Source organism: Sturnira hondurensis, unplaced genomic scaffold (genome assembly GCF_014824575.4).
Source record: "Sturnira hondurensis isolate 20B ecotype Veracruz unplaced genomic scaffold, ASM1482457v3 Scaffold0003090, whole genome shotgun sequence".
Classification (NCBI taxonomy): domain Eukaryota; kingdom Metazoa; phylum Chordata; class Mammalia; order Chiroptera; family Phyllostomidae; genus Sturnira; species Sturnira hondurensis.
Genome location: NW_028075721.1, coordinates 294,622 through 550,700, shown reverse-complemented (window position 1 = coordinate 550,700; position 256,079 = coordinate 294,622). Strand labels below are relative to the sequence as shown.

The 256,079-nt window shown below is 38.2% G+C and overlaps 4 protein-coding genes and 1 non-coding gene across 13 annotated transcripts; 2 read left to right on the top strand and 3 right to left on the bottom strand.

Annotated features, from left to right (window-relative positions):
• Positions 1–5,529: 5,529 nt before the first annotated feature.
• Positions 5,530–5,636, bottom strand: LOC118983977 (U6 spliceosomal RNA). Its single transcript, XR_005065831.1, has one exon. It is a non-coding gene; the product is annotated as a U6 spliceosomal RNA (small nuclear RNA).
• A 3,979-nt stretch (positions 5,637–9,615) lies between these two features.
• On the top strand, positions 9,616–40,905 carry CYB5B (cytochrome b5 type B). The gene is made up of 5 exons (XM_037041389.1): positions 9,616–9,912; positions 23,060–23,188; positions 23,681–23,710; positions 34,516–34,544; positions 37,303–40,905. The coding sequence occupies exons 1-5, from the start codon at positions 9,751–9,753 to the stop codon at positions 37,394–37,396; spliced, it is 444 nt and encodes a 147-aa protein (XP_036897284.1). The 5' UTR covers positions 9,616–9,750; the 3' UTR covers positions 37,397–40,905.
• A 69,801-nt stretch (positions 40,906–110,706) lies between these two features.
• NFAT5 (nuclear factor of activated T cells 5) lies at positions 110,707–238,959 on the top strand. Of its 9 annotated transcripts, none has more exons than XM_037041372.1 (16): positions 110,707–111,078; positions 112,781–112,834; positions 168,537–168,662; positions 183,864–184,422; positions 191,114–191,306; positions 193,824–194,014; positions 195,889–196,061; positions 207,332–207,466; positions 207,592–207,644; positions 213,509–213,641; positions 217,587–217,667; positions 225,646–225,794; positions 226,527–229,023; positions 229,860–230,099; positions 230,777–237,529; positions 237,770–238,959. In XM_037041372.1, exons 1-14 carry the CDS (start codon positions 111,006–111,008, stop codon positions 230,093–230,095), a joined length of 4,653 nt encoding a protein of 1,550 aa, XP_036897267.1. In that variant the 5' UTR covers positions 110,707–111,005; the 3' UTR covers positions 230,096–230,099; positions 230,777–237,529; positions 237,770–238,959. The 9 variants fall into 9 exon arrangements, with proteins under 9 accessions (XP_036897267.1, XP_036897266.1, XP_036897269.1 ...); XM_037041371.1 differs by having other exon boundaries at positions 217,584–217,667; XM_037041374.1 differs by lacking the exon at positions 112,781–112,834.
• A 3,771-nt stretch (positions 238,960–242,730) lies between these two features.
• On the bottom strand, positions 242,731–243,197 carry LOC118983796 (cytochrome c oxidase subunit 7A2, mitochondrial-like). Its single transcript, XM_037041388.1, has one exon. It carries the CDS (start codon positions 243,135–243,137, stop codon positions 242,886–242,888), a length of 252 nt encoding a protein of 83 aa, XP_036897283.1. The 5' UTR covers positions 243,138–243,197; the 3' UTR covers positions 242,731–242,885.
• Positions 243,198–244,975: 1,778 nt separating this feature from the next.
• On the bottom strand, positions 244,976–255,700 carry NQO1 (NAD(P)H quinone dehydrogenase 1). Its single transcript, XM_037041387.1, has 6 exons — positions 255,262–255,700; positions 251,753–251,917; positions 251,513–251,643; positions 248,219–248,332; positions 247,045–247,146; positions 244,976–246,240 (listed from the first exon to the last, which is right to left on the bottom strand). The coding sequence occupies exons 1-6, from the start codon at positions 255,266–255,268 to the stop codon at positions 245,935–245,937; spliced, it is 825 nt and encodes a 274-aa protein (XP_036897282.1). The 5' UTR covers positions 255,269–255,700; the 3' UTR covers positions 244,976–245,934.
• Positions 255,701–256,079: the final 379 nt, after the last annotated feature.

Genomic DNA, 256,079 nt, shown 5'->3' with positions numbered 1-256,079 from the left:
GATCAGGATACTCACAGAACTGGTTGATTATAGTCACAAATTAGAGGAACAGATGAAGGCTAAACTAATTGAAATGAAGGGAAATGCATAGGAAACCAACAGTGATGGAAAGGAAACTGGGACTCAAATCAATGGAGTGGACCAGAAGGAAGAATGAAACATCCAACCAGAAAAGAATGAAGAAACAAGAATTCAAAAAAATTGAGGAGAGGCTTAGGAACCTCCAGGACACCTTTAAATGTTCCAACATCTGAATTATAGGGATACCAGAAGGGGAAAAGAAACAGCCATGAGTGGAAAACTTATTTGAATAATAAAGGAGAACTTCCCTAGTCTGGCAAAGGAAATAGACTTCCAGGAAATCCAGGAAGCTCAGAGAGTCCCAAAGAAGTTGGACCCAAGGAGGAACACACCAAGGCACATCATAATTACATTAGCCAAGATTAAAATGAAGGAGAGAATCCTAGAAGCAGCAAGGAATAAGGGGACAGTCACATACAAAGGAGTACCCATCAGACTGTCAGCGGATTTCTCAAAAGAGACCTTACAGGCAAGAAGGGGCTGGAAAGAAGTATTCCAAGTCATGAAATCCAAAGACCTACAGCCAAGATTGCTTTATCCAGCAAAACTTTCATTTAGAATGGAAGGACAGATAAAGTGCTTCTCAGATAAAGTCAAGTTCAAGGAGTTCATCATCACCAAGCCTTTATTATATGAAATGCTAAAGGGACTTATATAAGAAAAAGAAGATGAAAAATATGACCAGTGAAAGGACAGCAAACTCACAGTTATTAACAACCACACGTAAAACAAAAGCAAACCAAGAGGACAGCTAGATCAGGAGTGGAACCATAGAAATGAAGAACACATGGAGAGTTAGCAACAGGGGAGTGGGAGGAGGAGAAGGGGGGAGAAGGTACAGAAAATAGCATAGACATTAGGTAGAAAATAGATAATGGGGAGGGCAAGAATAGTAGGGAAAATATAGAATCTAATGAACTTGAGACATGTGGTCATAAACTAAAGGGGGGGAATGGTGGGGGAGAGGGTGTGCTGGGTGGAGGGGAATTAAAGGGGGGAATAGAACAACTGTAATGGTATAATCAATAAGATATGAAAAGAAAAAAAAAACAATTGCATGTCATTAAAACTTGTCCCAAGTCCCATGGGGAAAAAAGACAAATAAAGCAGCCTTCACAAAGTGTGTACAATAAGCTTGTACACACTTGGCTTTAAAAGGGAGGGTGTGCGAAGGGAATAAATAAGAAAATAAAAGTTACATGGTGCTTATTTGGTAGGAATGAATATTTATGAGGTGTGTCCAGGAAGTACCCAGCCATATAATATGAAAAATAGACATTTATTGAAGAAGATACAAGATATGAGAAACATTGTACGTAGAACAATGATGCCTCAGTCTCCTTCAAAGCAGGCACCTTGGGACCTCACACAGTTCTCCCAATCACCATCAGCTGCCCCGTTGTATTTTTCTGAATCTTATTGATGGTCTGAAATCTCTTCCCTTCCAAAGGTTATTTTATTTTATTGTTTTTTAAAGATTTTATTTATTTATTTTTAGAAAGAGGGGAAGGGAAGGAGAGAGAGAAACATCAGTGTGTGGTTGCCTCTCATTCGCCCCCTACTGGGGACCTGGCTCACAACCCAGGCATGTGCTCTGACTGGGAATCGAACTGGTGACCCTTTGGTTCATAGCTCATGCTCAATCCACTGAGCTATACCAGCCAGGGCCAAAGGCTATTTTAGTTTTGGGAAAAACCAGAAGTCACAGGATGCCAAATCTGGGCTGTAGAGGGGCTGAGTCACCTGAGTGATTTGATGTCTCTCCAAGAAATTCTGCGCAAGACATGATGCATGAGCAGGCACGTTGTTTGTGATGAAGCTGCCAATCACCAGCTTCTGAGTCATCTGAATAGTTTCCGTGGAGGAATGTTCAAGCTTAAAGCAAAATTCGATGCCGATTCGTTGCTGTACTCAGTCATTTCGAATGTGATGGCCACATAGTACGCATGCTCACTCAGCAGTGTCTACTGCCCCCACTGACTGTGAAGTTGTCATTGTTCACACATGCATGTTCCAATCCACTCTCCTTGGCTGGGAGGTTATATTGATGTTGCACAAACCGTTTTTGTTATATTAACAGTGATTGGGCTTTTTCTGGACAGACCTCATACATACATACACACACACACACATGTATTTATATACATATATATTTGAAACATGTGAATGGAAACACTGGAAGAAAAGTGGGTGTTCTGAACCAGGGAAACCAACCCAGGGTAGAAAGTGTCCTTGTTGATGGCTGCACAGCCATAATCTCCTTCTCTCCTAGCTCCACAGGCATAAAACTCAACAGGATGGCCTGGAGGAAGTTCCAGAAGAGTCCACCCAACAGGCCAGAGTTGTCTGACTGACCCTAGGATGCTTGCAGCCAAACCTTCCCTGAGGTTGTAACATGGAGGATACGGGTCCCTAACTTTGCACTAACTTCTGGAAGCCTCGCCAACACTGGATGGCCAGGCCCAGCCCTGGGAAGGAAGGAGAGTGCTGGACTGTGATGGCTGTAAGAGTTTGTCTTACCTCTAGCAGGGGAAGAGATAGGTTGCCGGGGGACATAATACTTTGAGAAGAGCAAGAAGGGCAAGATTTGAGGCCCACCTCATTGTATTCCACTCCTGGGAATGGGAAAGGGTAGCCCCCACCTCAAAAAAAGAATGTGAGAATGAATATAGGAGGTGTGTTTGAGATCTGCAAAATCCTTGGCTCAATTTGAAAGGAGCATGTATGGTGTTTTCCTTGCCAGTTTCCTGTTCTAATTTAACTATTTGCATAAAAGCTGTAAAATGAACTTGCAAGGTAAATAACAACTCCCCTGGAGCAGCATCTCACACACTGATCCAGCTGTTACCTGAGATAAATTTCAGAGCACACACCTGGTAAGCAGCAGAGAGAGTACTTTCTAATATGTAAAAAAAGCAAAAGTGAGGCCCTGGCTGGTGTAGGTCAGTGGATTGAGCTCGGGCCTGCAAACCACGTGATCATGGTTCGATTCCCAGTCAGGGCACATGCCTGGGTTGCAGGCCACTTCCCAGCAGGGGACACAGGAGAGGCAACCATATATTGATATTTCTCTCCCTCTTTCCTTCCCTTCCCCTCTAAAGATAAATAAATAAAATTTAAAAAAAAAAGCAAAAGTGAGATGTTAATGTTAAAAATGTCTCTGGTGGTAAATGCCATCTGCCCCTTAATAAGTTTCCTGAAGAGCTGGGTTTCATTAATAGCATCTAGCAATAATAACTCCAAAATAGCCAGCATTTTGGAGTTAGTACCCAGAATGAGGATACTCTGTGGCAGGTACTTTTCTGAGTTTTGCTTAATACTCATGTTGACGGTGTACTTAGCTATGGTTACTCAGTAAATATTGATCAAAGATCTTGAAAAAAACTATTAAATCTATAAAAGATATTCAAGAAGAAAAAATTACAAACCATTATTCTAATGAATATAGATGCAAAGATCCTTAAGAAGTGGTACAAAATTGAATCCAACAATATATAAAAAAGACCAATATCATAACCAAGTGCATTCAGGAATGTACAAGTTAGTTAAATGTTTGAAAACCATTCAAAGTAATTCACCATTATTAACAAAATAAAAAAGAAAAATCATATGATCACTTCAATAGATGCAGAAAAAGTTTTAACAGAATTTAGTATCCTTTTGTAATAAAAAAAATAGCCCAGGAAAATAAGAATATAGAAAAATTATCTGATAAAGAGCATTTACTGAGAAATCTATAGACAGCATAATTAATCATGAAAGACTGAATGCTTTCTTCCTCTTCCTAAGCCTGGGAACAGCAGCCCTGATTAGCGTGGCTCTGTTGGTTGGGCATCTTCCCCCAAATCGAGGGTCACCAGTTCCCTCCACCGTCACTGGCACAAGGCTGGGTTGAGGGTTTGGTCTCCAGGCAGGTGTGTACGAGAGGCAACCAATCAGTGTTTCTCTCTCAGACCAATGCTTCTCTCCATATTTTTCTCCCTCCCTTCCCCTCTCTCTAAAAATAAATAAAATCTAAAAAAAAAAAAGATTGAGAACAACACAGGGATGCTCATTTCACCATTTTAAGTCAACATTGTATTAGACATTCTAGCCAGAGAAATAAGGCAAGGGAAAAAGTGCACTTTGGAAAGAAGGAAGCAAAACTGTCTCCGTTAGCAGACAACATGATTGTTACATTTAAGTTTATTCTTAAGAAATCTAAAACAAAAAAAGGGGTGGGATAAAGGGGAAAAATTGGGAAAACTGTAATAGCGTAATCAATAAAAAATGCTTAAAAAACCAGAAATCTAGAAACAAGCACTAGAGCTATAAGTGAATTTAGCAAGATCACAGGATATTAAGTCAATGTACAAAGTTAATTATATTTTTCTGTTATAGCAGCAAACAACTGGAAAATGAAATAATTTCAATGCTATTTCAAATAGCATTGAAAACCATAAAATATTTAGAAATACATTTAACAAAATATGTAGAAGACCTCTATGCTGAAAGCTACAAATTCAAAAAAGATTCAAATAAATACAGCAGTACAAGTATACAATGTTTGTGCACTATAAAACTTAAAGTTGTTAAGATATTTATTCTTTTTTTAAAAGATTTTTAATTTATTTATCTTAGAGGGTAAGGGAAGATGATAGGAAGAGAAATATCAATGTATGGTTGCCTCTCATGCGTCCCCTGCTGGGAACTGGCCTGAAACCCAGGCATGTGCTCTGACTGGGAATCGAACCACAGTTGTTTGGTTTGCAGGCCCGTGCTCAATTCACTGAGCTACACCAGCCAGGGCTAAGATATTTATTCTTTATAAACTATACAGAAATTAACAGGCTGATTATTAAAAAATAACTTGATTTTGGGATAATTTTAGGTTTACATAAAAATTACAAAAATAGTAGAGTTCTTGTATATGTCTCACTCAGCTTCCCATATGTTAACATCTTACATATACTAGCGTACATTTGTCAAAACTAAGAAATCAAAATGGTACATTACTGTTACTTTATCTGGATGTAATCCAGGATATGACATTTCATTCACTTCTTGTGTCTACTTAGTCTACTTGAGGCTGTGACAATTGACAATTTCTCAGTGTTGCCTTGTTTGTTTGATTGTTTAAAATGAGTATGACTGTTTCGAGGAATACTGGTCAGGTGTTTTGTAGAATGTCCCTCATGTCTTTCTCATGCGTAGACAGCGGTTATGAGTTATGGGGAGGCATACCATAGAGGTGAAGTGTCCTCCTTATCACATACCAGGGGGTACATGCTACTAACATGATTTATCTCTGGTTATGTAACCTTGATCACTTGGTTTAACAAGCTGGGTTTTTTCTTTGTTACAATGAAAAATCACAATTATGCTATTTAGGTCACACATTGCGTCTTCACTCATATTGTTTCTTCCGAGCTAATCAAAGGGTGTGAGGCCACCCACCAGGGCACTGCACAAAATATGGAACGCGCCACAAATTTGTGGGTCATCCTTGCGCAGGGGCCATGCTAATCTTTTCTGTATTGTTTCAATTTTAGTATATGTGCTGCCAAAGTGAGTACTCAACAAGTTGATTTTTAAATTTGTGTGGAAGTTCCAAGCATCTAGGATAGCAGAAACAATTTTAAAAGGTAAGAGCAAAGCTGGAGGATCTACATCACCTGACTTCAAGCTTTACTACAAAGCAATAGTAGTCAAGACAGTGCGAAATTGTCATAAGGATAGACAAATCACTGGAACAGAAGAGAAAGGTCAGAAAAAGACCCACATTTACATGGTCAATCAATTTTAAACCAAGACATAAAAACAATTCAGTGGGGCCCTGGCTGGTGTAGCTCAGTGGATTGAGTGCAGGCCTGCGAACCACACGATTGCGGTTCGATTCCCAGTCAGGGCACATGCCTGGGTCGCAGGCCAGTTCCCAACAGGGGACTCATGAGAGGCAATCATACATTGATGTTTCTGTCCTTCTCTCCTTCCCTTTCTCTCTAAATATAAATAAATAAAATCTTCAAAAAACAATTCAGTGGGCAATAGTGCTTTCATTGAATAGTATTAGAACAAGTGGGTATCCACTTGGAGAGCTGCATAACATGGCTGAGTTTGTGAGTGGTAGGGACAGGATTCCAAGCTACACTTTCTGGCTAATGTGTTATAAATTTTGAATATGAATTTATAATCACTACAATAGGCCACAATAGTTTTCTGAATCAAATTCAATTTGAGGCCATACTTTTTTAAAATGTCAATGTCATGCAAGAAAAAGAAAGGCTCATGAAATGTACCTTATTCAAGGAGACTAAGGACACGGGATGCGTAAGCAAATGCATTGTATGATTCTGGACTGGATCCCAGATCACAAAGGCACACCAAAAGTTCACAAAGGACATTATTATAATAACTGGAAAATGATGCAGACAGCATGTTAGTTAATAGTTTTGTGTAAATCTTAAATTCCCTGAATTTAAAAATTATACTGGGGTTATGTAAGAGCATTTTTTTATTCTTAGAAGACACAGAATTATTTCGAGGTGAAGGGTCATGATGACTGCAACTTATTCTGAAATGATTTAACATTATTAACAACAATAATAAACATATCAAAGAAATCAAATATGGAAAAGCATTAATTGGTGAATCTAAATTAGAATTTACAGGAGTTCATTGTATTATTCTTTCCACTTACCTGTTTGAAATTCTACTGTACAACAGAAATTTAAATATTAATTAAAAACACTTTAATTTGATCCTAATTCCACTGACCATGATTGTGACAAATTCAGTCTCAGGCATTTATGGGGGTGTTTTCCTCTCCCCCAGGATTCTACATGGTACAAAACATTCAGGAAGGGCCCTCAAGCTTTCAGCCCACATTGGTCACTGAAAGATCTATTGTATTGCAGAGCTGACAAGCTTCCACACTAGGGCTCAAGCTCATCTGCTGGCTGGGAGTCCTGGCGCCGAGAGTCCAATCTCCCTGCACGCCCCATGTAGTCCTCCCCCTCCAAGGCCCTGTCACTTGCTCAGATCCCTTTGAGGAAGCTTGTGGCATCGCTACCACTGGAGGAATCCCTTCTACTTTTCTGTCAGAAAGACCGCTTTTGCTTTTGTGGTATTCCATGTATATTAACCTCCTCCTCCTGTTGCTGTGTGTTTGTTCCAGGCTATCCTCTTAGGGCTTTAAAAAACACAATGGGACTCAGTTTCCTAGAGGTGGAAGTAGAAAAAGAAATGCTGTGTAATTTTACTAATACATTGCATGAGCAATAAATACATTGCATTGTATATCTAACATGCTTCAAAAAAAACTTCAGTGTTTTGTGGGTTTATGTGTGTGTGTGTCTTGAAATGATGTTTTAGTATTTCTCATGATTCTGTGGGTTGACTGAGAGCATTTCTGCCCATTTAGCTTTACTCACACATGTGTTTGCATTCAGCTGACAAGTTGATTAGGGGGTGGGCTCAGCTGAGGCAGCATTTAAATGGCTGGCTCATTAATCCCAGGCTTCTTTGCAGCATCATGGTCTTGGGGTAATGTCCTAAGATAGTGGAGATGGAAACTTTAAGGCCTCTTGAGGTCTAGACTTTGTAATTTGTGCAGCACCACTCATGTTACAATCTCTTGATGAAAGTAACAAGGCAAGCCAAGAGTCAAGTTGAGGAAGAGACTCCATGTCTGGAAGGTAGGGACTCTGCCCTTTTAACATAGACTCTTGAGGGGACTCATACACACCAGAGGTGTTACTTAACTAATATGTGTTCAGAGCTTTTTCTCATTGCATTTGGTACAAGTCTGTATTTGTAGCACTGAGACTTATATACTGCATATGTAAATGTTTTTTGTTTATTTTAGAGGGCTTACCTTTCTGTCCCTAGAGCTTATCACACCACTTGTGATCCAGTAAATGTTCAGTAAATATCTCTAAAATGAATGCAGATATTTGAATCTGCATTCACAGATTGCAAATTCCACAAATTGGAATTTGTGGAATATCCTAAGAATCACTTGGGTTTCTTCTTATAGTTTCAATCTAATAAGGGAGGTGAATGTGGAAAGTTATGATTTTAAAAACCAGAGGGGTTTCCTGAGAGTACTATGCTTAAGTAGTATAAAGTGATGGAACCACTGGTGCTCAGAGCGGTAGGAGAGTTTGTGAAAAAGGAGAAATTTGGGGAGGAGCTTGAAAGGGGAGTAGGCATGGGAAGGAAGAGGGTATCTTAAGTGGATGGGCCTGGTATGATCACAGCTATAAGTTTATTACCAGAAGGTTTAGCAGTCAGTGACTGGTGCACAAGGCTTATAAAAGGGAATAGTGTAAATTAGTAGTCAAAGAAGTTGGGGAGGGATTGTGGAGAGCCTGGGAGAGTGATTTGATGAAACTATTTCACCACGATCAATTTGTCTGTTGTAATGACAGTTAAAATGATTAGCTCAAAACACTGCACATTAACCAAACTTGGAATTCCAAAACGCTGGGGACCTCCAGCCCGTGAGTGACAGATGAGGCCATCTCTATTTTAGAGAACATAGAAACAAACTTAGTGTAGATAAGTTCTGATCACCAAAGAATTCATTAAAAAATCAACCCGCCCTCCGGTTTTATTGAGATATAATTGACATATGACAAAATCAGGTACTTAGTAGCACCAGAAACTTGGGATATTCCACACTCTACCCCTTACCCTTGTCCTAAGGCTTCAGGCCAGCTGATACACCTTTTCTAACACCGTCCTTTCATTTATATATTGACTATGTGCCAAGAGCCCTGCAGATGCCCTCTCTTATTTAATCGGCCACATTTCTCTGATTGTGATTTTCAACCTTTTCGTCTCATGGCACACATAAACTAATTACTAAAATTCTGCAGCACACCAAAACATACTATATTTTTGCCAATCTGACAAAAAATTGGTATAATTTTGATTCATTTACACCAGATGACTATTGTTGTGTTATTTTTTTAAGTTTGACAGTCTAAGGGGAAAGAGGTCAGTGCCTTTGACTAAATAGTCAGCTCTTACATGTTTTAAAAATTCTTGTGGCACACTGGTTAGAAATCTGTGCTCTATACGGTAGAAGTTTTCATGCCCATCTGACTGGTGAAGAAACTGACCCTTAGCGGGGATTCACCAGGTCTCGAGAGAAGTAAAACGACGTAAACGTGGGGCTAGAATGCAGGCCGCACAGGCGGTGGGGGCAAATGAGCTCACCGAGACTTAGGAGGAACCCCTGGCAAAGGGAAGAGGAAGAGGAAAATGGAGACTCGGACACTTCTTTCACAACTTTGCAGCTCTGCATGCCAGTGAAGGGGAAACCTCTACTGCGTGACTCCCGTCAATACGTCTCCACTAGGCACCTTTCCAAAATCACGGTACCCAATTGGTGAGATTGGAGAGGATGGGTGACTCTGATTGGCTAGATGGACCTCGAACCAGGCCAACGTCCTGAGGAACGGGCGAGGGGGAGGCGGGACTTGAAACTGAGTCCCTCGTCTCATTGGTAAAAAGAAAAAGAACCTGGAACTATTCGAAAGCATGATTGGCTGTTGCCAGGAACCCTCCAACGGCCTTATGGGTCGTGGTTACGGAAGCCGGGGAAGGCTGAGAGCAGGGTCTACCTCAAGGAATTAGCCGCGAAAACGTGGGTAGGGGTGTAGAAGAGGTATCTCAGGCCTAATGGCGACTGTGGGCGCAGGCGGCACCGGTGGGAAAGGGCAAGGGGTGGAGACCCCTGTCACCTATTTCCGTTTGGAGGAGGTAGCGCAGCGGAACACCTCGAAGGAGACGTGGCTGGTGATCCATGGGCGAGTTTACGATATCACCCGATTCCTTAACGAGGTGGGGTGAGGTGGGGACCCGGAGGTGGGCAGCCCCTTGGAGCAGCTGGGTGAGGGGTGGTCGGGCCGGAAAGGCCGAGAGGGGTGTGTGTTAGGAGGGATATGACGTCTGGCTGAGGGTGATCAAGCCTACGAAAGGGGCCACAACTCTCTCAGAGAGAAACGGGTGGGTGGGGGTTACGGATGCCTGCCTTTCCAGTCAGCACTAAATTCTGGTGCTTTTAAGTAGTAGCCTGTATCAGTTATGTATTGGGCGCTTACTGCGTGCTAGGCTGAACACTAAGCCATTATGATCTCCATTTCAGTGAAAGGATAACAGTCTCAGAGAGACTGAGGACTCAAGGCCACACACTGAACATTCTAGTTTTGAAGGGCTCCAAACCTCTGCTCTTCCCACTCTGTCTTCTGAAGTAATTAATACCTTTCTTTTTCATTTTCTTGATAAGAAACAGGGATTCACCCCCTCCCCCATTATATTGCGTTTATTTTTTTTCTGGTTTGAATTCACTTTGAGGCCAGAGGGCCGTAAGTTAATCTGACCCTTTTTGGTTCTTTGACCATTGACTTAGGTTCTGTCATCCTTTAAATCATTAAGGTGTTGCATTAGACTTCATTACATAAATTCTCTTTGAGGCCATGGTACAACTGAGTGATTTTTTTTCCAATTTAAGGAAACAGGAAAGACGTTTAATTTGTTTAACTTTACTGAGGTGTAATTTGCATTCAATAAAGTATGCTCACTAAACTGTACAGTTTGATGAATTTTGACAATGTATTCACTCAGGTGATCACAACCTCTTTCCGCCACTCTATAAAGTTGCCTCTTGTTCATTTGCAGTTATTCTTTCCACCCCTAATCTTTGAGGCTTTGATATGTTTATATATAAACATTTACTATGTATTACATATTGGTTTGTATCATTTTATTTTGAGTAATATTGATAGATTAACAACCTTATGGTTAATTCCTTGGAAATATTTGTATAATGTAACCTTATTGTAACTGAGAAAAAATTTCCCTTCTATTTCTCTGAAGCAAATACTCGTATACAAATACATTAAAAAAATATTTTTTCTATGAATTTGGAGTCTAGGGCAGAATTCTCTACATCCTGAATCATAAATCTATAAAAACTTTTAAAATATAAAATTTCCCCCAAAAGACATTGTTTTCAAATCTTCCTAGTGGCCAATAAGTTAGTATCATAAACTTTAGTAACTTCTTGCAATTTGTATAATGTATGACATTTTATGTTTTTAAAAGTACTCTTCCGTTATTTCATCCTCAATATCTAGCTGAGAGCTAGTTATAACTAACTAGCTTGGATGGTTGTGATCCTTTTTCTCACAGGGCTACAAGAAACAGGTTCAGAGAGATTTTGGTCATGCAGTTGATCAGTGGAAGCGTCTGGTTTAGGTAGATTTTGTCTACATGAATTTCTTCAGATTTAGATTTCTCTTGTCTCCATGATAATACTTCAGAATTCTAGCCTTAGGTGTGTCCTTTGGTGTATGCCTCATAAATAAGTTTCAGTTGTGGGTCGCAGCATAGTTCATAATGGCTGGGTAAAAATGTGGGGTTTTTTGATGATTTTATTATCCCCAGATTTCCCAGGAACATTCAGTGCTCTTGGGGGACATTAATTCAATCTTGAGTCATGGTTGCTAACCTGGTTTACTACATGCTGATGGAGCCAGCGACATCACAGGTGTGTCAAGGCTTCCCTTGAAACTTGAGCTGCGGATCTTTACCTGCAGTTAGTTTCTAGTTTCTGCCCTGTTTTCTTATTCATTCCAAGCCTATTCATTCATTCACTCTCTTTCACATATTATGTGTGTGCTATGTGCCTGGTACTGTTCTAGGTGCTGAAGATACCACTATGGATAATTAAACACATGTCTTCATGGAGATTACAATCTATGGGAAGTTGACAATAATTAGAGTAAAACACTAAAATATATGCTATGTTAGGTAATGGGAAGTGCTAAGAAGAAAAATAAAGCAGAGAAGAGTACAGTATGTGTGTATGGAGTGAGGGTATGAGGATGATGTGTTGAAATTTTAGGTATGCTGTGCAGAGATGGTCTTATAAAGATGACTCGAGTAAAGGCCAGCAGAAGTTAAGGGAGCTAGCCATGTGGATATCTGCTGGAAGAGCATTTTTGGCAGAGGGAGTAAGTTCAAAGACCTTGAAGTAGGAATATGTGTGGTGTGCTTGAGGAATAGTGTGGAAGGTCATAGTAGCTGTATTGCAGCAGATGAGTTCATCATGATCAAGGGATAGCAGATCAAGTTGTAAAACAAACTTTGCAAATTTTAGAAAGGGTTTTTTAAAAATTAATTAATTAATTAATTAATTAATTTATCTTTAGAGGGGAAGGGAAGGAGAGAAGGAGAGAAACATCAGTGTGTGGTTGCATCTCATGCGTCCCCTGCTGGGAACTGGCCTGCTACCCAGGCATGTGCCCTGACTGGGAATCGAACCGTGATCGTGTGGTTCACGATCCACTCAATCCACTGAGCTACACCAGCCAGGGCTTAGAAAGGATTTTGACTTTTGTTCTGAGAAGGGAAACCACAGTAGAGCTAAGGAGTGACATGAGGTGACTTAGTGGTTTAATAGTACCATCAGATTGCACCGTTGAGAAGAAACTGCAGGAGGGCAAGGGCAGGAATGAGAAGCCGTGCCGTGAGGAGGCTAGGCAAGATATGGTGTAGCTTGGTCTAGGGTGGTAAGTGTCAGGTTTTGGATGTGTTGTGATGGTGGAGCCAATAGGATTTAATGGTGCATTGTATTTAAGGAGTGAGAGAAAAAGAGTCAAGGATGACACCAAAGATTTTGGCCTACAGGTCTGGAATAATAGGGTTTCTATTAGTTGGGGAGGACTTAAGGAATTAGGTTTGTTTTACCACCAACTTCTTTCACAATTTAAATTGCAGTCACCTCATGTCACTCCTTAGCTCTACTGTGGTTTCCCTTCTCAGAACAAAAGTCAAAATCCTTTCTAAGCCCTGGCTGGTGTAGCTCAGTGGTTTGCAATGTAGGGAAATTAGAACAGTTTCCAATTTTCTGGAACTCGGATTATTTAAAAAATTTTTTGAGTATGTCATACAGTATACAGTAAAAAGCCTTCCTTTCTACCTAAAGTTGACTAATATTGCTTGTATATCTTTCTGGAGTTTTTTGTATATATAAGCAAAAGTCCCTCCCACTGTTTTTTAACACACAAGGTAGTATACTGTACACACTAATCTGTGCCTTGCTTATTTACTTAACTGTACATAGAGAAAGAGGTGGAAAGAGAGAGAGAGAGAGAGAGAAACTTTGATGTGAGAGAGAGTCATCAAATGTCGACTTGTTGCCTTCCATATGCACTCTGACTGGGTATCAAACCCACAACTTAGGTATGTGCTCTGACCAGGAATTGAACCAGTGATCTTTTTGTGTCCAGGATGCTGCTCCAACCAAGACACCTTGCCAGGGCTAAAATGTACAGATTTTTATATGGAGAGTTCACTGAGTTTTGACAAGTCTCACCTGTGTAATCATTATCCCAGTTAATACATAGAACACTTCTATGGCCTTTGCCCTCATGCAACCATTGATTTGATTTCGTACACTAGAAAACAATATACATTCTTTTGTGTCTGGCGTCTTTTGCTTAATAGATCTGTTTTACATAGGGTTTTTCTATGTATCAGCAATTTGTTCCTGTTTTTTGCTTTATATTTCATTGTATATTCTAAAATTTATTTATCTATTAACCTACTGATTAACATTTGAGTTGTTTCCATTATTTTGGCTATTATAAATAAAGCTGCTCTGAACTTCCATGTGCAAATTTTTGTTTGGATATTTGTTTTCATTCCTCTTTTGTAAATATCTAGGTGTGAGATTGCAGGGTCATTTTTTTTAACTTTTAAAGCAACAGCTAGACCTTTCTCCAGAATGTCTACATTATTTACACTCCTACCAGTAATATATGAGTTTTCCAGTTTCTCCACATCATCATTGACACATGGTATTTTTCATTTTACTTTTAGCCCTTCTAGTGTTCCTAGTGGGTGTGTACTGGCATATAATTAGGGTTTTAATTTGCATTTTGCTGATGACTAATAACATTAAGTATTTTCATGTGCCGATTGGCCATTTGTATGTCTTTGTAAGGTGTCTGTTCAGTCTTGCCCATTTTTTAATTGGGTTGTTTGTTTTCTTATTGACTTCAAAGTTTTCTTTGTATATTCTAGGTGCAAGTCCTTTCAGATACACATATTGTAAATATATTCTTCCAGTCTGTATTTTGCCTTTTCACTTTCTGAACAGTGTCTTTTGAAGAGAATTTTGTTGAATTGTATATATGAAATAAAGTTCTAGCCCTGGCCAAGTAGCTCAGTTAATTTGAGCATTGTCCCGATACATCATGGTTGCGGGTTCAAGCCCTGGTCAGGGCACGTGCAAAAGGCAACCAATGGATGCAGGGATAAGTGGAACAACAAATGGATGTTTTTCTCCCTCCCTCTCTCCCCCTTCATCTCTCTCTCTCTAAAAAAAAAAATCAACTAAAAAAGAGTTCTAAAGCCTGGGTGCTAGCTTTGGGTTTTATGTCTGTTTCAGTTTCCTACTTTACCACTTAATAGTTTTGTAAACTTGGGCAAATAAGCTCTGTAAAGGCCCCACCTATCTATAATAGGGAGATGATAGGGTGTTGTCGGGAGAGCTAATTTAATTAATACCTAAAGACTTACCAAGGTACCTGGTGTAATGAGCTCGGTATCCCTTGCTGGGTAGCTCAGTTGGTTGGAGTGTTGTCCTGATATACCAGGGTTGTGGGTTCGATCCCCAGTCAGAGCACAGACAACAGTCAACTAATGAATGCATCAATAAGTGGAACCAGCAAATCAACAAAGTGATGTTTTTTCTGTCTCCTTTCCTCTCTCTAAAACCAATCAATAAATTTAAAAAACAAACAAAAAACCCCTTAAAAACACCTCAGTAAAACTTAGTGGTTGTTTTTTTATTAATAAAATATATCTCCCTGCAGCATCTTTTGAGTGCTTACTAAGGAGTAGATGCTGTGAAGATTTAAAGGTGAATTAGCTGCCTTTGATTTGCAGGGAGGGTGAGATCTGTGCACAAGTAATTGTCATGCAAGGTAGAGTGTGGACTTGCCTCCGGAAAGACTGGGAATGCAGGCTGTTTGGTGCAGCCCTGGAATAACCCCGAAAGTGTCAGAGTTTGACTAATAACAATTCTTACTGGATTTCACCAAGGCTGATCAAAAGAAAGTGCAATTTTACCTATCTTGTGGAATTAACAAATCTATAGAAAGAGTACTATCTTTCCTTGAGCGTTCCCAGTGGTCAGTACTAGGGAAGGCTAGCAATAAGAGCAAGATATGTGCAATTTAACCTCCAGTACTGTCCTGGTGAGAGACCCTGATCAACAAATTGATTTTTATCTATTTTTTGTATGTAGGCATGGGTGAGCACATGCCAGAGAGGGAGAGAGGACAGGTGGGAAGGAAAGAGGGCAGAGTGCTCCCTAGATTTAACTGTTTCAGGTGCCATGCTCTGTTCTCGAATATAGCCATTAATAAGACAGCCATGGTCCCTGTTCTTATGGAGCTTGCAGTCTAGTGGGGAAAGAAAGACATTAAATAGGTAACTGTAATTGCAATAAATAAATACCATGAAGGTGTGTAAAGAATTGTGAAAACCTATAGCAGTGGAACCTGAGGTGGTGGGAATAAGGCTGTTAAGTTATATTTGGACCTGCAGAACTGAACTTCAGACCCTGGACAGTGGTGACTTTGCACAGGTGACACCCCTGTTTTATTAAGCTCTTTATAATCCAAATACCTATGAACCTTCACCATTTCTTCCTGTTCACCACCCAGGTTTATCATCTCTCTCTGCCCCTGTCACACTTTTTTAGGAAGTGGGTTTTGTCCTCTCCAAAATGTTAACCTCCATATCTTACTTTGGTATTCTGCCAAAGTATTCTGCCAACCTGGCTAAAGGTCCTTTTCATCACTTGGCCTAATTTTTCAGCTTCTGCAATCTTGCTTCATGTTTCTAGATTACATTTTCCAAGTCATGTATCTTTACCTCTATCTCTATTACATTTTTATTACATCAGTATGGCATTTTCACCCACAGAAAATTTGTGTTTTTTCCCAACAAGGTTTTTATTCTGAACTGTCTGTCATTCTTCACCTTCTCTTTTCTGCCCATCTGTCCTCTATCCCTTCTGTAGAATTAGTAATCTGGAAGTGTATTTTCTGTTAGTAATTTGTCCTCTTTTTTTTCTATATTAAAACGTAAACTTTTTGTCCTCTTTTTTTAATTAATGCCTAGTTAATGAAAAGGAAAGTTTCAAAATGCTTTCCCTGATCCATACCACACACTATTTGGACAGTTGGACTAACTAAAACCTTTCACAAGAGGATATTACAAAATTTCCTTTTGTCTGTAAAGTATTTCACTTGAGCTCTGGCCAGGGTTGGTTAGAGCATTGTCCTGATATGCCAAGGTTGCAGGTTCAATCCCCAGTTAGGACATATGCAAGAAACAACCAATTAATGCATGAATAAGTGGAACAACAAACAAATTGATGTCTCTCTCTGACCCCTACCTCTCTCACTCCCCCTCACTTTCTCCCCTTTTTCTCTCTCTCTAAAAATCAAGAAATAAAAATACAGAAGCTCTCTACTCAATGAACAAGCTCGTACAGGAGTTGTCAGTACTCCACCCAGCCAAGCTCATGGCCAGATTGCTCATTGCCAGCACCTGAAAAAAAAAGTATTTCACTTGATAATTGCTTGACTGAGATAGAAATGAATTGGTCACAGTTATTATTTCATTTCTTCTGAGAGTTTATGATCTTGGTTACATATAGTTTATTTGGAACATTTTTAATTTGTAATATTGTGTAATTTCTTATGTTATATGAGCTGAGGCAAGGTCCATTAGTCTAAAACACAAAAACTGTCCAGGTCGAAAGAGTCTTTTTTGCAAAATCATAATGAATTATATGCATTAAAAGCAAAGCAGGCCATAGAGAAAAATGGGAAATATGTACTGCCTTACATCAGATTTCTTTAATAAAAATAAAGAGTAGTTTATGATTGGTCAATAGATTTGAGTAGTGTAGGCAACCAGCCTAGATTACTGATGATAACTCCCAAATTCCTTTGGTCTTATTTCTTTTGTTTTGCTATAAGTCAGAGAAAAGCAAATTTTTGGCTTACATTAATTACAGGTATGTAAACCTAGCTTTATTCTTTTATTATTGTGGTAAAATATGTAAAATTTGCCATTTTAACTATTACTAAAATGAATTGTACAATTCAGTGCCATTAATTACATTTACAATGTTGTGTAACCAACACCATTATCTAGTTCTGAAACATTTTCATGATCCCAAACAGAAAACTCTGTAACTACTAAGTATTAACGCCCCCTTCGTTGCTCTCCCCAAGTCTGGTAACTGCTAATCTACTTTGGGTCCTTATGAATTTGCCTATTCTAGGTACCTCATTTAAGTGGAATCATACAATATTTGTCCTTTTGTCTGCTTTTTTCACTTAGTATGTTTGTTTAAGTTTTTATGATTATATATATACATAAATTTTACAGTTTTAACCATTTTAAGTGTACAGTTTAGTGGCGTTGAGTACAGTCACATCGTTGTGCAACCATCACCACCATCCACCTCTAGAACTTTTCATCATCTCAAACTGAAACTCTTCTTACACCCATTGAACAATAACGCTGCATCACCCCTCAGTTTATTCATACCCTGCTTGTGACACCGATTGTTTCAAGTTTAGGGTCACAGTGAATATGCTGCTATGATCATGTGTGAGTGTAGAAATATATATAGAAATAGGTAGATGTATATATTTATCTTGGGTATATACTTAGAAATTCCATTTGATTTTTTGAATTTAAAATTCATTGAGGTAATTGTAGAGTCACATGCAGTTATAAGAAATAATTGATCCTTTGTACCTTTTATCTATTTTCCCCCAGTGGTAACATTTTGCGAAAGTAGTACAATATCACAACTAGGATATTGCCATTGATATAATCCACAGATCTTTTTTTAAAAATTATTTTTGTAATCCACAGATCTTATTCTAATTTTCCAGTTTTACTTTTTACATTTGTCTTTTAAAGAGAAAACAGGATGGTTCAATTTGTAGAGTCTAGGGTGATTTGTTTTTTATTACAGTTCTCAACATGCAAATTACATCTACCCCTTGCTACAGAAGTGGCACTCTGCCACTTTCCTGGAACATTTAATCTAGACAGAGTTATTCTCAGGCAACCCTTATCTCTATATCTGCCATCTATTACCCTTTCTGCCTTCTTATAAAGACACATAAGCTCCTGTCCAGAATAACTGGGTCTTTATTTCAATTGAGTGGCCGTATACAGTACAGAACTATTGATTTTTTTTCAGTGCACTTGTTATATTCTGAACTCCAGATCAAGAACCTCTCATTGTTTAACACGTCTTTGGTCATCCTGAAGGCCCTTGGGAATCCAGCAGTATCTCAGGATCACTAATTTCTCCTGGACAAGTGTTAAGAGATTTAGGTTTGCAAAGTCTGTCCTGGCCCTGACTAGTCACTCTGAAAAGAAAAGAGTTTATTGGAATAAAGTTTTGACACATTTGTTCCTTACATCATTCTGTAGGCTCAAAAAGAAAAATTCAAGGAGATTTGTTTTGATTATCCATACTTTCTAAATTTTCATTAATGAAAATTATTACTTTATAGAGGAAGTTATAAAAATACCAGCTACATAAGTTTTACAGGGGGTTTGCAGACCAAGAAAACAAGAGTCTACTGTGGTTAGAATTCAGGCTGGATTGTGCATGATAATTAGTTGTAATTGGCAATGTTTCTTCCAAAGATTGAATTTTTGCTAAGTTTTTATGTTTTATGTATTATCATTAGCTTGAATTTTCCTCTTTCTCGGCCTTTCATTTCTGCGATAACTAGAAAGCAATTTTAAAAGATTTTTAAAAGATAGCTCTTTCCCTGTATGTCTCCCAGCACACAATCCTCATTTCCTCTAGTTTCAAACACAAAGTGGAGCCCAGCTCAGATAAGAAGGATCCTTGCTGCATGACCACCAACATATGCACTCTCCTTTTAATTCTGAGAGGCTCCAGCTCAGACAGAAGTTACAAGGTTATGGGGCTGTTCCAAGTTCTCAACAGAGATAATCCCTACTTGGTCTTCAAAAAAAATAGAGGTCTGTAATTCCTTTTTTGTGTTTTGTTTTAATTTATTTTTATTTTTTAGGTATCTTTTATTGATTTTGCTATTACAGTTGTCCCAATTTTCCCCTTTGCTCCCCTCCAGCTGGTACCCCCATTCCCTCCAGCAGTCCTCTCCCTCAGTTCATGTCCATGGGTTATGCATATAAGTTCTTTGGCTTCTCATTTCCTATGCTATTCTTAACCTCCCCCTGTCTGTTTTGTACCTACCAATTTGTACTTCTTAATCCCTGCACCTTTTCCTCCGTTCTCCTCCTTCCCCCTCCCATCTGGATAACCTTCCAAATTATCTTCATATCTGTAATTCTGTTTCTGTTCTACTTGTTTGCTTAGTCTGTTTTTTAGATTCAGTTGTTGATAGTTGTGCATTTGTTGCCATATTAGTGTTTACTTTTGATCTTCTTGTTCTTAAATAAGATCCTTTAACATTTCATATAGTAATGGCTTGGTGATCTTTAGTTTTTCTTTGTCTGGGAAGCACTTTATCTGTCCTTCACTTCTAAATGATAACTTTGCTGGTAGACTATTCTAGGTTGTAGGTCCTTGCTTTTCATTACTTTGAAACTTCTTGCCAGTCCCTTCTAGTCTGCGAAGTTCATGTTGAGAACTCGGCTGACAGTCTTATGGGAACTCCCCTGTAGGTAACTCTCTGCTTTTCTCTTGCTGCTTTTAAGGTTCTCTCTTTATCTTTAATCTTTGATATTTTAATTATTATGTGTCTTGGTGTGGTCCTCTTTGGGTGCAACTTGTTTTAGACTCTTTGTGCTTCCTGGATTTGTATGTTCATTTCCTTCATCAAATTAGGGAAGTTTTCTGTCATTTTTTCAAATACATTTTCAGTTTCTTGTTCTTCCTCTTCTCCTTCTGGCATCCCCATGATTCGGATATTGATACTTTTGGAGATGTCCTGGGGGCTTCTTCTGTTCTCGTTTTTTTGAATTCTTTTTTTCTTCTTGCTGTTCTGATTGAATGCTTGTTTTCTTATATTCCAAATCAATGATTTGACTCTCAGCTTCATTCCCTCCACTGTTCGTTCCTGTTGGATTTTTCTTTATTTCACTTAATGCAGCCTTCATTTCTGCCTGGGTCTTCTTTATGCTGTGGTAGTACCCAATGATTTCCTTGATCATCCTTATAACCAGTGCTTTGAATTCTGCATCTGATAGGTCTTTTTCATTTATTTCTCCATTTCATTTCGTTCTTTTCCTGGAGTTTTGTTTTGTTCTTTCATTTGGGCCATATTTCTTTGTCTCCTCAATTTGGCAGCCACCCTGTGTTTGTTTCTATGTATTAGGCAGAGCCGCTTTGACTCCCTCTCTTAGTAGTGTGGCCTGTTGTAGAAAAGGCACCTATCTGGATGACTGTGACTTCTTTAAATCCTTGGTTGTAGGACTTCCATACAGCTTCATTTTCTGACAAATATGGGCGATGTTTGTATTGTAGTTTAGATGTAATTTTTGCTGTAGCTGTGGGCAGAGGCGAAGCTTGTTTACATACGCCTCCATCTTGGCCGAAGTCTCTTAATCTATACAAAGCCTAAGTGAGGTGTTCTGTAGCCTGAGGTCCATGGACTCTGAAGCTGTCTTGTAAATGAAGATTTTTCACTAATTTTGAACTGAAATTTAGCATTTCCCTGCCCACGGCCAGCTGGGTGGTACAGACAGTGGCCCCTCACATGTGCTATGCCACAGCATAGCTCTAATTCTTTTTTTGAACGTGCTTTCAAGTCAAGTATCTTTGACCATGAGCTCCTCTTTGACATAATTTAGTGCCTACTCATGATCCCTTAGCTCCAAAACTTCCCACTTTTTCTTGAAAGCTTTGTTGTTGTCTGCAGGTATGGCCATGGCTACTCCAGTCATGGCTTATGCATTGTTTCTGATTGGTCACTGGCATTATCTTGGCCCAGAATCAGAGGGAGTAAATGCTCTGATGTCCAAATACATAGCAGAAGTACCAGGATGCAGTTAATGTGAGGTTTGATTCTTTGCTGTAGCATAGGCTTAAAATAGGGTTAGTGGAAATATGACTTGGGTTGTGACACAGGCTGAGAATGTCATGTTGATCCATTCATCAATGAGAATCATGGGGAGGACATTTATTACTTCTCTTTCATTATGTCAAGTTGAGTATAGGGGGATCACTCAGGAGAAGGTGGAGTACTCAAGCTACTGAAAAGTTTTATTCTCCTTTTACTCTGAAAAGCAACATAACAGCTGGATATATCAGAAAGAAAAAAATATCTTTTATAGTTCAGGTATGTAGAGCAAATTGGGACACAATTCCTGAACTAATGAGAAGTTTCAGGTGTAATGGCAGGTGAGTGGTGGCTCTCCTACTCTTGCTTCAGAACAGCATGCTTACATACTGGGATGGGAGACCCCACCCCCTGAGAACTTTTAGGAGGCAAAGGAGAAGTAATTCTTATCCTCATGAGCTCATAAGCCAGTGACTATGACTGGGAGGTTAAACATATGTATGCTTCGGTTGAATTCATTTTTAAGACAAGGATGGTCACATTCGTTCTGCTTAAAAGGGTGTTATAAAAAGGAACTACTTCAGAGCATTACTTGATAGTTCAAAAATACAAATTTAGACATGTCAAATAATGTAAATTCTGTGTTTGATAGTTATAACTAAATGTTTATTGAGTGTTTATTTTAGAGGTCAGAGACTGTGCCAGATGTAACTTCTAAAAAAGTATTTGTTTTTTGAGTAGGTAATACTTTACTTGGTAAAACAATTTCAAAAAATGTAGTTTAAAGTCTTCTGCCACCCTTTATCCCATCTACCACGTTCTCATCAGTGTTTCCAGGGAGATTTTATGCATATGCACACATATATGTATCTGCTTTTTAAAATCGCAGATAATAAAGTATTGTACAAACTGCGCCTCTCTCTTGAATATAACGTATTTAATATCCTTATCTCATTTAATATGATAGTAATAATAGGTATTCATTATCTCCATCTTACAAATAAGGAAACAAAGATATTTCTATTTTTTAATTTGTCCAGGGTGATGGTATAGCCTGTAAGTTATAGATAGAATCTACTTCCTAGGTATAGAGATAGTTGTTTTGGTACTACTTACATATTTATTTATTTATTTATTTATTTAACTTTTAGAAACCATTTCAGACTTACAGAAAAGTTTCAAGAATAGAATAAAGGAGCCCTGGCTGGTGTAGCTCAGTGGATTGAGCATGGGCCTGTGAACCACACAATCGCGGTTCGATTCCCAGCCAGGGCACATGCCTGGGTTGCAGGCCAGTCCCTGGTTCCCAGGAGGGGATGCACGAGAAGCAACCATACATTGATATTTCTCTCTCTCTCTCTCTCCCCTTCCCTTCCGCTCTAAAGATAAATAAATAAAATCTTTAAAAAAAAGAATAGAATAAAGGATTTCATGTATCTTTTGCCCAGAATCTCCATTCTGGTTTCTGTAGCTATCTCAGTAATGTTGGCAAAAGAGATTGACCCAGGAGTACACATTCCCAGTTGTTTTTTGTCTCTAGCTTCTGCAGTCTGGAATGGTACTTTAGTCTTTGCTTAGCTTTTATGACTTTGATAATTTTGGAGATCCCAGGTCAGTCGTTTTCTAGACTCTCAATTTGCGATTGTTCTAGGGTTTTCTTTACAATTATACTCACATAGTGCATTTTTGCCCAAATTAGCACAGAGGTTACGTTGTGTTCTTCTGATTACATCCTATCAGGTGACATGCAATGTCTATTGGTTCCATTACTCCCACATTAAAGGGAGAGGAGAGAAAAGGGATGGGGAGAGAAAAGTAACCTTTATTGGTTTACTTTTCAAAGAGCCCTCTGTTCAGTAAGTATCTTTTCCTTGTAGCATCCTGGCGGAGAAGAGGTTCTGCTGGAACAAGCTGGTGCAGATGCAAGTGAAAGCTTTGAAGATGTAGGCCACTCCTCTGATGCCAGAGAAATGCTAAAGCAGTACTACATTGGTGATGTGCATCCGGTAAGAACCAGCTAAGCTAGGAGTGCTTATGGGCATGAAGGCTCCTGAGCAGCCACAGAGCAATGGAAATTCATTTAGCCCAGCTGTCAGGCTGAATTTTCTCCGAAATTTTCTAGCATTACTGTGCTAATAAGATGTTGCTTCTTGTTTATAAAGCACCATATGTAATATCTTTGAAAAGCTAAGGAAACTGATTTGGATTTTTTTGTTTGATTGAATTCTGTAATGCACTTTATAACATCTCTACTTAATTCCTTTCTAAAGGTGGTAACTATGGACTTTTTAAACCATGTCATCTAACAAGAGACGTTGATATGCCCAGAGTTGGGTATGGGGTAGGGGGAGGGCAATACCCTTCTGCAGACCCTGCCTTCTCTCAGGGAATTCACTTCTGTCAGAATGCAGTCTCATCTTCCAAGGTTAGAAACAAATGCATAGTGAGCATGCATTTGGATATGTCTTAAAATATTATTTGTTTTCTTCTTTTAACAGAATGACCTTAAACCTGAAAGTGGTAGCAAGGTAAGAAGCCATCTGTTTCTCTTGTGTGTTTCAAGGGTTTATACTTCTATTTACTCAAATAGAATTGCTGTTTTAAAAACTATTTTAACAAGAAAAGTGTTTACTTTTCCCCCAAGCAAAAATCCTGTTTTTCAGGAATTTGGACTCAGTACCATCTCAGGAAAAAAGAATAACTGAGTCTTGAACAGTAGGACACATTTGTTCATGTTTCTATTTATATTTCTCCCCCACCCTTATTTTCTTTTCAAATTGAAACTCTAAAGCCATGCCCTGTATGTTTTTGAAAGAAATTAGTTTATGGGTTCAGTTGTAGAAAAGGGTTCATTATTCTTACATTAAATATTATAGGTGATAATAATTGCTTTTGTATTGGAAAAAATTGGAAAGTTGATTTTTTTCTCTTAGAAGTCTTAGAAGGAGTTGTAGACTAAAGTAATTGAATAGAACAGGCCTTTCTGTTCCTGTTTCCCAAGTTTAATCCTTTTATTGTGTAGTCTCAAACGGGCCTACTCCCTTCCCATTTACTTAGTGATACAGCACAAACAGAAGAGTATTTGAAAATCTTAATGTGCACTGCATAGTGTACGAGAGAGAAAATATGGAAGACTTTTTTGCTTCCCAAAGCTGGGTGGTTCATCTCCCTCATTCCCTCACAATTTTCCTTGACTTCTGTCCATCAGATTGCTATTATACTACTCCCTGATTTAAAGGAACAGCAGTGTAGTTGCTTCCTAGAACATCACGGGAGTGATGATGCTCCTTCCCCTTTTCCTCCTCTCTAGCTTCTTGCTTCCTTTCCTCACTGAGCTGGAATTACTGAACACATCTAACACAGCATTAAAGTTGGTCTAGACACAGGAATTCTTTTAACTCCAGATTGCTTGACAGTATCTGCTGTCTCTTGCCATGCAACCCAGAGTGTGTAAATTAACTCTTCTGTATTGCTGCACTCTGCTACTCAGAACGGTTGAGTTGTTTGTGAAGGGGGATGAAATGTTTCTTTAAATGCTCTGTGAGCACTGTTGGTTTCTTTGTCCTCCCCTCCTAACACATTACTACCCATTCTTAAATCCTCACTTGTGTAATTAAGAGAAAACTTGAAGTAAGCCTGGTCTCGTTTATTGAATATGTTTAGGAAACCTGGCTCTCAAAAGGTCAACATTTGGTTCAAGGGCTAGTCCCATTTGTACAAGAGATGTACCTTGAATCTGTGGCCACAATCCACTTCTGACAGCAACCATGAGAGCACTCTTCATATTAAAACAATAGAAAAGATATTTTTCAAATTATAATGTGGAGAAGTCTACAAATTGCTCATTGTCACTGTTTTCTTCCTTGGTAGTACAGTATGTAGTTAAGACCATTCTAGGAGTGGGAGCGTGGTGATTTTCAAATTATGCCTCTTGTGCCGCATATATTGGAGTCCCTTGGCATGTTTTCTGAAATGTATGTTTCCTATACTTCCATTACTACTGATTCATAATCTCTGGAAGTAGGGTTTGGAATTTGCATTTAAAGTCACCCAGCTAGCAAGCACCAGACTTTTGCTGAATGATATATAGGTCTTTCATTTGAAATTTAGGAAACTTTAATTCCCTTTGGTGAAAAGCACTCTCTGCTTTCTATAGGCCAAAGAATTAATTAGAAATGTCTTAAAGTAAAACTGTTGAGCCTTGGACTTGTAATAAATACAGAGTAAGAAACCTTTTCAGCTCACCACATTCTATAACTTAGAAGTCTCCAAATGTAGTTTGGCTCCTGCCTGAGTTAAGCAGTGATTAACGACAGGGTTTTTAAGAGTCTACTTTCCGCATGAATGTTGTACCCAAAGGAGAGGCTTCGTGCAGTAGAGTCTGGTAGCTGAGTGTTTCCCGTCACACTGCCGTACTTCAGACAGATCAGGCAAGCGAGGCCTTTTGGAAAATTTTCAAGACCACCTACATAGCTTGTCACAGAGCTGTAGTTGAACCTAATTTCAGGTCCAGAAAGAAATTCTTGGCCCCTCCGGTTTTTTCTTACAGGAATTTTTAAATAGGCACTTATGTGTCTAGGATGTAGAGGTCTCTTTTTAAAATTTTTCTGTCCTGGTTTAAATATTCACCATGAAGAAATGGATGTAATATTAATTTTATTAATACTTTCTTTGGGTTAAGGGTTTCTGAACCTCTGTGAATAAGCAATTTTTTTAAAAGCCTGCATTATAGTACAGTTACCATTTTCCTTTTTCTCCCCTTCTTTTATTTCTCCTCTTCTCTCCTCCCTCTCCAGCTCTGTGTCTCTTCCCTGACATTCCCTCCCCCCAACAACAAATGACAACAAACACCCAAACATGGCTACTTCAGAGTATAAATCAGGAACCTTTCCCCAGTTTTTTAAAACTACTTTTCATATTGCTTTTGCTATGATACAGGTAAATAATTAATGGTCACCATTGTTTTCTTGAGACTGATAATGTCTGAGGTTCAAGGCCATGAAATATTACAATACTAAAACTGAAAAGTTTAGAAAACACCTGGCAATAGGTGTTTTTCTTACCTGCTTCAGTCAAAGATAACTAACTAGTTAAAAAAACCTTTTTGTTTCTGTGACTCTCTTCCTTGCTGGAGCCATCAACCTATTCATATTTGACTTAACATTTTCCTGACCTGCTTTTGGTTATGGAAACACCTTGGAAACAGACTTAGTGTTTCCTGTGCCAGTCTGCCTACCTGCATGCCTACTCTACTGCAAGTAACCTAGACATCTGTATGGTCCATGAAGTTTCTCATTCGAGTGTGCATTTACTTCCTGATTTACTATTTTATCACTACCATCAGTTTAGGAAATAAGGGACATAGAAATGCTATCCTGACCAAAAAAGTGGGTACCATTTCATTCATTCATTCAACAGATACTGCCTAGGTGACAGTTCAGCTACTTCACTAGTCAAATCTCATTACAATGAATAGACCCAATAAATTGAGCATTTTTTATTTATGTTTCTTGAATGGGTAGTATATGGTATACATGGTTTTAAAAAAAGCTGAGACAGTGTACTATAAAAACAACTCCTTCCAATCTCCAACTCTCATTCTGCTAGTTCGCCTTACCCAGAGGTGGCCAGCTACCATTTTCTTGTTTACTTTTCTAAAGAGATCCTGTTCATGCATGAATATAAATAGGTAGGCAGGTGGATAGATGGAGAGATGGGTAGATAGATTGTTCAATTGATAGATAGGCAGAGCAGCTGTCCCTTTCTTAAAAAAATCTTAACATTATTCTGCACTTTGCTTCTTTTTACTTAAAAATGTGATAGTAGTGATTGTTCCTTATCAGTTCATAAAGACCTTCCTCATTCTTTTTGATATATATTTAGTATTTGATAGACAAAAGTTTTAATGAGATGACATTTGCTGTAATAGGATTTGATGTTGTCAAAAAGCAGGTAAGATTTCTCCATAAAGATTTAAACATTTTTTAAATTCATTTTTAACTTAAATTTAACTTTTGAAATCTATGAAAGTTTTTATATTAGAAGTAATCCAAACATTGCATTTAAAGGCAGATATATTTTTTCACTCAGATGCTACTTACTTTTGTTATAATACAGTTTTCTAATACACATACATAATGTATTACCCACACATAACATTCAGTTTACCTTTTCTTTTTTAAAAAATATTTATTTATTTTTAGAGAGAGGGGAAGGGAGGGAGAAAGAGGAAGAGAAATATCAATGTGTGGTTGCCTTTTATGTGGCCCTCACTGGGGACCTGGCCTGCAACCCAGGCATATGCCTTAACTGGGAGTTGAACCAGCAACCCTTTGGTTTTCGGTCCATGCTCAATCCACTGAGCTAAACCAGCCAGGGCAAGTTTACCTTTTCTTATGGGAGAGAAACTATAAAGAATATATTATTTATGTAATGTAGTTAGTTGGTCCTGGATACTAAACATTTCCTTTTTAAGAATTCTTTAATAGTCCTATCATACTTAAAACCTAATTCATTAAAGTTTGGAATGGGGAGGTAAATGCCCTTTAGATGAGTAGTGATTGGCATTTACCAAAGAATTTTGTCAGTTACTTTGTTCCCTCTTTTTGTCTGACATTTGTATTTTGTAACATAATCTTTTGAAATAAAGCATAGAATGTATAATGGCAGAATCATTCTTGAAAGAGACAAAATACTCTTTTTGCTAAGGGATCTCAGGGGACTAATGTCTTCTTGTAACGTTCCATTTAGAAATGACATATAGTTTGGCAAAACAAGATGTCAGAGGACAAGGTAACATCCATTTGTAAATCAGTCCTCAATGTTATAGCAAGTTTTTCATTTCTTAGGTCCCAGCAGGAAACATCCTATGAGTGTTTTAATTTTTTTCTTCAGTGACGTCTTATATATTGTATCCCAGTGGATTCTTGAGAGAGTTGTGTATAAATTTATTTGAGAAGATGCTTTTAATCCTTGAATTTTGCATTTATCTACAGGGAGACATGTTTGCCATGGCAGGGCTGACTCTAGGGATACATGCTTTGCAAGCCAGTAACTGTTAAGCAGTCTTCTCAGCCAGAAAGAAATTTTAGTGTGTTGGAGCCTTCATGAGAAGGCTGTCCTCAAGATCTAGACTGCGTGGCTGTGTCATCATTGGGGCTATAAAGGGTTGAAATCATGTACTTTCAGTACTTAAACTTTTTAGGTCATTAGATGAACCTACTATTAAAATTCATGTAGTGATAGCTCATGCTAAAGTTTCTTTTATTATGGGGGAAAAATCCTATCCAGTAGTATTTGAAGCCAAAAGTACCCAAGTTGTTTTTCATAAGTACTGGCCACATAGATAGCAACTTGTTCTAAATGAAAACCTATGAAAACTACCAGACCACCCAAATACTCATTAAATTTGCTGAAGGTGTCCTGTGGCTTAAAATGCACTTCTAATTTTAAATACACAAAATCATCTTGGACTAGCAAACACACAATTGAGGAAATAACATGTAAGTTCCTTATAATAATTTCTATTTTACTTAAACACTTGGAAGTCTAAATATAAACTATTTAGGTTGAACATACATTTATAATGTCCCTTTTGTATATTTTAATGAATTGTAATCATAATTCTGGCACATGGTTTCCTATGTTTATGTCCTGGTGACAGTGTACACTGTTTTTTTTCTTCTTTTTAAAAAATATATTTTATTTTAAAAATATACTAAAAATATTTTTTAATATTTTTGCTCCTGGCTGGCGTAGCTCAGTGGGTTGAGTGTGGGCCTGCGAACCAAACAACTGCAGTTCGATTCCCAGTCAGGGCACATGCCTGGGTTGCAGGCCAGTTCCCAGCAGGGGACTCACGAGATGCAACCATACATTGATATTTCTCTCCTTCTCTCCTCCCCTTCCCCTCTAAAGATAAATAAATAAATTATATATATATATAATATATATATATTCTTGATTATGCTATTACAGTTGTCACATTTTCCCCCCTTCACTCCCTTCCACCTTGCACACCCCCTCCCACCCATGTTCCCCCCTTTAGTTCATGTCCATGGGTCATACGTATAAGTTCTTTGGCTTCTACATTTCCTATACTATTCTTACACTCCCCACTGTCTATGCTATTTATTCTCTGTACCTTCTCCCTGCTTCTCCCCTTCTCACTCCCCTGTTGCTAGCCCTCAATGTGATCTCCATTTCTGTGGCTCTGCTCCTGATCTAGCTGTCCTCTGAGTTTGCTTTTGTTTTAGGTGTGGTTGTTAATAACTGTGAGTTTGCTGTCCTTTCACTGGTCATATTTTTTATCTTCTTTTTCTTATATAAGTCCCTTTAACATTTCATACAGTAAGGGCTGGGTGATGATGAACTCCTTGAACTTGACCTTATCTGAGAAGCACTTGATCTGCCCTTCCATTCTAAATGAAAGCTTTGCTGGATAAAGCAATCTTGGCTGTAGGTCCTTGGATTTCCTGACTTGGAATACTTCTTTCCAGCCCCTTCTTGCCTGTAAGGTCTCTTGAGAAATCCTCTGACAGTCTGATGGGTACTCCTTTGTAGGTGACTGTCCCCTTATCTCTTGCTGCTTCTAGGATTCTCTCCTTCATTTTAATCTTGGCTAATGTAATTATGATGTGCCTTGGTGTGTTCCTTCTTGGGTCCAACTTCTTTGGGACTCTGAGCTTCCTGGACTTCCTGGAAGTCTATTTCCTTTGCCAGACTGGGGAAGTTCTCCTTTATTATTTGTTCAAATAATTTTTCCACTTGTGGCTGTTCCTCTTCCCCTTCTGGTACCCCTATAATCCGGATGTTGGAACGTTTAAAGATGTCCTGGAGGTTCCTAAGCCTCCCCTCATTTTTTTGAATTCTTGTTTCTTCCTTCTTTTCTGTTTGGTTGTTTCTTTCTTCCTTCTGGTCCACTCCATTGATTTGAGTCTCAGTTTTCTTTCTATCTCTGTTGGTTCCCTATGCATTTTCCTTCATTTCACGTAGTGTAGCCTTCAATTTTTCATCTAAATTGCAGCCAAAATCAACCAGTTCTGTGAGCATCCTGACCACAAGTGTTTTGAACTGTGTATCTGATAGGTTGGCTATCTCTTGGTTGCTTAAAAGTATTGGCTCTGGGGTTTTGATTTGTTCTTCCGTTTGAATCAAAATTTTTTTTGTCTTGATGCTCCTGTTATGTGTGAGGGGTGGAACCTTAGGTGTTCACTAGGGTGGGGCAACCCAGTAGCTGGGTTGTGATGCTGTATGTGGGGGCGAGGTCCGAGATGAAAGTATGGAGCTTGTTTTGCTCTCTCTCAGATTTTGGTCCCCTCTGCCACTTCCCACAAGCAAATGGGCCCTTCTGGTGCTGGTTCCCAGGTGGGTGGGCTTGTATATGTTCTAGGACCCTGTGGGTCTCTCCCAACAAACTCTCCTGTGAGGCTGGGAGTCTCTCCCGGCACCTTAGCCCCGTCAAGTGTTTTCAGTCGGTGCTTTTAGGCTTTATTTCCCAGTGCTGGGGCCCTGGTTTGAGCGGTCTGTCTCACTGACTGTTTTTGCCTGGTTTATCTGCACGCAAATGTGTGACTGCAGTGAGCCAGCAGCCTTTCATGTCTCACTGGGTTTGCTCATTTCCTCCCTGAGCCAGAGGTCTGCTAGCCTGGAGCTGTCTCGGCCCCCACGTCTGACAGCCACCACTTTTTCCTGCTGCGACCCCTCTCTGCCCTTCTTAGTAGTCTGGGTGAATGGTTGTCGGACTTTGTACAATTTCTGTACAGTTTTCTGTCTGTTCTGGTTGTGTTTTTGTTTGTAAATCTTTGCTGTCCTTAATTTTGGTTGTGCGAGGAGGCACAGTGTTTCCACCTACACCTCCATCTTGGCCGGAAGTCTCTTCATTCTTTTTGAGTACACTGTTTTTTAAGTGTGTGTGTTCTTCTCCTGTGTTTTCTCATGAATAGGGTTCCAGAGTGAAAGCACCCCTACTGACCTCTCAAGTCCCCACTCAAATATTTGTCAATTATGACATTTCTTTATTCTTTTAACAGCATCAAAGAGGGTCAGAACTGAAGGGCACACAATGCCTCTTGGCAGAGTATCTAGAAGAACACCTCTATATACCTGGTGTGAGATAGAAAAATCTATACATAGTAGAGCTCCTTCAGTCTTCCTAGACGTGGGGGAATGGGGTCTCCTCTTCTAACCTTTAGAAAGCTGCTTTTGTAGGTTTTGCTAAAATGCCCTTGGGTCAGAAAATTGTGTTGAGTTGATTAAATATGACTTTAGAATTCAAGTTCATCTGGTCTGAGCCTTTTATTTTACAAGTGAGGAAACTGGTTTAGCATTGAGCTTGAAGATTTTAGACATAATTTTAGTTATGGGCAGCTTTATGAAAAGGTTACTCAGATATTATGAAATATTTCCTTTTATCCTGCAAAGTTCAGGTTTAGTATTTATGTGTATATTAATATATTTACTTACTTATTTTACAAGGACATTAAAGTCTTAATGAACTTTGAACTTTAGGAACTAGTATATTTAAACAGTTAATTTCTGTTAATTTTGAACTGAAATCAGAGTAGGCTTTAAGCAGTTTGGTTGTTTGGAAGTGTATCCCAAACTCCTTGGAGAATAAGGAGACATGCATATTAGTTATTCGGTAAGAACTCTGTATTTGATCTGCTTTCTTGTAACTAAAATCATATAGTATTGCAATTACTACTTTCCATACCAGATATCTAGAGCAGTCACTGTTCTCTTGACCAAAAATCTTGCATGTAAATGTAAATGTAAATGTGGGCATGAATATAACCAGCCAGATATGCCTGAACAACCAAAGGGATAAGTTAAAGTCAATCATAAACTGTAGGAATTTCACTTAAACATCCATTAGATTCAGCACAGGGCTTTGAAATGGAAATGAGAATTGGAGGACTGTGTACAGAGGATGGAAAGGTGGAGGTGAAGGAAGGTTTTGTGTTAATAGAACCTTTTTGTTTTTAATTTTGTAAATTTAAAAATAACTTGTTCAGTTTCTTTCCAAACTTGGCTGATGTATTTGGCTACTAAGGACAGTGTCTGATAACTCTTTCATTCTAGTTGATTGACAGAGTCCCTGTAGTTTGGCAATTACTTGGTTGTCAGTATCCTAAAGAGAAGGTGTGCTTTTTTCTCTTCTTTTCTCTTCTGATGTTAGGGAAGTTGGTCTTTTTGACTCTAGGGGTGGAATGATCTTAAAACAGGCATTGAAGTATTTAGCTAAAAAATATATATGTTTTAATTTTTTATTGCTTATTAGCAGCTATTACAATTTCAGTATTTTCTGTTCTCTCTGATCTCTCTCTTCCCCTCTGTCTTTCTCCTACTTTGTTCATTACATTTTCTAAGGCTCATTCTAGTTAGCGTACGTCCAGGGCTTTTGGTTATAAAAAAGACTAAAAGCTTTGAATCTAGAGAATCCATTTATATGAACTGTATGTATAGTTTTTATTTTTATTTAAGATTTTATTTATTTATTAAAAGATTTATTTATTTTTAGAGAGGGGAAGGGAGAGAGAAAGAGAAGCAAATATCAATGTGTGGTTGCCTCTCACACACCCCCTCCTGGGGACCTGGCCTGCAACCCAGGCACATGCCCTAGCTGGGCATCGAATCAGTGACCTTTCAGTTAGCAGGCCAGCACTCAGTCCACTGAGCCACACCAGCTAGGGATGTATATATGGCTTTTAATGTGATGCATATTTAACATCATAATACATATTTTATTCCATAGTGCTGTCAGGAAAACCTTTCAAATCATCCCATTTAAAAGTACTGACTTTACATTTTTGTTTTATAAATCATTGTATATATGTGGAAAAAGCATAAAAGGCTATGGATGTTGTATTGATGAAATGCAATTATTTCTTAGCTGCTATAGTGGAATATTTTAAAAGGAGACATTGTAAACTGATGCATGCCCATCACCACTACCACCCTCTCCAGATCTGTAAACGTTTGTTTTATGTCTCAAATATTGACCCGTGCATGTTTTAATTGGCCCAGGATGTGCTGTTCTAGTGGATGTGTCCCAGATGACAGTAATTATCAAGGTCTCAGTGAAGTATAGTATGTAATATAGCTTATCTAACAATTTTTATTAGAAGTTTTACTTGCCTATAGGCTAATGTCTTTCAGGTTTAGGGCATGCATTCATTCGCATGATAGTATTTTGGATATATGAAATTAAAACTCATTTCATGATCTGCTCTCAAGTATCTAGGCCACTATGTAGGGTTTTTATAAATTCTGGGATATTACTGAAAATGGTGGTCAACAGAGTTAATATTCTGTATTCGCGCCCTGGAGAATTTCTACATATTGGCAGAGATGGTATTTTGGGCAGTGGTAACCTGTATTTAGTGGGCTATTGCCCTCTGGCAGTAAGTTAGCAGCAGGTATTTGGCACTACACATTTAATTAATGGAATCAGTAACTTTATCTGATACTTACTTTAATTGAATTTTAAATATTTAGTAATAGTTTTTTTAAGATATAATTCAGAGCCTATCCAATTCACCTGTTTATGCCAAAATTTTGTTTTTAAGCCTCTGTTGGCATTTTCCTTCCCTTAATTATACTCTCCCCCTTTCCATTGTGAAATGAATAAGTTCTCTAATCATTTTTATAATGATTTCAGAGAATAAGCCAAGTTATTTCAGTTAATGTATATATTGCAAGTTGACATTATTTTTAAAAACCATTTTCAGCCCTGGCTGGTGTAGCTCAGTGGGTTGAGTGCAGGCCTGTGAACCAGATGATCGCGGTTCGATTCCCAGTCAGGGCACATGCCTGGGTTACAGGCCAGTTCCCGGCAGGGGCCAGTTCCCAGAAGGGATTGCATGAGAAGCAACCATACATTGATGTTTCTCTTCCTCTCTCCTTCACTTCCCCTCTAAAGATAAATAAATAAAATATTTAAAAAAATTTTTTTTCAGAAAATGTGATCTTAGCTACTGCCAGTGGTAAGCCCTACTGAACCAGGCATGTCATTGTAACTACAAACTGGTCCATTTCAATATAGTTTGTGTCAGTAGCATTTTTTTTGGTAGCATTTTTTTTAACATCTAAAACACGTTTGAGTCATTTCTTTGTGCTTTCATTAATGGTTCTTTGCTAGGGAATACCCGTATATTATCAGAAATAGAATTCCCAGTGCCCCCATCACATAGATTTGTGTACCTCAAATTGCATGAAAGATGAAGTTTTGTTATTAGCCACAAAGTCTGTATAGATATTCAAGAACGTTTATGTGCTCTGTGTTAATCTTTATTCTTTCTGTTTGTCATTTTAAAATATGCATCTTCTCCAGGACCCTTCAAAAAATAGCACCTGCAAAAGGTTAGTATCCCCTTAATGCACTCCATTATGCTCAACATAACATCTGACAAGAGATTCTTCCATAAATCTACACATATGAGATAGCTTAAGAGTACAGTTTGACAGCTAATTCTGTTGTGGCAGAAATTACTGCAAATTCAGAAGTTCCTTAGCATTAGCAAAATTAATTTTTACAGTTTTAATCTCAAAGGTTCATGCCTTGAGTAATTTTCAAATCAAATTGAAATCACAGTCAGTAAGAAGCTGGTATGCATGGGCAGACAAGTAACTGCTAGTGAGTCAAGCCCAGCCTCTGCAGCTCAGCTCAGCTCAGCCATGTAACTAACTAACTGCCACTTAAAACTTAATGTCGTTTAATCCTCACAATGACTCTATAAGGTAGGTACTATTACATTTATAGAAGAAACTATTATGTATTAACAGTCGTTCAGGAATGTGGGTTTTCTCTCAAGGGTTATTTACAAAACACCTCCTGTAGTAGTATTAGTACTGCAGCTCTGAAAGGGTTAAAGGTGCCATTCCTTTAGTGCTTCTACCTGGGAGGACTGAGAATCCTTGGCTTATTACAAAACCTGTATAGAGATTATGTAGAACTGCCCATTTTGTCTTTCTGAGGCCCTATTTAAAGCATTTCAGAGAGAAAAAATGTGTCTTTTTCTCCTCATAAAAGTGTCGTGTCTTTTTTTTAATTTGAGGTGAGGGACAGGTTATCAGAAAAGTGCAAACTTGAAAGAAGCAGTAAGTTTAGCTTTCTTAATATTAAGAACTTATACTTAATAAAGAACTAAAAAATATAAGCCTTAAACTTTCAGTAGACTTTTGCTACAGATTAAACTGAATAAGAATTATTATGCAGATACATAAAGAATTTCTGCAAATCTATTAAAAAATAGTGTAGAATATGAGAAAATGACTTAAGCACCTTGTAGAAGAGGAAACACAAATATTAGCATATTAAAAGTTTAATTTCATTTGTTATCAGAGAGGTGAAGATTAAAATCTTTGGGTGTATTTCACACTAACCAGATTGGCAAAAATTTTTATTTTTAGAAATCAGAGGAGTTGTTTAGGAAGTAGATCACCAAGATTCTTAGGCCCTCTTAGGGGAATATAAATGGGAAAATCACTTGGGAAAACTGTTTGGCATTATCCATTAAATATGACAATATGAATAACTTTTGACCCAGCAATTCCATTTCTAGGGATGTACTCAAGAGAAATGTGTGCACAGGTACACCAGGAAACATGTACAAGAGCATTCATAGCAGTGTTATTCAAGATCTTAAAATATGGGAAATAATTCAAATAACTATTCATTAATAAAATGAATGAATTCATTCTTACATATTTGTACAGTGGAATGCTATAAATTGATAAAAATAACTGAATCACAACTACATGCAATAACCTGAATGAATCTCCAAGAAGAGAGTTCTGTCTTATGGCCAGGAAGTTCTTGTTGAACCTGAATTCCCCCCTGGTGCAGTGTAAATGTGTTTCCTCTGGTTCTAGTCTCAGTGGCAGTTAAATATTGTATTACCAAGGTTTATATGAGGATTGGTGGTCAGCCATCCTTGGTCTATTGTACTGAAGAATTTCTCTTCATTGTTTTCTCAAGGATCCTGCTTTTGAGCTCTTTTGTGTCTTGTGGTTACTCTCCAAGATACCTGAATTCATGACTTTTGTGGGGAGTTTACTTCATAGTTCCCACGTATCATATTGCCGTTGTATATGCCAATATGCTTCAAAAATAAAAAAGCTATCTGGCTGATACTCTAAACTTGTCCAGAGCAGCTGTTGCCATAAATGTGCAAAGAGCTAGGCATGTTTAGGCAAAGAAAATAATGTTTATTATTGAATCTGGTTTTCTTGGCTTCAAAACCTTTTAATACCAAAACTGCATACATCTTAAGTAGAGGGGCAGCCAGGTCATTTGGATCATGGAGTTACTCCTTCAAACTAGCAGCACTAATAAGCTCTATCAGAGAAGTAGAATTACTCTAAGGAGAATGATGGCTGTTCTGAAACGCATAAGGAAAATCTTTTACAGGACTTTTTAAGCCAACTGCCATTTATCTCAACTTTATCAAAACTGTCAACATTGTTCTATGTGTGAGTACATGTGTCTGTACTAATATCAGTGCCCAAATTAACTAGAGATTAAGTGGATGGATTTGGAATCCACTGCTTGACTAACTTTGCTTTGTGATTTTGGGTGCTAGCTAAGCTTGTATTTCCTGTGTTAAAAATGAGAATAATAATAGAACCTATTTCATAGAGTTGTTGTGAGGATTAAGTTTAAAAAATATTTTTGAGACAGTTATTGCTGATAGTTATATTAGAAGTTAATGCTTCAAATAAAGAAAGAAATAAATAAAATGGTGGCTTTTTTGTTTAAAAATGTTAATTGTAGAATATGGGAAAAAGCACAAAGGAAAATCTAAACTATCCATAATCCCATAACCCAGAAAGAACCACTATATGACTTTGTGAAAACACATTCGAAGGTGTATATATGTATCCTTTTTTGGTAGCACACTATACATTGTTTTTAATCTTTTTAAAATTATCGTTTATCATTGTCACTCCAATCTAAATATTTGTTCATTTCTAACTAGTGTGTGATAGAAGCAGTTAAAATTCCCAAAGTAAATGAAAACTCTTTGCTCACAATAATATTAAAATGTGTATGTTGGAAGATAGTGAACATTTGGTATAAAATGTTCATGACTTTATTGCTTTTTTCCCCAACTTCTAGTTGCTGGGCATACTGGACTTTCCCCATCATAGGCGCTATTCTCCTAGGTTTCCTGTACCGTTACTACTACACGCCGGAGAGCAAATCCTCCTGAGGAGGCCTTGTTGACGTCTGGAAAGCTTACCCACTTGGGATTGAAAACTAGAGACTTGATTGGAGGCTGCAGTGATGCCCTGTTCCCAGATCCTGCCAGTTGTATTCTTCCCCCTTGGAGCCCAGACGGTTAGCCACACATCCACCTCAGGCCTGGGAACAGTGTCCTTCTTTCTCAGAGCCTTATTTCCAAAGCACCTGTTCCCTGTTCTGTGTCCTTGCCAATTCACTGGTTTCCATGAGCACCTTTATATTACAAAATTTTCTGTTAATAGCTGCAATCCTGGTGACATTGCCCTTTGGTAAAAATGCACATGAGGTGCATTTTTTACCAACAGCAGCAGCACACTCTGGTTTTGAAGATTTTCTTTTTCCACTTTTCTTTTAAGTAGATACCATTATTTTAAAATTCTGACTTAATTTTATCTGCCATAAGGGGTTTAATTCATGAAGTAAGTTGTACACCTGCAACTTAAAACACAACTGCCAAATGATCTTGTTCCTCGTTTATAGTTGTTAAAACTAGAAAGAGCTATGTGATCGTCTCCTCCCTCCCCAGCTAGTGCAGCAGATGGCTCTTGCCACCCCTTAGTCCACTTTGTGGTGCTGTACAGAACTGTGCTTTCCTTTCATTTCTCAGAACAGAGAGGCACAGGGAAGGGGAGCCCTGAACAGAGCTATAGGGAGAGTTCATAGCCGTCTTTCTTTGGAAAAATATTGAGAAACACTGCTATAGCGCAGGAGCCTGGAAAAAGCACCAAAGATTTCGTCCTTTACTTTGGTTTGGCACCAGTTTCTAGGCATCTTTTTTCTTAGTTTTCCTTTCCCTCAACCATCTTCTCAGTAAAATATAAACTTGTAATTATGTCTGTAGAGCTTTACCGGAGATTTTTGCTGCTTTTTTTGCTTATTGGTTAGCAATTTTTTTTATTCCCTGTTTTCATGAAAGTGAGAGACTCCAAAATGATCAAAGATATAATATTTGATCTTCTTTTTGTCCAGTAACTTGAAATGGGGGATGGTGACAAGAGAATGTTTTTCATTTTATCTGTTTTTTACCCCCAAGGTTCTAGTTTGTGGTTGTGTTATTTTTCTCTTGAGAATAAAAACCTCGTAGTTTTGGGTTTTTTTTTTTCCTTGGAAGAGTGTTTCATTGAAGAGTAGGTTACTACTTGGAATTATGTTACTGTTTCTTCTTGGTTCAGGAATTTCTTTGGCATATTCACCTTTACTTTTTTCCCCTGCGGAAGCACCTGAGGAGACAGTCCACTAACTGTTTTCTGCCCACTACTGGTTGAGGTGGTTTTTCTCCTTGTCCTCTGAGGGTTACCAGTCTGCCTCTGAGCCATTGTCATATGCAGCAGGGAGCAGTGTGGCTCCAGAAGGACCATGGGCACTGCTTAGTCTCTCCTCCTGCTTTCTGCTTGCCAGGGACTTGACAAGACAGGAAACAGCCTGGCACACCAGTGTTGCCCATGCAAACTGTTTAAGAAAAAGTTCAACCCAGGTCTTATATCCTGTGATTTAGCAGTTAGTGAATTCAGAATTCATCAAAATATTACCCATTTTTGCACACTTGGATATGATACTATGGAGTGACTTTGAAGGATTTCTGGCCAACTTTTATTATCAGGGATATGGTCTAGTCAAACTTTTATCATTAGAAAATGTTTTCATATATATTATAAGATGGTACTGTAAGACAATTTATTGAAAACAACCACCTTTGGTTGTATAGCAAAACTGGTGTGACTGCCGATGCTCCTTTATTTGAAGGCAAGGAAGAGATGCCTTGAGTAAGAGTTTGTGTGTAATTGCTGTGCTGTGAATTGCATGATTGCATGGGACCATGCTGGGTAGAAGTAAAGAACAAAGGAGCATTGAGCTGGAAAGAGAACATTCAAGCTAAAACTAAGCCGGAAGATAACTTGGATTGATCACAAGTGTATTGGCAGTCTCCAAAATTGAATGAAAAACATCTGGCTTATAAGAAACATTAAAGAACGGTAGTCTTAAGTAAAACTGGTGTTTTTAATATTTTTTAGTGTAAACACCAATGCAAAAGGCATGTTTTTCTATTTTATATTGGTTGTCTTTTCCTGTTTATATCTGGACTTGTTTTTGCTCAGAGCCAGAGGAAAAGATTTTCAGACTTTGTCTCTACCATCCATGAAATTCATCCAATACCCAGGGCTCCTTTTGATCTGCTAATGTGATGTCACTTTGTATTATGAAAACAACTTCTGGCTCTGTTTGCTATTATTCTGCTGCCTACATAAACAGCCAGGTGAAAGGTAGAGCCTTTGTGAGAATTTGAAGAGGTTTTTCTAAACAATAAAGTAATACAGCATGTTAGCCAGATCCATCAAAAAGGACTTCTGTTTTAAGAAGTAGACTTGAATTCTCAAAACAGTCTCAGTATTGGTAGATCGTGAAAACCCTTCTGGAGCGAGTGGAGCCTGCCCCTGCTGGCTGACCGGGCCCCAGAACCGGTCTCTGGGATGTTCGGTTGTTCTTTCCCAAGGATGATTAGCTGCTGCTGCACACCCTGCTGTACACCCTGCTGTACACATAATGGCTGGGGATCTCAAAAGAAGATGAGGGGGAATTTGTGCCATCAAAATAGGTTGTACTGGTCTCCAAAATTTCCTGGCCTGCTGTGCTTTTAAGAATTGGTTTTGTTTCCAGATAACTTCTACATTTGTAAAGACAAAAAAGACTGTGTTTAGTCCTTATGTGACTGCTTAAACAGAAACAAAAACCCATTAGAACCTATAATTTGAGTCTATAAAGTTCTCTGAGCAGTTGTCATAAATGCATATGTTGTGAAATGAGAGCATTGTTGAGCTTATACTCATTTAGTTCCCATGTGGAGCAATGAAAAATGCTTTTTATAGGCCAGGTATGTCATTACCCATGGTATCTCATGCTTGCAATCTCAAGTGATAGCTATCTGGTTACATTCCATTTTAGGAAATTAAAATGCAAAATGTTAATGTTTATTATGTCCTTCCCCAGGAGAACTGGATTTAGATATGTCTTGCCTTAACAAGAAATTGATTATCTTTAAACTATCTTATTTGGTTGTTAAATGTCACAAAAGTAATGGGGAGTTTGGTCACATTGGGCTGTCGTGTTCTGAAAGAGCCCGGTGGGGAATATGTGGGGTGATCTCAGAGGAAGGTTCCAAGAAGCAGAGCTGAACTTCAGTTACCCACCCTACATGTAGCCTCTTCCTCACGAGTTTTAGGAGCTGCTCTTTGCCTGCATCTATATTCTACATTTTCTATTTTGACAAAACATTATCGTGATTATTTGACTTTCTTTTTACTTCATCCTCAACTGTGAATGAGTAATATTAACATTCCTTTTGTGTATTCAATAATGCAGTTTGTTTACCTATTTTATTTCAACATATTTTGAACAAAGATCTTTGTCTCTTTCTGCTGGAATGTGCACACAGTGAATGTTTGTTAGAGCCACTCACAATAAAGATATTGTTTTCCTTTTCTTGCCCTGACTACAGTTATTTAAAAAAAAAAACACCCCATGACAAACTTCTTTTTTAAAAGTAGAAGTGTTGACTTTGTAATCTTTAGGTGTCTTGGAAGAAAAGAATTTGAGGAGGATGAAAGTCACCTGTATCTTTGCTGATGCTGTGTCTACTATAACACGGTGGGGAGTTCAGGATTCTTGCTGCAGCTCCTCCCTTGAAGTGAGTTGCTTGTGTGATAATCATGAGAGGCAAAAACCAAGACTTTTGCTGTATTGATGGGTATGAAGTGGTCACCGGGTAGACATGTCGGGAGTTCTGTTTTTACTGAAATCATCTGCTAAAGAGAAGCCAGTACAAGGTAATAATATTTTGTTATCTGCAATGCCAGTCTTCACATGGTTGTTTTTCTTGGAAATAGCTAAACTGTTAGGGAAAATTAAGCACTTAGATTGAAGTTCTAGTGATTGCGTTAATAAAACAAGGGAAATAAACCATTTTCTCATATTTAAAACCTACTGATAGCCTTCTAACATTGCTAATGAGGCATGGTTCATGAGGGCCTCATTATGTCACTATCACGTGAATTGAAGATTACTAACAGGAAAGGATAGTCCATTTGTATTACCAGCGTTTGAATCTAATGTGTGATCTTCAGTTGTAATAATTCATGTCACTGCACTCTTCCTGATCCTGAGTATTTGGCAGGTGCTTAACAAATCCGAACTGATTACTGAAAACCTGAGGTAGAAGAGTGTGACTCCAATTATATCAATTTAAAGGTAAAAAATACCGCAGTGTACTAACTTTTTGGTAATTGTAGGTAACATTAGTAACCTAACTTTAATTAGCTAAATGGAAGTCTATACTATGTATTTCAAGGCTCACTCAGCTTAAAATTTTATATATTTATATAATTATATATATATATCCATTATGCATAATATATCTATTATATAATTAAAATTATATATAACATGTAATTTCATATATTTATGTTTCCCAGCATTTTAAAAACTTAATTCTTTTATGAAGCATTATGGAGAGGTGAGTTGCTTTCAGATGAAACACGAGGATGCAGTTGTAATACTATCATTTTTATGACGCCTACTATGTGTTGTGCAGTGTCTTTGATAGTTTACAAACATTTCTGCTCCTTCCACTATTGCATCCTTACACGGTAGATGGGGAAGCGGGGTAATCGAAATTTTACTCGACTTGCCTGAGGCCACATGACTAACAGGAAAGCTATGTTTTAAACTCAAGTCTAGTCCCAAAACTCATTTCTGCTGTTGGTGGTTCCAGATAAAAACTAAGGTTAAGCTGTGCCCAAATAAATACTAATGGTTCCCATATTGATGTTCCTGTGTGTGATTAGTAAAATGGAACCAATAAGGTAACGCTTTTCTTAAATAGTAAATACCAAAAAATAGCTAGTATCTTAGAGGTCTTAATTGTCGAAGAGAATTTTCATCGATTCAGTAGAAACAACTTACGTAAAATGGCCATCACATCCCATTCAAAAGTTTCCTGAAACCCATGAATGAGAATTTAGATTTGAACCCTGTCATTAGAAACCACCTGATGAAAGGTCTCCTCTACGGGATGAGTTGAGGACTGTTGAGGAAATCGTTAAGCAGCACAGGTAAGAAGTCCTTGCATAACTTCACTCATCCCATCACCCATCCTGGGATCCTGGGTTAAGATTTAACCTGAACCCAAATATGTATGTTATCTTTAATGAGAAGTAATTGTTAATTGGTTCGCTTGACCTTGGGTTCTTCTGAACCAATCTCTGAATCATGAAAATCTGAGAAATGGAAATCTACTCTGTGCACATAACATGAAATTTGGAAACTTTTCACTTCTGGCTTTCAAAATTGTTATACTGTATCATGAAAAGATGAGTCAGGTTCATTGTAGAAAACAACATAATGCAAATACAAATGCTGTTTGTTACCAGTGTGGCAAATGGCATTTTTGATTCATGGGTGCCAGTCTCAAAGCAGTTTCCTATTGTTTCCTCCTGCTCCTAATCTCTGTGACTGAAACAATGTTAACTTTAGAACCACATGGACTTGGCAAGTGAAAGAGAAAAAAAAAACACCCAGGTGCTTGAATTTTATTTTTCCTTAAAAAAGCTTACTTTGGGGATCTTTTTTCTAGTTTCCTCATCTAAGTTTTTCAGGACTAGGTGTGGCATTACCTTACGGAACAATAGGATGATGTCCAGAATAGAAGCAAGTCTCTTAAATCTGCCCACTTTGATTTAATTACCCAAGAAATCTAATCAGAAGCAGATACAGAAGTTGGGAGAAGCTACACCGTGAGCAGCACAGGAAACCGAGCTTTCCAAGACTCCCAATCTGACCTCCTTTTCCTCTGCGTGCTTTTAAAAATATTTTGGATTCTTTCCCTTACCTCCCATCCTAACCCCTGTGTTGTCCCCTTTGTTTTATGTTTTACCTTGAACCACTTGACCTTATGTTTTAATAAATGACAAGGGAGCACCTCAGCCGTGCCCCTCTTCATTTTTAAACTTTATGGTACAAAAATGTACCTATTAGTCTCCTAGAGAACATGTGGAAGAAATAAAGCTGATTTGTTTATAATTTGGATAAACTAGTGCAGTTCCGTTTGAACATCGCTATTGACCTTCATTTAAGGCTAAATTCTAACTCTGGACCTTTCATGTATGAGTCAGTCTGCTTTTTGTGTAAACCAGTTCAAACCGAGGGTCTGAGACATACTTTGATGAATGACCTCTGCAATTTATCTGACCTGACAGTGCCTGCCTTGGTAATGTCTTTGTATGGGTTCTGCCGCTCCAAGTTTGCCTAAGCAGGGATTCATTTTTATTTTGCCATGTCTAGGTGTCTTTGGAAAGGAGAAATATTCCTCACCTGAAAAATGATACACACTCGGATTAATTATTGTTACAGAATAAGGCACAGAACCAGTTTAAAGGTTTAAACCCAAGGCAGATGCTATAGTCAGGAATTTTTGTGTCTTTCATTTAAATGTCTTCATTAATGGATTATATGCCCTCTGAAGGAAGGGTCCTCTGTATCTTTCCGGGTGTCATTATGTGGGGTCATGGGGAGGGCTGAGTGATTTAGGATGGTTCAAAGTGCCGTCTGGACCAGAGCTGGATCTGTTGAATAACTATCATCTTGGACTCCCAAGTAGAGTTTGAGATGAATCCCAATGTTACCCACATCACTAACACCCAAAAACTCTGTTCCCTCCTTCATACCTACAAACCCATCCTGTTTTCTCTGTAAATAGATTCAGCTGCCAGCATTCATTGGTTTCATAAAAATATTCAAAATTATTTTTTCAGAACAGTTTAAAATTTACAGAAAAGTTGTGAAGATAGTACAGAATTTCTATAAACTAAGCACCCTGTTTCCTCTGTTAACATCTTAGTATGGTACCTGTCACAGTTCATGAAGCAATATCAACACATTATTCAAGTCCAAAAAAATTAAGTTCATTATTTCTATTTCCTCTGTTTACCTAATGTCTTTTTTTCTTTTCCTGTTCTATGTCACATGTTACACTCAGTCATCATGTTTTCTTAGGCTTCTCTTGACTGCGACTGTTTCCTGGGCTTTTGTTTTTGATGGCCTGGACAGTGTTAAGGAGTATTGGTCAGGTACATAGTAGGATGCCCTCTACTGGAATTACTGGTATTTTTCTTATAATTAGACTGAGTTACAGGTTTGGGGGAGGAGGGAGGTTACACAAGACAAAATGCCGTTTTTATCGCATACCACCAGCATGTGCTGTGAGTGTGCTTTGTGACCACTGATGTTGATCTTGATGACTGGGCTGAGGTAGTGTTCGTTAGGCTTCTCTACTAGAAAGTTATCCTTCCAAAGGAACTTCCCATACTGTTCCAGATGGGAAGGAAGTCAATACAGGCAGCCCAGCTCTACCTCCTTGAGGGTGGAGTATCTGCACAGATTATTTGGAATTCTGCATGAGATACTGGCTCATAGAATTTCCTACTTGATTAGCATTTAAATTTTTTTTTACTATCCTAAAAACAAGAGTACAGGTGTTCTGATTGAACGTAGCAGTGTGAACAAACTTGTTCATCTCTGCTCCCTTCCAAAAGCCACACAAATGATGAGAGTAAGGAATAAACAAAGATAAAAACCCCAAAAGACAAAACGTGTGAGAGAGTATACCTCAGTTCTTGAAAGATCTCAAGAAATTTTTGGAAGATGGAAAGCCAGTAGACATAGAAGAGTATATAAAATGTAAATGCCTACAGGAGGAAAGGCAAACAAGAGGACATACCACAGATCCCTCTTAGGGTAGAGATTAGATAGCAGCCTCCAAAACAAGTTAAACTCGTCTCCCCACATTCAGCTCACCTCCATTGCTAACCTGAGCCTGCACAGCTATGCAGCTGCCCCTCTCCAGCTTGGACAGAAATTAAGAGCTTCAGTCCTGAGAAAAGCTACATCTGAGAGGATCTTCACTTGAGATGACCAGGCAAAACTGAGGGCAGTGGTGGGTATGGAGCTGAGTGTGGGGGTTAAGCGGAAATTCATAGTAATTGCTGACACCCTCCCATTCCTACCCCAGAACGAATGGTCACCAACAGCCAAGATTATAGCCCCAAGCAGGGAATAAGAAGATTCCTCTCTGGGGAAAGTCACCAGTCTAAGAGAAAGATCTGCAGATACTGACATTGGGCAGCTTCCACATGGTCACCCTGCAGTGAAATCCTTCAACAAGCTCTGTGGATACACAAAGCATCCAAAATGGCTTTTAGTGAAGTAGGACTAGTGGCCGTTTTCTGAAAAGCCTTAACATGAAAGATAGTGACTAAAACAAACAGGAAAGAAGTCAGAGGAAGACATAATGTAGAAAAAAATGAAAAACCAAACCAAACCAAAACCCCTGATAACTTCTGAGAGATATACTGTATCCATGGATTCAATCGGGATAGTATTTAAAAAGAAACACTTAGAGAATAAAGATTCTAGATACTACAAATTTGAGGCTACCAATGAATGCTAAAATTAGTGGGCAAAAAGCTTAAGAAATAGGATGTTTACATAGCTTCAAAATATCTCCCATAAAGCATTTGCTAATTACAAAGAGGAAAGCAGTAATTTTATAATGAAAGCTGGCAGACATCCCCTTAGCCACGTGATCAAGTATAACATCACTAGTCTTAACACATCAATATCACGTACCCTTGATGCACTGAGGATACATCGTTCATAAGTTCAATCTCGTCGTGAGAAAATATCAGAGACCCAAATTGATAGGCATTCCACAAAATCTCTGATCCATATTCAAAGGTGCCAGGTCACAGACTAAAGAATTGTCACAGGAGGAAGGAGACTAAGAAGATATGGCAACTAAATGCACTAGGGGGTCCTGGATTGGATGTTGGAACTGAAAAAGTATATTAGTTGAAAAACTGGTGATAGCCAAATAAACTCTGTAGTTAGTATCATTGTTGCCATGTTAATTTCTTAGTTTTTACAGTTGTGCTTTGGTTAAGTAATGTGTCAGCATTAGGAGAAATTGGATGAAGAATACATGGGAACTCTATCTTTGCAAGTCTTTGTAAACCTAAAATTGCTTCAAAATATAGATTTTAAAAATGAAAGCAAGAAAAGGTATGGAAAGTAAAAATGAGGAAATCTCCCACAAAGTAGAAAAAAAGGGAAAGGATGGAAAATTAGAGGTTTCTACCAGGAGGTGCCAGTTTCAATTAATAGGAGATCCAGAAGTGAAAAATGAAGAAATAATTATAGAAATCATACAAGAAAACATCCCAGAACGAATGATTATGATTTTTGAGGTTGAAAGGATCTCTGTGTGCTCAGCACAATAATGAAAAATTATTTTCATTTTTGAATTACACCAAAGCCTATCATTGTGGAATTTCAGAGCCGAAGGGCTAAGAAGAAAATCTCAAAGCATCAACTGTGGCCACACTTTGGATCACCTTGAAATTACCTCGGAACATTAAAAATACCAATATTTGCCCCTGACACAGATCAATTGAAGAAAATCTCTGTGTTCAGGGGAATCTGATTGCATGGTGAGGGTTGAGAACCACTGTCCTCAAGCTTCCAAAAGAGAAGAAAAAAATAGTTCATCTATAAAGAATCAGGAAACATGTCAAAACTTCTCAACAGCAGCATTGTAAACAAGAACTCAGTAGAACAATGCCTTCTACAGGAAAATGTCTTGAACCTAGAATTCAGGATACTTAAGAAATTTCTTTAGATAAAAAAAAACAAAGAAAGAAATCTGTTCATGTGAATTAAGAATCCTTACTTAGGTCTATTCAAAGGTTTGGGCTTTTTCTAAATGAGATTTTTAAAAGGTGGATGCACCTAGTTATTTCCCGTATTTCCTATGCTGCTTTCTTCCAAGCTGTTCTTTCTTAAACACACTCTTTATTCAAGAATTGCCTAGTTTTCAGTTTCTTCTATGATATGACCCAATACCACCTATAGGTTGTTTTATAGGTTGGATTGTTACAATGAATTGGAAAATGTGCCCTCTGCTGGTATGGCAGGAAAAGAGCATTCCTCTGAAAATCCCTACAACCTCGAGCTTACCTTGATGGAGCAAATTGACAGAAGCTTCTTCGTAACATTTAGAGTGCTTATTAGATCCTCCAGTGGATTGGGTCTTGGCGTTGTGAAACATCCACCTTCTCTCAAAAAGGCCTAACCTATACCAAAAACCAGAGTGGGGTAGTGTTGGATCATAATTCTCAGTTGACATAGTAGAGTATATAGACCTTATAGTATGTTATTCTTGAGAACTAATTTGAACAAGAACAAACATTCAAGTATCCAGATGGTATTGGATGGCTGTTGGATATCAAAGCTGCAACTAAAATGATCACAGGATATTATATTTTCATTTCAGTTAAATAGAATAAATATATTATTTGAAAGTTGAGGGGTTTGGGCTTATAGAGATCAAATGGGTTATGATGTACCTTCTCATATTAGAACCATACATATTAGATGTAATATTTGTGCTCATAGTTGCCTCATAAATATAATAGCAATTAAAATTGCAAACAGTCACGAGAAAAAATTTCCTCAGAGATACTAGCTTTGTGATAAATATTTTTCTGACGGATATGCTGAATTTCTTACTCTTCAATTGGAATTGCTCTTGTAAGTTATCTTGATGCTGAGAATAGCATTAGTTATGTATTTACCCATATTGGATAATTATTTAAAGCCTTTTTCTTTACAAAATACAAAGGTAGTGATATACATATATATGTAAAGTTTATATACATACACAATGTAATACCTTATCTTTAAAAACCTATTTACTATTTGTCCTATCATCTACCGACATGTACATTTTACCATTTAACACAGAAATATCACCATTATATCTAGCATATCATTGTTTGTCACTGGTGAGTGTACTTTACCTACCCAGGTACTCTCTGATGGTAGACTCCTCCAACAGGTAAATAATCTGTGACTATCACATTGATAAGAGATGTAAACATGTTACCTTCCCAACCACCTTAAGCAAATACATATTAATATATATATATATGTATATACATGGTTCTCCTTTATAATATTTCTTTAAAATTTGGATTTCAATATGGAGAATATTTCAACATCCAGGGGGACTAGGAGGCTGCTGGTGGTTACCAAGGTGACTGAAGGAAGTGGAGAGGGCTGGGGAGCTGTGACGCACGCGCACACCGCGCAGCATATCAATGGCGGGCCCCACGTGTGCTGCCTGCCACCATGTGACTTGTAAAAGGGCAGGATTTGTCCTGAGTGTATACAGAGACGTGGTGTCTCGTGCTTAACATAACTGGCAACAAATGCTATCACAATAACTAAAAAAGTTTTTTTGACTCAGCGCCCAAACAGGCAGTTTGAAGAGGAAGGATCATTGGATAATTGAAGTTCAGAGGAGAGAGAGGGCAAGAGCTGCTGTGTTTATTTTGTCACGCTTCATTTATTCTCTCCTCACAGAGAGTTACTTACCTCTAACCTTGAGTCCCCAACAGTATGTTCAGCCACAAATCTCCACTCTTTGTAACCCTTGTTACCATTTAGCAATATCAAGCATTTTTATAAATGAGTTGAGCTAGATGGTTTCCATTTTTATTACATGATTCTCTATAGGGAGCACTGGAATGGACTTATCAACACCCACCCCACCCCTAGATGGTAGGTCTAAGTCAGTTGGGGCTATCCCTCCCCCTGGACTGACTGGTTGCACAAGTGACCTGATTCTCACCAGTGGGATGAGACTTCTGGAAAACAATTCTCCTCCAAAGAGAGTCACAGAAGAACTGCTGTGACCACTAGCCTCACAATGAAGCCAACACCATGATGGCCAAGTGGAGAGATGAAAGACAGGGCACTTTGTTGACTCAAGCTTCGGATTCAATTAACCCCGAAGCACACTGAACAGCAGGGCTTCCATTTTTGTGGAGGTCATAAATTTTCTTATTGATTAAGCCATCTGAATTGCGTGTCTATTACTTGCAGCTGGAAGCAGCCTCACTGATAAGCTATTCTTAAGAGAAATGACTCATGGGAAAACAATCCTACCAGCTTCTGATTAACCCTGGCCTCCAGAGATAATTATCTGAACCATCAGATACATAAAAAATAGAGAGGTCATAAGATTAAAATTATAATGATTACAATAAGGGAGAGGGTGGGGATAGTGGCTGGGAGGGGGCCTGAGAGGGGCTTCTGGAATGCTACCAATTTCTAGACCTGGGTGGTGGTTAGATGGGTGTGTTTCCTTTGGGAGAAATTCAATGAGCTGTATACTTACGATTTGTGTACTTTTCTGCACGTAAGTTATACTTCAATAGAAAAAAAGTTTATTTAAAAATATATTGTAACCAAGCTTCCAAACAAGCTATTTATATCGTGACTGTAAGGATATGAATGGCATATCATGGTCACTTATTAGGCAGCCAAATTTTAAGCTGTAAGCGTGTGCTTTCTTTTAGGTCATTGTAAAGGCCTCCTGTCACCAGTGTAGGGCCAACCCTCTCTAATCTCACCCAGAATGTTTTCTTCTACAGTTTGACTGGGAGGGCCTCCAAGCCTCGCACATGAAGGACTTCATCATTTTTAGAATTCAATCACAATAAATATTAAGAATCAGAACAAAAAATAACAAAAGTCTGTCCATGTAGGGCTTTGTCAAGCAAGGTTTTGAGAGATTTATTTTACTTACAATGTGGGGGTCCACTCCAAGAGAACCACTGGGTTTGGGAGAATGTAACCATGAACCTGCTACAGCCTCAGTTCCTGAGACTTCTAGTTCATGGAAGAAGAGTGGTAACATGTATTATCAGTTGTTTGTGGAAGAAGAATATATGAGCTTTGGGGACCAAAGTATCAGGAGAAAGACTTGGCTTCCTTAGAGGAAAACCTGCTAAGGAGTTACCATTGGTTGGAGAGTGGAATTGAACATGTGGCAGCAAAACCTTAGAAATAATCAGTCTTCATAAGGGAGAGGATTTGAAGAGGAATCACATCATGGAAGTAAATGGGTAATACGGTTACCTGGTGGTCAGACCCATGGAATTAAAATTCCTTAGGGATGTAGAGCCCTGTCCTGTTGGAGTGGTCACACCGATCCACAGGACCGAGAGCTCCTAAGACAAATGTGGAGATGTATTCCACCTACCTCCTCAAGGTGCTTTCACATTAATTATATCCTCCTTACAACCTTGTGAAGTCGGCAAGTTAGATATGATCATAAGACACAGTGACTCAGAGAACAGGTTTTAGGGTCAGACCTGGGTTTGAATACTGGCTGTCTTACTGGTAGGGCAGTATTGTGTCATTTACTTAGCCTGCGTCGGGACATTTCACAACATGTGGGGGCATTTTTGATTGCTGCAACGGGAGTAGTGCCATTAGTACCCAGTGGGTAGAAGCCAGGGATGCCGCTAAACATCCTACAATGCACAGGAAGCTCCCCACCCCGACACACAAAGAAATACTCAGCTCAAAATGTCAATGGTGCCACTGTTGAGAATCTCTGGTCTCTGATTCTCAGTCTCTTCATCTGTAAAATAGGGATATCAACATCACCTCATTGGGTTATTACAGAGAATAGATTAAATGACAGTTGGCACTGGGCTGTCTGTTCCACTCTGTTCTAGGAGCTGCCCTCTTAGGACTGGACATGTCCCCAGAGCCAGATTTCCAGGGGTTGACTGCCAACCATCCATGGTCCCCATTTAGTGTCGTGAAATTTGTCCCTACAGGCATTGTGCATGGTGTGATCTGTCCTTTTGCCACAGTTGAGTGAATCAGGGGTGGACACTGAATCCTAACTAAAGCAGAAAGAATTCTTTCCCCAGGGAACTTTCTAATTTATGTTCAGAAATTCCAGGCTCAGTCAGGCTGCTGTCTTTTTTTTTTCTTTTTTTTTTTTAAGATTTTATTTATCTCCAGAGGGGAAGGGAAGGAGAGAGGGAGAGAAACATCAATGTATGGTTGCCTTTTGTGGGTCCCCTGCTGGGAGTTGGCCTGCAGGGAACTGGCCTGCAACCCAGGCATGTGCCCTGACTGAGAATCGAACCGAGATCATCTGAGTCGCAGGCCCGCGCTCAATCCACTGAGCTACACCAGCCAGGGCTGAAGAGGCTTTTTTTTTCTCCATTGCATGTTTTTGTCTTTGTTTAAAATTAGTTGCCCATAGCCCTGACTGGTGTGGCTCAGTGGGTTGGGTGTCAACCCATAGGCAAGGGTCACTGATTCAATTCCTAGACAGAGTACATGCCTGGGTTGTGGGCTAGGTCTCTGGTTGGGGGTGTGCAAGAAGTAACGGATCAATGTTTCTCTCGCACACTGATGTTTCTCTCCCTCTTTTTCTCTCTCCCTCTCTCTCTAAAAAAGTTAAAAATAAATAAAATTAGTTGCCCATATGTGTGTGGTTTTTATGGACTCTCAAATCTCTTCTAGTAGTCTGCATGTCTGTTTTTCTGCTAATACCATTCTGTTTTGACTATTGTAGCTCTTAGTATAATTTGAAGTCAGAGAGTGTGATACCTTCAGCTTTGTTCTTTTTTTGTCAGGATTGCTTTATATAGTTGGAGTCTTTTGTGGTTCCATGCAAATTCGAGGATGTTTTGTTCTATTTCTGTGAAAAATGCCACAGGGATTTTAATGGGGATTGCATTAAATCTGTAACAATATTCTTTACAAGGTTTTTTTTTCTTTTAATACAATGACCTTAATCCACTGTTACTTTTTACAAATTAAATTTGTTACAGTAACGTTGGTTAACATCACATAAGTTTCAGCTGTACAATTTTATAATATAACACTTCATATGTAGATTGCATTCTGCGCTCACCACCTGAAGTCTAGCCTCCTTCTCTTACCACATATTTGATCCCCTTTGCCTTTTTCATTCTCCCCACCTCCCTTCTACAGGTGATGAGAATATTCTGGAATTAGATAGTGATGATGGTCTCATAAGTTTGCAAATATACTAAAAACCACGGAAGTGTAATACATTGGAAGGGTGAATTTTATGGTATATGAATTATATACATCTTCATAAAGATGTAAATGAAAACACAGTATCCTTATCATTCATTCATTTATTCAAAACACATGTATTAAGCTTCTAAGACATGCCAGTCATTTCTTAACACATTGTTGGGGAAACAGTTGTCAGCGCGTCAGACAATTGGTCAGAACCACCGTCAGGTCACAAGCAGCACGTTCCAGAGGGGCTCCCAAGGACAGCTGAACGAAGGGGCTGATTGCAGAAGTGCGGGCAGGGCAGAGAGACCCCTGGCGAGGGGATGGTGAGCACTTCTAGGCTGCCCACGCAAGGCAGCCACTACCCCTAGAGCTAGGAGTGCAAGGGAAGAAGGTAGTTCCTGGGACCCAGCAGACGCTGCAGGAGAAGGCTGATGCACTGGCGCGTGGCAGGGAGGGAGCCCCTACCCACTGTCTGCTCTCCCACCTCCTGCTTGGAGCTTTGGGAGCTTGGGCAACACAGACCCCATGCGCCAGCCTCCTCAGGCCTAGAGGAGGGGGAGAAGGCTGGAGGGTGACTCTGGAGATGCAAATGGAGAGTAGCTATCCTTGTGGACTTTATGTAGGGAAACACAGGGAAATAAAATAACCTTTTTTAAAAAGATTTTATTTATTTATTGTTAGAAAGATGGGAAGGGAGGGAGGCAGAGAGGGAGAGAAATGTCAATGTGCAAGCAATACATTGACCATGGACCGGTTGCCTCCTGCATGCACCCAGCTGGGGACCTGGACCACAGCCCAGGCATGTGCCCCCACCGGGAATGGAACCAGTGGCCTTTCAGCTCTCAGGTCAGCACTCAGTCCACTGAGCCACACTAGCCAGGTCCTAAGAAAAAGAAAATAATCTTAGAGCATGATAAATCAACAGGATGAGATGGAAAAAGGCATCTTGCTGTGAGGGTGGCTGGAGGGAACAGTTCAGATGTAGTGCCTGGGAAGATCCCTCCAAAGAGGAGGTACACGTTCAGCTGGGTCCTGAAGGATGAGCCTGAAGGATATCCCTCTGGGATATAGGAAAGACAGAACATATACAAACATTGAAAAATAACAACCCAAGGCTGAGTGAGAATCCATGGGGCTCATGGAGAGGCGATGGCTGTGGGCTGACACCCAGGGCCTGCCTCTCGGAAGCCAGGACGTGTGTGGACTGGGCCCTCCCTGGAGGTTAGACCAAGTGCTGGCACAGCACGCTGGCTCCAGGCCTGCCCGCCTGCTCATGCGTCTCCTTCCAGCATTTATTGGGACTTCTGCCACGTCCCAGGTCCTCCCCTTACAAAGGCAAGAAGGGCCAGGGGAAGGGAGTGTCCTTTCTGAACAGCAGATGTGACACAGCCTTAAATAGGCAGGAGCTCCCATCTGATAGCTGGGGTGGCCACAAGGAGAAACGTGGCCTTGCCAACCATGAAGAGTCCAAAATCTACTTAGAAAAGCACCCAGGCCCATGACTAATACTGTGATGCCCTGGAAACCCCAGAGGGAGAAGCAGGCCCAACGACCCGGCTGGTGACAGATCAAGAAAGCAGGAGAGGGCACTGAGTCTGTGGCCAGCACATTCCTCCTCGCCCCGTGGGTCTGTGGCCACAGGCAGAGCCCGCCCCTGGATGCTCATAGCCCACACAACTTGGCATACCTGAGTATTTTCTTCCACCGAGGTCTCTCCCCTCTGGCTCCCTGCCCAGCCAGTTGCCCACAGACTGGAAAACAAAGGCTCGCTGCCTTCCCTGGAGACCTGGGCTTAAGGGATGGGCCCTGGGCAGGCTGGGCGGATGCTCTGTTGATTTTTTTTCCTAGTGCAGAGAATGTGACAGCCAATTCCTGTTGGAAATGGCTTTTGTTTTCTTTGGAGCACAAAGCACTTTTCCTTTCTCGTGATTGTTTCAGTTCAGGTCATGTTTAGGATGGAGATGATTCGCTAACCTAATTGCATGCCTTTCAGGTCCGAGGTTCTTAACCTTTGGGGGCACAAATCCTATTGCAAACCTGATAAACACTATAGAACCTCTCCCCAAATACACACACACCCCCCACCCCGCCACCCCCACCCCCAAAGTTAACAGTTAAAACCCATCCGAGCAGGTTAAGATCCCTGGGGTTTAGGAGTGTGAGTCCTCCCTACCCCTCCACCCACTTTCTCCCCTCTCCTGCTTTCTTTTCAATCTGAATCTCAAAATTCCCTTTCTTTAGCACTTGGCAGGGGCCAGCAGTTCTCGCCTGGCTCCTGCCTGAATTGATCCCATGTGTCCAGCCTGCCAAAGAGCAGGGGCCCTCACTAGATTTGGGCCACCTCTGGCTTGGAGGCTCCAGTCCATTGGCGCTCCAGTTTTTCAGGCAGCAGAATATTCCAGTGGGATTTGTCAAACCTTTGCCTCATCTGTGCTTCATTATTACAAAGGGGCTGGGCCACGAGAGTCGCAGCAGATTCTCGAAGAGGTGGCACAGCTTTGGATGAGACTGGGGAGACAGGCGTCGTCTGGTTTTGTTAAATTCCAGAAGCAAGTCGCTTGGCCAAAAGTGCCAAAAATAAAAGGACTGTCTAGACACTTACATATTAGAAGCTCTAAACCGAAGAGACACCATGCTGAAGATCACTGATTTAGGCCTAAGTGGGACAAAGGTTCATTTATTTAACAAACATGTATTGCGTGCCCGCCATGGGCTGGGCCCTGGGGGGTCCATGGTGAACAAGACAGACAAAGTAGCAGAGAATTTCAGATAGAGACAAGTGCAAGGAGGAAAATTAAACTGGGTGAAGTGATAAAGGTGATGGTGTTGGGGGCATGATCAGAGAAGGTATCTCTGAGATGATGGTGTTGGAGCAGAAACCTGAACATTGAAAAGGAAGGCTCCGTTTGAGGGAGGAGCGTGCCAGGTGGAGGGAACAGCTGCAAAGGCCCTGAGGCTGGAACAGATTGGCCTGTCTGAGGAAAAGAAAAACACCTGTGGCTGGTGCAGAGTCAGGGAAGGGGGAGGCAAGAGACAGATCACTTGCACGTTGCAGGCGAAGACAGAGAGTGTTGAGAGAGCAGGGGTCTGAAGGGATTTGATTTGCATGGTTAGAACTGGCCTCCTTAGAGAGAACAGTCTTTTGGGGGAGCAAGAGCAGAAGCTGCTGCTGGTGGAGTAGTGGTCCAGGTGAGTGGGTGATGGCGGCTAGGACCCCTGGGTGGTGGTACAGATGGAAAAACCAGGACCACTTGGTGCATGATATGTTATAATGCCTGGCAGTGAAGACCCCATGGAAACTTTCATTTACTACGTTTTGGAAGGGCCAAGCTTATGGTGTTCTTGCCAGTCCCAGCTTTCCTGTTTGTGCCCTTCCAGGAAAAAAAAACAATAATACAGGTACAAATCTTCCTCAGAGAAAGTTGCTTGGCTGTTTTCTCTACAGGATGTACCATAATCTCCTTGGCAGGAGGAGGAGGGGGCGCAGTATGTGTTAGTGCCAATTGCATACCTTGATCTTTAATCCCACAATCACCCTGCGAGGTTCAGGTTAATATTCTTAGCCCCCCTCCTTTTAAATTTTTTTTTGAGATGAGGAAACCAAAGTTCAGAGAGGATAGGTAAATTGCCCAAGATTACACAGTCAGCCAGTGGTAGAGCTGAGATCCCAACTCAATTCTGATCCAATTCTTTTCACACTGTCCCTGGCTGGTGAGACAAGGTGAGCACATTGAGGAGGCCAGGGCTCCCAGAGTTTTAGCTCCTTCTCGGAAAAAAACTGGTCTCTACTGGGCCCACCGACTATCCAAACCATGGGGGTATGCCGAGGGCAGTGATGTTCAAGAACAATGATGTAAGACATTCCTGAATGGTCAGAAGATTTAATGACCCCAGAGAATCTAAGGACAAAGGAGTTTGGGTCTTGAGATAAACAGGCTCGGTAGAAAACTCAGCTAGGGTGGAACCAATCAGGGCTAACCAGAAGTAGAATCTACGCCAGCTGTTCTGATTTTTTTGAACTGCGAAGCCGATGGTGGCTACCCGTGTGTCATAGAGGTAAACAAAGCCCTCATGACAGATTCTGTGCTGTGAATTTGGCCCCTGCTGCTCTGCGGGCAGTTGCTTGGTAGGAGGGCTCCACCATTTCCAGCAAGACCCCCGGCCTGTCCCTGCAGCAGTCTCAGAACTGTGTGTGTCGCCCAGGACTCCTGCAGGTCTCGGGCCTCTCAGATAACCGAGAAGGGAGTGGGCCTTGCAGGTTCCACCTGTCCTGGCTGCCCGGGACTGTCTCAGCCACATTCCCAGCAGCTGCACGTAGGAAAAGCCAGCCCATCACACCCTGGGTTACACCCAGGGTTCCAGGGAGGAGCCTGACATTGTGTTTCTCTTTGGCTCTTTTAGCGATGCGGTGGGTGTGCACGCCTACTGTAGGCCCCGGGGAGGGAGGACTGCAACTTCTCTTTCTGTCATTTTTGCTGCGTTCACATAAATAAGCTGAGGCTGACTGACAGATATTGTCTGTGTCCTTCAGGATTTGACATTTCAGATGGAATTGTAAGCCCATCTAAAGGAAACCGAGGCATCAAGAACAATACATTTGGAATCAGATAGATTTGGCTTCCAGGGAAGAGAATGAAGCCTGGGTTTCCTCCTCTGTAGCATGAGATGACGAGGCACTGTGTAGAGGGCAATGGGCTGTAGGGTTCAGTGAGATGGTGCGTGTATTGTGGTTGCTCAGCAGAGAGCCCAATGCATAGCAACCCTCCCAGCGAGTATCTACCCCTCCTACAACTGCCACCGATCCCTTGCATGTCACCTGGTGTTTCAATGAGGACTTTCCTTTTTTTTTTTACTATGACCCACATTACCACCCAATAATGGGTATGCATGTGTACCTTTATTTTTTAGTTTTAAAAAAATATTTTATTTATATATTTTTAGAGAGGGAAATGGAGGGAGAAAGAGAGGGAGAGAAACATTAATGTGTGGTTGTTTCTCCCATGCCTCCCACTGGGGCGGGGAGGCCTGGCCCACAACCCAGGCATGTGCCCTGACTGAGAATCAAACTGGTGACCCTTTGGTTCACAGGCTGGCACTCAATCACTGAGCCACACCAGTCAGGGCTGCATGTGTATCTTTAAATATAACTGAAATGCAAGTTTAATGTAATAATACCCTTAGTATGTGTTATAAACTGTCTTTTGGGTTTTTTTTTTGTTGTTGTTGTTGTTGTTGTTTCTTAAATGCTGCAGGGAACTTCTGGGGGTGATGAACAAGTTCTATATTTTCATTAGGGCAATGGTAGCCTGGAAGTCTTTGTAAAAAATCATTAAACCCTTCATCAAAAAGGGTGTGTTTATTGCATGGGGGTGCTATCAAAGTCTAGAGGAAAACCTCCTGGAACTTTAGGAGCCCTCGCTCTCATCAGCAGAGAGGCATACTGATGTTGCTGAGGGGATGTGATGTGCAGATGTGGTGAGCAGGCTGTGGGGTGCGGGTGCCTATGGTCCCGTTTATGGGACATGTACCTGGACGGCCTGTGACAAATCCAAGTCCACTCACTAGCCTGCCAATAACCACCTTCAGGGAAAGACATTTTACCCTCTCCCTTTAGACTTTTCAAAAGCAATTAATTGCATGCTATTGGCATAATTTAAAGAGATTTATTTTAAATTTATTTTGAATCCATTTTGAAAAGGTGATACATTCACATGGAAAACCTCCCTCCCGTGCTCGTCCTCATCTGCAGAGACGCCCTGTCCCCAAGCCATCGGTGAGTAACGTTCCTAATTCCATATGTATTCTTCCAGAATTTCTTTGTGCACATGTAAGCAGATTTGTATAGAGATTCTAAATGTGACATTTTTGAGCTCCATCTCTCGGGAGGAAATTAGCATTCATACTCAATGAATAGACAGAGCGCTCTGAAGATTTCCCACAATCAAACACACCTGTAGGTGGCTAGTGGGCAGGAGCTCCAGCCCTGCAAAGGGGACCAGGCTTTTTATGAGCCATGCAGGTAAACCAATAATGGATAAGGGCTCATGATAAAGTGGCCAAGAAATGCAGTGAGAAGGAAAATCCCCCCAATTTCTCCAGCCCAAAATAACGATAATTATCATTAACTGAACATTATTCTGGACCGGCGATGACCAATGGCACTTTCTGTGACATTTCTGTGCTGTTGTAGTAACCGCCGTCTGCATACGCCTACTGAGTGTGTGAAATGTGGCAAGTGCAATGGAGGCCACATTCGTTTCTTTTATTTTAGTGAATTTTAACTTAAATATGTACAGCCACGTGTGCCTGGTACGTGCTGTAAGGGACAAGGCCGCTCTGGCCCCCTTTTGGTGCATCTGCGTGAATGGAAGTTGTCGAGAAAGGCTGGGGGTGGGGGCCGCTGGGGCAGCGCCTGCCAAAAGCCTCATACATGTGGTTACTAATTAGCCTGGGAACTCTACTTCTAGGAATACTCCTAAAGAAATGGTTATGAATTTGCTCAGAATCTAGCTTTCAGAGTGGTTATTAGCATGAAAAACTGGAACATTGTAGGGAAATATTTACTGCCATGGAAATATGCTCCCAACTGTCTCTTCAGTGCAAGCCAGGTTACAAAGCAGGATGATTTCACTAGAACATAACAGTGAATCGCCTACGGGGCTGTATTTCAAACTGCTCTGTGTGTGGCAGGCGGTCCGCAACTATTTGTTAAGTGAATGAGTGAATGTCAATAATAATAGTGGAGAAACTGAGTGACTTTATATTCTCTTCTCTCTTGTTTATATTTCCTAACTTTCTGTGGTGAACACATATACCATATACCTCTGTGATAAGGAAAAGCATTATTGAGAATGGCAGCCCAGTTGCGAGGTCATCATATTTCAGAGCTGAGAGGGACTCGGAGACAAAGGCACATGGCTAGTTAATGGCAGAAACCCAGATTTCCCAACTGCACACACACAGACATCTTCTGGAGCCAAGGAGAAAAGATTGCTAGACTGCCCCTGACCAGGACAAAGTCTCTCCGTGCAGCAAGTCAGGAGTGGATTTAGAGAGGGGGAAAAAAACAATGATATTAGTGCTCCTCAGCAAGACACAAAATACGAAAAACCTCACTAGCAAGCTGTGGGCCTCGTAACCTTTGCTCCAGCTGGGCCTGCCTCCCCAAAGTTGCCCTCGGTTGTGACTCCAGCAGGGACACCCTCCAGGACTCCCTGTCCGGCCAGCAGGTGGGAGAGAAGTCTTTGTCCCTTGGACGGGGAAGTCTCCTGGTTGTCCCTATGTTTTGGCTCTTCTTCAAAGCCTGTTCTTTTCCAAAAGTCTTAACTGAATCCCTAAGTCACCACCTTAGGTAGGTGGAGGGTACTGGATGAGAAGGGACAGAGGATTCTGGGGGAGGGACATGCTCTAAATGGTGAAGGGCTGTGTGTTACACGGCTGTACCCACTTGTTGAAATTGTGTAGTCTGAGATTTGCACATTTTAATGGGTGCAACTTTTACCTAAAGAAAGGGGAGCCATAAAAAATAGTAATGACGCAGAGCAGGAGTGGGTGGGGCATGAGGTATATGTGAAACAAGAATGGTGTAATGCTCATAATTGTTGAAATCGGGAAGTGGGTATGTCATTCTCTTTACTTCGTATATGTTTGAAATATTCTACAGTGAAGAGTTTTTAAAAAGTCTTGGCCAGTGGGTCTCAGTTGGAGTGACATCCTGTAAGCATAGGGTTGCGGGTTTAACGCCTGGTCAGGGCACATACCTAGGTTATGGGTTTGATCCCCCATTGGGCAGGGATGGGAGGCAACCAACTGATGGACTCTTCTCTGTTATGGTGATGTTTCTGTCTCTCCTTTTCTCTCTCTGTAAAAATGCAATGAAAAAATGTCCTTGGGTGAGGATAAAAAAAGTTTGAAAAGTATCAAAACTCTTATCTGTCTGTATTATAGCCAGGGTCCTAGCTGATTATTTGAGGAGTGTCTAATAAAGAGACTGTTTATTTATAAAGGCGTATTTAGTGTGGAGAAACCACAAAGATTGTATGAATGACTTTCTTCCAAAGAGTACAATATGGAAAAGGTGAGCCAGAGGTGGTGGCGGGGACAGAAAGAGAGTAACTCTATAGTGGGGAAATCAGATACTACCTCAGCCAGGTGACAAAGGTCAACATCGACAGTCATAAATCACGCTGATATTATAGTATGTATCCTAGATATGATGTAGTGAAAATAGCACTTGAACTGTGTGATCTTTCTCCCCACAACCCATAACCTCAGCCTCATCACGACCAACACATTAGACAAATTTCAATAGACGAGGCCCCACAGAGTGCCTGACCAGTCCTCCACAAAACCGTCAAGGTTATACATCAAAGAACACAATCAACAGTGAAAAGGCAACCTACTGAAAGGGAAAGAATATTTACAAATCATGTGTCTGATCAGGGGTTAATATGTAGAATATGTAAGGAATTCTTATGACTCAACAACAGAAACAAAAACCTGATTAAAATATAGGCAGAAAACTTGAGATTTCTCCAAAGAAAATATGCAAGTGGCCAAGAAGCACATGGAAAGGTAACATTACTAATCATCAGGAAAATGCAAATCAAAACCGCAATAAGATATAATTGCACACCCATTAGGATGGTTGCTATTAAATAAATTAGAAATGTTGACAAGGCTGTGGAGAAATTGGAACGCTTGTGCCCTGCTGGTAGAAACATAAAATGGAACAGCTGCTATGGAAAACAGTATAGCAGTTTCTCACATTACCAGATGATCCCGCAATTCCATCACTGGGCATCTATCCAGAAGAATTCAAAGCAGGGTCGCTAAGAGATATTTGTACACTTATGTTCACAAGAGCCAAAAGGTGGCAGGAGCCGAAGTGTGTCAGTGGATGAACGGATAAACAAAAATGTGAAATATACATAGAGTATATGTGGGTGAAACTGGAGGACATCACGCTGATTGACACAGGCCGGTCCCAGGAAGACAAATTCTGTATGATTTCATTTAAACGAGATAGCTGAAGTAGTCAAATTCACAGAAACTGAAAGTACAATGGTGGTCACCAGGGGCTGCAGGGAGGGGAATAAGAGGAGTTGTTTAATGAGTGTCGGGTTTCAGTTTTGCAAGACGAAAATGTTCTGGAGATCGGTTGCACAATCACATGAGAATACTTAGAGCGCGACCGACTGCACAATGAAAAAATGATTAAGATGGGAAATTTTGTTATGCCTATTTTACCACAATTTTTTAAAAAACTGTCAAAATTATCAAAAAGAAGGAAAGTCTGAGAAACCGTCACAGGCGGGGGAGGCTAAGGGGACACGATGACTACATGTCATGTTCTATCTTGGGTGGGATCCTGCAGCACAGAAGGACATTAGGTCAGCTACGGAAATGTGAGTAAACCGGGGACTGTGGTTAATGATGACATACCGACATGGGCACATTAACTGGAACACGTGCTCCACACTAATATGAGCTATTATCACAGGGGAAACTGGGCCTGGGGTCCATGGAAACTCTCCATGTCCCCGTTGTTACCGTTGTGACCACCACCAACCATTGTGCCCACCCCCACCCCTGCTTCCAGCAACCACCAATCTGTTCTCTGTATCTATGCGTTTGGTTTTTGTTTGTTTCTTTTTTTCAGATTTCACTTATAAGTGAGGGCATACATTATTTTGTCTTTCTGTATTCGTGAAGAAATAGAAAATCTGACCAGACCGACTATGAGTAAGGAGATTGAGGCAGTAATCAAAAACCTCCCAACAACCGAGTCCAGACCAGATGGCTTCACTGGTGAATTCTTCCAAACATTCAAAGAGGAATTAATTCCAATCCTTCTCAAACCCTTCCAGAAAATAGGAGAGGGGGGAACACTTCCAAACTCATTTTACGGGGCCAGCATCACCCTGATACCAAAACCAGACGAGGATGCCTCAAGGAGAGAAAATTACAGGTCAATATCCCTAATGAACATAGGTATTAGCAAACAAAATATTAGCAAAACGAATTTAACAATACATTAAAAGGATCCTACATGGTGATCAAATGGGACTTATTTCAGAGTTGCAAGGATGGTTCAACATATGCAAAGCAGTCAGTGTGGGATACCATGTTGTTAACATGAGGGATGAGTCATATGATCATCTCAATATACAGAATTATCGTCTGTAGGACAGACCCCTTGCAGCACAGGCATCCCCTGCTAGGAGAGTGTTCTAGGAACCCCTTCGGATCAGTGTACCATGGCGTTGTTGTTAGAGGCTGCGTTTGGCTTCATTTTTCTTTTGAAGACCCTTTCATTGTGTTCGCCTGTTTCATGATGGGTGATCTATGAGCGCACCTGCTCACACTGGTCTGAGTGTCCAGCAGTTTTTAGCCCAAAACAGCGTGACCCCCGTACCCTACCCTCACTATTCACCTGCTCTCACCCTGAGTGACGTTTTTTGTTTCCCTGGATAGAAAAAGTCCTCAAAGGGAAACGTTTGGCCGATGTGGAAGAGGTGAAACAAACAAAACAGCAGAAGCACTAAAAAAACATCAAAATCGATGAGTTCGAAAACCGTTTTGAGCAGTGGAAATACGTCTCGACAGGTGTATTGCATCAATCAGGGAGTATGTTGAAGGTGACTGAAGTCTAAACATGTCAAAACCATTTTTAATAAATAGATTCTGGGTTTTGGGGGGTCCCCCATCATAGGCAGAAAAAGCATTTGACAGAACTTGACATCATTTGTGATTAAAAACTCTCAACAAAGTGGGTGTAGAAGGAACACACCTCAACGTAATGAAGGCCATGTATTGACGAGTGCCCCACTCCGTGGTGAAAAGCTTGTAGCCTTTGCTCTAAGGTCAGGAATCAGATAAGAACAGCCCCTCTTTCCACCTTTATGTGACATGGTATTGGATGTCCTAGCCAGAGCAATTAGAAAAGTCTCTGTATTAACGTCATAATTATTCTGTAAATCTAAAATCCTCCTACAAAAGAAAGCCTATTAAAAAATAATAACCTAGGCCCTACCCTCAAGGAACACAGTGGTCAGGAGCATGAACTCTGAGTTGGTCAAATGGGTTCAAACCCTGGACCCACCATGACCTGGCAGTGGACCCTTGACCACAGGGTGACCAAGCCTCTTGGAGTGACCACAGCCTCTTGGAGGGACAGCTCCTTCTATAGTGAAGTGGAAGGTATACTAGGACCTACCTCATGGGGGTGCTGTGAAGACTAAATTAGACACAGCATACACAGTGCTCAGCACTGCCACGGCCAGCACTCTTCGTCTGAGAGTTAGAGACCAAGGCAGGTCATGCAGTGGTGGAGAACATGCGTTTCAGAGCCAGTCCTTCTGGATTCAAATCCTGCTTCCTCCGGTGTCTGTCTATGAAGCTGTGGGCCAGTTGCTTGGCCTGAGCCTCAGTCTCCTTATCTGTAAAATGGGATGTTTAATGCCCACCCAGAAGGGTGGTTGGGGAGACTGAGTGAGCACCATTTGTGCCAGGGGTAAGCACTTGATCAATCAGTGAGAGCTGTGGGAGGGAAGCAGATGTTTAGTGAGATTCCAGGGGAGGAGCAAATAAAATTGCCTGGGTGGCCAAGAAGCCTTCCTCAAGGAGGCTGCAGAAAAGAGCCTGCTCTGCTTCAGGGCTGAGGCTGCTTAGGGGCCTGCTTCTCAGTCCCCCAAGGTCCTGTGTGACCTGCTGCTCCACCCTGTGAGGTCCTCCCAGGTCTCCAGCTTTGGAACAAAGCCTCGGTCTGCTGTTCTGCCACTGTTCTCTGTCTGAACTCTGATTAGGCCCTTATCTCATTGGCTTTGCCCTGATTGGCTATCTGTCACAGTCAATTCCATTCCAGGGCATTCATCCTGCCCTGAGTGTCCCTGAGTGTGAGCTTCTGGGACGCGGGGCCTGGTCTCCATCGTCCTTAGTTCCCACAATCCTGAGCACTGTGTCTGGAACATAGCCGCTTCGTAGTCCATGGCTGCTGAACAGAATGAAATGATTAAGAAGCTGACTTCCAGGCCTTGATGTCATTAGATATCAGGGTACTGGCAAAGACCCACACACTTTCCCCTTCAAAAATACCTCCTCCCTCTGGACTCCCTCTAGCCCCAGATTCTACCATGAGAGCTTCATCTCTTTGGCTTAAGCCAAACCGGGAGCTTGTTCCTAATAAAAAGGCAACATTCCGTATCTGTCAGAGTCTTTGCAGGAAACAGAAGGACACTCAGAAGGGTTTAACTAAACGATAGAATAAGGTAACTAGGGACAGGGCTGTCTACAGTGAAGTGGGCAGAAGGGAAGGAGCCAACAGGGACGGCGAGGTGCCCTGGGACTTGGGCGGCAGGGCAGCTGGCAGCAGCAACACCCTCGGGCGGAAGGGCCAGAGGGAGCCCAGCGAGAGCTGAGCTGTGCAGGATCCGCCCTGTGGGGGACGGAGGCCGTGGAGGTGCAGCCACTGCCCATGGGTGAGGCTGCTGGGGATGAAGTATCTCTGTGCTCCCTCCTCTTGCCCGCAGATATCCTGGCAGGGTCCCCCATTGGCCAAACCCAACGGGAAGCCAGAGGATGAAGGGGCCTGGTGATGCGGTCCTCCAAGGTCAGCCTCCCAGGAACAAAGGAAAAATAGATCTGGACTGGGGGTGGAGGAGCAAATTGAGACTAAGCCTTCAGGGGTGACATATACTCTCAGTCATGTACAATTCAGTGTACGTAAAGGCTTCGGGTCCTTTAAGAAGGAGAGGAAAAGGAGACGCAGAATCAGGGTCCTGAACAGTTAGAAAGGAGCACCACTGACTGGGGAAATGCACCCCCTGCCCGCGCCCAGTAACGACAAACCTGGCCTGTATCCAGAGTGGATCTGGAGTCTCCAGATGGGTGGCAGTCTGGGTGATGGGAAACCACCAGTGCGAAGTAAACACCAGGACTTTACTTAGAATTTAGAAGCAAGGGGCGCTGCTGCTGAGGATTATGGGGGCCTTAAGTCTCCTGAGCAAGGCTTTGTCATCGCAGGACTTCCTGGACCCTCAAAGGTGCCATGGTCCTGAGTTTTGGGGGATGTGACCTGTGATCTGGGAGATGTCCTTGACCACAGGAGCCCCCTCACCCACCTCCCTTGGGACTTGTGGGCCATACTTTATGGGAGCGGCATGGATTTGATAGATTGGTTTCAAGCCTGGGTTTGGGAAGGAGGAGGAAGAAGGGATCCATGGCTAAGGCGACATGCGGGGGGCACTGGGGAGCGCTTGAGCAGAGGAAGAGAGTCCTGGTGTGGAATGAGGCTTTGGGGGGGGCCAGGAAGGGTGGGGGATCAAAGAGGGCCTCACTGCTCAAAGTGGGGTACAGGGACCAGAAGCATCATTGGGAGGCTTGTTGGAGATGAAGAATCTCAGGTTGCACCCCACGCCTAGTAGGCGTGCATCAGGATTTGCGTTTTTATAAGATCCCTAGGCGACTCTGTGGCATCACAGAGCTTGAGAAGCCCTGCTCCAATCCACCTGCCCAGGGCAGCCTGCCTGCTCATTTCCCCTCAGTGCACCTCTGCTCCTCCCCCTCCCCCCACGTCATAGAACACTCAACAGATGCTGAGTCCATGCCTAGCACGGGGGATACAGAAATTAATAGTAGAAAGAGAAGCAAATAGGAAACTCCGACCCAGTGTGGGAAATGCTGAAGGAAGGATGCTGTGTGGGGTGGGTGTGGGGGCCCCGCCCCTGCGGGGAGGGGGAAGGGTGGTTAGAGGATGTGTCCTGGAGCCGTGGCCCTCCAGTTGCCTAAATTTCCTTTCCAGATCTCTCTCTGCTCCTGAGGTCAGCACCACTCACTTGGCCTAAAATCTTCCTTCTCTGATTAGTTCACCATTTGTGCGGTCAGGTTTCATTTTTACTAACTAAATCGTGCTCCTCTCGTTTCTTCCCCCTCTAACACCAAGTAGGCCCCAAATTCTAAATATGAGAGGATGAATGAATACATGAATTAGTGGATGAATGATATGGTAGAGATTACAAGTACACTAAGGTAACGGTGAGACTCACTCTTTTTTGCTATCACCTATCAACCTGCTTTGCGACTTTCTTATTCATCTCTTCCTGTCTATATATGATTTTGGAAATGAGTTTATTTCCTCATCTATGGGGGTTTTTTTAGAAGTGGCACAAAGAGCAAACCAGGAGACCTCGCATAAGGAAGTGGTTAAAAGCACAGACTTGAGCCAGGCGCCGAGGTTCAAATCCTGGCTTTATTGTTTATTGGGTCAGTGGGCCTGCTACTGCACCTCTCTACACCAATTTCCACATCGACCAAATGGGGATACTAATGGTACCACGTTCATAGGGTTGCTGGGGCGGGACTTACAGTTATTATCTGTAAGGTGCCTCGGATAGTCCCTGGCACTTCATAATTACAATGAAAATGTTGGCTGTTCTTTTTCTTTTTTTCTTCAATTTTTTTTAATCCTCACCCAAGGACATTTTTTCATTGCTCTTAGAGAATATGGGGGGAAGAGGAAGGGAGAGAGAGAGACATCCACGTGAGAGAGAAGCATGGATTGATTGGTTGCCTCCCATACCCTCCCGGGACACCAGCTAAGGAGTGTTTACTGTTCTTGAGAACTTGCCAGTGCTGAGCTTGGGATTCACTTGCCTGGTCTCAGGTAATTGAGAACATTCCTGTGAATGGCAACAGCAGGAAGTCTATCTTAACCACACACACGTCAGAGAGTCCTTGGAACTGGAGGAGAAAGGTCTTCGTCCTCAGCAGGATCCTGTCTGGGCTGTGGGCTTGCCTGGGGCCATCAAAGTCCAGTAACCACTTTCTTGGAAACCAGAAAGACCGTCTCCTCCTGCCATTCCCACCCAGGGCTCTGTGATTGATTCTCTTGTTAGAGATCTCCCCAGCCTCCTCCTCTTTGAAGCCCCTACGGCTGGTGCCCTTTCCACCTCCTCTCACTGCTAATCGGGAGTCAGTGGGTTGCCTCTGGCAGGCTGATAGTGATACCCAGGCTTGGCTGGCATTGAAACTATTTCGTAGAGTTCATACTGAGTGGGTTCTGAAGGCCGAAGGGCCAATGCGTTTAACTTGGGCATCCTCAGACCCTTGCTTGGATCTGTTTCTTCTGAGTCAGTGGAGCTCCCAGCCTTCTACCTGCCTAGGGGATGGGAGTCAGGTAGGCACCTGGATGTCTGAGCAGTGGCAGGGTGATAGGGTTTCTTGCTCCAGGCCAGCTCAAAGGCATTTCACTAATTCTGCAGCTGTGAGATGTTCTTAGAAACTTGGGACATTTTGAACCATGGTTCTCTGGCTGCCTCTGACCTGGAGGGAACAGGACAGGGTCCTGCCTTCAGGCCCAGGGCTCAACTCAGAAGAAGGATGTATTCAACCTTGGGGAGCAAGAGGGCAAGCAGCACACTGCCCGGTCTGGGGCCTCAGGGAGAAGCCGTTGAGATGGCCGCCACAGTAGAGGGCAGGGCTGGAACTAGGTGAGACCTTCGCTTTGCGAGAAGATGGTGTCAGCTCATACCGTTGTTGCTTCTAGCACCTGAGACACAGTGTCAGCTTGGTCATGTGGATATCAACACCCACCTGACCTCGATTCCTTCTGTTTACCAGTTCATATTCCGGGAAGGAGCGATGATCTCACCGTCTGTTCTGTGAGAGACCCTCAGGTCCTGACTGGTTTGGCTCGGTTGGTTGGGCATTGTCTTACAAAGCAAAAGGTTGTCGGCCTCCGGTCGGGACACGTGCCCGGATCACACATGCCTGGGTTTGGTCCCTGATCGGGACACACAGGAGAGGTGACCAATTGGTGTTACTCTCCCTCTCCCTCTCTTCCCCTGTCTCTAAAAATAAATAAATAAAATCTTCTAAAAAAGATCCTCCAGAGTTTTCCTTTCTTTTTAAAATAACATTTACTTTGAATAATCTCAAATTTACAGAAAAGCTGCAAACACGGTATTAAAAAATTCCAGTGCCCCCTTCACCTCAAATCACTGCTCATGTCTCAAGGCATTTGTCTCTCTCTCTCTCTGTGTGTGTGTGCAGGGTGGGCAGAAGTAGGTTGCAGTTGCGAATATGGAAAACAGAGTTTACTCTTGTGTTCTTATTTATTACCTACTGTGTTATTTATTTGAATTACAGTTGTAAACCTACTTTTGCCCCACCCTATATATATATATGTGCATGTGTGTACATAAATATATAGGTATATGTATATACATATATATTTGAACTGCTTGAAAGTAAATTGTAGGTGCATTTACCCCATAGTACTTCAGTATGTGTTTTCTCAGAGCAAATATGTTTGACTGCATGACCACAGTGTGGTTATAACATTCAGAAAAGTTAACCTCAGTCCAGTACTATTATCAAATCTACAGTTCATATTTCGGCTGCACCAGTTTTCAGTGGTGTGTTTCGTGGCCATTCCCCTCCCATCTGGATGGAGTCCAGGATAAGCACCACACGCTGCCGCAAAGCGTTTTTAGCCTTCTCTAATCTAGACTTATTCCTCAGTCTTTGTCTTTCATGTCCTTGGGAATTTTCTAAATGAAAATAAATCTGAACCCATTCTCATGGCTGGGACTTCTCTAAATGCTAACTCAAAAATAAGTCCTTCCCAGTTCCTTGCCTTTGAAGCCCCAAGACAGGTGGGTTTGACAATAAACTATTTTGGTCACGCCTGGGTATTTTTGGCTCACCCATCTACACTAGTCGAATGATCCTGGGATTAGCTTGTGGGTCCACAGTAGACGCTTTATAAGTACTTGCTGATTTGCCAGGAGAGAAAGTGGATTAATGACTGGATTAAATAACCCAAGTAACATTCCAGGAAGGTTTTGCTGATGTAAGTAGAGAGACAAAGGGTTGGCTGCTCCCAAGGTGGATACCGGGGGCATTTTGTCCAAGGATGGGAGGCAGGCTTGGACTTCTTTAACTTATTTCTCTTACGGAGTTTGCTGAGGTCCTCTCCTTCTTCTCAAATTCCACAGTGGGAGAGCCACGAAAGCTCCACCAAGGGTTGTTCAATCCACCAAGCAAGGTTGGGGATCACAGGGCTGCAGGACCCTCCAAACTTTGACATCCGTTTTTGACCACCTGCTTGGGGTCTGTAACCTTGGATCTTCTCCACAGGGACTAGGACCGTGAAGTCAACCCGTTCATGGTCGCCCATTCCAAGATGGTCTGCGGCATTGCCTCCCCCGGGCTCTCCCTGTTGGTCTCCTCCCACAGGAATTGGCCTGGCCTAGGTGGTCAATGGGATGTGGTGACAGTGACAGTGTCTGACTTCTGAGGCTGCATCATAAAAGGTAGCACGGCCTCCACCTTGGGTCTTGGCTGGCCTTTTTAAGAAAAAGCCAGCTACTCTGAGGATACTCAGGCCTCCCTGTGGGAAGCCCAGGTGGAGAACCGAGGCCCCTGGCCAAGAGCCAGCACTAAATTGCTAGCTATGAATGAGGCGTCTTAGAAATGGGGTTTGTAGCTCCACCCAGGCCTTCAGGTGACTGCCATGTTGACCAGCATCTGACTGCAACCCCATGAGAGACCTGGAGGCAGAACCTCCTATTCACAGTGCTCCCAGATTCCTGACCCATGTGAACTGTGAGAGAGAATAAATTATTATTCTTTTAAGCCATGAAGCTTTGGGATACTTTTCTATGCAAGAATAGATCATTGATACATTATTCCATTGATAAGTGTAAAGGAGCATATGACCCAGCAATTCCACTCCTAGATATACACCCGAGAGAACTGAGAACATGAGACGAGACAACTTGCGCACCATGCTCACTGTGGCATTGTTCACAACAGTCACACAGTGGAAATGACCCAAAGGTCCACCGGCTACTGAATGGGTGTGTGAAATGTGGTCCATCCGGACCATGGATATTATTCAGCCTCAGAAAGGAATGAGGTTCTGATACCCGCTGCAATCTAGATGAACCTTGAAAATATTACGCTAAGTGAAAGAAGCCAGACACAAAAGGACACGTACTGTGTTATTCTTTATATGAAACATCCAGAACAGGCAAACAGCAAGTGGATTAGTGGTTGCCTAGGGCTGCAGAGCATGGGAAGATGAGGTGGGGCTGTCAATGGGTATAGGATTTCTTTTTGAAAGTATACTGGTGAAAATGTTCCAAAATGGATTGTGGTGATGGCTGCATAAAACTGAGAATATGTGAAGTGCCATTGAATTGCACACTTTAAATGGGCAGATTGTATGGTATGTGAATTACATCTCAGTACTGCTGTTATAAAAAAATGATAAAGAGACAAACTATCCTGGGGACCTCGTAGGAGTTTAGTTCCTTTTCTTTTTGATTAAGATATTAGTGTCTTTTTTTTTTTCGGAGTTCTTGGAGAAGGTCCTAAGAGTCTTGGCTACAAGGTAGAAAGAAACTGCTGGAATTAAAAGTGAGGAGCAAAGGGACTGATCTGCTACAATAATTAATAACTTACCAAATGTTGTACGATCAGAAACTTGAATCGTAATCCTGACAAGATTACCCATTAGGAGGAAATTCACAACAGAACCTGATCTCTTAATGAAGCCCTGGTGAGAATGTGGCGTTTCCACCTGCGGGAGTGGCAGCCAGCCATTGTCAAGAACAGTCTTCCTCCTCCGCCTGCTGGAGCTTTAGCCCAGATGTTCAGCCAGATTTTTCCTGGACCCAGATGACCGATGCTTTAGCCCAGAGTGTCCACTCTGAACTCTGAAGTTACAGGTTAGAAGGGGTCGCTACCTCCCACTGGACACATGCACACAAACATGCTGGGCTCCACCAAGTTTTGCAAGCATTATTAGTATTCTTTTAAATAAAATCTGGCTCTGCTTACTCTTGTTTCCCTTTTCAAAATATGTCCTTTAGAAATAATTACTCATTTTTCAAAATTAGCTTTTGTAGTTTTAGAGATCAAGGATAGTCAAGAGGGCCTGTAATTATTTAGCATAAATAAAAGAGGAAACGATTAAGATGTGTTTTTTTGTTTTACTGACATGATTTTTAGGGTGGGTTGTAGCTCGATTGCGTGGATGAGGAAATTGAGACCCTAGGACGTTTAGTGACTTGTTGAAACTGATATGAGCCATACATATCGCACCTGGGGTTCTCAGTCTAGAGTTCTCACTGTTATTCCATGTTGCCTCTACCGAGATGCGATGGGATTGAATGAAAAGGATTAAATTTATTATGAATGGCCCCGACGCTGACTGTGCTTTACCACAGAGTATCAGGTGCTGAGATTTGACTATGCCATCCAATCGAAGCCTTGACAACATGATGAATACATGAATGTGCATTATTACGAATATAATAGAATATACTCAAATGGGTATGTATCTTAGCTTCAGTTCTTAGTTCAGAACTTAGCTTAGTTCTTAGTCCCTTATGTTCAGATGAAGAAATTTAGGATCCTTTTAGGTGATGAATTTTTACCCTGTGGTCCAGAAGTCTGTTAAAATTTCCATTTATAAAACTGCTGACTGAACTGTGCCAAGAACTTACCCAAGTCCCTCATTTGACTGTTATTAGTGTCACCAGTAAGCTTTTTACTTTTGTGTATGAAAAAACCCCGCCTTGCCATCATCAAAGTGTGCTGGGGTTTCTTTTGGTGGGATGGGGGTGTGGCAAGGAAGATGTGAGAGAGTTTTTTACTGATGCTCAGGGCTGGTACTAGGGTGAGGAAGTGCAAGATTTAAGGAGGTCCCCAAAACCATGGTAATCTAGGCAATGCCATTTGAATGCAATACTTTCTAAGAAGCAAAATTAATGCTGATACTCCATGATGAGCAAAACACCCACATTTTAAGGAGAGGCAGGACCCAGCAGAGCTGGGATCAGGAGGTGGCAAATGATGTGAGTCACGTAAGTAGGCAGTCAGATTCTGCCTTATTTTAAATTTTGATGTTTTCTTCTTGATTTTATTATTGATTTTGTTTGCTTTTTTTTTTCAGAAAAAATATTACAGTGCTTATCTTGATTGCTGAGTTGTTGAGCAGCCCCTTAGATTTTGCGGTTGAGTGAGTGCCTCTCACCCTAGCCTGGTCCAGCAGGAATCTTTCCCAGGGAAAGCTGGAAGGAAGCTCCCATGCCACCCACCCAGACATGTCTGGCTCTGGTGAGCTGAGCAACTCATACATCAGGAAATGTTCTTCCCTGGGATCATTGATGCTGAGAGGAAGCTTTTTCCAGCTCCCTCTGGTTTGACACATTTACTTGATCTTGGGGCAGATCCAGCCGGTGAGCCAGTCCCCCAGGTGGTGGCATGGAGTCAGCTGGGCCCATAGCACAATGGGGAAGGGATCTTTCTGCAGCCTCTTCCCATTCTCCAGGTGAAAAATAAGATTTCTGAAAGTCTTGATGGAGGCCCAAAAGGCAGATAGTATATATAATAATACTTCAAATCGAGTTGCACTTCTCTTTTGTGTAACTACAGAATGTCCCCAAATGCTCCATGTTTCCCAGGTGACTTTTCCTCCAGCATCTAAATGAGAGGCTTGCGCATCATGGCATTAACCTTAGGATGTTCTAGGGGTGGGGGAGGATATTTGCACGTTTTTTGTCCTCTCACTTTCTGTTGCAGCGGTCCCCTGCCCCTGCTGGTTTTCCTGCTGCTGCAGCTGTGGTCCTCTCTGGGCAGTGCTTTTTGCCCGTGCAGACACTTCTCTCCCCATGCTCCCCAAGGCACCCATAACAAGACTTTTTGTGAAACAGACTTTTCCTGAAGGCTTGTGGGAAATGGGGAAGGGCACTACAGTGTAGGAGGACAAGAAACAATTCAAAATTAAATAAAGACACTTTTGGAAAAACAAACTTAAGAGAATTCATCACCAACAGGTCTGTACTATGAGAAATACAAAAGGAAAGTTTTTTTTAGGGTGAAAGGAAATGATATGAGAGAGAAAGTTGGATCTTTAGGAAGTATGTAAAGTACCAGAAATGATAAATATAAGACATAAGTTTCATTCCAATTTCTTTAACATTTCTTATTTTCTTTGATATACTTATGAATGTTTAAATCACAAGTATTTACATTGTATTGTGAGGTTTATAACTTACATAGATGTAACACAGCACTTTTTTACATGAAGCGTAAATTCTAAATAGACTGTGAAATGCTAAGGATGTGTATTAGAATTTCTACGGTGACCACTTTTTAAAAAAAATGCAAAGAGATGTAACAGACCCTGGCAGGCTAGCTCAGTTGGTTAGAGTACCATCCTGATACACCAAGGTTGAGGGTTCAATCCCTGGTCAAGACATATACAAGAATCAGCCGATGAATGCATAAATAAGTGGAACAACAAAATGATGCTTATCTCTCTTCCTTCTCTCCCTCTCTAAAATCAATAAAGCTTTTTAAATGCAAAGAAGTATCACAAAAAAGTGATAGATAAATGAAAGTAGATTTCTAAATATATTCAATTAACCCCCCACCCCGAAAAAAGGGCAAGAGAGGAAGAGCATAAAAACAAAACAAACAGAAAATGAACAGTAGAATGGTAGCTCTACTGCAATTATAAAGCAACTAGACAAAAAAGTCAGTAAAGACAGAGATTTGACCAACAGCATGACCCACCTCAGTAAAACTGATATTTACAGAACGATACACCCAATTGAATACACATTATTTTCAAGTTCAAGTGCCCCTGATATATTCACTAATGTAGCTCATATGCTGACCTATAAAAAGACTCAATAAATTTAAAAGGGCTAACATCATGAGAAAACATTATCTGATTTCAATGGAATTAAATGATAAATCAGTAACAATATTATGTATAAAACCCCAAGTACTTGAAAATTAAGCTGCAATGTTTCTGTGATTTTCTAAGATATCACAGAAAATATTAAGAAATAGTTAGAATTGAATGATTATAAAAATAAAACAGCACAAACTTTTTGAGATAACACAAAGCAGTTCTTAGAATTTATTTATAGCTCTAAAGCCTAGTGTTAGGAAAAAAAGGCTGAGGTTTCATTTTCAAAAGCTAGAAAAAGAAGAGCAAAATAAACCTAAAGTAAACAATAGGAATGAAGTAATAAAGAGGACAGAAACTATAAAATAGAAAGAAGATAAACAATAAATATGAAAAAGCCAAAACCTTAGGTCCTGACCCTGTGGCTCATCCACACAGCAAAGCATTGTCCTGCAAAGCAAAACGCCAGTTGGATTCCCGGTCAGGGCACATGGTCAGGGCACAAACTGGGATACAGTTTCGATCCCCGTTTGGGGCTTGTGTGAGAGGCAACCGACTGATGTTTCTCTCTCACATCAGTGTTTCTCTCCCTCTCTTTCTCCCTCCCTTCCACCTCTCTAAAAATGAATTAAAATCTTTTTTAAAAAAGCCAAAAAGTTGGTTACTTGAAAAGATCAACAAAAACGATTAACCCCTAGCTAGACCAACCACCTTCTGCCCGCGAAATAAGAGAGAAGACAAACCACCAGTATCAGGAATGAATGAAAGGATATCACCACAGATACTAGTGACATTAAAAGGCTGATAAGAAAATGTCATAAATAGCCTTATGCCAATAAATTAGAGAATGTAAATAAAATGGACAAATTCCTTGAAAATTACGTTTTACCAAAACTAAAATACAATAAAATAGAAATTCTGAATGTCCCTTTAAGAAATAAATTGAATTCATTATCAAAAACCTTCCTGCAAAGGAAACTCCAGGCCCAGGTGATTTACTGGTGAATGCTATCAAATATTTAAGAAAAAATATTACCAATGTTACAAAAACTCTTTTAGAAAATGGAGAAGAAAGGTGCACTTTCTGATTTGTTCTGCGAGGCCAGTGTAACCCCTATACCAAAACTTGAACAGGCCTTAGAAACAAAAGAAGAAAGAAAGAGGGAGAAGAGGACGGTGGGAAGGAGGAAAGTTACAAACCAATATTCCTCATGAACATAGATGCAAAACATATAACAAAATATTAGCAAATAAAATCTGGCAATATATAAAAAGGACAGTGCACCATAATCTGTGGGATTTATCTCAGGAATATAAGGCTCTGCTAACATTTGAAAATCAATGTAATTCATAGAAAAAAACCCCATCATGTTAAGCAGGAAAAAAATTGATAAAATTTCAACATCTATTCATGACTGAAACTCACAACAAATTAGGACAAATTAGGACTCCTTAATCTAAAAAGGGATATCGGTGACAAATCTAAAGATAACATCCTACTTAACAATGAAAAGTTAAACACTTTCCTCCAAGACTAGAAACAAGGCAAGTATGTCTACTCTCACATTTCATATTAAACATTGTATTGGAGATCCTAGTCAGTACAATAAGACAAGAGAGAAAAATTGGAAAGGAAAAAGTAAAATGTCTATTTGCAGATGATGTCATGGTTTACATAGAAATGCTAAGGAACCTACAACAGAACTAATAGATGGAATTAGCAGCTTCACAGGGCACAGAGCTATTATTTTAAAAAATTCATTGAATTTTTATAAACTTGTAGCAAACAATTAAATAATGAAATTTGAAAACCCAATTTTATTGATAATGGTATCAGAAAACGTGAAGTGTTTCGGAGTGAGTTTAATGAAAAACAAGTCCTGTGCATTGAAAACTGAAAATACTTGCTGAGAGAAATTCAAGAAGACCCAATAAATGGAGCGATAGACACAATGTCACGGGTTACAAGACTCAATATTTTTAAGATGTTGGCTCAACATATATTGATATGTTGATTCAATGAAGTTTCCTTTATAATCGTAGCAGACTTCTTTTCAAAATGATAAGCTGACTGTAAAATTTATATGGAGGATATAGAATATTGAAACAATCCTGCAAGAAAAAAAGAGGGAAAGGAGAGGAAGTCAGAAGTACTCATACTACCTGATTTTAAGACTTACTGTAAAGCTCCAGTAATCAAGATAGTGTGATTCTATCATAAGGATCAGCAGATAGGTTAATGGAAGAGAATAGAGTTCAGAAATGCATATATATGGTCATGTAATTTTTGACAAAGGTACCAAAGCAGTCTCACAGGGAAAGTCTTTTCAACGAGTGATGCTGAAACAACTGGATATCCCTATGGAGGTGGGAGAAAGGACCTCAATCTTTTAAATATTTTATTTATTTTTTAGAGAGGGAAGGGAGAGAGAAGGAGAGGGAGAAAAATATCAATGTGTGGTTGCTTCTCGCACACCCCCTACTGGGGATCTGGCCCACAACCCAGGCATGTGCCCTAGACTAGGAATTGAACAAGCAACCCTTTGATTCGCAGGCTGGCACTCAGTCCACTGAGCCACACCAGCCAGGGCAGAACCTTTATGTTTATCTTATACGATATATAAAAATTCATTTGAGATGGATCATAGACCTAAATGTAAAAAGTAAAACTGTGAAGCTTCATGACTTGGTGATAAGCAAAGCTTTTTTTTTTTTTTTTTAGACATTTGAGAAAAGGAATAGTCAGGCCATAGACTTCCAGATGTTATTTGTAAAGAAAGCATTTGTCTGACAAAAGATTGTTATCTGGGACTCAGAAAGAACTGCTATAACTCAAGGGCAAAATGAAATAAATCAAAATAAAATGGGAAAAATTTGAACAGGCATTTCACAGAAGAAGGATGAATGGACAATGAATATTTGAAAACCTGATCAATATCACTATTGACGTGCAAATTAAAACCATAATGAGGTACCACTACTTACCCAACAGAATAGCTTAAATTAACAAGACTGACAACGCCAAATGCTGGCAAAACTATTAAACGATATTAACTTTCCTATCTTGTTGGTGGGAGTGTAAAATCATACAACCACTCTGAAATTAAGGCATTTTCTTATAAAACTAGTCATACCCCTATAACCCAGCAATTTTGGTTTTAGGTATTTACCCAAGAGAAATGAAAGCATATGTCCACAAAAAGCCTAGTATGAGAATGGTAATAACGTTTTTCTTTATAAAGGCCCAAGCTGAAACATCCCAGATGTCAGCCAGCAGGAGGATGGATAAACAAATTGTGGTATATTTGCAATGAAAAGGAACAGACTGCTTATTCATGCAACGTCATGAATGAATTTCAAAAACATCGTGCTGAGTGAAGGAAACCTTAGACAAAAGAACACATGCTCTATGATTGCATTATATGAAGTTCTGAAGCAGAAAAACTAATCTATGCTGAAAAAATGAGATCACAATCGTCATGGGGGGAAATTAACTGGAAAGGGGCACGAGGAAAATTTCTGGATGATAACATTTTGTATTTTGATAGGGTTTTGGGTTACACGGGTGTATGCATTTCTCAAACTCATTGAATTGTAGTATTAATACATGCATTTCACATTGTGCAAATTTTTCCTCAAAGGAAAACTTACAGACAAATATCAAACTTTTGTCAATGATATGTATTTTGAAATGTTTTGGGATGAAATGTATGGCTGTGCACAACTTACTCTGAAATGTACTCAAAAGAGGAAAGAGGATGGATTTATGGATGCGCAGAGGGATAGGTGAGTGATTAAGCAAATATAATGTTAGTTTAGTATACACGTGGTTGGTTCATATATAGATGTGTACCATACCGTTGGCCCTCTGTATTTGCAAATTTGGCATCTGCAGATTCAACCAACAGTGAATCAAATATATTAGAGGCAAGGAAAGTTCTGTTGTTAACATGTATGGTGTAGTTGGGCCTATGATAATTGCATCAATACCGAACATGTTCATACCTTCTTGTCATTATTCCCTAAACAATAGAGTATAACAACTGTTTATATAACACTTACAGTATATTATGCATTATACATAAACTGGAGATTATTTAAATTTTATGAGAGGATGTCTGTAGGTTATATGCACATACAACACCATCTTGTATAAGGGATTTGAGCATCTGTGGATTTGGGTATCTGTCAAGGTATTGGAACCAATGCCCTGCGGATTCTATGAGGCGACTGTATAATTTCAATTTTTTGTGTTTGAAAATTTTCAAAGCAACTGTTGGGGAATCAAAGTAAACACTAGACGTGCCCAAATATGTTTGCAGCAGCCCCGTTGTAGTGGCTCCAGATTGGAAGCAACCTCTGTGTCAGCTGTTATAACCATGCACTGGAATAGTCTCCAGCGATGAGAGGGAAAGGTGTACAGCCATATGAACCTCACAAGTCCAACGCTAGATGAAAGAAGTTGGATTCTAAAAGGCACGGCCTGTTTATAAAATGTATAAACACAGGCAAAAGGAGTCCCTGCTGTTTGAAGTCAAGATGGTGATTGCCTGTGAGCAGAGTCATGATTGAAAGAGAGCGCGAGGGGCATCCTGAGGTGCTTGACCTGGATGCTGTCTGTATGGGAGTATTCAGCTTGTAAAAATCCATCACGTTTCTGTGATGCACATTTCTCTATCTATTACTATTTCCATTTTAAAAGCTCAAAAAAAAAAAAAAGGACCTCACAACTCTTAAAACAGGCTCCTCAGCCCAGCCCCACCCTGGGAATTCTTTGCCAGCCATCCTTCTCTCCTCTCTTCTCCCAGATCCCAGGCTCTGACATGCCTGTCTCCCTCAACTGCCAGAGGGAAACTCAGTGCAGAGGAATTTGGTTCTAGGCTCCAGGAGAGATCCAACTAGAAAGGCCTGCTTAATGACTTTACCTAAACCAAGGAGCCGCGTAGTCTCAAGACAAATTCCTGTGCTTCCTGATAACAACACAAAGTGTCTGCAGGCATTTTTTTAAAAAACAAACTTTGATTTCTCTCTAGATACGCTTCTTTGGCCTTCTCCTCTGCCACTCTCAGTTTACCCCTTCCATCCTCTTCTCGTTGAAGGGATGGCTGCCGCTTACTCCCTTCACTAAATCTGGGAAGGAGCAATTCTCCTGAACAATTGTTCCGGGGCTTTGGCTCAGGCCCAAGGCTCCCCTGGCGAGTAAGTCAACCTCCAGATCCCAGCAACGTCAGGGGGGGGAAGGTGGTGGCGGTTGCTGACCCTGTGAAAGGGGAGGGGCATAGCAGGGGTATGGAGTAGAAGACAGAAGAATAATGCCACACAATCTCTGCTCTTCCCAGCCGTGCAATTGGTTGATAAGTCTACATGAGTATGCATCAAAGGAAACAAGAAAAATATTCAATTAAGCATGTTTCCTCTTTATATCTGATGGGTCAATTTTTAGTCCTCTTGTCACTTGACCAATCAGAAGCACTGGGCACTGTTGATTTTTTCCTTCTTCCTTGAAACACTCTTTGGGGTTGCTTCTCACTTCCCTTCTTGGTCTTCTTTTGCTGGCATGTCTTCATCTCTCACCTCTAAATAGTGGAGTGCTCCAGGGCATGGTTTTTAGACCTTGCCTCTTTAGCTACTTTCACTCAATTTTGTGGCTTAAAAAATACCATTCATGCCCTAATGACTTCCACATTTCTGTTTCCAGCCAGATCTCTCTCCTGAACTCCAGAACTGTTTAGACGCCCACTCACCTAGACCTCTAATAGGCATCTCAAATTTTTTATATCCAATACTGACCTCCCAATATCTCTCTTCCAAACCTGTTCCTCCCACAATTATCTCAGTACATGGTTAACTCAGTTCCTTCAGATGCTCAGGCCAAAACCTTGGGTGTCATTCCTGACTCCTCTCTTTCTCTCACTTTCCACCTCCAATCTGTTGGGGAATCCTGTTGGCTTAATTTCAAATATAACCCGAGTCTGACTGCTCTCACTGCCTTTCCTCCCTCCATCCAAGCCACCATCATTTCTCACTTTGATTATCAATAGCTCCCAACCTTGTCCTCTGTCAGCCTGCTGTCAGCACTGTGGTCAAGAGTGATACCTAGAAAATGCAAGTCTGCTCAAACCCCCGAATGGCTTCCCATATCACTCAGAAGGAGTGTCACCATCCTTACAGTGGCTTCTGAGGGGCCATACTCTGTGTTCTCTCCATATCTGTCTCACTTCATTTCCAACTGCCCTGTCCCTTGCTTGTTCTACTCCAGCCACGCTGCCCTCCTCACCCTCCTTGAACACACCAGGCATGTTCTTGCCTCTGTGCCTTTGCTGCTGCCCTTCCCTCTGTTTCAAATGCTCTTCCACCTACATGGCTCATTTTCATGTCTATGACATCTTAAGTCTGGTATCTCTGCAAGGCCTGCCCTGGCTACCCTGCCTAAAATCGTACATTTTCTCTCATATTCTCTATTTCCTTTGTCTGCCTATTTCTCTCTTTAGCACTTATTGCCATCTAATAAACATATATTTTCATGTGTCCGTATTCTTTAGAATCTGCCTCCCTTCACCAGAATGTAAAGCCCATGAGGACAGGGATTTTTTCTGTTTTATTCACTGCTGAGTCTCCTAGAATATACAGGTGTTCAATATTTATTGCATGAATGGATGATTATTTTGAAATGGGATGAGAGGTGCTGAGAGGACGTTAAGGGGAGGCAAGAACCCTGGCCAGGTAGCTCAGTTGGTTTGAACGTTGTCCGATAGGCCAGGACTGTGAGTTGGATCAGGGCACGTACAAGAGTCTGCCAGTGAATGCATGGATGGGTGGAGCAGCGTATCGATGTTCCTTCCTCTTTCTCCCATCCTCTTTCTCTCAAATCAATAAACAAACAAGCAAAAACAAACAACCCTTAAAATTCTATAAAAAATAAAAGGGAAGGCAAGAAAGGGCTGCGGATATCTGGGAGGACATGGGATTTACTTCAGTCTTTGGAGAAGGGGATGTACTTGGAAGGATGAGAGGAAAGAGAGAACCGTTAGCATAGTGATGAAGAACATGGGTTTTGAGGTCAGTTGGCTTGGGTCCAAGTCCTGGCTCCACTGCTTGTGGGCTGTGGACAAGCCTTCTAACTTCTCTGGGTCTCAGTTTTTATATCTGTAAAGGAGAGATAATCGTTATATCTACCTCACAGTTTTGGTTTTTTATGACGTGACAAAATACAGTTCTCCCTTGGTAACTGAGGACGATTGCTTCCCACCTTAAATACCAAAACCCCTGGATGCCCAAGTCCCTTGCATAAAATAGTGTACTGCTTTCCTACAGCCCATGCACATTCTCCCATGGACTTTCATCTCTAGATGACTTATACACCTAGTTCAATGCAAATGCTATGTAAATAGTTGTTATGCTGCATTGTTTAGGGAATACCGACAAGGAAAAAAGTCCGTACATGTTCAATCCACATGCAGCCGTTATAGGCCAAACTATATAGTGCATGTCAGCTACACTATAACATTTTTTTCTGAATATTTTTGATCTGTGGTTGGTTGAATCTGTGGATGCCGAACCCATGGATATGGAAAGCTGACTAAACGTATAAATAAAGTTTAGCAAGGGCAGCATACTTAGGAAGATTTTGCTCCGAAAGTGCTAGTTGTTATTATGAAGAGCTTTGGACACCAGGGCACTAAGGTCAATCAGAAGAATTGTGGAGCATATCAAACAGTGGACAAAGAGACGGAGCCAGGAGGACTCCAGCTTGCCTCAGGAGGGTACAAAAGCTCCTTTCTCAGAACCACTTGAGTCCCTGGACTCAACAAGTGAGTTGAACCTAATTCCTGTCTTGCTTCGTTTGAGATGGCCCTCCTTACAGACAGACGGGGAATCAGAAATAGACACAGATTGGGTGTGAGGCCTCTGCAGGGGACCAAGCAGCTCCCCGCTGCCTGTTGCTGATGCAATCAGAGCAAAGAGAAGTGATTCACTCAGTCCTGCCATTGACCTCCAGATTTTGGCCAGATGCAGGTTTTGGGATTGGTTGGTGGATTATTTTTTCCCTTCTGAGTTGAAAGAGTAACTTTGTGTTTCAAAAAGGCACTTTCTTTGTGCAGGGAAAGTCTGTGGTGAGGGCTTGCTGGACTCGGTTTGGGATGAACCACCTTTGCTTATGTCTGGGGAGAGAATGAAATCTAGTGCCCTTATTTCCCTTGCTCCCCACACACCCAGTAAAGGCGCAGAGCTGAAAGCTGTCTTTCAGAAGGGCCTGAGACAAGGGAGTTGACTCGTAGGTGAAGGGACGCTGTACGGGAGGCGTCCAGAGAAATGGCTTCTTGTTTCTTACCGTGGGTTTGTGGCGAGGAGGTCTGTGAAGCCCTCCCCCAGAGTGCCGGGCACTACACAAAACAAATAAAACCTCTATTTGTTCCTCTCTACCCTGGATTTAGATGGTGCTTTATGGCCAGGGTTATTGGGATCAGCCGAAACCCTGGCTGATGTTTGTTCCTGGGACTGCAAAGACAGACAAACGCCTCTCTGTCCTTCCATTTTCCAGGCCAAGAGGGCAGGAGACATTTTCAATCAAGCAGGCAGGCAGCGAAGAATGATTTTTTAGGTGCCCACTGTGTCCCCAACGCTGAGCCACATAAATATAAATCAAAAAAGTACAAAATCCAGGCTCTAGCCCTCCAGGCACAGAAAATCCAGTTAGCAGGAGCAGGCTTGGCAGGCAGAACAAACTGCAGAGAGAGAGTTAACACAGTGGTAAAGGTTCCTAAGAATTAGTTTTACAGGAGGCAGAAGAGAAGTGAGTGGGATTTGGGGGCGGGGGACTCTTAGAGAAGGATTAGTGGAGAAAGCTCCTAAGACAATAAGCAACATAGCGACAGAAAGCCTGTCTGTTTTGGTCTGTGCTGCATAACCTGGCTCTTAGCAAAATGCCTGATACAGAGTAGGCATTCAGTAAATGCTTGAGGAATGAATGGAGAAGGAAGGGGCTGACGTTAGAAGGATAAATAGGTGAAGAAGAGGGAGGAGGGCATTCCAGCATGAGGAAAGCCCCAGAGAAATGAGTCGGATGCCTTGGTGAGACTGGTTTCACCACAGCGAAGGGTGTGTAGTGAAGAGTAATGGGGAATGAGGTGAGATATGGAGCCGGATGGGGAAAGGCTGCAAAGCCAGGCAGAGAAATTGAGAGATGAACATTCTTTCCTCCCTTCATCAAGCTTTTACTGACCGTGTACCATGCATTGGGCACAGAGGCAAGGGAGAGTGGTGGAAATACAAAAGTGAATGAAAAGGCATCACCATTTGTTGGAGCGAGGCAGAATATCTGTACCTTGTAAACTGTGATAATGATGGCATGAATGAAATATTGCGATGCTCCAGTCGTAGTTTGTTTGCTCATAAGAAACTGAGGCCACGTTGACCCTGCTCATATTGAGAATCGATGGAAGGCTATACCAGACATTCAAAGCTAGAAAGTAGAGTTCAAAAGAGACACGAGGAAGCTTAACTTAGTAGATTGACCTGTCATCCAGCGAAGTCCCCTTTCTCTGTGTGTCCTCCATTCTCTGGCCTCTCTCTCTCACTAGGATTTTAACTTAGTACAAGCTTGACACCTTAACATCACAATACCCTCCCTCTCCAGGAGCAGCCATCTTCATTTACTCTCTGAGCTTTCAAGTCAGAATATCAAGGAAACAGAAACTGATGGGCTCAGCTCAGCCTTAGAATGGCTACACCAGGGTCAGGTGATTACCCAGAAGCTATCAATTATGATCAGAAAACAAGTTAGGCATTGAAACATGGCTGCGTAAGCCTACCAAGAACTGCAAAGAATTCCAAAGAGGAATAGACCCAGAGGCATTAACAGACAAGCCTAATTCCTACAGGGTGACAATGTAGGGAACAAATCAATTCATCTGGTGGGGTTGGTGAAGGAAGAAGGGTATTGACATGAGTAAGCCTTGATTTAAAGGTCTGATTTAGTCCTGGGGGCAAAATAAAGACATCCAGTGGAGGATGAAAGCAGCATTTTAGAGTGATTAGGCTGGCCCAGAGGAGGAATTGGAAAAGCTGAAAAACTGAAGCAACCCAGACCTTCAAGAAAAATTTCGCCTAATCCAGAATGGAGCAGCTTAGAGATAAGGATAAAGAAAAAATGTAGCCTGAATATTTTTAGGGCAGAGTCTGCTTCTCATTCATTGCTGTGGCCTCAGAGGCTCAGGGTAGAAATTCACCACGCATTTATTGGACTTAATTGAATTTCCCTAAAACCCGGCAAACAATGAACATGTTGCTATTTGTATTGTGTTAGGAACAGGGCCAGGAACATAAAACAGACCAAAAAAAATCAAAACATGATTTTTCTGACTCCTGTTTTAGGGCTCGGGTCACTGGATGCAGAATTTGTGGAGGAAAAAAATGCGGCCGAGGAGAGTCTGGGCTAAGCTGCCTGGCTTTGGGCTAGATGAACAGATAGCACCGTGCCCAGCGTCTCGGCAGCAGATCAAAGTCAGTTTGCCCAGCACGGGCAGCAGGCATGGCAGGAATCTGGGGGACCTTTCACCCAGCCTTTTACCCACATTCACAGGTAGAAAGCCACACCATTAGTGGTCACAATCATGAACACTGCCAGCACACAGGCACTTGTGACAAACCTTTTATAATCTGGTACAGTAGTCCCCCCTTACCCACATGGGGTACTTTCCAAGACCCCCCAGTGGATACCTGAAACCACAGATAGTACCGGATCCTATAGATACTATGTTTTTTTTTCTATATATCCCTATACTTTCTGGCTTTCCTTTGGCATATCTGAAATGCCAGCATCACTGCTCTTGCATTTGGGGGCCATTATTAAAGAAATAAGGGTTACTTGAACACAAGCTCTGAGACGCTATGACAGCTTGAGAACCAATATCACTACTAGGTGACTAGCAGGTGGGAAGCATCTACAATGTAGATGGACAAAGGAATGAGTCACGGACCTGGGCCGAAAAGAACAGGATGATGGGAGATTTCATCATGCCACTTAGAATAGCATGCGGCTTAAAATTTATAATTGTTCATTTCTGGAATTTTCCATTTAATATTTTCAGACCACGATTGAGCACAGCTAACTGAAACCACAGAAAGCAAATTTGCTGGTAGGGGTGGGGAAACTGCCGCCTGTGGCTCCCTCTAGATAGGCAGCTGGGCTACAGCTGGGATATGATTTCCGGCCAGATCACCTGGGTCCACAGCCCAGGTCTGTCCCTTGGGCCAGTTGCGCAACTGCGTAACTACTGTGGGTCTCAGCTCCCTCATTGGTAAGACAGGGATAATAAATTCCCTTAGAAGGTTGATGATAAGATTAAATGAGATAGCACATGCAAAGCAATTAAAATGGGGCTGGGCACAAAGTAAGAAATTGTGGTAACTTTTCAGTTGGCTAAAAAGTTTGTTTAGTTTTTTGCCATCAAATAAAAGACACATTTTCCATTTTTACCAATAACTTCATTGGTTTGGATATTTTGAGTATGTCAATTATTTCTCACTGTTGGCATCTAGCGGGTAGAGGCCAGGGGTGTTGCTAAACATCTTCCAATGCATCAGACAGCCCCGCAGCAAACGATCATTTAGCCAAAATGTCAGCAGCATCAAGAAACTTCTCAAACCACTTTGGACATGTTCGATCAGTCACAGCACCTTACAAATCTTTTTTTTTGTGTTTCAGTTGCATTTTTACCTTTCTTGAAATAATAAAACATAATAGGCCAAAAAAGTTGCATATTTTCTTCCGTCTTCAATATTAAAATGGCTGCACAAAAACTCACTGATTCTGATAAGTTTTTTTTAATGCACACTGATATGGCAACTGTCACAATACAGTCTTACAAAATTATTTCAAGCGAAGTTAAAGAAAGTGAAGAGCTACTAGAGCCATGGTGCAGAAAAAACTAAACACACTTTTTAGCCAATCCAATATAATTGGTACCAAAAAAAAACTAGACTGCAGACTAGAGCTTCCCAACCTGGAGGTCCCTGGAGATCATTTACCCACACTGAGAGCAACCTGTTGGTAGCTATGATTTGGGTTTGCCTAACATCCATCACTCCTTTCTTTTGGAAACAGATCTCTGATTGGTCCAGAAAAGCCACTGAAACTAAGCCAGGCCAATCAGAATTCTTCCCTAGGATTTTTTCTAACTATATCTTTCAACTGATGGGAAAGAGGATACCACCACCACTCACCACCCATCCTTTTTCACGCTTTGGGGATTCAAATGGTAAAAATGGGACCCCAGAGCTGCCTTTGCTCCTTTCCTCCCCTGTGTGCAGAATCCAGCCCGAAAGAATGAAGCTAATTTGCAGAGAAAACCTCGAACAAATTCCTAGGTAGGGTACAAACCAAGTCTCCAAGTCCTGCTAATCTTGGATCCAGACATCCACTTCCACTATCCTACAGTTTGATTATGGAAGCCATTAAATCCATCTCTCTCTCCTTCTCTCCCTTTCTCCATCTCTTCCTTTCTCCTTCTCTCCCTTTCTCTCTTTCTCTCTTTCTCTCTTTCTCTCCCCCTCTCATTCTCTCTTCCTTCTTAAAGTGCTTTAAATTATATTTCCCTTACTTGCAACTAGAATTTGTGCTTGAGGGCCAGTTCAGGAGGAAAACACCTGAGTCTGCATTCTTCTTTTATATTAGAAAAATGACAATACTTTAAGCTTTATGGTAAAACAATGTAGATTGTTATAATTTATATTACTGTGATATTTAATAAAGATTTTTAGAAAATTGATGCTTTGTAGACACTAAATTGTGCCTATCTTGTGCCATTTGAAAAGGAGAAGCCTAGGGGCAACTTTTTAATGTTTCATCTCTTAAGTTTATAAGCTCTTCAGAGGTTAGAGTAAATTTATAACAAGGGTTGCAAACCTCAATATGACGGGGGCCAGGCGTGTAATAATGAGTGAAGTGGATGGGTGAGTGTGATTCAGGAGGGCGTAATGGGGACTGTGGCCAAGTACTTGGTGCATCTAAAAGAAGCTGCCACCACCCAGCCCCAGCCCATTATTTCCATGTGCAAATGTGGGCACAGAGTTGCCGGATCCTGCAGTTTTGAAGAGGCTCTGGACATTTGGAATGGTTAACACGAGTTTCTAAATTTTGCATGCTGGCTATGAGCCTCATTTTAAGAAACGGTTATGTAGGTGGAATGGCCAACTGTTTCAATGTGCTTTGGACTCGGGGTTTCCTGGGATGTGGCACTTTCACTGCAAACCAGGACAAGTGGTTTTTGTAGGCCACACAGAACTCATGTGAGATCTCTGGCTTGCACACAGGGTCTCATTGCTCCCCAGTACCATACAGTGGGGTGGCTAAGCAAGGCACATAGGTCTTCCCATCTCCACAACCCAAGAAGGCACATGCTGTTGTTATTGGCCCTTTACAGGGACTTGCAGGCTGCTACAATGAGTGTCAGGCAGAGAATCTGCTTATTCCATGACCCAGTGATTCCCTCAGCTCCCTGTGTGGGCCTGGCTTTATGTGATCAATAAGTTCCAGGCTTCTTCCAACTGTCTTTCCATGGCTGTAGAATTTCATCTCTTGTTGGAGAAGGTAGGGCCCTCTGGGGAGCCAGAAGATTGAGGAAGTTTTCTTGTAACTCCTCTTCTTTAAGGCTGAGAGAAAGGCTGCAATTACAACTACACTCCATATAGTGAACCTGGACCTGGTCCACTTGTATGAATGTGGAAACCAAAAGGGGCAGAGCGGGAAGTTGTGTGCCCGAAGTATTAGTGCACAACATGGTGGTGGTAGAAGCTAACCTCTGGTGTCTTGTTTGCTGGCTTCGTGCTTGTCTCCTTTGTCAAGGAAACGAAAGGGGACCAGTATTTGCTGACTGCCTGCTAGGTGCCAGACCCCATGCTGGGCACTCATATAGCCCTCCTAATACCCAACAAACTCCTGAGGGAAGGACTGGAGTCCCAAGCCCGTGCCCTTTCCAGGCCACCACCCTGCCAATCCAGGCATGCCAGGACGGTGTCTGAAATCCCCAGGTTGTCATTTCGAGAAGGGAGGGGCATTCGGCTCAGAATAGAGTGAAATAATAAGGGTCACAAATAGCCTCCATCTGCACGATGCTCATCAGGTGTTGGTGGCTGTGTGGGTGGGTTGCAGGGAGAGACTGGTCCACCCCCTCGTGAAATCGTTCTCTGATGACATGATGCATGTTAAGTGAACTATAAACTTTTAAAGAGCACATTCCATACCCACTCATAAACATTAGCAATCATTCCCTTTGGGAAAGCTGGTGTTCTTGAGGCAATAGAGCGTACTACCAGCCTAGAGGGGCCCCCGCTAGGATTTCAACCAGAAGTTTGAATTCTTGTAAGGCAGCCAAAATTAGAAAGAAAGTGAGGTTTGTGTTTTATTAATACCTTTAGTCTTTACACCTTTAGTGTCTCTGACCCATTTTAACAGAGTGGCAGAAAAACAGAGAAGACAGAATTACTTTGTGGTTACCAGAGGAGGCACCCTACCCCCACTCCTCCTGTCAGATCTGAGTTCAAATCCCAGCTCTGCCACTTATGGATGGGTGATGTGGGAGACAGGCAACCAAACCTCTCTGGACCTCAAATTTCCCTCTGAGAATAAAGCTAACGAGGCTAGGGCACGGGGCTGTTATAAGGCTTAAAAACGAGATGACACACACTCTCCATTTGACCCAGCAGTCCCACTCCTATGTGGCCACCCAGGAGAGACAAAAATGCATGATCACAGAAAAAATCTGTATGCAAATGTTTATAGCAGGTCTAGTCATAACTGCCCAAACTGCAAACGGCCCAAATGTCCTTCAAATATGAATGAATGAACAAGTGGTGGCACAGTGGAATACAGCTCACAGAAAAATGAGGCATAAGCTACTGAGGCTCACAGTAGCACACACCACAATAACAGGGATGCATCTCCAATGCAGTCAGCTAAGGGAAGGGGGGCAGACACAGAGGATTGCATGTTGTGTGATTCCCTGTATACGACATTCTGGAAAAAGAGAAACTCTAAGGACACAGAACAATCAGTGGTTGCTGGGGGGCTGGAGAAAGAAGTGTAGATGGGGTGACTGGGGGGTAGTGAATAACTACAAAGGGACATGAAAGGATTTGGGGAAGATAATATAATTGTTCTGTATGTTCTGGAAGTGGCTACATGACTGGACGCATTTGCCAAAACTTGCAGAACTGTCCATGAAAAGGGTAGATTTTCTTGTATGCCTCACCAAACCTGACTTTGTGACGTGAAAACAGAGGGAAGGGCCTGACTTAGCAGCCCCAGGGAGAAAGTGGCTATTGACTCCGCGTCACTAACATGGTTTCTCTCCAGCATTTTCACTTTTGTGAAAAGAGCCTGCAACTTTTGTAGACAAAGAAAGGTGGTGGTATGTGTGTATATGTATTTGAAATTTTTTGTATATGTATAAGGAAACTCAAAAGGTGTACAAGAAACTAATAACAGCAGTGGCTGTGGGGTGAGGCAGGAACTGGGCAGTTGGGAGACCAGATAGGAGGAAGACTTTTCAATATAATGTGTGTGTGTCTGTGTGTGTGTGTGAGAGAGAGAAATACATTTACCTGATTAACAATGATATATGTTATTTTATACATATATATATATGATGTATACAATTTTTGAATCAACCTATAAAACATTAATTACCCCCCAATTTTAAAAGGTTTAAAAGGAAGGGAAATGCTTAATCCCTAGTTGTGACTCTTCACTGGTGGAATCCGTGAGGGGTGGCATTCTGTGGCAGCCACATCGCATACATCTGCTTACTAGGCCTTGGTCCCACCCACCCTGCTAATGGGATGAAGGCAAAAGTCGGCTCCTTAAGGGGAAGGCCTCCTGTTCTCAAGAGGGAGCAGAACCCGGTTCTGCTCTTTCTCCCCTAGATATCTCTCCCCTAGATATCTCTCCCGATGGCAGAAATTCCTGTTAGTCTTCCACCCCACAGTTGGAGTAGGACTTCATCCACAGATGCTCCTTGAAGGAGAATTACAGGCCCCATGTGTAAATGTCTGTTATCAGACTCTTAGACTTTTTCCCCAGACATCTTTTGGAAGAGGGAAAGCAGACCACCTGCATTTCAGGTGCCTGGGCCATTTTGGACAGAGCACTTGAAATGCACGGCAGTGGGAAGACACCAACTAGTTACTGCTTGGTCTTGTCAGGGGGCAGGGTAGATGGAGGTGAGGGCCCTAGGAAATACGGAGTGGTATGGTCCTGCCATGTTGGGGAGTACAGTCTTTGGCATCAGACCTGAACTTGAATCTCACCCCAGCTTCTTCCTTGCTATGAGCCCTTGACCAAGTTTCCAAATTCTCTGTGATTCAGTTTCCTCATTTTCTAAGTGGAAATGCTACTAATCCCTGTGTTGCATAGGGAGCCATGAGGGTGAGAGGAGATCGTGTGGTGACAGTGAATGAGGCACCTTAGGAGCTCAGCACCCAGGACAGGAGTCCTTCTCAGCCAGATCTGCCTGGGCCATCTCAAAAAACACACATGTGCTTCCGGGGGGAAAGGGTGACAGACAGAGGAGGAGTGAGGTGGAACAACACCAAGAATGAAAGCAGGGCGGTGGGGCTGACTCACTGGGTGACTCATTTCCTTGCCCAGGGATGTTCTGAGCATCCATGGAGCTGCTCCTCACACTCCTCACACCCTCTGTTGCTTCCTTTTTGTGACGAAGGCCCGTGGAAGATGTGAGCACAATCTCAGACTTTCCCCTTTATGCCCGGGACCAAAGGGAAGGTCAGCAAGCTGCAAAGTCATTTTTCAATCCACAGAATAACAGTCCCCATATGATGTAATCATTTTAACAAAGAGCAGTTTTTGCCCAGAAGCCCAGGACAGATTCTAAACTCATCCTGCCCATTTGCAGATCATCCTAGGGATAGCGACACTCCACAGAACATTTGGAAAGCACACTCACAAAAAATGTAAAGAAGCTCAAAAACATTACCCAAAGTCCTATCATTTAGATTTATTCATGGCGATGTGTTTGGGATTTTTCCATTCTATTTTTTTCTCTGCATTATTTTTATTACACAGTCAAGTTTATATTGTTTGTATCAGCACTATTCAAAAGAAATATGTGAACCACAAATATGAGCCAAATAGGTCATTTTAACTGTTTTGGGAGCCTCATTAAAGAAAAATGAAAACAAGTGCAATTATTTTAATAACATATTTTATTTAACCCAACAGATTCAAAATATTGTCATTTCATCATATGGCGATATCAAAATTGTTAATGAAATATTTTACATTATTTTTCAGCCTTTGCATATTTTTCTATAGTATAACGTATCTCAGTTGAGACTGGCCCTATTTCAAGCATTCAGTAGCCAGTGGGGCTGGCCGATGGCTGCTGTATCGGGTAGCACAGCTCGATACAATTTCTATCTTGCTTTAGTTTTTGCATAAGTTGTATCTTAAATTAAAAGTATTTCCTCGTATCATAAAACATCTTTGGAAAAAATAAATTTGAAGAGTTTAAATGACATGTATTTACTACCTAATTCCAAAGGTGATGTATATGGGTTTTGTTTTTGTTTTGTTTCTCCTCACTCAGGGACAGTTTGTCTTCGCCACTTGTTATAATTACTTCTAGACTGTTTTCTCAGCAGATAGTCCTCTTGCACAAATGCTGGACACACACTCCATGTTCTATTTATAAGCTGTCTTTTCACTTAATGTGAACAACCATATGAACAAACACCAACACTAACAATGACGCGGTCACCTTTAAGTCTTTACAGAGAGCCAGACGCAGCTAAACACCCATTCTCCTCTCAGCAGTGGGAGAGGGTGTGTTTCCATCCCCATCTCTCAAAGGTGGGAATGGAAGCTTGGAAAAGTAAAGTAATTTTCATTATTGCAAAGTTGGGATTCAACCCAGATCTCCGTGTTTTTTTTTTAAATCTCCGGAGCCTTTCATTTTCACCATATGGTCCCCTTCTGGAGGGAAGCAGGCAGGGGATCTAAGATATGCCAAAGAAGCAATTTACAAATTAACTTTTGGAGTAAAATTCACAGTAAGTTGGGGCTGTCTCTACCCACAGGTTTGCCTAACTACCAGCCTTTATAATGATTCAGGTACATCCTCTTTCCTCTGCACACTCATGCCCCCGGGGCTTCCACCTTCTTCTTGTGGGACCCCCCACCCCCTCCCGCCCAGGTTTCTCCTTTACTTTAACTCTCAAGAAAGAATCCTGAGAGTTTAAGTCAGTTTCTCAACCTCAGCACTATTGACATTTGGGCTAGTTTGCTCATTGTTTGGGGAGGTGGTGGGCTGCTGTCTTGTGCATTAGAGGTTATTAAGCAGCCTCCCTGACCTCTGCTGATTAGATGCTAGTAGCCCTCTCCCTAACCCCAGCTGTGACGATCAAAAATATTAGCAGGTGTTGCCAAATGTCCCTGGGAGTGGGTATGGGGTGGGAAATATCACCCCTGGTTGAGAACCGCTGCTCTAAGCATTATCAGAAGGAGGAATCTTTCCTCAGCCAGTCATTTGATATAACTCAAGACAAGGTATGACAATTACTTTCTATGTAGGTGATCATCCTCACAAAGATAGGAACCTTTTCTCTCTACCAGTGAGTCTCCAGTGTCAGCATCTACTAAGCACTCAAGAAATGTGTGTGCAGTGAAGGAAACCAGTGCTTTTTTTGTGGTTATATTTTATAATAGGCTTTTCAAGACTAAGCTAAACACACCCAATACATGTCCCAGATGCCAGTGCCCTATATAGATCCTTTTCTTCTGGCATTCTATGCCTTTCTGATTCTGATATTCAATCTGTTATTTTTCTATGCCAAAGATAATGATATGAAATTTTAGCATTTACATCACTAAATATCACTTCACATTTGGATTGGGCACATATGTACTATGCTACACTGACAAATATTTCCATGAAGCCAAGGAAAGATAATTTTTAACATTTGCATCATATGCCATCTTTTTAGCATATGGTATTATATGCCATAATCAACTGTTTGTCTAATCTGGGGGACTTAGACTATTTTCAATTTTTCTCATTTTAAATAACACTGCAGTGAACATCTTTGTGTATATATACCTGCTGTGCACTTGAAAAAAATAAAATCGATACTCCATCTATGGAATACAGAGGAATAAATCCTTTCCTGCTGAACAAACACATAGACTCCTTTGCTGGATTTTACGCCTGCAAGCTGCTTCTCTGATTCAGAAAACAAATCTCCAGCATGAACTGAACTGCTAAAATTTCATCAGATTCAGCTCATGTTGGCCTCCATCTTTGTGAATATGACTAGGGTAGTGGCTTTGTAGACAAACTGCAACTCTTTGAGCTTCAGTTTCCTCATCCATTAAATGGGACTAATTTAAGAATTTTTTTCATGGATTAAGTGAGGTAATGTGTGCAAAGTTCTCGGCACCTATTAAAAACCAATTAAAAGTTAAAAGAGTAGTAAAATCTTAATGAATCTAGGTAGAATCTAGGTGGTGGGCATACGTGTGCCCCTATGAAATTCTTTCAACTTGTCTATATATTTGAAGGTTTTCATGATAAGATGTTGAAAAACTTCATAAATGTAATGTTAGTTGATAGCACAATAGAATGGGGCAAACTTTAGAGAAAGTCAGGTGCCAGGTAAACATTATACCAGGCTCGAAATGTGAAATCTGTCCCTTGGGTGCCACACCAAATATATTTAGATCACGGAGTGTAGGGAAGTGTGACCAGAACTCATGTGAGTGCTGGAAAAGACTATGTTACCCTCTGGTCTCTGAGCATAAAACACAATGTGGGGCTAGCACATACTGTGGAAGTGATTTATCTTTGTAAGTTTAGGAAATTTAAAAATTTATAGTTATTTGCAAGATTACTCTGAAATATTTAGATTGAGGGAACACCTGCTTTTGAGCCGATGCACTTGGGTGAGAATCCTTTCTCAGCAGCGTAGTTATGTGACATTTGGGCAGGTCACCTCCTCCTCTTTGGACCTCAGTTTCCTAGTCTGTAAAATGGGGGCGATAGCAGTACCTCCCTCACAGAGAGATGTGAAGACTGAGAGCACATGAACGTGCTAAAGGTTGAGCTTGGCACAGGGTGAAAGATTATTGTTCGCCCAGTGTCTTCCTTTCTAAGGGGCAGCACTTTCGGGTTGTTTTGCTGGTGGGTTATTCCGAATGGCACTGTGTTAATGTGACCAAAGGAGATTTTTCTGTTGGGAGGTCACAAGGGCTGAGGCTCCTGAACTGCCTACAAGCTGGTGTTGAAAAATTCAGCATATTGTTGTTCCTGATTTCCTCCTATTCAGAGCCCCTGAACGTGGTGACTGGCTTTGTGATTCACTGAGATCCCACCCAGATATTTCACTTTGACCTTAAATGTGTGAAAATTCCATTCCTGGCAAGTGGAGCACTTTACTTTGGGGAAGACAGCTGAACATATTTTGTGTTTTGAATCTCCTGATATTGGTTAACATCAGAGGATCCAAAACACGCGCCCATCATCTGCAGAATACTGGCTTGCTGTGACATATGAAATTCCACACCCCTGTGTTTCCTGATATTTACAGAATACACTCCTCTTTCCATTCTCCACAACTGGCAACAGGAAACACATCCCAAGTCACACTCCCTGTTTTCTGCAACAATAATGGCCATGGCCAGAGTGGCCGTTCTCTTGGCATAGGAGAGAGGGAAAGGGGAGGGCTGGTGTTAGTCCCTATGGAGCCTTTGTGCCAAGTAAGAGAAGCCGCTGCTCCTAGGCAGATGCAACCCTGGCCAGAGAACGTGACTTGGGGAACATAGAGTAGATCCCATTGTCCCCCTGAGCTGAGTGCCCTTGTGCAGGGCACAGCCTTGCAGGCCCTGGGGACAGCATGGAGTTTGGAGTCAGGTAGAGTGTGATTTGGATATAGTCCCAGATGTTTACTAGCTGTGACCCTGAGCCAATTAACTTCTTTGAGCCTCAGTTTCCTCGTTTGATTGTAATGCCAATTTCATATGATTATTTGAAGGGTTAAATGAAATAGAATATTTAAAACTGTCGGTGTGCATTTACATTAACCTAAAAGAAAGTGTCTGAAAGGAGACACATTGAGCTATTAATTTAGGGGCAGAACTACAAGGCCCCGTTTTTTAAACACTTCTGCTTTGTTTGAACTTGTTCTATTGAAACTTTATTCCATTAAAAATAATGTTATTGGGGAATTATTTAAGATTTACATAAGGCATGCAAAAATAGTACAAAGATTCCTTATACTCCTAACTCACTTTCCCCCATTGTTAACATCTATACAACCATGGAATGTTTGTCAAAACTAAGAAACTGATATTGGTCTATCACTACTATTTTTCTGACTTCACTGGTTTTTCCATTAATGTCCTTTTTCTGTTCCAGGATCTCATCCTCCCCACATTGCATTTAGATGTATCACTTTTGAGTTTTATACATATGCAATTTTAATGTTATATACTATATGTATTTTATTATGTCATATATTATACACTATAATATATACCATGTTCCCCTATGTTTGGGGGCAACAAAAGAATATATGTAAATATAAATTTATATTCTTTTGTTGTTCCCAATTGGAGGGGACAGAGGAGGTTAAGAGGATAGAGAATGACTTTTTCATAAATAGCTGTGCAACTTTGAGCCCTTTCCTTCCCCTCTCTGTGCCCTGGTTTCCTCATCTATAAAATAAATGAGGAGGGCAGGAGCTTTTCAAGCTCCCTGTCTCACAGTCGAGAACCACGGCTTTTCAGGGGAGAAAAACGAGGAGGTTAAAGTAGGATACCTAGCCACTTTTAAAACACAATTCTCAAAATATTAAAATATGCTTAGCTCCAAGGAGTCCCTTTTGGCCTAGTTAAGGAAAAGAACAAAGATCTGATCACATCTTCTAACCAGGGACTCCTTACTCCTGTAGCCACGAGGAATAAACATGTTTGGTGAGCTAACATGTCTCTGCCATTTCTCTCTACCAGTATTTATCTTTGTTGTAAGTCTTGAAGTGAAACCTAATGGAGAATTTGTCCACATTCTTAGAGAAATGAGAAACATAGTGAATCCAGATTCTCATTTTATGACCTCTAGATCTCTGGTAAGGAGAACAGAACCTAGGGGGTCTCCATTTTTTCCCCCAGCTGGTTTAGTCTTAAATTCATGGCAACCTGCCCAAGCTGTGCCAGGTGAGTGAGCTTAGATTGCCAGATCTGAAGTGGATACTACTTATGCATCAAAATGCAGCCTACGTCAGTGCTCCTGGAGAAACCTAATACCTCTATACTTTCACATCTGACTTCCACAGACCGTTGGCATGGACTTATTTATTCAGAACTGTGTCTATGCAGGCAAGTTCTTTCCATGTGTGGCTGGAAGAGCAGACAATATTGCCACATCCTCAGGGAAGCATCCCTCATCTACCCCTTAAAGATTAGGTCAGGCCCCTGGTAAATGCTTTTAAAGCATCCCACACAATGCTATAACAGAGAGTGGTCACACACTTGTCATTGTTTAAATGATTTGTTAAAATTTGATTAATATTTTTCTTCTCCTATAGTTCTCAGTGGGAGCAATTCTGTCCCTCAGAGGACATTTGGCAGTGTCTGAAGACATTTTTATTCGTCACTCTGGGGAGTAGGTACCAGTGGTATGTAGTGAGTAGGGAGCAGGGATGCTGCGACGCACCCTACAGATCACAGGGCTGCTTCCATAACAAAGAATCACCCACCAAAATGTTTGTGATGTTGAGAGAGAAGCCCTGCTGTGGAATGCAAGTTCTGGGAGGAAAGGGACTTTGTTTTGTTCACCACTGACCATACGCCCCATATAGAGTTTGCTACAGAAAAACATGTGGTACGTGTTGACGACTGACACTTTTCTAGTCTGTCCTCTGGGGCTGGGTTGACATCAGGTTGCGTTTTGTTTCCCAAGAGCCGAACCCAGAAATTAACATGTCGTCAATAAATGATTATAAATGAATGAATGAATCCTTTCATCTATCCATCCATTCATCCCTCCATGAATAACCCAAATGGGTCCTCATGCCAAGAACATTTCAGTGGTGGTCTCCTGACACCAGTTTTGGTTTTACTACTACCCAGCTATGTGAACTTATGAATTCAGCATGTATTTTTTTAGAGCAATGTTGTCCAATAGAACTTTCTGTAATTATGGAAATGTTGTATATCTGTGCCGTCCATTATGACAGCCACAAGCCATATGCGACTACTGAACACTTGAAATGTGGCTAGTGCTATTTTACTTAATTTAAATTCAGATAGCCACATGTGGCTCGTAGCGACTATATTGGACAGCATAATTCTAGATACTTTAGCTTTTTATATTCAGTATCATATCACATATTATGTATTTTGTACCCACGTGAAAGTAGTGTTGTTGTATGAGTTTTTATGTAAAGACTTGTCACTGTTTTTCACAACTTGGTTCTTAGAGTTGTTCTGGTTTTTTATGTCTGTTCACTTAGATCTAACTCCCTAGTGCTTCATGGTGTGAACATTTTATTTCATTAGCCATTCCCTACTGATGGACATGATAATTGGCTTTGTTTCAATTTGTTTGTTTCTGATACAGACAATGCTGCAATGAACATCTTTGAGTGTCTCTGTAGGCTTGTTCTTGGTATCTCTCAAAAGTCGAATTTCTGGGTTATAGCGTATGCCTAAATTTAATTTCATTAATTCCTGGCAAAATCTTGCCCTAATGTTTTTTTGCAGGAAAATTAGAGGGATTCGGTGACTTCTAAGGTTTCCTTCCCCAGTTGTAAAACCCAATCATTCTGAGGCAACAGAGGTGAGAATCAGACTTAAAACTTTTGGGCAACGATGTGGTATATGCTGCGCTCAGTCAGATGCCGCAGAAACGGCACTATCCAGGGTCATGTGTTTCCAGTTGTTCCCTCCTGGGTCCCTGGGAAGAGAAAACGCCATAAACCACTAGATCAAATTTTATTTTAATCCTCCAAGTAATGAAGCGGATAGAAGTTTCTGACAGTGGAAAACTCCAATTATTCAATTAAATTGAAATAAATCTGTCACTAGGTGTGGAAACTCAAGCTTTGCTTGCTCAGATAGCTACAAAAGTGAAGAGGTTTCCATGCTACGCACAATTTTTCTAACTTCCCCCATGTGATTGAGATTTAGAGTCATTTTACCCACTTGCACCTGCTGTTACCCAACTGTTAATATTCATGCACTGAATGATAAAGCGGATTATAAGAGGAACCCTAGCTAATCCCAGTAAAGACCACATTTCTACTAATTTTGAATGGGTCCATTGTATCTGGGTAGTAACTACAATTCAGGATATTAGCATACGCCCACATTTAGGCAAATATATATCCTATTCCTTAGAAATTAAAGACACAGTAGACTTTGACCCCTTGTCCCTGATTCATTTCCATGAGAGCATTTAAACCCACTTATCTGAGTGGAGGAATATTGTTAGGACAATACGGGCCTTTCCATCACCTGTTTAGTTGTAGATACACTCTATTTGGTAGTATAGTAATAACAGTATACGTAAAAGTACATCAGATAGCTCAGTGTGGATTCTATACTGGCTTTAACTACCACCAGATATTAGGGTTAAGTTTGCTAAAAACAAAACTTTAGAACAAGACAAAACAATTTGGTGGTTTCCCTCCCGTTATAGATGTGCTGATTACAAAATCTTTGGAAATTATAGAAAAGCAGAAGGAAGAATGAAAGGATGATCACTATTACTATTTTGGTGTAGTCGCTTCCCATTTTTAAAAGAATTTTTTTAACAATTTGAGAAGTTTTAAAAAATATAGGAAAGTACAAAGAATAACAACAACAAAAACCCCACACCCGTATGCTCAGCATTAACTGAGAAATAACCATAAGCGTTTTGTAATACTTGCAAACAATCTTTGTTTTGTTTGTTTCTTTATTTAAAAAAAAAAGAAATATTGAAGATAAAGCTAAAGGCTGATTTAACCACAATCCCTATCATGACGTTGGAATTTTCCCTTCCAGTTCATATGTATACGGAGAGATATATACATATTCCACACACACACATTTTATATAACAAAACATGAGTGGGGTTTAAAAAATTAGTTTTATTTCATGGGCCTGTGAACCAGAGGATGGCGGTTCAATTCCCAGTCAGGGCACATACCTGGGTTGCAGGCCAGTTCCTGGCAGGGGACACACGATACATTGTGTGTCCTCGGCAGAGGCAACCATACATTGATATTTCTCTCCCTCTCTCCTTCCCTTCTCCTCTAAAGATAAATAAATAAAATATTTTAAAAAATTAGTTTTATTTATAGTTTTTTTTTAATGCATGGTGTGTATGTGTTGTTCTGGTATATTGATACTGATAGTCTATTGATTGTTTTGCATCTTAACATTCCCCTTAAGGAATGGGAATCCTGAACAGAAAGGACTATAGAACCTCAGTTCCCTCATCTGTAAAATGGGAGCAGTAATAATACCTACCTCATGGAGTGGATTACATGAGATTGAAGGATAATATGATTGTAGAGAACTCTCTGCCTGACACATGTGCTTCCTCCCTCCAGCACAGGCTGCTTGCTTCGCTTCCGTTTCCGTTTCCTACTACTTCTTGTGTGACCTTGAGCCACATACCTGACCCCTTTGAGCCTCACTTTTTCATATTTATGATAATAATAATAATAATGTATCTCTAGGTTGTAACAAATATGGATTTGTATCCAGAATATATTAAAAATGCTAACAAAGGACAAATAACTCAGATGAAAAAGTGGGCAAAGGAAACGAACAGAAGAAATTAAATGGTCAGTAAATACCTGAAAGGATGTTCAAACTTACTAGTAACAGGAAACTGCAAACTCAAACAATGTGATACATACATGTTGTAAAAGTACAAAAATAAGCATGGGATGACACACTTCACTGATGACAACAATTACTGGTAACGTTTGTGTGACAATATTATACTTTACAAAGCACTTTCTCACAGTTTAGCTCATTTTCTCCCTATAGCTCTGTGAATGACATTTTGCAGGGGAGGCTGAGATTTCAGAGTGATTAAGAGATGTATGCATTGGATAAGTGGCAGAGTGGACACTCAAAAGGAAATGCTCTGCCCTGGCTGGTGTAGCTCAGTGGATTGAGCACAGGCCTGCGAACCAGAGGATCGCAGTTCGATTCCCAGTTAGGGCACATGCCTGGGTTGCAGGCTAGTTCCCAGCGGGGGATTCACGAGAGGCAACCCTACATTGATGTTTCTCTCCCTCTCTCCTTTCCCTCTAAAAATACATAAATAAATAAAATCTTTAAAACAAAAAAAAAGGAAATGCTCTGCTTTTTTCCACCTGCCCTAGTAGTTTTTGAGCTCCACCAAAGCAGGTGATGCCAACCTGTTTCCAGTTAAGAGTGAGAAATAATGAATGGGCCAAACTTTGTCAATTATAATTTTTTTCTCAAATGGATACATCATGCTAGTTTGTGCTACATGCTGGAATAGGATAGTATCTGATGTAGCACGAAGATACTATGTTTTGTGACTTTAAATTTCTCTATCAGCATTTCTACTGTGCTCTGCAGAGAGCTCGGATTTCCAGGTGTTGTGTCATGGGAATATGTTTTTAAATCGTTGTATTGCGTTATGCTGAGTAAGCCCTGGAACCTGTAAAGCCAAATACATTTTAGGTCCAAAATAATGGTAAAGAGCTACTCTGAACTTCCTTTACTCTCTGCCATTAAAAATGTTGCTTCTCTTTAATGCTCAGCAAAGTAAAACTTATTGAGGGCTATAGCCAAAGGAAATAATTAAGAAAAGGCTATAAGCACAGATTAGCTACAAGGATGTCCCCCTCAATGGTACTCATGAAGATTTTCAAAGAAAATAAACTAAATGCCAAAAGTAGGGAATTGGCTAATAAGAGTACTCCTCTGCCATCACACGTTATCAAGAATATTTACTGATGTGTGCTGGTGTTCACATTGCATCAAGAATGCAGGATAACACTATACATAGTGTACCCAGTTTTACATATGTAATACAAATATGCATAAACAAATTCTAGAATGATATATAATAAATAATCTTTTCTGTGATGATTTATGAATTTTTAAAACAATTCTCATTTATTAACTTCATATTTATATGTTCAGCTATTATTTTTACTTTTTATGATAAACACATAATGCTTTGCATTATAAAACCCCCCAATAACTTACTTTTTATTAAAAAAACCCCTCCACTCAGGCCTTTATAAAGTATTAGTAAACATGTTACCTGCTGTGTTCTTTCAAAGTAGAGAGCAAAAAAAAGAGTAAATGGCATATACAGAATTTAATTTAGACATAAGAAGATATAACCTTTCATCTGTTCAAATGGCGGGGGGCTTAGGTGAAATGATTAGGTGAAGGGAGGTGGTCAGTGTGCTGACTCCTTGAGGCTGAACTCAATGTATGATGGTGGAGAGGGTTGAAAGGTGGAAAATAAAAGTCTTTCTAAAGCTGGCTTCCTGGGGTACAAATTGCCTTGGTAATGATTCTGGGATGCAGTCAGTTAACAAGCATGCATTGGCAGAGTTCTGAAGAGAGAAAAAAATAGAAATTCGGATTTCAATTATTTATTCATTCCTTCATCCTTTGCTTAATTATTATCAATTGCTCACTCCAAATCCAGCGTTTTGCTGAGTGTTGGGCTCTGCTCTTTACAAGTTTACAATTTAGTTGGCTAGATAAAAGAAGAAGATATGAAATCATTTGAGAAGGACTGAAAACCAGAAGGAAAAGCCAGGTGACTTAGTTTGATTAAGAAGCAATCAGAATAGTTGTGATTGGTAAGAATAGGCTTCCAGAAGACTGGAACTAAGGAGTTTAAGAAAGTTTCAGGAAAGAGATAATATATACAATTATTTTAGATTAATCTGATATTTCACATGTACCAATTGTCATTTCATTTATGAGATACAGATCTGTTTTTCCAAAATTTAAGAATGTTTTACAAAATTTAAGAATTTATTTTTCCAAAATTTAAGAATGTTTTCCAAAATTTAAGAATTTATTTTTCCAAAATAAATGTGGTCCCTTCCCACAATATATTTAGCTCTTTTCCATTAAGAAAGGATTAGGTAACTCACCTTGGCTGGAGCAGCTCAGTTCAAGAGTCGTCCTGATAGATGAGGTTGTGGGTTCAATTCCCAATCAGGCCACATACTGGAATCAACCAAATGAATGTATCAAGTGGAACAACAAATCGATGTCTCTCTCTCTCTCTCTCTTTTGACACCCCCTTCCCCTCTCTCTCTAAAATCAGTAAATTTTTAAAAAGCAAACAAAAAAGAATTCAATAAAACAAGATAGAAAAAAGGTTAGAATTATAGAACTTCAGAGAGGGAGGTTACCTTTGGTATTTTGTAACTAGTGGCAGATACTGGAATCTGTTCTCCCCCTCTTCCTCGTCAACTGACCCCCAATTGTGTTCAGAGCATCAATGTACTCTTCTAAAAATGCCCACACATTTCCCAACCTTCCTTTCAGATGGAGTGACCATGCGACCCAGTCCTGGTCAATGCAATTTAAGTAGAAACCACCAAGTGGGTCTTCCAGGGACCAGAGCTATCCCTTAGGCCATTTAGCCTACCTTCCTTCTTGTGCCTAGAATGCAGACAGGATGCCTAGAGGTGACAGCTGTCTTGTAAGCATGAGCCCGAGAGCCTCTTGGAAAGCTGGTAGAGGGGAAAACAGCGTGCCTGCTGGCATCATGGGACAGCAGACTTGTCCTGGATTGCCTAATCTACACTTCTCGTATGAGAAAAATAAAACCTCTAAGCCACTGGTGTTTGTACTAGCAGCCAAACACAATGCCTGTCTGATAAATAATCTAACCCACTTATTTCACAGAGAGGAGACAGAAGCCTAAGAAAGTTCCACAAACCTGGGCAGATTGTAAGATTGTATCAAATTAAGTCTTTCTCACTTTGCAGTGACAGAAAATCCAAATCTCTTAAGGAAAAAAAAATGGGGGGATTTATCAATTCAGATGATTGAAGTAGTCAGGCATGGCTTTCTCCAGGGACTGCAATGATTTTTTTTTTTCAGGTTCTGGTTTTTCTCTCTCCCCATCTCTAGGCAATGCTTCCTTTGCTCCCACCACATCAGACAGGCTCTTTTCTCTTTGTGGCAAGGTGGTGCCAGCAGCTCTAGCCTCATCACACCCAGGATTCAGTCCAGAGGGAAAGCAGAAACCCCTTCCTGGAGGGAAATCACACTGCTCAGGAAAAGTATGATTGTCTGCTGGGCATTCCAAAAGTTGACATCCTTGGACTAGAACTTGGGACTCCTGGTGCCAAATCAGTCCAGGTTCTACTTCATCAAATAGCTACTGCTAGACTTAACATACATATATATGACATTCATGCAAAATACCTATCTAACAGATATTTCCTTGGGTTGTGCGAATGGTTGCGTGCTCCTTTGATAGCTTTTGACCACTGAGGTATGTGAATACTGTAGAGAAAATACAAGGTCTATCTAGGAGAAATTAGAATTCATTGGGTGCCATATCTAAAGATGGTCCCCAACACTGAAGACCAAGACACTTTTGGGGCTTGGGGTTGACTGCTCATGAGCAGTGATACAGATTACATTTTTCTCTTCCCCCCTGGAGGGAAACCTACTGGAGCAACACTCTATGGGCTTGCACCCAAGAAGGTATTTATTTAATAACTACAAATGTCAGATGATCTACTTGTTCCTCATGATTCCCATTCAGGTAGACATGGCTGAGTTCAGAGTTCCTTCAGCCAGTTTTGCACCTGTTGTTTTTTTTAAATTTATTTATTTTTAGAGAGAGAAGACGGAAGGGAGAAAGAGAGGGAGAGAATCATCCACGTGCGATAGAAACATCAGTTGGTTACCTCTTGCACGCCCCCAACTGGGGATGAGGCCTGCAACCCAGCCTTGTGCGCTAGCTGGAAATCAAACCTGGGACCTTTTGATTTGCAGGCTGGCGCTTAATCTACTGGGCCACACCAGGGCTGTACCTGGTTTTTAAATGCTCTGGTCTTTGATCCAGGCTTGAGAGAGTAAACCTCAGTTCCATTATTACCTAAGTCTTCCATGAATGAAAGGTTCAAAGAACTGATCCTCTTTAAAGACATTATGGCTGTTTTTTCTTGCTAGCAGCCCTTTTGCTTTTTGTGAAGAATTTTTGGCCTTTAGCATTCTTGAAATTCTTCCACATTTAGTTACTAGGAAAGGGAACTTTAATAGGCTTGCAGGCTAATGCTCAAGTTTGTTTGGAGTAAAAACTGGAAATGCATGTCATGTAGACTCACTTCTCATCAATTTACTCTTTTACTGAGTTTCAGCAAGTTATGTTTTCTTGGATTTCCTCCTGTAGTAAAATGTAAATCTAGGCTAACATCTTTTCTGGTTAGAGTTTTTGCTCTTCCAGGTAACAAAGTGTAAAGTCTCTTGGGTGATTCATGTTTAGTGATGTTTGTTTCTCTAGTAGATTTTTTTTTGGTAGGTTAAGCTATTGGACTTCCAAGGATAAAGAGCCTATTGGTAGATGTTTTAAACCTTTGTCCCACTATCTCCTTTTCTTGACAATTCTGGCTTTTCTCTCTCCCTCACTCTCAACATTTAAGCAGTTTCTGAGTTCTTTTGATTCTACTGCCACCATGTCTTACATCTATAACTCCTTCTTTCCATTTTTTCCAAGCTCGACTTGTTAGGGCCTCTTTCCAAGCTCTCAGCTGCCAGTGTACCCTCCGCATTATTGTCTTAGTTACTTTCTTTAAAATATATCTCTGAGCAGGTCATTTCTTGCCTAAAAACAAAACAAAAAAGCCCTTCAATGGCTTCCCAGTGTTGATAGGATAAAGAACAGAATTCTTAGCACAACATTTGAGTCCTTTTACCTCCACCCTTCATTTACCTTTCCAGTTTCTTCTCGCATTCTATTAATCTCTGTATCTAATGTTTAATTCCTATTAAGATATCAACAAATGGCTTTAGATAGTTTATTTCTTGCTACCTAGGTGTTGAAATTATGTGCTCACAATCATTTATAAACTGTTTAAGGCCATGATGTGTTTTATTTATTTTGACCTTCTCAGAGACTGTATAACCAAGTATTTACAATATATTAGAGAGGCACCATGAATTGTAATTCACTGCGATGATTGCTCTACCAATAGTTTGGTCAAAATCAATGGAAACCTAGAGGAGACAATTAATATTGCTTGGAAAGGTCTAGGATGAATTCACAGATGAAGTATTATCTGAACTAGACTCTGAAGGATATAAATAGAATTTCTTCAGATAGAGAAACTGAAAGAGTAAATAAATGAATGTTCCTTTTAAGCCTCATGTTTTATATTTAGATTCTAACGTCTGGGGGCAGATCCCTTGCATGCCTCTTCCCTGTTTGGAGCAGTCCCCATTTCCTTATTCAGCTGAAACAAATGCTTCTCAGGTGGAATACGTTATTTCTAACAGCCTAGTGTATCCAATAACTTCAATTTAGCCCTTAAATTCTGGGGCTTAGTTCTGAATGACCAATTCAATTATTTTTTAAATTCTTTTTTTAAGTGTTTTATATTTTTTAAGATTATTTATTTATTTATTGTTATGGGGGAAGGGAAGGAGAGAAGGAGAGAAATATCAGTTTATGGTTGCCTCTCGTGTGTCCCCTGCTGGAAATTGGCCTGCAATAGCCATGCGCCTTAGACTGGGAATCAAACTGGTGACCCTTTGGTTCACAGGCCCGCACTCAATCCACTTAGCTACACCAGTTGGGGCCAATTCAACTATTTTTTTATTGTTGCATACTTAACTGAAGTATTTAGCCACAGTCCTCAGCATAGCTGAAAAAAGGATACTCCTTGTTTTTTTGACCACCCACTGACAAAGTCCAGTGAAGCTCAGGTATTTCTTAGGATATTTGTATCAAGACATAATAGCTGTGATGCATCACAATGCAAACATTTGTGTGTCAGGAATTTGCCCTGCAACTGTCTAGCCTCTTTTAATCACTGTAGGACATTGAGGTCGCAGTGAAGAGAAATCAGCTGTGGGGACAGTGGATGGAGAAGGAAGAGTGGCGTGTGTTGAATGACATTCCTTCCTCTTCCCCTCTGTCAGCCCACTAGGAAAGCAAGAGGATAATTTACTTCTAGATACCTGTACAGAACTCCAGCATAAACCTTTCACCATCTGTGTGTTTGCTTACAGGTTATTTCTTCTGTTAGGCTGAGAATTGACATCTTAATACTCATCTTTGTGATATCTTCATATTTCCTGCATCTATGTAGTTCATAGAGCCCATTTTTGGAAAGAGGGAAGAATGGATTTGCTTCATGTAGAATTGGGGTTTGTATCTTTTCCCCTCAGAAATCTTGTGAGTTAAAACATTCATTCCAAGGGAAAAGATGCATATAGGTTGAAGTTTGCAAAAATTTGTGTACACATTTGCAAACCCACAGACCTCAGGTTAAAATTCCCTGAATTAAGAAAGAGGGTGACAAGAAATTGTAAAATAATTCCTCATTCATATTCTTGGTCAAACTAATATCACAGCTGAGGTGGGGCTACTAGACTCAATAAATATTATGATTAGATGTGGAAAGAGCATCTTACAAACCTAAGGCGTGGGTATCAAGGCCAGCATGAATCAAGGACTGACGTGCAGTTTACCTAAGTCTAAACTGCCTACTATTGGGATGACCTAGAGACATCCTCCTTCCTTTCTTGGTTTAATGGGTTTAAGGGTTTCTATTTTCCCATTAAAATTTCTCCTCCCTAATCCACCCTTTGAGCTTCTCAGGTATTTACCTCCTTTCTCACTGCTAAATGCTGCAGATTCAAGCTGGTTGCATGGTATCTCAGGACTTGCAGTTATTCTAGATCTTGAGAGACAGAAGTGGTCTCTAGAAGACTTCAGATGAGAACTCTGATTCAGACCAAGTTATAAAAACAGGAGTACTTCATCAAAATGAATGAGGTGACTGACGATCAGATGAAGGCCTTCTGAAAGACATAGGGAGTGAGAATGTTCTAAACTTGATGGCAAAACTATCGAAACTAACTTCTCCTTCAGAAATATTTGCTAGAACATTTCTAAGGGTAAAAATCAACACATAATCACGTAAGACTTTGGTTATAATTTCAGCACAAATTCAGTCGCTGTAATTTCCCACCACTATCAACTCTCCATTATGATTGAGTGCTCCCAAGGTGGGGCAAAGATAATTTGCAGTCTGAACCTTTTTTTTGTCCATGACTTGAATCTCTCTGGAAAATTTCTTTCAGATTTTGTGTTTGTTTAGCAGATTCTTTACAATATGCATGTGACTAAAATTATTTTAATAGCCTTAACTGTATTACAATGACAAAGATTCTATAGATCTTGTGACAACACATTTCTCTGTTCTGTACGAGTTTATTTAATTCCCTTTCAGTGGTTGATATTTGAGCCTCTTTCATTTGTAGTGGATTGAGCCGCACAATTCACTAAGTGCCTAAACAGGTCCAGGAGGGCTTAAAGAACACACCACTGATATAAAAACTGCCGATCTGTTGTGTAATCTACACAACCTTGTGCCTGAATCTGGGTTCTTGTGAAATTTTAATCAAGTAACTTCAGGAATGTAATATGATGACTGGGAAGTAATATAAAAAAATTCTACAAACTACTGAATTTGCTTTACATTGTTTCATAATTCTATTGTAATTTCCAATGAGAGGAAATTTCCACATTTTAGGGCTGACAGTGTTACTTTTTGTTGTGCATAGAGAAAGTTTTATGAAGACATATGTTTGGGGAATGGGATGGTTTTTAAAATACAGTATGAGCCCTGGCTGGTGTAGCTCAGTGGATTGAGTGTGGGCCTGTGAACCAAGGGGTTGCAGGTTCGATTCCCAGTCGGGGCACATGCCTGGGTTGTGGACCAGATTCCCAGTGGGGAACGCATGAGAGGCAACCACATATTGATGTTTCTCTCCCTCTTTCTCCCTTCCTTCCCTTCTCTTTAAAAATAAATAAATAAATAAATAAATAAATAAAATCTTAAAAAAAAGAATCCCTTAACTAAGATGATACAGGATGAAGATTAAACAAAAAAAGAAAACATTTCTTAAAAAATACAAATAAAATAAAATACAACATGAGACTATTTCAAATATCAGCTAAAAGGGGAAGTAACTGAGATATTAATGACTATAGAGGGAAATAACATTGGAACTAGGGTTAGAATGTAATTTACTACAGATATAATGATCAGATAGTTATTTTTAATAACCTTAAATATCATGTAGGTCATATCACATTTTGTGATTAGAGCTGAGCAAACATTGTTTACTAATTAATTTGTGTTTTTAGTCACTGAAATTTTAAGGACAAAATGAAAATCGAGGTCTTTATGCTGTTGCAGAACATGGCCATGAAAACTATCCATCCAAGCAGTTTTTGAAAAAATGGATCACTGTAAAAGGACATGGAGAGGGGGAATCACTGAGTTTTCAAATATGCATTTAGAGAGAATCACTGCTTGTTGCAGGAGCTGATGGGGTGGGGCCTGAAAAGAATCATAGTCTAGGAGAATTCATAGTCCAGGTCAAGTCACACTTTGGGAGATCCCTCTTCACTTTCCTTTTAGCTAAGTAGGGGAAATGTGATTAACATATACAGTAAAACAGTTGTACTAGGGGAAAAAAAAGAGGAGAAAGACGCTTTGCTAATTTGTGACCTCTTAATTAGGGTCAGGAAAGTATCTGGGGATTTCCTGTACCCTAAGTTTGTTGAATGATTACACAGGTGGGGAAAAGGGACATGCTCACAGTGGTTCACCTAACTTTTTTTAGAATTGGGGTTTTGCCTGGCAATTTCCTCTTTTGGCATTATGTGTAGACTCACAGAGGGGATAGGTCTCTAACAGGTGTGACTCCTACTTGGATTCAAAAGCCTTGGCCAGTTGGGCAATGTGAGATTTAAGTCTTTCTCTCTCAAATAACTGGGTCTCTGACCATTATGAAGGGAATTACCTTGGGTTTTATTACAACAGCATACCATGGGCATAGATATTTGAAGGTAGCTTCCTGTTCCATTTTGCCATCTTGGGGTGGCTTGAAAAAGCTTTCTTACCTCTGACAGTAAGAAAACGTTGACAGGGTTGACTAATTACTACATAGAATGCAGTGAAGATAATTGGGTAACCTCAATCAGATGTTCAGATAGAAAGACAGGTAGACTATGATGATGCAAGTTTAAATTCTAGGTCTGTAGGTAAAGCTTTGTAAAGGTTTACCTACATCCCCAGCACCTCAAGACCAGATGAGGTGCCTGAATTGCTGGAGAAAAGGCTCTCTCAGTCAATCAATCAATCAATCAATCAATCAATGTGTGTCTGTGTGTATTGCAACAGAATTTTTTTATTTGTAACTTCTTTGTAGATAATATAAAATCAAAACAAACTCAAATAACTTAAAAACTTTCCCCTGGTGGCTGCTGGCATCAATATTCTACATAAGATTAAGAAGATTTCCCAACGTGCATACCCTGCACTCCAGTTGGTATCTTAATAGCTTGATTAAAAATTTCTCAGAAGTCTTATTAGACTCAGGAAACAGTCTGTGGTGTAGGTGAGGATTTTCAGTTTTTGCAATGGAAACTTTTGGCCCCATGAACAGAGTAGAATGGCAAATACTCAATTAAAGGTGCTCTTCCTCCATCCTTGCCTAGTCCAAGGGTAAAAAATGAAGAACTGCTTGGAAGAATGATGTTTAGTTTCCCCCCGCCCCCACCTTTTTTTCCTCTAGAACAGCCAGGTGGATTCATATGATCCCATTTTTGTATTCCATCTCCCACTCTGAATAAACCGGGCCACCCCATAACAGTCAGAATTTTACTATGTTTTTTTAAAATTTTCATCCTTTAAAGGATGTTGCAAGGGGTGGAATGGGGGAAGGGCAAGGGAAGGAGAAAGGAGAGAAGATTCTTTAATTTAAAACAACCACTAACTTAAGGTTTTTAGAATATAGTATGCCACTTCCTAATTAAGAAATGAACTTGACAGTCCTTTGGCCAACTCAATTTAGACATTGCTTTGAAAACCCCAAAGGGCTGGTGGCTGTCCAAGCAACGAGACTCTATTCCTGCGAGACTCCAATCCACCCGCTGGCCGTGCTGGCCCTGCGGTCCTTTCCCTCTTCATGCAGACATCTCGGATCCTCAGGTCTGTCTCTAGCCAAAGTTTGGACTTGCGAGGGCCACATCAGGCTCGCCATCAGTTCAGTGCAAATACATTTTCCTTCCACAGGACCCCAGACGGGGACACCTCCCACCTCCCTCCCTCCCTCCCTCCCAGCCGGCGGGACCGATTTGCAGCAGTCCTGGCCGCGACGCGACGGCAGGAAGCGAAGCCCCTGTTGATGCTGTTCCACGGCGCGCCTTCCCGCCCTCCGGTGGCCGCCCAGGCTCTTCCCCTCTTTGAGGCGCCCCCTCCACGCCTGCGCAGTGCGCGGCAGGAGGCGGAGCTCAGATTCCTGTCAGCAGTGGTGGCGGTGGCGGCGACCGTCAGTTTTCTCTCAGGAGAATCTCCAAACGGACCCGTTGGCTCTTCACCCGCCCTTTCCCCCGCCCTGAACCCCCTTCCTGGCTCACCAGGATTCAGTCCCTGTGGAGTTTCCCCTCCACCCCGCCGCTTTGGTCTTCGCCTGGTGGGAATCAGTGCCCTCGAGGAGGAGCAGCAGCCACCCTCACCCTCGCCGCCCCCGGTTCGGTGCCCGCGGTCTCGGAGAGGAGTGCCGCCGCCACCGCCGGCCCCCCCCCCCTCCCGCTGCCCTCGGGCCGGGCTGGGTTGAGCTGCGATGCCCTCGGACTTCATCTCATTGCTCAGCGCGGACCTAGACCTGGAATCGCCCAAGTCCCTGTACTCGCGAGGTGCGTCAGGCTGGGGGCAGCGGCGTGGGGGCGGGGAGGCAGGGCCCGGGGGAAATGGAGGGGTCCCTGTCTGGAGGGACAGCCGAGCTCAGATGGCCTGTCCTGGGGGATGGGGAGAGTGCGATGGGATTGGGAGACCTTGGAAGCGGCCCCTCCCCCGCGGGGGCTCAGGCGCTGGGGGGGGGGGCAGATGCCGCCAGCCCCCTCTCTGCGGCACCGGTCGCTCCGAGCGTCCCGTGCCAGCCCGGCCCGCCACCCGCCACTCTCCTCCGGTGGCCAGCACCGGCCTCCCCTGCTCCGGGATCGCCCCAGACTGGGCCCCGCGCTGGGGCCGCCACGATGCGTGGGGCCGCGGCTCCGCTGGCCAGGACCATCCTCCCCATTAAAGTTGCCCGCAAACAGGCTGCGTGGCCTGGAGCGGGCTCTGGGTGCGGGGTCACCGTGGTCCCCACCTCCAGGCTGTTTGTGCGTCGTCGTTTTACCCCGCTCTCCCTCCGGCCTAGTCCACTCCCTCCCCTTGTTGGGACGGCCCCCCTTGACCAGGCGTTCTGCCTTTCCTCGTCATCTCACGGCTGGAAGGGGCCCGAATGTTCTGCCTCTTCTCCCTTTCTGCCCCTGTGGCATTCTCATTACTCACTTCTACCTCGCGTCTACGAAGACAGGGGTGCTCTCTGTTAGTTTTATCCCTCCCCTGTCCCAGGGGTGCCAGCTCAGGCACAGCCGCTGTCCTTTGAGAATTTTCTATTTCATTGCTGTTCAAGGGCTCGGTTCAGGGAGGGGGCGCATTGGGCAGAGATTCCCGTTTAAAAACTCTTTTGGCTAAAGCCCAAAGGGGGTTCCCAGGAGCTAAAATATTAATACTTGAGCTAATCTCTACCGGGGTTGAATTCCTATACTGGACACCACAAGAATGTGTTAGAACAGGTTCCGTGTGCAAGGGGCGTCACACCAAAATGCTCTCACGGCACTCTTCACTACTTCTTAAAGCACTGGGAGGGGACAAAAGGCAGAGCTGGGTTATTAATTGTTGATTTCACCGTATTGAAAAAGTTGTGTGCCATTATCAGCTTCCTTCCTGAGAAATTTAGCATGGCTTCAGTTTTTGGTTTTATGTATGCATCGGATGATTGCACCCCCTCCAAAGAGGGTCACTTGAGCTTCACATTTGTGTATTTGAATTGTTTAAGTGAATCCGAGTGAGATGGTTTACTCTGGAAGGTACTGGACTTTATAGACTGACGATTGAGTTTGTACACAGAGTCCTACTTAGTTACTGTAGCCATTGTCTGTTGCTCTGATGACTTTAGTTGGCAGCCACCATCCTGTAAGATGTTTTTGGGCAATGTTACCTGAAGTAGTTAGGAAATATTGTAGCTCTGAGTGTCAGAAGTCGGTGTCAAGAGATGATTCTTAGAGGAGGCAAATGTGGTTCAATTGGGCACTAAAAATAGTCAAGACATTAACACCAGTCGTGCAGTAATCATCAGATAATTTTCCATGAAACAAATGCTTTATTAAAATCTAAGTTTAGCATAGAGACCATTGTAGAGGCAATTCAGCCTTCTTTCACAGAGAATATATTCACAAGTATGGGCTTTAGCTCTTAAAAATACATGACAGTTATATAAGAGATGAATGCTCTCCTTGGCTTTAAAAAAATCATTCAGCATAAAAAGTACTTAATGCTTTTTGTGTTTTTCAGATTCTCTGAAGTTACACCCATCACAGAATTTTCATAGAGCTGGACTATTGGAAGGTCAGCAGAGTGCCATTTTAAAGCATATTGTGTGAGTATGCAAAGGCTTTCTCTGAAATGGAGTTTAAATGAGAAAGTGTGAAACTTTGCAAACTCATACAATGTAGTTTTCCCCTAAAGAGCCTGATCCTTCTTTTAGAGCAGCTGAATGTTTCAGTGGATTTTGTTGCTGTGTTTGATGTGCTTGTTAGTGATTGTATCTGCTTTGAGAAGCCTTGAGTCTCCCCACTTATATCCCCCCAGTCATTAAAAATTATATGTTGAGTATTCTATCCTGGAATTCCAGATTTTAACAAACAAACTGAATATGAAAAGGCTCAAACAAGACCATAAATATAATGAAAAGCGTGACACCAAACACTTACTTAATTTGAAAATCCACAACTTTTATATGCTAATCATTACAAAATGACATATTAATTATTTATTACAAAGGCATTGATGTCATTACTCTTGCATTGTTTTTAAAGATGAGAACAGGCAAGTAATAGAGATGATGATTGAGCTATGCTTAGAAAAAAGGGTTTTAAAAAGTTCTGGAAATGTTAATAGACTGTATAGAATAATTCAGACAACTTACGATTCCTTCAGAAAACTTTATTTCATGTTTTTTTTAGCATTTTAAGATAAAATGTCTCTTGTTTTTATAATTTTGAAGTGATTTCACACAAATTATTCTTGAATCTTACGATCCTGGAATTGGACAGCAAGGATATTCATTTCCTCATTGTAAAGATGAGTAACCTGAGGCTGAAATTAAGAGACTTGGGGGGAAAAAGTCACACAATAGCAGAAACAATGCTTTTAATGTTTTAGTTGGTGCTCTTTACTCAAAGCCAAGCTGCCACTGTAAAATACATAGGTAACTAGTGCCCTGTAGAGGGGGAGGGGGCAGAGTTGAGATTCTTAAATATTTTGTTGCCACTTACAAAAGGCCCTAAATATTTGTTTGCTTTCTATAAAGTAGTCTGGTATAGTGGAGAAAAATGTGGGTTTTATAATTGAGCTTAAATTTGAGTACCAGTTTAGTTACTTCTTAGCTCTGTGACCTTGGCAAGTAATTTTACCTCTTTAAACTTTAATATTCTTTCTATAATAATATATATAACTGCTTAAATTTAGTGAGCTAATGTGTGTGAAAATGTCTGGTTTAGTAAATGTTTTCTTTTACTATCAGGTGAATTGTTTTAACTATAAAGCATATAAAAGACTCTCAAATCATTGATTATATTTACAAGAAGGCCATAGATATACATAGTATATCTATGGGAAAATCAACTACAATCTTAGATGAGGAAATATTAGAAGTGTTTCTTAGTAAAGCAGATATCTGACTTTTATTCATGATTTTCAATTTGTGATCATGTTGTAGAGTCATATTTGTGTGTGCAAACCCATCCATTCTCTGGTCAAAAAACCAGAGAGTTTCATAATCATAGAGATTACTAGGCAGGAGAAAGATGAAAAAAGTGTTAATTATTTAAGCAAATATTTTTAACAAGTTGATGGAAATGCAGAAAACCATTTATTATTTATATTTACATGTTTGTGCCTAAATATCTCCATTAGTTTTTCACTTTGGTTGAGAAGATACTCAAATATTTAAAGTAAGGTCACCCTTTTATAGATGATATATAAAATGTGTAAGATGATTTAAATATGTAAGTATCAAGTATGTCATGTACTTTTATATCTTTGATACAGGGTATCATAAGAAAGTTGTTTGCTTCTGTAATGAAAGTATTTAATCAATGCAACCAATTTTTTATTTTTATTTTTTTATTTTAAAGATTTTATTTATTTATTTATTTTTAGAGGGGAAGGAGAGAGGGAGAGAAACATCAATGTATGGTTGCCTTTTGTGCATCCCCTGCTGGTAGTTAGCCTGCAAGGAACTGGTTTGCAACCCAGGCATGTGCCCTGACTGGGAATCGAACCTTGATCGTCTGGTTCACAGGCCCGTGCTCAATCCACTGAGCTACGCCAGCCAGGGCGCAACCAATTTTTTTAGTGTTTTTAAAATATTCTTAACTTCTTAAAACATTTTAAAATATTCTTTTATTATGGACATTTTAAAGAATATGTAGCCCTGGCTGGTGTAGCTCAGTGGAAAGAGTCGCTGGTTCGATTCCCAGTCAGGGCACATGCCTGGGTTGCAGGCCAGGTCCCCAGTAAGGGATACATGAGAGGCAACCACACATTGATGTTTTTCTCCCATTCTTTCTCTTTCCCTTCCCCTCTCTCTAAAAATAAATAAAAAAAATATTTTTAAAAAGTAAAATAAAGAATATGTGAAAATAGAGATAATAAAATAATGAACCCCCGTATACCCATCATCAGGCTTTGAAAATTATTAATGAGTGTCTAATTTTGTTCTTATTTCCTTTTCCCTTTCCCAAGCTGTATTATTTTACAACAAATATCAGACATCATGTCATGACATACTTCTGTATTATAGTGACATATAGTGACATTTCTTACATTAATTTGTATTTAGTTTTTAGATTTTGTTTATTTATTTCTAGAGAGAGGAATAGAGGGAGAAAAACATCAGTGTGTGATTGCTCTTCACATGCCCCTTACTGGGGACCTGGCCTGCAACAGCCCTGTGCCTTAGACTGGGAATCAAACCCTTTGGTTCACAGGCCTGTACTCAATCCACTGAGCTAGGCCAGTCAGGGCTCCCCTTCCCCTTTTCAAAAGGACAGTAGGAGGCTACTGCTTCTAGTGTATAGTATAATTTCTAATCTGTGTTGAAATTGTAGCCATATGGTCAGATTTGGGTTCAAATCCTTGTTCCAACATTTGTGTGTGCCCTCAGCTTGTCATTTTATTTATCTTTTTATGTGCTTCAATCTTCTTAAATGGGAACATAAATAGTATCTTTATTATAGGTTGTTGTTGAGGCAAATTCATGTAAAGCATTTAACTTAGCACATAGTAAGGTCTCAATAAATGTTAGCTGAATTAGAACATTTTAAACAATAACCATCTATATAGTGCATACTTTTTCCAAATTTAAGTTCTTTCTTTAGAAAAATAAGGTAGGAAAGTCAGTAATTGGGTGTTATTAAGCTTTAAAACATAGATTTGAAGTCTCTTGACCATTTAATTAAATATCCTGCATTTCAGTGCTGGATAGATATGCTTCTTCCTGTTACTGCCTTTTTTTTTAAGATAGGAAATGAGTTTTTTTAAATTGGGGTATAGTTGACATACAACATTCTATTAATTTAAGGTATACAGTGTAAGGTATACAATGATTAGATATTTGTATATATTGGGAACTGATCACATCACAATAAAGCTAGTTAACTAGGTCGCCATACATAGTTCTGCTACTGCTTTTTAAATTTAATGTGCTGATTGCCTGACAGTGGGAAAAGAAAGGGTCTAGCTATTTAATGCAATCAAACATAGCCATTAAAATCATATTTCTGATGGAACCATAATTATACGTGAAGCTTCTAATAAAATTAGTAAATAAAAGATACTACTGCAATTATTTAAAAAACAATTTACAAAAAAATCTTGGACAAAAGTATATACTACTAGTATTTACTTTTTAATTCTATTTTTTCATTTCCCTACCTTTAAAGAAGATGATTTGTGTATGTTAAAGAAATAAGATGGTGTACATTTAGGGTGTTCAGATTTGAAGGCTAGTATTCTTTGGGGTACCTAGAGAAAAAGTTGAACTACAGAGAAAAAGTTACCACTCCTTACACTTTCTATATTGAAAAATATTGATTATGGTATTGTATGCCATGTAAAAAACTGAGATGAAATTAAACTGTGAGAAAGTATACAAATAAGATTAACCAAGAGGTCCTTCTAGAAATATAGAAATGTAAGATAAGATCAATCAGATAACACAGGAAAAATAAGCAAATTAGAAAAATTGAGTAATAAATGGATTAAAATTTTAAAATGATTTTAATAGTAGTTAGGTTACATGGTGCATCAAATTAAAGAACTGGTTAAATAAGAACTAAACACCAATATGAATTAAACATTTAAGATTTGTATTTTTAGAAAGAAAATATGAAATATTACAGTGAGAGGAAAATAAACATTTTTATTATCAGTTTATTTGATATGGTACCATGAATAATTATATTTTATAGCTCACAAATGGAAATCCTAAAAATAGTAGCAGTGTCTTACTTGGCTTTATGGAATATTTCTAAATTGCCATTAGGCCTGATTTATTTTCCTTCGGTCTGTGTTAGTAGGTAGTTAGGCTATTCTTACCTGATGAAATGTGTAAAGATACCTTATTGAGAAAGATTTTTTGAAAATGCTTAACATTAAAAATGATCTGTTGGGTTCTTGTTTAGTATTATTAATTTCTGTTGATCCATATGTAGTAAATTAAAAATGCCATTATGGAAATAACTATGAAAATGAAGTTTAAATATATGACAAAAGTCATACCTAACTTATCCCAACTTCTTGCTTCTAGGCTCCATCTCTGGTTTCCTACCATTTGTTTTTGTGTTTCTTCCTAAACTCTGCTTTCAAGATACTTCTTCAATCCTATAATTCTATTGTTTATGACAGTAAGAGGATAGAAATTCATATTTAATCAGATGGTTCTTGGCCTGCTCTTAATTGACTCTTGACTGCACTGTAATTATTCCAGGAGTCTCCCAGAACTTGAAAGTGCTAGTACAGAAAAACATTTCTTATTGTAATCAATATAATATACAGGGTGGGGCAAAGTAGGTTTACAATTGTTTGTATGGAAAATAGTTCAATAATTAATAAATGATAAGTTATTTGCCCCACCCTGTATAAAACAGCCACTTTTATTAGAAAAAGTTAACTCATCAAATTGTTTTCTATTAAGAATTAACAGGTAATTAGAAAAAAGAAAAGATCAAATTAATCTAGATATCAGTTGGGTCTGATTATGTAATGACGGAGGATAGTCCTGTTAGCTTGAGAGTGTGGTAATAGGCATTCTGCAATAGAAATGTTGCTTATTAAACTTACTGTCTTTTCTTGTTAAGATTTTATTTCAGGCTACATAAAAAAGATTTATGTCCCTTTTATGTACTCTTTTAATAAAAATTGAGGTTATAAAAGGTACAATACACTAATTATAAACATGTACTTGAATGAAAATATAGAAATTTTCTTTGTGGATTAACTACAGATAATCAAATGGGCTTTTATCTATAAATAAAACCTGATGTTATAAAGGATCTATATTTTTTATGATTTGAACTGGAGGTGTGATTTTTTTAGTTACTTTTATTTGTAATAACTATTGGAAAATAGATTTTTTCTCTTGCTTTTAATACAGTAGTCCCCCTACTGAAAATATTAAATGGAAAATTCCAAAAATAAACAATTCGAAAGATATTTTGGGAGAGACCACATCCTCATAGCTTATTAGAATATATTGTCATAATTGTTCTATCTTATTTTCAGTTACTGATCTCTTACTTTGCCTAATTTATATATTAAACTTTACCATAGGTATGAGTATATAGGAAAAAACATAGTATATATAGTGTTTAGTCTTATCTGAGGTGTTGGACATGCACTGGAGTTCTTGGAATGTCTCCCCCTTGGATAAGGGAAGAATACCGTATTTACTTGATAAGGAGGTGATGATTATTACCACTGGCCAGCCATGAATGTTTATTGCATCTTTCCCATTCAGAAATGTTATAGTTAGTCTTTTAGTACATTTGGTACTTGGTTTTGAAGGTAAGACAAGAACAGAAGAACTTCTAATAGTGAGCTAAGTTGTTGATTATTCTTATCTTTATATATTTAACTCTAGTTTTAAAAATCTACTTAAAGCAATCTTTGTAGGACATTTTAAAAGAAACAATGTTGGTAGTTAAAGAGAAGAAAGAATAATAAATTCAGTTGTTAATATAATTGAAAACATTTTTTGAGCAAATATGTGTGTCATCATTTTATAGATATTTTTCACATTTAATTTTCCAAAAACTCCTATGAGATCGTATCAGTATCCCTCCTTCATAAATGATCATACTGAGGTACAGGGGATTAATTAATTTTTCCAAGGTCATATGGCTAGTGGAGGAGTCTGGAATTTGAAACCTGACAATTTTACCCCAGAATTTTTATCTTTCCTGGTTTTCTTACAGTACAGACATTTAATTTTTTTGAAAATTATATTTATTGATTTATTTTAGACATAGAAAGGACAGGTTTTATATATTCAGTGATTGATTTTAGAGTGAGGAAGGAGAGAGAGAAACATTGATTTGTGTTTCACTTATTTATGCATTCATTGATTGATTCTTTTTTTTTTTATTTTTTTTTATTTTTTAAATATATTTTATTGATTATACCATTACAGTTGTTCTATTCCCCCCTTCAATCCCTTCCACCCGCACCCTCNGGACTTCCGTATAATTCAATTTTCTGTCCTTTGGTTGTGTCTTCGTTTCTCCAAACCTTTGTTTTATTCAAACTTGGTTGTGGGAGAAGGCACAGTGTTTCCACCTATGCCTCCATCTTGGCGGAAGTTTCGATTGATTCTTGTATGTGCCCTGACTGGGAATCGAACCTGCAACTTTGGCATATCAAGACAGTGCTCTAACTGACTGAGCCAGGCACAGTACAAACATTTTATAATTGGCATTTACACTTTGGGCCCTAGTAAGTTTACACCACTGTTTATATAGTGTAAAAAGAGTACTTTGTATAGGATTCTTTAGCTAAATAGCTTCCATAAAATAATAAGAAATTATATAAGCAATATGTAAAAATCAGTAAAGAATATGATTATGACCCTTTTGGGCAATATTTTAATACTCAGTAGCAAATTGTTGCCTGGCTTTGATGGGTGTCTTTAAGATTTAGCTGAAACACATTGCTGGTTGAACCATCTGTGTCTTAATTGATGATGGTATTCCAAAGTGAAAAGTAAGGCAAGGTTAAGCAAGCCACCACAAAAGGTGGATTACCTTAGAAATGGAGGATGCCATGGGACTCTCAATTTCTTTGGGCATACCAGCATTTACCCTATTCTGCTGGTATGTTTCAGAGCCTAAGTTTGTGAAGAAATGAGCAACAGAAAAAACACTACTAATAGAGTCTCAAGACTTGGTTTTATTTCTTGGTGTGGTTGGTCTTTGCTTCTAAACTTCCTAATACTACTGTGTTAGGTATTAAAAAAGAGTTTTAATTCTAGTTTGGCCTTGAGACCTTGTGGAAAATAGTGTAAGCATTCCTTTTCTTGTTACAGACTAAAAAAAAAAGAATATAGAATGGTTAGTTAAATTAATAGATACCAGGACCACCGTGGATAATGGAGAAAGCTAGATATGTGATCCTAGTCACATTAAAAAAAGAGTCTTGTGCCTTTATCAGAAAATGTAATTTTTCCCAACTGTTTTTTTTTCTCTCTGTGTTTGGGAGGATTTGGGGGGGGAAGAAGTCAATCTTAATTTTTAAAAGAGTTTTGAGAAGTCTGTGCCCCACAGTACAGAATAACCAATTAATATCAGGTGAATGAAACTGCAAATAGACCTATTTGCTCAATATCATCTCAAGTCTTTTAACTAGTTATACTTTCCCTGGGGCTTCAGTAGATTGAAATAGGGTATGTGTGTGGGTATATGTAAGGATCGCTCCTGTCAAACCCCAACCCACAACAACTATTAAATTAATCTTGTAATTTTTAACTGTCATATTTCTGGGAGCAAACTTCATTTTAAAAACATAACTCAATGGGAAGTAGTACTGATTTATAGATAGATTTTAAAATACCTATATCTATCTATCTGTTTCATGTGCAGAAACAATGCATAGAAATTTTTTAACTTTTAATTTCTGCCCTGACTGGTATAGCTCAGTGGGTTGAGTGTGGACCTGCAAACCAAAGGGTTGCCAGAATGATTTCCGGTCTAGGGCACATGTCTGGGTTTCAGGCCAGGTCCCTGGTGGGGGGCACGTGAGAGGCAATGGCATATTGATGTTTCTCTCCCTCTCTTTCTCCTCTTCCCCTCTCTCTGAAGGTAAATAGATAAAAATCTTAAAAAAAAAAGTTCTGCAGGGTCATTGCAGCAGTATAGCATCTAAAACACTACCCATATTTGTATTATTCTCCTGCTTTTGGAATAATTGTGTTAAGAGTTAAGAATATTTTTTAAACATTTTTTTTCTGGGAGGGATTAGTCTTTGAATTAAGAGATTTTCAAGTACAGAAGAGCTGGGATTTTTGTTTAGGAGTTCTTGGTCATTTTATTTCTATGATTAATATTCTTTTTTAATTAAAACATTTTGAGGTGTAATCGACATATTAACATTATATTAGTTTTAAATATGTAACATAATGCTTTGATATATGTATATGTTGGGTGTGATTACCACAATAACTTTAGTTAACATCCATCACCACACATAGTTACAATATTTTTTCTTGCTATAAGAACTTTTAACATATACTCTTTTAGCAATTTTCAGGTATACAATACAGTATTGACACTATGCTGTACATTACATTCTCAGAACTTACTTACCTTATAACTAGAAGTGTGTACCCCTGACCACCTTCACTTATTTTGCCCACCCTCTCCTGCACCCATCCCCTACACCCTGCTATGGCAACCACCAGTCTGTTCTTTGTATCTGTGAGTTCAGTTCTTTGTTTTTTGGTTTTTTAGATTACACATACATATAAGTGAGATCACACATTATTTGCCTAACTTAGTTCCTTATGTGGTATATCCATTTAACAGAAGAATATTTGGCCATAAAATGGAACAAATTACTACTGATATGTATTACTACATGGATGAACATTGAAAACATGCTAAGTGAAAGAAGCCAATCACAAAAGACCACATATTGTATAATTCTCTTTATATGAAATGTACAGAGTAGGCAAGGAGATTAGTGGTTCCTGGGGGTATGTTGAGGGTTGGAGGACTACAGGGATGATAGTAAAGGGTTTTATAGTTTTTTGGGGGGGGGAGATGATAAAAGTGTTCTACAGTTTATTGTGATTATTGTACAACTATGTGAATATGCTAGAGCCAAGTGTCTAAATACTTAGAGTGAAATATTATTCCCCCTTAAAAAGGAATAAAGTTCTGATACATCTTATAACACAAATGAACACTGAAAACATATGGTAAATGAAATAAGCCAGACACAGAAGAGCAAATATTATATGATTCCATGGCTCCATATGGTATCTAGAATTGAGATGGAAAGTCGAATAGTGGTTACCAGGGAAAATGGGGAAAAGGCAATGGGGAGTTATTGTTTAATGGGTACAGAGTTTATGTTTTAGATTCTGAAGGAGTTCTGAAATGGATAGTGGTGATGGTTACACAACATTGTGAATAAAGTTAATGCCATTGAATTGTACACTTTAAAAAATGAATACAGTGGCCCTGGCTGGTGTAGCTCAGTGGATGAGCGCGGGCCTGCGAAACACACGATCGCAGTTTGATTCCCAATCAGGGCACATGCCTGGGTTGCAGGCCAGTTCCCAGCAGGGGACTCATGAGAGGCAACCATACATTGATATTTCTCTCCTTCCCTTCCCCTCTAAAGATAAATAAATAAAATCTTAAAAAAATGGATACAGTGTTAATTTTATGTTAGGTATATTTTTGCCACAAAAGTATATGTTAAAAACAAAGTTAATTTTAAGAGTCTGAGATATATGAAGTGTTTTGTCAAGTTAAGGGAACAGATAATTGTGTGGTGGCACATGGAACAGAGACTCTTTTCATTCTTCCCTTTTTACAGAATATATTTTATTTGTTTTATGTTTAGTCATTTTATGTTTTTCTTCCATTTTTATAAAGTGTGAATTTCTTTTGTTCTCTACACTTTTCTACACAAAATCTTTAGCTTTAAATGTAACTTAAACACCATTAAGCGTGCAACATCTTGGATAATAACAAATTTTTGATGAGCCTGTCTAGACTGCAGATGAAAAATTCGTGAAGTAGACGCATTAACCTCATTTAGATTGGAAAATTTTTAACTATTAATACACATGGTTGATTCATTTTGTTGATTTCTAGAAAGCAAATGTTTATAGTATTTAATAGTAGCAAGGAGATAGTAGTTTTCCAATAAATGTCACAGAATTGTGGCAGTGAGCCAGGAAGAAGAAAAGCTGCATTAGTGAAGTGAGACAGACTTCTGTAGCTATGGAAACTGTAAACCCTACTAAGTCTCAAAATGGTATGCTTTTTGTATTTCTATTATTAATTAGACATTAGTAGACATTAATGAGGACCCTGGATAAGTGATTAAATATAGGTATAATGGTATTCATTAAAAGGCCTGGGTAAGAGGAATTGTTTGCCAGTTTAGTGTTTGTTTGTATGAACATCAAAGTACTTAATTTATTTACCTCTAATTTGATTTACTGTGGCCATCAACTGCTAGAATATTTTCTATATAAAAGAATGTTTTGCCAGATTATTGCCACAGCTCAAGTTTTAAGTTTATCTAAGAATAAATGAGAGAATGTGAACATAATTCAACTTAGTAAACTTAAATTAATCTCAGCTGGTACTTATATGTTTATTGATAAATGCATATTAATATGTGAACAAGCAAATTTTTTGATATATGTTATATTATTCCAATTGAAATCCAACTTTTTTCATAGTAGCTGAATATTTATTATAGTATTTATTTTTAATCTTTTAAAATTATTATTCTGTTACAGTGGTCTCAATAGACTTTACCCTTCTCCGCCCATCCTACCACCCCCCCGTCCCAGCTCCCACAGTCAATTCCCACATTGTTGTCCATGGCTGTGGGTCATTCATACATGTTCTTTGTCTAGTTCCTTCCCCTTCTTTCCACCATTGTCCTCCTCCCCACGCCCCTCTGGTCACTTTCAGACTGCTCCATGTTTCTGTGCCTGTGTTTCTATTTTGTTCATTAGTTTATTTTGTTCATTAGATTTCACTTATGGGCGAGACCATGTGGTATTTGTCTTATCATCAACTGGCTTATTTCACTTAGCATAATATTTTCCATTTCCATCCATGCTGTCGCAAAAGGTAGGAGTTCCTTCTTTCTGCTATGTCATATTCCATTGTGTAAATATACCACAGTTTTTTTATCTACTCATTTACTGATGGGCACTTAGGCTGTTTCCAGCACTTCAGTATTGTAAATAGTGCTGCTATGAACATAGGGATGCATAAGTTCTTTTGAATTGGTTACTCAGGATTTTTAGGGTATATTCCCAGCAGCAGAATCTCTGGGTCAAAAGGCAGTTCCATTTTTAGTTTTGTGCACAAGTAAATTTTATGAATAAATACTGTTTTAGGTATAATTGGCATACTGGTAATTTATAATGGTTTTTGTATTATAGAACAACTAGTGCTTTTACCAAGTAATAATTTTCTGATGGATACCCTGATTGGCCTATAAGGTTAATATTTTCCCCAATTATAGAAACCAATTTACTCCTGAGAATATTTAAGATTAGGTGTGTAATCAGGGTTGTCTGTACTCATTTGGTAGAATTATAATGGACTGTTTCAGGTGGCAAGCTTCAAAAGGGAGATGGTGGCTAATTCTAGAAAGAGAAAGGTAACCTGGAACTGAAACATAGCCATTGAGTAATCGTGTTCTCACCATTCTAGTTTGCCTATTTGTGTGTAAGTCAAAAGGTGCATTTTCCCTTAAATTTAGTTGTGTTTTGTTCTCTTATATACCAGTGCTAGGAACTATTCCTTCAGTTTGCTTGGCCTTTTCATAAACATCAACTGTCAACCAGACGTAGAAGCAAATGATAGTTTAGAATCTCCCAAATCAGATTTAGGAGTAAAATTTATCAGTCCTTTATTGTATGAGGAAGATGAAACAGAAAAGCTCTTTTGGAAAAATTATTTAAGGTTGGACCCTATCATAGTGCTCAGAAAAGAAAATTTTTGAAATGCCAGTTTCGTGGAGAAGAGGTTTTAGGACTTCTTCCATTACGGACTTTTAATTTTCACAACTCTACTGCTGGAACAAAGATTGACCAGAGCATTGGAGAGTCCTTCTTTGTGTGTTGGACCTCTCCTTTTCCTACTTTGTTTTTGGTAGGATGTTGTTCATCTTCCTGTCTATTAATCGTATATTGAAGAGATCATGGGCTGTAGTAAGCAGCTCTTCATAAAGGGACTGGATAGTGAGAAAAGGACTTTAGTAATCCAAATATGGATATGCTATTCTAGGACAGATAAGCACTCCTCATTTGGATTATGAAAAATTTTAAAGGTAGATAAAACTTCAACTCAGAAATTCAAAGGATAAAATTTAATAAAAATAAGAGTAAAAGGTTGCTCATCAGTTAAAACAGCTAGGAATAGACAAAGTAAGAAAGCAATATCCCTAATTTTGGTATTTAACTAAAATTGAATAGAAACTTTAGGTCTGGAGTCTATACCTCAGCATGACTCAAATTACCCCTTTGAGTCTTCAGGGTAAGGCTTTTGCAGGAAGTTATTTTTCATGATACTGTGTTCCTTTGTTTTTCATTTTTTCTTTGTGGTATATTTTGTCTTCCATCATAGATGACTTTGTAACTAGAGGTTATCTAAAGAGCTCCTTATGTTGGCATTTGTAAGACTTCTCAGTACAATTTTTAATGAATGCTCAGTACCAGGTACCTAAACACGAGTATTCTGAATGAATCAATAAATTGACAAATCTTGTTTTAGGCAGTTGGGCTATGGTGTATGATAAAGTGGTTTCCCAATAATTTTAGGTTTGAGCATTTATTAAAAAAACCTATTGGTCAAAGTTCAATGTTTTTCAGGGAGAGGTGTTTCACAGTACAGAGCAGTACTATTTTTTCTTTGTATCATTAAAATAAAACAGTTGAATTTCAATTTGTAAATATGAGAGAATTGTCATTGGCAGTTAACTTTGTCTTAGGGTAGGACATTGTAAGGAGAAAATAAATTCTAAAGTGGTTTAGACAAAAATATATTTTAAGTTTAATGTCCTACAAATTTCAGGTTGTGTTCTGTATCATTTTCTGGCTTATTTTCCCCTTGACCTGACAGGATACAAAAGTTTGTCTCACATAATTATTTTTTAGTTTTGCTAAATATTTTTTAAATGGCTAGCTTTGACCAAGGGTAGAAAGACATTGAGTCTCTCTCTTTTTTCCCTCTCTTTTTAAAAAATATATTTTATTGATTATGCCATTACAGTTGTCCTATTTCCCCCCCTTCATTCCCCTCCACCCTGCACACCCCCTCCCCTCCCATTCCTCCCCCATTTAGTTTATGTCCACGTGTCTCAAGTTCTTTAGATTCTATATTTCCCATACTATTCTTGCCTTCCCCCTATCTATTTTCTACCTACCTTCTATGCTACTTATTCTCTGTACCTTCTCCCCCTCTTCTCCTCCTCCCACTCCCCTGTTGCTAACCCTCCATGTGATCTTCATTTCTATGGTTCTGCTCCTGATCTAGCTGTCCTCTTGGTTTGCTTTTGTTTTAGGTGTGGTTGTTAATAACTGTGAGTTTGCTGTAACATTGAGTGTCTCTTGCCTCAAAGGTGAATTGTTTTCTAAAATTGCTGTCTATTGCCTCACTCTATTGAATAGGATCACTAAGAAGTTATGTTGTGGGACCCTGTTCTCTGTTTTACAGCAGATTCAATTCCAAGGTCTAAGGTCCAACTAGGAACATTTACTGTCCCACTTTGTGGGGCCTTGGAGCAAGACTGCTTGGGTTCAGGTTCTGGTTACATTTTTCACTAGTTGGGTAGTAGCTTGGAAAAGTTAATTGACCTCTCCATGCCTCAGTTTCCTCATCTGTAAAATGCTGTTGATAATAGAATTTATGTGGTAGGGCTGTGAGAATTGAATGAGTTCATATAAGTGAAGTGCTAAATGGTGCCTAGCATAAGCTACATAAATTGCTGTTGCTATTATAATATAGTGTCTACATGGTTTTTTTTTAAAGGTTCAAAAAACATAGTTTTCTTCTAAGATCACTAGTGACAAATAAAAAGTAGAAAACATCACATTTTAAATAAAGCAGAATAAACATCAGCGTTAGTGATTTTGGCATTCTGTGTTTGCGGCCATTTTCCTTTGAGTGTTTTTTTTTTTTAAAGATTTTATTTATTTTTAGAGAGAGGGGAAGGGAGGGAGAAAGAAAGGGAGGGGAACTTTGAAATACGAGAGAAACATTTATCGGTTGCCTCTTACATGCAACCCAACTGGGGACCTGGCTCACAACCCAGGCATGTGCCATGATCGGGACTGGAACTGGCCACCTTTTGCTTTGCGGGATGACACCCAACCCACTAAAGCACACCAGTCAGCACCTTTCAGTGATTTCTTGATTGTAGAAATAATAACAGTGTCACAGTTTCTCTGGGTTTAAAAACAATTTGTGCTAATGCAAGAGCAAGTAATGCTGTTGGCCATCTCTTTTATACTAATGATTTGTCCTGACAAGGATATCTGGTCATTAAGGCTCAGTTTTCTTACTCTGGGTGTATAAGATGAAGGGGAAAAGCTTTAGATAGTAAGTTCCAGGCTGGCCATCATGGAAAAATTACATTCTGTTGTATCTTATTTACAATTCAGTTGATAAAGGGGAAATTGTGTAGTAGGGGGGAAAAGTACAGAATTTGTAGTCAGGAAACATATTGAAATGAAATGTCATTTTCACATTTTGCTAGTTGTATTGTTTTCATCTTTTATTCTCATTTCCTCTCTAACAGAATTATTATGAAGTTTATAGGAAATAATGGTTTTCATTAGTTTAAACATTATTTGAATTTAAATTTCTAATTTGCTCTGGATATTTTAGAGAGTCCAATTTATATTTCAAGGAAAGAAAGTTAATTTTTCCAGATAAGTCATTCTTTTTAGGTGTTTAAAGTATTTTTAGTAATTTTTTAAAAATTAAAAGCTTAATTTTTCAGATATAATAAAATTATACTTTAGTTTATTACAAAATAACATTGGGCCATTGTGAAAACTATAAAGCATATAAAGTAGAAAGGAAAATAATATGTAATCCTGCCACTGAGAGATCGCTACCTTGCACATTTTGATGTACAGTATATCATTCTGCACTTTCCATCTTTTCTTTGTGGATGTTTCACATTTATTTTTCTAAAATAGGATCATATTGTGAATTTTATAACCTGCTTTTTTTCTTAGTATATTTTGAACAGCACTCTAGGTTTATAAATGGAGCATAACTTAGCTTTATTTTTATTGTAAAAATGTTAGATAATATAAATAAAGTAAATCACAAAATTATATCTCATAATCTTTGTTATATTTCTATGCATATGTGTTTACATAAATGGAATTATTTTTATATGATTCTATGCCAGGGGTGTGAAACTCATTTTCCCTGGGGGCCACATCAGCCTCCCAGTTGCCTTCAAAGAGCTGAATGTAATTTCAATTCCTTAATAGTTAAGGAGTAGTTACATTTATTTATATAGTCCTAAAATTATTTTGGCCCTTTGAAGGCAACCACAAGGATAATGTGGCCTCCGGTGAAAATGAGTTTCATACCCCTGTTCTATGCTATTTATAGCCTTCTTCCTTCATTCAACAATATGTTCTCTTTTCCATAATTCAGGTAGATCTATGTATGCCTTTGTTTTTTGTGGTACATTGTATTTCCTAATATGGATGTGTCATCATTGCTATCATTTATTTAATGACTTCTATTAATGACATTTAGGATGTTTCTAGTTTTGCTTTTGTCAACAATGCTGTATACAGTGTTCTTATTATATGCATGTCTGCATACTTAACTTTTTTTTTTTTTTTACTTATAGAAGTGTAATTACTGGGAAAAGCGAATACACAGAATTTTGGTAGCTATTGACTCCAAAAAGTTTTTACAAATTTATATTCATTAGCAATACCAACTTTTCTGAACTTTGTTAGTACAAAGTATCATCTTTTTTTTTTAAAGATTTTATTTATTTATTTTTAGAGGGGAAGGGAAGGAGAGAGGGAGAGAAATATCAATGTATGGTTGCCTCTGGTGTGTCCCCTGCCGGGAACTGGCCTGCAACCCAGGCATGTGCCCTGACTGGGAATCGAACCGCGATCGTGTGGTTCGCAGGCCCGCGCTCAATCCACTGAGCTACACCAGCCAGGGCTCGTTAGTGCAAAATATCATCTTTACAAAATTATTACAATTTTATATTCTGTGCTACCTTATTTTAATTAGCCATTCCATTTGAATATTTCTCATTTATATATTGGCCATTTGTATATCTTTTTGAAATGTCTGTTCTTATCCTTTACTAATTGTTTTCTGCCCAGTTGATTCAAAGTTTCCTAAAAAGAGAAATGACAACTATTTTATTATGGGTAGTATGGTGCTACTTAGTTGTCACTGATATTTTTCTATAAAAAAATATTATAGTATCTATGAGCTTGTAATCATTTTAAACTCCAGTGGTCCACAGTTCTTGAGTAGTTTCCATGTACCTCACAAGATTAAGATTAAATTGATGTTCTATTGGTTCCTCATAATGTTACTTAACTTAAAGTTTTAAATGGCATTAATACTTATAAAATTGACAGTTTTATATCTTCTAATCACGCTACTCAATTCATCCTTCTTAAAAAATACATTCTAGTTAAAAAGATAAAATTGTTCATTTTTAATAACAATATATTGATCCTTTATTATGAAACTAATGGCTCTAGATACTATATTCCTTAAAGCAAATAATATTTTTGACTGATATAAAATTTGAAAGTCTTTAGCTACGATGATATTAAAGATTAATTATTTGGAATTTTTAAAAAGATTTTATTTATTTATTTTTAGAGAAAGGGAAGGGAGAGAGAGAAACATCAATCGATTGGCTGCCTCTTGCATGCCCCCAACTGGGGACCTGGCCTGCAACTCAGGCTTGTGCCCTCACCTGGAACTGAACTGGTGACCTTGCCATTTGCAGGACAACACTCAACCCACTGAGCCACACCAGTCAGGATGATTATTTGGAATGTTGGAAATTTTATGCCTCTCCCTTTTTTAAGGTATACATCATTAGTAGAGTGAATTTTCTTTTAGTTGTTGATAATTTTGTGATTCTGGTAGATTATCTCTTTATTAGCCTCAGTTTAAGGTGCTTACTATTTCAGAGACAGACTGAAATACTTGTGGTAAAATAATAATAATTCCCTCAGTAGTACCATGTGTTATAATTTTAGTGTACTAAGTGATTAATTAATGTAAATCCCAAAGCTTAAGTAATTGTGTTGATCTAAGTATACCGTTAAGTTCTCAGTTTCTTTAAAATGTTTATTTAGATTAGTTTGTGAAATTTTTAAGTAGAATAATTTACTTTTGGAGTATAGTAGTGTTATACTTGGGAGTTTGAAACTAGGTACAGAGGCATATATATAAGAATAAGTTCACATCAGTTTTCTACTTGGGTAATTTAGGACTGTAATGCTTTTTAAAATTTTAAATTAATGATAATTTTATTTTATTTTTTGAAGAATCATGAAAAAGCCAGATTTAACTACATATTTTTGCCTAGTGCCAAAAATGAATAAACTAGTTTTAGATCTCTGTAGGCTTTGAGTATTGTAAATATGTACATATGCTTACTAAATATGAATAAGTTAAATAAACAACAAAATCTTAGGCAGAATTTTATTTTAACTGGTCAAAACTGTTTTAAAAGATCGTATTTATTTATTTTTAGAGAACGGGGAAGGGAGGGCAAAAAAGAGGGAGAGAAACATCAGTGTGTGGTTGTCTCTCATGTGGCCCCCACTGGGGATGTGGCCCCCACTGGGGATGTGGCCCACAACGCAGGCATGTGCCCTGACTGGGAATTGAACCCACGACCCTTTGGTTCATAGCCCCCACTCAATCCACTGAGCTATACCAGCCAGGGCTTAACTGGTCAAATTTTAAAATGTGACTTTAACTGAGTTCCTATATCTCTATCTTTCTGGATGATGTTATTGTAAAATATCTAAGAAGGAAATTAGAATGGCATTTGACATTGGAATAACTTTAATTTACCTCTAGTATTGCAGCACAGTTACAGTATTGCAGCACAGTTACATTTTAACAAAGTAATTTTGAGAATGCTGATAAAAATGGTTATAATTCTAAAACAGGTGGGTGTATAGAATAGGATGATGAAAAGGAGGAAAATGGTAAATTGAATTTTTGAGTTCATTATTACAAGAAACTATGCTATTTTTGAACAGTATAAGGATATATCAGGATTTTTAAAATATAAAAATGTGTGTTTTATAACCTGTTTTTATGTTAGAACATTTTTTTGAGATGCTATTTTAAGCTGTAGCTGTTAACGGGCTGGATTTATCCCAGTCTTCGTGGTTGTTCAATAACCTCTTAGTACTTGACTACTTTCATAGGTTTGGGCAAATCTACTACGTGTTTGCTGAAACTGCCAAGAGCTGGAACTAGAACTAGTCTACTTCTAGTATATATTCCAAATTTAATTTCATTTTGAGAAGCTGAACTTTAGTAACTTTTTAATAGGCTGACTTTACAAGTTATAATAAACAACAAGTAGGATTATTTATATTACAGGACAGTGGGCAAGTAGACACCATATTTTTTGATGCAACCCCCAAAATTTGGGAGGAAATGGGGGTGTGCCTTATAGTCCAAATGTAGCTTACTTGGCTCGCTGTTGTAGGGGGGTGGATTTAATAACGCAGTACAAGTTATTAAATATTTTACCACATTTTTTGCTTCAATTTTTTTTTCCTATTTTCCTCCTCTAAAACCTAGGTGCATCTTATGGTCCGGTGTGTCTTTTAGTCCTAAAAATACAGTAGCTTACACTAGTGTTGTATTATTCTTTTCATACTACCTGGTGGAGTGTTTTGACATATGTATTATTACATTTAATTTTTTTGACACCTGGGAGGTATACTTATCATCTCCATCTTATAGATAATAAAATCAAAACCCCAAATGATTAAGGGGCCTGCCCAAGTAGACACTGTTAATCAGTAGAAGAGGTAGGGTCTTCTTTTTAAGCACATGTTCTAACTTCTGATTATTCATTTTTTAAAAAACCTTAATCAAGATCATTTATCTACTGTAACTGCAGATAAAATGGTGAAAGACAAAAATGTAATTTCTTTACCCTAAGCTAACCCTCTAATTATTTACTGGAAACAGACCAGTAAATAATTAATTGACAATAGCATGCTAAGGGCTCTGAAAAGGGAAGTACAGATTGATGAGGCAGGGCATGGGAAGGTGCTGATGTGCCAGGGAGTCAGAGGGCTTTTGATAGAAGGCGACATCCAGACTCAGTTCTGAAATTGTAAAAATTAGTCAAGTAAAGGTGAAGGGGCTGCATTGAAAGAATGCAGAGGGGAAAGTATGTTGGAAGATTTGGATGTGAGCAAGAGCACAGTATGTTGGAGAATTGAAAGAAATTCAGTATGGCTTGATTATAGAGCTGGAAATTGGGAAAAGAAGGGGAAGGTAAGGGAGGGAAAAGGTATAACCATGCAAGATGTGGTAAACCATACCAGGGCTGATATGGTAGGAGCCTGGATGAGTTAGCTCAGGGATATAAGAGCCTAAATTAGTAGTAGTAGAGCAGAGAACCTCAGGTATTACAAAAAGCTGAATTGATGTGATAGAAATATTATATATAGTCAACAAATGGTATTTTATACAGTTACTACATGTCTCATGTTTTCTTTATACAGTAAAGGATGTATGATGTTAATAGTTAAAAATAGATAACTCTGCACTATTCACCATGTTAAACCTTGGAGATTGGCTTTGGCTATTAGATGTTTTTGCTACCGTTTCTAGCCTGTGGGCAGGGCGACTACTTTGGTATGTCTAGGTTAATCTTCCTCCAAGGTATTCTAAAGTAGATCTCGTACCTAAAGTTGATAGAGAATAGGTAAGTGAGACTTACCCTTGCTAGACCTTAACCTCTGTTGTCTAGTGAAGAAGGTGTTGGGAGAAAGCCAGGGAGAAAGTAGGGATGGAGGGGTGGAAGTTATGACTTGTTGCTATAATGGTATTTAGTTATTAACTTAATATCTAAGCATAAATTTAAGTCAATACACTGAATATTAAAATACTTGGGAAGGTGGCCACTTACTTGTTCAATATATTTTGTTCCCTGTGCTTAAAGTATAAAAGACTCAGCTTTGTTAATAGGGCAGATACACAATTTGTAAGTGCTACTTTAAAATAATTGTTTTACTCTGGCTGATGTAACTCAGTGGATTGAGTGCCAGCCTGTGAACCAAAGGGTTGCTGGTTCAATTCCCAGTCAGGGCACATGCCTGCATTTCAGGCCAGGTCCCCAGTATGGGGCACATGAGAGGGCAACCACACATCGATGTTTCTCCCCCTCTAAATAAAATCTTTTTAAAAATCAAATAATTGTTTCATGCTAAAAATAAAGCAGCAGAAGATAATGAGTTCAGTTTTGTATATGTTAAAATGAAGGTGCTTGTGGAATAGTGAGCATTTGCTATGCACCGAGCATTGATCTGGGTCCTGAGGATACAGAAGTAAAGAAAACAAAGTCTGTGCCATCACTAGTTTATATTCTGGTGGTTGGAAACAGGTAAACAAATAATTATCAAATGTCAGAGGGTGAGAAGAACTAATCCATAGAGACAGAAAGTAAGTTAGTGGTTGTTAGGCACTCAAGGGATGAGGGAGTCAGGAATGGCTGCTAATGGGTATAGGTTTTTTGGGAAGGTGGTTATAAAAATGTCCTGGAATTAGGTAATGGTGATGACTGCAAAACTTTGTGAATGTACTCAAACCACTGAATTGTACAATTAAAAAGGGTTACCTTTCTGTTATGTGAATTATATTTCAGTAAAAAGAATGTCAGGGAATGGAAAAAGCAAAGCAGAGTTAGGAAAAGGTAAGAAAGTGATGGATGCTATTTTATATAGGGCAGTCAGAGTGCCTTAGAAGTGGTGCCTCATTTGTACAGAGACCTGAAGGAACTGAGGGAGTAAGCAGGCTATGGGGTTATTTAAGGAAAGAATTTTCTAAATGGAGGAATGGCAACTACAGAGAATTTGAGATTGCGAAGGTGCTTGGCATGTTAGAGAAACAGTAAGAAGGCCAGTGTGGCTAGAGCAGAGTGGGTAAGGATGAGAGTTATAGTAGATAAAGTGAGAGGTGTTGGGGTGCTTAAATCATATAAGGACTTTGGGTTTTACTCTGAGATGGGAGCTCAGGAGTGATGTCATCTGAATTAGGTTTTAAGTGGATTATTCAGGTTACAGTGTAGATAATAAACCATAGGAATGAGATAGTAAATCAGTCAAAAGGCTTTGCATTAGTCCAGGTGAGACAGATCAGGATGGTAGTAGTGGATGTAGCAAGAAGTGGTGGAATTCTGGATATATTTTGTAGGAAGAGCAGACAGGATTTGCTTATAGATGGGATGTGAAATGTTAGAGAAAAAGATGAGTGAAAAATGATACCAAAATTTTTGAATTGAGCGACTAGAAGAAAGGAGTTCTCATTTAATGAGATGCCAAAGACTCTGATGGATAGGTAGGTAAGTAAATTAAGAGATTGGTTTTGGACATATTAAGGATGAAATGTCTATGTAAGGATTCAGATGGAGACGCTAAGCAGGTATTTATAGCTGTAAATCTGGAACTAGAGGCAAACATTGATTGTCATCAACTTACGGATATTATTGGAGTAGTGGTTGAAGTTGAAGCTAACAATCAGAAGAGAAGAATGAGAAAGAAGGTTGAGGATTAATTTTTCTGGGGCAGAAACCAAAATATTTAGGGGCATGAAAAAAGGAGTAGACTAAAGAGTAGTCAGTGAGGGAAGAAAAACAAATAAACAAATAAACAGAAGATAGTGAGAGAAGTTTTCCAGAAAGCAGTAGTCACTAGTGTCAAAAGTTGTAAGTAAATCAATTAGGGGTTTATTGGTAACAGAGACATTTTAATGAAATAGTGGAACAGAAAGCAAGTAGTAGTTGGTTTGATAATAATTGTGAATAGAGGAAGTGGCGGCAATAGGCAAGGACAACTTCTGTTGTACTAAGTGTGGTTGTAAAGGGAACTGAAGGTGAAAACTAAGAATCTACAATAGGAATAGGAATCTTCTACAGTGAAGGAGTTGAAGATAAAGGACAGGAAAGAAAGTTTTGGAGGAGCATGAAAGAAAAGAGTATTTAGTGCACAGGGTTACTTATTTACTTGAGTCTAAGGAGAGAGGTAAGGATAATTTGTATCTGGGAAAGGATGAATGGGAAATTCATACCTGTGTTCTCTCTGGAGAAATAAACAGTCATTTGCCAAGCATGATAGATACAGGGTAGTGGGGAGTGGCTTTAAGAGAACCGTTGTGAGAAGTGTGTGTGGTGGTGGTGGTGGTAAGGGAGCTGAGGAAGAATACTTAAAGAAAAAAAAAGTTGCCTAAACTACTTTGAGGGAGATCATGAATTCATAGTAGTACTCATCTGTGTGTTTTTCTCTATAAAAACTTAGAAGTGATGCTATGTATGATGCCAGATAGGTACTGGAAATAGTGGCAGCAGGTGGTGAACACTTTGTAAAGTATGTTTGTCTAACCACTATGCTGCATACCAGAAACTAATACCAAGTAATATTGAATGAAAAACTGTGCCTGAAAAAATAAACAAACAAAAAACCTTAGAAGGTATGGTTAAGGAATGTCAAAGATAAGTGGTTAAGGTCATTGAGGATTGAGCATGATTAGCAGGATGAATATGACAAAAAATAGGGTAAGGTAAAGGAATTGTTCAATAAACAACCTCATTTTTTCCTTGAGGTTATTTCTGTTGGTCTTTTTTCATTTTGCACTTCTTTTCTCTGCTAATGCTGCCTTATGTTTAATTTATTAGAAATATATATTCCTACCCTGGCTGGTGTGGCTGAGTGGCTTGAGTGCTGGCCTGCAAACTGAAGGGTTCCAGTTTGATTCCCAGTCAGGGCACATGCCTGGGTTGCAGGCCAGGTCCCCAGTAGTGGGTGCACAAGAGGCAACCACACATTGATGTTTCTCTGACTTTGTTTCTCTTTCTCTTCCTTCCCCTCTCTCTGGAAATAAGTAAATAAAATCTTTAACAACGTATGTATATTTCTACCTTGAATTTTAAAAATGTGGAAAAGTACAAAACAAGGACAAATCACATGAGAAAGCCTGCTATGTCTACATATGACCATTGTTAATATGTTGGTGATTATTCTTTCACACATTTCTGTATATGTATACATATCTACTTACATTTTAAAATTTTATTTCTATTTAAATTATAGTTTATATTTAATATTATTCTGTATTAGGTTCAGGTGTACAGCATAGTGGTTAGATAATCATATGAATATACGTTACAGATTGTTCCCTGTTATTTCCAGTACCCACCAGGGACCATACATAGTTATTACAATATTATTAACTATATTTCCTATACTATACTTTACATCCCTGTGACTGTTTTATAACTACCAATCTGTACTTCTCAATCCCTTCACCTTTTTTACCCAGTCCCCAACTCACCTCCCCTCTGGCAACCATCAGTCTGTTCTCTGTATCTGTGAGTCTGTTTCTGTTTTGTTTGTTCATTTACATTGTTTACATTCCACATGTAAGTGAAATCATATGTTACATGTAATTTTCTGAGTGATTTATTTAACTTAGCATAATACCCTGTAGGTCCATTTATATTGTCACGAATGATAAGATCGGGTTCTTTTTTATTTTTAAATCTTCACTTGAGGACATATTTATTGGTTTTAGAGAGATAGGAAGGTGGAGGGGATGTGAAAGAGAAACATTGATTGGTTACCTCTACTACATGCCCCAGTTGGGAATGGAAGCCACAGATAGGTATGTGCCCTGACTGGGAATGACCCACACCTTTTGTTGTATGGGATGATGCTCCAGCCAACAAAGCCACCTGGCCAGGGTGAGATTTTGTTCTTTTATATGGGCCAACAGTATTCCACTATATCTATTTATATATATGTACCACAACTTTTTTATCCACTCATCTATTGATGGGCACTTGGGTTGCTTCTATGATTTGACTATTGTAAATAATACTGTGATGAACATAAGAGTGCATATATTCTTTTAAAGTAGTGTTTTGAGTTTCTTTGCCTATATATACCAAGAAATGGAATTGCTGGGTCATAAGGTAGTTCCATTTTTAATTTTTTGTGGAACCTTCATACTGTTTTTCATAGTGGCTGCACCAATCTGCATTCCCACCAATGCACAAAGGTTCCCTTTTCTTCACTTATTTGTTGATTTGACAATAGCCATTCTGACAGGTATGAGGTATGATCTCATTGTGGCTTTAGTTTGCATTTCTCTGATGCTTAATTATACATTTTTGTATATACAAATGTATTTGTACATTATACATAAATGAGATTAAAAGTAATACAATAATTAGGCCCTGGCTGGTGTAGCTCAGTGGATTGAGCATGGGTCTGCGAACTAGACGATCGTGGTTCAATTCCCAGTCAGGGCACATGCCTTGGTTGCAGGCCAGTTCCCAGCAGTGGACGCATGAGAGGCAACCATACATTGATATTTCTCTCCCTCTCTTCTTCCCTTCCCCTCTAAAGATAAATAAATAAATAAATAAAGTAGTACGATAATTAATAAAAATTATATAATAATAAACTCTGTGTTTTGCATACTCACAATTGTAAATCTACTTTTGCCCTACCCTATATAGATCTAATATAATAGCTGCAAAGTATTCCATGGTTCAAATAACAAAATAAACTTAAATCAGTCAATTCTTTGATGATAGAATATTATTTTATTTTTAAACTGTTATAAACATTACTATAACAAATGTACAGTTATTTTTACTGTTATGGGTATTTTCCATGACTGATAATAGCTAATATTTATGTAGCATTTTCTCTACTGTAAACACTAATCTAAGCACTTAAGTATATCTTTTTTCCTAAATTTCTTCTGTTAAATTTCAGTTTGAATCTTTCAGACTTGCATCTTTCAGTGTTATCTTGAGAATGGAGTAACTAAATAAAACTACTTGATGTAATTACATTAGACCACAACCAAACCATCCTATAATATAGTGTTAGGGTTAAGTGCTTAGGTCCTAAGCCTTAGGCTTTGTTGTTGGAAGGGGTCTGTATTCAGATTCTCATTCTGCTACTTATTTTAGTTGTAGGACTCTACACTTTGGTTTTCTAGTTTGTTAAATGAAAGGCATATAGAATATAAGACCGTTTTTTCATTTAGAAAAAAGTATAACTAAGATGAAATAATAATTACTAAGATATTTTCAGCTAATTAAAATCTTTCCAATATTACTTTTCTCTTCTAGGAAAGGGAAGCTAGAGAAATCCTAGTTATCATTTTTGTTTAAAAAATATTCATAAATGAAATCTATGTTATTATAAATCATGTGTCAAAGATATTTAATGATAGAAGAAAATGTTCATTATGATGGTTAAATTTTTTAAAAAATATTTTGTTGATTATACCATTACAGTTGTTCTATTCCCCCCCTTCATTCCCCTCCACCCGCACACTCCCTCCCCCACCATTCTCCCCCCCCTTAGTTTATAACCACGTAGCTCAAGTTCTTTGGATTCTATATTTCCCCCACTATTCTTGCCCTCCCCCCTATCTATTTTCTACCTCCCCTCTATGCTATTTTCTGTGCCTTCTCCCCCCTTCTCCTCCTCCCACTCCCCTGTTGCTAACCCTCCATGTGTTCTTCATTTCTATGGTTCCACTCCTGATCTAGCTGTCCTCCTGGTTTGCTTTTGTTTTAGGTGTGGTTGTTAATAACTGAGTTTGCTGTCCTTTCACTGTTCATATTTTTCATCTTCTTTTTCTTATATAAGTCCCTTTAGCATTTCATAAAATAAGGGCTTGGTGATGATGAACTCCTTGAACTTGACCTTATCTGAGAAGCACTTTATCCATTCCATTCTAAATGAAAGTTTTGCTGGATAAAGCAATCTTGGCTGTAGGTCTTTGGATTTCATGACTTGGAATACTTCTTTCCAGCCCCTTCTTGCCTGTAAGGTCTCTTTTGAGAAATCCACTGACAGTCTGATGGGTACTCCTTTGTAGGTGACTGTCCCCTTATCCCTTGCTGCTTCTAGGATTCTCTCCTTCATTTTCATCTTGGCTAATGTAATGATGATGTGCCTTGGTGTGTTCCTTCTTGGGTCCAACTTCTTTGGGACTCTCTGAGCTTCCTGGATTTCCTGGAAGTCTATTTCCTTTGCCAGACTGGGGAAGTTCTCCTTTATTATTTGTTCAAATAAGTTTTCCACTCATGGCTGTTTCTTTCCCCCTTCTGGTACCCCTATAATCCGGATATTGGAACGTTTGAAGATGTCCTGGAGGTTCCTCAGCCTCTCCTCATTTTTTTTGAATTCTCATTTCTTCATTCCTTCCTGGTTGGATGTTTCGTTCTTCCTTCTGGTCCATTCCATTGATTTGAGTCCCAGTTTCCTTTCCATCACTATTGGTTTCCTGGACATCTCCCTTCATTTCAATTAGTTTAGCCTTCATATGTTCCTCTAATTTGTGACTATAATCTACCAGTTCTGTGAGCATCCTGATAAATAGTGTCTTGAATTGTGCTTCTAAGAGGCTGGCAATTTCTCGGTCGCTTAGAGTTATGGGCTCTGGGACTTTGAGTCTTCTTGCGCCATATTTTGGGCTGTTTGTGCCTGTTCCCGTAGCAGGATCAGAGCCCTAAGGTGTTCACTATAGCCGGGCAACTAAGTCGTTGGGTTGTGACGTTGTATGTGGGGGCAGGGTCTAAGAGGAACAATGGCATCCCGTCTGCCACCGTGGCCCCCACCGGTGCCGAAGCTGCCCCCGTTACCGGGCCCAGGCGTTTCGTCCCACTGCACGCGAGTGTGCCACCGCCGTCAGCCCTCAACCCCTGGGGCCTGCGTGGTCCGTCTCACTGTGCGTGAATGTGCAATCGCGGTCAGTCTGCCCAGCACCCCAGCCGGTTCCGGGTTGCCTGCGCGCCTGGGTTAGGGGATATGTCCTGCCCAACCCGCTTTGCTGCTGGCTCCGCCCCTCTTACCGTCCCCGTTGAACGGTTAGTTGTAGTGGGCCTTCCATATAATTCAATTTTCTGTCCTTTGGCTGTGTCTTTGTTCTCCAAACCTTTGTTGTATTCAAACTTGGTTGTGGGAGAAGGCACAGTGTTTCCACCTATGCCTCCATCTTCTGATGGTTAAATTTTTAAAAAGGAAGATATAAAACTATAACCCTAGTTTTATTTTTTAAAAAGACTAGTGGGGCCCTGGCTGGTGTAGCTCAGTGGATTGAGCATGGGCCTGCGAACCACATGATCGCGGTTCGATTCCCAGTCAGGGCACATACCTGGGTTGCAGGCCAGTTCCTAACAGGGGATACACAGAAAGCAACCATACATTGATATTTCTCTCCCTCTCTCCTTCCCTTCCCCTCTAAAGATAAATAAATAAAATGTTAAAAAAAAAGACTAGTGGGAAATAGACTGAAATGTTAGAATGATGATCTTTGAGAATTGGAATTTGAAGTGACTTTATTTTCTCCTTTGCCTTATCACTTTTATAACAGTAAAGCATAAAGATACTGAAATAGAAATCTTCATGTTTTAGAACATTCTTTTTAAATTATTTTTGTTTATTGGGGTAATATTCGCTAATAAAATTACATAGGTCTCAAGGGGTACAATTCTGTAACACATCATGTGTATATTGTATTCTGTGTTCACCACCCCAAGTCATGTGTCTTTCCATCACCATTTATCCCCCTCTTTACCTTCCTCTACCTTGGCTCAAACACCTATCCCTCTGGTAATCACCATAGGTAGCAGAGTGAGAATTTAAATCCAGATCCCTTCCAACTACAAAGCCTAATCAAAGTCTGTGTCTGTGAGGTTTTTGTTTGTATTTTATTTCTTAATCCCTTCACCTTTTTCATCCAGCCCCCAAACTCCTCCCCTCTGACTGTTTTCAGTCTGTTCTCTATCTATAAGTCTGGTTTTTTTTGTTTGTTAGTTTATTTTGTTCATTAGACTCCACATATGAGTGGAATCATATGGTACTTGTCTTTCTCTGACTGGCTTATTTCACTTAGCATAATATTTTCTAGTTCTATCCATGCTGTCATAAAGGGTAAGGTTTCCTTCTCTTTTTTGTGGCCGAGTAGTATTCTATTGTGTAAAGGTACCACTACTTTTTTACCCACTCTTCTACTGATGGTCACTTGGGCTGCTTCCTCAATTTGGCAATTATAAGTTACACAGCAATAAATGTAGGAGTACATATATTCTCTTGAATTAGTGTTTCGAGCTTCTTCAGATATATTCTCTAAAGTGGATTGGCTAGGTTCTAAGGCAGTTCCATTTCTAATTTTTTGAGGTAACTTGATACTGCTTTCTGCAGTGGCTGCCCCAGTCTGTATTCCTATTAACAACAGTACACGAGAGTTCCTTTTTCTCCACATCCTTGCCAACTTGTCGTTTGTTCATTTTTTTTTATGATAGGCATTTTGACAGTTGTGAGGTGATATCTCATTGGGTTTTAATTTTCATTTCTCGATCATTAGTAATATTGAGTATCTTTTCATATATGTATTGGCCATCTGTATGTCTCTTTGGAGAAGTGTCTATTCAGGTCCTTTGCCCATTTTTTAAAGTTGTGAGGTTTTTGTGTGTGGTGTGTTGAGTTTTACAAGTTCTTTATAAATTTTGTATACTAACCCCTTATCAGATGTATCATTGATGAATATGTTCTCCCATTCAGTAGGTTGTCTTTTCATTTTGTTGATGGTTTCTTTTTAGTTTGATGTAGTCCCAATTGTTTATTTTTTTCTTTTGGTTCCCTGCCTGAGGAGCTGTATCAGAAAAAATATTGCTATGAGAAATGTCAGAGATTTTACTACTTGTGTTTCTTCTAGGAATTTTATGGTTTTGAGTCTAACAGTTTAAGTCTGTAGTCCAGCTTGAGTTTATTTTTGTGTATGGTATAAGAAGGTTGTCTAGTTTCATGTTTTTGTATGTATCTGTTCAGTTTTCCCAGTGCCATTTATTAAATTGACTATCTTTACCCCATTGTATGTTTTTGCCTCCTTTATCAAATATTAATTGACTATACACACATTGGTTTATTTCTGGCTTCTCTATTCTCTTCCATTGATCTGTGTCTGTTTTTATCCAAGTACTATGTTATTTTAATTAAATATCAGGTAGTGTGATTCCTCCAACTGTGTTTTTGTGTCTGAAGATTTGTGTGGCTTTTGAGGTCTTTTGTAGTTCCAAATAAATTTTTTTGAATATTTGTTCTAGTTCTGTGAAATATGCCATTGGTAGCTTGATAAGAATTGCATTGGGGGACTTCCAGCCAAGATGGAGGTGTAGGTAGACACACTGTGCCTCCTGACACAATGAGAATAAGTACAACAACAATTTAGAAACAAAATAACAACTAGAACTGACAAAAAATTGAACTATATGGAAGTTGGACAACCAAGGAGATAAAATAGACATATTCATCCAGACCGGTAGGCGGGGCAGAATCAGGCAGCAGGGTGAAGAGGGGTTGTGGCACAAAAGCGGTGGCACTGGGCATGCAAGGCATCCTGGGCGTGCAGGCAGCAGCTGGCAGACCCTAGGCATGGGGTGGCAATGAGAAAACCGAGTGAGGCAGTGATTGTGAAGCGAAACACTGCACGCAAGGTGGCTGACTGACCTGGCAGTCCCAAATTCGAGTGCAGATAAACCAGGCAAAACTGGGGAGCAGGATAGACCAAGCAACCCAAGGTCTCAGCACTGGAAAATAAAGCCTCAAAACATGGATTGAAAATACCTGTGGGGGTTGAGGTGCAGGGAGAGACTCCCAGCCTCACAGGAGAGTTTGTTGGAGAGACCCACAGGGCTCTAGAATGTATACAAGCCCACCCACACCGGAATCAGCACCAGAAGGGCCCAATTTGCTTGGGGGGAGCAGCAGAAGGGACTCAAATCCGACAGAGAGCAGAGCAAACACCATTGTTCCCTCTCGGACCTCACCCCCACATACACCATCACAACCTAGCCACATGCCCCGACATATAGCATCACAATCTAGCCATATGGGTTGCCCTGCCCTGGTGTACATCTGAGGCTCTGCCCCTTACTACATAACAGGCTGACAAGACAAAAAAAATGGCCGGAATGGAAGAACAGATCAAAGCTCCACAGCAAATACAACTAAGCGACAAAGAGATAGCCAACCTATCAGATGTACAATTCAAAGCATATAGAATGATATAAGTATTAGGTGATTAGGATGCTCACAGAATTGAGCACCTGGTGATCAGGATGCTCACAGAATTGGTTGAATTTGGTTGCAAATTAGATGAACAAATGAAGGTCACCCTAAGTGAAATGAAGGAAAATGCACATGGAAACAATAGTGATGCGAAGAAAACTGAGACTCAAATCAATGGAGTGGACCAGAAAGAAGAAACAACCAAACAAAAGAATGAAGAAACAAGAACTAAAAAAATGAGAGGCTTAGAAACCTCGAGGACATCTTTAAATGTTCCAACATCCGAATTATAGGGGAAGAGGAAGAACAACAAGTAGAAAACTTATTTGAACAAAAAATAAAGGAGAACTTCCCCAGTCTGGCAAAGGAAATAGACTTCCAAAAAGTCTAGGAAGCTCAGAGGGTCCCAAAGAAGTTGGACCCAAGGAAGAATACATCAAGGCACATCATAATTACATTAGCCAAGATGAAAATGAAGGAGAGAATCCTAAAAGCAGCAAGAGATAAAGGGACAGTCACCTACAAAGGACTTCCCATCAGACTGTCAGCTGATTTCTCAAAAGAGACCTTACAGGCAAGAAGGGGCTGGAAAGTATTCCAAGTCATGAAAGGCAAGGACTGACATCCAAGATTGCTCTATCCAGCAAAGCTTTCATTTAGAATAGAAGGGCAGATAAAGTGCTTCTCAGATAAGGTCAAGTTCAAGGAGTTCATCATCACAAGCTCTTATTTTATGAAATGTTGAAGCAACTTATCTAAGAAAAAGAAGATAAAAAACATACATAGTAAAGTGATAGTAAACTCACAGTTATTAACAATCACATCTAAAAAACAAAAACAAAAACGAACTAAGCAAACAACTAGAACTGGAGCAGAACCACAGAAATGGAGATCACATGGAGGGTTAGCAACAGGGGAGTGGGAGGAGGAGAGAGGGGTAATAAGTAGCATAGATGGTAGATACTAAATAGATGGGGGAAAGGCAAGAATAATATGGGAAAGTAGAAACTAAAGAACTTATGACACATGGACATGAACTAAAGGGGGGGAAATGTGTGTGTGAGAGGGTGTGCAGGGTGGAGGGGAATGAAGGGGGGGAAATGGGACAACTGTAATAGCATAATCAATAAAATATATTAAAAAGAGAATTGCATTCATTCTATAGGTTGGTTTGGGTAGTATGGACATTTTAATGACATCATTTTTTCCTATCCATAAGTACTGCATATGCTGTCATTTGTTTGTATCTTCAGTTTCTTCAGTTTGTTACAATTTTCCAAGTATGAGTCTTTTACATTCTTGGTTAAATTTATTCCGATGTATTTTACTTTTTATAATGCAGTTGTAAAGTTTTTTAGTTTCCATTTCTGATAGTTCATTATTGGTGTATAAAAATGCAACTGATTTCTGGATATGTATTTTGTATCCTGATGCTGAATTCATATCAGTTCTAGTAGGTTTTTGGTGGACCTTTAGTGTTATTTATATACAGTATTGTGTCATCTACAGATAATGACAGTTTTACTTATTTCTTTCCAATTTGCTCGTATTTTATTTCTTCTTCTTGTCTGTTTGCTATGGCTAAGACTTCCAGTACTATATTGAATAAGAGTGGTAATAGTGGACATCTGTACCTTATTCCTGATCTTAAGGGAAACATTTTTAGTTTTGCCTATTGAGTATGATATTAGCTATGGGTTTGTCATATATGGGCTTTATTACATTGAGATATGTTCTCTCTATTACCCCTTTGCTAAAAATTTTTGTCATAAATGGGTACTGGATTTTACCAATTTTTTTCTGCAAGTATTGATATGATGTGGTTTTTATCTTTCAATTTGTTTATGTGGTGTATCACAAATTATTGGTTTGTAGATATTATACCAACCTTGTATCCCCAGAATAAATCCCACTTGATCATGGTGTATAATCTTTTTAATCTATTGCTGGGTCCAGTTTGGTAATATTTCATTGAGGATTTTAGCATCTATGTTTGTTAGGAATATTGGCCTATAATTTTCTTTTTTGTAGTTTTTATCTGGTTTTGGAATTAGGATAATGCTGGACTTGTAAATTGAGCTTGGGAGTCTTCCTTCCTCTTGAATTTTTTGGAACATTTTGAGAGGGATAGGTGTTAGTTCTTTGTATGTTTGGTAAAATTCACCTGTGAAGCCATTCAGTCCAAGACTTTTGTTTGTTGGGAGTTTTATTACTGCTTTGATTTTATTACTTGTAATTGGTCTAGTCAGATTTTCTGATTCTTCCTTATTTAGTTTTAGAAAATTGTGTGTTTCTAGGAATTTATCCATTTCATCCAGATTGTCCAAGTTGTTGGCATACAGTGGTTTTTAATGTTTTCTTACAATCCTTTGTATTTCTTTGTGAGTTATTCTCCTTTTTCATTTCTGATTTTACTTATTTGGGTCCTCTCTTTTTTTATTTTTTTATGAGTCTGTTAAAGTTTGTCAATCTTCTGTATCATTTCAAAGAACCAGTTTTTGATTTTATTGATCTTTTGTATTGACTTTTTGAGACTATTTCATTTATTTCTGCTCTGATCTTTATTATTTCCTATTTGCTACTTTAAGTTTTGTTGTTCTTTTTCTAGTCCCTTTGAGTATAAAGTTAGATTGTTTATTTTTTATTCTTCAGTTACACTTGTCCTCATTTTTATCCCATTACTTTCCCCTGCCCTTCTCACCACCCACCTCCCTAAAGTTAGATTTGTTTATTTGAGATTTTTTGTTTGTTTGTTTCTTCAGGTAGGCCTGTAATGCTATGAGTTTCCCTTTTAGGAATGCTTTCACCTTCCCCCATAGATTTTGGGTTGTTTTGTTCTCATTTTCATTTGTTTCAAGGGATCTGTTGATTTCTTTCTTTATCTCATCATTAACCTTTTCATTGTTTACTAACATGTTATTTAGCCTCCATATCTTTGTGTGTTTTTCAGTTTTTTTTTCTTGTGATTGCTTTCCAGTTTCATACTATTATGGTCAGAGAAGTTGATTGATAGGATTTCAGTCTTCTTAATTTATTGAGACTTGTTTTGTGTCCTAACATGTAGTGTATACCAGAAAATGTTCTATGTGCACTTATGAAGAATACATATTCTGTCTGAGTCCTAGCTGGTGTGGCTCAGTGGATTGAGGGCTGGCCTGTGAAGCAAGGGGTCACTGGTTTGATTCCCAGTCAGGGCACATGCCTGGGTTGTGGGCCAGATCCCCAGGAGGGGGCACGTGAGAGGCAACCACACATTGATGTTTCTCTCACTCCCTTTCTCCCTCCCTTCCCTGATAAAAATAAATAAATCTTTTTTTAAAAAGTATATATTCTGCAGAACAATCTAGCTCTGACACTTTTATGATACCATCTTTGAATTTTTACTCACAGATTTTAATTTTGTGTTTATATTTATTGTAGCCCTCTAAATCTTCTTCAAGTTTTTCATTTATATCATGCATCACAGAACGTAGAACCTATTTCTCTCTAAAAGTCCAATTCTGTCATGTGTATGACCCTTGGATTATCATTTCTTCTATGTATTCTAAATGAAAGAGAGGGGATGTAGGACTTCCAGTCAAGATGGTGGCATTGGTAAATATGGCTCACCTCCTCACACAACTACATCAAAATTACAAATTATAGAAGAACCATCACTCAAAACTGTCAGAAATCAAGTTGAATGGAAATCTAATAACTATGGAATTAAAGAAATCACATCCACCCAGACTCTTATGAGGGCTGGAGGGGTATAGACATGAAACAGGATGGTCCCACATCCACATGTGGTGGATTAGAACTCAGGAGGGATATTTTAGGAGTGAGGCATCGCAGCCCGACACCAGGATCCCCAGCCCAGGGTTCCAGTGCCAAGAAGATAAGTCCCCATAAGTTCTAGCTGTAAACACCATCAGGGATTGAGTCAGTGGAAGAAACTTCTGAAGTCCCAAGCAGTTCCTCTTAAAGAACCCACACACGAACTTACTCGGACCCACTCCCTCTGAGCTCCAGCACCAGGATAGCATCTTGAAAGGCACCAGTGGCATACAGGGAGAAAACAAAGTGCTTGACATCAAGATGAGAGCTGGGGGACAGCCTTCTCTCAGACAGAAAGACAGGCAGAGCCACACAGCTGGCAGGGAGGTGCCATATCTGAGACTCCATCAACTTGGCTAGCACTGTTTGCCCTACCCTGAAGATCCCCTGCAGTTCCATCCCACTTAATTTACAGCTGTTAACAGTGACTTTTCCATACAAATGGCTGGTCTTGACTCATGTTTCACAACTTCCTAAATCCTTTGTCAACAAAAAAACTTACTAGAATTTGAGCAGTGTACTTGTCAGTACTATTATACAAACAGCTTTTGGTGGTGGAGAGACCTACAGGTTACAAATTTCCAATGGCATTAATATCAATGAATGATATTGGCAATAGTACGTTAATGACAGTTAATTATATCATTAATATTAATAGCTAAAATATGTTTAATTCTTTCTAAAGGCCTAGGTCATTGGATTCTTGGATTTTCACATTTAATCCTCACAACAACCCTTTGAAGTATAGATGGCATCATAACTCCTATTTTACAGAGGAAACAGACTATATGTAGTAACTTATCTAGGAGTACATAGCAATAAGCAGTGAAGCTAGGATTCAAATAATACTCAATTTATGTCCTGGCTGGTGTGGTTCAATGGGTTGAATACCAATCTGTAAACTAATAGGTCACAGGTTCAATTCCCAGTCATGGTGTTACCAAACAGAGGTCCAAGGTGGGGGGGCAATATTTGGGCCACCGAGGAATGCCAAAAACTGCTACAGAACAACAGGGACTCCTCCCAAGGACAGTATACTAATATCTACTGGGCTCATCTGTCTGCCGCCAATTGGAAAAACATCTCTCACAATCAGAGATTTGTGAAAAGGAAACAAAATGTTTATTTAATGCTATTCAGACCTAATGCCTTCATTAAAATATCAAAGTCCTTTAGGGTATACACCTACACACACACACACACACACACACACCCACTCCCCATTCTCCCCCTGTCTCAACTCCAGGTACCATAAATCAGGAAAAGAGCACACATTCGTTTTTCCAGGCCGCTGGTACTGTCAGCTGTGTTGACATCCAGGCAGGACCTCCAATTAATCCAAAGTCATGTGGCACCTTCCACTGGCAAGAGTTCTTTGTACCAAGTTTTCCAGTCAAAGTCTCTCCTGCTTTCCAGGCCACGTGGCCAGAGGGAGCACCCCAAAGCCACGTGGGCCTCTTCTACAAAAGCTGCAGGGGCCCACACTTTGCCAAAAGTGCGTGGCTTTCTTCACCTGGCTGCAGGGATCTCCATTGTGGCAAAGCTGCGTGGTTTTTTCTTTCACCTGGGAAAGGGGATCTGCACTCTGCCAAAACCACATGGCTCTCTCTTTCACCTGGGCAAGAGGGAGTCCTCACTCTGCCCAAAACCACATGGCCCTCTCCAATGGCTGCCGAGTCTGCCTTTAAATCCCTGTGCCAGTCCCCCTTTGCAGCCCTATTTCCGACTCCTCCCACAATCAATTACACCTTCCAGTATTTCTGTATTATTACAAGTTTACTGGGCTGGTATGGCCCCATGTCCTAGAGCCAATCTTCTCCAAGCTCCCACACAGGTGCCGTAACTCAGGGGACCTGCTCCCAGTTACATCTTGCGGGGAAGTGACTTCATCCCCCTAGCTCCGAGCCTGGCCATAGCCATTTAACATATCCAAGTGACCCATCAAAGATTATAGATATGTTAAATGACCATGCCATGGATTAGCTGCAAGTCTGTGGCCGTACAAAACAGCTCTGCATGTTCCTGCTCCACATGTCTCTTCCCCCAACTCACACCTGTGGGGGAAGGGGTGAGGACATCTTATATGTCTCTCCAATATTCCTATACACTTTGAGTTCTGGACACCATTCCAAATCTTTTTTCTTGCTCCTCCCCCCCCTTCCCCCCCCATCCTTGGCTGCACCCTATATCAATGGCACATGCCAGGGTTGAGGGCCAGGTCCCCAGCTGGGGGCATGTGAGAGGCAACCCATAGATGTTTCTCCCTCTCATTCTTCCTTCCCCACCTTCTCTCTCAAGAAAATTTAAAAATAAAGTCTTAAAAAATATACTACTCAATTTGATACTAGACCACCTTGCTTCCCCTCATGAAATATTCTTTCTCCTGATTATTGAGATTTGCTGAGATAATTTATATATAAATATCTATTATTGCAGGTTAAATGGGTGGTTTTTTCCCTAATAGGAAGAGCAATTGTTTTGGATTAGGTGGCATCATCCACCTGTTGGTCAAATAAGGCATTGTTCTTAAAATTTTCTGTATTGAGGTGAAATTCACATAAATTAACTATTATAAAATGAATAATTTACAGTGTTATATGTAAGCACCATCTCTCTCTCTCGTTCAAAAACATTACCCCTGTAATGTTTTGAAAATTACAAAAGGAAACCCTGTACCCAATAAACTGTTGTTCCCCCATCTCCCTCTCTCCCCAGCCCCTGCAAAACACTGATCTGTATTCTGGATAATTTATATAAGTGAGATCATAAGAGTATGTGACCTTTTGTGTCTGGCTTCTTTCACTTAGCATGTTTTCAAGGTTTATCCAGTGTAGCATCTGGTACTACCTCATTCTTTCTTATGGGTGAATACTGTTCCATTGTATGGATACCACAGTTTGCATATCCATTCATTTTCTGATGGATATTTGGGTTCTTTCCACCTTTTGGCTATTTGGAATAGTGCTGCTAGTCACATGCTATGAACATGCAGGCACATGTATTTGAGTACCACCTTTCAGTTCTTTGGAAGTGAGTTTTTTTGTAAGTGGCCTTTATTGAATTCTTTAAAATTCTATAAAAATATTAACAAAATAAATGGAAAAGCAGTATATTGTAAAGAGTATATATATTTGTATACATATCATCTTGTGTGGAGCTTTACACAGATGCTTAGTAAAAAACTGGACTGTTGGTTTTTGGAAAACTTTCTGATTTTGAAAAGCTTTCTGACTCTGATTTTGCTATCAATATCTGCTTTTGGGCAAATTCTTTATCTCTGCCCTGGCTGGTGTGGCTTGGTGGATTGAGTGCCCACCCATGAATCAAAGGGCCTCTGTTCAATTCCCAGGCAGGGCACAAGCCTGGGTGGCAGGCCAGGTCTCCAGTGTAGGGCACGCAGGAGGCAACCACACATTGGTGTTTTGGCCCCTCTCTTTCTCCTTCCCTTCCCCTCTCTAAAAATAAATAAATTAAGAAATATTTCTTCATCTCTGACCCTCCATAGATATAATTTCTATATCTATGGACTATATATAGTGTCTATATACATGTAACATCAGAAAATAGACTAGACTAGATAAACTCTTTAAAAGTCACATTTTAAGTTCTTTGAAAGTATATACCTTTTTTTCTAATTGGAAGTGTTTTGGTATTACATCTTTATTTCACCCTCTGGAAGATCAGGTACTTACCAGCCTTTGACTTGTATACAGTTTCTTTTTCATTAAATTTACTTTTGGAGAAGAATCAAGAAAGTTATGATCTTTATGGTTAAGAAAGTTGAGACCACTGTTCTAGTCTTTAAGCTCTTGCAAAATTTACTAAAGACTCAGCTTTTGTTTTTTCCTTCCCCTATTTTAAAAAAAAGGCATCAATCTGGCAACCCCTAGTGTGGAAATTGGAAACTCAGATGCCTACAGGAATTCAGTATAATGTTAATCAGTGAAATTGGCTGAATCCTACTTGCAGTAACTGAAAAGGACACTAAAAGAGACAGCTTCACTTTCCCCTGTGGGTGTATATATACTTAATGTTGCCAGATCCTGTTGACTCATCAAGAGGAGCCAGAAATCTGGATTTTTATATAAAATCCCATTATTAAATGTTGACATCCAGTTCAAAACATTGTTCAGACCAAACAGAGAACTTTATTAAAACTTTTTTGTTTATTTTGGATATCTTTATTATACAAATATTTGATGTTGCTGAAATGAGCAAATCTTGTGTCTGTGATTTAAAACACAGTACTCGCCCTGGCTGGTGTAGCTCAGTGGATTGAGTGCAGGCCTGTGAACCACACGATCGCATTTCAGTTCCCAGTCAGGGCACATGCTTGGAATGCAGCCAGTTCCCAGTGGGGGACACACAAGAGGCAACCATACATTGATATTTCTCTCCTTCTCTCCTTCCCTTCCCCTCTAAAGATAAGTAAAATCTTAAAAAAAAAAAAACCAAAAAACCCCACAGTACTAATTTTTTATTGTACTAATTAAAGCTAAATAAAATGGATATTATTTGCTTCCTTAAATTTATCTTAAACATATATTCATTCCTAGGACAGTAAGCCATTGGCTCGATTGCTACCTGAAAATAGCTATTAGGATAAAGCAAGTGTTTGCATTTTTTAATTGAATTTGTTGGGGTAACATTGGTTAATAAACTTACATAAGATTCAGGTGTATAATTCTATAGTACAACATTTGTATACTGTATTGTGTTCGCCACCCCAAGTCAAGTCTTCTTCCATCACCATTTACCCCCCATTCTTTCTTCTACCTCCCCCACAACCTCCTGCCTCCCTGGTAATCACCATACTGTTATCTGTATCTATCAGTTATTGTTGTTATTATTATTATCATTATTATTATTTGCTTAATTCCTTCACCTTTTTCACCCAGCCCTGCAAACCCACCGCCCCCACCAGCTCTCAGTATATTCTCTATCTGTGAGTCTGTTTCCATTTCAAACAAAACAGTTGTCCAGATATGTACTGTAGAAAGTATAAGACCTGTAAACAGGAAAACTGTGTATTTTGAAGTGAAATCAGAGCCATTTTGAAATGGGCATGAGATATTCACCTGATTGCCTTTTGAATAAAATAAATAATGTTCATGGAATATCTCATTACCACCTCATTGCTTGCACTTTTGGGAGCAGGAAATATGACTTTTATTTTTATTAGTAGCTCCAATAAATATATTTATAACTCATTGAGTCCTAGCAACCCTTCATTCAGTGCATATAATTTAAGCAGATGTGGCTCCATCCGTAACAGAGCTTATAGGTTTATGGGAGAGACAATCATAGATTATAATCAGTTTGCATGTAAATTTATGACATATTTTAGGTTGGGTAAATACCTGCAATTACTTTGTTGTTAATGTGTGTTTAGCTCTTGTTTACCCTCCCAACTATATTTTTAGTCTGCCTAGAACAATAATTATTATTATGGTATTTTTTTACTTTGTTTCCTTTCCCTAAAAAGTAAACTCATTTGAATAATAAGAATTTAATTGTTTTCATTTTTTAACACATTAGAAATTCCTCTTCTGAGTCCTTTTGTATGGACTGTTTCAGGCATCCATTCATCTGTTTATCCATTCAATAAACGTTATCTTAACCTTATTAAAGGTGCCAAGGCTCTGAATGATCTGCTTTCTCCCCACTAACCTTATCTCATGCTAACACAGGGAATCCCTTAGTTACTCTATTTTAGCTACACTGTGCATCTGTAACAGGGCACAGCCAAGAGGGGAGCCCCCAAAAGGGATTTGGAATGGGGTCCAGAACTCAAGGTGTCCAGGAGATACTAAGATGTACTCACCATCTCCCTGCCCCCATCCCCGCCCCCAGGTGTGAGTTGGGGAAGGGACAAACGGAGCAGGGCCATTTGAGAGCTGTTTATACAGCAAAGGCTTTGCAGCTAACCTCTGGTATGGTCATTTAACATATCTATAACCTTTAACTGGTTGCACTGATATGTTAAATAGCTGTGGCCATGCTCTGAGCTAGGCCGATGGAAGTGACTTCCACCCAAGATGTAACTGGGGGCAGGTCCACTGAGTTACAGCGCCTGCGTGAGAGCTTGGAGATGATTGGCTCCATGCATGGGGCCACGCCTGCCCAGACTCACGATGGCAGCCCAGTAAAGCTGGGAGGATATGGAAGTACTGGCAGGTGTAGCCAATTGTGGGAGGAGTCGGAAATGGGGCTGCAGAGGAAGGTTGGCACAGGGATTTAAATGCAGATGGGGCAGCCATTGGTGAGAGAGTCACGCGGTTTTGGCAGAGTGAGGACCTCCTCTTGGCTATGTGAGAAGAACCATGCGGCTTTGCCAGAGTGGGGACCCCCGCAGCGATGTGAGAGAGAGCCACGTGGTTTTGGGCGGAGTGAGGACCCTGTAGCCAGGTGAAGGAGAGAACCATGTGCTTTTGGCCAGAGTGAGACTCCCACAGCCACGTGGAAGAGAATCACCATATAGCTTTAGCAAGGAGTACCACGCGGCTTTGCTAGAGTGGGGACCCCTGCAGCCTGTTGAAGAAGAGAATCACGTACTTTTGGCAGAGTGCAGACCCCTGCAGCTTTGGTAAAAGAGGCCCATATGGCTTTGGGGTGCTCCCTTTGACCGCGTGGCCTGGGAAACAAGAGACACTTTGCCTGGAAAATGGGTACAAAGAACTCTTACCAGTAGGTCATGAGGAGGTGCCACATGGCATTGGAGTAATTAGAGAACCTGTCTGGACAGCAACACAGCTGATGGTGCCAGAGGCCTGAAACAAGGACGTGTGCTTCTTTTCCTGAGATACGGTACCCTGAATTAGGGCAGGGGGAGAAGGGAGTGCTGTGGGCATCTGTCCTTTATCCTACGGGACTTTGATATATTAATGAGAACATTGGGTCACTACTTTAAGTCTGTATAGCTTTAAATAAACCTTTCCTTTTCACAAGTCTCTGGCATGGAGAGACATCTTTCCTCTGGCGGCAGACAGATGAGCCCAGTAGGTGGTCCAGATGGTATTAGTAAACCGTCCTGGGGGGGGAGGGTGGCTGTTGTTCTGTTCAGCTTTTGGTGTCCCTGGGTGGGACAAATATTGCCCCCCCCCCACCTCTGTTCGGTAACACATCTTTTAGTTATAAAGATATACTATGTCTTTTTCTGCCTGAGGACTTTTGCACATGCTCTTGCCTCAGATTGCCTTTCTTCTTTCTCTACCCTTTGAGTTGCTCTTCTTTCTTATCCTTAGGAACCACTCAGAGAGGCCTTCCCTGACTATCTTCACTTAAAGTAGTTTTTACGTGATTCTTTACTGCAAATTCCTATTTGTTTTCTTCATAGCATTCATTTCATTTCAAATTTTTTAAAAAATTTTTATTTTTTTCTCTTTCTGTAATTACAGGAAAACTCCTTAAGGACAGAGACCATTTTGAATGGTCTTTTTAATGGTCTTTCTTAATTTGTATCCTTGGATCACAGTAAATTACTTTGTATCCTTGGCTCACAGTAAATTACTTTTGAATGAATTAATCATCAGCATAATAATAGTGTATGCCTGCACTGTGCTGGGCAGTGCATTCGAGGTATAGTGTATATTTTATTACTAGTACTCACAACTCTACAAGGTAGATAGATATTACTGCTATGTTATAAATGAGCCAACCAAGGAAGGCTTAGTATGGTAAGTTGCCCACAGTCAGGTAGAAAATAAGTGATAGAACTGAAATGAAAGCCCAGTTTCTCACTACCTTTGCCCTTTTATTATGACATGCTACCTACCTCTTATTTATTGTAAATAATATTGGTATTTTGACAGAAGGATCATATTGTTTGTACAGTGACTATAGACATTTCTAAGGAACCTTGTGGCTCTCTTCTTCCTCCCTTATTCCCTTTCATGCAAAAAAAGATTACAATATTAATTAAAAAGCCTGTTAATCTGCTATATATAGTATATCATGATTTTGACTAGGTGATCAAGCTAAATGAGAATTCATGTACTTTTGTTTAATAATAATACTGACACCTTCTAGTATTAGAATTTTTATCCCAATCTTAATGCCTTAATTCTTCTGTATGATATAATTGGCTCTCTAAACATGAGTAGGTATATAAGAGTTTCCTACCTACCTCTTAATTATCTGCTTACAGAGCACAGTCACAGGCAAATAGAAATAACTGAATTCTCTGCTAGAGAACTTTGAAGTCCCTCGCTGAAGTGCGCACTCACTGAAGTCCCTCAATTTTTTACCTCTTCATCTCAAAAATTTGTGTTTTCTTGTTTTCTATGTCTCTCATGTCAGTGGAAGAAATGCTCAATCTTTTTCTAAGGCACCCTCAGTCTCCTGGACTTGACTCCATGACATACTTTATCTTGCCTAAATATTTTTTAACTCTCCCTTTTCATTATTTTCTTTCATGTTTTTGTTTCCTTATGGTAGTAGTTTTCACACTGTATTTAGCTATGATTTCTATGGATATGATAGATATGATATCTATCATATGTTAAAGGTTATCTATCATAACCTTTGCATATGATATCATTTCAAAAGACATTATACTTAAAAAGAAAGTTAGAAAATGAATTCCGTATAGTATAATTCCATAACAATGCCCTGGAAAACTATTGTGTTGTATATATTGGTATACTTATCTCAACTTCTTCAACATTCAGTTGTTCTTTACCCCTTTGTTAGCATGTAAACGGTCTAGGACATTCAGTTGTGATTTCATAATTGCCAAATTTGATTGTGTTTAAAATTAAATCTATTCTGTATGTCCTCTCTTAGATCTTCAAGCTGTTTTTATTACTGGGTATTTTCCTTGTCCTATCAAGTATAAAAAACTTCTTCCACACAATAAAATAAAATTTTTACTTTTCCTTGTCTCCTTAAGTACTTGTTTCCTTCATTTTGGTAGGCCTTTGTGAAGTAGTAGCTTATGTTTCTGCTTTTACACTACATTTACTTCCCCCACTTCTATTTGGTCTTCCGTTTTGTGCCTCTAGCTCTGTCCCCATCGCTGCCTTGATAATTCTTTGGCAGAAGTGTCAAGGAGCACCTTTTGATACATCATATAAATGCATTCCTTCAAGTTCTCCCTTGTTTGAACTAAATGAGGCCTTTTCAGTTTTGGCAGTCCAATCCCAAGACTTCTTTTTTTGACACTCATCAGGGTCTTCTCTGACTCTTCTCTAGCTTCTTTTCTCATTCTGACTCTTCTGCCTCTTCATTCTTTGTACTATCTGTCAGCAATCTTATGTATTCCCACAGCTTGTTTTCTTGCTTATTTATACATTCATCAAACAAATGTCTTTTTGTGCTAGGCACAGTGTAATTGCTGAGGAGACAGTGAAAGAGACTCACACAGCCACTTTTTAAATGATGGGTATAGTTTAATGGGAAATATGGGTAGATAAACTTGCAATTGTGGAAGTGTGTGACAAGTATTCTGGTAGAGGAAATACATAGGAGGGTTACCCAACTAAGCCTGGAGTGGTCAGAAAATGTTTCTTGGGAAGAAGTAACAGTTGAAAGAAGCTTTGGGAAGGTCAGTGTTTGAGGCAGAAACTATAGCATTTCCAAAGAAATAGAGGTAAAGGAGTAAGTACATGGCTAAATAATTGAAAGTTATCAAGTCTTGAGAATGTGGAGCGAAAGGGAGGAATGGAGAGGGATAAAACTGCAGGGTCATAAAATAGGCACTCATAAATATTCATTCAGCAAATATTTGATTAATGCTCTGTTATTTTGTATTTACACTACCACATAATTATGCAATTAAATAGTCTAGTTTGTACTTTTCCTGTGATGATCAGTCAAAAGTAGGTTTTATAAGATATCAGAGTCTATGATAATTGCTTATTGATATAGATAATGTTTGTACTGGTTATATTACTAGATCTGACTCAAAAGATTCAAAGACTCTTCTAGAGATTAATTAAGACCTTAGCATCCTGTCTCCAGTCTTTAATTATAATCATTGTCAATAATGTATTGTATAATCTATTTATATTCTTTAAATGTTTAATATATATGCTGTATTTCAACTAGATTTTCAGTTCTTTGAGATCAAAGACTACTGTGTCTTTAGTTTACATCTTCCTTTGTGCCTAGAGTACAAAGGATACACTTGTATGTGTCTTTGTGTAGCGATTATTTTTATACTTTTACAAGATCAAGACTCATTTCTTTAAACCTTGAGAGATTTAAACCAGTGTCTTTTACCTAAGGTACATACAGTATTTATCGAATATTTCATTAACTTGAAAAATCTTTAAATCTATTGAAGGTTGTGAAATATGAAACACATGATATTAGTTCTTCATCCCCTCTGAATAAAAATATATTAATAGGGGTTAAAATTACAATAAAATAACTTTTGCTTTTAGCCAAGATAGAGTGACAGGGACAGATTTATTGTCCTGCCTAAAACATCTAAAAAGCCAGATAAGATATATGAAATAATGTCACTCTTTACATTTAACATCATGCAATGAAGGACAAAGATCCCTGAGGAAAAAAGAAACCAATGAGATGAGTCCTACAAGTGTCCTGTCCTACTTCCTGGAGGGCGTTTCCAGGCTGGGATGCAGAAATGTGGAATCCAAGTAGAGCCTAGTAGTTTCCCTGAAGTACAGAGGTACAGCAAGGTGTCTGGGGAAGTCAAAATAGCTGCGGTTCTTAGGGAAGAATACTGGAAAGGAAAAAATGTACACAGAGAACTGTACATATCTGCAGAGGATTTGAGTGTTGAGTTGAATGGTAATCATTACATGCATTCAAGAAAACTACCCAAGACTCAGAATAAAGAAAATTTCCTGAAAGGATTAGGGGGAACAGTACTTGGACTTCACAGAGGAATGGGTATGATGCCTGTTTGCACTAGCTGAGTAGAAAAACCTCATAATTCAGGGGACATTGGGTAGTGTTAAGAAAGGTCTTGCCTTGCATGGTATAGCTCAGTGGATTGAGCTTGAGCCTTTGAAGCAAAGGATTGCAGTTCAGTTCCCAGTCAGGGCACATGCCTGCATTGCAAGCCAGTTCCCAGCAGGGGACACACCAGAGGCAACTATACACTGATATTTCTCTCCTCTCCTTCCCTTCCTCTCTAAAGATAAATAAATCTTAAAAAAAAAGAAAAGAAAGAAAAAATTAACCCTGGACTAAACATGCTCTGGGTCATACCTGACAAAGCTTTGAAAAGCAAGAACCCAAAGTATCAAACTGTTTCCAAGTAACTTAACCATATGCCAAAACACAGGCCCAAGAATATTTATAGGAGTATAAAATGTCCAGCACACCACAAGATAAAATCCTTAGGTATTTGTTTTGTTTTCCCTCACTAAGATGATGGGAGTAAATTCTTGTTTTTTGGGTAGAATCAACCATGGTAAAAGATTTACGTATTCATTTATATATTTATTCACTAAGCACATCATTGGAGTGCTGATTATGTGCCAGGCACAATAATAACGTGTCAAGTGAAATAGAGGGAATTCCTAACTTCAGTGTTCTAATTGCATAGTCAGGAGTGCTTGGAAAAGAATTTGTCTTTCAGCCAGGTGTTCTGTTCAGGACCCAGCTTTAACCAGTCTTGGCTATACTAAACAAGTGATAACATAATTGGAACATAATTTCTTCTTTATAAAACTTGAGGGTCATGCTGAATACTTTACCACTTCTACCTCTAAAATTCTATGTGTTTTTTTTTATCCTCACCTGAGGACATGCCTATTGATTTTAGAGGGAGGGAGAGAATGGGAGAGAACCACTGATTGGTTGCCTACCACACATGCCCCATCCAGGGACTAAACCCACAACCTATGCATGTGCACTGACTGGGAATTGAACACATAACTCTGGTCTACAGGGCGGTGCTCCAACCAACTGAGCCACACTGACCAGGGCTAAAATTCTTTGCTTTTTATGTGAATTTTGGACTAATCTCATGGACTACATTCATTCCATTCATACAATACTTGCCTTGCCCTTTTTATATTGATTCTATTCTTTTTTTTCCCACATAACCTCTATATCTTGGTACTGATTTCATTGGTTATTTATGTACTTGCAGTCTACCTCACTGGATTGTAAGCCATTTGAAAACAGATATACAGGTAAAAACAGCTCACCTCCCTGCACAACCACATCAAAATTACAAATAAATTATAGAACAACCAAAACTCAGAACTGTGAGAGATCAGGTTGAATGAAAATGTGACAACTGTACAATTAAAGAAACCACATTCATCCAGTCTGGGAAACCACAGAACCTCCACTCTCAGTGGACAGCCACAGACCATGTGGAGAACCACTACACTGCCCCTGCATTGCTGATCCTCTATGGAGGGTGGAGATTGGTGGTCAGTGGTCACAGCCAGTCCTTTCAGCTGACTGGCCTGGGTAAATTCCTTCCACTGACCTGCCAAAAACAACCAAGCCTCAACAAGAGGAGGGTGTACTCGGCCCACACGAAGGGAGGGTATACCTCAAGTACCCAGCTTGGGTGATAGGGGAGGCTGTGCCACTGGACACTACAGGACACCTACTGCATTAGGCCAGGACACCAAGACAGCGAGTCCTAGCCGCTATACCTAATACATAGAAATAAACACAGGGAGGCTGCAAAAATGAAGAGACAGCTCTGGCTGGTGTGGCTCAGTGGGTTGAGTGCCGGACTGTGAAGCAGAAGGTCACTGGTTTGATTCCCAGTCAGGGCAAATGCCTGGGTTACAGGTCAGGTTCCCCAGTGTAGGGAGCTCAAGAGGCAACCACACATTGATGCTTTTCTCCCTCCTTTCCCCTCTGTCTAAAAATAAGTAAATAAAATCTTTAAAAAAAATGAAGAGACAAAGAAACACGGCCCAAATGGAAAAAACAGATCAAAACTCCAGAGAAAGAACTAAACAAAATGGAGATAATCTATCAGATGCACAGTTCCAAACAATAGTTATAAGGATGTTCAGGGAACTTAGTGAGGATCTCAACAGCATGAAAAAGATCCAGTCAAAAATGAAGGATATGCTAATTGAAATAACAGTTTACAGTCCTGGATGGTATGGATTGAGCACTGGCCTGCGAATCAAAAGGTCACAGGTTCAATTCCCAGTCAGGGCACATGCCTGGGTTGTGGGCCAGATCCCCAGTTGGGGCATGTGAGAAGCAACCAGTTAATAATTGATGTATCTCTTAAACGTCAGTGTTTCCCTCTCTCCCTCCCTTCCTCTCTAAAATAAATAAAATCTTTAAAAAAAAGAACAATTTATAGGGCAACAGCAGTAGAATGGATGAAGGTGAGAATCAAATCAATGATTCAGAACACAAGGAAGCAAAAAACAATCAATCAGAGCAACAAGAAGAAAAAAAGAATCCCCAAAAAGGAGGATAGTATAAGCAGCCTCTGGGACAATTTCCAAAGGCCCAACATTCACAGGATGGGATGCCAGAAGGACAAGAGAAAGAATAAGAAATTGGAAATCTATTTGAAAAAATAATGAAAGAAAACTTACCCAGTTTGGCAAAGGAAATAGACATGCAAGTCCAGGAAGCACAAAGAGTCACCAAACAAAATGTGTGCAAAGAGGCCCACTTCAAGACACATCATAATTGAAACATCAGAGGGTAAAGATAAAGAGAGAATCTTAAAAGCATCAAGAGAAAAGCAATTAGTCACCTACAGGGGAGTTCCCATAAGACTGTCAGCTGACTTCTCAAAAGAAACTTTGCAGGCCAGAATGGATTGCTAATATTCAAAGTCGTGAAAAGCAGGGTCCTACAGCCAAGATTGCTCTACCCAGCAGAGCTATCATTTAGAATCAAAGGGCAGATAAAGAGCTTCCCAGACAAGAAAAAACTAAAGGGGTTCATCATCACCAAACCATTATTATATGAAATGTTAAGGGACTAATTTAAGAAAAAGGTCAAACTATGAACAATAAAATGTCAATAAATGCATACTTGTCAGGAATTGAATCTAAAAAACAAACTAAACAAACAGGAAGAACAGAGACGGAATCATAGATATGGATAGCGTTTTGATGGTTGCTAGATGGGAGTGGGGGGGGAATTGGTGAAGAGGTGAGGTGATTAAAAATTACAAATAGATAGTTGCAGAATAATCATGGGGTTGTAAGGTACAGTATAGGAAATGGAGTAGCCAAAGAACTTTTATATACATGACCCATGGGCATGAGCAATAGTGTGGGGATTTCCCGAGGGGGTGGTGGTACTGGATGGAGAGGAGCAGTGGGGGGAAATCAGGACAACTGCAGAAGCACGGTCAGTAAAATATAATTAAAACCAGAGATGCAGGTTATTTTATTATCTGCACATATGCACACAGAATGAATTAGTGGTGACAAAGTTAGGCTTTTCTTTTATAAAATAAATTCCTGGGTTATCTATGTATGGTCTATGAAATTAAAAATAACACTGAAATTAAGAACCACATCTATTTTTTTACTGTATTATTTTCCTTGGCACGTAATGGACATTCAGTAATGTTTAATGAATAAATGAGCAAATAATTATTTATTGTCTTTCAAGATGAAAAATATGTATTCAAAATAATATTGTATTTATTTTCATTGATAGAGCATTCATATTTATAAGTACATTGTTAGTTTAAAAAGAAATGCTGGTATATGGTTATGTAAATAGTTAACTGTTAAGCAGTAGAAATGAGCTCTATTCAGTATTGGTTTTGTAAACATTCAACTAAATTATAAGTGTGTATTCATTATATTAAGTGTTTCCTACAAAGGTTTAAAATAATATATGGAGAATTTTCTACTGCTTATGTTCCAGAAATGAGCTTATTTTAGTTATACTACAATTAAACATGAGCTTAATAAGAGTAGAAAATTGTAGGACACTAGAACCTCCTTATCTCTTTAGCAAGCAAGCAATCAGTTGCCATAATTTAAGTCCATGTAATGGAATGTCTGTGACTCAGAATTTTGTCTGTTTTGTTACTGATATATTTGTAGGACCTAGGACATGCTTAGTATACATTAGGCAGTCAGAATATATTCGTTAAGTGAATAAATACATGAATGAGGATATTTATTAAACTGTGCTTTTATTCTGTAACAGGTACAATGTCATCACCCTACCACTGAGGTTATTTATTACTTCATATATTAATTACTAGTGTTTCTGAAATAATATGAAACTTTCTTGAAGCTTAATTCACAATTTAGAATTATTACCCAGTAGCTTTCCTTAGTATTTGATAACCTCATTAGCAAACACTGAGTGTTACAAGTAAGGTACTGCTACACTTTAGTCATTCAAAGAAGACATGCCATAGTTTCTTTCGTTTTTATTTTAGAGTTGCTAGGCACAAATTTATTGTCCTCCTTTTTTGGCTGTTTCTTTTTTTTCACAGTTTTGACCCTTAAAGAATTTTGAATTAATTGGAGAGATAGAAAATAGACATAAAGATGACACATGGTGATAGGATGTCTAAGATACAGTACATATGAAAAATTAATGTTACATTCAGAAAAGTATGATGTTAACTTCATGTGCCTTTTCTTTCAACTTTAAAAATGCATAGAAAAATATGGAAAGGAAACTAGTATATGGAAAACTAGTATATGGAAATATGCTAGTTTTTAAAATGTTTATCTTTGAATGGTGAAGTCATGAGGAAATGTAATTTTTGTTTTTTGCATATCTGTGTTTTAAAAGCAAGCAATGTTCTAAACAAATAAATAAATTTCCATCCCAGTTCTGGGACAGATTTTGTAATACAAAACAAAAATAAAGCAGTCTGCTTGCTCGACATTATCAATTGCTAGACCTTATCAGTTTCCTAAACATGTTTAAATTCATATTCTTTTTGCCATTCTTATTGTACTACCAAAGTATCTGGTTTTTGTTTCATTGATTTTAGACAGAAATAGTAGCACAAGTGAGAGGGAGGGCAATAGAAATCATTTTTTGATGGCCAGATATTCAAATATGAAGACATTAAATAAGCTTGTTTTCCTTGATATGTTCATTTCTTTGGAAATTGCCATTTAAAAAAGTAAAACTACTAGTTGCAGAGCTGAATTTCTGATTATGTAGTAATTAACTATTACATTTTTAGTGAAATGTGTACATATGCCTCTTTTGGAACAATCTCAAACTTACAAAACAGTTGTAAGTACAGTGCAAAGATTTCCTAAATTATTTTAGAGCATGTTGCTGATATGATACACCATCACCTCTGAATGCTTTAGTATTTCCAGCAAACAAGGATATTTGCCAACATAATCACAATATAACCACTAAATTTTAACAAATAACATTAATTGATTTTTTTTAATCTAATCCTCAGACCCCATTTTAGTTTTTCCCATTGTCCCAATAATATTCTGTATAGCGTACGGATCTGATTTAGAATTACATGTCTATTTAATTGTCACATCTTATTTCCTTCAGTCTGAAATAGTTCTTAGCCTTCCCTGAATGTTCATGGTTTTGATAATTTTGAAGATTAGAATTCAGTTATTTTTTGAAATGCTTCTTTTTTAATGATTGGGACTGTAAGTTTCCTCATCACTATTCAAATTATGCATCTTTGACAAGAGTATCACAGAAATAATGATGTATTCTTATTGCCTCCTTTCAGGAGGCATACAATTTTGACTTGTGTCATAACTCACTTGTGATGATACTCACTTTGATAACTTGATTAAGATGGTATATGGCAGACTTCTCCCTGTTTCTCCTTTGTAATTAGTAAATATTTTGTGGAGTTGTACTTTGAAACCATGTAAATATCTCATTCCTTATCACACTTCATACCCTCCTAACACCAGGAGGCTTCTGACACTCAGCCCTGGGTCCTCCTCATCCAACTTGGACTCAGTCTGAATGCTACAGTTCTCACAGATTTGTTGTAAAATTATTATTATGGGATTTTTGAAAATTATAAATAAACCATAAATATGTCACTCAGTAGTTTATGTCATAGGTGTGACTAGAACATCTTTTTCCTTCTGGAACAGCCTTAATTTCTTCAGAAAATAATATAAATAAATAAAGAATGTAGATAATCAGAATGGTTTAATTCCATAGTATACTCAGTTCTGTATTTCATAAGTGTTAATAAGTTACCTAGAAAGTAAATGTGAAATTTTGAAGTGAAAAGTAATACATATTAGAAAAAATACGACGTACTATATTAAAATGATTGTGGAGCTGAAGTTAGTTTTCTTATTCCCCCAGTTGATATAATTTATGCCACTGTATATTATTCATAATTACCTTAGAACATAAGATTGTTTTAGAAAGTAATAATAAAATAAATTCAGGAAGAAGTGATATGATTAAGCAAATATGTGACAGCAAACTGGTAAATTGACTTAAACTTAGAAAAATTTGTTAAAATAGAGTATCACCTACCAGTTATTCTTGGACTTCATAACCTTTAGAAACCAAATATCCAGTAGACCTGGAGCCAGTACATTTTTCCAGTGGAGATGCCAACTATGATGACTGTCAAGCCTGAAGTGTTTTTGACAGAATGAATATTGTCTCTCGTCAATGCAGAATTATGCTGGCACAGTGGAGGTGCCAGGCATTTTGTTTTAGAATGTCTAATGTGAAGCCATAGCCTTCACCAACTTATTGAGAGAGTTAATAGAGGGATGCAAGAATAAGGCAATTAGTTACAAAACCATTGGCAAGGACTTTTTGAAAGATTTTTTTTTCACCCTGGCTGGTGTGGCTCAGTAGATTGAGTGCTGGCCTGTGACCCAAAGGGTCCCTTGTTTGATTCCCAGTTAAGGCACATGCTTGGGTTGCAGGCCAAGGCCCCAATAGGGAGCTCTCCAGAGGCAACCACACACTGATGTTTCTCTCCTCTTCCCTCCTCCCTTTCCTTCTCTAAATGTAAGTAAATTTTAAAAAATCTTTTAAAAATTTTTTTAAAGTTTTTTTCTTTTTATTAAGTATATTTTATTGATTATGGTATTACCGTTGTCCCATTTCCCCCTTTTCCCCCCTTGCCCCCCTTCCCCCCCTCTGCCTGGTTCCCCCTTCCATCTGGTGATTCCCCCTCCCCCTTCATGTCCATGGGTTGTTCATGTAAGTTTTTTGGCTTCTCCATCACCTGTGCTGTCTTTAACATCCCCCTGTCTATTCTTTTCCTACCCATTTATGCTTTTAAATCCCTATACCTTTCCCCCCATTCTCCTCCTTCCCCCTTCCAGCTGATAACCCTTCAAATAGTCTCCATATCTATGATTCCATTCCTGTTCTAGTTGTTTGCTTTGTTTGTTTTTGTTTTTTAGATCCACTTTTTGATAGTTACAAGTTTGTTGTCATTTTAATGTTGATAGTTTTGATCTTCTTTTTCCAAAATAAGTCCCTTTAGCATTTCATATAATAAGGGCTTGGTGATGATGAACTCCTTGAACTTCACCTTATCTGAGAAGTGCTTTATCAAGCCTTCCATTCTAAATGAAAGCTTAGCTGGAATTTCTATTTTTTTAAAAATGAGTGAGTGTATTTAATAAATAACTGGACAAGTAATTTTTACCAGCTATTATATTAAACCTTATTAAATACCACTTTATTCTTTTGGGCAAATATTCTAACTTTTCTCATGATATGTGATGATTATGACATACAATATATCCTTCTTAGCCTGTGTCATTCACAAATTCTCTACTTTTGTTCAAGTTGTTAATATAGTATCTCCAAATTGAACCCATGTATTTTTGGTTCTGTTGCCTAGAATCATCTGTCTTATTAGGTTTACATTTCTTTACCTTGTTCATAAGAACTTTAAAAGCTTTTCATCAGATATTTTACTAATTTAGGGTAGAACTTTCCTGATCCTCTAGTAGAAGAGTCTTAAAAACCTAGTTAGATTTATTTGCAGCTTGACCTTCTTCATGATTTCACTTTTTACAAATAAGAAACTATGTCCATGTGTATTTTTGACTGCTTGTTCAGGAATTGTTTTCATTGGCTAGTGGAGGCTGTGAAAGTGTTTAATTTGGATTGAATTTGAGACTAAATGACAATAGTACTAATAATGTAATACATAATCCTTAAATCTTCCATTTTACGAGAAGCAGATTTAAGAGTAAGGCCAGTATATGTGGTTGAGTTATATAGTTACAACTCAAGAGGGAGTATCTTTGAGATAATGGAGTAAAAGAAGAGTTTAAATGAGGATTTAAAGTCTTACAGTGGCTGTTTAAAATAGCAGACCCAACCCACTTCTGTCTGAAGTCAGAGCCTGTGGTGGTAATGACTGTATTAACTGCTGCTGTCTTTGGAGAGAGATGATTAAACTTCCAACTTCTTTAATTTCCAAACACTTGAGTCAGTTAATCAAAAAATACCTTTGACGAATAAATGAAACCAGTCTTTCCACTCCGTCCACTTGACCTTTTATGTTACTTCATTTTTACAGTATTTTAGGGTGTAAGCTATATGGGAAGAGCTGAGCTATTACAAGTTCTATATTTAGTTACTTTCCAATGTATTATTATTAACAGTGCTTTTGTACCTCTAATGTAGACTCAATCTATATGCTTCTTTGGGAAAGGTAGAGCGTTTCAGTCCACAAGGGTTTGTTTTGATTTATTTATTTTAATAATTAGAGAACTACAGAAATAGTCCCAACCAGTGAAGCACTGTTAGTGATGGAGCTATTAATAGGATATGTTTTTTACCTTAATAAATGTATTCTATTTACATCTGTTAATTTTTATTTTCAAATTTCCCTTTTGTTTGGAAAGAAAGTAACTTGAGTGTATTTCTCTTTTATATATAAGAACTTTTGTTTTCAACATGGATTGACAAAAATAATTGTTTAAAATCAGTATTTGATGACATGGCATTACTCTTTTAATTAGGTTCTCGCTGTATTTTTTGAAATATGGAAGTAATTTATTTAAGGCTTTTAGCAACATTTTAATAAGCTGAAATGTTATTAAACAATAATATTAAATGTTATTAAACATTTAATAAATGTTTAATAAACATTTTAATTTTCAGTCAGGGCATATTATATAATCAGATGTCAAATCTGCCAAATGCTTTGAAGATATAAATTTTTAAGTGTTATGTAACAAGGTTTTTCAAAAGAAACTTTTACACTGATTGTTTACTAAGAATGAAGATTATTTAATAGTACAACTTATTTTTTTTATTTTTTATTTATTTATCTTTAGAGGGGAAGGGAAGTAGAGAAGGAGAGAAATATCAGTGTATGGTTGCCTCTCATGTGTCCCCTGCTGGGAACTGGCCTGCAACCCAGGCATGTGCCCTGACTGGGAATCGAACTGTGATCATGTGGTTCACAGGCCCGTGCTCGATGCACTGAGCTACACCAGCCAGGGCAGATAGTACAACTTCTAATTCTAGCTTTCCTTCACAACTTCTTCTTTATCCCTATTCACATCAAAGTTAATATACATACTTTTTAACATTTAATATTGATTATATTTTTTTCCAATACCATGTAGTCTCCATATACCCTCCTCCCCCACCCCCCTAGCAGTACCACACAGTGTATCTACTTTAATGGTTAACTGGAAGGATCAAGGTATTTATGAATTCACTAGTCAGTTAACAAAAAGTACTGTTTTTTACCAAGACTAAAATGTCTTATATGGCTACCTATGGTATTTTAATCACCCATATAAATAATAATCTTCTTTGATTGTTGGAATATTGGGTTTCTTGGAATATTAGTCAAGTCTCTTAAACACTGTGCCATGGTTCTTCGGAAACTAGGCATATGATTCTAATTGGTCTTTTGAAGTTCTTCCAACATTGATTCTATCTTTAGAGAATGTGTTAAGAATTATGTCTGTCCAAAAACCATATAATAATAACTATAACAATTTTTAAACAGTAGATACAAATTTAATTTTATGGATAATTAGAGTATTATAACATACATTAAAAAGAAATAATATTCTTTAATCTGGAATGAAAAAATCATAATCTAACCATAATCTAATATAGGCAATAGCACTCTCTAACTTAAGAGTATTCTGTACTTGTACCTTTCTAAAGTGGGAGATTTCTCAAAGTAAAAAGTGCGTCTTTGAGCCATGACATTCATTTTTTAGCTTTATTAGGAGGAAAAAATACATTATGATAGCAAATTAAAATATTTGCTAAAAGGTGCTTTGTAAAATAGCAGGACTAATGGTCCACTTGAAGAAGGTAGTTTAAAGCTGATGTATTATCTAATATAGTTATCTTAATATGTAAAAGATGGAAAGTTACACTCATTATTATACAGGCAAATGTTGGAACATCTTAGGTTATTCACCATTCTCTTATTCTGTCTAGTTTTATACAGTTTTAAAATTTAATAACTTTTCTTGAGGCCATTTTAAGCATAAAGGGTAAAACCCAGAACAAAACATGGGGCAGAACTAATGGAAAATTTATTCTTCTGTTCAATAATATCATGTGATAAAAGAAAAAATATTTGCTAGCAATTTTTACAGCAGTAATTTTATGGAGTCTTTGTGTGTAAATAATATAGTTCCCATTATGAGTGAAAAAGATATACTTGTGCTCATATATTAAGTTACTGACTTACACTCTTATCACAATTTTTTCTCTTCCCTTCACCCACAGAATCTGTGTATGATCTTCTCCCAAAGGAGTTACAGTTACCGCCATCTAGAGAAACATCTGTAGCATCAATGAGTCAGACAAGTGGTGGTGAGGCAGGCTCGCCTCCTCCAGCTGTAGTTGCTGCTGGTATGCATTTCATTTTACTTTATAAAGAAAATTAGGGTATTATCTGGCCAACATGAACAGTGCTGGTAAAGTTTATATCAAAAAGAGTATGATTTGAGGCTTTGTTTTAGGTTTAATTTTTTAAAGATATTTGTTTATTTATTTTTAGAGAGGTGACACCAGTTGCCTCTCGCACACCCCCAATTGGGAGAACCTGGGTTGTAGGCAACCCAGGTATGTGCCCTGACTGGGAATTGAACCAACGACCTTTAGGTTCACAGTCTGGTGCTCAGTCCACTGAGCCACATCAGCCAGGTTGGAGGTTTTAAAATATATACTTTTAAAACTTAAAAAATTCAGTATAATTTTATTGATGTAATTATTATTTCTTAAAATTTCACATTGGCACATCTACTAATACCATGCCCTAAAATGGACCTTATTTTCAACTATGGGAATGAATTAAAGGTCTTTTGTTGGCTGTACAGGAGAAGGTTAAATACCAAGCCATGGGTAGAAAATTTATTTGCTAAATTATATTTAACAATTATTTTTTAAAATTTGCTTTAAAAAAGAAAACAATATTTTACTTTGTATAATCTGGAAAAGAACTCATTCACTCAAGTTTCTTTTTTGTTTGTAGCATGTTTTTATAACCTTTTCCCTACTTTAAAAACTAATGTGACTTTATACTTATTGTAAACTCAGTTGAAAGTAGTGGAAGATTTGAATGTAATATTTATATGACATTTTTATATCAATTAAAATATGGAATTAATGTTTGAAATTTATTAAGCTTATTTTTACTCAGCTCTCAAATCATACACTTTATATAATTATAATTATGTAAAACTGTTTCAAATTTTGATTAAATTAGAATGAAGGATTGACAGGCAAACTAATAGAAAAAAGTCTTGATTGTTAATAAATTACAAGAATGCTTTCAAAAATAATTACATTGCCCAACTTTGTGGTTTTTTTGTTGTTGTTGGGTTTATAGACTGCTAAGTGTTTGGTTAAAAAAAGGAAAAAATTATATACTCCAAAGTTTTATGTGTCCTAGTAATTAGAGGTTTCTTGTCTAATATGATACCTCTCATCTTTTCAGATGGTACTGAGACCATCAGAACATTGTTTTCAGTACATTCTTTTTGTTTCAAAAGAACAGTGAAGTGGAAGGTTTTGATTTAAATGAGGATATTGGTACTATAGTAGAACTTCAGATATTTTTCTTATGTGTGTTAACCTATGTGCCATTAATTTTGTATACCAATCTTCCCCTGAGCTTTGGTATATTGCAGTTTGCTGCCTTCCTAGCTGAGGGCAGGAAAACTTTAAACATGGCAAAGAAACTTATCAGCCCTGCTCACTGTTCATGTGTTGCCAGACATTTTCTAACAGATTCTGTGGATTTAATTGTGAGCTTTTTAGTAAAGAAATTGGTAAGATGACCTGGTTTTGCTTTGTATCCACAGGGTTTCAAAATGTCCCTGAATATATTTTCTGAAATTTAAAGTTTTAATCTACTTTAAAATTTATATCAGACAATAAAATATGAAAAAGGATATTTTAATGAAATATTTCACTTTAAATCCACAGGTAGAAATTGACTAACTGATTTCTTTTGTATCTTTTGAGATTGTTTTTTAAAGACATGTTGAATCTGTATAGAACTAAAAGTCTGTTTCTTCTGTGCTTTTTAACATCTGTTGACAGTAGATCCAGAGTTTTGTTTTGTTTTTTTAAGCTGAAAAAATGTTAGCTAGGTTTGGGAAAAGAACAATACTTCCTTTTCATAATACCAAACTGAATTCCAGAAGTTTATATATATAAATATTGAAAGTTCTTGAATTTGGGTCCCTAATGGAATGTTGATCCTCTCTTCCTCTCTCTGTCCCTCTCTCCATATATTTGAGAAAATCCTCTCCAGGTAAATTAAATTGAAAATTATCTGTTGAAAAAATCCTGAAAATATGAGAATGAAACCAGAAAGTATTCTGAAGTAATAAATTCTTACTATATTGGGAAGTTGTTGACTCTGTAATGATGGTAAAGAGAGTAAGGAGGTAATCTTGACACTTTTCTTATATTCACAAACAGAATGTTTCCATGATCTAAAATCATTTGAAATTTTAAGTCATTTGGAATTTTTAAAATATAAATTTAGTTTTAGTAACCAACAGAGTCTTATTCCATGATTCTAATATTTTATTGGTAGAATAGAGCCTTTGTCATATAACATTCTAGGTAAGAGAGTTTAAATTACAAAATTATTGTAGGGAGATCAATTAGTATATATTATTAGAGTTGCTTTTTTTATTTGACCTATTAATATACTTAGTGACAAAACTGTCAAAGAGATTTAGAGTAAATTACCAGTTACTCAGTGTTTCCTGCCCAAAACACTAGATTTCTTAGGAAAGGCACATTAATTTAGACCTTTATGAGTTTTTTTTAATATGTAGCATTTACTGTTTAAGTATTAAATGCATAAAAATGATGACTCTTGATGTAGTTAATTCTTCAGAGTTTTGAAGGAGCCGGATTGGCTGCTATCAGTTATGAGGGCCTGGTGGGAACAGACTTCTAGTTCTGCCATAAAGGTTTGTGTTTCACAAGTTCTAAATCAATTTAAAATTTAAAATTTAGAGGCTTGGCATGTAGGTGTTTATGTTCATTCTTTATTATTTAATTATTAAAAATGTGTTTCTCGGATTCACCAAACTAGATATTTTCCCTTTACATATTACTGAGAGAATGAGTAAACATGGTGCTGCTAATCCACAATCCAGAATATTGGGTAAAAGAGTGTCTCTCAAATCTTTTCCTGCCTCTACACTATTTCCACTTTTACATATTCCCAGCAATAACAGCTTTCTATCTGGTAAGTCCAAGGATTGAGGGTGGAGGAAGGAGGATTTACTTCTCCTATACAACTCTTTCCCTTTCTGTGGGGTCAGGTGTCAAAATCTGGGAGGTGTAGTTGAGAATCAAACAGTCTGAAATTTGTGTTCTTCCCCAATTTTTAAAGACCTCTGTTTTTGTCCTACTGGTAAGGTAATTAAGAGTTTGAAGCTCAATATGTGAATGAATAAGAGTTTTAGTAATGCAGAGTTTCTGAACAGTATTGTTGTAGGTTCTCAGTAATTAAGAGAGAAGCTATTTTCCTAATACAGAAAGAGTTATCCAAATGAATTGTTGTTATTTTTTGGCAAAATAAGTAGTTGAGCAAGAAGAAATATAAATTGTGAAAGGATTCTTTTTAGGGTTTGTGTGTGTGAGAGATTCTTCTAGTATATGTTATAAAGAATTAAAATGTAAGTATTTAGGAGAAGTAAAACAATTATAGCAGAATTTGTGGGTTTTGAAAAGAGACCTGGCAGGTATTCTTCTTAAATAACAGCTTTATTGAGATATAATGCACATACCAATTTTATAATTTTTTAATGTTTTTAAAATTTTTATTTACTTTTTAGCGAGAGGATAAGGAAGGGAGAAAGAAAGGGAGAAAGAGATGTTTCTCTTGAAACATCGATATGCAGGAGAAACATAGATTGGTTTCCTTTTGCATGCCCTTAACCAGGACCTGGCCTGCAACACAGACATGCGCCTTGGCTGGGAATTGAACCAGCAACTTTTCAGTTTGTAGGCTAGTGCTCAGTACACTGAGCCACACCAGCCAGGGTTTTAATGGTTTAATTTAAATTAATAACATTACATTAAATGATCCATACAATAAATTTTTCTGTTAGAAGAGACATTAAATAGTGTTTTAAATGTGACAGAGTAATTAAAACATTTCAAATACCTACTAGGTATTTTATGTATTGAAAGAACTTAGTACTACTTACACAGTAGGAGAACACACTAAAGAACTAAATTAAATTAATGTCCTATAATCAGAGAAGTTATGCTTTAATTCATTGTAGACATCTTAATCACCTAAATTAAAATTTTAGAAATTTCTAAACCATCCATAACATTAAAACCACAAAAACTGAGTTGAAGAAAATATAAGTTGTCACTTTGAGTTCTGTGTTATAGGAATTGTACCAGGCAATTTGCTTGTTATATCTCAATCCTTCCAAACACAGTACAGTATACATCTCTTCCTTCTTACTGGAGTCTAAGTTCTTTTCTCCTTGCCATTGTTATTTAGGAAATTTAGTGTTCCACACGCACTTCAGTTGAGGAAACACAAGCTCCTAGAAGATGCTGTGTGGGATATTGAGTTGAAAAAACTATGCCCCTTCTCAGCAAGTTCAGGATCTGCAAATAGGAGTATGGTTTCTAGAGGAATATTACTTTTTCACGGCAACAGAATTATGTAGCTCATTGAATTTAAGTTATAACTTAAAAATTCTACTCTTAATTTTTATTGAAATTACAAAGTAAATCTAACTATTCACATTTATACATATAGAAATTATGTATGTATGTATGCATGTATGTATAGATTTGTGCTAATATCTACCTTATTAGAGTGAAAAGCATAAGCAATGTTGGACCATAACAGTTAATTCAGAAATAACTACCAATTCAGGAGGCTATCTATATTATCAACTTTAATTTACAAAAAGTACACATGGACTGTTACTGATTTATTCCTTAAATTTCCCCTTTTTATTCTGTTTTTAGCAGTAATTTTATGAATATTGACTTACTTAGTTTCTGATAGAATAAGCAAATTTTTGTATTACTTGAGCCTATAGAAAAGCATTTTATTTATTTATTTACTTACTTTTTAAAGATTTTATTCTTATTTATCTTTAGAGAGAGAGGAAGGGAAGGAAAGAAACATCAATGTGTGGTTGCCTCTTGTGTGCCCCAAAGTGGGGACTTGGCCTGCAACCCAGACATGTGCCCTGACTGGGAATCAAACCAGCAACACTTTGGTTCCCAGCCCACGTATGCTCAATCCACTGAGCTACGCCAGCCAGGGTTAGAATAGCGTTTTTAAACTGTTCACAGATTCTTAACCATTCAGGGGCCAAAGAAATACATAAAATTGGCACAATTTTTGTTTTTATGTGTTTTGTACAATTTTGCAATATTAATGCACAGAAATGGACTTTTTAATGTCACTAATAAGATTGATAGTATCAGAAAAAAGTGTTGTATATAACTCAGTGATTTTAAATCTTTTGCATCTCATGATATACATATAAACTAATTACTAAAATTCTGTAGCACATCAAAAAATATCTTTGCTGATCTTACAGAAAATAGGTATAACTAATTGATTTATAAAAAATAATAATAATTGCCTACTCTTTTTGCTTCAAAGTGACTTTTAAAATCTCAGGCAGTTGCCTAACATGTATATAGGATTTCTGGTACCAAGAATTAACCAATCATACGCAATTTTATTATGTGACTTGACCCGTAAGATGTAACTCTATTATATGACCTATATAGCTATGATTCAAGATGGGGAAGGGAAGGAGAAAGAGAGGGAGAGAAACATCAATTGGTTCCTTTTTGCAGGAAAAAAAAAGGAACTGACCAGGGACTGAACCTACAACCCTTTCAGTTTACAGAATGATGCCCAGCCAACTGAGCCATACTGACCAGGGCTGTTGTTAACTTTTTTTTTTTTTTTTTGACAGTATAAGGGAAAAGAGGTCTGTGCCCCTGACTAAATAGTCAGGTATTGCCCTGGCTGGTGTAGCTCAGTGGATTGAGCACGGGCCTGCGAACCACACGATCGTGGTTTGATTCCCAGTCAGGGCACATGCCTGGGTTGCGGGCCAGTTCCCCAGCAGGGGACCCATGAGAGGCAACCATACATTGATATTTCTCTCCTCTCCTTCCCTTCCCCTGTAAAAATAAATAAATATTAAAAAATAGTCAGGTATTACATGCTTTAAAAATTCTTGTGGTATACTCGTTGAAAATCACTGCCATAACTGTTTTATAACAATTAGTTTTATAAATAATACTAATGAAGTTGTGTAAATAACACTCCAGCTGGGACAGGAGTGAGGGGATAATGAGGTCTGTCCAAAGGTATTCAGTCATGTAATGTGAAAAATAGAGATATTTATTGAAGAAGATACAAGATACAGGAAACATTTTACATAGGACAATGATGCCTCTGTCCCCTTCAAAGTAGGCATCTTGGGACTTCACACAGTTCTCCCAATTGCCATCAGCCTCCACTTCTTAATTTCCTGAATCTCATCAATGGTCTGAAATCTCTTCCCTTTCAAAGGTGATTTTAGCTTTAGGAAAAGCCAGAAGTTGTAGGATACCAAATCTGGGCTGTAGGGAGGCCGAGTCACCTGGGTGATTTGATGTTTCACCAAAAAAACTCTGCACGGGATGTGATGCGTGAGTATGTTCTCATGAAGTTGCCAGTCACCAGTTGGCCATAACTGTGGCCTCCCAAATCATCCGAATAGTTTCCACGGAGGAATATTCAAGCTAATGCAAAATTGATTCAGATTCGTTGCTGTACTTGCTCAGTCATTTTGCATGTGATGGTCAAACATTATACATGTTCACTCAATGGTGTCTACTGCCCCTATTGACTAATATAGTGAAGTTATCATTGTTCATGTATGCACATTCCAGTCCACTCTCCTTGGCTGCCAGGTTACATGGATGTCGTGCAAACCATTCTCATTATATTAACAATCGGTGGACTTTTCCTGGACAAACCTTGTACCTTAGGATAGGATACAAAAATAGACTTCACCTGTTTCTGTGACATTTTTTTCTCTTAAAAATAAAATCATGCATAGTAAAATGTTAGCATCTGTTGAGTATGAGCAGAGGGTACATTGGTGCTTAGTTTTAAATATTTCATAATTTAAAAAACACTAGGTGGAAGCTGATTAAAGTACTCAAAATGCCCAATACACTATGCTTTTTTAAAGTAACAAAGATATGGCATATAGTACATACTTGATGGATTTTTTTGCATAAATAAGGGTACATTAACTTTTCATCCAAAAATACAAGTATTGTATTTTTATTCATTGGCAGTGTTTACTTAGTCCACTGATGTAAAATTCATTCTTCCTGTATCACTCCCTCACAACAAGGTATTGTCAATTAAAATAAATCAGAAAACGGCGCTGGCTGATGTGGCTTAGTAGATTGAGTGCCAGCCTGAGAACTGAAAGGTCACAGGTTCGATTCCCACAGTACATGCCTGGATTGTGGGTCAGGTCCCCAGTTCAGGGCACATGAGAGGCAACCAATTGATGTCTTTCTTGCACATTGATTTTTCTCTCCCTCTCTTTTCCCTCCTTTCCCCTCTCTAAAAATAAAGAAATGATTTTTAAAAAATCAGAATGAACAAGAAAGCACTTCAACATGCCAGGCCCATATGGCCATGATCTGGATCATACACACACGTGCACATGTATTATAGTTATATTGCTATTTATTTTGCACATATGAAATAAAATTATTGACTTTGGAATTATAAAGACATAATTTGAATTTGATTGCTATCATCATTCCTGTCAAATAGATGGAAACTTGTAGAAGTTAAATACTTTTCTACTAATATCATCCCTGTAACTAGATGATAATATGAACCTTTCCTTAATGGGACTATAAACATAAATATATAAAATACTTAACATTACTTGATAATTAGTGACCGTTCAGCAAACATGGACCTTTTCCCCATATGTTTCTCCTTTCATTTGTTAACAACATTTTAAAAATTAGATCTTATTTTTATAAGAATAATTTTCAACTTTGTTTTGCTTCTTTTCATTTTCACTGAGTCTGGTTTTGACCTTTCTTTGAAGTTTTGCATATCAGTCAAGATATAGCCACACACATGAGCCATAGGATTGATTTTCTGATTAATTTTACATTCACACTCTCTCAATGGGAACCCTTATAGAAGGAATATTGATAGAGGGTGAGTCTTAGAGAAAACACCTTCTAAAGGGATGATTCTGTAAAGTTGACTAAGAGTTCTTAGAATTCTTATCAGTGTTTGTAATGAAATGATAAATTTGCATGATCAGTTATCAAAACTTCTGATATAGCAATTTATGACTTCTATTTGCCTAGACAAGTTATTTAGTGTAGAGTTGAATCTAATACACACTCTAGTCTAGACCCAGGTGTAAAACCTGATTGATTAATGAAAGTAGAAGGTTTTAATCATACAAATATTATTTTTCCTTTTTTGGTCACCTCTAAAAAAAGGAAATGGGAAGACATTGAACTAGTGTTGGCAGGATTACCTTTATTATTTATAAACTATTTTTAAATGCATTATGTGATAAAGCATTGAAGTGATATTCAAATAGCATTTTCAGAACTTTGTCTCCAGTTTTTAAGTTTATGTAGTTATAATCTCCATTTTGTCTTAAAGTAATATTACCTTTCAAGTGGTACAAAAATTGTTCTTTTTGACCCTGGCTGGTGTAGCTCAGTGGATTGAGCACAGGCCTGTGAACCAGAGGATTGCGGTTCGATTCCCAGTCAGGGCACATGCCTGGGTTGCAGGCCAGTTTCCAGCAGGGGATGCATGAAAGGCAAGCGTACATTGATGTTTCTCTCCCTCTCTCCTTCCCCTCTAAAGATAAATAAATAAAATCTTTTAAAAAATTGCCCTTTTTGTTTTTTAACTTGTCCTTCCTGGGGTGTTTGACAATGTAATAAGTTTTGTTATAAGCTAGTATAATTATTTATATAACTTTTGTAAGCATTGTTATTTGTTCAGTTTCTGATAGAGTAAGCACATTTTTATATTACCTGCCTCTATAGAATAGTATTCCAAAACTGTTCACAGATTCTCAACCATTCTTTTGTGTTGAAATTATTTGAGGTAGAGGATTCTTTCTGGGCTTTAGTCTGTTCACCCAGTGTAAACAGTAATGCTACCCTGTAGTACTTAAATGACTAGATGATGGAAAGCATCTTTCTTTCCCAGTAGGAGGGGATTTAAAAAACAAATTCTAGCCCTAGCCAGCTAGTTCAGTTGGTTAGAGCATCATCTGATACAGCAAGGTTGTAGGTTTGGTTCCTCGTCTGGGCACATATATGAAAAAAACCAATGAGTACATAAACAAGTAGAACAATGAAATGATGTTTCTCCCCTCTCTCTAAATCAATCAAAAATTTTTAAAATTCTGTAATGTGTGCCTAGTATGTGTTTTACATTGTGCTTAGATACCTTGGCTTGAATAGGACAAAATATTTATTTAAAACATTGCTCTTAAAAGTGTCAGGACACTTAGAAAATTTTGTAAGAATTTTTTAGAAAACATTCTTTAATAAATATTATATGAATATATTATTGATACACTAACAAAGAAAAATAATTATTTTGGGAGAATTCAGATTAAAAATGGGAGAGTAATTAATTATTGTGTAATATTAGAACCCTGACTGGCCATTTGAGGGACTGGAGAAGAAAAAGATGGTCTCCAGTAAATCAATAACAAACTTTTCACCTTCAGCAATAGTGCTAATTATTTTTGAAAATAGAGCCTCCAGGATAAGACATTTTATGCACAGTAGCATATATAATTTAAAAGTGTAAATTGTAACTTTTTGAAGGGGGGATGAGGAAGTATGTGGAAGTTGGCCCGAGAAATGAAAATATTCTTTTGATGCTAAAATGTAAATATTTTTTACTGTTTGAGTATAACCTCTTCCACTCTTTAAGGGAACTTGGGTAAGAGGACAGCCTAAAACCACCTGTATGAGAGAACATTCTGGCTTATGGATTAGATTGCATTAGTATATTAGAGAACAGTTTGGTGAATATGAGTTAACAAAAAGTTTGGATAAGAAATTTTCTGATTTGTATTTATTTGGATGTGAATGATTTAATTTTAAAGGTTGTTTTAAAACACTGCTTATTGTAGCATGTAAACTTATGTTGGGTGGGAAAAGTACAAATGGGAACTTGAAACTGTTTTAAACATAAATTTAAGTGATCGACCCTACAATTTTTGTTTTTTGTTCTTTTGGGTTTTTTTTGTAAAATAACCTGATTGCTTATTTTATATGCTGGGATGCTAGTTGTTTTTTCTATTAATACACTTAACTTGCATTCTAGCTTCGTCATTCAGAGACAGGCATCGTGTGGTGGGTTGTGTGACAGTGTCTGTCAATAGTGAAGACAAATAGTGCCAGAGACACTTAACCCATCCAATCTCACCCAGGGTATAGGTCGGTTTTCAGACTTCTTCATAAGTCTTTTTTCTTTCTTTCTTTCTTCCTTCCTTCCTTTCTTTATTTTTCCTTTTTGTTTTTTTTTTTATATTTTTTGTCTCTAAATAGTGGATTGATACTGATTGAAACTAAAACTTTTGGTAAAGTTTTAAACTTTACATTAAAACTGTAAGAAGAAGAAAAGTAGAAAATGAAGGTTGGCATGTAAGGTGTTGACAAAGCAGGTTTGCAGCCACTTTGTGTGTCCTAGATTTTTCAATCCCTTGGCAACATTAATGTTGACCTTATAATTTTTTTCTCTCAATATCTTTCTTCTTTGATGTGAAAATATATCCTTGGATCTGGTGACTTTTATCAGACAAGATACTTAGATCTGAAGCTATTGTTACCAGAAAGAAAAATGAAATACTTAAAAACAGTAACTTTGGTTAAACAGTGTTTTTTTTTTAGACCAGAAATTGTTTCTAAACACCCTGTGCTGCTTTTTATGATTATTTTCTGAGCAGTCAATTATTTACTCCTTCTTTGTTCCACTATTGGTTCACTCAATATACTTGCAAAACTTTATGGCTTTTGTTTTAATCGCTTTCTTAGGAAAATTGACTGATTTTTACACTGATGTTGAAAATCTAGGGAACATTTTTATTTTGGAAGCTTAGTTAAATGTAACTTCTGTCATATATTTAAAATCAGTGAAAGGTATTTGTTTCTTCTGAGAACTCTAAAGAATGTTTCTAATTTCAAAGCTTTCTATACAAAGTTTGGTTAATTTCATATAAAGTATTGTCTCTTTTTTATGGTATGTTAAACACTAAAATGATACAGTGATTAAAATAATTTCTGCCCTGAAAATCTAGAACTAATAATTCTTAATTTTAAAATGCAGTTTAAGCAAGGAGTACATAAAATCTACATGGGTTTCTATATGTGGTACCATTTAAAAATCCATTTTTGTCCTTCTAATCAAATTAATAGTACTTGCAAATCCTGGGTTATCCATGTAGGTATTATCTGCCACTCTTTTATTTCAACTGCTTTGACTATTTGTAGTAAACCTTAACAAATCCATTTTCTTAAAAGAAGCCATATGTCCAATTTGAATTCACCATCATTATTGTCATTTTATCTATTAATTATCTATTCTTAATAGAATTATTAGAACAACATAGATGTGGTGTTTCCCTTCATTTACACATTTTAGAAATAATTCTTTTGAGATTATAAATTCGTATTAGTAAATTGTAGAAATGGTTTATTTTTTTCCCTTTGGTTTGCTGTACTCTCTGTGGTCACAGAAATTACTGTGGAAAAATAAAATTTGTCTAGGTTCAAAGATAATTTTTCATTAAAATATAATGAAAATGTATTCATACATTAGATGAAAGAATAAGTTTAAAAATTTAAGAGAAACTTCAATCTTTATGAAGGATTCATGAGGGATTTAAGAACAGATACAGTTATAAAGTTATAAAATAGATACATTATAATTACTCAGTGAGATAATAACAAGCAGTTACTAAAACATTTTTATGTTGGAGTTTTACTATTTTGATATGCAGCAATTAAACATAATATCTACATTCCTAATAGATAAAAATAGAGACTCAAAACCAAGCAAAGGGGAGGTAGTTAGGCATATTTTGTTTATAAGAACTTATAAATAAAAAAGAATATATACATGAAGCAAGACTGCATTAGCATTTTTTGTTCAACAGAATGTCAATGAAGTTTTTTCTTGTTATTTAATCATATAGTGACCCTAAGTGCATTTATAATATTTCCAGGAATGTTCTTTAGTGCTTTTCTGGGAATGCTTAGAAATGACAAACTAATGTTTAAACATCTAAAACATTCTTGATATTGTTGTTATGCCTTTATTTTTAGTAGCTAATATTAAATATATTTTATTCTTAGTACATTTATAGGTTAGTACCCAAGTAGGTAATTGAGCTTATATATAGTTTTAAGAAAGAAAGTTATTAGAGCACTCTTTGTAGAAATGGTGAATGTTACTTCTAAACTCTTAGGTTACTTTTAAACCTTTTCCCACAATCAGATAATGCTATTATGGTAATATATAGTTTAAGGATTTTGAGTATTAAATCCTTTTTTTAATAAACCTCATGTGTCCATTATGGACACATTAGTACATTTATTTGCGAATTTAATATAACTCAGTGCCCATATCAAATATTGGCTTCTCATAAATTAATTTAATAACAAATAACATACAAGGCATGATATAGGTGTTGGAAAGGTCTCAGATGGGAAGAATACTGTCCATGCTTTCAAGAGGCTCATAGTCTTATCTTCCTCTACCTCACCTGTCACTATTAATGCACTTAGGTGATGTCTTGCTAACTAGAATATAACATCTTTATATGAAAGATTTTAAACACCATTATAATCATCATCAGAGCAACAATGATACTATGGTAAAGAGTTTTATAGTTTTAAAAATTGTCTCATTTTTATAGTCTTAAAATGAGTAGCATCTTTGTAATTTAGGGCCAAAATGAGGTAGGCTTTAAAAACTAATACTACATTTTAATTAAAGGATGCTTACTACTACTGTCTTTTGACAGAATTTGTTTTCCGTTTCATAGTTTTGTGCTAATGAACTTTTTAATTTAATAACTATGTCCAGGAATCTACCGGTAAAATATTAAAATTATGTGTTAGGTGTTAAGGAAAATGTGTAGAATATTTTAATTTATGTAGGGCATGAGATCAGTTTGGCATACCTGTCCCAGAACAGACATTTGTGTATGAATATATAAACTGGGTTTTATAAACATGATTGTTTTGATAATATTTGCAAGATAAACTCATAGTATACCTCAAAGAGCAATACTAGGTTATATCTTGCAGATTACATTTATAAACACCACATAACTTGTTTTGGAGTGCCTAATTGCTTTTCACCTGTATTTTACACCTGTCAAGGACAGGGATCCCTGCAATGTTCATATTCTACATTCTCATGTGCATGGTACTTAGATTCAAAGAGCATGGGTGGGCGAAAGCTGTTTATAGAAATACAAGTTCACAGCATTCATGCTGCATGCTTTGTGTGTTCCACTACAGATATTGTGTACTGCATACTTGTATTTCTTTGAAAATAAAGAACATGGGCTCATATACACATAAAAATTTAGTTTTATTTTTGCCAATAGTTGGAACAGATGGAGGAATGTCAGACATAATACCTTTTCTATTTTTTTCTAAAATTAATTCTATTGTGTTTTTCAAAAAAAAGGGAAAAAATTTTGTTATACAAACCCAAAGTGGCTACAAATCAGCTCCTAAACTGTCACTGGCATTAGCATCTAGATTTTGTAGTTTTTATAAATCTTTTAAAATATTTACTAAGAAAACATTGCATTAATGCATGATACAAAATTGATAATTTTTTCTTTAAATTGGAATGCAGTTTAAAGTGACTGAATTTTCCAATTTCAGCTACTGAATTTGACAAAGATACAGACTGGAAAATGGAACTGGTATCTTCTAATCTTTGTAGGTTCCTTGACTTATGGCAGCTGAGAATAATCTCTCCAAGGGGCATTAAGTAGATCGCATTATTGATGATAATACTAATTACTATGCTCTTTAGTCTTAAAAGTAAGGAAAAATTATGAGTGAATTTAGTTCTTTGAAATGATCTAAGTATTTTGGTACATGTTTTCATTTAAAAAAATAGATTTTTGGCACATGGCTTTTGATTATCTACACATAGGCATTCTTACATTTCACTCTTTATATATTATAGTTGATATGAATGTTACAATTTCAGTAATTGCATATCAGAATTTTAAGTTTCATCATACTACTTAAAACAGTGGCTTACCTGGCTATAGATAAAAATTAATTTTAGATTTAAACATATCTTTTATTTGTCCGTTACCTATTTATTTTTCAATGAGCTGTTCTGCCAGTTGCCACACATTTGAAAGGATCTACTTAAATCATTTTTGCCAAGCATAACAGATAAGTGGTTTTATAAAAGACTTTTTTTATAGGAACTAATTCTGTTGATGTCCAGAGTCTTTCTGCTTAATTCTTTGTTGTTAGATTCCAGCCAATAAAATTTACTATTACGCATATTAGGAAATGCCTTTAACAGTTTAAATCAAGCAGGCCTTTTAAAGAGACAGGAAATGAACAGTGGCAACCAGTTGCTTAGTATAGTTAAGTACTTTGTACAAGAAATCCATCCAATAGTCAGTCCTCACTCTGCTTTTCATTCTGCCATTTAGGATGGATTTATTTATTTTAGAGATCATGGTTTTGAAGTGTCGCTTTAACTTCTGGAGACCCTCAGTGGTTAACTGCTTATCTTCTGCAGCCCAGCATGTTCCAAATAAAACCTTTTTCACTTTTATTCTTCTAGATCATACTGACAAGAATCTTAGTGATGGTACCAGTTCCATTTGCCTCCAATTCAGTTGATTATATATATTTTTCTCTTTATTTCTCATTTTATAATTGATATCTGGAATAATCAGCAGCTCTTTTCTCATTTATTTTCTCATATTTTTATTCCAGGATTTGCCTCTGAAGCAGGGAGTGTCTGCATTAAAAATGACCTGTAGTTCTCTGCTTCATAGGTTAGAAACTTATTTTAATATTTTGTGGCTAAGCACAGTCCCACTTTTCAAATTGTATAATAAATTATTTAATTGGCTTTGAATGTGGACCACAAGCATATATTTTGTATTGGGGTTTTCTTTATTATGTTAAATGATTAAAATTCTACAGAACATCCAGCTGAGGCAATAAAAGCTTTATTCTTGCTTTACAGCTTAAAACATTAATTTAGATTTTTTTAAAAAATCTATCAATTATAACACAAGTAACATAATGCTATTTGGGCATTTTTTGAAAAATGAATTTCTTAGGCATTGTATTGCTTGAAGCATTTGTATTCTAAAACTTAACCAAATTTCAACTATTCATTTTGGGGAAAAACAATCAGTTCACGAATTATATTTTCAATGGGACTGCTAGCCAGCATAGGTGAAAACATGTACAGTGTATTTACTTTTAAATTGTACACTGCAGATGCTTCTTCAGCTCCCTCCTCTTCCTCCATGGGCGGTGCTTGCAGCTCCTTTACCACCTCTTCCAGCCCTACCATTTATTCTACCTCAGTCACCGACAGCAAGGCTATGCAAGTGGAGAGCTGCTCCTCAGCCTTGGGGGTAAGTAACAGAGGGGTAAGTGAAAAGCAGTTAACCAGTAACACAGTTCAGCAGCATCCATCAACACCGAAGAGGCACACAGTCTTGTACATCTCACCACCACCTGAGGACTTGCTGGATAACAGTCGGATGTCCTGCCAGGATGAGGGGTGTGGATTGGAATCTGAGCAGAGCTGCAGTATGTGGATGGAGGATTCCCCCTCCAACTTCAGTAACATGAGCACCAGTTCCTACAATGATAACACTGAGGTACCTCGTAAATCACGAAAACGAAATCCAAAGCAGAGGCCGGGGGTCAAACGACGAGATTGTGAAGAATCTAATATGGATATATTTGATGCCGACAGTGCCAAAGCACCTCACTATGTGCTTTCTCAGCTTACCACGGACAACAAAGGCAACTCAAAAGCAGGAAATGGGTTGGTATTCACATTTTTTAAGTTCTATCACCATTATGCAAAACAAACAAAAAAATCATTCTTTTAATTACTCAGTTCAAGTTTGCATATAAAGCAAAGATATTAATTTTATCATTGAAATACCTGAAAATTTTAACTTAAAATTACCAAGTTTCACTAGAGAAAAAAAATATCAATAGATTTTAGCAATAGGTATCTTACTGTGGGTATGATTAAATAGTATAAAATAAAATAATCTGTTTTGAAATAACGTAAATTTCAAAAAAGATTTATATTTTAAAAATAACTAGCATATAATGTCTCTAAATAAAACAACTCAAAGCGTTCACAAAGCACTGGTTCTCTTTCATACTGTCTCTCCATATGGTTCAATTAATTTCCATTTTTGTGAGGATTTTAGACTTTTTTTATTTCATGAAGTAAGGAAAAACTAAATTGATGGCTTGATTTTCATCATTTAGATTTACGCATTTATTTTAAGCTTTGATACATTGCATTGATTTGGGATTTTTAAAAATACATCATTTTTTCCCTGAAATTCTGGGTTATGTATTTGAAGGTTGATAGAAAAGGATCATGGTACATATTTGAGTTTTCATTCATTTCTGCCAATTCACAATACTCACTAAATATATTTCTGTAACTATATTACAGAATATTCACTGCTATATAGTACAGAATACTATGAGTTATTGTTAACTTTTTAATCCCTTTAAGTACTTTTATTGTAATATTTAATCGCTAGACTTTTAAATTAAAATTTCCTATAGTATATTAAATATAGTTTGATAAAATTTACTATACTGGATTTTGAGAGATATTTTTGGGGAGACAGGGAATGATCTTTCAGTTTGACCCATGATCTACAATTCCAGGTTGTCAGAAAAAGTGATGGAGAAGCTCTTGATTGCTTTACTACATGATGACATCATTGTTGTCTTTTGAGTAGTATAATGAGTATTTTTAATGTATATTAAGCTTGTCCTTAAATATCTTCTCAGTACGTTTTTAAGCTAATATCTACCATTTAATCAATAATTACGCTACTTGCTTCTCTACTCTTATTTAAAACTCCTTTAGGTGATGCAGTTAAGTGAAAATGTACATTTAACTGTGTTTTATTTTTGCAAAGCTTAGATTAGGAAATTCTAAAAGAAAACGAGGTATACCCTTTCTTAAAATGTTACCATCAGTAGATTCAAGAATTATAGAATATATTTGCAAAATTGTTACCTATATAAAAATGCTCTGAAACATAGTAGCACAGATCTAAAAGACTCATGTATATGTATCATTAAGTATAGGTGTATGTTTATTTGACCTTCAATAGGAAAAGGTTTTTTTTTTTTAAGTTCTAGAAGAGACTGTTATTTTTATACTGAAATAAATGTAAAAGTTTCAAATAAAACTTTTTTTGACTTAGTCAACACACATGGTTTTTCAGTTGCTATTAAAGAAATATCTTGACCTACATCTTTTCTGCTTCTCCTTTTATATGATAGATATCTTTTTGTATGATAGACCTTAGAAATGATTTGAGGTTACCCAGGGAGAGTATAATAACATTTGTCAAGACAAAAATCTCTCATGAAATAATTCATGGAACAGAAACTCATCAAGCAGAAGAAATGTCCAGCTTCTTAGGTAATGAAAAATATTTTATTTTAGCATATGGAAATGATGGAAGAAGCTTAAATTTTGAATTATTAAGAATTATATCAAGGAAAGGATAAAACCATACATAAACATATAGAAAACAGACCTTTGAAGACAATTATTACAATAATATCAAGCCAAAGTCCTAAATTCTTCAATAGGAGAAATGTTAAAAATATGAAAGATTTTTAAATGTTTTGAGAGCTAAGATGTGAAATCTTAAATCTAATGTGCTATAAACTTAAAATTTATATAATACTAAATTACAGAAAATATACTCTCAGGTATATTATAGTATAATAGTTTATTGATCTGCAAGATGGGAATAGCATTTTTATATAATTAAAATGTTATGTAAAAGTTTATTAAAAAAACAAAACCATTTAAAAAAAACTACTTAGTGTTTAAACATTCCTAGCCATATCATTCTTAAATTCTTCAACTAAATGTCCTGAGAATTCATAGCTTTATATCTCTTAGAGGTAGTCCTAGAAATTAAGATATGATGTTATCTAGATATGAATCCTGTTTTAGGCATTTTATAGTGAAAATTATTTTTGTACTACAAACAAGTGGAAGGATATGCAGTGCAAAGGAATTATAATGTCATTTTAAGACTTCTGAATAGAATATGTCAAGAAAATGGGTTTTCTTTTTAGATGTCATTTAGAAGTAAAATCCAATAAGTTAAAGTGCAACTTTCTTATTTTCTTCTTAAGCCATCATGCCTTAAAAATTAGTAATTTGAATGACTAAGAATTAGTTGATGTTTTCAATAATTTTACATGTCTAGAAAGATAAATATTTATGTGTCCTATTTTTACATTTAAACCTAGAGAATAAAGATAATTCTAAGGAATTTTTAAAGTAGCATTTCATAAATTGTTTACTTATATTGCTATTCTTCTTTAAGTCCCAATGTGTATAGTTTGTCAACTCACTGAACAGTCTTCATCCAAAATGAGATCTTTTTTTTACTTAAATAATAAAACTCATTATTAATCGTTCTCATAAATATTAGCTTAAATAGTATGTGGATATAAAAACCATTATCTTACCAAATTGATTGATATGCTAAATTTTTCATATATTTCAAGCTAAAGTGTTCCTTTTTCTATTATAAAATTAATAGATATTAATTAAAAATATTTGAAAAATACAGAAATAGAAGAAAATAAATAATGCATAATCTAGCCACTAACGACTGCTGTTAGTCCCTTTCAATGAATATTCAGAAGATGTTTTTGTATTAGTTTCAGTAAGTGAATATTTTTACTTTTATTTAAAATGAGTAAACAACAGAATATCATTATAGAATTTCATAAGAATGCACATTATATTCAGAGCAGATGTTTGCATTTCTACCCAAAATGATGAAGAGAAAAGTAGAATTTATTGTCCAGCTTCAACTTGATACTTTTGTTCATAAAATTTATTTTCCAAGGGTCTTTTAAATTATTTACTCAGGTAATCTGATTTAATTGTGGAATGCCTTGGCCAGTTAGGATCAAGTGCTTTCTCATCTTACTATTGTAGAAGGTCCTTTTTTCCTCTCCTTTCTTTGTCCCTTTCTTTGTCCCTTTCTTCTTCCTGTTTGCCTTTAACAACAAATTTTTTTTTCAGCACGTACTGTTGAAGGATTGTGCAAGGTTCAGGGAATATGAAGATGACTGAATCCTACTTTTTCTCAGAACTCTTCCTCTTATCTAGTCAGTTTTATTACATTCCTTTGTACCCCTTTTTTCCTCCATTCTTCTGCCCTTTTCTTAGCTATATGTTGTACTCTCAGTGGAACAGGACTGGTTTTGTTACTTGATAATTTGAGGCAACAACTTGGTTAGAGATGCAGGGGTAAACATTAGAGCCAGTTTTAGGCTGCTTAGCCACCATTGCTCCTCTATGTTTGAAGTCATAATATTCTTCCTGGGGCCTGTTTGTGTTTGGAGGAAATTTTGTCTGCAGTCATCTCTTGGCTTCTGTACCGTCAGTGTGAGTGTAAACTTAGGACTGGGAGGGTTGTACAGAAAGCATTATAGGCCCTGAGTCTATTTTTAAATGTCCATGGATATTTTCAAACTATTTGAAAACTAAGAATTGTTTTCTATTTGTTTTTATCATATATTTGCAGTGCTTCAGATTAAAGGTATTTACTGGAAGTCCTATACCATTTGAAATACTTTTCTTTAAATCTATATTCTTTTTGGTGGGGGGGTCCATCACCCCTTTTCTTTTCTTTTGTTTTGGTTTTTTTTTAATATATTTTATTGATTATACCATTACAGTTGTTCTATTCCCCCCCTTCATTCCCCTCCACCCGCACACTCCCTCCCCCACCATTCTCCCCGCCTTAGTTTATAACCACGTGTCTCAAGTCCTTTAGATTCTATATTTCCCCCACTATTCTCGCTCTCCCCCCTATCTATTTTCTACCTACCATCTATGCTATTTTCTGTGCCTTCTCCCCCCTTCTCCCCCTCCCACCCCCCTGTTTCGAGCCCACCATGTGTTCTTCATTTCTATGGTTCCACTCCTGATCTAGCTGTCCTCTTGGTTTGCTTTTGTTTTAGGTGTGTCCTAAATTCTTCAATAGGAGAAATGTTAAAAATATGAAAGATATTTTTAAATGTAAGGTGTGAAATCTTAAATCTAATGTGCTATAAACTTAAAATTTATATAATACTAAATTACAGAAAATATACTCTCAGGTATATTATACTACAATAGTTTATTGATCAGCAAGATGGGAATAGCATTCCCATCTTGTTAATAACTGTGTGTTTGCTGTCTTTTCACTGTTCATATTTTTCATCTTCTTTTTCTTATATAAGTCCCTTTAGCATTTCATATAGTAAGGGCTTGGTGATGATGAACTCCTTGAACTTGACCTTATCTGAGAAGCACTTTATCTGTCCTTCCATTCTAAATGAAAGTTTTGCTGGATAAAGCAATCTTGGCTGTAGGTCTTTGGATTTCATGACTTGGTATACTTCTTTCCAGACCCTTCTTGCCTGTAAGGTCTCTTTTGAGAAATCCGCTGACAGTCTGATGGGCACTCCTTTGTAGGTGACTGTCCCCTTATCCCTTGCTGCTTCTAGGATTCTCTCCTTCATTTTCATCTTGGCTAATGTAATGATGATGTGCCTTGGTGTGTTCCTTCTTGAGTCCAACTTCTTTGGGACTCTCTGAGCTTCCTGGATTTCCTGGAAGTCTATTTCCTTTGCCAGACTGGGGAAGTTCTCCTTTATTATTTGTTCAAATATGTTTTCCACTCGTGGCTGTTTCTTTCCCCCTTCTGGTACCCCTATAATCCAGATGTTGGAACATTTAAAGATGTCCTGGAGGTTCCTAAGCCTCTCCTCATTTTTTTGAATTCTCATTTCTTCATTCCTTTCTGGTTGGATGTTTTGTTCTTCCTTCTGGTCCATTCCATTGATTTGAGTCCCAGTTTCCTTTCCATCACTATTGGTTTCCTGTGCATCTCCCTTCATTTCAATTAGTTTAGCCTTCATATGTTCCTCTAATTTGTGACTATGTTCCTCTAATTTGTGACTATAATCTACCAGTTCTGTGAGCATCCTGATAAATAGTGTCTTGAATTGTGCTTCTGAGAGGCTGGCAATTTCTCGGTCGCTTAGAGTTATTGGCTCTGGGACTTTGAGTTCTTCTTGCACCATCTTTTGGGCTGTTCGTGCCTGTTCCGTAGCAGGATCAGAGCCCTAAAGTGTTCACTAGAACAGGGCAACTAAGTCGCTGGGTTGTGACGTTGTATGTGGGGGCGAGGTCATAGAGGGACAATGGCTTCCCATCTGCCGCCTGCTGCCACGGCCCCGGCGCCGCAGCCACCACAGTCACCAGGCCCACGCGTTTTGTTCCACTGCACGCGAGTGTGCCACCGCCGTCAGCCCTCCACCACTGGGTTCGCCCCCTGGGGCCTGCGTGGTCCGTCTCACTGTGCGCGAGTGTGCGACCTTGGTCAGTCTGCCCCACACCCCGACTGGTTCCGGGCTGCTTGCGCGCCTTGGTCGGGGGATCTGTCCTGCCCGACCCAGCTCCGCTGCTGGCTCCGCCTCTCTTACCGTCCCCGTTGAACGGTTCGTAGCTGTCGGACTTCCGTATAATTCCGTTTTCTGGTCTTTGGGTGTGTCCTAGTTCTCCAAACCTTTGTTGTGTTCAAACTTGGTTGTGGGAGAAGGCACAGTGTTTCCACCTATGCCTCCATCTTGGAGGAAGTCCCTAAATCTATATTCCACATAGAAAAAGAATGGTAAACAAATGTTAGAAACACAGTTTTTAAAAATAAGTTAGATTGCCTTATCTGTAAACCCCAGATTATAAAATTTTTATGTGCTAAGAGCTTTAATTATTTAAATAATCACAAACAAAAATTCTGTGAAAATTACGCTTCTGGGAAAAATTGTTTAGAGTAAAGCTAATTGCCAACAAACATTAAATCACTGATTTTTTAAATTATGATTTTCTCAGTTTGCTGTCCTGAGAAAGCTATCAAAAGAATATTCTACATATGCCTTTGTTGTTTTTTTAAGGCCTTTTGTTTGCTTGTTTCTTTTATTGCTACCCTTACTTTCTTTTTTTGTTGTTGTTGCTGGCTTTGCAAGTCTGATTAAAGAATAGTGGTAGTTAACCTTGTAGCTTTGTATAACACTCACATATATATGTAATTTAAAATTTTTTTCTTTTGACTGAAGTATAGTGTGAAAGGTTGGAAGTGGCATTAGCTATATTCTTTCCTACTCTTTCCAGTTTATTGCATTTATTGTTCCTCCTACTACACATACACATTCTTTGTCTTCCCTGTCCTTCTTTTACTTTTGCATCATTAGTTAAATTTTATTACAAAATTTAAAAATATACTGTGTTATGGAATGTATCTTCCCTTAGACTGTATTTGATTTTGTCAGTAAAATAATCAGTTGTTTTTAATGTTACTGCCAATTCTGCTTCCTCCTTTATCGTATGTGACTTTTGTAAAAAAATAACTTTGATACTTTTTCCATGTTGTGCTTTGACTTCTCAGAACATTGGAAAACCAAAAAGGAACTGGAGTAAAGAAAAGCCCTATGTTGTGTGGACAGTATCCTGTTAAAAGTGAGGGAAAGGAGCTGAAGATAATTGTACAACCTGAGACCCAGCATAGAGCTCGGTACCTGACTGAGGGTAGCCGTGGCTCAGTAAAGGACAGAACACAGCAAGGCTTTCCTACAGTAAAGGTACTTTTTTAATTTAGCAATATATAGAAGAATTTACTACAGTTTTACTTGTTATTTTGTTTTTAACCAGCAAAAGCTGCCTGAAATAGAAGGATAGACTTGCTAGCTATATGTAATAGAAATCAATTAGAAGCCTGAACCATAAGCTAAATATTGTTACTTTAATATCATTTGAATTTTAGATTAAATAAAAGAAGAGGTGAGAATGTCTTCTGATAAAAAAACATCTGGAAATTATAACATCTTCCTCTTTTACTTGATATCAGTAATGACCATATTAGAATATAAATACAAAATTTCTTCCCAAATTTTATATTTAAGAAGAAATTTTAAAGTGAATTCAAAGACATATTTCAGAAATTACTATGGACTTAGAAAATAAAGTATGTTTTTTTAAAGATTTTATTTATTTTCAGAGAAGAGGGGAGGGGAAATAGAAAGAGGGAGAGAAACTTCATTGTGTGAGAGCTACATTGATCAGTTGCCTCTCACATGCTCCCAACTGGGGACCTGGGCCACAACCAGGCATGTGCCTTGACGGGAATCAAACCTGCAATCCTTCTGTTTGCAGTCTAGCACTCAAACCACTGAGCCACACCAGCCAGAGTGAAAGGAAGGTTTTTGAAATGGCTAACGTAATTAGTACTGTTCAACTCAGAAAAGCATTGGTTGATAGGTAACATAAGTCTTCAGTTTAAGGACTAGGATATCTACTGAGTCTTTATCTTTCCAGAATTTAGACTTTATCTTTAGAATTTAGTTTAGACTAAAAGGGAGCTTAAATTTAGCAACCTGGATACTTTGTTACAGAGTATATTTCTCTTTGAAGACAAACCAGAAAAAGTGGGTAGAGGATGTTTAACAGATTTTCCAACATGATACCAAATAGAGAGGAATTTTGGCTAGTTACATAGTAGATTCTTGATAAATAGTTTGTGTGTGTTATTTGAACAATATTTAGTTGGACTGCCTTTCATTTTATACTTGGATGAAATAATGCTAGAAACTTGAGATCAGGAAATTTACTTGCGACCATTTGTAAGGTTGGTTAATAGTCACATGTGGTATATCATATTATATACCCCTCCACCACTCACCATATCAACTCATCCTCAGTCCCTTAAACTCAAAACAAGTAACAGATAAGTGAGAAGTTATGTTTTTTTGTAAATATTTGTCTAACTAGACATGTTGATACTTTGGTTAATATTTTTGACCTAATTGCTCTGACTTTAAGTTTTGCTGTATCTAAGTACTCATCTGGTCAGAAGTACTGTTAGATAATTACCTGTGGTAGGGAGTGAGTTGACTGACCTTAAAAGTTTGTTTATTCAGCCCTGACTCCTGTGCCTCAGTGGGTTGAGCTTCCTCCTGCAAGCCAAAAGGTCTGTGGTTTGATTCGCAGTCAGGATACATGCCTAAAGGTTTGTGTGCTAGATGCCTGGTTGGGGTGTGCGAGAGGCAGTGGATCATTGTTTCTCTCACACATTTATGTTTCTCTCCCTCCCTTTCTCCCACCCTTCTTTCTCTAAAAATAAGTAAGTAAAATCTTTTACAAAAAAGTTTATTCATTCAACAAATACTGTACCCCTCTATGTGCCAGACACTGTTCTAGGTACTGCTGACTGAGTTTGGGTAGATTGCTTATTTGACTCATTATGATATCATATCACAGAGGTATAGCTATACTGGGGTGGAAAAGATGTATGAGTTTTTTTCAAGTATTTTGGTGTATATTGTATAAGTTATTTTGTTATTTTCTGCATACTATATTAGCAGCTTCAATGTTTAATTATAAACCTTATTAAGAAGCAGCATTGGAAACATTTGTTCCCAAATGCTATTTTAAATGTTTGTTTATTCTCCAACATACAAGTTATAATTTAATTTATGAAGACTTACTAGATACCTGTAATGATCCATATAGGCCCTGTTTCAATTTAGCTGTTTTTAAGACAATAATGTTTTGGTCCAGGACTTAATAATGTCATATGAATGCATCAATGAAAATGAGCACCATTTCTTTTACTATTTATATAGCTGTACTCCAAACACTTTTCTACTCAAATAGCCTTAAAAGAGTAAAAACTGAGTATAGGTACTCATTAAATGATAACAATAAGGATGCCACGGACAGTTTAATGAATTTTCCATTAGTGGTGATGGTAAATCCTGAGTAATCCACATGCTCTTTTGGCAGTCCATAAATGTATAAATACCTAAAGCACTGTGTATTCATTCTTATCTGCATATACATATTAATTATAAATGATAATTTAACGTTAAACATCTAAAATTGAAATTAAGTGTGATTATTGCAAAATTTAAACTTATTTTCTATAGAAACAGCTTATTCTCCTTTAAGAAAATATTTTACCTCTGTTTTTCTTGAGGATTTAAATTATTTCTCTGTTGTGATCAAGTTATAAATATAAGACTTGGTAGTAAGTGTTTGATTTTACAATTAGATTATTTGAAAGGCTAATTAGTGTTTATGCTTATGTTATCTCACTTCAGCTGGAAGGCCATAATGAACCAGTAGTATTGCAAGTGTTTGTGGGTAATGACTCTGGTCGAGTGAAACCACATGGATTTTATCAGGCCTGCAGGGTAACTGGGCGAAATACAACTCCCTGCAAAGAAGTGGACATTGAAGGCACTACTGTCATAGAAGTTGGCCTTGATCCAAGCAACAACATGACACTAGCGTAAGTAATTAGTAAAAATTTTATTTATATATGGAAGTTTTTTTTAATTCCCAATGTATAGAATATTTTGAGTATCTTAACTTGTTTTAAATATTACAAATTAAAAAATAAATTATTGCAGAATGATAATGTGTTAAAATTAACTCTTTTATCCTTTGTCAGATAATATCTATGGTGAAAGGTAAGAAAATAAAGGCAGATAAAATGCTGGCTTTTCAGAAAATGATATAGAATAATTTGTTAGGACTAATAATATTAACATTAAAAATAAAAATTACAATTTGATTTGATTTCCTCAATTCTGTTTTCTTATTGTAGTAGCAACTATTTATTTAACAGAGACCATTCGTGGTACCTTGAACCATCTTGATGTGAAAAGCATATTGCTAGTCTAAATATACATTCTGTTCTTATTTTCTTATATTACAAACAAAATTATGTCTTGGGATGATACATTTTTTATCTAAAGCACTTTAACTGCCTGAAAAATACTTCCCTAAGCATTTTGTTAAGGATCTTTAATCCTAAAGTTGAACCATCACAGCACCAAATATATTGATACAGAATACACTTGTATTGTAATTATTTGTATTGGATAGCTAAAGACTTTTGTCTAGTTGGTTTTCAGTTTCCTTTTGAAATCTCTTTTGTGTAGGTTAGTAAGAGGTTAATTGGAAAAGAAAATTTTGAAAAAATATTTAGTAAAGATTTATTTTTAAATTTTTTTAAATTATAAAATAAATAAATATAGTGGAAGAAAGGAGGTAATTGATTATAAAAATAGTGCCTAACCTTTGTAAGTTGAAAATATAGAATAATTAAAAAATAATAATCATAAAAGGCTAAAACCTTACTCCTCAAAAGCCAACTTCCCAGCAGTAACCACTATTTTGATATTTATCTTTGCATCCTTTATTCTGATAAAATTTAGTATTGTACCCACTGTTTCATAACCTGCTTTTCACTTATCATGAGCATTTTTTTCATAACATTAAATATTATCCTATATAATATACTTTTTAAAAAGATTTCTTAAATTTTATTTATTTACTTTAGAGAGAGGGGAAGGAAGGGAGAAAGAGAGAAAGACATCAGTATGAGACAGATTCAGTTGCCTCTTGCACACCCCTAGCTGGGAACCTGGCCTGCAACCCAGCCATGTGCCCTGACTGGGAATTGAACCAGAGACCTCTGTTTACAGGCTGGTACTCAGTCCACTGAGCCACACCAGCCGGGGCTATTGTATACTTTTTAATGGCTACATAGTGTTCCATTCTTTGGGGGACAGTTGTTAATATTTTTAAAAGTAAAACCAATTTTCTCTATTTTAATACCTGAAGGAACTGCCAAAAGAAAGAGGCTAATTTATTTATTTTTTAAAAAATAGCGAAAGTATCATTTGTTAGTCATTACTTATATTCTGATTTTGAAGTAGTGATTTTACATTTTTACTGTTTTTTTCCCTTTGTAAATGACAAGCTGACGTGATTAGGAATTAGGAATATTCAGAATTTACTCTTCCTTACCTTTTGAAATTGGAACCTTATATTACATATTCAAATACTAATAAGGAAGTAGCTTTTTAAAAAAGAACTTGTTTTATTAAAAATATTATATTCTGCCCTGGCTGGTGTAGGTCAGTGGATTGAGCGCGCGGGCCTGCGAACCACATGATCGTGGTTTGATTCCCAGTCAGGGCACATGCCTGGGTTGCAGGCCAGTTCCCAGCAGGGGACACATGAGAGGCAACCATACATTGATATTTCTCTCCTTCTCTCCTTCCCTTCCCCTCTAAAGATAGATAGATAGATAGATAGATAGATATATTATGTACAACAGAAAATACTAGTTAATGTATTTTTTCCTGTGTGTAGGGTGGACTGCGTAGGGATATTGAAATTGAGAAATGCTGATGTTGAAGCCAGAATAGGGATTGCTGGTTCCAAGAAAAAAAGCACTCGTGCCAGATTGGTTTTTCGAGTTAATATCACAAGGAAAGATGGCTCTACTCTGACTCTGCAAACACCCTCTTCTCCGATTTTATGTAGTAAGTAAGAAAATATGGAGATATTATGTATATAGAGGTTTTTCTGTTTTATTTTCTACTAATCTTTCAGACATCTCTAAATTTTAGATGTTTCACATACTCCAGCATTTGATCATGCAAAATTTGAATAATTAAAAACTATAATCAGATTTCCAAGACTGAAGGTGGGAAATTGTGAATAAAATTCAGAAGACGTGTAGCATTTTATAGTTTTCTAATGTCATCCTATACTGATTTAAGAAGTAATATGAACAGGGGAGGCAGGTGGGGAGGGCTTGGGTGTGGAGGGTGGGGTGGGGGGAAAAGGCAGAAAACTATACTTGAACAATAAAAAAATGTTTAAAAACAGGAAGTAATTTGAATAGTTTACCAGAAGTAAATCGCAAAGTTAAAAGATTTTCTCAACATCTTCATTGTGGAATAAAAATTGCTTTGATCCTAACTATATTTTGTGTTGTAAACCTAAGAAACAGTAGGTAAAAGAGAGGTGCACCTCCTATGTTCATTGCAAGCATTATTTGCAATAGCCAAGATATGTAAGCAACCTGGGTGTGCATCAACAGATGAATGGATAAAGATGTACATGTACACAATAGAATATTATTCAGCCATAGCAAAGAAAGAAATCTTGCTATTTGCAAGAATAGGAAGGGCTTAGAGGGTATTATGCTGAATAAAGTAAGTCAAAGAAAGACAAATACCATATGATTTCACTTATATGTGAACAAAATAAACAAGAGAACAAAATAAATGAACAAAGTTGAAGCAGACTCATAAATACAGAGAACAAACTAATGATTGCCAGAGGTGAGGGAGCTGAGGTGGATGGGCGAAAAGGTGAAAGAATAAGAGGTACAAGTTTCCAGTTATAAAATAAATAAGTCATAGAAATGTAAATATAGCACAGGGAATATAGTCAATAATATCATAACTGTGTTCCGTGACAGATGATTACTAGACTTATTGTGGTGATCACATCACAAGGTATATAAATGTGAAATCACTATGTTATACACTTGAAACTAATATCAAATTATATGTCAGCTATACTTAAAAGAAACAGTAAGGTAGAAGCAGAACTTAGTAAATATACAGCAGTTAGGGATCTGATTATAAATTAAAGTATTATACTTTAGTGTTGGGAAATGGGAAATGAAATTTTTATCTTGCTAACCTGAGCATAGAAAGTAAATGACACGTGTGTTTAAATTCAGTCATGTTATTGAATGCAAATCACCACATATTCTGATATCCCTCTAATGAGTATTATTACAAATAATGGATAAGAAAATATTCCCTTTATACAATGCTCAAGAAGATTTTCATGAAGTATAATTTTCTTTGGTATTATTTTTGGAATTTATACCTGAATTCAAAAGAACAGAAGAGACCCATTCCATTCAGTTGAATTTCTTGTTGGATTGTTATGGCTATTATGACCTTGCTACCCCTTAGGACAATTACAGAGCCTTTGTTATTTCATTATAGTTTAGTTTTGTGAGATTATTATCCTTACAAATTTTTTTCCTTTCCTTTTAATTAATCTCAGAAATTGTTGTAGCCATTAATTAGCTTAGCAAACACCCTAATTTTAAAAAGAAAGTACTAAAATATCTTTCTGACCTTAAGAGAGCTCAAATGGAGTTCTTTACTTTTCATTATTGTGAAAAATTTGCTTTGATACTGGTATTTCCTTGGGCTATTTAATCTGGGTGATGTCCAATTACAAATAGGTTGCTTTTAAAGATCATAGGTTTTGTGTTCATTCTATCACATTCAGATAGGGACAGAATGAATACTCTATAGATGGTTTATTGAGTTTTAAAGCTTTTCTAATTGGGGTAGTTCAGTTCTAAATTTACGATAATTCATAAGATGTCCCAACTTCAATATTATTTTAAGTTTCTAAACCATCCGATTCATGCATGCTTTCTTTTTATAGTAGTTTACTGAGTTATAATTTGCATGCCATATAATTCAGAATTTTGAACTATAAAATTAAGAGGTTTTTATTCACAAAGTTGTACAACCATCACCATTGTCTAATTTTATAACATTTTAATCACAACCTCAAGAAGAACCCCTGTACCTGTTATCAGTCACTCTCCATACTGCTGTCACCCCAGGCCTTGGCCACCATTATTCTCCTTTCTGTCTGTGTGGATTTGCCTATTCCAGACATTTCATATAAATGAAATTATACAGTATGTGGCCTTTGTGTCTGACTTCTTTCACTGAACGTAGTATTATACTTCCAAGGTCTATCAATATTGTATCATATATCAGTCCTGCATTCCTTTTTACAACTGAATGATATTCAGTTGTTTGGATATGCCACATTTTGTTTATCCATTAATTTGTTGATGGACATTGGTGTTTTTTCCCCCTTTTGGCTGTTATGAGTAATGCTGCTATAAACATGTCTGTACAAGTTCTTTTGTAGACCCGTGTTTTCAGTTTTCTAGGGTATATACCTTAGAGTAGAATTGTTAGATCATATGGTAGTTTCTTGTTCCATATTTCTCTGAAATCCATTGTAGGACTCACAGAAAAAAGATTTTTTTAAGTCACCATTTTCTATACTTTTACTCCCTGTTTTAATATCATTTTTCCAAAAATGTTGAAAGGAACAGTTACTTTGATCAGTTTCAGTTTGAATGTTTGGTCTCTGTTCTTCAACCATTTTATTTGACCTATATTTAAAAGACAGTGTGCTATATTACTAAAATTTTTCATATTTGTGGAATCAGTCAACAAATTTTGGAAGGCAGTAAAATTGTTCAGGTGAGATTTTTGCTTTTCTTCAATTAGTTGTGCTTTTTGAGGCTACAGTTTAATTCGTAGAAACAGTACAGTGTTCTAACAAAATAATGCCTTGTTGCCAGTCAGTCATTTATTCAGTATAAATGCAGTGCTTCTCAGTCCTAGCTATCTATTTGTTCAAGTCACATTGCATTGAAAAAAAAAAAAAAGGCATGCCACTTAATCTCCAGAAGTGTCTTACAAATGTTTTGGAAAAGCTTCATGATTAACTTAATGGATAGTTACAGTATGCCCAATGCTGGAAATAAAGACACAATAGCTTAAGGAGCCTACAAGTCCAGTGGGCTAGGGTAATAACTGACAGGCAAACTCCCTATTATATTATGAAATGATATAAAGGTGTATCTAAGGTACAGTGGAAACATGGAAAGGAAGAACCTCTAATCCAGACTGCTTGGAGATACTAAAATTTCACCTGTTTCTTAAAGTACAAATAGGGATAAACCCAGAAGCATAAGACATAAGGATGAGGGCCATTTTCGGTCGAAGGAAGTGTATATAAATATATTCAATGACTTCTGGGCAAGATGGTGGCACAGGCAAACATGGATCACCTCTTCCCACAACCACATCAAAATTATAACTATGGCCTTGGCTGGTGTAGCTCAGTGGATTGAGCTCAGGCTGTGAACCAAAGGATCGTGCTTCGATTCCCAGTCAGGGTACATGCCTGGGTTGCAGGCCAGGTCCCCAGTGGGGGCAGATCAGAGGCAACCACACATTGATGTTTCTCTCCCTCTCTTTCTCCTTCCCTCCCCCTCTCTATAAATAAATGAAAGAAAATATTTTTAAAAAATTACAACTATAGAACAACCATTACTCAGAGCTGTCAGAAATTGAGGGGGAATGGAAGTCTGACACTATGGAATTAAAGATAGCACATCCCTCCAAACTGGTAGGAGGTTCTCAGAGGTGAAACAGGCTTGTCCATCACCCACATGCAGTGGATAAAAATTCAGAAGGAATATCTTGGGAGCAAGGAGTTCCAGTTTCACACCAAGCCCCACAGCCTAGGGTTCCAGTGCCATAACTTCCGACTGCAAAAACCAGCAGGGATCGAGTTGCTGAAACTGCTAGATCCCCAAGCAGTTCTTCTTAAAAAACTCACACACAGATTCACTTACTCAGGCTCACTCCCTCTGAGCTCCAGCACCAGGGTAGCAGCTTGAAAGCACCAGTGGTGTACAGGGAGAAACTGAAGTGTCTGGCATCAAGGCAAGCAAAGGCCATTATCCCTTTTCTAAACTCTCCACCACAGAGTTGGCAGGCTGGTGCCATACCTGAGACTCCATTAACCTGGCTAACACTGTTTGATCTGCCTTGGAGATCCCCAGACTCCACCCACCCAACTGCAGGCCCACACAGGCTGCTTTTCTATGTAAATGGCTGTTCTTGGCTTATGCTTCACAACTTCCTAAATCCTCTCAAGCAACAGTTGGCCTCAGTGAGCCCAAGGCCCAGCACTAGCAGCAGCCAGCCTGGATTCACAGCTTGGCTTTGCCTGGGAATCTTCAAGCCCAGCACAAGTAGCAGCCATCTTAGATTGCTTTATAGCTCAGGCAGGGTGGCTTCAAGCAAAACACAGGTGGAGGCTGACGCTGGTCTGTACCACCCAGGTAACCCTAGGGTCAGTGCTCCCAGTGGATAGCTACAGGTGACATGGAGCAACACTACACTGCCTCTGCACAGCTGATCCTCCACAGAGGGCAGAGGTTGGTGTTAAGTGGTCACAGCCAATCCTTGTAGCTGACTGGCCTGGGTGAATCCCTCCCACTGCTCTGCCAACAGCAACCAAGGCTCAACTATAAGAGGAGGGTGTATACAGCCCACACAGATGGCATACTTTGAGGACCCAGCATGGGTGATAGGGGAGGCTGTGCCATTGAACTCTACTGGGAAACCCACTACATTAGGCCACATTACCAAGGCACAGAGTCAAACAGCTCTACCTAACACATAGAAACAAACACAGAGAGGGTGCAAAAAGTGAAGAAACATGGCCCATATGAAAGAACAGATCAAAATTCCAGAAAAGGAAGTAAATGAAATGGAAATGAGCAATCTATCAGATGCAGAGTTCAAAATATTGGTTTCAAGGATGTTCAAGGAATTTAGTGAGGACCTCAATAGCATTTAAAAAAAGGTCCATTTAGAAATGAAGGGTATACTAATTAAAATAGAGAACAATTTACAAGGCAACAACAGTAGAGTGGATGAAGCTGAGAATCAAATCAATGATATGGAACGTGAGGAAGCAAAAAACAACCAGTCAGGACAACAAGAAGAAAAAAGAAAAAAATGAGGATAGTATAAGCAGCCTCTGGACAACTTCAAGAGGCCCAACATTTGCATGTTAGGGGTGCCAGAGGCGAAGAGAAAGAACAAGAAATTGGAAATCTACTTGAAAAAATAATGAAAGAAAACTTCCCCAGTTTGGCAAAGGAAATAGACATGCAAGTCCAGGAAGCACAGAGAGTCACCAAACAAGATGGATGCAAAGAGACCCACTCCAAGACACATCATAATTAAAATGCCAAATTTAAAGATAAAGAGAGAATCTTAAACGCAGCTAGAGAAAAGCAGTTAGTTACCTACAGGGGTGTTCCCGTAAGACAGCTGATTTCTCAAAAGAAACTGCAGGCTAGAATGGATTGGCAGGAAATATTCAAAGTCATGAAAAGCAGAGGCTTACAGCCAAGTTTGCTGTACCCATCAAAACTATCATTTAGAATCAAAGAGCAGATAAAGAGCTTCCCAGATAAGAAACAGCTAAAGGAGTGCATCGCCACCAAACCATTATTATATGGAATGTTAAAGGAACTTTTTTGAGAAATAGAAGATCAAAACTATAATAAAATGGCAAAAACCCTCACAAATCTGTCAACAATTGAATCTAAAAAACAAACTGAGCAAACAAGAACAGAGGCAGAATCATGGATGCAGAGAGCATTTTGATGGTTGCCAAATGAGAGGGGATATAGGGAAATGGCTGAAGAGGTGAGGGGATTAAGAAGAATAATTATTTACAGAATAGCCATGGGAATGTAAAGTACAGGGTAGGAAATGGAGTAGCCAAAGAACTTATGTGCATGACCAGTGGTCATGAATAATGGGGAGTGCTCAGTGGAAGGGACCAGAGGGAGAAAATCAGGACAACTGTAATAGCATAATCAATAGAATTTAAAAAAATAAAGTAGAAAACTTTTAAAAAGATATACTCTTTGAAAGTTTGCTTTTTAAAAGGGAATTAAAAACAGTATGATATGATTGGAACAAAAAGATATCTATGAAGAAGTGGTAAGATTTGAGACTGATAGAGGTAGGCAGGATCTCCTTCATAAGGAGACTTACGTGTTGAGCTAAAGAATTTGAATTTTATCCTGACTATTTTAAGGAGCTCAAGGCTTGAACTTAGTAAGCTTAGGAGTGGAGTTATATGAGGCAAGAGGAAAAGTGAACATACAAATAATACATAGTGAAACAAAAGATCCCCAAAATCTTTATTTAACAAAGTAAAAATAAGAATGTCTGTTCCATTACAAGTTTCTCATCTGTGTTTATTTCCATAAGTAAAACCTTTTTGCCTGGTTTGAGATCTGGAGTAGAATGAGAGGTGAAAAGGAAATAGGTTAATAAGAAGGGTTAGAATTGGAATGGGAGGTAGAAGGAAGCAGGAAGATGAGAGTGAGGTAGTATGTGAAGAGGGGCCAAAAGGTGATAGAGGTGGAAGGGAGGAGAGGAAACAGATATTTGATATTCTATCTAGAGACACTCAATGGAAAAAGGCTTAATGCCAAAATTCATGTTGTGCCTTGTGACCTGCTTCTGTTTGTTGGTCTAACAGTGACCATTGGATACATTGCTTGTCTTTTTGTTTGTTTTTAAGAGGATGGGAGAATCATCCCCCTTTACATTCTTTTTTAACAAATTATTTTTTAATTTATTGATTTTTAAAGAGGGAGAGAAGCAGCAATTTGTTGTTCTACTTATTTATGCATTCATTGGTTGATTCTTTTATGTGCTCTGACCCCAGGGATCGAACCCACAACCCTGACATATGGGGTTGATGCTCTAACCAACTGAGCTCTGCTTATTGGTTAATAACCAACAAGAGGCCTGCTAGGGCCTCTTTTACATTCTTGACATCTTTAGATTTCTCCAGACAATGAAGGTATATATGTTTTCTGTTTTGGTATATTGTTTATATTATTTTGTTATACTATATCAAATTAGGAATATGAATCTTCATACTTTTTGGCTGTTTACCCTCTTAGAATAATTTTTATTATAGTTTACATTCAATATTATATTAGGTATACAGCACAATGGTCAGTCATACACTTCACAGAGTACCCCGCCCAATATTTCTAATACTCACCTGGCACCATACATAGTAATTACAATATTATTGACTGTATTCCCTGTATTGTACTTTACATTGCATGACTGTTTTATAACTACCAATTCATACTTCTTAATTCCTTTACCTTTTTCACCCAGTCCCCTAACCCTCCCCCCCGACCCCCACATACACACACTTTTGGCAAGCATCAGTCTCTCCTCTGTATCTATGAGTCTGTTTCAATTTTGTTGGTTCATTTATTTTGTTCTTTAGATTTCACATGTAAGTGAAATCATCTGGTATTTGTCTTTAACTGATTTATTTTACTTAACCTAGGTCCTCTGCCCACTTTTTAATTGGATTGTTTGTTTTTTCAATGTTGAGTTGTATGAATTCTTTATAAATTTGCAGATTAACCCTTTATCAAAGATATCATTGACCAATTTCTTCCATTTGGTAGGTTGTCTTTTTGTTGTATTGATGATTTTCTTTACTCTTCAAAAACTTTTTATTTGATATAGTCCCATTTGTTTATTTTTTTCTTTGTCTCCCTTGCCCAAAGACTGTTAAATTTTTTAAAATTTATTATCATGTATGTTTATTGTTACATATAGTTATATATAGTAATAAGAATGTGTATTGTATGATAATAAAGACTTAATTTTTAATACAGCAAAATTAATCATAGCTTTCTTCAATAAAGTATGTTAGATTTTATCTTATAGTGCTTATTATATTAAATATGACTGAATTTAATAAGTTTCTACTTCCCTTATGTTTGTATCACAACTTTAAGGAAAAAATACATTGAGTAAACTTTTTTCTCTTCACAGACATTATTAAGATGCTTTACTAATTCTTTTGACAGGTTGAAATATTTGTTTTGCTGGTTTTTGGTATTCAGATATTCATTAATTTTTTTCAGCTTTGCCTTTTTTTTTAAAACTCCTTACCCAAGGCCATACTTATTGATTTTAGAGAGAGGGAAAAGGGCAGGGGAGAGAGAGGGGAAAGAATGGGGAGAGAGAGGGAGTGAAACTCGATGAAAGAGAGAAACATCAATTGGTTGCCTCTGGTACATGCCCTAACTGGGTACTGAACCGCAACCTAGGCATGTACTCTGAATAGGTTTCAAACCTGCAACTTTTTGGTTTATGATTTATGGGACAGTGCTCCAACCAGCCAAGGCTCAGCTTTGTTTCCCAGACCAGAATTTGAAAGCATCTAAAAACATACTGTTTTTATAATACCAGAAAGGTGGCTGGGTTTTTTTGTTGTTAAAAATTTTTAAGTAGTGTGATCACTTTCAAGAGTCAGCTTACTAATTACTTAAAGATAACACTAAAACAGTTAATGCTTAAATAATCCTGGCTTTAATTCTGTTTAGTGTGAAGTCTGTCCTATTAGGTAAGTATTAAACTTTTTAAATAAAAACAACCATTTAAGGTCAAAAGTTTTAAGTTAAATTATCTTGAACAGTAACAGACTAGTTCTTTGTGTAATGTAAATACAAATGTATAGGAGGTAAATATACATTAAACCTTCAGAGGGGTCTTATTTTGCCATCTCAGGCCTTTAATACATAAGAGGAAAAAATGAGCTAGGAAAAAGTTTCTGATAATAATCAATGAAATGGAATTTCCACATGCTATTTGAAAATGGAGGGAAAGGTTATAGACTCTCCACTCATTTTGTTAATACAACATAGTTGTATAATTTTGTATCTTATTGTTTTCTAAGAAAAATATTATTTACCATATTTTGAATGTCCCTTAAAAACAAATATGTAGTTCCATTATTACTCCAAAAAGTTATAAATTAGTTCAGTGAATTAATTATTTTAAAAGGATATGTAATTGCCAGTGTCTGACCAATAACTGTTTCCATTGTGTTCATACATTAACCTTGTGGGTTCTAGACAGGGTTCTAGACAGTGTATACACACACATATTCACAATTTCTTTAAGTTCTCAGGCATTGCTGAAAATGTCATTTGCCACTTAAATATTTAATAAGGGTAGGATATTTGTTTATATCAGTAAGTGAGGCTAAATGATACTGCAGTAATAAGCAATCAAAAAAATTTTAGTGGCTTAAAACAGTTTTTACTTCTCTCTGACTTTATGATGATATTAGCAGTGTTCTGGAAGCAGGTCCTTTCTTTTCACTCTGGTATCCAGGCTGAAGAAGCTGCTAGTATCTGGGATATTGCCATTTTTGTAGTGGAAGAAAAAGGAGATGGTTGAACCATGTGAGGCTCTTAAAACTTTTGTTTGTAACTAGCACATTACTTCAGTTCATATTTCATTATTCAAACAAGTCATGTGGCTAATCCCCATGTGAGCAGAGCAAGAATTACAGCCTTTCCACTAGGGAAGGAGGGGCAGTGAATATTTTAACAATAACAGTTTCCCACATTACTTGTAAAGATCAATTAACTACTACATATTGTAAGTATCTAAGGATTAAAAACTTAGAATATCTCATTAATTTAGATGTTAATACAAGCGATGTATGTTTACCTTTATAGTATATATGTTATAAGGGTTAACTAAAACAACAAATAGTGTAATTTCATTAACCAGTGTTACCCCAATAAGTTTAATTTAAAAAAAAACAAAACAGCTCTGGTCAGGTGGCTCTGTTGACTGGAGCATTGATCATCCTGCTCACCAAAAAGTTGCAGGTTCGATTCCCAGTCAGGGCACATAGAGGAGGCAACCAACTGATGTTTCTCTCGCTTTCTCTCTCTCTCTCTCCCCCCGCTTCCTCTCCTCCTCCTTCTCTCTCTCCTTCTCCCTCTCTCACCTTCTCTCACACTCTCTCCCCCACTCCACACTCCCCATTCCTCTCTCTAAAATCAATAAACTAATCCTTCAGTAAGGGATTAAAAAAGTAATTAGTTAATTTTAAAAGCCATAGTGTTAACTCTTTATGTCAAAGTGCTTAACCTTAAGCGGAACAGCTTTTTGAGAACTTAAAAGGTATTTACTCCCTTGAGCATCAGCCTGCACTGAAAGGTTGCTAGTTCAATTCCCACTCAGGGTACATGCCTAGGTTGTGAGCCAGGTGTCCTGTTGGGGGCATGTAAGAGGCAACTGATCAATGTTTCTCTCCCCATCTTTCTCCATCCCCTGCCCTCTCTCTGAAAATAAATAAGTAAAGTCTTTTTTTAAAAGGTATTTACTGACATACACTAGTATCCTAGAAAGTATTCTGGTAGAAAACTACTACTTAAGTGTCATTAAGGAAGTCACTATATTGGGGAGACTGTATGCTATACTAACTGCTTGGATACTTAGTGTGCATCAGAGTATAAAATGCTTTGAGAAATTTATTTAGCTTTGCTTAACCCAGTATTTTCATGATATACTTGTTTGGAACCTAATTTACTAAGCAATACCTATTAAGTGTTCTTAAGGAAATCCTGGCATGAGGAAGTTAGTTAGCTGATTACAATTTATTCATTAGATCTGGCTCTTCAGTGCTTGTCAACCTCGTTGTTAATTTTAATAGTTGTTTGTGGTCTGTGTAATTGAAAATCAAGTGCATTTTCTTTTTAACCTCAGGGTATTCCAGTTCAGGGAAATTTCCCTGGTAGAATTATTCTGAATTGAATGCAGTCTGTGTTCAGGTACTCTTAGTATAGGTCTTCTGACTCCTGGGTCTAGATCCTTAAAGGAGCCCCAGTACCACTCAGAGGTACTCATTGCCTCAGAAGTCTTACAGTGGCATAGCACGGCTGACATTTTAAGGTTAGGATTGTGTGATAAGCATGTTTTTAAGTTGAAGTTGTAAAAAATGTTTTTAAGACAAAAATAAAACCAAGTCTATATTTTACAACTTTATTATTTCTGTAATGAGAAAACAGATGACATATAATAAATTAAAACCTTATCTTAGACATTAATCCATTCCCATAAAACCTTACCAGAGTTATTAAAAATTAATAGGGGCTTTTCTATTTTTTTTGTTCTTTGTTAGAGTAAAAGTTAAGTTGTAGAATAAAAGAAGTCAAATTTAGAGGTCAACAAAGACAACATTTGATGGTTGATTTAATAAGTGTTGGTGGTTCTTTTTATGGAATGCTTATGTATACCCACAGCTCAACCAGCAGGAGTGCCAGAAATCTTAAAGAAAAGCTTGCATAGCTGTTCAGTGAAAGGAGAGGAAGAAGTGTTTTTAATTGGCAAGAACTTTCTGAAAGGAACTAAAGTGATTTTCCAAGAAAATATTTCTGGTAAGTAGGCATGATACTGGTATAAATATTGTTGCATATTTCACTTTGTTATAAAGATACAGTCATAACTGCAAAGTAAACATTTTTTCAAAATTTTAGTAAGCCACTGTTTTTATTTCAATCAGATGAAAACTCTTGGAAGTCAGAAGCTGAAATTGACATGGAATTATTTCATCAGGTATAATTTAAGCATTTTTATAGCTTAATGGTTTACTCTCTGAGCAATTTAATTTTGTTCTGAAATTTTCCCGAATCAACAGATTAATTTTTTTCTTTATAGGGGATTGATGTAAGTCATTTAAAGTTTCTTTCTTGAAGTTCTCTAACTGAAATAGAACTATCCCACTGGTGCTAGAAGTGAGAGTTCTCTATTTTAAAAAGTTTAAGAGCATTAGCAAATTGTCATTGCTAATAAATGAAATGTTTCTATTATTTATTTGCTCTGGGAATTTGGATTGTCTTAAATCTTAACCTATTATTAGTTAAATCAAAGGAAATTTATTTATTGAATACGTGCTATGTTCCAACTGTTTTATGTTTGTTAGTTACCTTTTTGTCCTCAAAAGCACAATTTGTTAGATTTGTATTAAAGAGTGTATTTGTAGGCCCACACTATGGATTGTTTTTTAGATAATAAGGAAAGGAACTTGAAAACAAGAATAAAGAACTGATTTAAGAATTAACATGCAGAGCAAATAGGATTAAACAAATGTTGAGACTAGGGTAAGAGGGTAAATTTACATGCAAATCAGATAGAAAACATGCAGAACAATAGTATGTTTAGGTGTGGATCATAGAGACTAGAGAAGTAGGGACATAATGTATAAAATGCTCAAAGCTTAAAATTTAACATAAAATGCTGATAGGAATCAAAAAGCAAATGAAAACAAGCAAAGAGATAGAAAAGGCAAAAAAATGAGAATCTACCTAGTTTTTTAAAAAAATTCTGAATTCCTTTGTATTTTATTTATTTTTATTCCTTTGCGCTTTAAGAAAAATCTAACAGTTTTTAAATATCATATATCCAATATGTTATGTCCAATATATTGCCAAACTCAAAGCAAAGGGCATATACTTCCTAAGACCGCTCTTCCTCAGACATCAGCCACAAGTTTAGTGGTCCCTTGGCCACTTACAGTTTTGAATGGTTGGCTTCAAATTCAACGGTTTCCACTCCCCTCTTAGACTTGCTAAAACAATTCACAGAATTCAGGAAAGAACTATACTTAACTATTTTAGATTTATTACAGCAAAAGGACACAAGTCAGGAACAGCTGGAGAGGTTCCATAGAGCAAGGTCTAAGAGAGTCCCAAAGATGAAGCCCTTCTCTTTTTCCTCTCTCCTTCCTTCCTTCCTTCCTTCCTTCCTTCCTTCCTTCCTTCCTTCCTTCCTTCCTTCCTTCTTTCCTTCTGAGGCATGAGGTAGTTATATTTTTTAAAAACTTTTCTTCAGGGCATTATGCCACTATAATAATCACAAAAATAAGATATGTGGTAGAATGGAAAGGAGTTATGTCCTTATTTGGTGGCTATACCTGGAGATCCTGGGGGTTTTGCAAACAAGTAGGTAAACAAATTAAATTACAATACTACCTTCATTGATTCTGTGGTTCTACTGTTCATTTTAAAATTTTTATTTTTTTCAAAGAGAACTTTCTGGATTTTTTTTCCCTAAGGGGATTTCTGGGAAGTATTTAGAGTAGAATCATATCTGAGATGTAAAGAATTGATCCTAGAGGTTATATTAAAGAAAAAACCACAAAAATTAAACAGTTAAAGGGATGAATGATCAGAAAACCTATTAAAAGAAATGAGACTTACTGGTTATAAAGAAATATCAGGCCGCCCTGACTGGCGTAGCTCAGTGGATTGAGCATGGGCCTGTGAAGCAAAGGGTCGCTGGTTTGATTCCCAGTCAGGGCACATGCCTGGGTTGCAGGCCAGGTCCCCAGTGGGGGACACATGGGAGGCAATCACACATTGATGTTTCTCCCCCATTCTTTCTCCTTCCCTTCCCCTTTCTCTAAAAATAAATAAATAAATATTTAAAAAGAAATATCAGGCCTATACAGAAAAGTTGAAAGGGCCTCTATAATATTTTTTTTAAGATTTTATTTATTTATTTATTTTTAGAGGGGAAGGAAAGGAGAGAGGGAGAGATATCAATGTACAGTTGCCTCTCATGTGTCCCCTGCTGGGAACTGGCCTGCAACCCAGGCATGTGCCCTGACTGGGAATCGAACTGCAGTCGTCTGGTTCGCAGGCTTGCGCTCAATCCACTGAGCTACACCAGCCAGTGTGGGCCTCTATAACATTAAAAAATGTTCAGAAGATGGTATAATAGAAAAGACGATTTGAAGATTACTTTGCAAATTGCAGTTATCAATAATTGTGGTAGCTAGCTATTTGCAAGCCTAAAATCAACTTGAGTATTAAACTTTTTCTGTTATACAAAAATTGAGATTAACAAAGTTGGAGAAAACAGTTCTTTGTTTAACATTTGGCTCTTTAGTCAAGGCCTTAATATGTGATAGGCATATTGCCATTATATCTACTCCCATTTTAACAATTTTAGATAAGTTTTACAAGGCCATTTTTTGCTCATTATACAGATAGACACATACATACACATAGGAGTGGGCAAAAAGTTTACAGTTGTATGTGAAATAGTTTATTTTTTTTTAATATTTTATTTATTTATCTTTAGAGGGGAAGGAGAGAGGGAGAGAAACATCAATGTATGGTTGCCTTTTGTGTGTCCCCTGCTGGGAGGTGGCCTGCAGGGAACCGGCCTGCAACCCAGGCATGTGCCCTGACTGGGAATCGAACTTCGATCCTCTGGTTCGCAGGCCCGCGCTCAATTGAAATAGTTTATTCTTGTATTATGTATTAATTATTGTATTACATAATTGTATTACAACTGTAACCCCAATTTTGCCACCCCTGTGTGTGTATGTTGGTTTTGAAAGAAAGCAAAAGAAAAGATGCCTACACCAAGACACATCATAATTAAAATGCCAAGGGTTAAAGGTAAAGAGAGAATCTTAAAAGTAGCAAGAGAAAAGCTGATTTCTCAAAAGAATCTTTGCAGGCTAGAAGGAATTGACAAGAAATATTCAAAGTCATGAAAAGCAAGGACCTACAACCAAGATTATTCACCAAGTACAAATATCATTTAGAATCAAAGAGCAGATAAAAGAGCTTCCCAGGGGGAAAAAAAGCTAAAGGAGTTCATCATCATCAAGCCATTATTATATGAAATATTAAAGGGACTTATTTAAGAAGAAAAAAGATCAAACCTATGAACAATAAAATGGCAATAAATATATATCTATCAACAAATGAATCTAAAGAACAAACAAACTAAGAAAACAAGCAGAACAGAAGCATAGAAGCAACAGAAACAACCACCACTTTTGGTGGTTATAAGAAGGGGTGGTTCTGGGGGAATGGGTGAAAAGGTAAAGGGATTAAGAAGAACAAATTGGTAGTTAAGTTACAGAATAGTGATAGGGATGTGAAATACAGTATAGGAAGTGGAGTAGCCAAAGACCCTGTATGCATCACCCACGGGCATAAACAGTGGTGTGGGGATTACCTGAGGAAATAGGGGTATTGGGTGGAGGAGGACAAAGGGGGAAAAACTGGGATAACTGTAGTAACATAATAAAATACAATTTTTTTTTAAAAAAGGAAAGAGAGCTAACAGCTTGAAATATGGAGGTGATTTTGAATGGGAACTAGAAACTAAAAAACAGGTGTATTAAAATGAACCAGGCAGAGGTATATTTGATTTAAGAATAACTTGTTTTTAAAAGCATGAAACAAGCATTAGTGTATCAAAAATAGAAAATTGTATAGATTATTGTTTCTCAACCTTTAGTTTTCTGGGTTCTTTATTGCATTTTTTGGAGTGTAAGAATAAAAACATACGAAGAAGCTTTTGGAATTTTCAGTATAAATATGGAAAACAAGTTCTTGGTAGAAATACCAAAAAGATCCTCAGAATTTGTGTGAATAACTAAAACTAAACAAAGGTTTGAGAGTTCAGATGTTATATATTTTTAAATTGTTTTATTTAGGAATGATAAATTATCTCTTAGGAGAGTGAAAAAATCTAGCACCATTGCTTGTAAATTCTGAAAAAGTTTATCCTTTGGGAAAAAGAAAATTGTTATTTTTGAATCCAAGAAGATTTTTCTAAGAAATTAAGATTCAAATGTTCTCCTTGCACCCCAGAGAACATTGTACCTGCTCCAAAAGCCTCTAACCCTTTGCTTGTTTTGTCTGTACTGTACTCCTAGCTCAGTAATTGTTAACTGCTCCTAATTTGTGAGAGTCTTGTTTAAAAACAACTTTCTATCACTATTCACAATTTACTTAGTTTTTAATCCAAATTGCTTGTAAAATAGATTCAGACTGAAGCCATATGAAGAATTAGTATCAAAATACGTTCCTTTGGTTTTTAAAAGGTTTCAAAGTAAATTTGCTTAAGTAACTGACTTTTTGACACTAATTCTGTTGCTCATTACCAAAACCAAGTTTTTATTCAGAAGAATAATTTGTTTATAGAGATTGCCAAATAATTTTAAAATGGGAGGATACTTCACATGTCCATCTATTCAGCATTTTTTAAACTACTTTGTGTTGTAATTGCAGTGTTTAATCCAAAGAGTAAAAATGAAGGTAGGCCAGATTTAAAAACACTTTCTTAGAAGTTGGATTAGTGCAGTTACATTTTTTGATGACATGTGATACAGAATATGTGCTGTCAGATATTTTTTGTTTATAATGTGACTATGTGAGAGTTTTTTAAGATGGCTTAGACACAAATTAAGTGTTCAGAAATTGGAACCTTGATCTTGGCCTTATTTGTCACATGTTCTGTTAAACTGAGTCAACCAACTGTAGTCTGAGTAAAAAATGTCATCACATGCACTTCACCCTCAGCTGCCATCATTGGCCTCCTGCATATCGATGTCCTCAAGTACAAAAGCGTAATCACCATCCCTTGATGTTCCTTCCCATTACTGTATTGTACCAGGGAAGAATGGAGGAAGTCTAATGTGGTTCATAGTATCTTACAAGAAGATGTAGTACCCTTGAGTACCCTTGAGTAAGTGCTGGTGAAGCATTTATGAACTCTTCCCTTTTCTTATAAGGATGCTTCTGCCACTTTTTTGACAAAAAATAACTTTGATTTACTGGGGTTTGGCTAAACTGAACCCTGTTTGGCTAACTGAGAACTAAAGTGATTAACAAGCTGTGAACTGCCCCGTGAAATACATCTCACTTTAGGTTGCACAGAACATATGGTAACTGATACTGTGCTTGGTGGGCATATTTTTTTCCTCAAAATTTATTCATTGTTTTATTCAACAAATATAGTTGTATGTATTTTGAGTAAGGCGCTTAACAGGATAGATAGACTGAAAAACAAAATGTCTAGGTTTTCATGGAACTTAACATTCTTGAGGTTGTAGAGCACCAGAAAAAAGCAAATAATCCCAGTAATTTCAGGTGGTAAGTGCTATTTTAGAAATAAGATTATGTAATTAAGACTGGGAGGGGTGCTACCTTCATTCCCAAGGATAGTCAGAGAAGGCTTCTCTGAGGAGGTAACATTTGAATAAGTCCTGAAAATTGTTAAGAAAGTAGACATTTAGACAGGTGAAGGAAAAATATTCCAATAGGAGAGAACAGTGAGTTGGAAAGGCTTTGTGGTAAAAATTAGTATGTTAAAGGAATGGACTGAGAAGGTCAGTGTGGCTAGAGTATAAACAATCTGGGGAGAATTGGGAATGAAATAAAGTTGTCAGGGCGGGAAACTTATAAGCCATTGTAAAACATTTGGATTTTATCTTGAAATAGTTTTAAGATTAATATCCTGATGCCTGTGAATCTGAGCTTTAAAATATTTTTTTCTAGTAGGACTGTTAAACTTTATAGCTAACAGGAAATGTACTTAGTTATAATTTTTATTTCAAAATCTGTATTTAAATATTGCTTCTTTTCTGACTCTTGTAATTTTCTTTCAATTAGAATCATCTTATTGTGAAGGTTCCCCCATATCATGACCAACATATAACATTGCCAGTATCAGTAGGAATATATGTAGTGACCAATGCTGGAAGATCTCATGATGTTCAGCCATTCACTTACACTCCAGACCCAGGTATGTTGAAATAAAAAATTCTGAACTAAAATGAATGATTGATTTTGGAAGGATATGAAAAAGACCTACCAGTGAAAAAGAAAAAGTTGTATGCTAAGATGAATTGATTCTAGTATTTTTTGGAGATAGCATTATTTCCTAAGAAGATGGCCACCAAATACTGCTTTTACTCTTACGTTTAAAGGGTATCATTTCTGCCTTACGCTCTAAAGTCAGACTCTCCAGAGTTATCATACAGGTTATTCTCTAGTAAGAATTACTATTCACTGAGTGCCTCTAAAGTGTGGAAAGGTGAAAGTGACAACTTCAGGAAACTGCTAATAATTTAGTGTGCCTGGCAAAAAATGCAGGATGGATTTTGGGAGAGGTGAGAGAAAAGCTTGGAGAGGTAAGTGGTGAAGTTACAAATAGAGTTATATACCTGTAACATTTTCTAATCTTTATAATCAAAATATCAAAAACTACTGGTGAATAAATATTTTAAATATAATTTAAGCATTTAGATAAAATAGATGCTTTAGAAACCAGAGCAATAAAAGCAATTGAAATGTTAAAAGTTTAAAAGATCTTTAGATCTTCTGGGTAATAAGTATATTATGAGTTGTTTGCCTGCATTCATTTAGTTGCGTGAAGAAGAGAAGCCTTTTCCTGGCAGAAGTAGGGAGAACATTTTGGAAATGGAAACTCTTCACATGTTCCTATTGACCTAGACTTGATTTCTGCCATGCTTACCATTGGTTCACTTCATTTCAGGCTCAGGTATTTTCAGAATTCGCAGTTTTTCTGTATCTGTAAATTATTCCCAAATAGTTCAGGATTCATTAAGGTACTTAATGTAAGTTCATCAATCTAGAAGTGAAAAAAGGTAGCAGGGAAAGAAATCTCTGGCAACAAAAAGTGATGGAAACAGTAGCTAGGACAATTATAACTAGTTTTGGGTTTTTTTTAAAGATTTTATTTATTTTATTTTTAGAAAGAGGGGAAGGGAAGGAGGAAGAGAGAGAGAAACATCAATGTGTGGTTGCCTCTCACGTGGCCCCCACTGGGGACCTGGCCCACAACCCACACATGTGCCCTGGGAATCGAAGTGGCAACCCTTTGGTTCACAGCCCATGCGCAGTCCACTGAGCTACACCAGCCAGGGCATTTATAACTAGTTTTGATAAATTACTTTCTATCACTTAGTTGGACCATTTTCCTTTTTAAAAAAAAAATCATGCCATGCCTGAATTTCACAACATTGATTATTTTCCACCAGTTTGTACAGAAGTATGGTGCAGTATAGCACTAAAGAAATCTTCTTAGTATTTATCTCAGAATAAAAGATCACAAGTAGAAATTTCAGACAGAAAAAGGACAAGTTTAGAAATAATATACTAGCTTCAATGAAAATAGGGAAGAGAAAATTGGCTTAAACTCAAAGGCCAAATATTTTATAGTTTCCATTCCAGGAAAGTCTCGAAAATTCAAGAAAGTTTGATTTAAAGCTAATGGTTGTTAAAGCATTTTAGTAACTGCTAGTTACTAAATATTGGCACTGAATATTTTGTGTGAGAAGGTGCTTATTTGTGTGGGGAGAAAGATGACATAATGAACACAAAAGAACTTTTTCCTAAGGAGCGTCTGTGTCATTTGTGTGGGAAGGGAGAAGAGAAGTTTAAGTGTATGTGTGTGTGTCAGGAAATAGCCTTACAGTTTTTGCTGTCTTTGAAAATCTGAGGTTTTGTTGTTGTTTGTTTTTATTGATTAATTATAAAGAACTTCAGGACTTTGACATGCTAGAATCAACACTAAGAATCCTCGTTTCTTAATAAGTGCTGGTTATTATAAATTTCCTTTTGATAAATTGCTAAATAAAACAGATTTAAGTCTTCTGCTTTGAAGCCTATACCAATTAGCTAGATTTAGCCACATTTAGGTACTTATTAATACAGTTTTATTCTTTTAAATATCCTTTATATTTTATATATATCATAGATAACATTTGCTCTCAGAAACCCTTAATTGAATACACAGCACGCAAAAATGAGATCCAGTGTTCAGCTTCTGCGTTTATGATATAGCTAACTAAAGAATCTTCCCATAATTCACTTTTTTGTATTGTATAAAATGTGATTTCTTTTCAGGTGTACACATGAGGGAGAATAATTTCAGTCAGACTTGGCTAGAGAAAATTTGCACTATCTCATTGGCGTAAATTAGTTGCCATACACCTGAAGAGCCCTGGTGTACCAGCAAGTGTTTCCAAGCTCTGTCTATGCTATAGGCCTAAGACTGCACACATAGAGTGTTGTGCAGAAAATTTGGGGATCTTGAGTACATGGTCTAAATGTAGAATTGGAGCAAGGGTTCAAGCAAACAAACTGGTCTGCACCATCTGCCGGTCACAAGCCCTTCCGAAGCCCTCTGGGGCTATACTGCCAAAAATACATCACATATGCATGCCTCTCAGGCATTTAGATACTTAGCAGAGTCATAAAACCTTTGTTTCATTGCCATTTAGTCACTGAAGCTTTGCTTAATCATTAAAGCACCTTTATTTTATTTTATTTACGTCAGTCAATTAAGACACAAATCACATTAGGTTTTTTTTTTTGCAGTGACTCTTCAGTGGTGATTCCTTTTAAGAAATGGGGGATATAATATTTATATTTTTTGTTGTTCAAAAATAAAATGACTAGAATTTGATTTAAAAGTAGAAATTTAATTTTTTAAATATGAGTTTCTATTTTTAAATCTATGATTGTTAGAGTTAATGTTATGTTTAAAAATTGTCTATGGATTTCTTTTTCATTAAATTCTCTGTATATCATTTTTTGAACCTCTTGTGTAGCGTGTTAAGGTAAATAACTTCATTGTTAGGAGATGTATATATTTTGTCTCTTTATTCACAAGTAACCATCTTTTTTGTAGTCTTTTTATATAACTATCATTTTACACTGCCACATCAAGAATATGAACTTGAAAATAAGCTGAATTCCCATTTTAAATAAGATAAGGAATACAAAATAAAAACATTAAAAATAAAAATTAAAATCTACTTAAATAAGTTTATTATATAGTCATTTTAGGCAACAACCTGTTTATTTGGAATTTATTTAACTTTATTAACAAGAACTGATCTCAGCCCTGACCAGCATGGCTCACTTGCCAGAGCGTCATCCTGCAAAGCCAGAAGGTTGTTGTTTCAATTCCTAGTCAGGGCACATGCCTGGGTTGCCGGTCTGGTCCCCTACTGGGATGTGTGCAAGGGGCACCCCAACACACCGGTCAGTGTGTTTCACACATCAGTGTTTCTCTCCCTCTCTCTCTCTCTCTATAGCTAAAAATAAATAAAGTCTTTAAAAAATAAGAACTGATCTCAATTCTTAGGCCCAATAAACTTAAAGTTATAGTAGATTTAGTTGGTATGACTAGATATAATAGCACAGCAATTCTCTATTAATAATAGCAAAAATTTTTTCAATGCTTTACAAAAAGAATAATCATGCTATATAGATGCCATATTTTTACCAGTGTTTTAGAAGTTAGCTATATTAATTGACTAATATTTCTGAATTCATACTTTAATATATTTATATAGGTGAATGATGAATTTTATTCATGCTGATGTCACACAGATTATTTGATAAGCTTAAAAATTCTCCTATCACTCTTATACTCATCAGATATTATCAGTGTGTTTACTGTAATAAGAATTTTTGTAAGCTGCTGTTGGTTTTGTTTTTGATAAATAAGCATATGCTTCTGCCCAATTGGAGATGGTGAATTTTAGAGCATAGACTGGTAGTTACAAAACTCATTTCAACTTAGAATTTCTACTGAACAAATAATTTAATGATTCTTTGTGAGAAAATAATTCAATTAGAGAATTTTAAAATATACATTTTGTTAAGGTGAATAAATTTAAATACACACATTAATCTCTTTTTTTTTTAATAGCAGTAGCTGGTGCTTTGAATGTAAATGTGAAGAAGGAAATATCTAGTCCAGCAAGACCTTGCTCTTTTGAAGAGGCCATGAAAGGTACCAAGTCGTTTCCTTCAAAAATTATAAAATAGGTGATCTCATATATTTTCTTTAGCAAACTTTACTATTTTGTTTTCTCTTATGTACTTGGAACACTGAGCAGAGTATTTTCCATATTGTAAAATAAATATTTGTTTGACTTCACTGAATGCAGAGGTTTGTTTCCCAACTTGGTATTTCCCATCATTCACCATATAAGCACCTTATTTTTTAGCATGTTGGAGTAGAGGAGGGCCTTTTTCTGTTTTATATTCCCCAATATTAAAAATTTTATAAGTATAAAAATATAAAGCACAATAATGTATGTCAGAAATGGGGCTATAAGCTTTTTGCTAATAATAAGATTAGTCCTCAACGTTGAGACTGAAGAGACCAAAATATGAATTACCAGCGTTTAAAAAAGTTGTTTTAGGTTGTTTCTCTGACATCTTTATTTATTCCCCTGCTGATCTCAAGAAATAATGAAGATATCTTCAGTATGTTATAATGTGGTAGATTCTTTTCTTAGCAGATTTCTAATACATCTATAACACTTGATGATACTTTTGTGTCATTATAAATGAAGATGTCAGTTAGATAAAGGCCACTGGTTTGTTTTTATAACTCTAGATTTTACTTACATTATTCTGCCATAAAATTCATCAGTTTAATTAAATTATAAAATTAAGAAATACTTAAATTTTTAAGGATCACAATATGCTTAATAAATTTTATCAAATACCATGGATTTTTTCCTGTTGTCAGTAGTAAAATTTAGCATTCAGGTATATAATGTGTTCAGTATAGCTTGCTATATAATTTTTGACCATGAACACTTTCCAAGTAGATTAGTGAGAAATTATGCATTGCCAAGATTATCTAAATCAACTACAAGAAAAATTACAAATCTGTGCATGGGTCACCATGGCTAACATATATTGGACATATATTAAGTGCTAGGCAATATGCTACACTCTTTTGCCAGCATATTTCATTTCAGCTTCCAAACTATGAGTTAGGTAATTTATTATTCTCATTTTATAGATGAGGAAGCCAAGGTTGAGAGGAGTTGAATAATTTGCCCAAGTTCATTTGCTGGTATTGAAATGGATAAACTAAGCTTTGGAGTATGAAGCAACACCTCTAAGTAAAAATAATTCAAACTATTTTCATTAGATAAATAATACTGTAATTAATTAATCCTTAAAGTCCAGAACATTTATGGTCTATCCTTTGATAACTTTATGTTTTTTCTACAAAAAATCCTTGATGATCTTTTCCTAGAGTATCAGGTTGATAGACCACTAATGTAATCCAATGTGAATTTTTTCATACATGAATTGAAGCAAGGGTGTCCATCCTTTTGGCATCTCTGGGCCACACTGGAGGAAGAAGAGTTGTCTTGGGCCACACATTAAATACACTGCAGCATGTATTTCACCAAAAAATCTCATAATGTTTTAAGTAAATTCACAATTTTGTGTTGAGCAGCATTCATAGCCATCCTGGGATGCATGAGGTCCACAGGCTGCAGGTTGGACACTCCTGAAAGGTCGAAAGGTTTTAAACACCATGTTTAATTTTTAGTAACAAAATTATTTAGTCAATTGATCAAAATCTTACAGGCCTAAAAAATGGATAAGAAAAAAACACATATTCACATATTATCCTTTTTTCAAAATTCAGACCTCCTTATTTTGACAATTTTATCAGCTGAAATCGTAATAAAAATAATTTTATAAAGAGATATAAAATTGCCCTGGCCCAGTGGCTCGGTTGGTTGGAGCATTATCTGATACATTAAAAAGGTTGTGGGTTCAGTTCCCAGTCAGGGCACACACCTGGATTTTGGGTTCAATCCATGGTCAGGGCACATGTGGGAGGCAACTTATCAATACTTCTGTCTCTCCCCCCCTCCCTCCACCTACCCTGCTTCGTCTCTCTCTAAAACCAATAAAAACATTATTCTCAGGTGAGGATTAAAAAAAGATACAAAATTAAATTGAAAGGGTATAAGAGGAGGACTAAGTGGTAATGGAAAAAACGTAATAAAGATTATACTTAAAAAATTAAATTGAAATTCAGCTATTTAATCAGTTTAAAATTTTCATTTGTTTTCATAAATACATCATTAATTAGAAATGGTTCGTCAACTTAGAAAACAGTAGCTTTATTTTTTCCCCAATTTTTTTATTTAATTATTTTTCAAGTACAGTTTTCTGTCTATTACTCCCACTCCCATCCCACCCCACCCCCATGCTCCCCCTCTCCCTCCCATTTCCACCCTTCTCAGTTGTTGTCCATGTATCCTTTATATATGTTCCTTTAAATCCCTCCCCTATTTCCCCTGAAATTCCCTCCCCTCTCCCCTCTGGTCACTGCCAGCCTGTTCTCTATTTCAGTGTCTTTGGTTATATTTTGCTTGCTTGTTTGTTTTGTTGTTTAGCTTCCTAGAAAACAGTAGCTTTAGGATCAGGAGTTTTCCTTGACAAATGGCTTATTTTTATGATTCCTTGAAATCATAGCTTTAATATAATGTTAAAGTACCATTTGGGAGATTTAATTAGCTATACTTTAATGATAAAGACTGAGCAATATAAATGACTTTTAAATTTGTGTTATGGCATTAATCTCAAGTAATGTTCTTGTAAATAGCCATCAATTACAGTAAGATTTAGAATTTGATACTAAAATAATGGTATTATGGTCATATATTGAAAGCTTTTACTCTGAAGTAAGTTTCTAACTCCTTGAAGAGTTTGGGAGGAATGGAGAGTAGGGAGGATAACTGTACAAGGACTCAGTGAGACAGTAAGTCTAGAGCCAAAGCTTCATGATTCATTTTTCAATTTTACCCAACTGGGTATATATCCCTAACACAAAGGTAATACAAATAAAATGACAAGATAAAGTATACAGTGTAAATTATTAATAACAGTTTCTTTGGAATGTTTCCAGAAAGTTTTCTATGTCTGTTTAGGTGAAAGTAGATGTGAATATAAACTCTAGATAGACCACTCAAGGTCTCTGTGATGCAGGTTTAGGGCCCAGGAGTAAAGTATTGATGTGCATTCCTTCAGTTTCAGCTTTGTAAGGAGTGGTTAACTGGATTAGTGTAAAAAATAGTTGAGAGCATATCTTTTTCTCTAACTGTGACTTGGGAAAGGTTTAGGAGCTTAGAGGAATGCTAGAGATAATCTTGTTCAGTTTCATTTTACAGGTAAATAAACCAAGGCCTAAAGAAATTAAGTGATTTGCTCAAGGTCATATAACTAGTAATAACAGAAGTTGCAAGTTAAATTTCCCTCAAAACTCTATATTTTTTCACTCTATTGTTTTCCCCTATAAATCTTAATTCATATTTTAATCATACTTATCTGTACTCTACCTAAATGCTGCTTGCTGATAATAAACTTACTAAAGATTATTCTAAGTTTCAAAAGTTACTATTTGACATTGATGGAAGAGAGTACTGTTTAAAAGTTGTTTGGCATAGTGTATAAATACTAATATTCTTTTTTATTTAAATATTTTATTTATTTATTTTTAGAGAAGGAGAGAGAAAGAGAGGACGAGAAACATTGATCGGCCTCTCACATGCCCCCCAACCAGGGGACCTGGCCTTCAAACTGGCAACCTTTCAGTTTGCAGGACAATGCCAAGCCCACTGAGTCACACTTGTCAGGGCAGTACCAATATTCTTTACAAATTCAAATTCATGTTGGAATGGTTAAATATGTCTTATTTGCCTTCTAAATTTTCAGAATTGGCTTTAAAGTTTTTCCCCAGCCCCTAGGTTGTTTGTATTTTACTTGTTTGTGTTTTTTTCCTCTTTCACTAACATGTGATTTCCACATAGTAGGGATTTTTTCATCTTGGTCATCATCACTGGATTCTCAGAACCTAGAATAATACCGGAACTTTGTAGGGGCTCAATAAATACCTAGTGAAAATGTAAGAAGAAAAGATAGGGTGACATTTGTCAAACAATTTAATATTATTTACAGGTCTATGAAGATACAGTTAAGGGTTCTGGAATAAGAAAGTATAGACTCACTTTTCCCTATTCCTTCTAAATCTGCTAAATACCTTGGAAATAATTCAGCAATCATAAAAGGACTTTGGGGGGAAAAAGCACTTTGAAATATAGAGAGAAGAAAATGGACTAGCTAGGGAGCTCACATCTTGAAGAATGATACCAACTTTCCTGTTTTTTTTTTTTTTTTTGTCTCCATTTATCTGAATTAGGCACCAGAGAGGTCTGCAACTCAGAACTGGCAGTAGTCATGGGCAAAAAGTAAATCAATCAATGAATAAAGAGAGCTGACTCTCTTTGGCCAGAAGGCCAGGAAAGGGAAAGCCCACAGAGATTTGTTAGGATGACTCATACTTAGGGACAGCGGCTGACCCAACCCCCACCCATATTATAATAGCAATAACAGAACTTGGAAGGGTCAACCCACCCCATGCACCATACCTGCCAAGTAACAGTGGGCCCAATCTGCCAACAGTGTAACTCAGGAGGGCCACACACACATGCCAGCAACAGTGGAACCCAGGAAGGCCGCATATATACCACATCAGTTTAATTGTAGTAATGGCAGTGACAGAACTTGGGAGGGCAACCCATCCCTTGCCCCACATCAGGCTGCAGCACACATGCCCCTCCACCTGCATTGGTGGTGCCAGCAGACCTTGTGTCTCCCCATCATTTCCCTAAGAGCAGACAGAGACCCAGAACTAGCAGCTCCTAACCCTCTACCCAAAAGCAGAAAAGATCCAGGCCAAGTGTACCCCAACCCTCCACCCTGTGACAGAAGGCAATTCAGTGGTAGAAGGTGAACCAGACTCAAACCTCTACCTAGTGACATAGGATTGCCCAGATTCTGTAGTTTTGACTTTCTACCCATTGGTAGAAGGCAGACCACTCAAGTGCTTCCCCACCCCCAGCAGCACTAGCAGAATTAGAACGAGAAGCCCATTAGTACCAGGAGACTACAGAATATACCAGAAAACATACTTATCCTCCTGCAGGTCCAATGTTCCTCATCCTCACCTAGTAACACCAGGCTGCACCTTTCACTCTTGCAGGCAGCACCAGCAGGATTCCAGCTGGAGTTCATGCAGAGCTAGAACAGAAAGCAGACCAGACTGGGGCTCTGAAAACTAAATTGCCAATGGCTGTAGAAAGACTTACATCTTTGTGTGAGCATTAGACAAAGTGTCCTTTTCTTACTTTTTTATACCAGTAGACATACCTGTTTGTCAGTGGTCTCCTTAGGAGGAATAAAAGACTCTTGCTCAGCTTACTCCACCTCTTCTCATTTTCCAGAAGGGAAAAAAGCTACGATAAGGATTTTTATGTAAATAAATTTTGAGGGAAATTATGTATAGACCTGTTAAGCAGTAACTATAGGTGATACATTTATTTGTCATTGGATGTTTATATTCAGTTTCTAATTGAACTGTAATATAAACTTGTCTTTAAATATTGGAAATTTTTATACCAGAAATACTAGTAATAAAAATATGTAACACTGCATTGTAAAGTTAATCAAACAATCCACAGCAAACTAAAATGACTGCAGTAAAGGTAAAGAAAGATTAATTCATTAATTTCTTCATTTATTCAAAAAATATTCATTGATCACTTACTATACATCAGGCAACAACGAAATCTCTGCCTTTGTGGAGCTCATATTCTAATAGAATTCAAAAGCAAAAATAGCAGGTAAATATTACAGGATCAACTTAAGACAACACTAAGTCTTTCAAACTGTCCTGTGAGACAAGCCACAAATACTTTAAAATGTCTGATGTGTGCACGATCTGGTTTTTCTCTCAGTAAAAATTAGAATGTGAGTTGAATTATATTGGTATTGGTAGAATCTAGGTGAAAAGAGGTCCGGAGAACTCACGAATAAACAATATATTTCTCAGAGTAATAAAGCATAGAATGCCCAAAGTTAAATTTAAAATCACTTCCCCTTCCCTTAATACAATCAGTTTCCACAGGAATTGTTTCTAGCCAATTGTTTATGAGACAAGTTGAAGTAAGCTTAAATATTTTTAAATCAGAATATTTACAAATGTAGCAGTCCTGCTTATATACCACATATCACTTAAAATTCCTCTTTGTAGCCAAGATTTTTTCTCAGTATCAAATTAATAAATTTAACAGTTATCCCTTCTGAGGAATCTAAATTTCTCTCCACAGGGTCTCAAAGTAGTGGTAAACTTTTAGATTAGAATTTGGGATGTGTTCAGTTCAGAAGACTGTCATTAGTGATTTCATTAGGCTTCACTAAGTCCGCCAGTGGCATACTCAAGCAGATGAAAAAGAATCAAGGGGACCCCTGTCTGGTGTGGTTCAGTGGATTGAGAGTTGGCCTGCAAACTAAAAGGTTTCTGGTTTGATTCCCAGTCAGGGCACATGCCCGGGTTGGAGACTAAGCCACAGTTGGGGGTATGCAATGTAGCTCTCACACAGTGATGTTTCTCTCCCTCTTTCTTCCTCCCCTCCCCTCTCTAAAAATAAATAAATCTTTTAGAAAAAGAATCAATGGGGAAAAGTAGATATAATGAAGTGCTAGAATGTACCTTATCTACTATATATTGCTTCTCCTTGGTGTAAATCTCTAACCACTGAAAATAGGGATAGGAGGAAGTGGAAAATACTTGCTGGTTTTATTTTGGGAATCTAATTGGTGAACTAAAATAGTCCTTATGATTTCATTAATATGTGGAATCTAATGAACAAACTGAACTCACAAGAAAAATAAAGACAAACCTGTAGATAGAGAGCAGGCTGACAATGTTGGGGAGGCTACTGGTAGAGTAATTGAACAAAAAAGAAAGAACTCATGGAACCTAGACAAGTGTGTTGATTGTGGGAGGAGAGGTGGGTAGAGATGGAAGGGAGAGCATATGGGGGAATAAACGGTGATGGAAGAAAATAAAATAGTCCCTAAATTTCTGGGAAAAAAATTTAAGTCCTATCTAAAAAGGGAAAGTGTTCATGTGTCAACTTGGTAAATTCAAGTTTTCTAAGACATTAATTTAGAAAAGCAAATTTCATTTGACTACATGGTGGCATTTCCCAATGAGAAGCTTGATTTTGTCCAGAAGAGAAATTTTCAGACCATTCTGTGGCCTTTAAAAAGGTTTGACTTTATACCACCAGGCAGCATAGGCTAAAAGGAGAGCTGTAATTGAGTAGCTTTAACCTCATGGAGATTTCCAAGTTGTATCTTATAATATATCCTGGTTGTACTGAGAAGTGTAATCCAGGACCCCTTAGGAGGCTGCTTGGAGGTATAGCTTGATAACAGAACTGCTTAAACTCGTTGATATTTAACCCACAGTCTCAGGCTTATACAAGGAATCCTCAAACCAATGCTACTTCAAAAAAAGAATACATTTTGGCCCTGGCTAGTGTAGCTCAGTGGATTGAATGCGCACCTGAGAAACACATGATCGTGGTTCGATTCCCAATCAGGGCACATGCCTGGGTTACAGGCCAGTTACCAGCAGGGGACTCATAAGAGGCAACCATACATTGATATTTCTTTCCTTCTCTCCTTCCCTTCCTCTCTAAAGATAAGTAAAAGGAAAAAGAAAAAAAAGAATACATTTTAATATACTAGTTTTGTATCTCATGCTACTACTTAGCATCAAAAAACTGTGTCCTGGCTGGTGTGGCTGAGTTGGAGTGTTGTCCTATAACCAAAAGGTTGTGGGTTCGTTCCCTAGTCCAAGCACATATAATCCCTGGTCTGGGCATGTAAGGGAGGCAACCAATATATGCTTCTCTCTCTCCCTTTCCTCTTCCCACTCTCTCTACAAGCAATGAAAAAATTTCCTTAAATGAGGATAAGAAAAAGAATTTGACCTTTAAATCATGGCAAATAGTTATCACACTATAGAATGAAGTAGTTGATGACTTTAGGGACTCTAAATTTGTTTTTCTTTTTTGTGTGTGTGTGTGCATGTGCAGCAATGAAAACTACTGGATGTAACATAGATAAGGTAAATATTCTTCCTAATGCTCTGATCACTCCACTAATATCAAGCAGTATGATTAAGAGTGAAGATGTTACTCCAATGGAAGTAACAGCAGAAAAAAGATCTTCCCCTATTTTTAAGGTAAGCCACATTGACTAGTGTCGGATTTCTTAACCTCAAATATAAAAGTTGTTATATTTTAAGTGGTTTGAATTATTTTCCCCAAGTTTATGCTTTTTACTTTTTCTGTTTCTTTCACATTTGTTTCTCTTTGAATACACTTAATGATTTTTGCTTTTCAGAATAAATGCTTTTATACTCCAAATACTATGTAAAATAACATGCAAAGTGACTTCCAGTATCCATTTTTGACGAGACAAATTTAATACGTTAGCTAGACTTGTGGGGTGGGAGGGTATTAATGAAAGTACTGGTTTAACATTTTTGAAATTAGAGACATTTTTATTTCTTTTCTTTCCCACTTTTTTTGTATAACTCTCTTTCCCTTTTCCACTTGCTTTCCCCCTATAATGTTACCAGTAAACCACAAGATGGAGTTTTTTTTTAGCTTCCTATTAATTCATGAACCATACAGTTAATGTTCTTACTGTCCTATACATATCAATAGCTGATTATTCTTTTACTTTCTTGTTTGACTGTCTTTGCTTATAATATGTATTTTAAAAATCTTTTGACAATCAAATGTGCTATCACCCTGACTCATAGTCTTATATTTGTTTTCCAAATAACACATAAAGTGGAAATTGCTCCTGCATATGCATATGTTTTTAGAATAATGCTAATTTTTTAAGTATCATATGAGTTCATTTAATGTTTATATGTACATATTATTTGGCGATTTTTATTTTTTAGACTACAAAGACAGTTGGATCAACTCAACAAACATTAGAAAATATCTCTAACATAGCAGGAAATGGGTCTTTTGCATCATCATCATCATCTTCCCACTTACCCTCTGAAAATGAAAAGCAGCAGCAGATTCAGCCCAAGGCATACAACCCAGAGACCCTGACAACTATCCAAACACAGGACATTTCACAGCCTGGTACCTTTCCAGCAGTTTCTGCTTCTAGTCAGCTGCCTAGTAGTGATGCACTACTGCAACAGGCTACACAGTTTCAGACACGAGAAACTCAATCTAGAGAGGTGTTACAGTCAGATGGTACAGTGGTTAATTTGCAACACCTAACTGAGGCATCACAGCAGCAGCAGCAGTCACCACTACAAGAACAAGCACAGACTTTACAGCAGCAGATTTCATCAAATATTTTCCCATCACCAAGTAGTGTGAGTCAGCTACAGAACACGATTCAGCAGTTGCAAGCAGGAAATTTTACCAGCAGTACTGCTAGTGGCAGCAGTGGAAATGTTGACTTGGTCCAACAAGTTTTAGAGGCACAACAGCAGTTATCTTCAGTTTTATTTTCTGCTCCAGATGGTGAGAATGTTCAAGAACAGCTTAGTGCAGACATTTTTCAACAAGTCAGTCAAATTCAAAATAGTGTGAGCCCTGGAATGTTTTCCTCAACAGAGCCAACAGTCCATACCAGACCAGATAATTTAATAGCTGGAAGAGCAGAAAGTGTTCACCCACAGACTGAAAATACATTATCTAATCAACAGCAGCAACAACAGCAACAGCAAGTGATGGAGTCATCAGCTGCAATGGTGATGGAGATGCAACAGAGTATCTGCCAGGCGGCTGCCCAGATTCAGTCAGAGTTATTTCCTTCAACTGCTTCAGCAAATGGAAACCTTCAGCAATCTCCAGTTTTCCAGCAGACTCCTCATATGATGAGTGCATTATCTACCAACGAGGACATGCAAATGCAATGTGAATTGTTTTCTTCTCCTCCTGCAGTTTCTGGAAATGAAACTACGACAACCACCGCACAGCAGGTTGCAACCCCTGGTACCACCATGTTTCAGACATCAAGTTCAGGAGATGGAGAAGAAACGGGTACACAAGCAAAACAGATTCAGAGCAGTGTTTTTCAGACCATGGTTCAAATGCAACATAGTGGGGACAGTCAATCTCAAGTTAACATTTTTTCATCTACAAAAAGTATGATGAGTGTTCAAAATAGCGGTACCCAGCAACAAGGTAATGGTTTATTCCAGCAAGGTAATGAGATGATGTCACTCCAATCTGGGAATTTTTTGCAGCAGTCTTCTCATTCACAGGCTCAACTTTTTCATTCTCAAAATCCTATCACTGATGCTCAGAGCCTTTCCCAGGAAACCCAAGGTTCTATTTTTCACAGTCCAAGTCCTATTGTCCACAGTCAGACTTCTACAACCTCCACTGAACAGATGCAGCCTCCAATGTTTCACTCTCAAAGTACCATGGCTGTCCTACAGGGCTCTTCTGTTCCTCAAGACCAGCAGTCAGCCAACATATTTCTTTCACAGAGTCCAATGAATAATCTCCAAAGTAATGCAGTAGCTCAAGAAGAACAGATTTCATTTTTTGCAGCTCAGAACTCAATTTCTCCACTTCAGTCAACATCAAACACTGAGCAGCAAGCTGCTTTCCAACAGCAGCCTCCAATATCACACATTCAGACCCCTATGCTTTCTCAAGAGCAGGCACAGCCCTCTCAGCAAGGTCTGTTTCAGCCTCAGGTGTCCCTAGGTTCCCTTTCTCCTAATCCAATGCCTCAAAATCAACAAGGGACAATCTTTCAGTCACAGCACTCAATCGTTGCCATCCAGAGTAACTCTCCATCTCAGGAGCAGCAGCAGCAGCAGCAGCAGCAGCAGCAGCAGCCACAACAACAACCACAGAGCATTTTATTCAGTAATCAGAATAGCATGGCTACAATGGCATCTCAGAAGCAACCACCACCAAACATGATATTTAACCCAAATCAAAATCCAATGGCTAATCAGGAGCAACAGAACCAGTCAATTTTTCACCAACAAAATAATATGGCGCCCATGAATCAAGAGCAGCAGCCCATGCAATTTCAGAACCAGCCCACAGTTTCCTCACTTCAGAACGCAGGTCCTGCTCAATCTGAATCGCCACAGACCTCGTTGTTCCATAGCTCTCCTCAGATTCAGTTGGTCCAGGGGTCACCCAGTTCTCAAGAGCAGCAAGTAACTCTCTTCCTCTCTCCAGCATCTATGTCCGCATTGCAGACCAGTATAAACCAACAAGACATGCAACAGTCTCCTCTTTATTCCCCTCAGAACAACATGCCTGGAATTCAAGGAGCCACTTCTTCACCTCAACCACAGGCTACTTTATTTCACAACACTACAGGAGGCACAATGAACCAACTACAAAATTCTCCTGGTTCATCTCAGCAGACTTCAGGAATGTTCTTATTTGGCATTCAAAATAGTAAGAAACTCTAATTTTTCATTTCTTAAATGTTGCTAGTTGAAATGGTCAGATTATTATTATTATTATTATTAGGAAGCAAAACACAGTGGTTTTAAGAACATAGATTGTAGTTAGAACCAAGTTCAAGTTCTGGTTATACTACATACAAAGTCTTAGACAAGTTATTTGACCAGCATGAATCTCAATGTTCACATCTAAAATGGCGGTAATATTACATACTTGAGAAGGATATTGGGAGGATTAAATATGGTGGTGTACATAAATATATGTGTTTGCCACTTTAAGTTAGAATTTGAATGAAAATGAAGAATGGCAGAAAAATCTCAGCCTTTTAAGTAGTTTTGAAAGAGGTAGAAACTCATCTTTAATATTTGTGTACCAAGGAAATTATATAGAACTTAATGTGATAACTAGACAAAGTTGTATTTGCATACTGCTTAGACTCTGAGGGTCTAAGACTTAAATGCACGGATGCCCAACCTGCAGCCCACAGGCTGCATGCATCCCAGGATGGCTATGAATGCAGCCCAACACAAAATTTTAAATTTACTTAAAATATTATGAGATATTTTTTTGTGTGAGTATGTGTCACAATGTATTTAATGGGTGGCCCAGAGATGCCAAAAGGTTGGACATCCTGGGAAGAAACTAAAGATGAATGTCAGTACTTTTCAGTGAAAACCATTTGGGGGTTGGGGCTGTGTCAGGTGCCTTGCTTTTAGTTTTATGCTAAATGAACACAATAATGACAGCCTCAGCAACTAATAAGTATCTTCTTATGAATCTTAACAGAAAGTAATCAGGTAGCTTCTCTATTTTAAATGTCTCTGCAGACTGTAATCAGCTTTTAACTTCTGGACCAGCTGCTTTGCCAGATCAGTTGATGGCTATAAGTCAGCCTGGACAACCACAAAATGAGGGCCAGCCACCTGTGACAACACTTCTTTCTCAGCAAATGCCAGAGAATTCTCCGCTGGCATCCTCTATAAACACCAACCAAAACATTGAAAAGATTGATTTGCTTGTTTCATTGCAAAACCAAGGGAACAATTTGACTGGCTCCTTTTAACTGGGTATGTAAGTATTGCATTTTGGCTTCTTTTTTCTTGAAAAGCATCAATGAATTGTATTCTTAGCAGATTTGGGTTAAGTAATAGCACTGTTTAGACTGTAATCTTTTTCTTAAGATTGTACTTATTTATTTTTAGAGAGAGGGGAGGGAGGGAGAGAGAGAAAGAGAAAGAGAAAAACATCGATGACTGGTTGCCTCTTGCATGCCCTTACCTGAGGACCTGGTCAGCAACCCAGGCATGTGCCCTGATCAGGAATCTTTCGTTTCAAAGGCCAATGCTCAATCCATTGAGCTACACCAGCTAGGGCAACTCTAATCTTTTAAAATATGGTGTTTTCACAAGATGGTACTTTTTACTCTAGGTTACTTGATGAGTGATAGCTTGTGATCATTTTGTTAATGCTGAATATGCCTTCTGGCTCTAAACTTCTTTGTCTTGGAATGACAGAAATTCCCATGTATTATATATTGGATATAATTAAGTCTCATTTCTCAAGAAATAAATATTGAGCCAGAAAGTTCTGTGGAAGTATAATTATGATACAGTATCATTTATAGTACTGTAATATACTCTGGGATCATTCAGGGTAAGTGGATCTTAGGAATGCATTAGTTATATTAAATGTGTTTTAATATAACTCCCTAGTTATATTAAATGTGTTTTTTTTTTTTTTTTAGAAATTCTATGAAGAAAATTCTGATTCCAAGATGTCCCAAGATCTTGTGATTCCATGAGGATTGAACCGTTACTTTAAAAAGGAAATGAAATATGAAAAACTGTGATTGAGTAAATGTATAGATTTTACTCTGGCTGCAAAAGAGCACACCTATGCTGCCTGTTGCAGTGATTAGCCACCATTGTTAACATCTTCATATTTTGTATTCCTAATAACAGTGATGACTGAGAATCTATTTGAGTTTCCAGCTGACAGAATTAATTGTTGCTATTTTCCTAGGCACCTTTTCTTTAAAAGTACAGTTCAAATTTAAAACTGGACTACTCAGTTATCACTGCTATTAGAAAATAATTCATATTGTCATATTTACTTTTGTTCTTCTTTATTTTCGTCCCTGCATTGTTCTAGTCAAGTAACAGCTTTTGAAAAAGGAAAATTCAAATAATAACTAAGGCTGTGATTTTTTTCAATATAAAGAACACAGCTATTGGCCAAACTGAAGGAATCCTTTTCCAGTTTTATAGAAAACTGAAGAGGTAATGTCCTGACAAGTAAGCTGTATTGAGAGCTCTCCAGAGTTAAGAGGCTTTTTTTATTGCAGAGGCAGACAACACAAATTGGGAACAGCTGGAATGCTGTGCATTTTATTTTTCAGATTGTTGTTAATTCTCTTTCTGCTAAGTAGTGCAGGCATAACTGCATAGAAAAATAATTCTCTTGCTCTATGAAAAAGCGAAGGGGATATATGTGGTAGATTATGTTCCGATATCCTCCTGCAGTAATTTCAACAACAGCAGTTCGAATCTGTTTTCTTAATCTAGTCTTGGGCTGATTGTTCCCTTTTAATATTCATCTATATTATTCCCCTTTTTCACTGAATTTTAGAGAATTGGTAATAAATTCCTAGTTTTGTGACCCTGTAATGACTTAAGAGGAAAAGGCCACTTTCATCTGGGGTAGCCCTAAAGCACAGGTGGGGGCTGCCTTTTCAGGAATAGGGAGAACTGATTCCTGAGAAACAAGAAACAATGCGTTTCCCCCCATGAACGGTGCTGTTCTGAAATCTTCAAAATTTTCCCTCTAATAGGAAACATGTAAATTTTAATTTAACAGAAAGGCAAAGTAAAATTTCTTAAAACATCACTTCTCCCTGAGCTGCAGTGAATGTAATTCACTTGTCACCTCAGTGCTTTACAGTTTGAAGTGGTCACTTATCTGATGGTTCCCACAAGCCTTAGGCTTTACAGGGTCATGTCATTGACTTAAAATGAAGAATTAACTTGTGTTACATCTATTGAGAGCAAAATAACTCACTCCAGAACTTGCAGTTGTAGCATTAGTTACATGGTTTTGGGTGTTCTCACCACCCATGGGATGCCTGCTTCTCACTACAGCCTGTTGTCTGGACACATGCTTATGTTGTGTTTTTCTTTTGGCATGTAGAAAGCTGTTAATACAGTTTAAGGCCAAATTATGTGTGGCTTCTATATGTAGCTAAAATGTTTTAGTATTCTTGTCCATTTCATTTATTCTTTAAGTGTACAAAAATAGCCTGTTAATTGTTTGTTGAAAGCTACTTTCCTGTTTGTTTTTTCTATCCTATACATATAGTTGAACTTAGTGGAATTGTCTTAATTTTGTTTATACAGCCAGATTTTTTCCCCCTTTTTGATAATCTTCCTTGGTTCTTTGAATGTGCTCTCCTTCTAATTTGTTTTTTCTCTTTGTTCTCATATATTCTTCCCTCTACCCTCAACTTTTCTTTCTTTCTCTCTCTGATTGAGAGGCATTGAATTATGTTTTCAGTAGTACAGGCTTCTTGCCGATATGAAGGGAACTTTTCAGAAAGAGACCTACTCTGGGTCATTTAATTTTGAATACAGTTTTCAATCGTTCAAGTTTTGGATGGTTTATATCTAATGTGTGTTTCATTTTTTTGGAAAGCTATATTTTGTATTTAGGAAATGGTATACTATTTTGCTATTTGTACTGAGTGAGTACATTGGCATAAATATAGAAATTTATATATATACATATATATAAACTATTCTTTTTTGCCACACATTTTTGTGGTAATTTTGTGAGTTTGTCTGATGTTCTACCACAACGTGGCGTCTGATAACAGTGAAGGGGGGGTTTGTTATGTCTTTATTGAGTATTTAAGTATCTTTTGAAACAAATGACTTGTTCATCAGTGGCCATTCCTTCAGGCAGTTCCTTGATGTTCTTGGTGGGCTAAAGGCAGCTTACTGTCTGTTTGCTGGGTCTTTCACTCAGCAAAATGTTAGAGTAAGGAGACCCATCTAGGCAGTTTTGTCAAATGGTGTTTCATGAGAATGAGCCATTCAGCCTTCGCTCACTATATATTTAATATTTTATTATTGTTTTTATTATTAATTGGCTTTCTGTGTTTTATGCCTTTTATTTATAAAGACACTAAAAACATGTTTGTAATTTTAATAACATTTTCCCCATCTTGTAATATCCAGAGCTACTTTATAAATTCTCTGAACTGAAAGCATTTTCCTCAGTATATCTCTTCTCTCCCTACCCCCATCAGGAAAAATTACCCAACATAGTTCAGGTTACAAGAAAGACCAGCCACACAATCCAGTGCTTCAGTTTTAAAATGTAAAACTCCAACTGCAGCAAGTTGACAAATGTCAGAAAGCTTACCCGGCAGGTATAAAAATAAGTAAAAATAAAATACCGTAAGTTCATTTCTGAGTTTTCTGAATTTTTTTCTGAGATTATACAGGAGACTTAGAAAGTCTATTTGTTCACTGAGTTCTAATTAGAATGTTAATATTGTTCTGTGGATGAAGTGGTGGCAAGAAGATTGACTGTGTGCTGACTTCTGTTGTTTAGCAAGAGGTTTGTCATTGTAAAATGCTGACTGCCAATGCCAAGTCACCAGGGACCAATTTTCTGTTTTATAATATCTAAGTTTAGGACAGAAAATACACCTGAACTGTAATGGTTTGATTGGATGGAAGCAGAAAACCCAATTTTTATTTTAATGAATTTTGTGGTGGTTTGTATAAGGGCTGTGCTATGCTGCCATACTACCGTATTCTTATTCAATAACTATGTTGTAATTTTTTTAACATTGTTAAATGTTCCTTACCCCTAAAGGTCAATATTAAATACAGCATTCTGAATATACAATTTGGTTACGAAAACTATTTGTCTTCTCACTGAAGAATTAGGTTAGTAATCAGTGGTTGATACTTGTGCTAATAATACAGTTTCCAGATTACTGTTACAAGTTATTGCTACATATAGGAGAGACTCCTCAGTCAGCAAAGGCCTCAGAAACAACAGTTTATTAAATTTATTTATGGCAGAACGACCTAAATAAGTTTTGAACCACATTTTATTTCTTTATATTATTACATTCGATTGTTCTTTTAGCAACTCACATTAATGCTTGGAGCTTATCTCAGTGTCTGTGTGTTTGTGTGTTTTATTCCTTATTATCATTCCGTTATATAGCCACACCAACATGGGAGAAGATAACTTTGGAGTCATAGTTTGCTTTTGAGCTTTATCATGTTACCTTTGTAATGAGAGTATCATGTTGTCATTTAGCCAATGCAAATCTATTTTTACCAGTTTCCCTAGAACAGGTTTTTAAAGGGCTTTGTTTATTATAGAAACAGTGTTAATGAGAGATCTGCCTTCCTTCTTTTCCCTCCTACTTTTCTTTCTTTCTTTTCTTTTTTGGAGAGGGGGCAGTGATGCTGAATAGTGTATATGCTATAGTTGGAAATTTCATTATAGTGCATTTTTGGCCCATCAGAATCCTATTTGATCTGCCTAGGAAAATAGTGCCCAAGGAAATGAGAAGTAAGTTACATTTGAGTCCCTTTAGAACTAAAATAATAATACCTTTAGATTATTTAAGCCGCTATAGATGCTTGTTTTAGAAATCAGTTTAAATGCATCAGTAATTAAAAAGCAGAATTAAGTGCTTTAATAATCAAGGTCTCAAATTCCACAAGGTTGATAAATATTCACTAAAAGTAACTGGAGAATTTTTCATTTTTTTGGTGAAATTTTTTGTTCTAGTATCTGTTTCCTAGTTGATGTTTTAATTAACTGAAAATTATATAAGACATATTAGCTTTACTGAGCTTCATGACCACAGGTTTCATCCCTAACCGAGACAAACATGTTGTATCCATATGCCTCTGGTTATATGGAGGGACTTAGTGAAAGAGACTGAATAGTTCAGAAGTTTTTGAGAGTAATAATTCAGAGTATATACCCTAGTAAGTGGTTTAGTAAAATCTTATATAATATATAAAAAGAGGTTTTCTCCTCTGCTTATTCGTATCACTAGAACTAAATTGTGAAGATAATATTCATAATGTAATAAATATCAAAATAATACCTACAATGTCATTTGAATTATCCCAGGGCTCTAATTACTTCTTTAATCCCCATTTATTTTCATGCCATTCTAGCCTCACTTATTAATAAATTTCTATTTTTACTCTACTTTCTCTTTCAGGAAAAAAATTTAAATTAGTATTTTATATCTAGTTTAAATGGAAAAGTGCCTTTTACCATGATAGTGCGCCTTTTATGTAATTTCCTTTTTCACTATTGCCAAAAACATGTAAATTATTTTAATAGGTCTCAATTTTAATAGGTCTCAATTTTCAACTTTTCCATTTAAACTTTTCCATTTTTTTCTTCATTTCTTTCTTTTCTTTTTGAAAATATAATTGGATTTATTAAGCAGTTCATGAATCAGGCAGCATCTCATCTAGGAACTAGAAGGCACTTGAAAGGGTTGTGCAAAATGGAAGGTTTTTATAGCTCCATTTTTAAATCATGATAGGAAATAACTTCATAAGTATCTAACTCCCTTTGGCCTAAGAGTAACAGAAAAGGTACGTTACCAGAATTGTTCCTTTAAGGGAGGGTAAGTAAAAGATTACAGAATTACACTGTTTAGGCTTTATATTTATAACTAAATTTGTAGGTCTTAACCTGAATGCTAATGACAATTTTACTACCTGTGCGACTCCATGCATACAAATGTGTGTAGTTAAATTTCAGGAAGGAAGTGTTTAAAGCATTTCCTATGATCTTAATTAGATGAATGAAAATAAATCACATATAATTTAAGTAAAACCTGATAGTGTCAGTTTTCCTAACTAGACAGAGCCAAGTAACTAATTATAGTGCACTTTTTTGCCCATTAGACCCTCAGTAATCAACCTATGAAAAATAGTGTTAAAGGAAATGAAAAAGTTATATCTGAGTCCCTCCAGAACCAAGATAATCCCTTTCAACCAGATACAGTTGAATTGTGTCCCTCTGGGTTTTGTTAATTTTGCCTGTATTCCAGCTCCTTGACGTGGTGGCGGTGCCCGAAGAAAGGGCCATCAGCAACAGGTCAGGACAGCAGCAGCTTTGGGATGAGCTGCTTTTCTCCATGTGAGTATTTCCATGCTTGTTAGTAACATTGAAAACTCAAACGTTTACGCAATATTCTTAATACCCTCTTGATATTATGCACTTGAATCATTCCAAACAAGTCAAGAATGCTGTAGAGTGATGATTCCTTCTTATAATGACTACATCCTAGCTACTTAGAATGTCCCTTAAGATGTCGCTTTTTATTTTGGATAGCAACTTGGCATGAGTGTTATGTAAATATTTTCTAAAATGACTATAGTAGAGCTTAAACAGGACTTAGACTTTGAAATGTAATTGGTTATAAGAGGAAATGATTGCACTTCAGGAAATCGTTTTAGGAACATTAAAATGTTCAGTTTACTAATCTGTATGCTAGAAAATTAATTAAAACCTACCCTCTTCCTATATATTTTGTGTTATGTACATAAGAACATTGTAGTATATAGTTTTCTGTATATATAACCAATGGTTCTCAAAATATGGTCCTTAGCCTACCAGCCAATTTTAGCATCACCTTTGAACTAGTTAGAAATGCAAATTCTTGGGTCCTGTCCTAGACACACTGAGTCGGAAAGGGAAGTGAGGCTCAGCACTCTGTATGTGAACGCCCTCCAGGTGATTCAGATGCACTCGTAAAGCTTGGGAACCACTGGTGTAAACTATGTACAGTGAGGTCTAGGAAGCTGGTTTTTTCCCTACTCATCAAGATAGGGTTGCGCATTGTTCTTTATGTAAATGCAGCTTAACCTGGTTATTCTAATCCTTTATTGGCAATGATGATTCATTCTCAGCACTGTCTATAGTATATTTTATGTGTATATATATATAATTAGTTACTGATAATTCAGTTAACTTAGTTTGGCATATTTCTATCACTTACTAAAAAGTTTACATTAAGTAACATTTAAAAATATAGGTGCAATGTTCTATATTTCTTTTAATTGCTATAACATTTAAGTAGCTAATATAATTGACAGGTGCTAAATTCTCCTGTTCATTCATAAAATGGGTACATTGTAGGCAGTGATAATACAAGGTGTTTTTTTTTTCATTGCCTCTTACTTTACCAGCAGACCACGGTTTTGGTCTGATTAGGTCAACTCTCAGAACAAAGTTGGCATTCTTATATTTACATTTGTATCTGAGACATTAAACAAGATGGCTGTCCAGATCAACAAAGCACCATATTTAATTTCTGTTTTTAATACATAAGTCTTTAAGAGTAGATTGCTTTGTATGAGAACTGCTACAGAAGATATAACTACCTTTGGAACTTACGCTGCAAACAAGAGTTATTTACTAAAATAAATATTAAGACAATGTGTTATACAACTTCGGCATTTCTCCCTTGTCAGTGTATGCATCTATGCATCATGGTAAAGATAAACTATCCACAGACAAGTAGATTTATTCATTTACTTTATCTCCTTATGTAATTTAATATTTCTGTAATTGTTCTAATCTTCCTCCCACTGTTTACAAATCATCAGTTAATTAAATCATGAAATAAAAATGCACATTTCAAAATAAAAATANGTTATTTACTAAAATAAATATTAAGACAATGTGTTATACAACTTGGGCATTTCTCCCTTGTCAGTGTATGCATCTGTGCATCATGGTAAAGATAAACTATCCACAGACAAGTAGATTTATTCATTTACTTTATCTCCTTATGTAATTTAATATTTCTGTAATTGTTCTAATCTTCCTCCCACTGTTTACAAATCATCAGTTAATTAAATCATGAAATAAAAATGCACATTTCAAAATAAAAATAATTATATATTCTATAAAATTCACCACTGCTTAATACTAGCAGTAGAAATGTAAGTGACTTACTCTACAAACTATGGTGCTGGCAAATATATAGGCAAACTTTTGGGAGATGCTCTAGCTACATTCCTCCTTTCTTGTGCCCTTTCCTCTCTTCCTCACTTGATTGCTTAATATATTCCTATACCCAAAATATTCTACCACAGTTCTATATGACTTCAACTTGTAATGTCTCCTTTGAAAGCCCATGTTTAAGCTCCACATCATACCCTGCTTTTTTTTTTTTCTTTACCAGAAGTAATTTGCCCGGTTTGAGTAGTTCATAGGGATCACTTATTATTTTAGCTAATGAACCTCAGGACCACACACGCGCGTGCGTGCGCACGTGCACACACCTCAGATGTTTGAGAGTGGGTTTGGAATCAGACATGTGTCCGATAAAGAGCTATCCTGCACTGAAGTGTTTGACTTTAGGGGCTACAAACTGATCCAGTGACATTCAGCTCATTTCTTTTCATCTAATGAATGTATCTTCTCACCTTGTTCACTTACTTCTAATTGATAAGCTCCAAGTAGTTGCTAATTATTGACAACTTTTACTTAGTGTTTTTAATAAATGTATTACAAGTATTTTATTAACCTATTCTCAAGTGGTTTGGATACCATTCTGCCATTTAAATTTTATTTGCTCGAGCACACTGATCAACCACTGAATTGCCTTCTTCCATTGTCCTGCAATGACTAAGGGTTACATTTTTGTGTATACAGCTTTCATAGTTGGGGTTGCAGAGCACTGACACCAGATATTTTCAGTTTGTTCTCTGGGGGGAATTTCATTTGCATCTATGTTTTTAGCTATCTGTGATAACTTGTTAAATATTAAAAAGATATTTTGCTTCTATTGGAACATTTGTATACTCGCAACTATATTTCTGTAAACAGCTGCAGTCAAAAATAAAACATTGAAAGTTTTCATTTTGCAGTGGGTACTGTCTTTTTTCCTCAAACTCTATGGATGAATTCACATCCATGAATGCCAGTTTTGAGTAGCATGAGTATGTGGCTGAAATGATCAAATCATTAGGAAAATTGTGTGAAATACAAAAACATTTTCAAGTAGTTATCTTGTGCCTACAGTGTACAAAGTGCTTCATGTGACAGATTTTTTTTGTTTTCCTTAGTTTAAGTGTTTCATGCTTAGTTAAAATAGTACATACACAAGGCAGCAAATCATGTAGCATGGAGGTGCTTTTGATGAACACCAAGTTTCCCTAGCCCACAGTCTCAATCTCTTTTTATTCTTTTGGTAGTTTTTCCATGTATAAATTAGTGTTTACCAGAATGAAACATATAACAACATACCACTGGTGGTACTCAAAATTATTTCAGGTGATACGTGGGAAACACTATTTTTAAACATAGTGTATGTGTTTTAATGTGCATTAGAAAAAATATGTGTGTATCAGCCCTGGCTGGTGCAGCTCAGTGAATTGAGCGCAGGCCTGTGAACCAGATGATCACGGTTCGATTCCCAATCAGGGCACATGCCTGGGTTGCAGGCCAGTTCCCAGCAGGGGATGCACGAGAAGCAACCATACATTGATGTTTCTCTTCTTCTCTTCTTCCCTTCCCCTCTAAAGATAAATAAATAAAATATTTTAAAAAAGAAAAAAATATGTGTGTATCTACTAGACTGCTCATAGTAGACACACTACTAGAGTCAAATTAAAAATATTAAATGAATACTAACACAGATAATACATGGGTACCACAATTATAATATGTAGAAACTGATGTTTAGAAGTACTGCTTTAGACAGTATACTTATATACCTTCTTATCAAATATAGAAGGTGTCTGTTGATTTTTGAAAGTGACTGAGTTTTTAACATATCCAAATATATCTAAATGACTTGTCACTTTAGGAGGATTATATGAATTATATATATTAAATAAATTATATGTATAATTTATTTCAATAATGCTGCCATTCAAAATATGTCTAAAAGTTGTCTTTTGGCGTTTATTGACTTCAATAGCACTGGAAGGGAGTAATAACCAAATATAATTTAATAATTATAAATATCAAAAATACTTTGGTAAAAAAAAAAAACAGCATATGTGAGCAAAAGACTAATCTGAAGATGAGACTGCAAGTGGCTGCCAGAAAAGCTGATGCCATCCTGGGTTCTAGAATTCAAGTCACTGTCCAGAGAGCACAGTGTCCAGAGTAAGGGAAGCAGCTGTCTTGCTTTATTCCAGGACAGTAAGAGTACTGTGCTGTCATCTTGTAAGGAGCAAATTCCCAACAGCCCTATAACCAGACCTGTAGGAACTGGAGCACCAGTACCCTGCTCAGCTCACAGCAGGGGCTCTGGAAGTATAAAAGCAGCTGGTTTCTCAGCAGCAGCACTTAGCTGTCAGAGACAGGAATTGACCGCTGCTCTGTGCTTTAGCTCATTCTTGGTGCCATCTTCCCTGCTTCTGCTGAGGCAATGTAATATTTAAAAGCATAGGCTCTTGAGTTTGCCTTCCTGGGTGGAGCTTTGGCTTCTACACCTACTATTTAACCTCTCCATTCCTCAATATCCTTATCTATAAAGTAGAGGCAAAAATAGGACCCTCTTCTTAAGAGTAGTTATAAGAAGTAAATCAGTGTAAAATTACTTAGTTCCTAGTACATGTAAATGCCTAATAAGTATTACTTTGTATTAATTAGTACTACTAGTCATGTCATTACTCTGCTCTTCTGTCTCTTGTGAACTGGATCTGATATCCTTTTGCTTTTTCAAAGACATGTTCCTTTAATTTGTCCCTGTTCTCCAACATCAAAACCTTTTCTCTAAGTCATACCCACTGGCATATAAATGTCCCCTATCTCTTACAAAATCAAATAAGTAACTTCCTTTGACCACACATCCCCCATACACTCCAGTTCCTCTCTTTCTATTCTTGAACTCATTCCAATCAGGCTTTCATCACAACACTACTGAACTGATTCTTGTCAGAACCCCCAATGGCCTCCACATCGCCATATCCAAAGGTCAGTTCTCAAGCCTGTCTTATGTGTATTCTTAGCCATGATTTCTCCTTAACTCCAGATTCCTTATTATCCAACTGCCTGCCTACTTGGCAGCTTCACTTGGCTGTTTTAATAGATATCTCAAATATAACATGTCTGAAGTCAGATTTTGATTCCACCCGCCCCACCATCCCGAACTCCTGCCCCAATAACCTTTCCAAATTCTTCCTCAACTTAGCAGATGGAATCTCCATTCTTCCAATTGCTTAAACCAAGTGCCTTTCAGGTTTTTTTTTAATCTGACTTAGATCCATCCATCAATAAATCAGTTACTCTCATCTTTGAAATACATCCAGAACCCAACCACTTTTGAACACATCACCCTGGTCTCAAAACATGTAGACTGTGACACCTTCCAAAATTTCTCTCTGCTTGCATCATCACCCCTTATACTTGAATGCTCACATACCAGCCAGAATTAAACATGTCAGATTGTGCTACAGCTCTGCTCAAAACCCTCCAGTGACTTCCTCTCTTTACATTCTCACAGTGCTCATAAGGCCCTATGTAATCTCACCCCAGCCATGTGTCTGACCTATCTTTCTCTTCCATTCTCTTCCTCAAACATACTAAGTACTCCTGCCTCAGGGTTTGCATTCACATTACTCCAGCGTGGAGTGTGCTTCCTTCAGATACCAACACAGCTTGCCCTCTCACTTTATCCAGTCTTTCTCCAAATACAACCTTATGGGAGAAATCTTTCTTGATCACCCTGTATAAAACAAGACTCCTCATATCCCATCACTAACCCTCCTACTGTTTTTCTTCCTGGTATTTATCACCACTTGACATATGTTCATCTATTATTCTTCATTAGAATGTGAACTCAGTGAAGGTGGGCACTTTGCTACATTTCCAATGTCAAGCCCATTGATTGGATAAATATGAGTAAATCAGGCAAATTAGAATAAATACTGCCCCTTGGCATTTATTTACTGCATTATTTTTCTTGGTTCTACACCATGCTCTTTCCTTTAAATGTCCTTTAAATTACCCAAGAGGATCTTAATCAGTGTTTCATTACCATTCAGTATGAACCAGCCACTGTTGGGCAGATTTTGTGGCCGAGTTACCTTATAGGCTTCTGGCCATAATTTATTACTGAATCCTCTCATTGTATCTTCCCCAGTAGAGTCCACTTTTGCCTGAAAACTTCTATTTCAAGCTTTACTGAAACCAAAGAGTATGAGTTTGTTTTGCAGAAATGGATTTTATTTCATTTGGAACTTTTAGAAACATATATAGGACTGCAGTGAGGATGAAGGCAAAATACAGTATTTTTTCCTTTTTAATATATTTTATTGATTATGCCATTACAGTTGTCCTCTTCCACCCCTTCATTCCCCTCAACCCTCCACACCCACTCCCCCTCCATCCCCCCCTTTAGTTTATGTCCCTGTGTCACAAGTTCTTTAGGTTCTATATTTCCCATACTATTCTTGCCCTTCCCCCTGTCTATTTTCTACCTACTGTCTATGCTACTTATTCTCTGTACCTTCTCCCCCCTTCTCCTCCTCCCACTCCCCTGTTGCTAACCCTCCATGTGATCTCCATTTCTATGTTTCTGCTCCCGATCTAGCTGTCCTCTTAGTTTGCTTTTGTTTTAGGTGTGGTTGTTAGTAACTGTGAGTTTGCTGTCCTTTCACTGTTCATATTTTTATCTTCTTTTTTTTCATGGTAAAGACTGCTTTATTGGTGGCAGTTAGTACAAGTCAATAAATATTGATCCCCAAAGAAGAACTCAGTTATTAATCAGCTTACTGGTTGATAGAGAGCTGAATGAAACTGACCCAACTGATTGCTGGGAGGATAAACTAAAGTCAGTTCTGCTTCTTGGGAAGTGAGGCCATGGCCAGCTGATATATGGCATATGCTGTTCCACCAACTGTAAGAATTACAGTAGCTCTATACAGGAGGGCATCAGCTACCCCACCCTTTAGATGCACTGGAATTCCATTATCCTCCTGAAATAACTTTTGTTTCTCTGGAACTTTATTTTCAAACTGCCTGCGTGAAGCAGTAGTTATGGTCCTCTGGGCGACCCAGCGAAGAGCCAGCAGATTCTGCAGCATGTTGGCTCAGCTACTGCCCACCAAATGCATTAACGAAACACCAGAAACAACTAACGCCACACCGGACTATCTTCTTTTTCTTAAATAAGTCCCTATTATATTATTTCATATAATAAGGGCTTGGTGATAAACTCCTTGAATTTGATCTTAGATATCTGAGAAGCACTTTATCTGCCCTTCTGTTCTGAATGAAAGCTTTCCTGGATAGAGCAATCTTGGATGTAGGTCTTTGGATTTCATGACTTGGAACACTTCTTTCTAGCCCCTTGCCTATAAGGTCTCTTTTGAGAAATCTGCTGACAGTCTGATGGGAACTCCTTTGTAGGTGACTGTCCCCTTATCTCTTGCTGCTTCTAGGATTCTCTCCTTCATTTTCATGTTGGCTAATGTAATGATGATGTGCCTTGGTGCATTCCTTCTTGGGTCCAACCTCTTTGGGACTCTTTGAACTTCCTGGATTTCCTGGAAGTCTATTTCCTTTGCCAGACTGGGGAAGTTCTCCTTTATTATTTGTTCAAATAAGTTTTCCACTCGTGGCTGTTTCTTTCCCCCTTCTGGTACCCCTATAATTTGGACGCTGGAACATTTAAAGATGTCCTGGAGGTTCCTAAGCCTCTCCTCGGGTTTTTGAATTCTTGTTTCTTCATTCTTTTCTGTTTGGTCATTTTTTCTTCCTTCTGGTCCACTCCCTTGATTTATTTAAGTCCCACTTTCCTTCCCATCACTATTGGTTTCCTGTGCATTTCCCTTTATTTCAATTAGTTTAGCCTTCATTTGTTCCTCTAATTTGTGACTGAAATCAACCAGTTCTGTGAGCATCCTGATGACCAGTGTTTTGAACTGTGCATCTGAAAGGTTGGCTATCTCTTGGTCAGTTAGAAGTATTGGCTCTGGGGCTTTGAGCTGTACTTCTTGAGCCATAATGTTTTGGTCAGTTTACACCTGTTATGTATGAGGGGCGGAGCCTTAGGTGTTCACCAGGGTGGGGCAACCCAAGTTTCTGGGTTGTGATGCTATATGTGGGGGCGGGGTCAGAGAGGGGCAATGGCATTTGTTCTGCTCGCTCTAGGATTTCGGTCCCCTCTGCTGCTTCCCGCAAGCAAACCTGGCCCCGCTGGTGCCGGCTCCCAGGTGTGTGGGCCTGTGCATCCTCCAGGACCCTGTGGGTCTCTCCAATGAACTCTCTGTGAGCCTGGGAGCTTCTCCCGGCACCTTGACCCCAAAAGTTTTTCCAATTGGTGCTTTTAGGCTTTAATTCCCCTCACTGGGGCCCTAGTTGCGCAGTCTGTCTCACTGCTCACTCCTTCGCCTGGTTTATCTGCGTGCAAATGTGTGACTGTGATCAGCCAGCCTTGCACCCTCACTGGGTCCACCCGTTGCCACCCCACACCTGGGATCTGCCAACTGCTGCCTGAGCTTCTGGGTCGGTCTGGCCACTTTTTCCTGTGCAACCCTGCCCCACCAGCTGCTGACTCTGCTCCACTTACCCATCTGGCTGAATGGTTCATTGGTGTTGGACTTCCGTACAGTTCAATTTGCTGTGTTTTTGTTGCGCTTTTGTTACTAAAACTTTGTTGCCTTCAAACTTGGGTGTGCGAGGAGGCACAGTGTTTTCACCTACGCCTCCATCTTGGCCGGAAATCAAAAGACAATATTTTCAAACTGAAGCACCAAGCCATATCACTGCGGATACTTCCAAAGGAAGAACTACCCAGTGCCTGTTGGCATCTGGCAAACGAGGTTCTTCAGACTGACACCATCATTTCCTTGGCAGGTATGAATCTATTCCCAGTTACAGGCAACCTTGCTTTGCATCATTTGTTGTTTTCTTCCAGTGCACCACAAGAGGGCAGTCTTTCATCACATTCAAGTAATTCTACTTGAATTACACCAATTGTGTGTACAGCTACCCATAACAATTTACATTCAAAATTAGAATATTGTGCCAAAATTGTTCAACAAAGTAAATGAAACTCTAGACTTACAACTTTATCCCAAAAGTCATGGGTCCAAAATACATCCTTAAAAGGAAAGTCATCAGTTTAGCAATGATACAGGGAAAAAACCTTCCAGATGGTTACACAGGTCATAAATAAAGCAGTGTTTTGGGAAGTCTCTTTTAAGAATTGGGGCACTATTTCCTTTCTTGAATTCATTCATCATAGTGAGTTGTAGTATATAGACACGTTGTTTTATTTCTGGAGACATTAAAGTAGACAATTGAAGTAAAGGAGACTTTTATTAACTTTTCATTTCAGTGTATCTGTGTGTTCTGTATATCAGCAACAAAAGTTAAAGGGAGAGTAACACTCATAGTAGGCAAGTCAGTCGCTATGTAGTAATTAAGACCAAGATGTATCACAAACAAGCATAGATTACAGATTATTAAACAAGTCCCCTAGGTCAGACAGAGTCGGTCATTGCTTTCTCTGGACAACTCCCTTTTGCCATAAACTACAGAGAGTTGGATGCTTCCTAGTCAGATTTATCCCTAAAAGGGATTAAATTGTACAGAGGACCTCGAAGAATTTGTCTGACATCTTGCTATACCTTTCCTTGCTTTATACCTTAAGTGGCCTCTTGAGCCTAATCAGACTTTGCCATGACAGCAATTGTAAGAATCAGTTATGTTTAATAGAACAATCAAAAAAATTATCAGTAATCTACTCTTTGTCCTATGCATTCCTCATGGAAAAAGAAAAACACAAATCTTAAAAGCTACAGCAAGTCAAGGAAGTCTGGAAAAGAAACCTAGAGTTTTAGCTACATGTTAGAAAGAAATCAAGTCTTATGAATCTTATTCTCTGGCTTTGATCTGGTTGTCAGTTGGAATGGACTTGCCCAAATGATGGCCCACAGAGAGGCCAAATGTCTTGTTTTTCTGTTCTTCCTGGACCTCCTTTTTCATTAAGAATCCTGCCTGGAAGTTTAGGTCAAAGAAACTACTTGGAGCAAAATACAGTGGAGTCTCATCCCAGATATTTTCCAGGCGTTTCTTCCAGCCTCCCAGGACCTGAGTTCGGGCAGCTGCAGGAATGTTGCCAACGCTGTATGTCAGTTGAGGTTCTAAGACCTGGAAGCCACAGAAATGCAGAGTGCCACTCTGGGGATACACAAAGCACAAAGGTGAGTCACAGCAGAAACCCCAAACAGCTGTAGCCTATACAAACTGCAAAGGCTAATCTGGGTCTCCCCAAAAAGATACTCTGAGGTGGAGGCCTGGGGCACCCTGGAGAATCAGTTCAGAGCTGTATTCTCTCAGCTTTTGCTCTCCATACCTAGCTGTTACCTATTTTAGCCTATTCAGTTGTGCTCTTCTTTATGTGAATAAAACCTTGCAACTGTGCCGGCTTAGGACCCTCTGCCAGAAGTGCCAGAAGTTCTGCTCCCTAAGGGAGAGTTGCTGCTGTGCCTTCTCTGTCTTCCCATAGAAGCAGACGACTCTCAACCATGTTCCTTATCACTTATTCTCCCAGAGTAATATTAATTCTCCTACATCCTGAGAGACCAGTGGCCACCACAAAGCACACTTCAGACTTCAGTGTTACTACCTGAACTAAAGCATTTCTTAAATTTGGGGCGGGGGGCTCTAATAGTCTGTGGGACTATAGCAGCAATTCGGAGGACAGGAAGGTTGGAGAGAGATGTTAGCTATCTGGAGAGAATCAGACCATGTGGCTTTCAGGGTTATCCACACTAGTCCTTGGTTAGGAGAGAGTGGTGTGTGGATGCTGGCACACGTGGGTTATTCTGCAAGCATGGGGACCTGGGAAGATGGGTAAGTCTTAGAAGGAAGCATTACTATGCTTTTACCACAGGTCTGTTTTCAGTTGTTATCTTGAGGATTTGGACCCCAGAGAAGGCTCAATTAATTAATCCCCCTGAAGGTTCATTGAAATTGAGGTACCTGAATTGGCCAGAGAATGATATTCATGTCCCCATGGACACCCTGCAGAGAGTACATGGAGCCACTGCCACCAGTGGTGATGGAAAGCACTGCCTTCTTATTCTGCAAAAGATAAGTCATTACCCTTCACATCTCCTTGGCGGCAGGAAGTTCATGAAACAGCCCCAGGGAAGAGAACCACAAGTCCACTCATCTGCTATTGACATGACTTCTCATGCTGGCTCTTTAGAGCCACGCAGTATGACACTACCCAAGTACCAGCCTGGAAGATGGAACTACAGACAGGTGGTGAGCACGGGCAGGCTCACCATCTGTGGTACCATCTTTTACAACCCTTTAGAACAAAGGTTCCTTCCATATTCCTGGGTGTGGAAAATCCAGGGATGATTGGCATAGAAATGCAAAATCAGTGTTGATTGCTTGTGCCTAGGGAAAGTTATTTGTTGATTGTTTTATTCTGTCTCCCCAAAGTGCTACGAATGAATCTAGTCACATAATCTAGGTCTCAAAACGTTTCTTGAACAGTACTTGGGTCTCTGAAAAATGAAGACAGACTATTACTATGGTAAATTTCAAACATAAAATAGTACAGTTGACCATTGAACAATGCAAGCGGTAGGGGCGCCACCCCCACACAGTCAAAAATTCACCTATTACTTTTGATTGCCCCAAAACTTAACTATAGCTTGCTGTTGACTGGAAGCCTTACCAATAACATAAACATTTGGTTAACACATATTTTGTATGTTAAATGTATTATATACTGCACTCTCACAATTAAGCAAGGTTTAGAAAAGAAAATCCAAGAAAACAAGGAAGAGAAAACACACAGTATTGATTGAAAAAAAAATCCACATATAAGTAGACCCGGGCAATTTAAACCTGTGTAACAACAGGTTACAAGGGTCAGCTGTATAAAGATACATCTACCACCCAGCTTCATCTCTCAGTATTTTGCCATTCAAGTTTTAGCTAATCCCCTTACCTCTTTTTTCCTGGGGCATTTTAAAACAAATCCTAAACATCACGTCATGGTATCTATTAAAACTTCATTATGCTTCTCTTCCAAAAGGACCTGGAGCCTGACCTTAGTATCTAATTGTGCTCAAAACTCTATCTCAGGACTGAATCTACCCAGCATCCCGCTGTTAGGAAAAAAAGAACCAGCACCTACCCGGAAAGGGCCCTGGTCATACAAGGCAGCATACGTGTAAGCAAACTCTCCGATGAATACCCGCTCAAACCAGCCCTTCAGGATGGCCGGGACTCCGAACCACTGCAGTGGGAACTGTGGAACGAATGACAGAGAGGTCAGGTCAGGAGCACCCGCAGCACAGGAGGCCTCACTGTGGCAGCACTCAGTGGGACCTCACTGAAGGGCAAGCTTTTCTTTCTTCAGGCCCTTGTCATCCCTTCTGCAGGAAACAGCGAAATAGCACATTTAAGGTCAAGTATCATCTTTGGTCAGTCAACTTAACATTCTTGTTTCTGTCTAAAGTTGCAGGGTAGGTCTGGAGAAGGCTACACACAGGTAAGATTTTCTTCTATGAAAGAGCATTTGACAATGAAGTTTATACAGCAAGGACCGCAGACAAAGTTTGCTTCAGTGTGTGATGCCTAAATCAATATTTCTTCAAGAGCTTGCTTTTAAGTGGGTGTGGTATCAAAATTTTGAAGCATGTACCTTGTGCTCAGGGATGTAAAATCCTATCATTTAGAATAAACAGAACCACTAAAACTTACAAACAAATGGTCAGTGTGACTAAGGGTTATCAGGGAATTCCCATGAGAAAGTTGTGCTGGGCCTTTTGTCCTGATAAAAGCAATGTGAGAGCTATACCAGTATTTCTTCTCCCTGACCCTTGACTTAAAGGCTGTGACAACTGGGACAAGCCCAGAAAAATAAAACACAGAGGGAATGAATTTGTAGAACTCAACAGCTCTCTCTTTGAAGGGTTGCTGACCTACAGAAGAGGGGCTAAGAAAGAAGGGTTTTAGAACAGAAAGAACATCGGACTGCAAGTGAGTTGTGTTCTCACCCCCAGTCTGTCACTAACTTGGTGCCTGACCTTTGCCACACAAGACCCAGACATTCTCTAAGTTTCATTTGCTTCAACTTTAAAAACAGTGGCTGGAGGAACCTCTAGCAGCTTCTCCCATTCTCACATTTAAGGCTCCATTGCGAGGGACCAGATCTCAGCTTTTAGGAAGAACGGGGAGCATATTTAGGCCAGATTTCCTCCCCTGTGAGTGTTCTGCAGTCAGAGTTGAAAATCGAATTCGTTGGCTCGCAGGGTATAAAAAGTTTACTCTCCCTCAAGTTGTTTTTGGAGAAGTGAGTAAACTGAGCAGGAGGCTGGCCTCTATGGCACTTTGGAATAAGTTAAAGCACTTCTTCCCAGGACTCTATCTCCACATTGACATACTATCCTACATAGTACAATGATTTTTCTAGAATAGGGCTTTTCCTGTCAACTGTCGGGAAACTGTTAAAATAAATATACAAATCTGCAGCTTTTGCATGACCCTTCAGTATGTTGCTATTTTGCAGTGACAACCTGCACAGTTGTACTGATAGTAAAGAAAACATATGCACTGGATAGAAGCTAAATTAAACGACCACCAAAGTCCTTTCCAATTCTAGACTGTGGTGATTCTGAGATGCAAAATGGAAAGCTGCTGCTGCTGGTGCTGCTGCCTTGGCTGCACGGGGATAAGATGCAGTAGACAACCCGAGCCGAGAAGGCATCCTTCATGGCTAATGGTGTGGCTTTGATTCATAGCAACCGGCCTGGAGTAGAATAAGAATTCAAAGGTTGGATTCTTTACAGATGACTGAATAATTGCAAAAACCACAGCCATTATCATCCTTCTAGTGACATTTCCAATGTCATATACATTCAATGTTCAGGTCAAGAAGCTAATTGGAACTGGTAGAAGAAGTCATTGAATACAGTTTGGTATTTTTCAAAAAAAAAAAAAGGATGACTGACAGGAAGCATACACATTTCTGGTACTGACTGCTAAACGGTGGGCAGCTTCCAGAAGAAAGGCCACCGTTTGCTGCTGAAACACATGGAGCAGGACAATGCATATTGACTGGGGTGCTTCAGCAGCGGGGAAGTCAATCTCATAAGTCACTCCCCAAACTGGTCGGGGTGCTTCCAAGAGAGAGAGGAGAAGTGTAGGCTTTGTTAGACATTCCATGATGGGTCTAATTGGTTCACTGTAGCATTATTAACAGCAGCCAAGCTATGAAAGAAATCTAAGTGTCCATCAATAGACAAATGGATAAAGAAACTGTGGTACAGCACTGGCCGGGTAGCTCAGTTGGTTGGAGTGTCATCCCAATACACCAAGGTTGTATGTTCAATCTGGTCAGGGTACTTACAAGAATCAACCAATGAATGCATACATAAGTGGAACAGCGAATCAATCTCTCTCTCCCCCTTCCTCTCTTCCTCCCTCCCCCCTCCTCTCTCCCTCTTTCTAAAATCAGCTTTAAAAGATATGGGCCTTGGCCAATTGGGTCAGTGGATTGAGTACTGGCCTAAAAACCAAAGGGTGGCCTGTTCCATTCCCAGTCGGGGCACATGCTTGGGTTGCGAGCCAGGTCTCTATTTGTGGGGGAGTGGAAGAGGCAAGCAGACATTGGTGTTTGTCTCCCTCTCTTCCCCTCTCCCTTCCCCTCTCTCTAAAAATAAATAAGTAAATAAATAATTTAAAGATATGGTACATATATACAATAGAATATTATCAACATGGATGGACCTAGAAGGTATTATGCTAAGTGAAATAAGACAGAGAAATAGAAATTCCATATGATTTCAGTTATATATGGAATCTAAATAACAAAATAAATGAACAAATAAAATAGGAACAGGCTCATAGTTACAGAGAACAGACTGATGGTTACCAGAGGGGAGGAGAGTTGGGGAGGGGGGTGAGGAAGGTAAAGGGATTAGAAGTATCAACTGGCAGTTACAAAATAGTCACAGGATATAAAATACAGCGTAGCGAATATAGCCAATAATACTGTAATAACTTTGTATGGTGCCAGATGGGTACTAGACTTATGGGGTGAGGGGGACTTTGTAAGGTATATAAATGGATCTAACCACCCCGTTGTACACCTGAAACTAATATAATATTGAATGTCAACTGAAATTGAAAAATTAAAATAAAAAAAGAATCATTAATTGAAAAAAAGATTAAACATACTGGGGAGAAAAGCTTAAGACTGACATGTCATCTTTAAAGTCGCGTTCATATTTTCACAGAGTAATACAGCCTGATTCACAGTACCTGTAAATCTGTGTAATGCACATTTGAAGTAATCACCTTTCTTTACAGAGAATGCAGCAAAGGGGGTAAGTGACTTTTCTAAGACCACATGGCTCCTTAGGTGGCAGGTCTAGGACAATAAGAACTCACGTGTCCTGACATCCCCTTTGCTGTCCCACCACACCTGAAAAATCACAAGGTCTGCAGCTTCCAACTTCTTTTGTTCAGCCACAATATCTGGGCTCAGACGGCCCTCTTTATAAGCTAGAGCAGTCTCGGCAGCATACTGAAAGTTCTCGGGGTTCTTCAGTTCACCTGCAGAGAGGAAGAAGAGAGGCTGATGCCACGGGGCCAAGGCAGGACCAGAGGACCCGCAGGCAAGAAGTTCCACAAAGACCTAATTAAAGGAGGGAGCTGCTCCTACCTGTGACGTCCTTTCTGGAGAGGAGGGGATTGAAGTTCATGCCATACAGGTCCGACACCATGACCTCCCATCCTTTTCTCTTCAAAGTCTCTACAGCAGCTTCCTTCATGGCATAGTTGAAGGATGTCCGCTCGGCATGAGCCAGCACAATCAGTGCTTTTCTGGCTATTTAGACACATGTAAGGCACATGGAAGAAATCAGTTACCAACTAGCAAAGCCCGAGCTACAGGGGAGCTGAGCCGGGATCCATAAGGGAAGAGATGGCTGTTAGACATTAGGTCATGCAGTCCATCCACTGCAGCCAGAAATATCTTTCCTCCTTAAAAGTACCAACAAATAAAGGGGGCAAACTTTATTCCCACTGTAACTCAGTGGGAAAACAGAGGCTAATTTAATCAATGGTGTGGTCTGTAATCTGCCATGTGCATAAAAATAAAATTATCCCCTTAGAAGACTAACATAAGGTGCTAGACAGAAGTCAGTGTAGTGGCTCCCTTGCTGGGGTAGCGACTAGAAGGGCACAGAAGCGGGTGTGGGGTGCGGCCAATGTTCTTTCTCAGTCTGATTGGTGACCACACAAGCATGTGTTCCATTTGTGAAAATTCACTTAGAACTTGTGCACATTTCAGTGCGTCTGTTGTATTCAGCAAAAGCTTTTGTTTTAAATTATCCTACTAACACACCACATATAACAATAATTTACTGGCAGATTACCAATCTAAATTTTAAAAAATAAAGCCATTGAATAGTATAAGAGGAAAGAGAGTAGGTATATAACCTCAGGATAGAGAATACTTTTAAAGAAAGGCTAGAGATTCAGAAACCATGAAGAAAAAGCTTCACATAAAAAATTATTAAGAATTATGTTTACTGAAAGTCTCTATAAACAATCAAAAGAGAATGAACTAGGAAAAGATATCCTCAACTCTTATCACAAAGAGTTATAATCTGAGAGAATGCCTACAAATAATCAGAAGACAGACAATGCGACAGAAAAATAAGTCAAGCATATGAACACGCTCTTCACAGAAGAGGAAATGCAAATGGCAATAAATAATGAGAAGGTGCCCTGCCTGCCTTGTCAGAAAAGCAAATGAAAATGAGATATTATTTACCTATCAGACGGGCCAAGCAATTTAGGGCAAACAGCACTGAGAGCTGTCAAGATTGCAGGAAAAATGGCACATTGCCAGAGGGAATATGAATTGCCTCAGCCTTTAGGGAAAGTAATAATGCTGAATCTCTTGAGAGTTCAAAGGCACATAAATCTTTGATCTAGCTGTCCAACTTCAGGGAATCTGTTCTACAAACAGAAAGCATCAGGATATAGGAGCATGGATGTGTACTGCACCATTCTTTTCATTGGCAAAGGTTACAAATAACCCAAGTGTCTATTTTGGGGGAACATTTGAGTAAGTTATGGTACCTACATACTTTAGAATACTGTGCTGTTAACAAGAATGAGTTAACTATACTCGGTGACCCAAAAAGATAGCCATGATATATTAACTGATAAAATGAGGTGAATGTGAATCCACTTTTATGAAAACCCAAGAAAGAAACAACATAAATGTAGGTAGATCGGCAGTACATTGGCGTGAGGGAAAAAAGAAGTGGAATGATCATATGACCTATTAATTCTTGGGTGAGTAAGAGATGGCAGGGGGGTAGAGGCAGAGGGGCAAAACGAACTTTTTCTTGACCGTCTGTATTAATGAAGTTGTTAGAACAAGCAACAAGAGCGATGAATGCCCGCTTATTGTGTGCTCAGCACTGCTTTAAGTGCTTTGCCTTCTTTTCCCGTTGTTACAGTAACCCCATGTGGTAGACACAATTAGTATCCCCCCATACTATGGATGAGAAAACTGAGGCACAGAAAAATTAAGCAAGTTACTACCTGAATTTCCATAGTAATTGGGGAAGCTGGAGTAATTTAAAAGTATAGCGACAGAGAAAGTGAGTCATGCGGTAACGGGGAAGGTGTAGGGGAGGAGTACCAGCGACAGGAAGCTCAATACCACCATTTCTCCTGCCGTTGGTGCCACTGCTTCATACCTTGCTTGTGCTTAACTGGAGACTGGGTGGAGCCGGGAGAGAAATCACCTGCAACTTTTTCTTGGTCTTGTTTGAAGAAAATTAACAAGAAAGGCTCATTTAAGCCTTCAGTTCTTTGCCTGCTTTTGTTATGAACCACACCTGGCAGGGGCAGCTCCTATTAGGTTAAATCCAGCCAGGTGGACGCTGCAGGCCCCTACACACCAAGAAAAGGATCTCTGAGCTGGATCCTAGCGTTTCTGATTTTACAAACTGAGTTGGTGGAACAAAGTGCTATGAGGATTTAACTGCTATGGAAGTGATTTATCTGCTTCAGAAGGCCTGGGGAAACGGAAGGAAAGTTCTGAGGCCGCCTCAACAAATTTCCAGCGCCTTTCTTATCGATTCAGGGACTGAACACTGCTGGGAGAAAAGTGAGTCCATTAAATGGTGACGTGCATTTTCTCTGATCTAAACTTTGCATTAGTCATATCAATGTTTACTGAATACTGCTCTGTTAATTTTTATTCTCTTGGCTTCCTTGTTATCAATATATACAATATTTACTTATCATTATTAACAAGCATTTTCTAAGTAGTAAAACAAAATTGTTTCCCAGAAAATGAGAAAATCAGGATATCTACACCTTGCTTTCAAGGAGCTCACCTATACTAGCTATAAGCATGCCTATTACACACACACAGAGAGAGAGAGAGAGATATGCAATATGAGACACAAACAGGAAGAATATATTTCTAAGAAATATAACTGCCCCAGGGGGATATCTCATTGGTTAGAGCATCGCCCTGATTCACCAGGTTGTTGTGCCATCCCCAGGCAGGGCACATACAAGAATCAACCAATGCATGCAGAAATAAGTGGAACAACAAACTGATGTCTCTCCCTCTCAGATCAGTAAGTTGAATTTAATAAAGTTACCCAAAGAGAGGTGATACAACACACAAATAACCAACTGCATCATCAGGATAGGAGAGGCATGGGGCAGTTTCACAGAGGAAAACTTGACTTTAGGGCTGGCCGGTTAGGAAAGGCCTTCAGAAGGAGCTGCTGTTGGAGCTCGGTCTTTCTTGAAGGACAAACGGGATTACTTTCAGCACCTGCAGTTTAAAGTCCCTTACTGCGAGCCGTGCAGGCCATTTTCCATGTGGTAAGCGCACCGTATCTAGCAGCTGAGCACGTCTTTGCTAAAGTATCCTCTCCCCCTGTGCTGGTTACTTTCAGACTTCAGCAGGGAGGTCGTCTCTCCTAACCGCCTGCCCGATTTTGTTGGGGGTGAGACAGAAATAGGGGCTCCCGTGCCCTGGCGTCTAGTCAGGGCTCCTCCCTGGACCCAAACGCGTTCGCTTTTCCAGGGTTGAGTCAAAAACACAAACCTCGGGGCCTAGTCCCTACAGTTTGCCGCAGAGGAAGGCGGGCTTCGGTGGGGGTGGGGGATGCTCGGCTGGCCACTTACCAGCCATGGCTCAGGCGGTGCGCTGATTCTCTGGGGTGGTGGTTGCCGCGGCAACCCAGATCAGGTTGGGAAGGGGATAAGGTTTTAGGAGGCTTGTGGGTGCAGCCCGCAGACCTGAGGCCACTTTATACTCGGCGAGACCAATCCTGGCCTATACAGGTGCCAAAAACCTAGCAAAGGCGGAGTCAGCTGCACAAGCCCTGGGACGCACGGCAGAGCTCTCGGTGGCTAGAATTCTAGGAAGGAGCGGGGAGGAGAGTCTGGATCGTGGGGTGGGGACTCCCGGACCAGGAAGAAGGCTGTTCTGTGGGTGGAAGGTGAGAGGGGCCTCATTGGGCCAGGTGGGAGGCCTCCCCATCAGGCCACGGTTCTGCCACCACCTTGGGGCACAGGAGGAAGTTTCAGTTGGAGTCCTGGCTTGTTTGAGCACGCCTTCGACCTTCTCTTGGGAAACTGGGGAACAAAAAGACTGTGGTTCGTTAATTTTAGATTCGCTGAGTCACTTTGACTCCAGATTTAGGAATTGGGGCCAGACAAGCAAGTCTGAGATGGACTGGAATCCTTGCTCTGGGGAAAGTGTCTTTTCTTCCTTTGCTGGTTCCTTTCATTTTCTTAATATTCTGCTGGTTTCCACAGCTGTAAGTTATGGGGACTTCTGTTCCTTGCACTGGGAGCCTGGCCTGGGGGCGCCTATTGTGGGCCTGGGACCCCTTGCTCCTCAGCGGGGACCTCTACAGCCTAAATAACCCCTACCAATTTTTCTCTGCCACACATGGATGTGGGACCAGCCCACCCCATTCTCCTCTTCTCTTACCAGT

Coding starts and splice junctions, on each gene's coding strand:
- NFAT5 (XM_037041371.1), top strand. CDS start 111,006: ATGCCCTCGGACTTCATCTCATTGCTCAGCGCGGACCTAGACCTGGAA. Junction 111,079..112,780: donor CAAGTCCCTGTACTCGCGAG/GTGCGTCAGGCT, acceptor TGTGTTTTTCAG/ATTCTCTGAAGTTACACCCA. Junction 184,423..191,113: donor AACTCAAAAGCAGGAAATGG/GTTGGTATTCAC, acceptor TTGACTTCTCAG/AACATTGGAAAACCAAAAAG.
- NQO1 (XM_037041387.1), bottom strand. Junction 251,644..251,752: donor CTCCAGAAAGGACGTCACAG/GTAGGAGCAGCT, acceptor TCCTCTCTGCAG/GTGAACTGAAGAACCCCGAG. Junction 248,333..251,512: donor CAGACCTTGTGATTTTTCAG/GTGTGGTGGGAC, acceptor TTCGTTCCACAG/TTCCCACTGCAGTGGTTCGG.
- LOC118983796 (XM_037041388.1), bottom strand. CDS start 243,137: ATGCTGCAGAATCTGCTGGCTCTTCGCTGGGTCGCCCAGAGGACCATA.
- CYB5B (XM_037041389.1), top strand. CDS start 9,751: ATGGCGACTGTGGGCGCAGGCGGCACCGGTGGGAAAGGGCAAGGGGTG. Junction 23,189..23,680: donor ACATTGGTGATGTGCATCCG/GTAAGAACCAGC, acceptor TTCTTTTAACAG/AATGACCTTAAACCTGAAAG. Junction 23,711..34,515: donor AACCTGAAAGTGGTAGCAAG/GTAAGAAGCCAT, acceptor CATCTTCTCCAG/GACCCTTCAAAAAATAGCAC.